Raw genomic sequence first — 288,358 nt, forward strand, 5'->3', positions numbered from 1 at the left:
TTATTCCGAGTCTGAGCATCAAACTATCATTCCCCAGACTGCTACGATCTTTACTCCTCAGGAGATGATCCTTTGGCATAAGTAACAGTGTTTTCAGGAAATTAAATTAAATTTATTTTGGAGGAGCACATTAAACACAAACCTTGCACTCCTTACAGCAAATTTTTGGAAATCTCATCTGGCCAGACAATCCACCTAGTCTACACTTGCTCCTGCTGCTGATGAGGAGGCCACATTGGGAGCACGGAATGCAGTTGATAAGATCGGAGGAGATGCTTGTGAATCTTTGGAATGACTCTTTAGGTTCCTGCATGGTGCTGAGGGAGGAGATGTTGGGCAAATGTTGTATCTCCTATGGTTAAAGGGGAAAGAGAAAGGTGAGTGGGGAAGGATGAGACAGGGCTATGGTGAGATCAGTGGGGATAGTGAAAACATGCAGAGGTGGAGCTGTGGTCAGAGGAATGTCTTGAGCGGTATTGGAACTCAAGCCACTGAAGTTTACCAGCTTTGATGTCTGAACAGTATACTTTATACTTTATACTTTATTGTCGCCAAACAATTGATACTAGAACGTACAATCATCACAGCGATATTTGATTCTGCACTTCCTGCTCCCTGGATTACAAATCGATAGTAAATATTAAAAATTTTAATTATAAATCATAAATAGAAAATAGAAAAATGGAAAGTAAGATAGTGCAAAAAAAACCGAGAGGCAGGTCCGGATATTTATTTTTTTAGATTATGAAGACATGCAGTCCTCTTTTATTGTCATTTAGTAATGCATGCATTAAGAAATGATACAATATTTCCTCCGGTGTGATATCACAAAGCACAGGACAGACCAAGACTGAAAAAACTAACAAAACCACATAATTATAACATAGTTACAACAGTGCAACAATACCATAACTTGATGAAGAACAGTCCATGAGCACAGTAAAAAGTTCAAACTCTCTCAAATGTCCTACATCTCACGCAGACGGAAGAAGGAAGAAAAACTCTCCCTGCCATGCCTGACCACAGTCCAACTCTAAGTCATCTGAAAACTTCGAGCCTCTGATCAGCTCTCCGACACTGAGTACCGAGCACCATCTCTATCCGAACAATTTGACCTCAATCTCGGTCGCCAACAGCAGGCAAAGCCGGGGATTTTGGGGCCTTCCCTCGGAAGATTCTCGATCGCTCAGTAACAGTGGCAGCGAACCTGCGTTTCAGAAATTTCTCCATATGTTCCACTGTGCTTTCACGTCTGTCTCCATCAAATCAGAATTGTCCACGGCCCCTATTTAACGGATACTATATCATTTTCACTGGACGGCTGCGCGTGCGCGGCGCGCTTCTATCTCCTCCTCCTGCCTTATTTGGAGGGTATGGCTCCGATCCAGGTCAGGATCCGTTCAGCAGTCTTATCACAGATGGAAAGAAGCCGTTCTCAAATCTGGCCGTACGAGTGTTCTTCTGTTTCATGGCATTCTATATTGTATTTTCACTTTGATTTAGGCACAATAGCTCTGAGATGATGAGTCTGTTTTGTTGCAGAGAGAGAGAGAGAGAGAGAGAGAGAGAGAGATAATCAGGGAGAACATACCAATGTTTGTAAGCATCGACCTCATGATCCCTTTCCCTGCACTCCTGCATTTACCCTTTCTTCTCATTCTAGAACCACTAGCACTTTCCAGAACACATTTAGCCACAATTGTTTTCACTCTTTGCCCCAGTCTCACATTGACCTCTCTCCACAGTCTTCTGCATTATCATACTGAATTTCACGGTAAAGAATCATGTATGTCAAACTTTTGGACAGAGCATACTTACTGCCCATTATGCTGCGGCTGTTTAGGGTCCTCCGTATCTGGCAATGTTCAGGGTTTCCTTCATCATGTCAGTAGCTTCCTCTTGGTTTTCACTACTGTCTGTCAAGCAAATCCCAGATGGAGACTCAGCAATACCGTCACACTCAGATGTAGAAAGATTCCTCATTACTGTTTCTGTAACAATTTTATTTTACCAGTCAGCTTGGACATAGCATGGAATTCAACAGTTTTGTTTCATCACGATTCGCCGATTTCGTAGTCATAGTCATAGTCATACTTTATTGATCCCGGGGGAAATTGGTTTTCGTTACAGTTGCACCATAAGTAATAAATAGTAATAGAACCATAAATAGTTAAATAGTAATATGTAAATTATGCCAGTAAATTATGAAATAAGTCCAGAACCAGCCTATTGGCTCAGGGTGTCTGACCCTCCAAGGGAGGAGTTGTAAAGTTTGATGGCCACAGGCGGGAATGACTTCCTGTGACGCTCTGTGCTGCATCTCGGTGGAATGAGTCTCTGGCTGAATGTACTCCTGTGCCCACCCAGTACATTATGAGGTGGATGGGAGACATTGACCAAGATGGCATACAACTTAGACAGCATCTTTTCAGACACCACCATGAGAGAGTCCAATTCCATCCCCACAACATCACTGGCCTTACGAATGAGTCTGCTCTGTCTGCCAGATAAAGCAGGATCTCCCAGTGGCCACACATTTTAATTCCACATCCCATTCCCATTCTGACATGTCTATCCACGGCCTCCTCTACTGTAAAGATGAAGCCACACTCAAGTTGGAGGAACAACACCTTATATTCCGTCTGGGTAGCCTCCAACCTGATGGCATGAACTTCGACTTCTCTAACTTCCGCTAATGCCCCACCTCCCCCTCGTACCCCATCTGTTATTTATTTTTATGCACACATTCTTTCTCTCACTCTCCTTTTTCTCCCTCTGTCCCTCTGACTATACCCCTTGCCCATCCTCTGGGTTCCCCCCCCCGTCTTTCTTCCCGGACCTCCTGTCCCATGATCCTCTCGTATCCCTTTTGCCAATCACCTGTCTGGCTCTTGGCTCCATCCCTCCCTCTCCTGTCTTCTCCTATCATTTTGGATCTCCCCCCCCCCTCCAAATTTCAAACCTCCTACTCACTCTTCCTTCAGTTAGTCCTGACGAAGGGTCTCGGACTGAAACGTCTACTGTACCTCTTCCTAGAGATGCTGCCTGGCCTGCTGCATTCACCAGCAACTTTGATATGTGTTGCTTGAATTTTCAGCATCTGCAGAATTCCTGTTGTTTACGAATGAGTTTGTTGATTCTGTTGGTGTCTGCTACCCTCAGCCTGCTGCCCCAGCACACAACAGCAAACATGATAGCACTGGCCACCACAGACTCGTAGAACATCCTCAGCATTGTCCGGCAGATGTTAAAGGTCCTCAATCTCCTCAGGAAATAGAGACGGCTCTGACCCTCCTTGTAGACAGCCTCAGTGTCCTTTGACCAGTCCAGTTTATTGTCAATTCATATCCCCAGGTATTTGTAGTCCTCCACCATATCCACACTGAACCCCTGGATGGATACAGGGGTCACCGTTACCTTAGCTCTCCTCAGGTCTACCACCAGCTCCTTAGTCTTTCTCACATTAAGCTGCAGATAATTCTGCTCACACCATGTGACAAGGTTTCCTACCATAGCCCTGTACCCAGCCTCATCTCCCTTGCTGATGCATCCAACTATGGCAGAATCATCCAAAAACTTCTGAAGATGACAAGACTCTGTGCAGTAGTTGAAGTCGGAGGTGTAAATGGTGAAGAGAAAGGGAGACAAGACAGTCCCCTGTGGAGCCCCAGTGCTGCTGATCACTCTGTCGGACACTCAGTGTTGCAAACACACGTACTGTGGTCTACCAGTCAGGTAATCAAGAATCCATGATACCAGGGAAGCATCCACCTGCGTCGCTGTCAGCTTCTCCTCCAGCAGAGCAGGGCGGATGGTGTTGATTGCACTGGAGAAGTCAAAAAACATGACCCTCACAGTGCTCGCTGGCTTGTCCAGGTGGGCGTAGACACGGTTCAGCAGGTAGACGATGGCATCCTCAACTCCTAGTTGGGGCTGGTAGGCGAACTGGAGGGGATCTAAGTGTGGCCTGACCATAGGCCGGAGCAGCTCCAGAACAAGTCTCTCCAGGGTCTTCATGATATGGGAGGTCAATGCCACTGGTCTGTAGTCATTGAGGCCGCTGGGGCGCGGCGTCTTCGGCACAGGGACGAGGCAGGACGTCTTCCACACTACAGGAACGCTTCTGAGCCTCAGGCTCAGGTTGAATACATGGCGAAGTACTCCACATAGCTGAGGGGCACAGGCTTTGATCACCCTGGTACTGACACCATCTGGTCCTGCAGCCTTGCTTGGGTTGAGATGTTTCAGCTGTCTTCTCACCTGTTCAGCTGTGAAGCCCACCGTGGGAATGGGTATAGTCATGAGAGCAGGCGGGGGACTGTGGAGGGGTAGGAGGGGAGAGTGGAATATGTGTTGGTTGGGGGCCGACAACAGGTGGCTCATGTGGGGGCTGGGCAGGGGTCACAATGTCAAATCTGTTAAAGAACAGGTTAAGTTCATTGGTCCTGTCCACACTGCCTTCAGCTCCTCTGTTGCTAGTTTGCCGGAACCCAGTGATGGTCCTCATCCCCCTCCAGACCTCTCTCATGTTGTTCTGCTGGAGTTTCCACTCAAGCTTCCTCCTGTACCTGTCTTTAACCTCCCTGATCCTGGCTTTCAGGTCACTCTGTATTGCCCTCAGCTCCTCCCTATTTCCATCTCTAAATGCCCTCTTTTTAGCGTTCAGTATGTCCTTAATGTCCTTTGTCACCTATGCCTTGTTATTTGAATAACAAAGGACAGTTCCTGTCGGAACATTGCAGTCCCCACAGAAGTTGATGTAATCAGTGATGCACTCTGTGAGCCCATCAATATCCTCTCCACGTGGCTCACAGAGTGCCTGCCAGTCTGTCACCTCAAAACAACCCTGGAGCGCCTCATAAGCCTCCTCCGACCATTTTCTCACTGTCCTCGAGGTTGCAAGTTTACTCTTCACCACAGGCACGTGGCAGGGTTTTAGATGCACCAGGTTGTGATCTAACCTTCCCAGTGGGGGGAGGGGAGAGGAGGCTGTATGCATCCTTAACGTTAGCGTACATCAAATCCAGAGTCCTCTCCCCTCTGGTTGTACAGCTCACGTACTGCGTGAAGTTAGGCAGTGTTCTAGCCATGGTAACCTGGTTGAAGTCACCCGAGATGGTAATGAGGGCACTCAGGTGCTGGGTTTGTAATCTGGCTATGACGGTGTAAATGATGTTACACGCCGACGCCAGGTTGGCAGAGGGAGGGATGTACACAACAACCACAATTGCACGCGAGATTTCCCTTGGCAAATAATATGGCCGGAGTCCAACAGCAAAAAGTTCAATATCCGGGCTACAGACACGTTCCTTGATCATAATATGCCCAGGATTGCACTATCTGTTGTTTACCAGAACTGCCAGCCCCCTTCCTTTACGCTTACTGCTCTCAGTGCAATTCCGGTGAGCTCGAACAGTCTGGAAGCCCTCTATGGAAACGCTTTGATCGGGTAAGTCCTCGTGCAGCCATGTCTCAGTAAAGCACATGACACTGCTCTCCCGAAATGTTCTCTGACTCCTGACAAGCGCCGTCAGTTCGTCCATTTTATTACCCAGCGATCTCACATTTCCTATGATGAGAGAGGGGAGACATGGCTTATAACTTCCCTTCTCCATAAGCCTCTGTTGTCTCGACCCGGTCCTCTTCCCTCGTCTTTTTGATCCCCCTCTGCATCCTCTGTTTTTTTTCCTCCAGATTTCAGCCGGGGTGTCCGCTGCTCTGTTCGCTAAGCCGGCGGGCATGAGCGCAATCAATTGGTCCCTGGAATAAACAATGCGGCCGTCCTGCTGCCACGCTAATGAGACGTGTCCGAATGTAACTATTTCCAGCGCTAAAAAGCAAATAAAACTCTCTCCATGTTAGAGAGGGTGCAGCTTCAATGTGTTACCATGAGAAAAAAATACAACAAATAACTAAGTTAAAAAGTTTAAAAGTAAGACACTACGGAGCAACTGTAACAGGCTGCATGCACGACCGGCGCATGCGCACTCACAGCAGCAAGTGGTAAATATTCTGCTACTGCTATCTGTGATTCATGTTGGATCAGTTATTGTTTCTCTACCTAGCTCTTTTCTTTAAAACACATCAGGACCTGCCATGTTTGCTTTTTGGCAACTGTATTATATTGTTCTTGTATGTTAATGAATCTTTAACCTTAAGCATTGCATTCAGAATGAGCAAAATTACATGTTCTTTTAATTTTATTGGATTAATCAAAGAAGCTATTATTTCTTCTAGAAATGACAATATCATTATATAAACTGCTTGCAAGCCACACAACAATGCAAATCTGAGGTTTGTCCTGAACAGTTATGTCTTGGACTTCAATCAGTATATTTTGCAAAAATGTCAGTTATTTCAGCAATGCTATTTTGAAGTAAAATCATATATCCCCCCCCCCTCACCTCCACCTCCACTGTAAACTCACAACACCCCCATAGTCTGACCCAGGGATTTCTTTATTAGAATCTTTGACCTTGAGTCTTTAACTTGTAACTCTTACTGAATTAATTGGAATGGCTCATAGCAATCACAAATGCTTTGCTGGGTATTTTACAGTTTAATTAAATCTCATTCTTCTGGCTCTCGGTCTGCCACTGAAAAGATCAAAATTAATTAGGTGCTTTGAATTGCTGAGCTTCCTTCAAAGTTTGATATTTGCTGTGACGAAGTATGAGCTTACGGGGAAATTCAAATTCCACTTAAATTCTACATTTAAACTGGATAGATTCATTTCAGAAAGATACTCTCAATTTTATACTGAAGAATTTGCCCAATTTATAAAGTGGAATGGCTTCCATGTTGCCAAGTAACCGAACAGTATTCAATATATTTAAAAGCTGCAATCCAAATTGCTTAAAGAAATTTGTGTACAAAATTTATGCAGGTGACTGAATTTAGCAGTAGTCTAAAATATGATAGATATGCTGTTGACTTTTGACTGGTGGGAGAGCAACCTCCGATGTACTGGCAAAAATTGCTGCTTAAGCTTCATCTTTCCAAAAGGACAGATAATCTTATTTGTTTAACAGTTGTTGTTAAAGTAGACTGTAAGTTAAATTCAGCAGTAGACTGCACTTATATAATTTGGTGCCAAGATAATGTACAGAACTAATGCAAATAAATTTGATTGCAAAATGCTTTATATGCAATGTAAAATGATAGCGATCACTTCTGAATCTTTCTGCGTCAGTGGAAAATTGACTAACCCAGAATGAGATACTCATGTTCATACAATAGATACACAAAATGGCATCATGACCAATGCTGAGTTCTTTTTTTTGGGCAGTTTGGGGAACTTGGATCATATCAGAAACAGAATCAGTATCAGGTTTAATATCACTGGTATATGTTGTAAAATTTGTGGCAGAAGTACATTGCAACACATAATAATAAAAATCTACAAATTACAATAAGCATCCTTTATCCAAAGAGCTTGGGGCTGGAAGTGTTAATGATTTTGGATTTGCTTTTTGGATTTTGGAATATATAACAAGTTAGCTTGGGATCACCATCATTTCTTACTCTGAGGCAGCTCTCCCTGCTCTTCTTGGGCACCCTCTTGAAGCAGGTGGGAATGTCCCACTGCAGCAATGAGCAATTGAAGTTGTCCTTCAACACTCCACCAGCTGTTTGGAACAGGATTTCAGTGACCCACCAGATACACCACCGGGACCTGATGTCTTCCGAGGGTTCACTCTCGTGAAAGATGTTCTGACGTCGAATCTTGAGACAGAGATCAGAGGGTCACCAGGCGCTGCAGGGATTGTCACAGGTGTCGTTTTATTCTCCCTTTCAAAATGTGCATAAGAGGCACCTAACTCATCTGGAAGTGAAGCATCACCGCCATTCCTGATATTATTCCACAATCGGCTATTGTCAGAGACTTCTGAAACAGCCCAGCCTTCCTTGCGCTGTGTTGGACTGATAACCATTTCACATTAGTCCATTGCTTAGCATTCATAGTCTGTTCTTGCGGCAACATTGTAAACTCCCTTCTGTAAACTCAGATCAGTAAATTCTTGTTATGTAAACATCGCACTGCAGCATGAGATTGAAAAATTGGCTGTTTTCTTCATTACAAGATCCAAGACACCAGGCAGGCTTTGAGCCAGACAGATTATCAGCAAGAGCATACACACAATGTTTTTTTTCAAAGGCAACATACCAATGCATCATAACAATGTCACTGCAACCTTCCCCAAATGCAGATGCTTCCAAATTCAATCCTAACCCCTAATCTCCCAGTAACAAACAATCTGCTTTGTGTTGAGCAGCGTCTGCAAGAGGAAAGGAATTGTCAGCATTTTTGGTCAAAATTTTATTTTTATTTTATTCAGCACGGTGAGGCACAAAGTAGGCCCTTTTGAGCCACGCCACGCAACCCCTGACAAACCCGATTGGCCCTAACCTAATCAAGGGACGATTAACCTACCTGTAAAGACTTTGGAATGAGGGAAGAAGCAGGGGAACCTGGGGAAAACCCACACATTCCATGGGGATGACGTAGAGATTCCTTACAAAATGGCACCAGAATTGATCTTTGAAATCCAGAAAGTCCTGAGTTGTAATCGCTTCGCACTAACCACGGCACCTATCAAAATGCCGCATCAGGATTCTTGACACAGGTCTTCAGATTGCAGTCATGGTTTTGCCTGTTACTGCTTCACCCGCTGAGTTCTTGCACCAGATTGTTCTGTGCTCTGGGTTCCAGCATCCGTGTTCTCTTTTGTCTCTGATCATCCAAGCAATGAGTCTCGTGATAGAAATCTCGATTTCCAAACTGGTTTCTGTCCGGCACCAAGTCGTCTGTGATGCAGTGATTGTCAGCACAGCCTTTCTACCACCCACCTCAAGCAACGTGACCCCTGATCACATTCCCCACATCTCTAAAGCAAAAAGAACCCATTGTCACTTCTAACTTATGGAATCTGATAAAAGGCTGACAAAAAGCTAAAAGGATGATCCCTGTCCCAGTGCTGTCAAGGGACAAAGTTCCCTCTTTTCTCCTCACCTCTGACAAATAACACACAAAATCCATCTCCCAAATCATCAAATCTCACTCCCATATCCCAGTAAGGAATAGGACCCCCGATTGTTTCCTTGCTCTTGTGCTCTCCCTCGCATTCTTGTTCTCCAGAGGGAGAAACAATGAACCCAATCCCACTGTCACATCTCAACTCAAAGTGATTTAAACTCGGAGAAGCTCCCCATTACTCCCCCATCTATTTATTAAGATCCCTAAAGCCCTCATCCTCTGATTCAGGGTGAAGGTCTCTAAACTCTCTCTCAGTCCTCAAGCCCCCCCCCATACATAATGCCTGATTCAAGGTTGAAGGTGCAAATTCCACTCCACAGCTACAGAGAACCCCAATATGACTGCTTGAGGATTAAGAACCCCAAACTCATCACCCCATTACAAACTAAAGGAGCATAGCGCAAAACCCCTCTCCAGCTCTAAATGAGGTCCAGACTCACTCTTCCCACTTCCTGACATGACGATCAAAGCCTTCAGGCTCCCTCTCCAATCACCAAATCAAGTGTCTCCTCACTACTCCCCCCAGCAATGAACTGAGATCAAAATCTATGCAATGCCTGTGAGTTAAGGCTGAGATCTTCATAAGAAATTTGCATTGAGGAGGAGGCTGATAACCAAAGGGAACATCTGTAGCCCTTTGCCTTCCTGATGGAATTATTGGGCTTGTACATGATTCCACAACACAAGATAATCTGCAGATGCTGGGGTCAAAGCAACACTCTCAACACGCTGGAGGAACTCAGCAGGTCGGGCAGCATCCGTGGAAAAGATCGGTCAACGTTTTGGGCCAGAACCCTTCATCAGGACTGTAGAGGGAAGGGGCAGAGGCCCTATAAAGAAGGTGAGGGAAGGGTGGGAAAGAGAAGGCTGGTAGGTTCCAGGTGAAAAACCAGTAAGGGGAAAGATAAAGGGGTGGGGGAGGGCAAGCAGGGAGGTGATATGATTCCATACTTTTGATACATGAAAGTTAAAGGCATCCGTTAGTCTTGCGAGACCATGGATCTGTGCCTGGAAAGTCTTCACTCTCCAGGGCGCAGGCCTGAGCAAGGTTGTATGGAAGACCGGCAGTTGCCCACACTGCAAGTCTCCCCTCTCCAAGACACCAATGTTGTCCAAGGGAAGGGCAAAGGCTGATACAGTTTGGCACCAGTGTCATCACAGAGCAATGTGTGATTAAGTGCCTTGCTCAAGGACACAACACGCTGCCTCGGTTGGGGTTCGAACTCACGACATACAGATCGCTAGTCAAATGCCTTAACCACCTGGCCACATGCCCACACAGTTTTGATACATGAAAATATTTATTAATTTATTTTTATTTAGCACTGCAACATGGATTAGGCCTTTCTGGCCCTCCGAGCTGCTCCAGCAACCCCACAATCCTGATTAGCCATAAGCTATTTGTGGGTCGATTTACAATGACCAATTCACCTATCCGGTACGTCTTTGGACTGTGGGAAGAAACCACAGCACCCGGGGGAAATCCACACATTCCACAGGGAGAATGTACAGAGAATATTTACAGAATGGAGCCGGATTCTAACGGAACACCCTGAGCTGTGATAGTGTCACGCTAACTGCTACGCTACTGTGGCATCCTAATGTTATTAGCTATACACTCTCTGATTATCTTTATAAGAACAAAAGCCTAAAGTTTTATAGAATTGCTATAGGCTGGCTCGCATCTCATCATAAAGTGATTCAGTGACCTATTGATCTATTTAAAGCAGGAGACCTTTCGATGCCAAAAGACTTTTCCATCTGTTTGAAGTGAACGCTGCTAATTGAACGACTGAATCATGCCTGACTGCTACAACTCAACACTGAACAATTGGTTCCCAGTGTCCTAATCCTGCATTTGTAACGCCAGCACTGAAATACCGGGTGAACGATGTTCTAATCCATGGTGTGTAAACAGTGCCATTGAAAGATCTGCAACACCATCTTCTAAATTTGCTCATGTTAACAGTAATGCATTAAAAAATCAGTGTGTGTGTGGAAGTAACGTGGTGCATCATGCTCTAATGGTATGGACAGTATGTAAACAATGTTTGCATTGAAGTATCTGAGGCATAATCTTATGTATATAATGATGCTTTTCCTTGAGGAACACATTTTTTCTCATTTATGGTCATTTAATAAGAGAATTGGGACAAGTAGTTTATACCTTTTGTTGTTGGGTGTTCATCAATAAACTCTTGTCAAGCTGCAAATCAGTGGAAGATCATGTAATAGCAAAGAAGGATGTTTTTTCATCATTGGAAAGGAGGTTCAAAGGTTAAAAAAGGTTCAAAGGGCACATTTAATACTCAAGTATGTGTACAATATACAACCTGAAATTCGTCTTCTTCACAGACATCCATGAAACAAAGAAATTCCTTAGAATGAATGATAGAAAGATTGAAGTGCTGAACTCCGGAAAACCCCCTCCACTCTCCCTTTGCACAAGCAGCAGTAAAAGCATCGACACCCCCGCAGGAGAGAAGGGAAATTAAACTGTATGTATGAATTCTTCCATTTAGTTTTAGCTATCTGCCCCAACCTCCTCCAATTCTTTCTCCCTTTACTCATTGATGACATTTATTTCTCCCAGACACATTGTATGACCTTCACCAACACATTCTCACTCTGTTCGGAGGTGTGCACAACCGGAGGTCACAGCACCCATGCAGAATATCCCATTGCCTATGGAGGAGAAAGTCCTCACCATCACTGGAGCAGCTAAAGCTGTAACCATATCCTGAGAGGGTTGAAATGATCAAAGATGACAGTTTCTTCATATTTAATTCCCTTTCGTACGTCCGTTCTCCATGCCACAATCTATTATAATTTACACATTATGGATGGTGCAGTGAAACGCTCCTTTCCTTTTCCCCTTTTCCAATATCACGAATTGAATTCTGGTCAAGCATTAGTAGAAGGGCACAATTTGCAATAGGAAGAAAGCAATGAAGGTGAAGGATCCCATAAATTAATCACTGAAAGTGATTAAACGGCCAGCTCAAAAAGCTGATGTTGGCTTGACTGAAATCAGTAATTCTGTGATTCAGACTGGGCTCATTCTGTCTGCACAGTTCAGGGTTAAAAATCAAATCTCCATCTCATCACTTAAGCACATGAATTTGGTTGACACTTCATTGTGGACTGAGGAAGTGCTGCATCATCACAGGAGTCATCTTTAGATTTCAAACTAAGGCCTCATCTTTAGGTTAAGCCAAGGTTTCAAGATCTCTGAGGATCTAACCTGGTCCCAACATATCGATGTAGTTATAAAGAAGGAAAGACAGCAGCTATACTTCATTAGGAGTTTGAAGAGATTTGGCATGTCAACAAATACACTCAAAAACATATAGATATATCGTGGAGAGCATTCTGACAGGCTGCATCACTGTCTGGTATGGGGAGGGGGCTACTGCACAGGACTGAAAGAAGCTGCAGAAGGTTATAAATCTAGTCAGCTCCATCTTGGGTACTAGCCTAAAAGTACCCAAGACATCTTCAGGGAGCGGTGTCTCAGAAAGGGAGCGTCCATAATTAAGGACCTCCAGCACCCAGGGCATGCCCTTTTCTCACTGTTACCGTCAGGTAGGAGGTACAGAAGCCTGAAGGCACACACTCAGTGATTCAGGAACAGCTTCTTTCCCTCTGCCATTCAATTCCTAAATGGACATTGAACCCTTGGACACTACCTCACTTTTTTTTTAATATACAGCATTTCTGTTTTTTGCACAATTTTCAATCTATTTAATATATTAGATTAGATTAGATTAGATTAGATTATGAGGACACTTAGTCCTAATTTATTGTCATTTAGAAATGCATGTATTAAAAACTGATACAATGTTCCTCCAGAGAGATATCACAGAAACACAGGACAAACCAAGACTAAAACTGACAGAATCACATAATTATAACATATACAACAGGAATTCTGCAGATGCTGGAAATTCAAGCAACACACATCAAAGTTGCTGGTGAACGCAGCAGGCCAAGCAGCATCTATAGGAAGAGGCGCAGTCGACGTTTCAGGCCGAGACCCTTCGTCAGGACTAACTGAAGGAAGAGTGAGTAAGGGATTTGAAAGCTGGAGGGGGAGGGGGAGATGCAAAATGATAGGAGAAGACAGGAGGGGGAGGGATAGAGCCGAGAGCTGGACAGGTGATAGGCAAAAGGGGATACGAGAGGATCATGGGACAGGAGGTCCGGGAAGAAAGACGGGGGGGGGGGTGACCCAGAGGATGGGCAAGAGGTATATTCAGAGGGACAGAGGGAGAAAAAGGAGAGTGAGAGAAAGAATGTGTGCATAAAAATGAGTAACAGATGGGGTACGAGGGGGAGGTGGGGCCTAGCGGAAGTTAGAGAAGTCAATGTTCATGCCATCAGGTTGGAGGCTACCCAGACGGAATATAAGGTGTTGTTCCTCCAACCTGAGTGTGGCTTCATCTTTACAGTAGAGGAGGCCATGGATAGACATGTCAGAATGGGAATGGGATGTGGAATTAAAATGTGTGGCCACTGGGAGATCCTGCTTTCTCTGGCGGACAGAGCGTAGATGTTCAGCAAAGCGGTCTCCCAGTCTGCGTCGGGTCTCACCAATATATAAAAGGCCACATCGGGAGCACTGGACGCAGTATATCACCCCAGTCGACTCACAGGTGAAGTGATGCCTCACCTGGAAGGACTGTTTGGGGCCCTGAATGGTGGTAAGGGAGGAAGTGTAAGGGCATGTGTAGCACTTGTTCCGCTTACACGGATAAGTGCCAGGAGGGAGATCAGTGGGGAGGGATGGGGGGGAACGAATGGACAAGGGAGTTGTGTAGGGAGTGATCCCTGCGGAATGCAGAGAGAGGGGGGGAGGGAAAGATGTGCTTAGTGGTGGGATCCCGTTGGAGGTGGCGGAAGTTACGGAGAATAATATGTTGGACCCGGAGGCTGGTGGGGTGGTAGGTGAGGACCAGGGGAACCCTATTCCTAGTGGGGTGGTGGGAGGATGGAGTGAGAGCAGATGTACGTGAAATGGGGGAGATGCGTTTAAGAGCAGAATTGATAGTGGAGGAAGGGAAGCCCCTTTCTTTAAAAAATGAAGACATCTCCCTCGTCCTAGAATGAAAAGCCTCATCCTGAGAGCAGATGCGGCGGAGATGGAGGAATTGCGAGAAGGGGATGGCGCTTTTGCAAGAGACAGGGTGAGAAGAGGAATAGTCCAGATAGCTGTGAGAGTGAGTAGGCTTATAGTAGACATCAGTGGATAAGCTGTCTCCAGAGACAGAGACAGAAAGATCTAGAAAGGGGAGGGAGGTGTCGGAAATGGACCAGGTAAACTTGAGGGCAGGGTGAAAGTTGGAGGCAAAGTTAATAAAGTCAACGAGTTCTGCATGCGTGCAGGAAGCAGCGCCAATGCAGTCGTCGATGTAGCGAAGGAAAAGTGGGGGACAGATACCAGAATAGGTACGGAACATAGATTGTTCCACAAACCCAACAAAAAGGCAGGCATAGCTAGGACCCATACGGGTGCCCATAGCTACACCTTTAGTTTGGAGGAAATGGGAGGAGCAAAAGGAGAAATTATTAAGAGTAAGGACTAATTCCGCTAGACGGAGCAGAGTGGTGGTGGAGGGGAACTGATTAGGTCTGGAATCCAAAAAGAAGCATAGAGCTTTGAGACCTTCCTGATGGGGGATGGAAGTATATAAGGACTGGACATCCATGGTGAAAATAAAGCGGTGGGGGCCAGGGAACTTAAAATCATCGAAAAGTTTAAGAGCGTGAGAAGTGTCACGAACATAGGTCGGAAGGGATTGAACAAGGGGTGATAAAACAGTGTCGAGGTATGCAGAAACGAGTTCGGTGGGGCAGGAGCAAGCTGAGACAATAGGTCGGCCAGGACAGGCAGGTTTGTGGATCTTGGGTAGGAGGTAGAAACAGGAAGTACCGGGTGTGGGAACTATAAGGTTGGTAGCAGTGGATGGGAGATCCCCTGAGCGGATAACGTCGTTGATAGTGTGGGAGACAATGGCCTGGTGCTCCTTAGTGGGGTCACGATCGAGGGGTAAATAAGAGGAGGTATCCGCGAGTTGTCGCTGTGCCTCGGCAAGGTAGAGGTCAGTACGCCAGACTACAACAGCACCCCCTTTATCAGCGGGTTTAATAATAATGTTAGGATTAGTGCGGAGGGAGTGGAGAGCAGAGCGTTCCGAAGGAGTGAGATTGGAATGGGGACAAGGTGCGGTGAAGTCGAGACGGTTGATGTCCCGTCGGCAGTTGGCAATAAAGAGATCCAGAGCAGGCAGAAGACCAGAGCGGGGTGTCCATGAAGAAGAGGAGGGTTGAAGACGGGAGAAGGGGTCATCGGTGGGGGTGGAAGAGTCCTTGCCGAAGAAGTAGGCTCGGAGACGGAGACGGCGGAAGAAAAGTTCCGCATCGTGGTGAACACGGAACTCGCTGAGGTGTGGGCGAAGGGGGACAAACGTGAGGCCCTTACTGAGAACAGAGCCTTCTGCCTCCGACAGTTGAAGGTCGGAGGGGATGGTAAAGACCCGGCACGGATGAGAGCTGGGATCAGAGGGGGGAGGGGGGAGGCTGGGGGTGTCAGTGGAGAGGGGAGGGTTGGGGTGAGAGAAAGATGGAGCCTCTGAGGACCCAGGAGCTGACGGTGGGATCTGAGGAAGACGGGGCTGCGGAGTGGTGGTGGGGGAAGGGGAGACGGGAGTCACAACAGCAGCACCTAAAGACCCGGCCTGGTGTTCAAGGCTGGAGTTGCAGTTGGTGGTTGCGTAATCACTTTGAATGTGTCCATGGTCGTTGATGGAGTCCGGGTTTTGAATATGTCCTGAGGTGTTGGAGCCGCCGAGATCAATGGCAGGAGCCGCAATTGAAAGTTCATGCCTGCTAGCGTCGGGGCCGGCAGGCTCTGGAGTCCGTAGATGTAAGATCTTGTAACATATAGTTACAACAGTGCAAAGCAATACCGTAATTTGATAAAGAGCAGACCATGGGCACGGTTAAAAAAAAGTCTCAAGTCCCGATAGCCCCATCATCCCACGCAGACGGTAGAAGGGAGAAACTCTCCCTGCCATGAACTTGCAAGCGCCGCAAACTTGCCGATGCATTGGAAGCACCCGACCGCAGCTGACTCTGAGACCATCCGAAAACCTCGAGCCTCCGACCAGCCCTCTGACACCGAGCACCGAGCGCCATCCTCTGCCGACTGCTTCGACCGCACCCCGGCCGCCGAGCAACAAGCGAAGCTGAGGACTCGGTATAATATACATACACTGTAATTGATTTACTTATTTATTCATCATTAATATTTTTATTTTTTTCTTCTATATTATGCATTGCATTGAACTGCTGCTGCTAGGTTGACAAATTTCATGTCACATGCCGATGATAATAAACCTGATTCTAATTCTGATTCACCTGCTTAGACGGATGTAAGACAGGTACTCTATCTTCCTTTCATTATTTTGGCTGTTTATATTGTATTATAAATTATTCACTGATTTTGTCTGGAATCAACAGTGACCATACTTCAAGAAAGGAAGTGTTAGTGAAGTACAGAAGTATTCTGAAAATGGGAAAGGTTGAATGTAAACGTTTTCCTAATTCCAGGAGTAGCTTGCTTCTTTTTCACCGAAGATCAATATTCAAGAGGATAAAACACTACTATTCTTGTGATTTATACGACATGTTTGTGGTCTTCTGCTGCTGTAGCCCTTCAACTTCAAAGTTCAGAAATGCTCTTCTGCATTTAAGTTACTGTCACTTTCCTGTCAGCTTGATCCAGTCTCTCCTCTGACCGACTGCATTAACAAGACATTTTCACCCACAGAACTGCCACTCACTGAATGATTTTTTTTTTGTTTTTTGCATGACTCTCTGTAACCTCTAGAGAGTGTTGCGTGCGAAAATCCCAGAAGATCAGCAGTTTCTGAGATACTCAAGCCACCCTTTCTGGCACAAGTAACCATTCCACGGTCATTGTCACTTAGTTCTCCTCTCTTCTAATGTTTGATCGGAACAATAACTGAACCTCCTGACAATGTCAGCAGGCTTTTATACATTTAGTTGCTGCTAGATGATTGGCTAATTACATATTTGCGTTAACCAGCAGGTGTACATTTGTATTTAATAAAGTTCAAAACAAATTTATTATCAATCTACATGTTCATCCCTGTTATTCATTTTCTCAATAAATCCAATAACCATAATAGAATCAATGAAAAACTGAACCAACTGGGTGTAAAACCAAAGTGAAAAAGGCAACAATCTGTGCAAACTGTGACCTGGATCTGGGCCGTACCCTCCAAATATCCGGACCTGCCTCTCAGTTTTTTTGCACTACCTTACTTTCCATTTTCTATTTATGACTTATAATTTAAATTTTTAATATTTGCTATCGATTTGTACTCCAGGGAGTGGGAAGCGCAGAATCAAATATCGTTGTGATGATTGTGCGTTCTAGTATCAATTGTTTGGCGACAATGAAGTATAAAGTAAAACACAAAAAGAAAGAAGCAATAATAAACAAACAAACAAATAAATAAATAGACAAATAAATAAGCAAGCAAATAATACATATCGAGAATATGAGATGAAGGGTCCGGGAAAGTAGCGGAGTTCCTGATGTTAGATGCTGCTTTCCTCACACAATACTTCAGGTGGATGTGCTCAATGGAGGGTCATATCCATGACTTTTTGTAGGATTTTCCATTCAAGGGAACTGGTGTTTCCACACCAGCCTGTGATGCAGCTAGTCATTATACTTTCCATCACCTATCTATAGAAGTTTGTCAAAGTTTTATTTGTCATGCCAAGTCTCCGCAAACTCTTATGGAAGTCAAGGTGCTGCCATGCCCAGGACAGATCCTCTGAAATGGTAACACTGAGGAACTTAAAGTTGCTGATCTCCTCCATCTGTGATTCCCCTATGAGCTCTGGCTAATTGTCCTCTCGTTTCCTCCTCCTGAAGTCAATGATCAGCTTTTTGGTCTTGCTGACACTGAGTAAGAGGTTGTTGTTATGACACCACTCAGCCAGATTTTTAATCCCCCTCCTATATGCTAATTCATCACCACCTTTTATTCAGCCGACATCACTGTTGTCATTAGCAAACTTTGATACGGCATTAGAGCTGTACTTAACTGCACAATCATTAGTGTAAAGCGAGTAGAGCAGGGGACTAAGCACATAGCCTATGGTGCACTTATGCTGCTGGAGATTGTGGAGGAGATGTTGCCAATTTGATCTGGCTGGGACTGTAAGTGAGAAAATCAAGGATCTAATTGCATAAGTAGGTATTGTGGCCAAGGTCTTGAAGCTTTTTGATTAGTTTTGAGGGATGATGGTATTGAAAGCTAAGCTGTAGTTGATAAACAGCATCCTGATGTATTCATCTTTGCTGTCCAGATGTTCCAGGGTTGAGTGAAGATCCAGTGAGGAGACATCTGCTGTGGACCTGTTGTGCTGGTAGGCAAATTGGAGTGGATCCAAGCTGCTTCTGAGGCAGGAGTTGATATGTGCTACTGGATGAAAGTTATTGAGGCAGATCACCACGTTCTTCTTAAGTCCCAGTATAATTGAAGCAGGTTAGTATGTCAGACTGCTGAGGCAAGAGGTTAAAAATCTTAATGAGTACACCAGCCGGATGATCAGTACAGGTCTTTAGCACTTGGCAATACATATCGAGAACATGAAATGAAGTGTCCTTGAAAGTGAGTCCATAGGTTGTGGGAACAGTTCAGTGATGGAGCGAGTGAAGTTGAGTGAAGTTATCCCCTCTGCTTCAAGGGCCTAAGAGTCAAGGGTAATAACTGTTCCAGAACCTGGTTGTTTGGGTCCTGAGGTTCCCATTGCTTCTTAACTGATGGCAGCAGTGAGAAGAAAGCATGACCTGGGTGGTGGGTTCCCTGATGATGGTTGTTGCTTTCCTATGACTGTGCTTCGTATAGATATGCACAGTAAGGAGTGCTATACCCATGACAGACTGGGTTAAGAGAGAAAAAAAACAAATCATGCGAAGAATAAAAGCAAGCAAACTGCATGCAGAATGAAAGTGAGCCCATAGATGCAAAGCCCAAAGCAGCTGGAACAGGCCCAGAGCCTCAGCTTCAGTTCATCACACAACTGAGCAAAGCATCGTGTCGCCAGCAGACACAAAGCCCGAGCAGCTGGAGCAGGCCTACAGCCACAACCTCAGCCTCAGTGCAGTGAAAAGCAGATCAAACTTTGTGAAGCAGCAAGCAGAACTAGTCCAACCCTTGCCTCCGTTCCTGACACCCTGCCTTTTCAATCCATCTGGCCTGGCATTTGTCCAAACATCAGGTCATTCGTCACTTTGGGACCCCAGGCCCTGTCGCATCGATTCACTCTGTGCCTGAAGTCCACATTGCATTCCAGCCCATACCTGACCTTTCCAAATTGGCCTGGCACATAGATCGATTAAGCCTCGCTCTTGGTTTAGATAGATGGATTCCAAATCTCCTCCGCTCTGCTCGCTACAGCTCCAACTCTGACTCTGATCACTTCCCCTCGATCACATCTCAACCTCACTCTGACCACTTCTCCTCGAACATGCCTCGACCCTGCTCGCGACCGCATGCCTTGCGTCAGCCTCACCTTCACTCTCCTCTTCACAGTCTGCGTTGATCGTTTACCATAATTTTTTACAAAGTGTTATTAACAAAGTACTTAGTTGTAACTCTTGCTTTGCAAACTACCAGTAAGTTGATGCCCCCCCCCCCCAAACCATCTTAAACTGGAAGCAGGCTTTTCCATGCAGGGAATTGGTGTTTCCACACCAGGCTATGATGCAACTAATCATATACTCTCCCCCACACATCCATAGACGTTTGTCAATGCTTTAGATGACATGCCGAAGCTTCACAAACTTCTAAGGAAGAGCCGATGCTGTGCTTTTTTTTAATGACACTTATGTGTTGGACCTAGGAAATTTCCTCTGAAATGATAACACTAAGGAATTTAAGCTGCTGACTCTCTCCACCTCCAATTTCCAGATGAGGACTGGCTCACGGACTTTTGACTTCTTCCGTCTCGAGTCTATACTCAGTTTCTTGGTCTTGCTGACGCTGAGTGAGGTGCTGTTCTGAGCGATCAGTAAGTGTACTCCTACGTATTGAACTCAAAAATTCTTGCTTCTATTTAATTCAAACTCAAACATTAGCAGTGCTGGGCAATCACCAGCGTACCATTCTGGGGTTTATTCTGCCTTCCCTGAACAAGTTTGATTCAGTTCCTCTTAACTTTAGACCTTCCAAGAGTATCTCATTCTCCCTACAACTAAATAATAGTGGATTCTTGCTGTGACTCACCCTCTGACTTTACCTGTAACTCAGTGGGAAGCTGAACCACTCAACACGCATCATTTTAAATAGGTACAGCATATGTAGTCATATACTTACATCAAATTTTAAGTGCTGTATCACTGTGGTGCAGCTAATTTAGAAGCTTAAATTGTTCTCTAGTAAGCAAATGTCATTTTGGATACTAGCCTACAAAGTACCCAGGACATCTTCAAGGAGTGGTGTCTCAGAAAGGCAGCACCCATTATTAAGGACCCCGCCCCGCCAGCACCCAGGGCATGCCCCTTTCTCATTGTTATCATCAGGTAGGAGGTACAGAAGGGACACACTCAGCAATTTAAGAACAGCTTCTTCCCCTCTGCCAGCCAATTCCTAAATGGACATTGAACCCATGAACACTACCTCACTATTTTAAATATATACTATTTCTGTTTTTTGCACAATTGTTAATCCAGTCAATATACATATATTTGTAATTGATTAACTTTCTATTTATTTATTTATTTATTTGTTCCTTCTTATATATTATGTATTGCATTGAACTGGAGCTGCCAGGTTAACAAATTTCACGACACATGCGGGTGATAGTAAACCTGATTCTGATTCCGATCACTGTTTATTGTAACCAAGCAGTTTATATTAGATTCCTGTTCATTTATATATAGATTCAAATTCATTCATGAACTATTTCCAATCATTCATTCCATAGTATTCAGAATGTTTTGTACAATAAATGCTTGATGCACCAGTGAAAAGGCCTGAGTGCAATTAAATCTCCTAATCGATTATTCTTCATTGTTTGAACAGTGATTATCACACATGCATTATTATGCTTAGAAGCATTCCTGAAGACAGTCTTATACTGCTGAAATGAGTGAGGTGGGGAAGAAATTCCTTCCATAATGAAAAGTGCGATAATGTTTTTCACTGTAATTAATGACCCAGCAGGGAAATCATAATTTGAGGAATTTCATATTTCAATGTCAAGCATTTGTTCAATTTCAATTGCAGGCTATTAATTATGGTTAGGTGCAAACCTTCTGACATTCTTTTGTTGAAAAGAATTTCAATAAATGTTCCGAGGAAATGTAACAATTTCTTTCCTGCAAATATTAATCAAATACGAACTTATTTGATCGAGCCCAATTGTTGCTAAGTTTTAATTAATGGTATGGATCCAATGCAGCATGACTGCTTGCTTGGTACAAGTTCAACTTGCACTTAATTCCTTATAGTATAAATACAGCCGTGTGTTGTCATTGTACTTCTCAAACGCAAAGGCAGCCGGATCAGTCGGTAAGTCTATCACCCAGTATGGAATTGTGCCATGTACTTATGGAAATCCCAGCTATGATGTATGGTCTGTGCTGAGCTGCCTGATCTCAGCTAGGGCAGCAGCTGGGAGTTATAATTAGTTTCATTATTCCAAGGTTGTCTAGTGGAAGGAACAGCCATTGCCTCCTGCTCTTGATTGCAATACGTTAATCCCAGTAGGAAGGTACATATGCATGCATGTTGGATGAGAACAGTATTGGTCCTTATTGTTGTGCCTACTTGTTCCAATTGTTTAGAAGCTGATGGAACCCAGTCTTGGCACATACAGCTACTGGAAGGCAGCCAGTATTTCTGAAACTGGCAGAGCATACTTGAGAGAATGTTACCTGTTGAACAAATAACTGCACAGAACTCTGCTATGCATTGAATTATGGTACTGAATGATGGATTAATAATCTCTAGTTTTTCTTCAGGGGTTATTGGCGTTCTGGATTTATTTGCATCCTGACAAGAAGTAATTCACTGTAGAAGTTCTGTGATAAAAATATATTTATTTTCATATTTGATTCAGAGAGATCATTTGAAATGGGCAGCATGATAGCATAGCGGTTATTGTGCTGCTCTTTCCGTGACAGCCCTAGGATCGGAGTTCAGTTCCTGCCGCTGTCTGTGAGGACTTTGTACGTTGTCCCTGTGACCACGTGGGTTTGCTTCAGGTGCTCCAGTTTCCCCCCAGATTCCAAAGATGTACAGGTTATGGTTAGTGAGTTGTGGACATGTTATGTTGGTCCCGGAAGGGTGGTGACACTTGCGGGGTGCCAGCACGATCCTCGCATCTTTGATTTGAAGCAAATGACGCATTTCATTGTGTGTTTTCATGTACATGTGACAAATAAAGCTAATCTTTTCTTTATCGTTAGCTTCAATTTTCTTCAACGTCAAGACTATCTTTCAAGGTATGGTTTACAGGGCTATTATTCTGATACCCTCAGTGTCCCTTTACCTGAATAATCATTCTTGACAAGTGAGTTTAGACAGTAAATGTGAAGAAGCTGCTTGTTTGGTCTGAGTGAATCTCAACAGCATCTGGTTTTAGTGCACACAAACAATCTAGAGATTCCCATTAAAAAAAGCAATGAGAAGGGGGAACAGTGAGTTACTGAGGCAATTGGACTGTTCCAGCCATTACTTTCACCCTCAATCTGCTTAAATGTTTAAATATTCCATTCTGGGTTACAGGAAAATAACATCAGCAAGTAACATTATAAATAGATCACTACACATGGGCTCCCTTTATGGAGGACCTGAGATCCTTTGTGGGATGAGAATGATGGCCTTTACTCTGATGTTGTCTCCAATTTACAGGGAACTAAATGATTCAGATCTCCATATACAGAGCAAACCACACATATACATATACTCAGCGGCCATTTTATTGGGTACACCGGCTTGTTAATGCAAATATCTATTCAGCCAATCATGTGGCAGCAACTCAATGCACAAAAGCATGCAGACATGGTCAAAAGGTTCAGTTGTTGTTCAAACCAAATATCAGAATGGGGAAGATACGTGATCTAAGTGACTTTGACCGTGGAATGATTGTTGTTGCCAGACGGGATGGTTTGACTATCTCAGAAACTGCTGATCTGGAACCTTCACCCACAATAATCTCTAGAATTTACAGAGAATGGTGTAAGAAACAAAAAACCTCCAGTGAGCAGTAATTCTGTGGGCAAAAATGCCTTGTTAAGGAGAGAGATCTGAGGAGAATAGCCAGACTAGCTCAAGGTATCAGGATGTTGACAGTAATTCAACTAACCACATTTTACAACAACGTCATGCCGAAGAGCATCTCTGAACACACAACACTTCAAACCTTGAAATGGATGGGCTACAGCAGCAGAAGAGCATGAACATACACTCTGTGGCCACTTTATTAGATACAGGATTTACCTAATAATGTGGCCATTGAGTGCATAGCAAATGATTACAAGAATTCTGTGTGACTAAATCGCTGACGTTTTATTACAGAATTACAGAATATTAAGTAATTTGGTATCATTTCACCATGTCAGTCTGATTCAAGATCCCAGGCCTTCATCTGAAAGCTTTAAGGTTACAATACAAAGACTTCAAAGTTGGAAACTCAAGGTACATTTATTATTAAAGCATGTATACCACCTTGAGATTTGTCTTTTTGCAGGCTGCCACAAAACAAAGCACCATAGAATCCCTTTAAAGAAACCCCCTCCCCATACAACAAGATATTAAACATGTGAAAAAAAAGAACAACTCACACAAACAACAAAAAACCCCTATTGATATCAATGGGTCTGGGATTGAGAGGGTGAACAGCTTTAAACTCCTCAGTATAAACATCACCGAGGATCACACATGGTCTGTACACACCAGCTGTGTGGTGAAAAAGGCACAACAGCACCTCTTTCACCTCAGACGGTTGAGGAAGTTTAGTGTGGGTCCCCAAATCCTAAGAATTTTCTATAGGGGCACAATTGAGAGCATCCTGACTGGCTGCATCACTGCCTGGTATGGGAACTGTACTTCCCTCAATCACAAGACTCTGCAGAGAGTGATTCAGACAGCCCAGCACATCTGTAGATGCAAACTTCCCACTATTCAGGACATTTACAAAGACAGGTGTGTAAAAAGGGCTTGAAGGGTCATTGGGAACCCAAGTCACCCCAACCACAAACTGTTCCAGCTGCTACCATCGGAGAAAGAGCACCGCAGCATAAAGGTCAGGACCAACAGGCTCCAGGACAGCTTCTTCCACCAGGCCATCAGGCTGATTAATTCATGCTGACACATCTGTATTTCTATGTTATATTGACTATCCTGTTGTACATACTATTTATTATAAATTACTATGAATTGTACATTGCGCATTTAGACAGAGATGTGATGTATAGATTTTTACTTCTCATGTATATAAAGTATGTGAGTCATAAAGTCAATTTAATTTTTTAAAAAAGGAGGGAGAGAGAAACCGGGGAATTATAGGCCGGTTAGCCTAACGTCGGTGGTGGGGAAACTGCTGGAGTCAGTTATCAAGGATGTGATAACAGCACATTTGGAAAGCGGTGAAATGATCGGACAAAGTCAGCATGGATTTGTGAAAGGAAAATCATGTCTGACGAATCTCATAGAATTTTTTGAGGATGTAACTAGTAGAGTGGATAGGGGAGAACCAGTGGATGTGGTATATTTGGATTTTCAAAAGGCTTTTGACAAGGTCCCACACAGGAGATTAGTGTGCAAACTTAAAGCACATGGTATTGGGGGTAAGGTATTGGTGTGGGTGGAGAATTGGTTAGCAGACAGGAAGCAAAGAGTGGGAATAAACGGGACCTTTTCAGAATGGCAGGCGGTGACTAGTGGGGTACCGCAAGGCTCAGTGCTGGGACCCCAGTTGTTTACAATATATATTAATGACTTGGATGAGGGAATTAAATGCAGCATCTCCAAGTTTGCGGATGACACGAAGCTGGGTGGCAGTGTTAGCAGTGAGGAGGATGCTAAGAGGATGCAGGGTGACTTGGATAGGTTGGGTGAGTGGGCAAACTCATGGCAGATGCAATTTAATGTGGATAAATGTGAAGTTATCCACTTTGGTGGCAAAAATAGGAAAACAGATTATTATCTGAATGGTGGCCGATTAGGAAAAGGGGAGGTGCAACGAGACCTGGGTGTCATTATACACCAGTCATTGAAAGTGGGCATGCAGGTACAGCAGGCGGTGAAAAAGGCGAACGGTATGCTGGCATTTATAGCGAGAGGATTCGAGTACAGGAGCAGGGAGGTACTACTGCAGTTGTACAAGGCCTTGGTGAGACCACACCTGGAGTATTGTGTGCAGTTTTGGTCCCCTAATCTGAGGAAAGACATCCTTGCCATAGAGGGAGTACAAAGAAGGTTCACCAGATTGATTCCTGGGATGGCAGGTCTTTCATATGAAGAAAGACTGGATGAACTGGGCTTGTACTCGTTGGAATTTAGAAGATTGAGGGGGGATCTGATTGAAACGTATAAGATCCTAAAGGGATTGGACAGGCTAGATGCGGGAAGATTGTTCCCGATGTTGGGGAGGTCTAGAACGAGGGGTCACAGTTTGAGGATAGAGGGGAAGCCTTTTAGGACCGAGGTTAGGAAAAACTTCTTCACACAGAGAGTGGTGAATCTGTGGAATTCTCTGCCACAGCAAACTGTTGAGGCCAGTTCATTAGCTATGTTTAAAAGGAAGTTAGATATGGCCCTTGTGGCTACAGGGGTCACGGGGTATGGAGGGAAGGCTGGGTTCTGAGTTGGATGATCAGCCATGATCATAATAAATGGCGGTGCAGGCTCGAAGGGCCGAATGGCCTACTCCTGCACCTATTTTCTATGTTTCTATGTTTCTAATTCAATTCATTTTAAACAAATAACACACAGACCATTCAACATCAAACCACAGAATCCCCAAAAGTGAGTCCACAGCAGGAGCCGCTGAGATAAGCAAAGTTGGTCCAGGAGCCGATGGCTGTGGCAGCAGTCACCTAGTCACTCAGTTCAACACTGTGCCAATGGCTGCAGGCCACAGCCACAGATCCAGTTCCACACCGAAACGCCCGAATCAGATCATGCAAATAGTAACGGACATTCAGCGCTGAGACATTAAACGTCAAATCGCAGCCAAAAGTGAGTCCACATCCACGGGTCACTGAGGTGATCAAACCTTACAGCATGGGACCCGAGACTCCTGCCCCTTCTGCCGACAGCAGTGAGGGGGAGACTGGTCAAACACAGGCAGATACACTGAACACCTTCAACCAGTAAGTGCAAGATCTATAATCTCAGGGCACTAGCACAACCTTTGGTCAATTGAGGGAATGGATATTTGGAAATTCTGATATCAAACCAAGCATAGAACTCATTCTTCTATGGGCAGTGATCCTGGTCCACAAGTTTACTTTTAAGATCTAGACTGTATAGGTGCTGTACCACCAAAGCCACTTCCTCAAAATCTTTCTGGAAAAGTTAGTAAATCAATGTCACTGAGTTCTCTGATGTAAACATTGCCAACTTTGTGGTATAATTATGTCTCAGTCAGACTATATCCTTCATATGTCTGATACAGACTCCTGGAAGATGTTCCATTCTGAGTGCTCTCACAGGTTTGAATTCAAGTGTACAGGGGGAAAGATTCAAAGATGTTTTTAAAGCTGCCTTGGAAAAGTGCAACATAAGACCATAAGACATAGGAGCAGAATTAAACCCCATCGAGTCTGTCCCACCATTTGATCGTGGCTGATCTGTTGCCCTCTCAATCCCATTCTCCTACCTTCTCCCTCTAGTCTCTTACACCCTGACTAATCAAGAATCTATCAACCTCTGTCTTAAATACACCCAATGACCTGGCCTCCACAGTTGTCAGTGGCTACAAATTCTGCAAGTTCACCACCATCTGGCTAAAGAAATTCCTTCTCATCTCCATTCAAAATGGATGTTCCTCTATTCCGTGGTTGTGCCCTCTGGTCCAGGAGTACCCCACTATAGGAAAAATCCTCTTCGCATTCACACTATTGATAGGTGTCAATGAAATCTCCCCCTTCATTCTTCTAAATTCCAGTAAGTATATGCCCAGAGCTATCAAACACTCCTCATATGATAAGCCTTTCAATACTGGAATCATTTTCATGAACCTCCTTTGAACCCTCTCCAATGTCAGTAAATACATTCTTAAGGGGCCCAAAACTGGTCACAATACTCCAGTTGCAATTTCACCACTGCCTCATAGAGCCTCAGCACTACATCTTTGTATTTTATATTCTTGTCCTCTTGAAATGAATGCTAACATTGTATTTGCCTTCCTCACCATTGATTCAACCTGCAAGTCAGTCTTTGGGGAATCCTGCACGAGGACTCACAAGTCCCTTTGCACCTCTGATTTTTGAATTTTCTTCCTGATTAGAAAATAGCTGATGCTTTTGTTCCTTCTATCAAAGTGCATGACCATATACTTCCTGGCACTGTACTCAATCTGTCTCTCCTTTGTCCATTCTCCTAATCTGTTTAAGATCTTCTGCAGTCTCCCTGTTTCCTCAACAATACTTGCCCGTCCACCTATCTTTGTATTATTCACTGACTTGACCGCAAAGCCATCATCCAAATCCTTACTATACAACGTAAAAAGAATCAATCCTAACACCAGCCCTGGAAGAACACCACAATTCATCCGCGGCCAATCAGAAAAGTCTCCCTTTATTCCCACTGTTTGCCTCCTGTAAATCAGCCAATGCTGTATCCATCTAGTAACTTTCCTGTAATACTATGGTCTCTTATCTTGATAAACAGCCTCATGAATGGACCCTTGTCAAAGGCCTTCTGAAAATTCAAGCACACAACATCGACTAATTCTCCTTCATTTATCCTGCTTGATATTTCCTCAAAGAATTCCAACAAATTTGACAATTTGGCAAGATTTTCCCTCAAGGAAACCATGCAGACTAACCATTGAGGTCAGGATAACTGGCCTATAATTTCCTTTATTCTGCCTCTTTCAATTCTTGAAGAGTGGAGTGACATTTGTAATTTTCCAGTCCTTTTGAAACATGCTAGAATCTAATAATTCTTGAAAAATCATTACTAGTGCCCTTACAATCCCTTCAGTCACTTCTTTCAGAACCCTAGGATTTACACCATCTGGTCCAGGTGACTTATCTACCTACAGACCACTCAGCTTCTTAAAGATATTCTCCTTAGTAATGGCAACTTCACTCACTTCAGCCCCCTGACACTCTTGAACTTCCTGCATACTGCTTATGTCTTCCATAGTGAGAGCTGACATAAAATACTTATTCTGTTTGTCTGCGATTTTCTTGTCCCCCATTATTACCCCTCGAATGTCATTTTCTAGTGGTTTGATATTTACTCTTCTCTCTATTTTACTATTTATATCTGAAAACACTTTTGGTATCCTCTTTGATATTATTGGCTAGCTTACCTGCATAGTTCATCTTTTCCCTCCTTATGTCTTTTTAGTTGCTTTCTATTGGTTTTTAAAAGATTCCCAAACCTCTAACTTCCCACTAATTTTTGCTTTGTAATTATATACGCTCTCTTTTGCTTTATATTGGCTTTGACTTCCCTTTTTAGCCATGGTTGCATGATCCTGCCTTTAGAATACTTCTTGTTTGTGATGTATCTATCCTGTGCCTTCCAGATTGCTCCCAGAAATCCCAGCCATTGCTGCTCTGCTGTCATCCCTGCTAGTGTTCCCTTCCAATCAACTATGGCAAGCTCCTTTCTCATCTTATTGTAATTCACTTTACTCCACTGTAATTCTGATACATTTGACTTTAGCTTCTCCCTTTCAAATTGCAAAGGAGCTCTATCATATTATGATCTCTGACTCATCAAGGTTCCTTTATTTTAAATTCCCTGATCAATTCTGGTTCATTACATAAAACCCAATCCAGAAGAGCTGAATCCCTAGTGGGCTCAACCACTAGCTGCTCTAAAAAGCATTCTATAACTTCTCTTTCTTTGGATCCAAAACCTGCACCAATGTGTTTTTCCCAAACTACTTGCATATCTAAATCCTCGATGACATGCATTTTCTACCTTCCATTGTAATTTGTAGACCACAGCCTGGCTACTGTTCAGAAGCCTGTATATAACTCACATCGGGATCTTTTTACCCTTGCAGTTCCTTAACTTTACACACAATAATTCTACATCTTCCGATTCTATGTCACCTTCTTCTAAAGATTTGATTTCATTTTTACCAACTGAGCCACACCAGCCCCTCTGCTTACTTATCTGTTCTCTTGATACAATGTGTAACCCTGGATGTTAAGCTCCCAACTATGATCTTCTTTCAGCCACAATTGAGTGATGCCCATAATGTCATACCTGCCAATCTCTAAATGCGCCACTAGATCATTTACTTACTCTGTATACTGCATGCATTCAAATGTAACACCTTCAGTCCTGTATTCATCACTCTTTTTGATTTTGTCTCCTTGTTACACATCAACCCATCCCACTGACTGTAATTTTGCCCTATCATCTGCCTGTGTTCCTGACAGTCTCGCTTGTATGCCAGCTGCCCCACTCTCAGCCCTATCACTCAGTTTAACAACATCCTGCCAAATTATTTTAAATCCTCTTCAATAGTTCTAGTAAGCCTGCCTGCAAGGATATTGGTCCCCTTCAGGTTCAAATGTAACTTGTCCCTTTGAACAGTCATACCTTCCCCAGAAGAGATCCCAATGATCCAGAAATCTGAAATCCTGCCCCTTCCACCAGTTACTCAGCCACACATTCATCTGCCAAAACATCCTATGCTTAGCCTCATTAGTGTGTGGCACAGGCAGCAAACCAAAGATTACTACCCTTGATGCCCTGCTTTACAGCTTTCCACCTAGATCCCTATATTCTCTCTTTAGGACCTCCTTCCTTTCCTACCTGTGTCATTGATGCCAATATGTATCAGGACTTCTGATAGCTCAGCCTCTTCCTTCGGAATACCATGGACTCGATTTGAGACATTCCCAATCCTGGCATTTGGGAGGCAACCTACTAGCCAGGTGATTCTATCGCATCCACAGAATCTCGTGTCTACTCCTCTAACTATGGGATCTCTTATCACTACTGCAGCCCTCTTCTCCCCCACCACTTCCCTTCTGAGCCACAGTACAGAAGACCTGGTTGCAGGGGCTTCCCCGAGTAGGTCATGCCCCCCCACCACCAACAATGGTTGTCCGAGAGGCTACAAGTCTCTTAGATTTGTCACATCTCACCCAAAGAACACAAGCCGCCCCTGGAGCCATCCATGCTGCTCTATCTATGTGTTAACAGTTCACAAATGAAGAAGGAGAAACTTACCAGACCCGTACCTTACCCAAGCCTTTTTGTGCTGAAGCCTTATGAGCCAAAGCCTTCCCACTCTAACACTGGCCCACTCCAACAGTGGCCGCTCTGCTTGTCTCCGCCTAATCCTTATTTGCCCTTCTTAATGAGTCGCTATTTAATTAGGCCACCGGAAAATGCTGAAAGCCCATAAAATCTCACTCACAGACCTGTGAGTTGCCTCCCCTCTTGCTCCCAATTTGATTGGGCTGCCAGAAAAATGCCAAAAACCCATGGACGGTCCTTTTTAAAATCTCACTCATGGACCTGTGAATTGCCTCCTCTCTCACTCCTGATTTGACTTTGACTTTGACTTCTTTAAATCCCTGATCCATGTACATTTGCAGAGCAGAAATCATTAAGAGGACATTTAAAAGTTAAGTCTGCCCCATCTGTGATAGAGACTGTTGGTCCCATACTGGTGAGGTCTCACCTCAGAACTGGAGTGAAAGCAATTCATCCTTGATCTTGATTAACTGCTCAAGACGATAAGAAAGAAGGATAGACCTCTCAAATTCTTTGTGTGCTTGGGTGGTGGGGGGATGATATCCATTCCACAGGTCCACATAGTTTTAATTACCTTAAATCTACACCTGCAAGTTACTGACTTCTACTTTCTGTTATTAATATGCAAAATTTGGCTCAGTGGTGAGCTATTGCTTCCCCACAATATAATCATGAGTTCAAGAATCACTTTACAATAAGGCATCTTCCTTTCAGAAGAATGTGAAGGTTTCAGAGGAGATGTAGACGAGGCTTTCTGAAATGGTCTTAGAGTTGGGCTATAAAGTTAAATATGGAGAAGGTTGGGTTCTCCTTCTTGGAGAAAAGAAAGCTGAGAGAAGATCAGAGAGAGATGATCATGACAAGTATAGGAGAGTTACAAAGAAACTGCTCCTCTAAGTTGGCTGTTCAAAAACAAAGGGACAGATCCTAAAGTGCTGGTTAAAGAAACAAGGGAGACAGGAAATAAAAATTCTTTTACACCAAGAGGCTTGCATCCAGTAAGGATCATGGCTGTAGAGTTAATCGGGGTTTTTAAAAGGAAATTGAAAAGGGAATGAGTAAAATATATTGTGAGATCTTGGGGAACAGCAGAGAATTAAGACCAGATGGTTTAACCTACAAAGACTCAGCACAGTGCTGATGGGCGAGATGGCCTCCGTGTTGGAACAATTCTATAAGTAACATCTTTAGGGTTATGACATTTATTATCCTTTCTAAATGTTAGCAATAGTTATTGCAACTGTAAATCTTTTATATTTGGATAATCTATATTCCCTGGTACTTACATTGATTATACTTCTACCAGTATTGACTTTTCATAAATAATTAATCAATGAAGGAAAGTATATCTAGATATTCTTCCCCTGACTGACAGCATAATTGATCAAACTTACAAACTGTGGGTTTTGGCTTAAATCTAAAATCATTTGGAAGTTGTTTAATTGTAATGAATGAAGCACTAGCCACATCCAAAGGAGCACATAGTACACTCTCAAATTATGTTACCAATACTCTAAGTCAAAGGAGAAATAATAGCTGGGCCCATGAAATGGTAGTATAACCTTGAGTTATTTCATCGTCGCCAGTCTAGTGAATTGCTTGGTGTTTTTCTACGTTTCACATGATACCTGCTGGTAGCAAACATCTACTAATCTGTACTATTTATCACAGGCTGAGGCAAACTGATGAAAACATTAACTGCCCTTCTGTCCAGGTGCCATACAGGTGTTATTCATTATTATCACTAGGGTCTTTTATCATTTAAAGATTATATGGAAGGCTGAAGAATATTAAGTACTTTGTTCTGGGTTTGAAGAATAGCATAAACATGCTTCAAAAACTTATCTTCTTGGCTGTGACACACATAAAAGTTGCTGGTGAACGAAACAGGCCAGGCAGCATCTCTAGGAAGAGGTACAGTCGACGGTTCGGGCCGAGACCCTTCTTCAGGACTAACTGAAGGAAGACTGAAGGAAGTGTGGCCCAGTGGCCACACATTTTAATTCCACATCCCATTCCCATTCTGATATGTCTATCCACGGCCTCCTCTGCTGTAAAGATGAAACCACACTCAGGTTGGAGGAACAACACCTTATATTCCGTCTGGGTAGCCTCCAACCTGATGGCATGAACATTGACTTCTCAAACTTCCACTAATGCCCCATCTCCCCCTCGTACCCCATCCATTATTTATTTATCTACACACATTCTTTTTCTCTCTCTCCTTTTTCTCCCTCTGCCCCTCTCACTATACCCCTTGCCCATCCTCTGGGCTTCCCTCCTCCCCCTTTCTTTCTCCCTAGGCCTCCTGTCCCATGATCCTCTCGTATCCCTTTTGCCTATCACCTGTCCAGCTCTTGGCTCTATCGCTCCCCCTCCTGCCTTCTCCTATCATTTTGGATCTCCCCCTCCCCCTCCAACTTTCAAATCCCTTACTCGCTCTTCCTTCAGTTAGTCCTGACGAAGGGCCTCGGCCTGAAACGTCGACTGCACCTCTTCCTAGAGATGCTGCCTGGCCTGCTGCATTCACCAGCAACTTTTATGTGTGCTGCTTGAAATTCCAGCATCTGCAGATTTCCTTGTTCTTGGCTGTGAAGCAAGACGGCTGTTGAAAATGTAAAAAAGTTGTAAGTGAGAGACAGCCCCGGGCTATTTAAAATTGTTTTATCAGTTAATAACATCTCATGCAGTTGCTACAAAAGCAGCGCTGTATCCTCCTGGAAAGGTTAGCTGTTAAAGCTAACCTTGTGAGCCACTGGGAAGGTGAGAAGCATATAGAAGTTGGTGCTTATAAAGTGAGAGGTCACACAACTAGCCTTTGAAGCTCCTACAATAAGTGAAGGGAATGTTTACGAAGTATGTTTACAGTAACTGTTTTGTAGGCACCACAATAACATGTAGAAAGTTGCACTATATCAACTTTCACCCTTCATCCACTCTCCTCTCCTGTCCTACTCTTTCTTCTTCAACCCTCAATAGTTTGAAAGGTCCAGACAAATTAGTCCTGCATTTCAGGGGTTACAGTTTAGTTTGTGATCTGTTGGAGAGGTCAGGAGAAGGGGCTTGAGAGGGATAATAAATAGACATGATCAAATAATGGAGTAGAGTCCAGGTACCAAATGGCCTAATTCCGCTCCTATGTCTTACGGTCTTCTGATCTTTACCTTTTCAACTATCACCTCCGAACTTCTCATTTCACACTCCCTCGCGAACACACCTACCTCCCCCCTTAACTGGCTGCACCTATCACCTTCTAGCTTGTACTCCTTCGCCTCCCCGCTCCTTATTATGGCTTCTTCTCCATTCTTTTTCAGCCCTGATGAAGGGCCTCGGCCTGAAACATTGACTGTTTACTCCTCTGCATAGGTGCTGCCTGACCGGCTGAGTTTCCCCAGCATTGCCTGTGCACCTACTGCCCTTGTCCTTTCTGCCATTTTCAGCAGCATGCTGTGAAATCAGTCACAGCTATTTCACCACGAAGCCTTTAACCGGAAGTTTCAGACTCTTACCCAGGTGTGTGTGTGTGTGTGTGTGTGTGTGTGTGTGTGTGTGCGTGCGCACGCGCGCAGGGAAAGGCGATGGGCTTGCTCAGACTCTGTAAGCTGTCGTAAGTCAGCAAGGACTGACAGACAGCCTTTAATAGTATTCATCCCAAGAGATCTGCCTAACATATGGAACCATGTAATGTGTCCAATTTATATACAGAGATGGATGATGATACCTTGCATTTTCAGGCAGATTATAAGTTCATAATAACATAAAAATGTCCTTCTTAGAAATCAGTCTGCAATGCCTCTCAATTTCTGTAACAGGTTTTGTGAAATCCCGCAAGTTGCCACTATTTTGGATCCCTGTGTAATGATAACAAGTCGTGGTGTTATATAAAGTAAACATTTTAATAAACGTGTATGAATTGTTAGAACTTTCGGATGGCAACTTTTCATAAATTCTGCATTTGACTGATCAGCATAATGTATGAGTTGCTCTGTACTGACAAATTAAGCTCTATGCCAAAAGAACCACAACATTCCCCCCCACCCCGGGAAAATATACTCTCATGCAATTGTATGGATAATCACAGCTGGGACTGTATAGTTTGCAACTATAGCCCGATGCCTACAATATCCAGCAAGAACCACTGAAATCTAATTAAGAAACAGAATATTTTTTTATTTTATTTTTCTCTCTAGACAGGAATGCTGGAATTCATTGCATCTGCTAAACAAGGTGATATCTGCTAACATAGCGTAGATAAAGAATGTAACAATGCCATCCAGAATAAAGGAATTTACAGACAAGGCTTGATTCTTCAAATGTTAGCTTCATCATTATTATTATAAAATGTCTAACTGAAAGGAGGGAAAGTCTTGTATTAAAACATGCTTGGCCTACATAATTCCTGTTTCATAGCAACCACTATATTGCTGTTTTGGCTCCTTGTGTCATATGACATGATATTTCTAAAGCTTTTCTTTATACTGCATTTGCACACATCCCCCATCTTTGTCAAGTGACTCACTAATTAGTGGTATCTTCGAGCAACCACCATATCGACAACAGTTCCCATAGCCACATCATAGCTTACCTCTCTGTAATTGAAAATAAGAATAAAACTATGGGTTGCCAAACTGGAAGATGCAGCACAGCCCGTTTGATACGTGCAGATATATACCCCTGGCTATTGTATTGAACCAAGCATTGTTAGTACGAGATGGTGATGGCAGTGGGGGAATTGGGAAGCAACTGAACAGCAGGCAATGGACAAATAAAATTTTACGACTTTAATGCAAAGCATCTCTGAGTTAAAACCAGCCTCTAGAATAAGCAACATTCAAAGATGATTAACCATTTATTGATAGTGCTTTGGAAACGTGGCTTGTAATATTTCATCTTGTTTGGTATGAGACCAGGTTTAGTATTGAAAAAGTTTATAATTGATGAGGTAGGTTTTATTACTTCACTGTGCTAACAAACATATAGAATTTTTAAAAGTATAGTGGTGTCATACTTAATGTCAGTTTCTTAAGTGGGATGTTGTGCACAGAGATTGTAATTTTTTTAAAGTTAAAATACTTACAATAAACACTTAGGAATACTTCAAAACACTGAAGAAGGCTCAAATATTTTTATAAAAAGTTATGAACTACCTTGCGCCTTTCTAAGATATTGGGCATCACTGTGGCGTAGCGGTAAAGCGTAACGCTATTACAGCGGCAGCAGTCCTGCATCTCTTTAGTTCCCACCACTATCTGTAAGGAGATTGCACATTCTCCCTCTGACCGTGTGGGTTTCATCCGGGTGCTCCGGTCTCCTCCCTCATCCCAAAGACGTACGGGTTAGTAGGTCAATTGGTCACATGGGTGTAATTGGGCAGAATGAACCCCTCAGGCCAGAAGGGCCTGTCACTGTGCTGTATCACTAAATAAAAATAAAAAGTCTTATGTAACTATTCCTTTCCATTAAAGTAAATGAACCTTCTATTCTGTTAACCAACTCCAATCAACTGCAGGTTAAGTAGACAGATTCCCCAAGGTAATTGCAGTACATTCCATGGGGTCTGCACTATGTTCAGGCCCCATGATTAGATTCTGGGCAAACAAGAGCACAGTGTCAGGGAAAAGAGCAATTATCAAGTGTGAAATTTTTTCGCTTGTGCACGTATCTCAAGCTTTGCGTTACTAATGCAAGTTCTGGCTCAACCATTGATGTAAACAAGGAAAAATTACAAAAATTTGAAGCCAGTGCATTAATAATATTTGTGAATGTAATCAGGGATCACTTTATTAAGTACACCTGCTCGTTAATACAAATATCTAACCAGCCAATCATGTGGCAGCTACTCAATGCATACAAGCATGCAGACATGGTTGAGAGGTTCAGTCCAAACATCAGAATGGGGAAGATATGTGATGTAAGTGACTTTGACTGTAGAATGATAGAGGTAGTTTGAGTATCTCAGAAATGGATACATTTTGGTATGAAAGTGAAGTTAATCAAAATTGTATAAAGTGCCTATTTCTAATAAGGATGCAAGGATAGAGAACCAATTTAGACTCTGAGAGGTGAATGACCTTATTCTCCTCATTCTATGATACTATGATTCCTGGCCTCCAATGCAGTTATGGTCTGAACTTAGCTAAACAACCTCCTGTCTTGGCAATTGCTCATAAAGCAGCAATTCTCATCTGGAACTATCAGAACTACATTGCCCAAATCAGGATTTATGGGGTCAGTGGTAAGAGAGGGCATCCTGTATCTTTGGAAAGCATTAAGGTAATGTGGCAGCAGAGCTGGAGACCTGTGGTGTCCATGGGGAAGAAATGTGATCTAAGTGGCTTTGAACATACGGCTTTAGACCACCTGGACAACACAAACACCTATGTCAGGATGCTGTTCATTGACTATAGCTCAGCATTTAATACCATCATTCTCACAATCCTGATTGAGAAGTTGTAGAATCTGGGCCTCAGTACCTTCCCCTGCAAATGAATCCTCAACTTCCTAACCAGAAGACCATAATCTGTGTGGCTTGGTGATAACATCTCCTCCTTGCTGATGATCAACACTGGTGCACCTCAGGGGTGTGTGCTTAGCCAAATGCTCTACTCTCTATATACACATGACTGTGTTGCTAGTCATAGCTCAAATGCCATCTATAAATTTGTTGATGATACAACCATTATTGGTAGAATCTCAGGTGGTGACGAGAGGGTGTATAGGAGTGAGATATGCCAGCTAGTGGAGTGGTGCCCCAGCAACAACCTGGCACTCAATTTCAGTAAGATGAAAGAACTGATTGAGGACTTCAGGAAGGGTAAGATGAAGGAACACATACCAATCCTCATAGAGGGATCAGAAGTGGAGAGAGTGAGCAGTTTCAAGTTCTCCTGGTCCCAACATATCAATGTAGCTATAAAGAAGGCAAGACAGCAGCTATACTTCATTCGGAGTTTGAAGAGATTTGGCATGTCAACAAATACACTCAAAAACTTCTATAGTTGTACTGTGGAGAGAATTCTGACAGGCTTCATCACTGTCTGGTATGTGGGGATGGGTACAGCACAGAACCAAAAGAAGCTACAGAGGTTTGTAAATCTAGTCAGCTCCACCTTGGGCACTAGCCTACTCAGTACTTAGGTCATCTAGGACATCTTCAGAGAGGGGTGTCTCAGAAAGGCAGCGTTCATTATTAAGGACCCCCAACACCCAGGACATGCCCTTTTCTCACTGTTACCATCAGGTATGAGGTACAGAAGCTTGAAGATACACGCTCAGCGGTTCAGGAACAGCTTCTTCCCCTCTGTCCTCCGATTCCTAAATGGCCATTGAACCCTTGGACGCTACCTCACTTTTTTTAATATACCGTATTTCTGTTTGCATGTTTTTAATTTATTCAATATATGTATACTGTAATTGATTTATTTACTGTTATTATTTTTTTCTCTCTTCTATATTATGTATTGCATTGAACTGCTGCTGCTAAGTTAATAAATTTCACATCACATGCCGGTGATAAACCTGATTCTGAATTGTTGGTGCCAGATGGGGTGGTTTGAGTATCTCGCAAACTGCTGATCTCCTGGGATATTTTGCACAACAGTCTCTACAGTTTACAGAGTTTTGTGTGAAAACAAAAAAAAAAATTCAGTGATCAGCAGTTGTGTGGGAGAAAATGCGTTGTTAATGACAGAAGTCAGAGTAGAAAAGTCAGAATGGTTCAAACTGACAGGAAGGTGACAGTTACTCATATAAACATGCATTGCGATAGTGCTGTGCAAAAGAGCTTCTCTGAATGCACAACATGCAGGATATTGAAGTGGATGGGCTACAACAGCAAAAGATGACAAGAATGCACTCGGAGGCCACTTTATTAGGAACCACCTGTACAAATGCCTGTGAATCATGCAATACTAACAACCTTGTTAACCTGGGATAATATTGTTTCTTGGTAGTTTGATAAATTTCAAACATTTGTGTTAACGAGTAGAGCAACAGAAATGTCAGGTGTTAGCCTTCATTTAAGTCTCTATAATAGCAGAACTGCAGAACATCCATTGACAATACAATATTAATGAGTTATGAGGCTTAGAAAGCAGAGTTCATGATTAGGTGCTGGACTGCTTTTGGCAGAAGATACTAAACTTAAAGAACCTTTAAACTCTAGGAGAGAAAATTTAGGTTTTAAGAAACAACACAGGTAAGCTAAAATTATTGCTATGTATAGCAACCCGAAGTAATCTGAAGGAGAGTCATTTCTGGGAATTTTTCACTATTTTCTGTTGAACCAAGCTGAAGAACGAGCAGAGATTTCGCGTAGGTCTGATTGAAATAACTTAGATTAACAGCAAATATAATTAAAACTCTGAGCCGAGATTAAGTGTGCATATAATATTACTGTTTCTCTCGACATAGATGATGCCTAATCTGCTGAGAGTTTCTAGCATTTCTTGCTTTTTGGTTAGATTTTCAGCAATTTTGTGTTTTGATAACATAAGTATAATTTCCTTTTTGCTTAAATGTAAGGCAATCCTGCAAAACGATGCTTAATTAATCTGCAATGAGCTGTATGGCAGGGAACATGAAATATATATTGAAAAGATTTAGAAAACGTACAAAAATAGAAATACTGTATTTTTTTTTAAAAGCGAGGTAGTGTCCAAAGCTTCAATGTCCATTTAGGAATCAGATAGCAGAGGGAAAGAAGCTGTTCCTGAATCGCTGAGTGTGTGCCTTCAGGCTTCTGTACCTCCTACCTGATGGTAACAGTGAGAAAAGGGCATGCCCTGGGTGCTGGAGGTCCTTAATAATGGACGCTGCCTTTCTGAGATACCGCTCCCTAAAGATGTCCTGGGTACTTTGTAGGCTAGTACCCAAGCTGGGGCTGGGACTAGATTTACAACCCTCTGCAGCTTCTTTCAGTCTTGTGCAGTAGCCCCTCCATACCAGACAGTGATACAGCCAGACAAAATGTTTTCCACGGTACAACTATAGAAGTTTTTGAGTGTATTTGTTGACATGCCAAATCTCTTCAAGCTCCTAATAAAGTATAGCTGCTGTCATGCTGCCTTTATAACCGCATCGATATGTTGGGACCAGGTTAGATCCTCAGAGATCTTGACACCCAGGAACGAGAAACTGCTCACTGTCTCCACTCTCTTCCATTGTAGGTGTACTACCATGCAATGGGAATATATTTCATAATGTTGTGCTGTTGGTGAATAGCATGCATAGTAAAGAGAAAAATAATCAAGTTCCTGTAGTTCAGATGGTCAGCTTAGTTTCTCACAACAGCAGAAATGGTAGGACCAAAAAAAAAACCTGCCTCCTTTCAGGGAGCAGATAAACTAGCATCATGCAATAATGAGTACTGGGAAGTAGCAGCCATCGTCGGGTGTATACATAGTAGCTAAAGTACACTATTGGTACAGACAAGTATAAACCTTCAAACTGTATTCAAATCTAACCTACAAAGCAGTAATCAGTTTTGAAATTAAAGGTGGCTACACCACTGTTTGTGAAGGGAGCTGCCTACTGGTTCACAGCAGGAGGCAATTTTAAAGCTATTGTTTGGAAACTGATAACTTCATGAGGAATTCTCATGTGCATGACCAACAAGCAGAAAACTGGACTATGTGAATTGTACTACAATACAACAAGTGTAGGGATTGAATCAGGTATTAGACATCCTAAAATTCAAAGATGTTTTTCAGCATTGTCTGCAAGACCAGAATTTTGCCAGCTACAGCCTTGACAAGGGTAACAGGAAAAACAATGTCACAGAGTCAAAAGCTTAACGCTAGGACTCTGAGAAGATGATGGTCTCAAAAATATGGTCAAGTATTCTTACAATTTGTGTAAATTTACAGCATTGAAAGGAAATCAGGGTAAATTTGGAGCAGCTTAGCAGAGAGAAATGCTCTCAGTGATAATCACCTATATTATATACATCAAAGGAAGTATGTTGGAGAATACTGACAGAATTAAATGTTGGGGAGAATTTGCATTCATAGTTGAAGCATAGACCAGTAAAAGATAGAGCCTATGCCTGAAAGAAAGCAAGATTCTTGAGGTACGGATTCCATAAAGTCATTAAAATATTTAAAGGGAAAGGGTGAATAAGACCTGGAAGAATTGATAGATGTGTTAAGCACATTCAACAAATGAAAATTACAGAAAAAGAACAGAATGTTTGCACTGCTAGCACAGTGATTAGAGGATCTGCCTGTGCGGTACATGCAGACTTCAAGCCACTGCAAGATTTAACAAGAAAATACTGGAATCCAAGGTAGTAGGATGAGAAGGGACTTGAAAGGGAAAAACAAATTTTAAGGGTGTTGGAATATATAACCGAACATCTATAATGTACAAGGCTACAGACTGAGAGTTGGTCAATGAGAGTAACTTAAAATAACTCCATCATATGACAGCATGGCATGGTCACGAAGGGCTGAATGTCTTCCTTCAATGCTGCAAGTGACTCTGTCCTAGGGAGGCAACCAGGCACTTGAGGTCATGCTGGAAGGTGTTTGGAGTCATCCCTAATTTCAGGCCTTGAGAGCACACCATGAACATTAGGCTTTACATTCTGGTGAGATGAACTTGGGGTTATGTAAAATTATTATGGAAATTTGGGTATAATACTACCATTTAAGTTGTGAGAATGGGGGTAGGTAACACAAATTCAAATGAGTGAAAAGTGAATCCAGGATAGAGATAATGATTAAATGATTTGGAATAGATTTTTTTGTTGAATACTGGAGATGAAATTCATGCACAGTTCAGTTAAGGAGCAACAGCAGGGAAAACAGGCAGCCATTCAATGTAACTATAGAGAACCATGAATGCGCAGGGAGCAGTTTAGCTGAATGAATCACTTGCATAGTTGAATGTCTTAATCAACACATCTGGTGTATACTTCCCCAGTGTCCAGGCATTTCCTCGGAGCAATAACCCAGACTCTAGGTTAGTCTCACTATGGACTTCAGGTATCATGATGCAATGGGGCAAGCTATGCATGCCTGGTACAATCACTGCTGTGGATTTTATACAGCATGTCCTCAACATGAAACTTTCCTTTAACTACTTTAAGAATTTTCATTTTGGAAATTGCTGTAATGTTGAGAAAAACGATGTAAACAGAAAACCATTGACGTTATATTTCACCAGCGTTGATACATCATCGTGACCTTCCTTTTCAATAGAGTGCAGCTCTTCTCATTAATTACAAGTCTTGTTATTAATGTTAGCTGGCCCAATGAAAGGTCACTGATCTGAACTGCAATGCTGTTTCTCTTTCCACAGGTGATGCCTGGTCTGCTGTGTTTTCCAATATTTACTGCTTTAAAAAAAAACACTAACTTGGAGGCTCTTGTGAACTTGTATGTCAAATTCAAATTTATTTATCGCATGTACATCGAAACATGCAGTGAAATGCATCGTCTGCATTAACAACCAACACACCGAAGGATGAGCTGTGGCAGCCGAGGAGTATTGCCACACATTCCGGCACCAACATAGGGTCCCTGCCTTGCTCAGCAGAACAACACGGACTACAACAAGAGACAAAACAAACCACGTTCCTCCCTCCCACCCACTCTCATACACGGTCCTCTCACCCCAGCACAAGCTGTCTTTGGCCTCTAGTTTTCAGCAGAATTCTCGATTTGCAGACATTGGCCCTTCAACTTCCACACCAGACTCACAGAGATTAAAAGACTTGGGGCTCCGACCATTGGGCCTCAACCTTTGGACTTGCCATCGACCTTCGGGCTTTGATCTTCAATATCGACCTGGGACTCGCTGATAGCAATGAATGAGGACTCGAACTCCAGGTCTCAAGCTCTGGACTCGCAAACTCAGCTACCTGTGGGGTCACTGGCCCTCATGTCTCCTACTTGCTCAGAATTTCAATCCAGAATCACAACTCACTGACTGGGGGAGCCTGGTCAGCCAGCCCAACATCCAACCACGTGACATTGCTGGCCTTCAAACATGGAGTGGAGGCTTAGGCTCTGGCTTGTTCTCTAATTCCCCCATATTCTTGTCCCTAAATCCTAACCTGACCTCAAAATCATTCCTATGAGCCTAAAAAAAAATCTGATCTGCGACCTCAATAGATTAGATTAGATTAGATTCAACTTTATTGTCATTGTGCCGAGTACAGATACAAAGCCAATGAAATGCAGTTAGCATCTGAGCAGAAATGCAAAGAATAGTGTTATTTACAAAATAACTGTGAATAAAAAAGTACAAACATAAAAGTACTGAGACAGTACAATACAAATGCAATACTGCTTAGCGCTGTGATGAGAGGTTCAGCAGTATCACGGCCTCAAGGAAGAAGCTCTTCCTGTGCCTGCTGGTGCAGGAGCGGCGGCTCCTGTAGCGCCTATCGGATGGGAGGAGAGTAAAGAGTCCATGGTTAGGGTGAGATGCATTCCTGATGATGCTTTTCGCCTTGCCCAGGCAGCGTGTATGGTAGATGCCCTCAATGTTGAGCAATTGAGTGCCGATAATCCGCTGGGCAGTTTTCACCACACACTGGAGTGCTTTGTTGTCCGATACGGGACAATTGCTTTACCACACTGAGATGGTACAGCGGTAAAAGTCCGTCAGTATCCTGGGACAGAGGTGAGCTTTCTTCATGCTCCGCAGTAAATAAAGGCGCTGTTGCGTCTTTTTGACCAGGATGGAGAAGTTCAGAGACCAGGTGAGATCCTCGGAAATGTGGGCACCAAGGAATAGAGTCCACAGCTTGGTGCCATCTTGACTGGAAATAATACAGTTTACATCTGTTTTATAATAAAGTCCACAGATGAGATGCATGTAATCCACTGCATCTGCCTAAAGCAGAACTTCCCGGTAGCGAAGCATTTTAATTCCAATTCCCACTCCCGTTCTGACATGTCAGTCCATGGGCTCCTCTTGTGCCACGATGAAGACACTCTCAGGTCGGAGGAGCAACACCTTGTATTCCGTCGGGATAGCCTCCAAACTGATGGCATGAATATCAATTTTTCCCTCTGGTAAAAAATATTCCCTCCACCTCCCCTCTTCTTCTATACCCCATACCGGCCTCTTACCTCTTCTCATCTGCCTATCACCTCCCTGTAGTGCTCCTCCTTCTTCCCTTTCTCCCATGGTCCACTCCTATCAGATTTCTTCCACTCTAGTCCATTACCTTTGCCATGCAAACACAAGGAATTCTGCAGATGCTGGAATTTCAAGCAACACACATCAAAGTTGCTGGTGAACGCAGCAGGCCAGGCAGCATCTCTAGCATCCTACGTGTTGCTTTACCTTTGCCAGCTGACTGGCATCACCTGCTAGCTATCCTCCTTCCCCTCCCTTCATTCCCTCCCCCCACAGCCCACACATTTTTATTCTGGCATTTTCCCCCTTCCTTTCCAGTCCTCAAGAAGGGTTTCGGCCCAGAATGTCAACTGTTTGTTCATCTCCATGGATGCTGCCTGAGCTGCTGAGATCCTCCAGCATTTTGTGTGTGGTGCTTTTGAGTAAATCTAGTGACACGTTAGGCTAAAGATACAAATGAGCTCCTTTATTACAGGAGCTTCATTTGAGCATATTCCCTCACATGAAATAACTGATGGTTCTGACCTCCTTTACTGTAACTAACTGAACACTCAAAATGTTTTTGTTGTGGAAAGCTGATATACACAACAGATGTACGCGCCCCAGTGAGCAAATTGACAAATTTCTTCAGAGAAGGTTCACAAAATACTTTAGTACTCTTTAGTGTTCATTCTCTTTTTCCTTCTTTGAAAGAACAGGCCCTTTACTGAAGTGTAGTTTCACGGGTAGTGCAGGCACTCTGCAACCAAAGAAGTTGGTTAACCACAAGCCCGATCCTTAACATTTTTCATTGCATAACAATCAAGCAGAGATTTTAGGCAATGGATTGGCTGCCTGACATCGCACATTAATATTAGAGCTAACATAGATAACATAGCATGTGACTAGACTTGAATTTGGAGTTGTTTTGTGCTGCTTCTAAAATTTGAATAAATTGGATAAGCCACTAAGGGAAGTCTCTCTTGTTAATTGAAAGTAATCTGCTAAAATATTCAGCTAACAGTTAATAACACCCCGTTAACTTGCCATGAATTAAAAACTGTTTGTCACACATCAGCAGCAATACACTTTCAAAAAATGAATTAACATAATATTTCATGTTGCAATTCTCCTCGTCAGTTCTTAAAAATCGTAAAGGCTTAGTAGTCTAATCATCACCCATGAATTTGCATAGTAGAGAGTCTGTATTCCTTTGATTCTGGCTTGCTTCATATTCATTCCTTATGATTATGCAGGAATATTTCTTTCGGATTTTATGTTCACTGTTACTTCATTGTAAATTCATAACCCTCTTTTTTATGTAACTTTTAAAATAGTCTAGGTAAAATGAGAATTTTGCTTTCAATGAAACTTACTCATGTCCTTGAATCAGCAAAGTTGTAGAACAAAATTATCAGTTAAACCAATTTGGGTCCAGATTTTTACATGTCTGTTTCTGCAAACAATTATTAGTGTATTACAAAACACCAGAGCTCCAGAAAAGCACTTGAAGTGAAAGGAAAAGAAATTTATTCTGTTTCATCTGTGACCTATTTCATACACTGCTGCTCATTTCCATTTCCACAATCTATTGCAGGACAGAAAGCAGCTTTACAGCTTTAAGAGCCATCCTTGCAACTGAATTCTCCAACAGCGACAACTGTCTCCTACATCATGTATTTAGTTCAGCAAAACATCTCTAGCCTCATTACATTGTATGAGGGAAGGGAAAGTAAGTAAGCAGGTATACTCTTTCACTCTTTTTGAGGGAGGTACTGATATTTACTCAGTACTAATGCACAGAAATACCATATAGAGTACACATATACACAATGTAGCATGTGTTAGAACTTTAGATACAGTGATGAAGTAACTAGTGGGGAAACCAGGGAACTCACCTTTGAGTGAGGAAGCTGACAATTAATAAATCTTGGTGTCTAGTTATTGTTCATCACATAGTGAATTCCCCTATTTGAGGCAATATGATATGTGTGATAGTTCCTTGGATGTGCAGGTACATCTGTAGCCTGCTGTACTCTTTAACGTTGTACATAAAGTAATAGGCTTCTAGAGACCTTAACGTGTCTGATATTTTCTTTAATGAGGATACCTCAAATTTTGGTAGTTGTCTGTCATATTCAACAGTGACAGGAAACCCACACAGTGGAAAAGCCATTGCACTGGGCTGGGGCTGTCCAACTCTCTCAACCTCAGAATTCCGGGTCCAGTGGTATGAACAAGCATCACAAACTGGGATCTTTGGTTACAGTGGATGATCATGATGTCGTCTGTGCCTTGTCATGCCATTTGCTTTCCATGGAGCATTGCAATACCACTTTTCTGGCTACCAGATCTCACTGCAGCTCTCATCTGTCAGTAGATGTGGAAAGCGCATATCCCCAATCTTCAAGGGAAACAGTAGCAGGAAGAGGAAACGTAAGAATTTTAACTTGAACCCTGAAACCTTCTTCATCATTGAATAAAATCGTACTGACCTGAGTATCATCCCGGCAACACACATCAAAGTTGCTGGTGAATGCAGCAGGCCAGGCAGCATCTCTAGAAGAGGTACAGTCGACGTTTTGGGCCGAGACCCTTCGTCAGGACTAACTGAAGGAAGAGCTAGTAAGAGATTTGGAAGTGGGAGGGGGAGGGGGAGATCCGAAATGATAGGAGAAGACAGGAGGGGGAGGGATGGAGCCAAGAGCTGGACAGTTGATTGGCAAAAGGGATATGAGAGGATCATGGGACAGGAGGCCCAGGGAGAAGGAAAAGGGGGAGGGGGGGAAAACCCAGAGGATGGACAAGGGGTATAGTCAGAGGGACAGAGGGAAAAAAAGGAGAGAGAGGGAAAGAATGTGTGTATATAAATAAATAATGGATGGGGTATGAGGGGGAGGTGGGGCATTAACGGAAGTTAGAGAAGTCAATGTTCATGCCATCAGGTTGGAGCCTACCCAAACGGAATATAAGGTGTTGTTCCTCCAACCTGAGTGTGGCTTCATCTTTACAATAGAGGAGGCCGTGGATAGACATATCATAATGGGAATTGGCTCCCCCTCCCCCTCCCACTTTCAAATCTCTTACTAGCTCTTCCTTCAGTTAGTCCTGACAAAGGGTCTCGGCCCGAAATGTCGACTGTACCTCTTCCTAGAGATGCTGCCTGGCTGCTGCGTTCACCAGCAACGTTGATGTGTGTTACTTGAATTTCCAGTATCTGCAGAATTCCTCGTGTTTGCGTGAGTATCATCCCAACTCTGCAATCCTATTAATGTCAGGTTATTCAAAGTACATGTACATCACCACAGTTCATTTTCCAGCAGGCATATACAATAGAACAAAGAAATACAATATAATTAATGCAAAACTACACACAAAGAAAGACTGACAAACAACCAATGTGCTAAAGAAGAAAAATAAATCTAACTATGCCCAAAACAATGCTCGGAGATACTGCTTCACGACCATTTGAGTAAGAATTCCAGAGACTCTCAATCCACTGAGACACTTGCCTCATTTCTGTGTTAAATGCGTAACCCCTTATGTAAGGCCAAGTTCTAGATTTTTGCAGAAGGAAATATTCTCTCCACATCCAAGTTGACATGACCCTGTGAGATCTTATATTAATCATGTTCCCTCTGACTGTTTGAAACTCTAGCAAATTGAAACCTAGCTTGATCAACATCTCATCCTAAGACAGCCTGTCAATTTCAGGTATTAGTCCAGTAATCCTTCTCTGAACTACTTTGATGCATTAACATCCTTGCTTAAATAAAAACAGTACTCCAGCTGCAGTCTCACCAGTGCCCACTTAACAGCAGGTTAGCCTTGCTAGCAATAAATGATATTCCATCCTGTACATCTCAGTCCTTTGCAATGTCTCACCATTTAGAGGTGCTGCTTTTTCACTGTTCCAGCCGGATCAGATGATTTCACATATTCCCTCATTATAATCCGTTTGACAGATTCTTGCCCATATGCTTCCCCTGTCTGTACAAACCGTCATTAAGTAACATACAGGTTTCATTTTTATCAAGGTCTTTAGATCAATTTTCTTCATAGAGCATAAGTTATAGAGCACTGGATCATGAATATGTTCTGTCCTATCTAAACCCACACCTTCATGTACCTATGGAAGTGATTCTTAAATGGTACTTGCCTCAACCACGTCTTGTTAGTTAAATTGATAATATAAGTTATCTGTGGCAATAATGCTGTGGAAAGAATCAGGGAGGTGGTAAAGGAAGATCAGTTCATATTGGGTAATACACAAAGGTTACTCAGTGATAACCATTCATAGTTTAGTATTCATAGTCATACTTTATTGATCCCGGGGGAAATTGGTTTTCGTTACAGTTGCACCATAAATAATAAATAGTAATAGTAATACTACTATTAGATAGTAAATAGTAATAGTCATAGAAATAATAAATAGTAATAGAATAGTAATAGAAAAATAGTAATAAATAGTTAAATAGTAATATGTAAATTATGCCAGTAAATTATGAAATAAGTCCAGGACCAGCCTGTTGGCTCAGGGTGTCTGACCCTCCAAGGGAGGAGTTGTAAAGTTTGATGGCCACAGGCAGGAATGACTTCCTATGATGCTCTGTGCTGCATCTCTGTGGAATGAGTCTCTGGCTGATGTACTCCTGTGCCCACCCAGTACATTATGTAGTGGATGGGAGACATTGTCCAAGATGGCATGCAACTTAGACAGCATCCTCTTTTCAGACACCACCGTGAAAGAGTCCAGTTCCATCCCCACAACATCACTGGCCTTACGAATGAGTTTGTTGATTCTGTTGGTGTCTGCCACCCTCAGCCTGCTGCCCCAGCACACAACAGCAAACGTGATAGCACTGGCCACCACAGACTCAAAGAACATCCTCAGCATCCTCTGGCAGTTTCCTCTACAGTATTGTAATGAATGGCATTCATAGCTCATAAGATTGATAAGAAAGCACAAAAACTGAGAATGGAAGAATGGAGATAGCTAGAGAGTGAGAGAGAAATAAATAGTTCTGCCTTTTATAGGAGCAAAGGTATGTACAGATGTCAGACTCTTGAATTTGGTAATATTCTGGGAGCTCATTTGTATATATGAAATCCGTAACTTGGAAATGACCTGTTCCCCTTTATAACCTCACTATCATCTTCATATGTTTCATTGTCTATCTTTGTGTCAGCAGCAGATATAGAAATTATACATAGAACATAGCATGTAGAAATCTACAGCACATTACAGGCCCTTTAGCCAAGAATGTTGTACCGACCATGTAACCTACTCCAGAAACTGCCTAGAATTTCCCTAGAGCTTAGTCCTCTATTTTTCTAAGCTCCATGTACCTATCTAAGAGGCTCTTAAAAGACCCTATTGTGTCTGCTTCCACCACCGCCGCCCACATTGCATTCCATGCACCCCCACCCCACTCTCTGTGTTTAAAAAGAACTTACCCCTGACATCCCCTTGGTACCTATTTCCAAGCACCTTAAAACTATGCCCCCTTGTGTTAGCCACTTCAGCCCTGGGGAAAAAGCCTCTGCCTATTCACACGATCAATGTCTCTCATCATCTTAAACACCTCTATCAGGTCACCTCTCATCCTCTGTCGCTCTAAGGAGAAAAGGCCAAGTTCACTTAATCTATTCTCATAAGGCATGCTCTCCAATCCAGGCAACATCCTTGTAAGTCTCCTCTGCACTCTCTCTATAGTATCCACATCCTTCCTGTAGTGAGGTTACCAGAACTGAACACAAAATTCCAGTTGGGGTCTGAGCAAGGTCTTACATAGCTGTAACATTACCTCATAACTCTTGAACTCAATCCCACGGTTAATGAATGCCAACACACCATACGCCTTCTTAACAACACTGTAAATCTGCTCAGCAGCTTTGAGTGTCCTATGGACATGGACCCCAAGATCTCTCAGATCCTCCACGCTGCCAAGCGTCTTACCATTATATTCTGTCTTCAAATTTGACCTACCAAAATGAACCACTTCACATTTATCTGGATTTAAGTCCATCTGCCACTTCTCAGCCCAGTTCTGCATCCTATTGATGTTCTGCTCTAACCTTTGACAACCCTCAACACCCCCAAACTTCGTGCCATCAGCAAACTTACTAACCACCCTTCTACTTCTTCATCCAGGTCATTTATAAAAATCACAAAGAGGAGGAGTCCCAGAACAGATCCCTGCGGAACACCACTGGTCACTGACCTCCATGCAGAATACGAACCATCTGCAACAACCCTTTGCCTTCTATGGGCAAGCCAATTCTGGATCCACAAACCAGGGTCTCCTTGGTTCCCATGCCTCCTTACTTTCTGAAGGAGCCTTGCATGGGAAATGTTTTCAAATGCCTTACTGAAATCCATATACACCATATCCACTGATCTACCTTCATCAATGTGTTTTGTTACATCCTCAAAGAATTCAATTAGGCTCGTAAGGCATGACCTGCCTTTGACAAAACCATGCTGACTGTCTCTAAGCAGGTTATGTCTCTCCAAATGCTCATAAATCCTGCCTCTTAGGTTCTTCTCCAACAGCTTGCCCACCACTGAAGTCAGACTCACTGGTCTATAATTTATAGGTTATCTCCACTCCCTTTCTTGAACAAGGAAACAACATTTGCAACCCTCCAATCCTCTGGTACTTCTCCCGTCCCTATTGATGATGCAAAAATCATCGCAAGGGGATCAGCAATCTCTTGCCTTACTTGCCACAATAGCCTGGGGTAGATCTCATCCAGTCCTGGTGACTTGTCTAACTTCATGCTTTTCAAAAGCTTGAAAGTTTGAAAAGCATAAATTATACTTATGCATGTAATTTCATGCATGTAATTTATATGAATTATGAAAAGTTGGGGCCTCAGCACCAGGCCCTATGGTATACCATCTATTAAATCTAACCAATCAGATAAAGACAGATTTATGGCTATCATTTGTTCTCTGTTAGCCAAAAAATCTTCCATTCATGCAAAAAGATTTATGAGGAGAATGATATATGTGAGCAGTAATTCTGTGTTTGATTAGTGTTCCGCAATTTACTTTGGGTGATGCTGAGACTAATTAGAGGGGAAGCTGAAGAGGTTGTTTCACTCCAATAGACAGGAACTGGCATGTTTGTCTCAAAGTAAGGGTGTTACCGGTACAGTATAGAGTGGTGATAGAAAAGTCTATGACAAATTCTATTTGAATAAGTCTGTTAGGAAATGTAGACGGGCAAAGAATTGATTTATTATTGTCACAGGTATTGAGGTAGAGTGAAAAACTTCATCTTGCATGCCATCCATTTTATCATCTGCTGGGACTTGAGGGCCTGAGTTATAGGAAAAGGTTGAATAGATCATGACTTTATTCTCTGGAGCGTAGGAGAATGAAGAGAATTTTGATAGAGGTATACAAAATTATGAGGGTAAAGACAGGGTAAATGCAAGCAGGCTTTTTTCCACTCAGGCTGGGTGAGACTACAACCAGAGGTCATCGGTTAAGGATGAAAAGTGAACTTAAAGGGGACTTTCTTCACTCAGAGGATGGTAAGCGTGTGGAATGAGCTGCTAGTGGAAGAGTTGGATGCAAGTTTGATTTCAAAGTAATTTCGATAGGTCCAAGGATGGAAGGGGCTGGTCAGGTCAATAAGGCTAGGCAGAACAATAGCTTGACATGGACCAGATGAGCCAAAGAGCCTGTTCTGTGCTGTAGCATTCTATGATTCTATGGCTGTCTCGATTTAAATGAGGTAGTACAGGTAAAAGCAATAACAGAACGTAAAGCAAAGTGTAAGAATTATAAAGGAAGTGCAGTGCAGGTATAGCCATGACAGGGTGCATTATGAGGCCAAGAAGTGTATGTTAAGGATAAAAAGGTAAATTAGTTAATCTCACCAACCCTGCTTAGAGCTGAGTTCAAGAGAACATAACTCAGATACTGAGGCAGTCAAGTACTACCACATTTCATACATGATGTTCCTTGATTGGAATTCTCTGCAAGATAGATTTGTACTCAGAATCAAAATTACTATCACTGGTATATGTTGTGAAATTTGTTAATTTAGCAACAGCAGTACAATGAAATGCATGATAAATAAAATACAGAGGAAAGAAAACTGAGTTACATTGTATATATTAAAATCCATTAAATAGTTAAGTTAAAATAGGTAGAGCAAAATAACAAAAATAAAAAGTAGCGAGGTATTGTTCATGGATTCAATATCCATTTAGGAATCAGATGGCAGAGGGGAAAAAGCAGTTCCTGAATCGCTGAGTGTGTGCCTTCAGGCTTCTGTACCTCCTTCCCAGTGGTAACGGTGTGAAGAGGGCATGTCCTGGTGTTGGAGAGCCGTAATGGATGCCGCCTTCCTAAGATTCTTGGATACTACGGAGGCTGGTATTCAATACCTAACTTGAAAATAAGCGACTTGCACAACATTCATATAGCTTGAGAGAAAAAGCACCATCTCTAGATCCCTACAATTAGTCATATTGATGCTTATTAGTTGGCTGTGAGATCAAATGATGCTAAAGCATTTAGCGAGCTATATTTGTCATTGGGGCACTAAGGTCTTGATAAAGAGTCTGGTTGTTCAGTCCATGGCTGTGGTAAAATACTCATCTCAGCTTTATTTTCAGAGAAGAAAATTTAGATGGTCTTTACAGAGATTCCTTGTCAAAATTCCCAGATTAATTCTTCCTGCTAGCCTGGAGTTTTAACCCATTTGCTTTTCCCTGACAACTTTCAGGAAGAAGAAAACTGCTTGAACTTTCTATTCCGACTTTCAGACCAAATAGGTGCATGAACAACAATATTCATTATTACTTTCATTTGTAATTTTAAATGAAACCCTGGATCCTTTGCTCCTTTGGGGTTGAGGTGAGTGGGGAGAGTTTCAAGATTCTGGACTGTTTATTGTCATCCTTCAGTATACAGGTGTAAAGGAGAACAAAGATTGTTACTCTAGATCTGATGGAGCATGAAAAAACACAATAAGCATAAAGGACGCAATAAAAAAACAAAGAATACACAGATATAAATGTAATAGCAATCATATAAAACACAATGTGCAAGTAACTGTTATATATGTAGAACGATTGTATGTACGTAAATTGACACTAGTGGTGGGTTAATGGGTGGAGGTGTTGATTAACCTGATGGCTTGGGGGGAGGTGACTGTTCTTGAATCTAGTGATCCTGCGGATGATGCTACGTAACGTCTTCCCTGATGGGAGTGGGAAAACAGTCCATAAGCAGCTTTGGGTAGGATCCTTCAGGATATTGCTGGTCTGCTTCCAGCACCTTTCTGCCGAAATGTCCTGGATATACACAGATTCTGGATGTACTGTATCAACTCTCTGCAATCCCTGCTTTGTCAGTAATGCTGGATTTCAGACCATAACAGTCCATTTAATTACTGCTGTATTCTTGCAGAAAGCACCCCCGCATCCTCATCACTCCAGAGTGCTTAACAAAACACTGTAGTTAGTTGCTCTGAGGTTCCAAAGGATTAAAAAGGACATGCCTGAGAGCGCACCTGAATTTTAAGGGCATTGCAGGAGAGAGGATCAGAGTATTTAACAACAGTACAGGACAGAGAGAGGCACAGAGAGATCAAAAAATAAAAAGTGTGTGAATAATAAGTTCTATGAGGTAATAAACAAAATAGGAGAGAAGGGCATGGAGACTTCCAACAGACCAAAACCTCTAATTATACAACTGAACATCTTTAAAAAAACTAATTCAATCAATAAACCTTGACAGTAAGCTTAAGAATCAGAAAATGGAGAGGTTGAAGATGAGTCTGGGATCGAAGAGCAGAAGGAGTTCTTTCTTATTGTGTTTGAAGAATACACAAAAGCTGCTATATTCTTGCATAACTGGTGTGTAATACAGCTTTACTTTTGAGTTAGAATGTTGTGATGGTCAAGTCACTAACTGAAAAATGTGTAGCTTAGACATGATACCTACTTGATGGAGAAGAGGAAATTAAGTTTTATTTTTTAATCATGGATGGGCAGCTGAGGTTGTTGCTTGAAATGCTGAGTCACATTGGAACTCTGGGTTCAGGATTTATTGTGTCTAAGCCAGAGTGTCTCCATCTGTTTAAACTCATATTTTAATTTTTCACCTTGAGGGGTAACTGGATCACTACTAAACTTTACATAGCTGAGAGTTTCTTGAACTGTACCCTCAGTGGGCCATTTTATTAAGTACATCTGTACACCAGCTCATTAATGCAAATCTCTAATTATCCAATCATGTGGCATTAACTGAATGCATAAAAGCATGTAGCCATGGTCAAGAGGTTCAATTGTTGTTCAGATCAAACATCAGAATGGGATGGGAAAGAAATGTGATTAGAGTGACTTTGACCATGGAATGATGGTTGGTACCACACAGGGTGGTTTGATTATCTCAACGGCTGATCTCATGGAATTTTCATTCACAACAGTTCTAGAGTTTACAGAGAATGAGGTAAAAAAAACAAAAAAAAATTAGTGAACAGCAGTTCTGTGGGTGAAAATGCCCAGAGTGGTTGAAGCTGACAGGAAGAGGAGAGTAAATCAAGCAGCCATGCACTATGACAGTGTGCAGAAGAGCTGGATAGGCTACAGCAGCAGAAGACTACAGACATGCACTCAGTGGCCACTTTATTAAGTACCTAATAAGTGGCCACTAAGTGTATGTTCGAGGAGGTAGCCACTCCACAAGAACAGAGAAGCTATGGTATGTCTTGGTACAAAACCGATGAGACAGCACCAATAGCCTAGGTCACTGAAGGTCAAACCTTCAGGAGATGAGGAGTAGTATTCTCAATTCTACCAGCAAGAGGAGTATCACTGAGTGGAATGAGGCAGAATGCAAGGTAAGAGCTTCAGATTGTTTGTGCACTAGGAACAGTTTAGGGGCTGGAGCCACCCATTCAAAATGGTAAAGTTTCACCACAACAGGATAGGGCCAATGTGCTTGTGGGTATAATCACCAGTGCGATTGGGAAGAGTTTAAACTAAAGTGAAAAAGGAATAGGCACCAGCGTATAGGTGTAAAACAGAGGAAGAAAAGGCATAAAGAGGCATGAATATTGCATAGCACTATAGCAGGAAATGATGTTACATTAAATTGGAGCTGACTAAGAAAGACTGAGGAATCTCCCCCACCTTCATATCCTGGTGTCTTCTCCCCTCCTTTCCTGTTCTCGTGAAGGGTCTCGGCCCAAAACTTTGACTGTTTATTCATTTCCATCGATGCTGCTTATCAGCTGACTTCCTCCACCATTGTGTGTGTGTGTGTGTGTGTGTGATGCATAAAATGGAGGTCTGTAATCACAGAAAGGACTCTGAATAATGTTGGTGAGCTACAAGCAGAAGTTGCTGCAATTGGCATGTGATGTAATGGAAAAATGGGAAAGTTGCATAAAGGTTGGGACTGAATTTTTAATATTCAGAGACAAAAAGTGCTCAGGAAAGGTCAGGAAAGTAAAAAAAACGGATGGGAGTGGTACTGCTACTTGGAAATGTAGTGCTGGAAATAGAAAATGTTCTTGAGGGGACGGACAAAATCTATTCGGTTGGAATTAAGAAGCAAAAAATGGTATGATCACGCTATTGAGCCCCAAAGTGGCAGAAGGAAGGTCAATCAAATCTTCAGGGAAATTACTGTGATGTGAAAATACCAGAGTGATGATTTAGCAGACTTTAATTACTCAGTGGACTTATTATCAATGAGAGCACATTTTTTAGTATGAATAATCATTGTGACACAAAGTTTAGAATGGTTGTGGAGAAAGGCAAGAGAGAATGGAAAGTATACCTCTAAACAGGAAGAGGTATAAACCAAATGAGATGAGAGGGATCTAACAGGGTGAAACGGACAAAGGTTGTTCAGAAAACTGTAATGGAACATGGGAAATCCTTAAAGAAAAAAAAAATGTTTTAAGCACAGATAAGATGTATTATCACCAGTTGGAAAATAGGAAAACCAAAGCCAAGTTACTTGGGTGACAAATGAAATGGAGAAGATGATGAAATAGAAAATAGGATTTTTTTTTGTAATATAAGTTTTATTGAATTTTCAAAAAGAATACATGAAAAAAAGAATCTACCCTCCCCCCTCCCCTTAACCCTCCCCCCCCATATATAGTCCTACCTAAAAAGAAAGAAAAAGAAAAAAAAAAGAAAAAAAAGAAAAGAACCGCCTGGTTATTGGAAGGCTTCCACATGCTCCATGGGATTCAAAATGAATTTGGTATAATTATTCGTTACTTTCCCCAAGTGACCAAAGTCTTTATCGGAGCACTTAAATATGCCATCCTATCTTTTGTAAATAAGGGCGCCAAATATTCAAAAATGTTACATATTTATCTCTTAAATTATAAGTAATCTTTTCAAGTGAAATAGAACTAGCCATTTCATTATTCCAACGATCCATACTTAAATACGAATCAGATTTCCAAGTAACTGCTATAGTCTTCTTAGCTACTGCCAATGCAATTTTTATAAATTCTTTCTGATATTTATTCAATTTAAGTTTCGGTTTTGTCCCTTCAATATCACCTAATAAAAATAATACAGGGTTATGTGGAAGTTGAATTGCAGTAATTTGTTCCAAAAAGATTCTTAAATTTATCCAAAAGGGTTGAATTTTAAAACAAGACCAAGTAGAATGTAAAAAAGTACCAATTTCTTGATTACACCGAAAACATTTATCAGATTAACTTGAATTTAATTTATTTATTTTTTGCGGTGTAATATATAATTGATGTAAAAAAGGATTTTTGATGCATTTCTGGTGATGACCTCAACAAAGAACTAGGTGAAGTAGAGAACTAGATCAAGAGAAAAATAAATCTGGCAAAGAGAGAATACGAGTGTAGTGTGGCAGGTTTAGAACCCAAAAATCATCTGCCATCTTGTAAAACAGGGGTTCCCAACCTTTATTATGCCAAAGACCAATATCATTAAGCAAGGAGTCTTTGGACCTCAGGTTGGGCACCCTTGTTGTAAAAGTTGAGCAGATAGTAAAAGGTAGCATTGCACTGAACAAGGACAGTATAGCTATTGAGTACTTTGCACCTCTGTTCCCAAAAGAAGAGGCTGCTGACAAACTATCAGCAGTGTGGAGAGGGCTGAGGAACTGGGTGGAGGGAGAGTTGATTGGCAGATGTGCAGGAAAAGCTGGTTATGCTCAGAATAGATAAATCACTCTTGCATCTCAGTTTGGTAAAGGAAGTAGATAGTGACCAGATAGTGGAAGGGCTTTCCATAAACTTCCAATCATCCCTTGATGTAATGGAGATCCCATAGGATAGGAAAATGGAAAATACAGTTCTCTGTTTCAAAAAGATTGTAAGGATATTCCTGGCCAGTCTGTGTGAAATCAGTGGGAAGTAAAGTGCTGGAAACAATGATTAGGGAAATATAAAACATTCAGATGGCTTGAGTTAATTAAGGAGATGAAACGCAGATTGTGCATTACTAAATTAAATGATTTTTTGATAAAGTAACAGCGAAGGTTGATGAAGGAATGTTGTGTATATGAATTTTAAGAAGACATTTGTTAAATCCAGAATAAAAGGGCTGGCTTGCAAAATTGAAACTCATTCAAGAGAAGGATCAGTGTCAGGTTGAACAAAAGAACAAAACAAGTCATTACATCTGGTAGTTTTCAGATGAGATGTAGAGAATGGTGTCAGTGCATGTCCAGTATCCATAACCTCAGGCAAAGGTCCACGTGAAGATCGGTTTGCTTGTGAAAGTGAATATGGTTCTTAATATCTTTGCAACAGGAACATTCCAGACTGGCATTGGTGACATCAACGTATTCTTTCAAACTCAAAGACATTACTGAATTAGACGGGTTTTGAATGACAACTGCTTGTCTCATTTTCTTTGGTGGAAGGAATGTGGCAGACAACACATGTTCAGGGGTTCATAGAGGAGGGGGCAGTTGGGATTGTCCATTACTACAACAGAAGCTGTGAACCTGACTTTTGAATGTGGCATAATTTGCACATATAAAAATGATACAAGTTATTACTACTAAATAGGAGGGTTGGGTTCCAAGGTCCTATTTAAGCACTGGGAAATTTTCAAAGGCTGATAAGCAGACCTGGCCACACACCTTGAGTTTTGCAATGTTTGCCATTTATTGTTCCTTGGTATGCCATGTGATCAATGTCCTTTTCTGGAGCAGTACTGGATGGCCCTGTCGTCCGGAGAGCTGCCTTGTGAGCTATCATGCTGTCTACCTTGACAAAGGTAGGCCCACACTGAGGGAATCAAGCACAAAGAGGTGGCATTGACAGCATTTCCATCACGGGCATCAGAAAAGATGGTAGGATTAGGTAGCGGCAGGGGTGATGACTTAGCTTGACTTCAGTGGTTGGAAAGATGTTGGAGTATATTATTACGGATGAGATTTTGGGGAGCTTGAAGCGTTATGATAAAATGGCTAAAGTTAGCATGATTTTCTCTGGAGGAAATCTTGCCTGACAAATCTATTGGAATTCTGGGAGGAAATAACAGCCAGGATAGACAAAAGAAAGTCAGTAGATATTGTTAATTTGGATTTTCAGAAGGCTTCTGACAAGCTGCCACACATGAGGCTGCTGAACAAGATAAGAGCCCATGGTATTACAGGAAAGGCACTAGGATGAATACAAGATTGGCAAAGAGTGGGAATAAATAGGCCATTTCTGGTTGACTGCCAATGACTAGTAGCATGCTGCAGGGATCGGTGTTAAGACCACTTCTTTTCACAGTATATGTCAGTGATTTGGTTGAAGGAATTGATGGCTCTGTGGCAAGTTTGCATATGATATGAAGATAGTGGGAGGGGTAGGTAATGTTGAGGAAGAAGGATGTCTGCAGAAGAGCTTAGACAGATTGAGAGAATGGGCAAAGTGGCAGATGAAATATAGTGTAGGTAAGTGTATGGTGATGCACTTTGGTAGAAGGAATAAAGATGTGGACTATTTTCTAAATGGGAAGAAAATTGAAAAATCAGAGGTGCAAAGTGACTTGTGAGTCCTCTTGCCGGATTCCCTGAAGGCTGAGTCAGTGGTAGGGAAGGCAATGCAATGTTAGCATTCATTTTGAGAGGGCAGAATGCAATAGCAAGGATGTAATGCAGAGCCTTTATAAGGCATTGGACAGACTGCACTGGAGTACTGTGAGCAGCTTTGGGTCCCTTACCGAAGAACTGATGTGCTGGCATTGGAGAGGGGCCAGAGGAATTTTACAAGAATAATCCCAGGAATGAAAGGGTTACCATATGAGGAGCATTTGATGGCTCTGAGCCTGTATTTGCTGGGTTTAGAAGAATGGGAAGGGGAGGGGGTGGGTATCTCATTGAAATCTGTCGAATATTGACAGGCTCCAATGGAGTGGGTGTGGAGAGGGGAAGCCTCGGACCTGAGGGCAGAGCATCAGAATTGAGGGACATCCATTTAAAATAGAGATGAAAATTTTCTTCAGGTAGTGGGTGGTGAATCTGTGAAATTTACTGTCACAGACAGCTATGCAGGTCAATTCATTGGATATATTTAAGGTGGAAATTAATAGGTTCCTGATTAACCACAGTGCCCAAGGTCATGAGGAGAAGGCAGGAGAACAGGGCTGAAAGAGATAATGAATTAGCCATGATGGAAAGGTGGAGCAGACTCAATGGGCCAAATGGCCTAATTCTGCTCCCATGTCTTGTGGTCTAATGATATGCCTGATTATACATCTGGGTTACTTCCTATGCCCTTATAAAGTGAGTGACTATTTAAAATATAGTTCCTACAATAAAGCATCCCGAACTACGTTTGAAAACTAGAGTGCTCACCCTCACTTGCACCTTTCCATAGCTTCTGCCAGGTGTCCATCAGTTAATGGACACCTCTGTTTTAAAAATAGACATGCCTGCAATCAGCAGCATCTAGCTTTTGAAGCACCCTGGGTTCCTTGGCTGCATAAGTCCAGGGATGACAATTTCCAGCCCCGCCAATCTCGTGAGATTGAAGCGTGCTTGATCCCACCCCAGACCTCTGTCTGTGTGGATGCTGTGTAATTTGCTACCCTGTTACAAATTAATGCCACGAATAAACAGACAGTACACTGCATACAATTAAAGGAATTATATTTATGAATGTTAACTGAAGGGTTAGTAAAGGATAACAGAAAAGGGCCTATTCTAATTAAACAGTCAAATGTGCACAAGTTTGGAGCTCATCTTGAACTTCTCTGTCACTCACGCGCTGGACCCTCGGTCAACGTGAAAACACACACCCCCTTCCGAACGCCCCTCGCAATCCACCTCGAACAAACGGATCTGCCACTGGATTATATGCTATGACCGGTTCTCGCCAGCGTCTTCCCTCTTCATCTCCTCTCAAACAAAAATAACCTCAAGCCTAACCTTATTGTACCTCACCAAGAAAACCTCCCACTAATTGTATGGCACACATCATCCCTTATCTTCAACAATAACCCAAACAGGCTGACAGCAGAGCAGACAGCTCTTACAGAGCTGCTAAATGACTTTGAAATAATTTACCATCCCATCATTAATAACACCATTTTCAAAGGAAGTTCATGATGTCAGAACTTCCAATCCATTTATAAATAGGGGGATATTAATGGAGAGTTGCAACTAGGGGGACATTTGCAACCCTTTGTTTCCCTGGTGCTACATAGGCCAGCCTATCTGAGGGTCCCCTGACTCTTTGAGAGGTCCTTATCCCAATATCTACGTCTTCAGTTTCAGACACTCCTTGGGATACTTCTGGTTTACATGGCGAGGCCTCCCTGGTCTATCACTCATTCCTTCCTGCAACTCAGATCCCTCTGCCACTTGGCTGAGCTCCGCTTCATCCCCAGTTCCCCTTCATGGGCCAGCTGCAAGCCTGCCTGAGCATTGCTAATTCCCCCACCCCCATTTCCCCTGCCTCAGCGTGAGAAAGGGTGGGAATCTCTTCCTCAATTTCAATTATTGGGAGTTAGCAAAAGGTAGCATATACCACACCCCCATTTCCTCATCCTCCAAGTTCGTATCCCATTCAGGTGTGGGTGCCGGTTTAATTCTCGCCAAGTCACCACAGAGTCCTCTTACTTGGTGTAGGGACCAGGTCAGACTCTGGGTCAACACACACCTCTTGTTCCAGAGGTAGAAGGTGGTTCTGATGGAGAATCTTGTCAAGCCCATTCCCATCCTCTAGTTTCACCTGGAAAACTGGTATCTGACTCTCCACTAGATAGGGCATAGCCACCCTAGTAGTCAGCCAACTGATACTTCCCAGGTCGCCCCAAATCCTTGATGAGGACTTGGTCTCTAGGCATGTGTTATGAGAACCAAACCTTTTGATCATATCTCCTCTTATTTCCTTGATTCTGGTTGGTAGCCGGGACCTCAGGTAATTCATAAGCCCTATTCAGCTCTCTTCTCATATCAGACACATACTGCAGATAAGTCTCTTTAACAATCTCACTCATGGGTATCTAGTAATACCCACTCCTCAAGTTCAGCACACTGAACCACATTGCACCATTTAGGCAGGCCAGCGTGTCCTTGATTCTTGGGACTGTATACTGGCCTGGGACTGTATGCCTGTTCAGAGTCTGATAGTCCACACACACATCATACCTTCCCATTCTTCTTCCTGGCCACCACTCCTGGAGACTCTTAAGGGCTTCTGGACTCAAAGATGATCCCAGCTTCCACAGGTGCTGCCGAATGTCTCCAACCTCTGCAGCTGCCAGTCGCCGTGATCTTTCTCTGAATGGGGTTTCCTCTGTCACCCAGACGGTGCGGTGAGTGTTCTTGGAACAACTCACATCAAACTCATCAGTAACAAAGACATCTTCAACATTTTCTCTTGCTTATGCTCATCATCCACCCCAGTGCAGCCACGCACTTCCTCAAAAGCAGTTTGGGTAAATAGACAATGTTTTCAGAAAGCTCTCTCCAACTTTCTGGTTGCAGGCTCCATTGGCCTCCTCACAATAGGAGTATTCATCCCCACGAGAATTGAAGCTTCGTCCCTCTCGGCTGGGTCCAGACAAACCAGCACTAATGTATCAAGTCCATCAGTACACCTGCCTCCCAAAACTCCAGCTTCAATGACAAGTAACCATTGTAGAGATAGTCATCCATACTAAGACTCCAGATCTCTCGTGCACTAAGTGGCGTCAACGGTAAATGCATCAAATACCGGTCATAAAACAAACGGTATAGCAGAGCAGCCTGAGAGCCGGTGTCGAGTATGGCTTTAGCATAAATACCCTCTATCCATAGTGATACACTGGAGCTTGGCCCCACTAAGCCTTCAGGAATAGGGGTTTTTACTTTGGGGTGGGGTTCCTTGATATATTGCTGGGAACTTGTTCCCCACTAGATGCCAGGCTGTACCCTCACTGGGTCTCTCCGCTTAGGTACCCAGGGGTTCGCTCTCCGAGGGGTTTCCTGTCGTTGACACTCCCGCCTGAAGTGTCCTTCTTCACCATAGTTATAACAGACAATACTGGCCGCACCCCTTGTCATGGGACCCTGGCCATTAGCAGCTCTCTGTGCAGTCCGTCCCCTTAGAGAATCCATCTCCCTATCACCTCTATCATACAGGGGGGCCACATCCACTGATAACAACCAGGATATCTCAGTCCTAACTCTGCCAGGAGCTCCTTCACCACTCCCCGGGGTGGGTTATCAATGGTCACTTCAGACAAAGGAACCACTGTACCCTGCTGACGGAGGCCTCCTGCACCTGCATCTCATTCTCCTACTCTCTCACTTCTCTGATCAGCTTGACAAATCAAGGAGGGGGGGCATGTCTTATGAGACATTCGTAGACCCCAAGCAATCAGGTCCGGCGAATGGCTGCCTTTCACCACTTAACTGATTTACCTCAGCTATTTGAATGGCCCCTCTACACTGCAAGCAATTTAGCTGCCTCTCTAACCGAAAAATGTAGGCAGAGAGCTTCTCCCCCTTCTCTTGAAACATGTTCTGAAACCCTGTCATAAACTCCAATGGGCTTCCCATCACACCAGACACCTTTTCTAGTGCTTGCATGTAGGCCACAGAGGTAGCGAAAGGGCTCTGTGTCTTTACGGATCTCACTATGTCAACAGCCGGCCCCTTCGGACTTTTAACCAATCACTGTCTTTTTTTGACATCAGGACACTGTCACTTATCCAGTAACTGAGAGGTCTGCTCTGTCCAAGTCTCATACTCCTCTTCCCCTTCAGGGGTGGGCTTCGTTCCTGAGAACGTTCCTACTATAGCTGGGACTTTAAACCTGTGCCATTTATTCGCCGGGGAGGTAAGGGCCACTACCAACTCAGAATGCTCAGCCCTTGCTGGAGGACTAATTAGACAGTCTACATCAGACCACACCTTCCCTATAATCTGCAGAAACAAGACCAACTTGTCTTTAAAGTCCCCGCTCTCAGCTGCGGGAGACTCGACTTCTGGTTCGGCATGCTTGCCTTCACTCCCCTCCTCCCAGAAAGTATGGAGAGCCCATGGCTCCCTCTCTCGAGGCCCTTTTGTTAAACCTTGCCCGCCATTTTATTGAACCTCAGCTTCACCCCTGCAGCATCCATAACCACGTATCGTAATCACTTTATTGAACAATAGTTTAACATAGACTTAAATACACAACCCACTGGATCAGTGCTCAGGGCAATCACACTGCATCCAACGAAATCGATCCCGGAGGATACCCTCACAATGAAGCACCCTGGGTTCCTCTTGGCTGCGTACGTCCAGGAAAGACAACTTCCGGCCCAGCCAAAATCATGAGATTGTGGTGCACTTGATCCCACCCCAAACCTGTGTCTGTGTGGATGCTGTGTCATTTGCTACCCTGTTACAAATTAATGTCACAAAATACAGACAGTACACCGCCTACGATTAAAGGAATCATATTTATGAATCTTAACTGAAAGGTGAGTAAAGATTAACAAAAAGGAAATGCCCCATTCTAATATAACAGTCAAATGTGCACAAAATAATCTGCAGATGCTGGGGTCAAAGCAACACTCACAACACGCTGGAGGAACTCAGCAGGTTGGGCAGCATCAGTGGAAAAGATCGATCGACATTTCGGGCCGGAGCCAGAGTCCTGATGAAGGGTTCCGGCCTGAAACATTGATCGATCTTTTCCACTGATGCTGCCCAACCTGCTGAGTTCCTCCAGCGTGTTGTAAGTGTTGCAAATGTGCACAGGTTGGAGCTCGTCTTGAACTTCTTTGTCACTCACGTGCTGGGCCCTCGGTCAACGTAAAGCACACACCCCATTCCGAACGTTGCTTGCAATCCATCTGGAACGAGCAGCTCTCCCACCGATCGCATGCTACGACCGGTTCTCCCCAGCGTCTTCTCTCTTCATCTCCTCTCAAACAATAAAAACCTCAAGTCCAACCTTATTGTCCCTCACCAAGAAAGCCTCCTGCTAATTGGATGGCACACATTCCACATCGTCCATTATCTTCAACAATAACCCAAACAGGCTGAAAGCAGAGCAGACTGCTCATACAGAGCTGCTAAATGGAATACCCACAGCATAACAGTAAAGATGTGAACCAGGGCACTACACTTTGATTTGTACTAGTCACTCACAAAACTCTACCATGTCAATATTCACTAAAGCAATAAATCATTCAGTTAGTGCTGGCCAAACCGTAACGATGAAGGATGGTTCTCTCTTATCAAGAGTGGTGAAACTCTGGAACCCTCTGCCCCAGGTCGTATTGAATATTGATCACTAGGGGTATTTAAAAATGAAATCGGAAAAGGAAATTTCATAAATATCAAGTAATTGAAGGCTTTATAGATGTGGCATAGCAGAGAAGATGAGATCAAGGACAGATCAACCATAATCATATTGAATAGCAGGACAAAGTTGAGAGACTGTGTGCCATACTTCTGCTCCTATTTGCTCTAGATTGTACGTGCTTCGTCAACCTTTTCACTTCTGACCTACAGTGTGTGGGTAAAACTACTAGATGTCTACTCACAATTCTAGATTCCTCGAATGGAAGGCTACGTTCGATAGCTTAGATGTTCAGTTTAATGTAGCCAAATACATTTGCAAACAAATAACTCTAGTTTTAAGTAATCTCTCTCTCCCAGTGTAGAGTACATCCACCATTGTCCCTGCACCTGAAAAGACTGAGATAACATGTCTGAACAACTAGTATCCTGTTGCACTCACCTCAATAATAAGCAAATGCTTTGAGATGCTAGTCAAGGCCTACATCTGCAGCTTGCTACCACCCACACTGGACCCCCCTATAATTCACCTACTGGTACAACCGGTCAACAGATGATCCAATAGCTACAGCTCTGCACACTGTCCTTACACATCTGGAGAAGAAGGATGCTTATGTGAGAATGCTGTTCCTTTACTACAGTTCAGCATTCAATAACATAATTCCCTCCAGGCTAAACAAGAAGCTCAGAGACATTGATCTTCACCTTGCTTTGTGCAGCTGGATCCTGGATTTCCTGTCAGATCGCTGGCAGGTGGGAAGAGTGGACTCCCTCACATCCACCCCTCTGACTCTCAACACAGGTGCCCCTCAGGGCTGTGTATTAAGCCCCCTCCTTTACTCTTTATACCGATGACTGTGTCACCACCCACAGCTCCAATCTGCTGATTAAATTTGCTGATGACACTACACTGATTGGCCTAATCTCAAATAATAATGAGGCAGCCTACAGAGAAGAAGTCATCATCCTGACGCAATCGTGTCAGGAAAATCACCTCTCCCTCAATGTCGCAAAAACAAAGAGCTGGTTGTGGACTGCAGGAGGAATGGAGAGAGGCTAACCCCTATTGACATCAACGGATCTGGGGTTGAGAGGGTAAACAGCTTTAAGTTCCTCAGCATACACATCATCGGGGATCTCATGTTGTCTGTACATACCAGCTGTGCGGTGAAAAAGGTACAACAACATCTCTTTCACCTCAGACGGTTGAAGAAGTTTGATATAGGCCCCCAGATCCTAAGAACTTTCTACAGGGCAAACACGAGGAAATCTGCAGATGCTGGAAATTCAAGCAACACACACAAAATGCTGGTGGAATGCAGCAGGTCAGGCAGCATTTACTGGAAGAGGTACATTCGACGTTTCCGGTCGAGATCCTTCGTCAGGACTAACTGAAAGAAGAGATAGTGAGAGATTTAAAATTGGGAGGGGGAGGGGGAGATCCGAAAAGATAGGAGAAGGCAGGAGGGGGAGGGATGGAGCTAAGAGCTGGAAAGTTGATTGGCAAAAGGGATACAAGGCTGGAGAAGGGAGAGGATCATGAGACGGGAAGCCTAGGGAGAAAGAAGGGGACACTAGAGGGAAGGTGGAGATCAGGCAAGGAGTTATAGTGAGAGGGACAGAGGGAGAAAAAAGAGAGAGAGAAAGGAAGAAAAAAAAAAGAAATAATAATAAATAAATAAGGGATGGGGTAAGAAGGGGAGTAGGGGCATTAACAGAAGTTAGAGAAGTCAACGTTCATGCCATCAGGTTGGAGGCTACCCAGACGGAATATAAGGTGTTGTTTCTCCGAACTGAGTGCGGCTTCATCTTGACAGTAGAGGAGTCCATGAATAGACATATCAAAATGGGAATGGGACGCGGAATTAAAATGTGTGGCCACTGGGACTGTCTGTGTCCATGCTAAACTAAGCCGTTTTTATCTTCAAAGAGACAATTCCATTTCAGGAAATTAACCTCAGCATAATCTCCACAGATTTCAGCCACATTTGATAACACATGAGAAAGGAAATGATGGGAGTTTCACTCAGCTCTAATATAAGTGCTGATGTATTTCATTCAATGTGTCTTTTATCTCATCTTTTCCATTAGTCTTTTAATCAGCAGTGAATGAAAATGAGAATTATGTTTACTCAGGCACGCTGCTGCAAATGTCACTGATTAAGCTTCAATTTTTTGTAAAATGTCAGATTTTTAATCATTCTCCGTTGATTTTCAAATGACCCATCTTACATTTAAAAGCTTGTTTTCATGGTCTAAATCTGAATATAAAGAAAATAAGCTGCAGTGCCTATCTTAACAAAATATTCCATTTGAAATTTTTAGCCTAGTTGTAAAGGGTAGCATTTAACAGAGCCAAATAGGATGTGCTTTAAAAAACAAAAATCTCAATTTAGTGAAGCGGCATTTGACTGCTGGATCTCAAATCCCAGCCACTTATCCTTCAAAAGAAAATTACTGTGGAACAACTATGTTTTCAATACCACAAAGAATTTGAGGCGTTGCTTTAAGTTCCTGGAGACTTGTTTTAATCTGAGTCCAGGTATACCAGGGAATAAAAGCTGCTGCTTCTGATAAGGATGGGATCTTCTGCAGGTAAAAAGTAGTTTTGTGTGTCATTGTGAATTAAGCAATCAGTCTCTTATTATTGTGTTCCAAATTCCATTGTGCATTTTATTGAGCTATCACTCTGAGAAAAAGGTCAAATGAACGTTTCTTGTCTTTTTCTGTTGTAAGTCTAATGTGTAATATAGCAGTAACAAATTCAAGGCTGCGTAACACGATGATTCCCATCATTCATATCTAATCAAATTGTTCATAGATTTTTATTTGATTATCATTTTAAAAATTTGTTTTAAGAAGCATTTTCATGCAATTCTGAAGAGTCTGTGGAAGTTCAAAGTTCAATGTCAAAGTAAATTGATTACCAATGTGCAAAGGAAAACAAACTGCAAATACAGAACAGAAAGTAAATAAATAAACAATAAACATTGAAGTTGAGAGAAGTTATCCCCTCTGATTCAAGACCCTGATGGTTGAGGGGAACCTGGTTGCTCCTGAGCTTGGTTGTATGTGGGTCCTGAGGATCCTGTACCACTTTCCCAATGGCCACAGCAAGAAGAGAGCGTGGCCTGTGTGGTGGGTGTCCTTGATGATGGATGCTGCTTTCCTGAGACAGTGCTTCGTATTGAGGTGCTCAAAGGCGGGGAGGGATTTACCCATGATGCACTAGGCTGTATCCACTACTTTTAAGGATTTTCCATTCAAGGGCATGGATGTTTCCATACCGGGTCACTGATTTCCATACATTTTAATGTAATGAGGTGAAGATTTTGTACTGGTAAATTCTGAGGAGGCCATTGTATTTAAAGTTATTTTTTTTTAATTGAAGCTTTCAGTCTCAGGTCGTTGGACCTTCTTCAAAGCTTCTACAAACTTTCAATGTATGCAGACTTGTTTACCATCCATTATAGACCAGCCAGGAAAATTGGCTCATTTGAAAGTAACTCCTTTACATTAGATAAATCTGAGATCCTCATTAAGATAAAATATTGAGTTGCTCTAAGCAACAGTGCCATGAGGTAAATGGATCAGGGTGAAGTAATTTCCCTTTTGCTGAAGTAAACAGTATTTCAAAAGTTCCCAAATCAGTGGAAGGTCACTCTAGTGGAGTGTGCTGAGCACCAAGGTCTGGTTGGCTCTATGTGAGATTGAATCAGAATTAAATGTATTAAATATAAGGGATTGGTGCTGCTAAACCCTCAGTGGGTGAAAGGTACCAGAACTGGGGATCTTGCTAATGATGCAGCATGCACTGTAACAGACTTGCATGGTATTGTAAGAGCTCGTTCTAGCTACTTCTACACAAGAAGGTAATAGGTTTAAGAGGTTAATGTACAACACTGTTAGATGTATTTCAGTATCATAGTACATGCAAAATGGACGAGATAAGAGATGAGTTTGCCAGATGTTTTTAAAAAATTGAGCCAGTCTTTGACCTGAGGTTCTTAAATTCCCAGCCTCAAGGGTAAGTAACATTAAAGCGTTATTGTGTTCAGTCTTCCTGTGCTGAAATTAAGTGCTGGATTCCCATCTCTCTAAAGGTAAGGGACTGGAAGACTTCTCTAAACAACTTGGCAAATGGAGATTGTGATTCTGCTTCTCAATTGACAACTAGTGGTGTGCTTATGGTTGGCGTGACTTCCGCCTCTCATTGTATGGGCTCTGAAAGCCTATGAAACCGTTCCAGAGTAGCAGTCTATTATCTGAATAGATGATTGTTGTCATCCACTTTATAAATTCAGTCATTAAAATGCTGGTGTTTTAGATGATTGATTGACTCCTTCCATTCTTTCACATTATTCTCTCTGGAAAGACTAAATCTATGATAGAATAACTTCTATTTGTTAGGCAATGCCAATCCGTGGGTGCTTACACTTCTTTGGTCGTAATGGAAAAACAGGGAGAAGCAGAAAAATGTAGCCGAGGTTAAAATCAGATCATCCAGGATATTAATGGCAGGACACGTTCATGAGTCTTATGTTTTCATCTACTGCTCTCCTCTCAAGTTCTGACACTTAACTATCTCACCCAAAAGGCATAACCTAGTTAACAACCTACAAAATGATTCAAGCAAAACTCTTGTCAAGTACCTTGCAACTGCTCTTTTCAGTAAAATATCACTGAACGGAGTTTAGGACTGCAAACTTACCAGATTTGTTTCCTTTTCTAATTAAGGTGATGAGCCTGAAAATAATGAGCCAAAGCCTGCTGCCAGTGCCAGACTGGGGCATTTTCCAACTATTATTAACCCTTGTCTCTTACTCACCTTCACCTTCTGCATTGACTCATTCCTTCATTCTTGCTCCTGACCACACAATCATCATCATTGAAAATGACTTTGCAATTTCCCCTATACTTCATCTTCTAAACTTTGCCTCATGATTTCACATTCCCCAGATCCCCAGTTGGACACAGTATGGGTTTAAATGGCCTTGGACATGCCACCCTGAACCCAGCTTCCAAAAGGGGTTCTGGGTGGCAAATGAGGTCTTGAGCAGGATTCCAGTTATCCAGATCACAATCAGCCAGTATCATTCACATCTACCATAATGAGAGATTGTTTATGGCTAGAAATAACTCATGCCTGATCAAGGACCTGCAGGTGATGCAATTTGTCTCGAGCTACAACAGGTCTACAGCAGATGCAACCTCACTGGCTTTCCACTTAGTTTTGAAGCACTTAGACAATTAGAAAGAATATATAAAGAATATCCCCGGGACCTGACAGGGTGTTCCCTCAGACCTTGAAGGAGACTAGTGTTGAAATTGCAGGGGCCCTGGCAGAAATATTTAAAATGTCGCTGTCTACAGGTGAGGTACCGGGGGATTAGAGAGTGGCTCATGTTGTTCCGTTGTTTAAAAAAGGATCGAAAAGTAATCTGGGAAATTATAGGCCGGTAAGTTTAACGTCGGTATTGGAGGGAGTACTAAGAGACAGAATCTACAAGCATTTGGATAGACAGGGACTTATTAGGGAGAGTCAACATGGCTTTGTGCGTGGCAGGTCATGTTTGACCAATCTATTGGAGTTTTTCGAGGAGGTTACCAGGAAAGTGGATGAAGGGAAGGCAGTGGATATTGTCTACATGGACTTCAGTAAGGCCTTTGACAAGGTCCCGCATGGGAGGTTAGTTAGGAAAATTCAGTCACTAGGTATACATGGAGAGGTGGTAAATTGGATTAGACATTGGCTCAATGGAAGAAGCCAAAGAGTGGTAGCAGAGAATTGCTTCTCCGAGTGGAGGCCTGTGACTAGTGGTGTGCCACAGGGATCAGTGCTGGGTCCATTGTTATTTGTCATCTATATCAATGATCTAGATGATAATGTGGTAAACTGGATCAGCAGATTTGCTGATGATACGAAGATTGGAGGTGTAGTGGACAGTGAGGAAGATTTTCAGAGCATGCAGAGGGACTTGGACCAGCTGGAAAAATGGGCTGAAAAATGGCAGATGGAGTTTAATACAGACAAGTGTGAGGTATTGCACGTTGGAAGGACAAACCAAGGTAGAACATACAGGGTTAATGGTAAGGCACTGAGGAGTGCAGTAGAACAGAGGGATCTGGGAATACAGATACAAAATTCCCTAAAAGTGGCATCACAGGTAGATAGGGTCGTAAAGAGAGCTTTTGGTACATTGGCCTTTATTAATCAAAGTATTGAGTTAAGAGCTGGAATGTTATGATGAGATTGTATAAGGCATTGGTGAGGCTTAATCTGGAGTATTGTGTTCAGTTTTGGTCACCAAATTACAGGAAGGATATAATAAGGTTGAAAGAGTGCAGAGAAGGTTTACAAGGATGTTGCCGGGACTTGAGAAACTCAGTTATAGAGAAAGGTTGAATAGTTTGGGACTTTATTCCCTGGAGCGTAGAAGAATGAGGGGAGATTTGAAAGAGGTATATAAAATTATGATGGGTATAGATAGAATGAATGCAAGCAGGCTTTTTCCACTGAGGCAAGGGGAGAAAAAAAACCAGAGGACATGGGTTAAGGGTGAGGGGGGAAAAGTTTAAAGGGAACATTAGTGGGGGCTTCTTCACACAGAGTGGTTGGGGTGTGGAATGAGCTGCCAGACGAGGTGGTAAATGCGGGTTCTTTTTTAACACTTAAGAATAAATTGGACAGATACATGGATGGGAGGTGTATGGAGGGATATGGTCCGTGTGCAGGTCAGTGGGACTAGGCAGAAAATGGTTCGGCACAGCCAAGAAGGGCCATAAAGCCTGTTTCTGTGCTGTAGTTTCTATGGCTTCTATACCTTAGTGTGCTGTTTATTGATTGTAGCTTGGCATTCACCACCATTCCCATAGTACTAATAACCAAGCTTCGAAACCTGGGCCTCTGTACCTTCCTCTGCAGCTTGCTTACTGAAAGACCACGGTCATTAGCAACTCCTCCTCCTCACTGACAATCAGCACAGACTCGCCTTAAGGATGCATATTTAGTCCACTGCTCGACTCTTTCTGTACTCATGACTGTGTGGCTAAGCGCAGTTTAAACCCTATTTATAAACTTGCTAATGACAAACAGTTGTTGGCAGAATCTCGGATGGTATCGAGGAGGCTTATGGGAGTGAGACAGGTCTGCTGACTGAGTGCTGTTGCAGCTACAACAGCCTTGCATCCAAGACCAAGGAAATGATTGTGGGTTTCAGGAGAACACACAGCAGTCATCATTCAGAGGTGAGCAGTGGAATAGGTGAATGGATTCAATGTCCTGGGCATCATCATCTTGGAGGACCTATCCTGTGCTCAACACATTAATGCAATCATGAGTAAGGTCACAGCGGCTCTACTTTATTAGGAGTTTGAGGATTCTGTATGTTACAGATTTCTATAGATGCAAGGTGGTGAATATTCTAACTAACTGCATCACAGCCTGGTATGGAGCCTCCATTGCACAGGACCACAAGAGGCCAGTGTTTTAGACTCAGCCGGCTCCATCACGGGCATAACCCTCCCCACCATTGAGGACATCTTTAAGAGCCGGTGCCTCAAGAGGGAGGCATCTATTATTAAGGAACCTCGCCTTTCAGGACACATCCTTGAATGAAGATTGTCTGTATTAAATCAGCTCCTTGTCCACAACAAACTATGTGCCAGGTATGGTTAGGCTGAATGGAACTATGTACTCTATCTTCAAGGTCCCGTGTTCAAGTCCCACGTTAGAAACCAGAGTACAAAAAAATCCCAACTAATACTTCATACAACACTATGAGAGTGCTGCACTATTGCACTAATTATTTTGCTGATCCCCTGCAGATTTTATCACATAACCTACCATCACTAATACAGAGTAATCATCCATTATCAGCTTTCTGCTTTTACTTGAGCTGCATTCAAATTGGCTAATGTGTTTCCTTTTATTTGCTCATTTTTCGGGATCTGGGCATCATTGGCAACTCCAGAATTTATTGATCATTTTTAACTGCCACTAATGAGGTGGTGGTGTGTTGACCTCCTGACGAAGACACACCCTTGGCAGGGCTGGCATGAGAGTTCCAGTATTTAGTCCTGGTAACAATGAAAGGCCAGTAGTATATTTCCAAATCAGGATTGTGCGTCATTGAAAATGAAGGTGGTCATGTCCCCATGCATCTGAAACCCTTGTCCTTCCTGGTGGTCGTCGTGGCTATCCCTTGAGGTCGAGGATGATGGTCTTCATTCTGAAGAAGTGGCCCACAGAGCGAAGACGCCTGTGCGTGTATTTGTTTAACGTGTACTTGATGTTGCACTCCAAGAAGCACACGATACTTCACAAATCAACCAACTGATTCCAATGGCATGGAAACCACAACAATTGGAGCTGATGGATTTTTTGCAGCCTTCATCCACCTTCACAGCCGTTGAGTTCGAAGTAACTTCATCGGTCTGTTCCACCGTTGAGGTCTTGGTTGGATTGTTCTTTGTCAGGGACCTCACCCTCGTCCTTACCGCCATGGGTGACCCTACCAGGAGCATAGCTCCAGACAGCATTGCTCTCGGGATCACAGGACCACACAAGCTTCTCCACCACGACAAGGTGGCAATCCACGGAGAAGCCTGGTGGTAGATGTCACAGGTTTGGCAGGTGCCACTGGAGGAGCCTTGGCAAGTAACTGCAATGTATTTTGTAGACATTACACGCTGCTGCCTCTGTGCACTGGTAAATAAGGTTAGGCTGGTGGACTGGCTTACCAAACCGGTTGCTTTGTTCCAGATGCCGCAATCAAAATCGAAGTAGAATTTACTGTCGTATGCACATGTACGTACAGGTGCAGCGTAAACCTTACTTGAGCACAACTTCACACACAGCATTGCCAGGAAAACAACACAAATTGAACATAAATTGTACAGTTTTACAAGAAAGAACAAAACTAGCAAAAAAAATCATCCATTTTAGAGCAAAGCAACCTACATGGTCATAGTGATTAGGTTTGTGACAATTGGTGTTTATGATGAGAAACAACTTCGACTCTTCTTCCATCTCCATTTGTAGGTAGGCTTCAGCTTAGTCCACTTTGCTGAAGTGTTTCCCTCCAGAAAGGTTTGCAAAGATTTCCACTTTCCTGGGCAGAATGTATTAATCTACCTTCATTACTGTATTGATGGTGACCTTAAAATCACCACAGATCCTGACAGATCCATCCTTCTTGGTTACTGTGAATTGGCTTTGCACATGAGCTCTATTCAACCTTGGAAAGAATTTCTTCTGGCTCCATGTGATCTAACTCACTGGCTACATTATCATGCATGGTACAAAGATCCGGACAGGTTGAGAAAAACTTGGGTGTGGTATTTTCAGTTAACACATTTTACCCTTGACATGTTTGAGTTCTCCTCTGCCATCTTTGAACACTGCTGTGCTATCATCCAGCACCTTTCTTAATTCGCTTTCAATTGGCTCTTTTGCAGAGGATGTGCCAAGTAAATGATGGATGAATCTCCAATCAAGTTGTCATTGTCTCAGTCCAACACAACCCCACAATGCTGGCTCTCCTGTTTTTACCATATACAAGCCCAATGTGTCTTTTTGGTTGCTATATTGCACTGTTACGAATGTCATTCCCACAGAAGTTATCTTTTCTCCAGTATAAATTCTTAGTTGGATAACTGCAGGGTTCAGTTCAAAGGTTCAATTTAATGTCAGAGAAATGTATACAATATACATCCTGAAATGCTTTTTCTTCACAAACATCCATGAAAACAAAGAAGTGCCCCAAAGAATGAATGACAGTTAAACATCAGAACCCCAAAGTCCCTCCACCCCGGCTGCCTCCCTCCCGCGTGTAAGTGGCAGCGAGCAACAATCCCCCCTCCCCCCACCGGCAAAAAAAAAGCATCAGCACCGCCACCGAGCACTCAAGTGACCCAAGCATGAGCAAAGCAATGGCAAAGAGCAGACTTGCAGTTACCCCAAAGACTTCGCATTTCACCCGGCATTCGACATACCACAGGCACTCTCTCTCGCTCTCTCCCTAATAAGGGAGAAGGTGGTGTCTCCATTTTCCCAGTGAATGGGGAAACATAACAAGCAACTCGCTGGTTTACGATGTTAAAAGTCCATTACGTCGCTTTTTTCGAGCTCTGTGCCTGAAGATCACAAAGAGCCTGGGTCTTTGGGGGCCCACAGCAGTAGATTTTCTGACTCCACTGATGACACCACGGGTCTCCTGCTGTAACGCCGACCCTCAATCCACCTGTCTCCAGAGCCCCGAGATCTTATGCTTCCAAATCCAAACCAGACTCTCAGACCGAACCCTTGGCGTGCCGAACAACGGCCAGTCCTCAAACCCCCGAGAACGGGACCCATTCCCGCAAAGAACCGAAGTCAGCGTGTAACTCCAGGTCAGGGTCTTCAAAAGAATGCTGAAAGGGAAAAGTAAATATATTAAAGCTGGAAATAGAGCTGTTTCCAAAGATGTAAGCAAAGGAGTCGCTGTTTTGCACCATCTTAACTTCGCTCCTTCAGTATCTTCGAAATGTCGCTCAAACTCATTTTGTGGAATGACTGGAATGACGAAACAGCCGAGCCAATGTCCAATTCCACATTCAGAAGCTGAAACACAAGTTGCGTGTTTTACAAAGAGGATCAATAGATCTTCACTTGTGTTCTCTTTTGATGTAAGTCATACTGCTTGCCTATTGTTAGCTTTCACATTATCAGTCCTGCGTCACTCTCATCATTATCAGATTTTTTATCAACAGCATCCAGATTAGAGCTCTTTCTGAAACTGCAAGTGGACTTTCCAGCTTTTTCTCTTCCCTGTGCAGTCCTTTATTTTTTATGCCTAACATGCTCTTTGTATGTGTCCTACTTTGTTGTATTTGCATTAACACACACAAAATGCTAGAGAAACTCAGCAGGCCAGGCAACATCTAGAAAAAGAGTACAGTCAATGTTTTAGGCTGAAACCCACCGCAAAACTGTAAACCCAAAATTATAACAACCAATCTGCTGTATATACTGATAAATGGTTAGTAAGATGTTTCTTTATTGTTACCTGTAATTTAGGCACAGAAACAGCCACATATATATTCCCAATTAAACTATCTATTATCTTTTGATCCATCAGTGAAAATGGTCAACACATCACAATAATTTTTGTTAACATTAGATTAGATTCAGCTTTATTGTCATTGTGCCGAGTACAGATACAAAGCCAATGAAATGCAATTAGCATCTGACCAGAAATGCAAAAGAGTAGTATTATTTACAAAATAACTCCGAATAAAAAGTAAGTGCTACAGCACACAAATATAAAAGTACTGAGACAGTACAACATGGGTGCAATACAGCTTAGTGCTGTGATGTGAGGTTCAGCAGGGTCACAGCCTCAGGGAAGAAGCTCTTCCTGTGCCTGCTGGTGCGGGAGCGGAGGCTCCTGTATCGCCTACCGGATGGGAGGAGAGTAAAAAGTCCATGGTTAGGGTGAGATCCATCCTTGATAATGCTTTTCACCCTGCCCAGGCAGCACTTATGGTAGATGTTCTCAATGGTGGGCAACTGGGTGCTGATAATCCGCTGGGCAGTTTTCACCACACGCCGGAGTGCTTTGCGGTCCGATACGGGACAATTGCCATACCACACTGAGATGCAGTTGGTGAATATGCCCTCAATGGTACAGCGGTAAAAGTCCGTCAGTATACTGGGACAGAGGTGAGCTTTCTTCATGCTCCGCAGGAAATAAAATTGCTGTTGTGCCTTTTTGATCAGCATGGAGGAGTTCAGGGACCAGGTGAGATCATCAGAAATGTGGACACCAAGGAATATGAAGCTTGATACACACTCCACTACAGTTCTGTTGATGTAGATGGGGACGAGTGTGGTTCCTAGCATGCCTGAAGTCCACAGTAATCTCCTTGGTCTTCTGGGTGTTAAGGGCCAGGATGTTATTGGCACACCATGCTACCAGGTGCTGGACCTCGTCCCTGTAGGCCATCTTGTCATCCCCTCTGATCAGACCAGACCAGGTGTTGTCTGCAAACTTGATTATAGAGTTAGAACCGTGCGCAGGAACGCAGTCATAGGTGAAAAGGGAGTACAGAAGAGGGCTCAGCACACAGCCTTGAGGCACGCTGGTGTTCAGGGTGAGAGTGGAGGAGGAGAGGTTGTCTAACTTAACTGATTGGGGTCTGTTAGTCAGAAAGTCCAAGGTCCAATTGCAGAGGGATGAGCTGATACCAAGCTGGTGAAGTTTGGCGATCAGCTTGGAGGGGATCACAGTATTGAATGCCGAACTAAAGCCAATGAACAGTATTCTAACATAAGAGTTGGGGCTGTCCAGGTGGGTCAGGGCAGAATGAAGTGCCGTGGAGATGGCATCCTCTGTAGCCCTGTTGGTGCGATAGGCAAATTGGTGACATACTGATGAACCAACAGACTCCCTGGCATATCAGGACTTCATTAAATCACTTCACCCAAAATCAACTGAAGTCATTGGAAAAAAACAAGGTGGGGTTACCGAAAAAGCTACAGTGGGACATAGTGCATAATCCAGCAAACCCATATTCCTAGTGTGATAAGAACACAGCCATCCAAAGCTAAAAGCATTTTTCTTATGATGCTCCCAACAGTCTCCCAACACACTTTCAACAGGGTGATCATTTCTCTTCCCCCCCCCCCAAATGAATCCAGTATGTTAACATCAATTTTCTTGTCCGCGATTGGAAGGGTAATTGTCCCATGTCAATCAATAAAGACGAAACTGGAGATGACCTTACTGCATCACAACAGTCTTAAAGCCTGTGCTTTTACCACATTCAAGCATTTTAAATTAGAAGTTGAAGCTGATCTTTAAACCACACAGCCATAATCAAGTACAGCTCTAATTAAACAAATATAAGTAGTTAAGAGATTTTTTGTGTAGCACCCCAAGAACATCCACATACACACCTAAGGATAGCTAGAAAGGCCGAGATGGCCTGTTTCCGTGCTGTAATTGTTATATGGTTATATGGATATTTAATGCTCCTTTACATTTATCAATTATTTTCCTGATATGGTGCTTCCATATCAGCTTGTTACCCAGACAAATGCCAAGAAATCTGACACTTCTTCAAGAGTTTGACCATATAATTTCAAATCAAGTGCAGATCTATTGATCCTCTTTGTAAAACACACAACTTGTGTTTCAGCTACTGAAAGCTTAAAACCCCATCTATTTGCCCACCGTTCAAACTTATTAATCGCTAATTGCTTCCTATATACAGTTAAATTGAAATTTCTTCCTCTGACCCATAAAGCTCCATCATCTGCAAAAAGTGATATACCCACCCCAGTACCTATTTCAGAGAAAATCTCATTAATCATAATATTAAACAATAAAGGGCTACAATACTGCCTTGTGCCATTCCATTCTCTATCTCATAGAAGTCTGAATGTACTTACCTACACAGACCATCCAAGTAAAAAGCTCAGGAAAAAAAATTATATAGCCTTCCTCTCACTCCTAATTTCCATAAATTAATCCAAAGACCTTTCTTCCATAACATACATGTTTTTTTCAATATCAAAAAATACTGCCATTACAATTTATTTACCTGTACTTTCCTACTATCATCTTCCAAACAAAACTGAATCCAATGTCATTCTACCCTTCTGAAATCCGCTCCAATAAAATGCTGTATCATCTTTTTTTTTCAAAATATTATTGCTGTATTACCATACATTCCATGAGTTTACACAAATGGGACATTAATGATATTGGTCTATAACTAGAAATACCTGACAGGGGTTTCCCATGTTTTAGAATACTGCTGCCGTTTTCCTTAAGAAGGAAATTTGATTCAAAATTTTTAATATTATTTCAAGAGAGTTGTCAGCCATATGTTTAAACGTACAATAGCATATGTCGCCCTTTCCTGGAGCTGTCTGACCTGTACTATAAATAGCAAACTCTACAGCACATTGTTGCTCTTTTGAAGCAGGTGGGAATTTCCAACTGTAGAAGTGAGAGATTGAACATGTCTTTGAATACTCCCACCAACTGGTTGGCACAGGTTTCAGAGCCTTACCAGATGTTCCATGGGGCCCTGCTACCTTGCAAGGGATCACTTCTTGAAAGACACTCTGATGTCAGCCTCTGAGAAAGAGGCCACAGGGTCATCGGATGCTGCAGGGATCCTCATAACTGTGTTATTCTCCCGTTAAAGTGAGCATAAAAGGCATCGGGCCCACTGGTAGAGAAGCATTGCTGCCATTCATGAAGTTTGCAGGAAGTAATGGCCTGCAAACCCTGCCAGAGTGGACGTGCATCTGATGTTGCCTCTAACCTCTCCCGGAATTGTTTCTTGGCTCTTGAAATAGCCTTCCGCAATTCATACCTGATTTTCCGCAATTCATACCTGGGTCGCCAGACTTAAATGCCACAGACCTAGCCCCCAGCGGACTATGGACCTCCTGGTTCATCCGTGGTTTTTGGTATGGGAATGTATAATAAGTTTTCATAGGCATACACTCATCCACACAGGTTTTAATGAAGTCGGTGACAACTGTGACATACTCATCAAGCTTTGAAGATGACTCCCTGAACACAGTCCAGTCCACTGATGCAAAGGAGTCCTGTAAGCACTCCTGAGCCTCCTTGATCCAGACTTTCTTGGTCCTCACTCCTGGTGCTGCAGTCTTCAGTCTCTGCCTATACTCAGGGAGTAGAAGTACAGCCAGGTGATCAGACTAACCAAAGTGTGGTCGTGGGATAGCATGGTAGATACTTTTGATCCAGTGTGTGTTATTTCCTTGGATACTACAGTGATTTGTTGATGATAATTGTTTAGTGACATTTTCAAGCTGGCCTAGTTAAAGTCCCCCAAAATGATGGTGAAGGCACCAGGGTGTGCTATTTCATGCATGTTGATCACATTACTCAGATCATCTAGAGTCTGTTTGACATTGGCCTGAGGTGGAATGTACACACTACAAAACTGATCGCTGAAATTCATCGCAGCAGATAAAATGGCCGGCACTTAATTGTGAGATATTTCAGGTCTGGTGAGCAATATTGGGACGTCACTGATACATTAGTACAGCAAAAGGAGTTAATCATGAGGCATACACCACCACCTCTGTTTACCAGGATTCGTCACATGTCTAAATACTGTCTAGGACTTACTGCACGCAGTCATGTAGTGTTCTATTTGCTGAGAAGTTGAAATGGATTGAAGAAAGTGCAACCATTATGAGCCAAGAACATGTACAGACAAATGATCGAAGGAAGAACGCTGATGAAGCAGCTATGGATAGCTGGGGCTGCGGCACTGCCTCAAAGGATCCCTGAAGCCATGTCCTGGGACTATCATATCTTTCCCACGTTGCATTTCAATCATCTGTCATTGACAGCAATGCTCATTGGAATACTTCAGGATAGCGAAAATTGCAAAATTTTGATTTTCCTCCTTTTAATTATAAAAGTAGTTTCAAAAGCAATTCAATAAAACTGAAGCAACACACATAAAACTTGCTGGTGAACGCAGCAGGCCAGGCAGCATCTCTAGGAAGAGGTGCAGTCGACTGTCCTGACGAAGGGTCTCGGCCTGAAACGTCGACTGCACCTCTTCCTAGAGATGCTGCCTGGCCTGCTGCGTTCACCAGTAACTTTTATGTGTGTTGCTTGAATTTCCAGCATCTGCAGAATTCCTGTTGTTTGCGTCAATAAAACTGAGCAGGTTTTCTCTTGGAGTTTCTTTGTACCAATGTCACCTGCTGCAATATCAGGGAGGTGAAAAGAAATGAAATTTTAACTAATGTAAATTTTAAGACTTGCAATAGAATTAACCTCTCTGTTTCTGGGATTTTTATCAATATTTTGCCAGATTCTTAATTGTAAAAGTGTAAGGGATAGTCATAGTCATACTTTATTGATCCCGGGGGAAACTGGTTTTCATTACAGTTGCACCATAAATAATTAAATAGTAATAAAACCATAAATAATTAAATACTAATATGTAAATTATGCCAGGAAATAAGTCCAGGACCAGCCTATTGGCTCAGGATGTCTGACCCTCCAAGGGAGGAGTTGTAAAGTTTGATGGCCACAGGCAGGAATGACTTCCTATGACGGTCAGTGCTGCATCTTGGTGGAATGAGTCTCTGGCTGAATGTACTCCAGTGTCCAACCAGTATATTATGTAGTGGATGGGAGTCATTGTCCAAGATGGCATGCAACTTGGACAGCATCCTTTTTTCAGACACCACCGTCAGAGAGTCCAGTTCCCTCCCCGCAACATCACTGGCCTTACGAATGAGTTTGTTGATTCTGTTAGTGTCTGCTACCCTCAGCCTGCTGCCCCAGCACACAACAGCAAACATGATCGCACTGGCCACCACAGACTCTTACAACATCATCAGCATCGTCCGACAGATGTTAAAGGACCTCTGTCTCCTCAGGAAATAGAGACGGCTCTGACCTCTCTTGTAGACAGCCTCAGTGTTCTTTGACCAGTCCAGTTTATTGTCAATTTGTATCTTCAGGTATTTGTAATCCTCCACCATGTCCACACTGACTCCCTGGATGGAAACAGGGGTCACTGGTGCCTTAGCTCTCCTCAGGTCTACCACCAGCTCCTTAGGCTTTTTCACATTAAGCTGCAGATAATTCTGCTCACACCATGTGACAAAGTTTCCTACCGTAGCCCTTTTAACGGCCTCATCTCCTTTGCTGATGCATCCAACTATGGCAGAGTCATCAGAAAACTTCTGAAGATGATAAGACTCTGTGCAGTAGTTGAAGTCCGAGGATAAATGTTTATACATTTTTGTATTATTTGTCTCCCAGCAACAGTCACTATTTCTATGCCTTTCACTGTTGTGATGTACAACAGCACAAATTGCATTATACTGTTTAACTGTACTACACCAACATATAAGTTCATCATCACCCCGATTCTAATGGTGTTTCACATAAAGTGATGGTTTTTGTTTTGCCAGAATTTGTGGAAATTGTTTTGTTTGTAGCAGTAATATAGACACTGCCACTGAGAATAGAGACTGCCACATTATCTCAATGTTAGCAGGCTGTACACTCGGCATGAAGATAAGACCCAGACGTTGCCCAATCATTTGGCTGCCAAATTCAAACCCTATTGGTAGTTTATAACAATAACATACACACTTAAGCTTTCACATGTATCATTGATTCTTGTCCATTAATGCTATGAAATTTACAGATGATTCAAGCTAGTTTTCAGGATGAGTTCTAAAGTAAAAATGGGCTCATTAGCTGCAAGCAAACCATGTAACAGATTAGTCTGACTCTGCATTTGATCTAAATGACAGATTGGAGTAGGAAAATTTAGATCACTTCTGCTTCCATGTGTATTACAGAAGTGCACTGGAATATTCCGGTTTCTATGCATTAGGCAATAGTCCTGTACCCTGTTGCACCCCCTAAACTGCAAACCACAAGGTCCTGAAGCCTGCTTTCACTATGAAGGCAGTGCATATAAAAATGTGGCTTTAACAATAGAAATATATCATTGGCACAGAGAACGGTCAGATATCAAGCAGGGGTTGCAGTGGCAGGGAGGGCTGCAAAAGAAACTTACGGACTTGCTGAAGCACACCTTCAGGCTCTGTAACATGTCTTTCAACCAATGCAGCCGCGGGGGGTGGGGGCGATGCATGTCAACGGTAGAAATGTCAGCAACTAGAAAATTGTTTGTTTCTGTGAAATCTGGCCTTCCCGACATGAAGATTTGGGATCAGCTTTTATCACACCCTGCCCAAATGTGGTAGAAGAATCGAGTTGACTGTTAGTTTTATTATCTCTTTCTCAGTAGTTCTGTATTCCGTGCCCTGGAAATGATTCACTAAAGTCAGGTTACTTGGCCTTTTTCCCGGTTAGCACAAATTCCAAATTTCTCATTTACGCATTGGGAAAACTGAAATCCTTGCCCAGAGGGGAGCAGTGGCACAGAACTAATGATTGGGAGCTGCTCGTCTTTGGAGTTGAAAATGTGCAGCTTGAGGTTTCCCTCCAGGAAAGTACTGTGGCTCGTGAGAGAGGGCAGCTCAATATTAAGTGGGTTGGTTAATGACTGGAAATGTGGTGCAGTGGTGGGATTAAGGAGCAGAGAGACCAGCATTTGGGATTGAGAGAGGTATGGGAATGGGAAGCCTGTGGCCTACCATGTCTGCAGTGACCATGATGTCAACCTAACCTAACTAATTCTATTAACTAATTCATGAGCTATAGCCTTCTATCCCCTGCCTTTTCATGTGTCTAAATGGCTCTTTAATGTTGGTATTATGCTTTTACTGCCTCACCTCACATTCCAGGCACCCACCACTCTCTATATATACTTGCCTCACAGATCTCTTTAACAACATTCGCCCTCTCACCATAAGCCTATGCTCTCTAGCATTTTACATTTCTGCACTGGGAAAAGGTCTCTAGTTATCTACCCCATCTATACCGCTCAATATTATTTATATATCGATTAGTTATTCTGTGAATTAGTTAGGTTAGGTTGACATCATGGTCACTGCGGAACCCTTCGTCAGAGTAGGAGGAGGCGGAACCAAGAGGGAGGAGGTAGAGGCTGACGAAGGGTTCCAGCCCGAAACATCAACCGACCTTTTCCACTGATGCTGCCCGACCTGCTGAGTTCCTCCAGTGTGTTGTGTGTGTTATTTATATATACTTTTATCAGGTAATTTCTCAGTTTCCATTGCTTCATGGAAAACAGCCCCAGTTTGTCCAACCTCTCCTTATACTCAAAACCAGTCAATATGCAGGTGAACCTCCACTGCATCCTCTCCAAAGCCTCGACAGCCTTTCTGCAGTGTGGTGACCAGAACTGCCAAAATACTGCAAATCCACCAATTTAAAATTTTACGCAGGTGCAACATAATTTCCCAACTTTTAATAAATCCCAAATAATGAAGGTATTTCTTACTATCCTATCTGCACATGTTGCTACTTTCAGGGAGCCATGGACTTGTATCCCAAGACCTCCTTGTACATCAGTGCTCCTGATGGTCCTGCCGTTTATTCCATACACTTACTCTTGCATTTCACTGTCAAAACGCAGCTTCTCACACTGGTCCAGACCAAGTTTCATCTGCTATTTTTCTATTCAAATACTGACTGATTATATTCTTCTGTTTCCCCTACCAAACCATTATCCACAATCCCACTAATTTTCATGCTGTGTGTAAACTGAATTTGTATTTTTATTTAGAAAATTTCAATTACTTCCGCAATCTGTTGAGCATTTTAGATGTTACTGAAGGGAAGGTCATGATGTGCTGAGGAATTATTAGAATGGATGTTACTAAATTCCATGTAGTGATTGCAAGTGTCAGTCCTATTGTCTTGCCCAAACTAAGACCGAGCATATCAATTAAAGCAACAAGATCAGCAGTTGAAACCATCAGTCTTCTTGTCAGTTTTTCAATTGGCAGCAAATAGCACTTCGAGCAACTTACTATTTTTTGCAGTTAATATATTTTTAAGTTCCAGTTGTTGATTGTGTGGCTTGGAAACTCATGGCCTTTCTGTTGGAGGAGGTGCAAGGCAGGCTGGCAACCAATAATTCCCTGCTGCCTTTATTGACAATATTGCTATGAGGGGAGAAACTCTCTCCACCATAAACAAGCCCAGCATAAAACAATTGAACTGGTAGCATAGGCTAGCTGCATAGCCCCCAACACCACCCCCGATCCAATTTCCCTACCCTGAAAAATGCTTGTTGATGAAGCTATGCTGGGTGACACCACAAAATAATCTGCAGATGCTGGGGTCAAAGCAACACTCACAACACACTGGAGGAACTCAGCAGGTCGGGCAGCATCCGTGGAAACAATCAGTCAACATTTTGGGCCGGAACCCTTCATCAGGACTGAAGAGCGAGGGGGCAGGGGCCCTATAAAGAAAGTGGGGGGAGAGTGGGAAGGAGAAGGCTGGTAGGTGAAGAACCAGTAAGGGGAAAGATAAAGGGGTGGGGGAGGGGAAGCAGGGAGGGGATAGGCAGGAAAGGTGAAGAAAGAATAGGGGAAAACACAATGGGTAGTAGAAGGAGGCAGAACCATGAGGGAGGCGATAGGCAGTTGGGGGTGGGGGCAGAGTGAAACTGGGATGGAGAAAGGGAGGGGGAGGGAATTACTGGAGTTGGAGAATTCAATGTTCATACCAAGGGGCTGGAGACTACACAGACAGTATATGAGGTGTTGCTCCTCCAACCTGTGTTTAGCCTGATCATGGCAGTAGAGGAGGCCGTGTATGGACATATCCAAATGGGAATGGGAAGCAGAGTTGAAGTGGGTGGCAACCGGGAGGTCTTGTCTGTTGTTGTTGACACCAGCAACTCCTCACTAAAATGATCATTCTTGAACCTAACAAAGTGGCCACCGAATGTATTTTCATGGTCTTCTGATGCTGTGGCTCATCTACTTCAAGGTTCAATGTGTTGTGTGTTCTGCACACCACTGTTGTTACACATGGTTATTTGAGCTACTGTCACCTTCCTGTCAGCTTGAACCAGTCTGGCCATTCTCCTCTGACCTCTCACATTAACAAAGAGTTTTCCACCCTCAGAATTGACACTTTCTGGATTTTTTCTTTGCTTATCACACCATTCCCTGTAAACTCTAGAGACTGCTGTTCGAGAAAGTCTCAGGAGATCAGCAGTTTCTGAGAAACTCACACCACTTCATCCAGCACCAACAATCATTCCCAAGTCAAAGTCACAGTTCAAATTCCTTACCCATTCTGATGTATGGTCTGATCAACAAATGAACCTTTTAACCATGATGGTATGCTTTTATGTACTGAGTTGCTGTCACCTGATTGGCTGATCAGCTATTTGCATTAACGTACAGGTGTACCTAATAAAGTGGCCACTGAGTGTGTATGTTAACTCTAATTACCAGTTTTCGATTCATTTGTGCTGAAGTCAATGAGTCCAAAGGTCGGAGCCCTGATGTCAGAGTCCAGGGCCAAGGACTGGAGATCGGAGGCCCTGAGGCAGCCTGTCCTCGGGTAGGAGGCCCATTTGTGGTTGGTTGGGAGGGTGGGAAAGGGGTTTCTTTGCTGTTTCTTCTTTTTGGTTTGTTGTTTTTGCTTGTGTTGCTGTGCTGATCATTGTACATATGCTATGTTGACACCAGAATGTCTGTCAACACTTGTGAGTTACCCTCAGCACATCTTTAGGTTGTGTTGTCTATTAATGCAAATGACCTATTTCATTGTATGTTTCAATGTGTGTGTGAAAAATACAGTAAATAAACAGATCAAGTAAATCTGAAGTAAATAAATTATATAGTTCCCAAACATAAAGCTATGAATGTTAGTTCTGAATTTTGCAATCAGTCTAGTATCAACACCATTGAAAAGAATAGTTTCACTGCCTCTTGACATCAACTCTACAAAGCCCAGTTTAATTTCAGGCATATCTCTGCTTGTTCTCAACTGCACCACCAGAGAACATAATCGCTCTTTGTTTGTCGAATCCTTTAATCCTAAACACTTCACTTTGATTATCCTGCATGCAAATGAGAAATACCCTGAAGCAACATTTGGATATTTCACAATGATTTATATGCATGGTGCATCTACCAGGTATTAAAGAGAAAAATGAATATGAAAGAAATAACAAACAGAAAGCTGGAGGAACTTTAGCAGGTCAGGCAGCATCTGTAGAGGGTAAAGTCCCTTCAGCCAGAATGAAAGAAAGAGAGGAGTGGCCAGTATAAAGAGGTGAAGGGAAGGGGTTGGGTATGTTATGTTTTGTAACTCCAAAACATGAAATCAATTTAAAAGAAAAGCATGGATAGTCCAGTCGGTATGTCTAACTTCATGTTTACTTTAAGCGAGGCATGTACATTTCACGTGGTAGTGTCATGATGTATGTAATTCACTTATTTTTACATATAACCCATAATGAATTATTTAAGGATGCTTAATCAAACATTATATTTACAATATTATTCAAATACTACTGAAATATTAAATACACAACACTCCTCCCTACTTAGCTATGAATTCCAACTCAATGCAAAATAGCATGAACTCCATGGACCCTGTACAGATTAGAGAGGGAGAGGTGTTTGCTATCTTGAGGCAAATTAGTGTGGATAAATCCCCAGGCCCTGACAAGGTGTTTCCGTGGAGGGGGAGGCAAGTGCAGAATTGCTGGGACCTAACAGAGATATTTAAATCATCTTTAGAGACAGGTGAGGTGCCAGAGGACTGGAGAATATGCAATTTTGCACCGGCGTTTAAGGCAGGCTCAAAAAATGAATCAGGAAGTTATAGGTTGGTGAGTCCACCATCAAGCATGGAGGGGGTATTCTAAAGGACTGGATAAGAGTATTTGGATAGACATGGCAAGGCAGTGGGTGTTGTCTACATGGATTTTAGCAAGGCATTTGACAAGGTACCGCATGGAAAGTTGATCAAGAAGGTTCGGTCACTCAGCATTCACGATGAGCTAAAAAATTGGATTAGACATTGTCTTTGTGGGAGAAGTCAGAGAGTGGTAATAGATAGTTGCCTCTCTGACTGGAGGCCTCTGGCTAGAGGAGGGCTGCAGGGATCGGTACTGGGTTCATTGTTGTTTGCCATCTATATCAACAATCAGGATGATAATGTGTTTAACTGGATCAGCAAATTTATGGATGACACCAAGATTGGAGGAGTAGTGGACAAGGAAGAAGACTATCAAGGCTTGCAGTGGGATCTGGACCAGCTAGAAAATGGCAGATGGAATCAATGCGGACAAGTATGAAGTGTTGTGCATTGGTAGATGCATCCAAGGTGGGTCTTATACAGTGAACGGTGGGGCACTAAGGAGTGCTGTAGAACAGAAGGATCTAGGAATACAGGTCCTTAATTCATTGAAAGTGGCATCACAGATTGACAGGGTCATTAAAAAATATTTTGGCAGATTGACCTTCATAAACTAAAATATTGAGTACAAGAGATGGTATGTTATGTTCAAGTTGCATAAGGCATTGATGACACCTAATTTGGAGTATTGTGTGCAGTTTTGATCACCTACCTACAGGAAAAATGTAAATAAATTTGAAAGAGTACAGAGAAAATTTACAAGGGTGTTGCCAGGTCTGGAGGACCTGAATTATATGGAAAGATTGAATGGGTTAGGACTTTATTCCTTGGAATGCAGAAGACTGAGAGGAGATTTGATAGGGGAATACAAAATTATGAGGGTAAAAGCAAACAGGCTTTTTCCACTGAGGCTGGATGGGACTACAATTAGTCATGGATTAAGGGGGAAAAGTGAAATGTTTAAGACGAGAATGAGGGGAAACTTCTTCACTGAGAGAGTTGTGAGAATATGAAATGAGCTGCCAGCGCAATTGGTGCATGTAAACTAGATTTTAATGTTTAAGATAAGCTTGGATAGGTACATGCATGGTAGGGGAATGGAGGACTATGGTTCCAGTGCAGGTTGATGGGAATAGACAGCTTAAATGGATGAGATGGGCCAAATGGTCTGTTTTGGTGATGTATAGTAGTTTTATATATAAAACTACTATACAGATGACCACAACATAGTAAATTTTATGTTGTCCCCTTCAGGCCTGAAGATTTAATCGCTGTAGAGGACTTCTTACACTTGTGGGATAATCTCTTTCTTGACACAAGAGGTCACTCTGCTTGGCGAGTGAGAGTTGTGGCTGTGAAAACAATCTCAGGTTCTGGGTTCTCCTCCATGTTGGTGGTAGGAGCTGACTCTGAGACTGCAGGAAGTGGTCTGACAGCTCTTGACAACTTTCTTCTCCTTAGTTTTTCTCTCTGGATTTACTTTGATCCTTCTTTCTCTCCTTTTCAACTTGTCTTTCTTTGACTCGGCTCTCCTTTCCTTCTAGTTTCTTGTGAACATCTCTGAATTTCTCATTTGTCATCAATAGCATGCAGTTTAACGCTCTTTTTAAAACTGCTACTTAACTTTTTAGCTTTATCTCTTCTCTGTGAATTCATTTATTTTTGTTTGCCCAACATACTCTTTGTATCTGACTTACTTTGTTGCGTTTTCTGCAAGTTACGTCTTTGAACCTGAATTGGTTTGGTGTATGTCAGCCCCTGCCACAATGATAACACAATTTTTTGGCCAGGCCGGTTTCTATTTAGACATTGTAATTTTCTTCAAGCTCACTTTCATTCCAGACTGCAACTCAGTTGCATCTGTGTCTGTTGTTCTCATATTTTTCAGTTAGGAGCCATTTTTGAATACATACTTGTGAGATTACACAAACCAAGTGATCTCTTAGTGCATCATTAAGCCCATTACCGAACTGAAAATGCTCATACAATCTCTTCTATTCAGCCGTGAAAACTGAAATGGACTGCCCTTCCTTTTGATTCCATTTATGAAACCTAAAGTGACTGCAATCTACAATAATTTTGTTTCTAAATTTTCCTGCATCACTTTCATGATATCAGCAAAGCTCATTTCTGCTGGTTTAGTTAGAGCAGTCAAACTCCAAAGCAAACTGTATGCAGTTAAATCCAATACACTCAGCAAAACTGATATTTGTTTCTCATTGACTATTCTATTTGCTTTAAAATACTGCTCAATTCACTCTGGATATAATATCCAGTTATTTGTTGTATAATCAAACGCACCAATCTTTCCAATGTAGCCAGCCACTTCTGCTTTACTAAGTTTATGATTTACTACTCACTATTTATGAACCCATGAATTTGAACATTTTCTGCCTTTTTTTTTGTAACTCAGTTATTTCTTTCTCTCCTTTCCAAAGAGACACATGCCACACTGCTTATTTCTTAACTCGAAAGTCTCGCTAATCTTTTTTTCAAACTTGAGTGCCTCACTGTGCTTCACAAGTAGGCAGTTATCTCGGATTAGTTTTAAAAATATCTTATCATCACTGTTATATTTTGTAACTCCAAAACACCAAACTAATTTTAAAAGAAAAATGTGGAAAGTCCAGAAGGCAAGTCTAACTTTGTGTTAACCTTAGCAAGCTACACACATATCATGTGGTTGTGTCATAACGTATGTAATTCACTTATTTTTAATATATAACCCATAATGAATTATTTAAATGAAAAAGAATACTTAATCAAACAATGTATTTACAATATTACTCAAATACTACTGAAATATTAAATGCTCAACAGGGAAGAGCTGACAAGCAATAGATGGATCCAGTTGAGGAGGGACGTTAGGCAGATGGAGGAGAAAGAGTGGAAATAGTGACGGGGGCTGAGAGGTGATAGATAGAGGCAGCAAAGGGCTGTAGATGATGTGATCTAATAGGAAAGGAAGGTGGAACATGGGAACAGAAGGATGTGGGTGAACGAATGAGAAGAGAGGGGGGAATGATGGGCAGTAACAATGGGTTTAAGAGAGGTGAGGAAAGAAGGGTGATGTTCTCAGTTTGTAATAATGACTGTCCACTATCCCCCTTGAATGCTGCCCAACCCATTAAGTTTTATTTGTTGCTCCAAATTCCAGCATCTGGAGTCTGTATGTGTCTCCATTTTGATTACTAAAGGGTCGACCTTTTTAAGTTTAGGACTCTTGGTTGAATTTTGACATCCTATAATTTTTTGCAATGTTTCTAGGTTTTTCATGAATCAGAAATAAAGCAAGTGTTTGTCTTTCTGGTTCAATAATATTGGACATGTTTTAAAAGCTGAGAGAATATTCGGCTGTCCAGCTACCTTGCGTGTTGGAAAGTCATCCACCTGTTTGTAAAGAGGGGGGTTAGAAAACTTTAATTACTGACTCTCATTTAAATCTTGCCAGTCCATGCAATAAAATACAAGGTTCCATGTTTAAGATGTGGAGGGTACTAGTCTGTGGTAGGGAAAGTCTAAGCTGTTCTCGTTGAGCCTGGAGGAACACAATGATTGAATCAGTAAATTGACTTCCATAATACCAATTTACACTCTGCTTCAGGGACTCATCTAACTGCAAGCTCAAATGTCCAGCGCTGTCACTGAGTCTGTGTGAAATTAATGGAGTTACTTTAAAACTCCCCCAGTGGCTACTCTTCATGTTTTCAATGCTGCACAATGAAAGGAGGTATTTGCTTGTTCCTTATTCTGCACAACCAGAAGAAAAACTAAAACTGTATCAATTATATTTGCACACGTGTGGAATGCTGCTATGGTGAATGTTTGGCTTGCATACTTTCCTTGATGGCAATAAATGTAAGGAACATCCATACTCTCATTTGAACCTCTTTGAAGTACTTCCTGGATGGTAGAAGTAAGTTGGCCGCATGCTTATCATGACCATATTTCAATAAACCTATAATGATAAAATAAAAAGCCTGTAAATTGCAGATTTGCTTTCCTAGCATAAAACTCTCCATCAGCACACACAGTGAACAACTTCATAACTTTATGCTTGTTGCTGCATAAAAGGAAAGCAGCAACAAGCCCAGAGAAAGGGGAAAGGAGAAAGGAACTGGGTACATGGGACTGGAAATAGATTTGACTGCCCTTCTTGACTTCATCAGCCCTAGGTGTTTGATGACGAGATCACAAGGTAATGTGAAATTTCTGAGTCAACACTGACTTTCCCCTGTGAAGCTCCAGGATAATGATGCCAAACCTAAACCCATATCAGAGAGCAAACAGTGAAAAAAATAATGGAGCCCAGCATTCAAATAAAGAACCAGATCTGGTTGTCATTCTGTGCGTCATGCAGAGATCTCACCCCTCTTCTTTGCCCCTCCCTCCCTCACCTCTCTCCCCCTTCTCTCCACAACCTCTCTCTCCCCTCTCTCTTCCCCTCTCTCTCCCCAGCCCTCTCTCCCTTCTGCATCTCCCTCTCCTCATCCTCCCACACCGCAACCCCTCCTTTCACCCCCTCTCTTCCCTCTTCTCCACACCCACCTCTCTTCCCCTCTACACCTCCCTCACCTGCCCCCTCTCCACCCCATTCTCTCCCTCTCCTACCCACTCTCTCCCTCCCCTCTCACCACTCTCCCATCTCCCCCTCTCTCCAATCCCATTCCCTCCAATCCCATTCTTCCTTCCTCTCTTCTCTTCTTTCCCCCCCTCCCCCTCCACCCTGTTTCACCCTCCCCTATGCCCCTCCCCTACTCTCCTCTCCTCTCCCCTTTCTTGTTTTTTCACCTTTCTATTTCTTTATTTCCTCTGATTTTATCAAGTATCTCCCTCATTTGTTTCCCCTTCTCTCTTTGCACCATCCCTTTCTCAGATGCATCTCTTCTAATTTCTGTTTTTATGCCAATTATGCACATTAACAGAGATTAATTGCCAGTGCTGTGGGTCCCATACATTACCAAATACTAAATGCTACAAATGCTGCTGTTAAAACTGTCTCTTGGTTTGTTACAGTGATATAACTAATAGTAGTAGAAATGTGTGTTGAGGTATGGACAGGAGTGGAGACTTTGACCTGGAAACTGGGAAATATGGATGTATTACAGAGAAAAGAATATGCAAGTGATGGTCAGCCACTTGGTGGTTAGACTAGATACTGTGTCACGTTAGATTGCTGAGCCTTGAGAAACCAACTTCTTCTGGCCCACGGGCAGTGTTACCAATTTGATATTTATCTGCCCTCTTTCCCAAAGGAAAAGAAAAATGGGAAATTATCTAAAGTAGAGAGTTCTAAAAGTTTCTCATTCTTCTTAAAGCTTTTGATGAGAAGCCTGTCACCTGAGGTGGATTTGGTGAAGCTTCTGTTATCACCAGAGGCAGGTATTTTATGAAGGCCTGAGTCCAAATTATTTGAAATTCTTACTCCTATATAGAACCAAATTTCCAAAGCACATTGTCAGTTTTCTGCTCCTATTTGTCCACTTCTGTCATTCTCAGACCCTTTTAGTTGGCATTATCCTAGCAGACAATTAGAAATTTTTGCACTCCCTTCCCCATTCAGGGTCGAGTACAAGCAAGTCCAAGTTCAAGATTAAGTATAATTATCATTCAACCAGACATGAATACCCATGAATACAGCCAAACGAAACAGTGTTCCCTCCCCCCAGGGTCAAGGAGCAAAACACAGTACCAACTGTTGTGGCGTGGATGAAATCACCAGAGAGACAGGGGTACTGGTAGATACAAAGCAGCTTCTTTATTCGACACAACAAGGTGCAGCAGGCACCATACGGATGGAGACGCTTTCGGTGTCTTTCCTGTCTCAGCTATAGCTTTGGCTAACACATTCTTGATTGTTCGGTTCATCCTTTCTACCATCCCTGACCTCTGGGGGTGGAAGGGTACGTGGAACCGCTGTCGAATCCCTAGCAGTCGGCACATTTCCTTCATCACTTTCCCCGTGAAATGTGCTCCCTGATCTGAATCCACCTGAACTGCGGTTCCCCACCTTGGGAGGATTTCCTGAACTAGGATCCATGCAGCGGTCCGGGCGTCGCAGTCCCTTGTTGGGAAAGCAGTCCCTTGTTGAAGTGATCCATGATTACTAGACAGTAGCTTTTTCCCCTGCTTTTTGGCAGGGGCCCTGTGAAATCTATCTGGATGTTTTCCCAGGGTCCCCTCGGCGAAGGCTGATTTGCCAGCTGTAGCTTTCTGCCCTTACCAGGGTTATGCTGGGCACAAATGATACAACGGCAGCAGAATTTCTCAACATCCCTGCCCATCCCTGGTCACCACCAGTCCTGCCGGAGGGTTGTGATCATGCTCTGCCTTCCCTGATGTATCACCCCATGATATAACTTTAGTAGTATCTGTCTAATACAGGGTGGGGCCACTGTGACTCTTTCCTCCCCGTATGTCCAGTACCCATCTTGTCCCTCCTTTGCTCCTTTTCTCCTCCATTTTCCCTTCTCTTCTGCCTCTACCTCTTCATATAATCTTACTAAGCTGGCTCCTTGTCGTTTCCTCCTGCACACTTGCAATTTCAATTGCCTCTTGTTCCCCTGCTTCCTTATTCGCAGTAATGTCTGCCCTCGGAGGAACTGGGAAAACTTTATGTTCTGGAGTGGCCGCAGTCTCTCTGAGTATCCGCTGGTGTTTTTGTTCCTTCGCTATACCCTGAACAGCGATCAGTACGTCAGTTTGTATAGGGTTCTGCTTAGGGGGTTTATACAGACCCTCCTCTATTTTAACTGGGTCTATCTCTACCTGCTCACAATCTTGCTTGTCTCTAGCCCACACAGCTAGAAACTTCTGACAAGGTAACCCATAGACCCCATCCGGGCTGCAGTCTCTGGTGATTGGGGCAGCTACGCCTATACTTGCCAGGCTGTGTATTCTGTTGGTCATGCACGTTTGCTGCCCCTGACTCGTCCTTGTTATTTCTCCCTTTCCCGAATCTATAACAGCTCCTGCTTCCCTTAGGATCTCTATTCCAAGGATTGTGCCCTCATTATTTGGACACACCCAGAAATACACTGGAAGCTGCTCTCCCCCGATTTCTACTATTTGCTTCTCACTTCTTTCTGCTTTTACTGTTTTCCCTCCTACACCCCTGATATAACTGGCCTGTCTGTTTGTTGGTAAGGGTAAATCTGTTAACGATACCGATGCCCCTGTGTCCACTAACATATTGCATTGCCGTCCCCCTAATAATGCCGTTGTGTACATCCACGGGTCACCAGCGCTGGCAGTGGAGCCCACTGCCACATTCTTTTCTGCCCTAAGTGGCGCCGTTACTAGCTCTTTGATCTGATTAACAGTGAGACTGGTTGCTGATGGGGTGAGTGACTGGGTGTCTGCCGTGACCTTCACCCCGGTTTTCCTCCTCCCTTTTGGACACTATCTCCAGCCATGTCCTGTTAGGCCACAGCTGTAGCATATCAACTCCTTCACTGTCTTATACTTGGTCCGGCAGTCCTTTGCTATGTGCCCCGGCTGCCGGCAAGCAAAGCAAACTCGCCGGGACATCACAGCAGCTTCATCCACTATACCCACTTCATGATTCCTCTTGCCTTTTCTTTGGTCTATCTCATTGGCCCACGAAACTATCGCAGAGTAGTTGGACCGCACCGTTATACCTAAATCTAAAACTTCCTGGTGGGCTGAGCTCAGGCCTTCCTTCAGCACTTTTAGGAAGACTGGGTCATCCCCCCCTGGATTATCCAACCCTGAATACTCCTCATATGCTCCATATTTACGTTCTGCATAATCCACGGCTGTCTCGTCAGCTTTTTGAATTACTGCCATTATCGTTCCCCAGCTACTCTTGCCTCCCCCCCAACCGCTGCCTCACTTCCCATTTAAAAGAGCGATACCTTTCTTCATTACTGGCGTTCCTCGTAGTTACCCATGTACCATCCCGCACCCCCTGGGCCATACTGTCCCACATATTCCTTGGGCACTTGGCTTTCACTAACACATGTATATCTTTAGGGTGCATCTGGTGGATTTCAACCATTTCCTCAAGCCTACGCCAGAATTCAGAATTCCCACAGGCGACCTTAAGTAAGGGCAACTCAGACAAGACACTCTGTTTCTCCCCAGGGGTGAAGGGCTTATGAATAGTCATAATCAAGGTCAAGGGCTGGCTCAGATCATCAGGGTTCTCAACCTGACGTTCCCTGACCTCAATAGGTGGCATTCTGGGAGATCTATCTGGGTAAAACCTCTCCCTGAGATATCTCCATACTAATTCCCACACTACGCAAAATATAAAAGACAGGTAGCAATTAAACAGTACATACTTAAAACCACAGAGTATGTATTCCACAATTTGCCACTTTTGAGTACCTGAACTTATGATGCCTACTGTATTCTCTTGCATCACACTTGCAAACGCATACACTAAAATACAGCTCCCCGAACGAGTATACACGCCCCTATTCTGGTGTTTCAAATCGTGCCGTCAATTACCATCTTTCGCAACTGGTGGTCCAAGTCTCACCAAGTTAACCAAGTTAATTTGTAAAGATTCCTCACTTACACACATGCACACACACGCACACAACTTTCATATCTACTAGTTCAACGCTCTGCGTTTCAGATAACTCGTGTTCCTGTGTACCACCGACTGAACAGATCCAAGTGTGAGTGTTATTTTAGAAAAAAACACTGCTAGGAACGCTGGCCACACGACGGGTCACGAAGTATCCCACTCCTGACACCAAATGTGGCATGGATGAAATCACCGGCGAGACAGAGTCACTGGTAGATACAAAGCAGCTTCTTTATCAACACAACAAGGTACAGCAGGCATCATACGGACGGAGACGCTTTCAGTAGAAAGGTCTGCTAGCACAATGTGGGCTTAATATTTACATGCTAAACACAAAGGCAATCGCTACTTTAAAAGTTATAGACAATGCTTCCTTTTGAAGCTACGTACAAAACATCACACCTTCTGACTTCATCTTTTCCTTCTGATGCCAATATGTCTGGGTTGGTATCCACAACCTTTAGGAATGCAAGTTAAATCCACAATACATTTATTTGGTATTTTGCGTGCTAACATAGAAGACAATTCATATTTACAAAGTATAGATAAGGCTGTCTTCGAAACTACCTGTAAACTTCACACTTCCAGCCGTAGCATCTGGCTAGTATCCCGATATTCACAGCTTTTAGGAAATGCATTGTTGTGAACTCAATCCACAGTACTTTGTCAAATAGAAGACCGGTGGCCAGAGTCATTTAAGCAGTAAATGTACAGACACGTAAAAATATATATAGCCTAAGTCCCGTAGTGACATGTCCGGTAACTTGATAGTGCATGAGGGTGTTATCAGCAAAAATAAGCAGTTCTCAGCAGTCCGCAGACAAACATAAGCACACATGCATGCAATCCAGTTTATCATCCAACAAGCAAACACTGGAGAGTAGCACCAACATGAAGGGCTAGCCCCCAAGCTAGCATGGATGCCTCCTGCGTCTCCTCTGCAACAGGCATGCCGGTGGCTTAAGGCCCAGTCCGCACTACAGCTTAAAGTAAACACAAAATTATGCCCACATTTCAGACTTCTGAGTCTTCCTTGTCATTAGTTTAATATTTTGAAGTTGTAAAACATAACAAGCAGGTCAGGCATCATCTTTGGAAACAGGTGGAAGACCTCGACTTGTATACTGATTTTCTCGTTTTCACATGCTTAGAAAATTCTCCCTTCTATTCTGGTACTTCGGCATGTCAAACAAAATAATATTAACTCAGCATTTTGTGCATGTTGCTTGGATTTCCAGCATCTGTAGATTTTCTCTGGTTTGTAACATCAACTATCATCAGATCATTTCAATTAATATCAATTAAATTAAAGTTCAGGAAAGCACTTGCTTTCACATACATTTTGAACAAGGGTTGGCAATGGATGGCATAATACATACTGTCAGCTGCTAAGTTTCTCTGGCACCTCAGTTCAATATATTAATGACCAGCCATGTTTGACCTCTGGTGCTCTTCCTCCTTCATCCCTGCAATGAGCAGAGTGTCCTGGCCATTTTCAGCTTGTTCTTCTGCCACTATTAGCAGGGCTTTGTCAGGAGAAAAGTGGCAACTTAATAGGCAAATATGCCAACCAAATGAGATGTATGGGGCAACCGGAGGGCCAGTACCACTGGTGAAGGGGCTTGTCATATCCATTATGGGGCAGCTCATTCACCTTTGGTTCCCACTAGAAACTCAGCTCTCACCTGTGTCTCCAAGCAGCGTCATGCATTCTACAGGCCCCTTCAACAGGTGGGCTAAAGCAGGTGAGGGGAGCCGGTAGGCTGGATACCGGGTGTGATAGGGACATGCATGTGAAGTCAGATCGAGCTGAGTGGGCGGATGAGATCTACGGTGAGATCCCATGGCCAGGAAGGCGGTCCTGCAGTGCTTCATGGACAGCAAAGGGCATGGCAAGACACAGAAGAAGTCAGAGACCTCCACTGCAACCTTGGAAGACTCCAGATGTGCTGACTAATCGTATCACTGGATCTGGACTTTTGATGGCATGGGAGTGGAACTGCTACAGTGCAATAGCTTTTCCCCTTTAAAAACTCTCCCACACAGGTTTCTCTGTCATAGTCAAACAGAGCGGACAACCAACCAATCACCTTCCAGTTTTGACTTGAAATACAATTTAATTACATTCTCTTTCATAGCCAGTGGGATTGAACATTTTTCATCCTGAAACGAGAACATTCATCCCCCACCTACTCTCCCATGCTGCTACAAGAGCTAACAACAGCTTTTTGTAATGCTATCCATGAGTGACAAGCTATCACACAGCTCTTTTTGAATTGCCCTCACATTTCAGTATTATTTATGAAGTGAGCTAACAGGCAGCATTGTTGCTGTTGACACAACTGTTTCCTCACATCTCATTCCCAAGTGCATGGAGATATGAGAAACATCCACCTCCTCTTCTGATACTCCTGTAGGTCAAATAACCAACACAGGGATTGGGGGCTAAAGGCCTGAATGTCACATGACAGAAGAATAAATGCTAGATATTATTACATAAAATAAAACTGCTCTTCAGTTTAGCCAACTTGAAGATTCTTTATGCTATTGCCGTTGTTCATTTCCACGCCTTGCGGCATGTCGGGCGGCAAACCTGCCATTTCTTTAGCACCTATCAGTTCTTTATAAGGCCGAGTTGCTAGCTCGAAGCTCAATCTAGCACAGATGGAAAGCGTGCAAGGAGCAGGCAGGATTCGAACCTGGGACCATTCGCCTCGAAGTCTGGTGCAGATGCCACTACACAATTTGCTGGCTAGTTTATGCTATTAGAGAATGTTATTTATTTCAATTTAGAGATGCAGTGTGGAACAGGCCCATCAGACCCAGTGAGCCACGATACCCAGCAACCCACCTATTTAACTCGATCCTAATCACAGGGCAATTTACAATGACTGATTAACCCACTAACCAATACGTCTTAGGAGTTTGGGAGGAAACCCGAGCACCTGGAAGAAACTCATGCTGTCACAGGGGAGAACATGTTACAGATGGTGCTGGAATTAAAGTCCAATCTCCAACATCCCAAGCTGTAATAGTGTTGAGCTAACCGCTATGTTACCATGACACCCCAAGCTGTTGGATTCATCTGTCCATCTGGAAACAAAGATCATTATTGACCAGAAGGGTGACAACATTTGGGAGCAATCTCTTGTTTCATCTGCTCCCCAGAATGATGAATGGAGGGAACACCAGCAATTAAATAACCATTTGTTTATTACACATGTGGGCAGCTCCTTGGGAACGATGCTTGTAGGAGGAATGGCTCTATGTCAGGATGTTCAAACGTCGCCCCAGAGAAGTAAACATTAATACTGCAGTCTGCTGTTAAGGATGTAGTCATTATTTGGACGAGAGTTACACCAAGGCCCTGCCTCTTTGTTGAATAAAATAAACCAGCTGTTCAGTTTAGCTAGCTTGGAGGTTAATTTATTTATTTCATTCAGAGATAGAGCACGGTATCAGAACTTTCTGGCACAATGATTGCCCAAAGTACGCCCATGTGACCAGCGAAGCTACTAACATGTATATCTATGGAATGAGGGAGGAAACTGGAGAACCGGGAGGAAACTCATGGGGAGAACATACAAAACTCTTACAGACAGAGGTGGGAATTGAACCTGGGTCACTGACGCTGTTATAGCGTAACACTAACTTCCATGCTATCACACCTTCTGAAAACACACATCACGAATGACCTCCTTTCCTCTCCTCTAGGCGTAACTGAAAGAATGCCTGAATTATTTTATGCAGGAGCGTTGGAGCAATCCTTGGTATCCTGTCCAATATTTATCTCTAAAGATGTTATCGAATCACTGTTCATGAGAAATTGCTCTGAAATACTGTGAAAGGCATGTGAAATCTGCTTCTAGAAATGCCCATCTTCCCATCTTTCTCAGTGGTAGCCAGAGAAGAGTCAGCTGAAAAGTTGAGGGAGAGTGATACTTTGACTGGTATCCATGGTGATATTTTCCACAGTAAAGGATAATAACTATGAGATCCCGTTGAGCTTGAAACCTGCAGCCTCTGAAAGACACTTAGTGAATGTGGATAATCCTGCTGGCCAGCTTCACAGGTGGGCCCACTACCCTCAGCTATTAGTTCAACTATTAAATTGAGGAGAAAAAGATGATTTTTTTTTGCCTTACTTTATATTTGCTTTCCAAATGTTATGGCATTTTAAATCCTAGAATTCTCTGAGTTTGAGGCTTTCAATTTCTTGCTCAACTCTACTGGCTATTTAATTATTGAAGGCTTTACATTAAAACTGAAGACTTAGCTTTTCTATTTTTATTCACCTTTTCATGTTTAAAGATGCATGTCTTCACTTTTGTTAATGTTTTGATCTGAATAACATTCTGCTCAAAAGACATTTGTGTCAACCGAACAAATCCATAAGGAGAAAGGAAACTCGGCACCATCCTTTTTAAAATCTGTGTTCAGCACATGGTTTGCCTCAAATAGCCATTGAGAACGGAGAGAACTATTGTTGGATGGGACCACTATATATGCATATACAAATGGCAATCATTAACATTAAGAATGCATCCATTTATAATAAAATCCATACAAAAGCATCCCGTCTTAACAGTTGCTGTATATCACTGTAGTCAGAGCCTCTGGGCAGTTTCAATGGCTACAAATCTTGTATAGTAAATCCAACTGCTTTTTCACTTTCTCCTGATCAGATACTATTATGGTAAAACATTTGTAAATTCGTTAGAGGTGAACATTCAATTCACAAAAGTTACATGCTTAGTGGTGGCAACTCCATTCACAGACTGGGTAAGGTGAAATATTTGCAATAACATCTACTTCTCAAAAGATAGGCAAAATAAGGAAAAATGCTTGTTAATAAATAACTAACTCTTGATCAATGAATAGGTCTGCCTGCCGATGGTTTCTTCTGAATTGATTTCTTCTATGGTTGACAGTTACTGTTTTGTTAGTGGATATCAAACAAAGGTCAGCCTTTGTGAATTGATGCAATTGTATGATAATCTGAGTAAAGAAATGGGCGATGGACCTTCATCTCATAAAATGTTATCTTGTTGCTTTCAAAGATACTAGTATCTCAGTTATCACACCACCAGGTTCAAGAATAGTTATTGCCCCTCAATCATCAGGTTCTTGAACAAAAGGGTTGCTCCCACAATCGATGGTCTCACTTAATGACTCTTTATCTTGTTATTTCATGCTCTCATTATTTATTGCTATTTACTTATATTTGCATTTGCACAGTTTGTTGTTCTGTGATCCTGTTTACAGTTACTGTTCTATAGATTTGCTAAATATGCCCACAAGAAAAAGAATTCCAGGATTGTACGTGGTGACATGTAGGTACTCTGATAATAAATTTTACTTTGAACTTTTCCTTTCTAACTCTTCTAGTAACTAAAACAAGAGATTCTGCAGATGCTGGAAATCCAAAGGAACACACACAAAATGATAGGGGAGCTCAGCAGGTCAGGCAGCGTCCATGAAAATTAATAAACTGTCAGTTTTTCGGGCCGAGACCCTTTTTCATAACCGCTCATTTACGTTTGTATTTTTCCCACATTTTGTTGTTAGCTGTTATAAGATTATAGTATACAGTCAGTGACCACTCTATTAGGTACACCTGAAAATACCTAATCAGCCAGTCATATGGTAGCAATACAATATGTAAAAGCATGCAGACATGGTCAAAGAGGCTCAGTTGTTGTTTAGACTAAACATCAGAATGGGGAAGAAATGTGATCTAAGTGACTTTAACTGTGGAATGATTGTTGTTTGCCAGACTGAGTGATTTGAGTATCTCAGAAACTGCTGATCTCCTGGGATTTTCATGCACAACAGTGACTGGTGCAAAAAACAATAAAAAATCATCCAGTCAACAGCAGTTCTGTGGGGAAAAAATGATTTGTTATTGAAGGAGTTTGGTGTAAAATGACCAGACTGGTTCAAGCTGACAGGAAGATGACAGTAACTCAAATAACCATGCTTTACAACAGTGGTGTGCAGAAGAACGTCTCTGAATGCACATGTTAAACCTTGATGTGGATGGGCTACAACAGCAGAAAACCACAACAGGTTCCACTCCTATACCTAATAAAAGGGCCACTAAACGTGGATTCGTGTTTAATAGGGGTTTCCGTTTAGCTTAAGCCTGATCATTCTTTAACTACTGATCCAAGCGTCTTGCAGATTGTTGGATTATTTATGAATACAAGGTTAAATTGAATGCACAGTCTGACAAAACATGCGTTAGGTACAGTTGTTCTTCATTGTGGAAAACTATGAAGAGAGGCAAATTTAAGGAAGGAAGAAATGATTCAAACAAGATTCGAGAAAAGGGTTTCAGCACTGCACCAAGTCACGCTTTGGTACATTCTTGGACAGGTATAAAGATATGTCTAGAGACAATCACACTGGCATAACAAGAAGCAATGCAATTATGAAGAAATTCACACCAGTCTCTTGCTATCTCTTGTATGCTCGGATTGGTCAAGTTAGGAAAGGATTGATCAAAGCTCAAGTTCAAAGTTCAAAGTACATTTATTATCACAACATGTATAAATTATATAGCCCCGAGTTTTGTCTGCTTACAGGCAGTCACAAAATAAGAAACCTGAAATAACCCCAATTTTAAAAGAAGACTGACACCCAATATGCAAAAAGAGGGAATAAAACACAAATCATGCAAACAATAAAAGCAAGCAGCTGCATTCAGAATCCATAGACCCGAAGCCCGGAGCAGGCCCATTGCTTCAGCCTCAGTTTATTGCACACTGGGGCAAAACACCAGCAAGCTCACAGATATGGGGTCTGGAGCAGCCAAAGTTGTCTCACAGCCTCGGCACCATGGAGAGTGGAGTCCTCAAGTCCCAATACCCTACCTCCTCAGTCTATCTGTGCTGGCCTTTAAATTGTCCAAACACCGGATCAACCCCCACAATAGGCTCCTGGCTCCACCGCATTGGTATGCTCTGGGCTTGGAAGCTATGGTATGAAAACCGACAAAAATAAGTGTGCCATACTTATACTAGTTGTACCTAAGGGAGACAGAATGGATAAATGGATAAAATTAGGTTTCTCACAAAAAATGCCGGTGAACTCAGCAGGCCAGGCAGCATCCATAGGAAGAGGTACAGTCGACATTTCAGGCCGAGACCCTTCGTCCTAACGCTTGAAATTCCAGCATCTGCAGATTTCCTCGTGTTTGTGTTTTAAAATTAGATTTCTGCCACATTACCATGTAAATGAATGTTAGCAATGATACCCAGCATGCCTGAACATCAATACAGAAAATGCTCTATTTAGTAACTAGGTGGCCCAATGAAGTGAAATCCAGGTTACAATCACATTGCCCTCCACTCTCTCTGCACCAATCCCAATCTTACAATCAAACCTGCAGACAAAGGGGGTGTTGGTATAGCTTGGTGTACTGACCTCTACTTTGCTGAGGCTAGGTGCCAACCTTCAGACGCCTCCTCTTCCCTACCCCTTGAAGAGAACCAAACTCTGAACCATGAGAAAACTGTCTCTGACCTCATCAACTCATGAGAACTCCAAGCCACTGCCACCAAACTCGCAGTTCCCATACCCCGCACTGCTCACTTCTACTTCCTGCACAAGATCCACAAACCTAACTGTCCTGGTAAGTCTATTGTTCTTGCCTGCTCTTGCCCCACTGATCTTGTGTCCTTATACCTTGGCTCCATTCTGTCCCACCTTGGTTCAGTCCCTTCCCACCTACATCTGTGACCCTTCTTATGCTCTAGATTGCCTCGCTAAATTTTGATCCCCTGACCCTGACCGCCTTATTTTCACCATGGATGTCCAGTCACTATACAGTTCTATCACCCACCAAGAAGTCCTCAAAGCTCCCCGCTTCTTTCTCAATAAAAGAACAAACCAAGTGCCCTTCACACCACCCTCCTCCATCTGGTGGAACTATTCCTCACCCTCAACAATTTCTCCTTTGGCTTCTCCCACTTTCTCCAGACTTGAGGGCACCTGCATGGGCTCCAGCTATGCCTGCCTTTTCACTGGCTATGCAGAACATTCCTCTATTTCCTGGACATCCGCACTCATCCTACCTACCCACTGCTTTTACAGGGGTAGTGATAAAGTTCCTCTTGTCATGAGCCTCTGCATCCAATACGTCATTCTCCACTGCTTCCACCATCTCCAAAGGGATCCTACCATCAAACCTCCCCACCCCACTCCACTTTCCGCAGGAATTGCTCCTTTCCCACCCACCTGGTTTTACCTATCATCTTCTAACTATCCTTCTTCCCCTCCCCTCCCCCCAGCTTTTTATTCTGGCATCTTCCACCTCCTTTTCCAGTCCTGAAGTAGGTTTTCAGGGCAAAATGTTAGCTGTTTGTTCATTTTCATGGTTGCTACCTGACCTACTGAGTTCTCCAGCATTTTGTGTGTGTTGCTTTGGATTTCCAGAATCCACAGAATCTCTTGTGTTCAGAATGGATAAAATCTTCCAAACAATGGATCGTTGCCTATGCTGTCAAAATGATCTGCTGATTGCCATCAATACAGAAAATAATTTTCTGATTTGGGAAGTATTTAGGAAAACATGAGGCTGATGTTAATCAAATGTGCATATTTGCAATGGAAAGTAATGTACCCAAATTTGAAAACTGACTTCAGTCAAGAAAAAGAATAGGCCAGGGTTTCCCAAACTGGGGTGCATTGTCCCATCGGTTAATGGTATGAGTCCATGGCATTCAAAAGATTGGGAACCCCTGGATTAGGCCAATATCAATGTGCCAAAGCCTTGAAAATACAGGGCTGGTGCAGTATTCTGAATGATTCATTCCAGATCTTACAACTGTGCTCAGGCCATTGTGTTGCTTGTTGAAAAAAGGAAATGAGATATATGCGGAGAAGGAGCAATAAAGTTTTCAGGGCAGTCACCTCATTCCTAATGAGGCAACTGAAGCCCTAGGCGGAATGCACCCTGGAATTAACTAGCCCAGTCCACAACCTATAACTTAATCTTACTTTACAATGAGCTGATTAATTAGTCAGAATCTGAATTAAGTATATTATTATTGACTTGCATAACATGAAATTTGTTGTTTTATGGCAGCGGTACAGCATAACAGCATAACATTACTGCACATTACCAAGCTACATAGTGCAGAAATAAAGGAATAACAGGGTAGTGTCAACGGCCCTTCAGAAACCTGATGGCGAAGTGGAAGAAGCCGTTTTATTCAGTTTGCATTTCCCATGCAGGAAACGACTGCCAAGCCAATGCTGCATCACTCTCAGCTCCATCTCAATCACTGCCATTCATGGAAGGTCAGGAAACTCAGGGCCATTCTTAATGAATTGTTTCATGAATGATTTTCGTGTCCTTTGTTGACCCCTATCCCAAAGGAATGGCATCCACTGGGATACAGAGCTTTGCTGGATCAGCAGGAAGGCAAAGGAAAGCCAGGCAAATGGCGCCCTCACCTGCTCACCCTCCTACCAATGAGGAAAACCAAAGAGCACGAGTGTTGTTAATTGTCAGTAGGGCATCTGGGGATGCACGATGATATTGATCAGATGCTAAATTTAAGCACAGTATTGAAACATAGAAGTTAATCCAAATAAATATGAGGCGATGTATTTGGAAGGGCAGAACATGTACCATGAATTGTAGTAACCCGTGCAGAGGAGACCAAAATCAGATGGACAGTGTTTAAGATGAGGAGTAAGAGGTTTATAGGGGATCTGAAGAAGAATTCTTTTCACCATTAGTTGGCTGCAATAGGAAAACTTTTACACACTGGTCGTACATCCAGTGGGTGCGGCCTTTCATTGATTCTATTATGGTTATTGGATTTATTGAGTATGCCTGCAAGAAAATATATCTCAGAGTTGTAGATGGTGACATATATGTACTTTGATAATAAATTTATTTTGAACTTTGAACTCTGAACTTTGGAACACATTGCCTGTTTGGGTCGTGGAGGCAGGCACTCTCTGAACATTTAAGCATAAACCACAGAAGAAGTGCTAGTCAAGTGGGAGGAGTACAGATAAATAGTTGATAGTTAGCATGGGCATGGTGGGCAGAAGGGTTTACTTCTCTGCTGTATGAGTGGGTGATTCTCTGACCAGCAGCTGTGGGAATAATTACCAGTGGTTGCCAGTAGGTATCCTCCTTTACCATGTGCATCACCCATTTGTCCCAACTAGTCAGCTAGCAGTATCTCTGATGCTTATCTTGTGTTTTATTAAACATTTAAATATAGTTTAACATAAACATTTTTAGTGAGCCTGGGTTTGAGATCCTGAAGCCACAGAGGGTCTTCTTGTCAGTTTCCACCCTGGCAAAACATTAGGAAACAAAATTATCAGCATACTTCCTATTATAAACTCTACACCCTCCTTACTGCCTCTTTTCTACTTCCATGTGTGATACAATTGGGTTTACTAAGGCTGTTTACCTAAAACATGTTTATAACTACCTCCCATCATGATAAATTCCTTCTTGTAGTGTATCTTGAATAAGAATTTACATACATTTTTCAGAGTGATGTCATGGGTTGAGAGCATCACTGATCCTCAGAATGGATATAGTGTGGAAGGCGGCAATTTGGCCCAAGCTGAAGGTGGTACAGCAGTTAGTGCTGATGCCTCTGAGCTTCAGAGATTTGAGTTGAATCTAAACCTTGGGTGTTGAATTTGCATGTTCTCCCTGTGACTATTCCTTTTCCCTGTTTTTTTTGTCCAGATGATCCAGTTTCCTTTGCATTCCCAAAATTATGTTGGCAGATTGATTTGATATTGTACATTATTACTAACATAGGTTAGTAGTAAAAAGAATGTGGATGAGTTTTTTAAGGATATATGTTCATGGAAGATAAAGGGTGATGGTAATGATAATTTATTAATTAAGTGATACGCAATGTTTTACAAGGATTGGTGTTGGGATATTTGTTGTTTGTAAAATACTGCAATTAATGATTTGAACGGCCTTATTAGTAAGTTTATAGGTGACATGAAAATTGTTGGAGTTGTTCTTAGCGAAGAAAATTGTCAGATACAGATCAGTTGGAAACATGTGTGGAGAAACAGCAGATGGTGTTTAATCCAGACAGTCTACTTTGAAAGGTCAAATGCAATAAGAAGAAAATATACAGTAAATGGCAGGACCCTTGGGAGCAGAGATATTCAGAAGGATCTTGAGGTGCAAGTCCATTGCTCTCTGAGAGCATATAAGTAGACAGGGTGGGAAAGAAGGCATATAACATGCTTGTCTTCATTGGTTGGGGTGTTGAATATAACTCAGAATCAGGTTTATTATCACCGGAATATGTCATGAAATTTGTTAACTTACCAGCAGCAGTTCAATGCAGTACATGATATAGAAGAATAAATAAATAACAGTATATGTATATTGAATAGATTAAAAAATTGTTCAAAAACAGATATAATATATATTTAAAAAGTGAGGTTGTGTCCAAGGGTTCAGTGTCTATTTAGGAATCTGATGGCAGAGTGTTCCTGAATTGCTGAGTGTGTGCCTTCAGGCTTCTGTACTTCCTACCTGATGGTAACAGTGAGAAAGGAGCATGTCTGGATGATGGGGTCCTTCAGGAAATATAGGGAATTTACATTGTAACTGTACAAACTTGGACCAGATTTTAGAGCACTGCATGTAGTTCTGATCTTTGTATTATAGGAAGGATGTGGTGGCTTTGGAGATGGTGCAGAAGAGGTTCACTAGGATGTTGGTTGGATTGGAGTTTATTAGGTATAAGAAGAGGTTAGACAAACTTGGATTTTCAAGATGATGCTCTACTAGTGGTGTCTTAATGCAGTAGCTCCTGTCTTTTTTTTTAACCGCTTTTCATATTATTTCATGTTATTTTAATTATAAGACCATAAGAGATGGGAGCAGAAGTAGGCCATTTGGCCCATCAAGTCTGCTCCGCCATTTAATGTTTTCTTGTGTGTCATTTCTGGATTATTCTGTGCCTGGACCATTTGTGATGGCTACCTTGAGTTTGGAACTGCTGTGACGTGGATGAAATCACCGGGGAGACAGAGTTACTGGTAGGTACAAAGCAGCTTCTTTATTCGACACAACAAGGTACAGCAGGCATCATATGGAGACCCTTTGGTGGAAAAGTTCTGCTGGTCCAATGTGGGCTCGATATTTATATGCTAAACACAAAAGGCAATCACTATTTACAAAGTTATAGACAATGCTTCCTTTTGAAGCTACATACAAAACATCACACCTTCTGATTTCATCCTTTCCTTCTGACGCCAACATGTCTGCGTTGGTACTCACAGCCTTTAGGAGTGCGAGTCAAACCCACAATACATTTATTTGGCATTTTACGTGCTAACATAGAGGACAATTAATAATTACAAAGTATGGATAAGGCTGTCTTTGAAACTACCTGTAAACTTCACACTTCCATCCGCAGAGTCTGGCTAGTATTCCGATATTCACAGCTTTTAGGAAGTGCATTGTTGTGAACTCAATCCACAATACTTTTTCAAACAGAAGACTGGTGGCTAGAGTCATTTAAGTGTAAATTGAATCACCCAAAAACTCACTCTAACAGGAACGAAGGTTGTGTTTATTCCAGAGATCAGTTGATTATTAATATTATTATTATTGTTTTGATTGGAGCGAGAGAGACTGGGAAATTCTGACAGAAGTATGTAAAATTCCGAAAAACATAGATAGGGTAGATTGGGACTGAGAGGAAAAATGGATCCGTCATGATGAAATGGCAGAGCAGACTCGATGGGCCAAATGGCCTAATTCTGCTTCTATACCTTATGGCCTTACGGTCTTTTAGTCAGGCTTTTCCCCAGGGTGGAAATGTCAAATACTACAGGGTATTAGGGTAAAAGGAGGGAAAATTAAGGGAGATTTATAAGGCCATGTTTTTTACACAGAGAGTGATGGATTCCTGGAACACGTTGCCAGCGGCTGTGGTAGAAATAGATACGTATAAGAGTCATCTCGGCTGACTCATGAACAGGCAGTGAATAGTACGTTTTGGACCATGCGCATACAAATGTAATTAATTTTGATTGGCACCAATGTCGCTATAACAGACTGAAAGGCCTGTTCCTGTGCTGTACTGTTATCAGTACCATATTAACAAGGAGAGGCTGCAGGAGAACAAGAAAATAATAACACGGAGAGTGGGACTGATTGGACAGATCTCCAGGGACACAATAAGCTAAATACCATATTTTATACAGTAATAAGATGATAAAATACCAGCTCTGTGTAAGAGAAACACTTCTCATTCCACCCCTCATCCTTTCTTGGATGAAGCGCAGACTTTTCAAGTCAAGTAAAGTTTATTGTCATTGAACTACATATATATATATGTTGTTCGTCCATCGTTGACGTGGATGAGGATCTCGACACCATAATGATGGTGTCAAAACTAGCGCGTGATTTGGATTTAAGTGAGGGAGAGTTGCGCAGCATCAGCCTCTCTCTCTCTTCCCAATTCCCATCTAGGTCCAGTGGCGAGACAGAGTCTAGACGGCTGGAGATGGGACTAGGCGCAGTGGATGACCAGGACATCTTCTGTGTCTTGTCCCGCTCTACACGTTCCACGACGCTTGCAGAGACTGCCTTCTTGACCGTTGGACCTTCCATTGGTCTCGTCCGCTCAATCCGCTGGAGTCTGTCTTCACATGCTGGGATAGACAACTCCCTATCTCACCGAGGGTTTGAGACCCGTCGGCTACCCTCACCTGGTTTAGCCGACTTGTCGAAGCCGTTACCCGGGGTGTGGCCGTTGTTGCATGCAAACAGCTACGGGGAGCCACAGGTGAGAGCTGAGTGCCAAGTGGGGACCAAAGGTGGACTAACCACCCTGAAAAGGACGCGACATGTTCCCCCACCAGAGGTGCTACCCCTCCCTGACACCCCGTATACCCCATATAATGTATATAGAAACGAGACAACATTTCTTTGAACCAGGCTGTAAAGCACATAACATTCATAGCACGCAATAACTCAGTGGTCCCCAACCTCCGGGCCGCGGACCGATACACTGTCGCGAAGAATGCAGGGGTGTAGCGGTAGCCAGAACGCACTCAGCACATCTTTAAGAAAAAAGCCGAAATAAACAAGCTAATTATTTAGGTGCTGCCCGGCATGTAAGTGCCAGCCCAGATTAGAGGCTATTGCCAATTACGTCGCCTCTGATCTGGGCCGACATTTACGTGCCGGGCGGCACCCAATTAATTAGCCTGTTTATTTCGGCTTTTCTCTTAAAGTTGTGCTGGGTGCGTCCCGGCTACCGCTGCACCGCTGCATGCTTCGCGGCAGTGTATCGGTCCGCGGCCCGGAGGTTGGGGACCACTGGAATAACTTATGAAGGTAAGGAAAATAATCTACAGATGAATCACACCTAAATAGCCAACTAGAGTGCATTAATATTAAATATTGTACAGAACAGATTACCCTGTGATACTTCGAATGTGATGCTGTGGGAATTCAGAAGCCTAATGGCCTGAGGGAAGAAACTGTTTCTCATCCTGACAATTCTTGTTTTTACACATCGTAGTCTCCTGCCTGATGGTAGAAAGCCGAAGAGGATGCTGGATGGATGGGTGGGATCCTTCATAATACTAAGGGTATTAAGCGTACGCAGCTTTCCTGATAAATGTCCCCGACGAATGGTAGGGAGACCACTAAGATCCTCTCAGCTGTTCTCACTGTCCTTTGTAGGGACTTCTGGTCTGATGGTCGACTGCTCCCATACCAGATGGAGATGCAACTTGTCAGGATGCTCACAATGGTGCTCCTGTAAAATGCAGTTAAGATGGGTGATGGAAGCCTTACTTGCCTCAATCTTCTTAGGAAGTGGAGGCATTGCTGTGCCTTTTAGTTCAGGGAGGTGATGCTAAGGGACAAGGTGAGGTCATCTGTAATGTCAACTCCCAGGAACTTGGTGCACTTAATTCTCTCTACGGAGGAGCCATGTATTTGTAGAGGGGGATGGTTTGTCTGCATCTTTCCGAAGACTAGGATGATTTCCTTGGTCTTCTCCATGTTCAGGCTTAGGTTGTTCTTCTCACACCAATCCACCAGCTGCTCCACTTCCTCTCTATACTCCGTCTCGTCATCATTCGTGATAAGGTCAACCTTGTTGTGTCATCTGCAAACTTGATGACATGGTTTGAGCTGGATCCTGCGCCAGTCATGCATCAGCAGTGTGAACAGTGTAAATGGCCAAATGGTCTAACTCAGACCTTTGTCTTAAATTCTGCAGTGTCTTGTAAATTCTTTCCTTAATAGATACTCATCTAGCTTTATAATAGAACCTGCTTGCCCTGCTCCCCTGCCAGTGCAATTCACAACCTAACTGCAAAGAGAAGTAATCTCTAGTGTTGTACTGCTGATCACTTTACTCTATGTCCCCAGGCTTCGACTTCTTTTCCAAGGAGAGCAATTTCTCCCTATCTACTACACTTCCATGATTTTAAATGCCACAGTCAAATCCCCTCAAAACCTTACCTTTTGTGCGGAACGCAATCCTGCTTTCTCACTCTAGCCACATAACTTGTCCTCATCATCACACTGTGTGAGCTAAAGTGTCAGTGCAACATCCAGCGAAATGAACCATCAACCTGAGATCCCATTAGTCACCTGATGCTGAAAAGCAACCATCATCTCCAAATTTAACTAATCCTTTATGAACTTTGTATGTTATCAAAAGTTCTTCTGCCTTTGTTCCTCATTAAGTCCTGGCTGTTCAATCTCCCTGGACTCGTGGACTCCAGTGCACCAACAGGCCAATTTTAAGCATCTTATCATCTTGCTTGAATTACTTCAGGGGCTTGTTGCTGCTTCTTTCTGTTTCCCATTTCCACCGTCTTTTCTTCCTAAATGCTTGCACTTTGGCTCCAATCTATATATGTCTCAGCAGCCCTGGTCTCATCGGCACTCTAGCTCATTCACCCATTACTTTCAAGCTGACCAGCCTCAACACTCCCACCTTTGTTTTCAAATCCCTCCCTACCCATGCTCTTCTCAACCTCTATAATCTTCTTCAACTGTTTCCTCCCCCAAGCAATCTGTGTTCTTCTGGTTTAGTGATTCTGCTCACACACAAATGTAATTATTGCGCTAGGGTGACCACGTCCACGGCTGCATTAGGTTCTGGATGACCTCAACCTTGTTTTCCTCTTTTGCCGGTGTCTGTATACCACTTTCCCCAACATCTACTTTGAGGCTCAATTTCAATTACTTCTGTATATTAATTTTTTTACTGCCTTCTGTCTGTGAATTATAGATCTTTCATCCTCAACAGGACCTGATCGTAGACAGTTAATAAAACAGTTATAGGAGAGAAGCAAATGGATTATGGAGACCTTGTGTGAGTGCTGTACTTCATTGACTTTTAACTAAAATGTTACAGTCCTTTAGACGAAAAATGCAGATCAACAATAGACAATGACAAAATGCTGAGAGGAGATAATCTTAATCTACATCAGAAGGGATCCAAATAAATTAATTATTTATTTAGGCATTTTGGGAATTCTTGTCATTGCTCCAGTACAAAATAATATGGATTATATTAAATAAATAACCTGACCTTTTTTTAATTTACTCTGCAAAATATTCAAATTATACATATTTATGATGGATACATCAAAATAGGATTTGTTCTGGGAAACAAGTAAAATAGTTTACAGTGGGTATAATAGAAAAAATACATATGTAAAAGTCATCACAATAAATGTTGGAAGAGGAATATTTACTCTCCCAGTCATTTAACATTAAAGCAGAAATATTTATTTAAATCATGTTTGTCTTTGCTATCCCACTGCTTCTTCTGTCTCAGTTCAATCCATTATTTCCCAAATTGCCTAAGGGCAAACAAACGAGCCTTACACTCCAATGCCAAAAAATCCTTTGTTCAAAAAAATTAGCATTATTAAAATTACTAACTGCCCTATTCAGATTCATAGAATGTCAATTTACAACATAAGAAATCGTAGAGAAATTCTTTTGCAAATATTTGATGGAGGCCTTGGCATAACTTTCTCTACGCATCCTTTCTTTTCAAAGCAAATCCAGAGTTTTTACTTCATTACTTTTAAATCAGGAGATACTGTGATTAAAATAAAGGAAAAGGAATTATGCAAAGCAGAATTCACCAGGAAACTCCTTGAGTATATAATTCATGCTCAGTTCTAGCATTAACACACCCACTACCTCACACCAATAACACAATTACAAAAAGAATATTCGACTTACACTATTCTGAGCATTATATCAACATTTACAGTTTTACAACTGATGTTTCTCATGTACGAATGACCCTGGATATGTTTTTTTCTCTGCTGCCACAGATGAGTTCGGTGTTCTCAAAGGACTAATCACACAATGAATTGGTTTGATTGATTAACCAGGACAACATACAAGTTCACTGCACGTGCTCAAAAGAGCAGTCAAGGTTCAATAGCAACAGTTGGTTTGAGCTGTGATACTGAAGTTCAAACACTTAACTAGATTTAATGAAGCAAAATACTTCAAGATACCAGCTTCTGCATCAGTCTGACAAAGCAAGGAGCACAAAGTCAAACAACAGGAATTCTGCAGATGCTGGAAATTCAAGCAACACACATAAAAGTTGCTGGTGAACGCAGCAGGCCAGGCAGCATCTCTAGGAAGAGGTACAGTCGACGTTTCGGGCCGAGACCCTTCATCAGTACTAACTGCAAGAAGAGATAGTAAGAGATTAGAAAGGGGGAGGGGGAGGGGGAGATCCAAAATGATAGGAGGAGACAGGAGGGGGAGGGATGGAGCCAAGAGCTGGACAGTTGATTGGCAAAAGGGATATGAGAGGATCATGGGACAGGAGGCCCAGGGAGAAAGAAAGGGGCAGGGGTGAAGCCCAGAGGATGGGCAAGGGGTATAGTGAGAGGGACAGAGGGAGAAAAAGGGGAGCGAGAGAGAAAATTAATAATAAATAAATAAATAAATAACAGTTGGGGTACGAAGGGGAGGTGGGGCATTAACTGAAGTCAATGTTCATACCATCAGGTTCCTGACGAAGGGTCTCGGCCCGAAACATCGACTGCACCCCCTCCCAGAGACGCCGCCCGGCCTGCTGCGTTCACCAGCAATCCCGATGTGTGTTGCTTGATGTGGAAGTAAAATCCCATTATTGGAGAAGAAATGGTGGAGCATTCTCTAACAGAACCGCCTCAGTAGTGAAGTGGTTAGTGCAAAACTATCACAGCTTGGAGTAACACACATCAAAGTTGCTGGTGAACGCAGCAGGCCAGGCAGCATCTCCAGGAAGAGGCACAGTCGACGTTTCGGGCCGAGACCCTTCGTCAGGACTAACTGAAGGAAGAGTGAGTAAGGGATTTGAAAGTTGGAGGGGGAGGGGGAGATCCAGAATGATAGGAGAAGACAGGAGGGGGAGGGATGGAGCCAAGAGCTGGACAGGTGATAGGCAAAAGGGGATATGAGAGGATCATGGGACAGGAGGTCTGGGAAGAAAGACAAGGGGGGGCACAGAGGATGGGCAAGAGGTATATTCAGAGGGACAGAGGGAGAAAAAGGAGAGTGAGAGAAAGAATGTGTGCATAAAAATAAGTAACAGATGGGGTACGAGGGGGAGGTGGGGCCTTAGCAGAAGTTAGAGAAGTCGATGTTCATGCCATCAGGTTGGAGGCTACCCAGACGGAATATAAGGTGTTGTTCCTCCAACCTGAGTATGGCTTCATCTTTACAGTAGAGGAGGCCGTGGATAGACATGTCAGAATGGGAATGGGATGTGGAATTAAAATGTGTGGCCACTGGGAGATCCTGCTTTCTCTGGCGGACAAAGTCAGTTATTCACAGCTCCCATTATTCACGCCAGAGGCATTGTGAAAACGCTATCAGCAAAAAACTCACTTCCAGGAGTTGAACTTCCTGGTGGCCAAACACTTTAATTCCAATTTCCATTCCTGTTCTGACGTGTTGGTCCATGGCCTCTTCTTGTGCCATGATGAGGCCACCCTCAGGGTGGAGGAGCTCCGCCTTGTATCATTATGGCATGAGCACCAATTTCCTCTTCTGGTAAAAACATTCCCTCCCCCTCCCCTCTTCTTCTATTCCCCACTCTGGCCTTTTTACCTCTTCTCATCTGCCTATCACCCCCCTCTGGGTCCCCTTCTCCTTCCCTTTCTCCTATGGTCCACTCTCCTCTCCTATCAGATCCTTTCCTCTCCAACCTTTACTTTTCCTACCCACCTGGCTTCACCTATCACCTTCTAGCTAGCCTCCCTCCCTCCCCCCACATTTTTATTCTGGTGTTTTCCCCCTTCCTTTCCAGTCCTGAATAAGGGTCTCAGGCCAAAACGTCAACTGTTTATAGATGCTCTCTGATCTGATAAGTTCCACCAGCATTTTGTGTATGTTGCTTCCAGTATTTTGTGGGATTTCAAGAACGCACAAGAACACACCATTCTCTTTCTAATTCTGACTGTAATCTGTTAGCCAAAATTATAAATACTAAAACCTATGTGAGTTTGGTCGTCACTGATCTAAGTGAAGGGGCTACAAAATATCTTCTTTGTTTAGAAGTTTGGTTAATTGCCAAGTTTGGCAAAATATTTGCAGACATTTCAGCTCCAATCGAGAAACCATCATCAGTGCACAGCTGAGGGTGATGTCACCTCAGAATGCTGGTTTATACACTTCTCCGGGGTCTGAATGGATACTGATTAGACAGCATGATCTGGTTGGCTGGTTCAAAACACTGTGACTAGTTTAGTATTGGAACATTCTGCTTGGCTAGTTTCAACGGAGGTCTGTTGAAAGTGTTTGCTCAGGATCTGGACAGCGAAGCAAATAATTCCAACAAACCTCCCTGAAGCTAGCCAATCAGAATCCTCTACTGCTGAACCGTTCAGTGTTTTGAACCAGCCAACCAGATCATGGCGTCTAATCAATATCCAATCAGACCCCGGAGGAGTAAATACACCAGCATTCTGAGGAGACAACACCCTCAACTGCGTACTGATGATGGTTTCTCGATTGGAGCTGAAACATATGTATACATTTTGCCAAGCTTAGCGATCAACGAAACTTCCAAATAACCAGCCCTATTTACACCTCTGATATTGACATCAATTCTTGTCATGTCAGAGGGAAGATTTGTCACAGGAGGGATCATGAATCAACTCTCAATTGGCTTTCCTGAGATCGTCCACTTTTACTTGTACCTGTGGGACTTAAGGTAACTTGACTCAGCTGCAGGTCCTTCTCTGGAGTCACCTTATAAGTTCAAATTCAGGACTTCAAGTTCAAGTTCAAGTCAAGTTTATTGCAATGTATATAACCATCTAATGTATATAGAAATGAGACAACATTTCTTCGAACCAGTGTGTAAAACACAGTTGTACACATAACACACATAACATATGATAAATTATGAACGTAAGGATAAAATCCACAGATGAATCATGCATAAGTAACAACCTAAAGTGCATAAATTAAATATTGTAAGGTACAGAACAGATTAATCAGTGACACTTTGACGGCAATACAGCAGGGAGTTCAGAAGCCTAATGGCCCGAGGGAAGAAACTGTTTCCCATCCTGACCGTTCTTGTTTTAATTCATCTGAGTCTCCTGCCTGATGGTAGAAAGTCAAAGAGGATGCTGAATGGTTGGGTGGATCCTTAATAATACTAAGGGCCCTGTGTACACAGCACTTCTGATAAATGTCCCTGATGGATGGTAGGGAGACCTGTATAATCCTGTCAGTTGTTCTCACAGTCTTGTAAGGTCTCCCAGTCTGATGCTCAGCCGCTCCCACACCAGATGGAGATGCACCTTGTCATGAAGCTCTCAATGTTGCTCCTGTAAAATGCAGTTAAGATGGGAAGGGGGAGCCTTGCTTGCCTCAATCTGCTTGGAAGTGAAGGTGCTGTTGTGCCTTCTTGTTCAGGGAGGTGAAATTAATGGACAAGGTAAGGTCATCTGTGATGTGAACTCTCAGGAACTTGGTGCATTTAACTCTCTCTATTGAGGAGCCATGTATTTGCACAGGGGAATGGTTCATTTGCACTTTTCTGAAGTTCACAGTGATTTCCTAGGTCTTCTGCAGTTCAGGCCTATGTTGTTCTTCTCACACCAATTCACCAGCTGCTCCACTTCCCCTCTCTACTCTACCTCATCATTGTTGTGGATGAAGCCAATCACTGTTGTGTCACTCACAAACTTGATGACACAGTTTGAGCTGAATCCTGCAACACAGTGGGCTGAGCCCACAATCTTGGGGAGCTCCAGTGCTCAGTGTAGTGAGAGTCGTGACGTTGCTGCCCACATGGACTGATGTGGCCTCTTCATTAAGAAGTCCAGTATCCAGTTGCAGTGGGGGTTGTTGAGATCCAGTGAGGACAGTTTCCCCACCAGTTTTTGGGATATGATGGTGTTAAGTGCTGAACTGAAGTCAATAGACTCCAATCTGGCTTATGAGTTTCCATTTTCCAGGTGAGACAGGACACATCATCTAAGCTGAGAGGGTGCTGCATGAACTTTGAAATTAACTCAACATCTGAACTAGCTGTAAGCACACTTCAAAAATTACTTAAATTGTCCAGATACATTTTTGGGATATGCTGAGAGGAAGATGAAAGCTATAAAATACATGTTAGCCTCCCTTTTCTTTTTTTGTGAAAATGATCATTCAAGATTTAAGATTATTTAATGTCATTTCCTGTACAGAATTGTACGGAGAACAAAATAATTGTCACAAAGGAATTTCTGAAAAAATATTGCAAATACAAATATTTAAGACTCAATCAACACTACCAAAACAAGTTGTCTGCCAACTTATCTTTTGATAGGACCATTCTAGACACAAATTGCCTACTCTGTTTGTTGTGTCACGCTACAAAGGTAATTCATTGGCTTGATATAAATTTGGAATATGAAAAATCCTGGACTGAGAAAAATATTATTTTTTTGCAGTAATGCCCACTTTCCAAGTGTGGAGGATATATGGCCTTAAGGTATAGTTTCAGTTATTGCTACGAGTGCTGTGGGATCAACTGGGAGTATAAGTTGGCAACGCAGAACTACTGTGATTAAAAGTACATTTACAATATCCTGCGGTACAGATAACTACGTGTATCAACAGTACTCATTGGGGGTGGAGGCATGGGATTCTTTCAAAAGGCTAGAGACTCTAACAGTTACAATGTTCACAAAAAATCACTTAAACTAATTTCTCCCCAGTGATGTAGTTTGTGGGTTTTGTATAAATACTACCATCATCCACCAGATTTGATCGCTTCAACAAGTTGCACTAAGTGTCTAACTCCACTTTTTTCTTTACGTCCTTACATTGTCACCAGCTAGATTTGTGTCAATGTTTCTGACAAGTTTTTAATGAGGTCTCCATGGCTACCGGAACACTGAAATAAATATTCCAACAGTTTCCTACTTTACCACATTGATTACATTTTGAAAGCGCTGAGGTTTTGAAAAGTGATACACGAATAGCAAATGACATTGTATGACATTGTATGTTTTTTTCTCCTCTTCCTTATCAACCTGTAAATTGATTATATTATTCTCCTCAGATGCTTCTCTAGCTTCCGCTGGTTGGGTAACACATTCTTGTTTGATTCATATCTAAGCAATGTTTTCCCATGCTTGCACATCCATTAAGGACAAATCCTTAGTCCTTTATTTCTCTTCCATATATGGACCCTCATTATCTCCCGGCAACTTTTCAGTGACTCTGACGGTTTATCAGGCATCCAGTACTACAGCAGCAGAAATTCATTCCGATTGTATTATATAATTTATAGTATATAAATACTTCTGTAAGACTGTTAAATACAATTAATATTAAAATATATGATTATATTATAAATACTATAAAATAGTAATATTTTTATGGTATAGTATTATAGTATATTTTATGTATTGCACTCTACTGCTACCGCAAAACAACAAATTTCACACATAGGTCAATGATAATAAACCTGATTGATTCGATTAAATGTTGGGAACACCAAGACTACTGTCCTTAGTCCCCTGTACAATTAGTACACTGTCACTGATTGTAATGTCATTTTAACCCTTCCCTTGTAACATCTCATTTGTTGTGGAAACCTAGGTCACTATCTTGTAGATTCAACTATTTCTGTGCCCTGCCAGCCTCCCCTTTACCACCAGCTCTAAGCTTGTGGACCTTGACAAAATATAGCTAGATTTGGGTCACATTATACCTGCAAACGGCACAGAAAATTAACGGGGTCAACACACACACACACACACACACACACACACAACCTAATATAAATAGTTTTAGAAGTTATCCAACATTTTCTCAGAAGAGCTATGATAGCATGCTTCAAAATGCTTTCAGGAAACTAGAATAAGGAAACAACTACATGAATTCAATCACTTTTGCCATTTTCTAAACGCTGAATAAGTCCCAAGGTAGGCTGTAAGCTTATAATGTAGCTATACCCTCTACTCTTGGGCACCACGGTAGCACGATGGTTAATGCAACGCTAATAAAGCCTCGTGCATTCAGGAGTTTAGAGTTCAATTCCGGTGCCATCTGTAAGTTTACAAACTTCTCTCCGTGAACGTATGGGTTTCCTCCCCAGACAGAAGATGTGCTGAGTAGCAGGTTAATTGGTTATTGTAAATAAGCCTGCGATTAGGCTAATGTTGAATAGTTGAGTTGGTGGGCAGTGTGGCTCGTTGATCCAGAAGGATCTCTTCCGCACTGTATCTCTGAATAAAACAAATAAATTTGCATTGATTCTAAGCTTGCTGAAATTCTTTGCATTGGGGAAAGAATGAGACTTTACTAATGAGCGAAAGATCTTGTCAAAGATTTCCAAGAACTAACATAAAAGATTAAGGGAATTTTACATTCCATGCACGTAAATTTCCTTGAAGCATGTGGCTTGTAATTAGTAATGTGCTATAAATTTGCTGTTTTCTGAGCACAAATTCATGGGACAATATGCAAGTGTTTTTAATAGGCGACTACCCTCCCTATCTTCACAATGAAAGATAGATGTGATTTTTGGCAATCAATAATGTCAACAAGAGAGCGTTGTGACAGAATATTGAGGGATCTACTCAGGAGGCTGGAATACTAGATTTCCTCTCAGGGAACGAGGCAGGGCAAGTAACTGAGCAAGCAGTCAGAGTGTACCTTGGCTTTATTGAGAAGAGATTCGAAAGGGACTCGGGGGGCAACTTTTTCACTCAGAGGGTGGTGAGTGGATGGGATGAGCTGCCAGAGAAAGAGGTTGAGATAGATACAATTGTGTCATTTAAGAAGCATTTGGATAGGTATATGAAGGAGAGGAGCTGGAGGACTACAGGCCGAATGCAGGAAATTGGAAGACAATAGGTAGACAATGTGGTGGCCATAGACTGGTTGAACTGAAGAGTCTGTATCCATGCTATAATCCTCCAGACTTGATAGAAAAATTGAGCACCAACTATTTTCAGGTGATTCATTAATGATTGTCGCTGTATCAGAAGCTGCTGGTGATAATTGCAACGTTTTGTTCCGTACACAAACCTCAGATGATGACAACAGAAGAGCCTAACCTTTTTCTGTCATTCAATGGCAATGCCATCAATGATACTCCAACACCAATATCTTCAGAGTTCCCAACTGTCTGGAAACATAGTCAACCCATTCACATTAATACTGTGACCACAGGATTAGAGGCTGAATATACAATTGCACAGATTGACAAAGCATCAGTATTGTTGTATCATCTGCAAGCCACATCAGGTATATGATGGTATACTTTCTACTTGTTTTGATGAATGCAACATAAACAACCCTCAAGAACATCTGTACTATCCAGAATCATCAGCACCTGCCTGCTTGTCTGGATCTTCATCATCTTCTTCTATTTTTCACTGGCTTCAATTGCACATTGTGTTTGCAGAATGCATCCTCTACAGTGTAGAGTCTACAAGATGCACTATAGAAGTTTATAAAGGCTTCTTTGCAGAACCTCCTTACTAGGCTGGAGCTTTACTGACGCAAGGTTCTCTTCCAAGACTTCCTGACAGGCATATATCAATACTAGGCCTCTGCTTCACACTCAAAGGTCAACATCATTGATATGTAGCAAAAGACATCCATGGCTATCAGGCTGTCTCAGGTTGGTGGGTTCAGGAATCAGATTTTGGAGCAAACAGGCATGAGTGCCGGTGAGTTGGTGAGCCCGGAATTCAAGATTTGGAGTCGGTGGTTCTGTTATCGGCTAGTCTGGGAGTCGATAGCGAAGATTGAAGCCTGGTGGCCAAATCCTGGGGACTGGAGGCACACAGCCTCTCCAGTGGTTGTAGGAATATCTGCATATATGAGTAGGTGGGAGGGAGCAAAGGGGCTTGTTTTGCTGGTGTTGCTTTGTTGCTTACTGTGTTTAGTTTTGTTTTGATGTGTATTTCTGCTGACCATTGTGGGTATGCTGTGTTGTCAATGGAATCTATGGCAACACTTCTACCTGCCCAGTACGTCCTCAGATTGTGTTGGTCATTAACCAACGGACGTAATTCACTGTATGTTTTGATGTGCCTGTGACAAAGGAATGAATCTGAATCAGACTATGGGTCAAAAATTGGAAGTCCAAACTGACCAACATTGTAAGAGCTTCCTCTTTGCACAGGTTGTTGCTATTTTTAAAAAATATACCTCTTTTATCAAGCTCTCTATACTCTTCCCTAATAATTTATTGTGGTTAAAAGTTAAATTTTGATTGTTTATATTTTTGCTTTTGGTCATTTATATATTAAAAGCAAATGACTGTTTTGGAAGTGAAACCACTATCAAAACCAAACTGTTAAATTGTTAACTTAAAAATCAGATGTTGATAAGTAGTTTCTCTTTAGTGAGAGCTAAATGCTCCTGAAGAAATCTAATGATATTGTGGAAATCTTAGACAGTTATTTGTGTAAAATGTATTAAAGCTGTCATGTTAACTGCCAACCATAGTGTATAGATGCTATCTTTCTAATCATTTTGAAAAGATGCTCTAAATCGTGGAATTCAGATAAAAAGCCAATTTACATTTCCCACTGCAACTTATCAGAGATGACATGCTCCACCATTTGTGAGTTTCAACTGTGAATGAACATTCAACATTAATTTTGCATCAATATTCAACATCATTGTAACAATTTTAAAATATGTCTGCATGTAACATAATGATACATAGAACAATATATCATTTCTCATGTGCATAATTTGCACTTCTCAATTGCTAACTAGAAATCAGTTAAGATGGTGCGACTGAACATGTTCGACAGATTCCTGGTGGTCGAAAAGCTAAGAAATCTGACTAAAAATATATTTTCTGAGGTAAATTGTGTGAAATTATCACCGCAAAGTGAAGGGGCAAGCAATGGCAAGGTGAGTTCGGGGGATGAATCGCTGCTGATGGAGTTCCGTTGCCCATACAGCTGGCCCAGGAACAAGGTTGGATCGCTTCGTATGCCAAGCTGATTTGAAGAGCTTGAGAGTGGCTTTGGGCTGGGCAATGGAATCTGGGCCCAGAACGAGCCACTGGGTAGCCTGGCCTAGGCCCGGGGCCTTTTGCAGCAGCAGTGCCTGAGTCCTAGTATGAGGTACAATGAGCTGTTTAGACAATTTAAATGTCACCCCATATCAGAGGCCAAAGCCGATTTTGCTCACTTTCTGCAATGTTCACTCCTCTCTCCAGGGCACCGGAGCCTTTAGCTGTTCCGTCATTGGGTCAACTTAAATGCTAGCCCAGATAGACTGAAAAGACAGGGTGTCAGTCGGGCCAAAAGCCAATTTCACTCATTCTCTGTGATGGTCATTTCCATGGCACTGAGGCTATGAAGACTGCCCCGCTAATGTGATGAACTGATAAGCGAGGCTTTCGGCCCACTTTGGGCTGCCGTGGGGTTCAGATCTGAGGGCTCATTTTTGGTTCAGAATGCTGCTGTTCACTTCAATTGTTAGCATGACTTGGATTATCTTTCTTTCTCTTGTACATCGAGTGTTGGTCTGTTTTTTCTATAATTGGGTTCTTTCAAGTTTCTTGCTTTGTGGCTATCTGTGAGCAAGCAAATCTCGAGGTTGTATAATTTATACATTCTTTGATAATAAATGTACATGAATACTGGAATTAAATTATGGCTGGAGCAGTTCTTCATGCTATGGAAACTAAGTCAGCGCATTTATTGTGAAACTATTTTTATCTTGGTTAGAACTACATATGAACATATGAATTAGGAGTAGGGTTAGGCCTTTCATCCCCTTGAGTCTAAGGCAGCATTGAATATGATCATTGCTAATCTCATAATACACATACCTCTACTTTCCTCAGTAATGGTAGTGTAGTGGTTAGTCCATTGCTTTTCAGCGCCAGTTTTCACTGATCAGGATTCAATTCACTTAGCTGTACTTCTACTTTTTGGTGTACAGGCAAAGACTGAAGACCGTAGCACCAGTGGTGAAGGTAGGTGGAGGAGCACATAGAGGACTGCTTTGAATCAGTAGACTGGACAATATTCAGGGATTCATCTTCGAATCAGAATGAATATGCCACAGTTGTCACCGACTTCATCAAGACTTGTCTAGCTGGATGTGTGCCTTCGTGAACGTTCCAGATCAGAAGTTGTAGATTGACCAGGAGATTCACAGACTGCTGAGGGCTAGATCTGTGGTGTTCAAGACCAGTGATCCAGAACTATACAAGCAGTCAAGGTACCACCTACAAAAGTTTATTTTAAGAGCAAAAAAGCTATTCTAATTGACATTAGAGAGGGAATCGGGTGTATGTGAACTCTGGATGGGTTTGCAAGCCATTACTTCCTACAATGAAAAACCTAATGTCACGAATGGCTGTGATATTCACTTCCAGATGAGTTCAACAGCTTTTATGCATGCTTTGAAAGGGAGAATAAAACTATCCCTGCGCAAATCCCTGCAATCTCTGGTGACCCTGTGATCTCTGTCTCAGAGGCCAACGTCAGAACATCTTTCAAGAGGGTGAACCCTTGCATGTTGTCCGGCTCTGCTGGTGTGCCTGGCAGGGCACTGATAACCTGTGCCAACCAATGGCCGTGAGTGTACAAGGACATCTTTAATCTCTCACTGCTGCAGTCAAAGTTTCCCACCTGCTTCAAAAGGGCGACTACCATACCCGTGCCCAAGAAGAACTGGGTGAGCTGTCTCATTGAATATCGTCGAGTTGTGCTCACATCTACTGTGATAAGGCAAACGTTACAGGAGCATCAAAACTAAAACCACAAGGCTACTAAACAGCTTCCTCCCACAGGCAATCAGACTGCTAAATAGCTGCTCTACCTGACTCTGCTTTGGACACTTTTAACTTGCACTGGACACTTATAACTGATTTTAACTGACATGTGGCTGTTGTGTTTTACTATTTATTGTTATGTTTATTATTTAGTGTTGCGTTGGTTATGTTATGATTGCACTGCCCCTGAGAAACGCTGTCTCATTCTGCCCTACAGAGCTGATGTATGGTTAGAATGACAATAAAGTTTTTTGAATCTTGAATCTTGAATAAAGGGCGTTGAGAGCTAGGTTATGGCCTGACTCATTTCCAGCCAACAGCAAGGACGTGGATCCACTGTAATTTGCCTATTGCCACAATATGCCTCCAGCAGATACAACTCACTAGCTCTCCCTTTGGTATGGTCCACCAGGACTATGGCACTATCTACATCAGGCTCCTATTTATTGATTACAGCTCAGCATTCAACACCATCATACTCTCAGTGCCAGTTAACAAGCTCCATACCTCCCTCTGCAACTGGGTCCTTGGCTTCCTCATGGGAAAACCACAGTCACTGTGCATTGGAAATAACATCTCTTCCTCGCTGACAACCAACACCAGCCGTCCTCCAGGATGCTTGTTTAGCCCACTGCTTTACTCTCTCTGCACCCATGACTATGTGGCTTGGCACAGCTCAAATGCCATCTATAAATATGCTGATGACACAACTACTGTTGGCAGAATTTCGGATGGTGAAGAGGAGGCATACAGGAGGGAGACAGGTCAGCTGGTTGAGCGGTGTTGCAGCAATAACCTGGCACTCAATGTCAGTAAGAGCAAAGAACTGATTGTGGACTTCACAAAAGGTAAAACAAGGGAACACACACCAGTCCTCAAAGAGGGATCATGATTGGAAAAGGTGAGCAGTTTCAAGTTCCAGGGTGTCAACATCTCCCAAGATCTATCCTGGGCCCAACATATTGATGCAATTACAAAGAAAGCATGAGAGTGGCTATATTTCATTAAGAATTTGAGGAGATTTGGTATGTAACCAAAGACCCTAGCAAATTTCTACAGATGTACGTGGAGAGCTGGGTCAGTCACCCTCATTTGGTACGGAGGGGCCTCTGCACATGATGGAAAAGGCTGCAGAAAGTTGCAAACCCAGCCAGCTCCATCATGGGCACTAGCTTCCCAGGATCGAGGACATCTGCAAATGGCGATGCCTCAAAAAGGTGGCAGCCATCACTGAGGACTCTCGTCACCCAGGACATGCAGTCTTCTCATTACTATCAACAAGGAGGAGGTACAGGAGTCTGAGGACACACACTCAACATTTTAGGAACAGCTTCTACCCTCTGCCATCAGTTTCCTAAATGAACAATGAACCCATGTTCACTATTTTACTATTTACTACTTCACTGGCTTTCCCTCTTTTTTCACTACTTATTTACTTATTCAATTTTATGTATATACAGTACAATGCACATGTCTTAGACACCTATATACAACTAGGGTGCCTAAGATCTTTTCACAGTACTGTAGTAATTTTATGTATTGCACTGTACTGCTGCCACACAAAAAATTCATGACACATGTGAGTGATGATAAACCTGATTCTGATTTGGGTCTCTATTGTGTACTGAGAGTGGGAAGAGGGCAGGGACAGGGGAATCATGTTTGGCAAAAGTGGAGGGGAGACGGGAGGGAGCGGGAAGCACCAGAGCAACATTATGTAATGATCAGTAAACCAACTGTTTGGAATCAAATGACCTTGCCTGGCACCTCAGGGGTGGGTGTGTCTGCACCGGCACCACCCCTGCCCCTGGCACTCCTTCTCTGCCGCCTGTCCCTGATGCAGCGCTCCACCCTCGCCATTCCCAACCTCCTGTGCCCTGCCAGATTTACAAATTTGCACTCCACTCCACATTAACAAATACAGCAGTGTGCAAATGTTTTATGCACCCGAGCTTTATATACAGTATGTGCCTAAGTCTTTTGCCCAGTACCTGTATGCATCTTATTGTAAGTTATAGTGTTTTTTAATTTTGTATTGCCCTGTCCAGGACATGACATGTCATGACATATGCCAGTGATATTAAATGTGATTCCGACTCTGTTTCTTCCTGCCGCTGTCTGTAAGGAATTTGTATGTTCTGTCCTCGACAAATGTGGCTTTCCTCCAGGAGTTCTGGTGTCCTCCCACATTCCAAAAACATTCGAGTTAGAGTTAATGAGTTGTAAGCATTGCATGTTGGCACTGAAAATATGGCAACTTTTGAGTGCTGCCTTGCACAAACCTTGCTGATTTGATTTGATGCAAACTTTGCATTTCGTTGTAGGTTTCGATATTTTGATGTGCATGTAACAAATAAAACTAAAGCTAAACTAATCTTTCAGCTAAGCAAATCTTTCATTTCCTTGTTTATCAAGAATCTATCTACCTCTGATTTGAAAACCATATTCAAAGATCCTACCACCATCATGCTTTAAGGAAGGTAATTACAAAAATTCATGACTCTCTGAGAGAATAATTTTCACTTTGGTTTAAATAGGAGACTCCTTTCTCACACTTAGTAGAAAGCCCATTTCTAGATTTATGACAAATGAAGATCACTGAAATTCTGTCCTGAAGAGAGATTACTTCAGAAGAACAAAGTTGAAGTCTGATTTTGAAATATTTGCACAAGAATATTCTATGAGTACAGAAAGAAAGGTTTCACATCCAGCAGCCTTAATTTCTTGGAAAATTAGGGAAAATCAACAATCTCTTTACAGAGAATGAAATTTCACTGGGCACAAGGCTTCAATAGGTACCAGGTGATTCTTACTGATGACAAGGGATGTTTCTATGTTTCTGAACATTTAGAATATACAAACAATCCTTTAGACAAGTATGCAAAAAAGGGAGCTGTCATTCCATTAATATGTGGTGCCTGGTGAGGGTAGTTCTCATTCTTCTCACGTTAAATGGTAAATTACAGAAATAGGAAAGTGAAATGGCTTGTGTAGTCAATTTGCCTTTCTAGTGATTCATTACAGAAGTATTGAGGCAATGTCAATCTTTCAGCAGAGAATGAACTCATTATTCATAATCCTAAAGTGCAGAAAAAAATAGTTATCCACAGGCAGGTAAAATAAGTATAGCTCAGTGAATCCATTTGATGAATTTCCGGCCAGAATTCCTCTCTGAGTTCTCATTCACTTCTAGAGAAAAAAACTGGGGTGAAAGATGGACTAAAAGGTGTTCTTAAATTTGCCCATAAATTTGCATTTTCCTCTTCTGTGGTGGGGGAGGGGAAGTAATTGTTCTGAAGATCTGCTAGAGATTGATCACATTTAATGGTCCTTAGAACACGAGTTCCCATCCTTTGTTATGCCATGGGCCCCTATCATTAACTGATGGGTCCGGGGACACCAGGTTGGAAACTCCTGCCTTAGATGGTAGCGTAGAGATTATTGTGATGCTGTTACATCAACAGGGACCTGGTTTCAATTCCTGTCACTGTCTGTACGGAGTTTGTATGTCCTCCCTGTGAGCATATAGATTTCCTCAGGATGCTCCGGTTTCCTTCCACGTGCTAAAGACTTAAGGGTTAGTAGGTTCATTGGTCAGGTTCAAAGTTCAAAGTAAAATTCAATATCAGAGTACATACATGTCACCACATACAACCCTGAGGTTCCTTATCTGTAGGCACACTTAGCAAAACTATTAAACTGTGAACTGTAAACATTAGGAACTGTTAACTGTAAATAAACTCTGCAAATGCAGATATAAATAAACAGCAATAAGCAACGAGCATGAAATAGCAATATAATAGAGCCCTTAAATGAGTGTAGCTATCCCTTTTTGTTCAAGAGCCTGATGGTCGAGGGGTAGGAACTGTTATTGAACCTGGTGATGCAAGTCCTGCTGCACCTGTACTTTCTACCTGATGGCAGCAGCGAGAAAAGAGTATGGCCTGCGAGGTGAGGATCTTTGATATTAAATGCTGCTTTTCTACAGCAACGTTTTATGTAGATATGCTCAGTGGTTGGGAGGGCTTTACCTGACGTACTGAGTCAAATCCATAACCTTTTATAGGATTTTCTGTTCAAAGTTATCGGTGTTTCCATAGCAGGTCATACTGCAGCCACTCAGCACACTTTCCATCATGCATCTATAAATGTTTGCCATTGTTTTCAGTGACATGCCAAACGTCTTCAGACTCGTGAAGAAGTAGAGGCACTGTTGTGCTTCCTTCACAATAGTATTTCGGTAAGATGGCAGTGCATATACACACTGTGGCCTCCAGGGAGCCAACCAAAGGTGCTTCTTCCCTTGTTAAATGTGTTACTATACACAGTAGAACTATTCTTTACTCCAGTAGCTACCTGTACAGCAGGTCTATCGCACAGGTGAGCTGTTCATTGTTTGGAGGAGACGACTGGCTGTTCGGAGGTGAGACGGCCCATCGGGCCAGGTATGTCGTATTGAGCCATCGGGGGTGGGGATTCGAGCCAGGTCGTCAGACTGCAGGAGAAGCCAGATTGGGTTCAGGAGAGCAGACTTGGGTGGAAACCCTGCTTCTGCATACTACTCAGAGGCCTCATAATCGGTGCCTTCGAGTTGGTGGAAAGGCGCTGTGCAGTAAAACCATGAGTGACTGTCTTGGACATTTTTACGATTGCAAGACCCTGTTAGACATTGATTGCTGCAGGCCTATTTACCTTAGTTGGTGGAGAAAGCCAGGCGGCGGGGCAGCACTGTCACCTTGGTTGTAGCTAGGACTAGGCCTCAGTCCTTGGGCATACGATGTAGCATGGTTCGGTTAGGGGTAGCCTCTCCCATTGCTGCTGCCCTCCAATGGTGGATCGATGGAATTACAGTCTGCCAGGAACCATCAGTTGGTGGGACTTGTCACTCTGGAACTTGGACTAAATATTAGTTTTCTTTCATCTCTATGTTCTCTTTTACTTTTCTCATTATTTTGAATGTGCGCGTATGTTTTTGCACCTTGGCCCCAGAGGAACACTGCCTCATTCGGCTATATCCATGTTTGGTTTGAACGGCAATTAAACTTGATTTGATTTGATTTATATGACGGGTCCAGGACAGGTCTTCTGAGATAGTGACACCCAGGAATTTGAAGTTAGTGACCCTTTCCACCTCTCATCCTCCAATGAGTACTGACTCTTGGGCCTCTGGTTTCCCTCTCCTGAAGTCTACAATCAGTGCCTTGGTCTTATTGACATTGAATGAGAGGTTGTTGTTATTACACCGCTCAGCCAAGTTTTCAATCTCCCTCCTGTATGCTGAACCATTACCCCATTTGATACAGCCCACAACAGTGGTGTCATCAGCAAATTTGTAAATGGTGTTCGAGCTGTATTTAGCCACACAGTCATAGGTGTAAATCAAGTAGAGCAGGGGGTTAAGCACACATCCTTATGGTGCTCCTGTACTGATAGAGATTGTGGAGGAAATGTTTTTGCCAATCTGAAATGACTGGGGCCTACAAGTGAGGAAATCCAGGATCTAATTGCACAAGGGGGAGTTGAGGCCCAGGTCTTGGAGTTTGCTGATTAATTTTGAGGGGATGATGGTGTGAAATGCCGAGTTGTAATCAATAAAGAGTATTCTGATGTATGTATCTTTGCTGTCCAGATGTTCCAGGGTTGTGTGAAAAGCCAGTGAGATAGCATTGGTTGTAGACCTGTTGTTGCGGTATGCGAACTGGAGTGGATCCAAGTCACCAATCAGACAGGAGTTTATATGCTTCAACACCACTCTCTCAAAATACTTTGTCACTGTGGATGTAAGTGCCACTGTGTGAAAATCATTTAGACAGACTACCATAATCTTCTTGGGCACCGGTATGATTGAAGCCTGCTTAAAGCAGGTGGGTACCACACTCTACCAGAGCGAGAGATTGCAGGTATCCATAAACACACCAGCCAGCTGGTCGGCATGTTAATGAATTTCACGTTACATGCTGGTAATAATAAACCTGATTCCAATTCTGATTCTGATTTAGTACTTGGCCAGGTACTCCATCCAGACTGGATGCTTTCCTTAGATTCATTCTCTTGAAGGCAGCCCACACGTCACTTCAGATACTGGGATTGAAGGATCGTTGGGAGATATGGGAGTGCCAGATGGTTCCTCCCTGTTCTGGTGATCAAAGCGAGCATAGAAGGCATTGAGCTTATATGGAAGCGAAGCTCTGCTGTCCCCTGTGTTACAAGACTTAGCTTTGCAGGAGGTTATGGCATTCAAGCTTTGACACAGCTGTCGAGCATCTCCCACTGACTCCAGTCCAGAATCTCCACTTCACCCAAGAGATGGCTTTCCAGAGATTATACCTGCACCTCTTGTAACATTCTTGATCTCCAGATTTTAATGCATCTGCTCTGGCTCTCAGCAGGTTCTCTATTTCTTTGTTCATCCAGGGCTTCTGATTGGGGAAAATCCTGAATGATTTTGTGGGGACACACTCATCCAATAAAGTCTATAACGATGCTGGTGTAGGCATTCAGGTCCTCAGAAGAGTTCTTGAACACGGCCCAGTCCATTGACTCAAGGCAATCCTGTAACCATTCCTCAGTCTCCCGCAACCACCTCTTAGTTGCCGTGATCTCTAGAGCCGTGGTCTTTAGGTTCTGTCTGTATGCAGGCAGCAGGAGTACAGAGAAATAATCCGACTTGTCAAAATGTGGTTTTGGGAAGGAACAATAAGCATTCATTACTGTAGTGTAGCAGTGGTCAAGTGTGTTGTGTTCTTTATATGTACCTTGGGTTACTCATAAAGAAACATATTCTGGAAGAATTAAAACTAGAACTTTTATTTAACAGCAAACAGCAACCACGTTTAACATACACACTTCTCGATCATTCCGTCATTTCTGCGCATGCTCACAACTCGGTCCAATCACGTTCTGACATGTGACACATGATACCACCACAAAGTGTGTTAGGACCACTGGTGCAACAGGTTACGTGCTGGTAATATTTGGGCTGGGTTTTCTTTCAACAGGGCAGGTTAAAATTGGCAACTACAATTGCAAATGCGTCGGGGTGGGCTGTTTTTTGTTTACACACAGCATCGTGCAGTTTCACAAGTGCTTGCTGATAACCGGTCAGATCATGGATGAGAACTCCTGAAGCAAATAGAATGGTCACATTTAATCATTTCTCCAAAGCCATGCACTTCTTAGCCCTTCCCAAACTCCCTACAGCCCGTGAATCAGCCGACCTCCTTGTCCATCACGTCTTACACCTTCATGGAATTCAATCTGTTATGGTTTCTGACTGGGGCCCCCAATTCATCTCTCAAGTCTGGAGATCCTTCTGTCAAGTCCTTGGAGCTTCAGTAAGTCTGTCTTCCGGTTTCCATCTGCAGACTAACAGTCAAGCAGAATGAGCAAACCAGGATTTGGAAGCAGCACTGCGTTGTATAACCACCAACACCCGTCATCCTAGAGCACTCATCTCACTTGAGTGGAGTACGCCCACAACTCCCTGGTCAGCACCGCCACTGGAATGTCTCCCTTCGAATGCTCCCCCAGTTACCAACCCCCTCTGTTTCCTGCACATGAAGATGACATTACTGTGCCTTCAGTTCAGCCCCATCTCCGCCGGTGCCACAAGATCCGGAAGGATGCATGCTCAGTCCTGCTCCGTTCAGCCAGCTGCAACTGGAGGATTGCCGATTGCCATCTAATTCCTATGCCCAACTATCGGCCTGGGCGGAAGGTTTGGCTCTCTTCAAAAGACATCCCCCTCAAGAATGAACCCAAGAAACTCGCCCCTCGTTACCTCGGACCATTCGAAATTGAGAGTATCATTAACCCCTCTGTGGTCAGACTCAAACTACCCAGATCCATGCACATTCATCCCACGTTCCATGCCTTCCAATTGAAATCTGTGTCTGTCAGCCCTTCGTGCCCTCCTGCTGAAACTCCTCCACCTGCCCAGGTCATCAACGATCACCCAGAGTACACCGTCCAGCGAATACTGGATGTGCGCTGCTGAGGCAGGTGTCTCCAGTACCTGGTCAATTGGGATGGATACAGTCTTGAGGAATGCACCTGGATTCCCCGCTCCTTCATCTTGGATCCTTCCCTTGTCCGAGAATTCCTTCGAGACAATCCGGACGAGCCTGGTGGTTCACCTGGAGGCTCTCATTGAGTGGGGGGCGGGGGTGGTTACTGTCATGGTCCCAACCATTAATTCCTCATTTTCTCCTAACTCCCTTTGATTCTGCCATTGTTCCGACTGTTAATTCCCCATTTTCTCCTAATTTCCTTTGATGGCAACACACTTGGTTTTCATCAAGACCTGCAGCATAGGAACCCTTGCTTTGCACCCACTAGTTGCTAGATCGTTGGTTTTGCCTGTGTGGTAATTAACGTTTCCCGGCCGTTTAGGACTGTGTGTTCTAAGTTTTGCTCCAGTACCGAGAACTACCTGTGAATCTCAGTCTCTTTGTGTCAAGATAAGTTTTTTAAGTTCTATTCCAGTTCCGAGGTTTACCCGTGAAACTCTGGCTCTCCATGTCAAGATAAGTTTTCTAAGTTTTACTTTAGTACCAGGGTTTACCTGTGTAACTCCTTCTCTCTGTGCTAAGAAAAGTTTTGTCTGCCGTTCCCTTTCTAAGCTCCATGTCAAGATAATTTCTGCCTGCCTCCTGCACTCCCTCCTGTTTGCCATTCAACGCTCACCCCCGCGTCTGCATCCTAGCTCAATCTCCGTGCTTGTGTCCTGCGTTTGGGTTCACCTCATTCAATGCAACACCTCCCTGCTTAGCTATGAACTCCAACTCAATATTGAACACATCTCAACTTATATCCATATATACAGTACTGTGTAAAAGTCTTAGGCAGGCGTAAAAAGAAAACCTGTGAAGTGAAGATGCTTTCAAAAATAATGGAATGAAAAGTTTCTATCAAAAAATGCTATAAATAACCGTAAACGGTAAAAAAAAACTGAATCAAATCAATATTTGGTGTGACCAAAAATCAATATTTGCCTTTAAGACTGCATCAATTTGCTTAGGTACTCTGTTGTGCAAAATTATAAGAAAATCAGCTGGTAGGTTGTTCCAAACATCTTGGAGAACTTGCCACAGTTCTTCTGCAGACTTTGGCTGTCTTGCTTACTTGCCCCTCCAGATAATCCCAGATGGCCTCGAAGATCTTGTGGAGGTCATACTATGTGTTGCAGAACTCTTTTTTTCCACTCCAGGGGTAGGGTGATGTGGCGTGGCGTCCAAACTGGAGTTGGTGCTGTCCCCAGTGTTCACACAGCAGAAGACAAGCTGTATCATGTTCAACTGCAGATTTCTGCAACATTCATGGACCCAGGGTCTTGGACTATATTTTCTTCTGTGACTGTATTTTACTGACTTGTGCTTGCTATCTCATATGTGCTATAAGTGATTTGTGTTGTGTGTTGTACCTTATATGTACTTGCTATCTTATACAGTGGCATGCAAAAGTTTGGACACTCCGGTCAAAATTTCTGTTACTGTGAATAGTTAAGTGAGTAGAATATGAACTGATCTCCAAAAGTTATAAAGTTAAAGATGAAACACATTCTTTTCAATAATTTAAGCAAGATTAGTGTATTATTTTTGTTTTGTACAATTTTAGAGTGAAAAAAAGGAGAGGAGCACCATGCAGAAGTTTGGGCACTCCAAGAGATTTGAGCTCTTCGATAACTTTTACCAAGGTCTCAGACCTTAATTAGCTTGTTAGGGCTACGGCTTGTTCACAATCATTGTTAGGAAAGGCCAGGTGATGCAAATTTCAAAGCTTTATAAACATCCTGACTCCTCAAACCCTGTCCCAACAATCAGCAGCCATGGGCTCCTCTAAGCAGCTGCCTAGCACTCTGAAAATTAAAGTAAGTGATGCCCACAAAGCAGGAGAAGGCTATAAGAAGATAGCAAAGTGTTTTCAGGTAGCCGTTTCCTCAGTTCGTAATGTAATTAAGAAATGGCAGTTAACAGGAACGGTGGAGGTCAAGTTGAGGTCTGGAAGATCAAGAAAACTTTCAGAGAGAACTGCTCATAGGATTGCTAGAAAGGCAAATCAAAACCCCCGTTTGACTGCAAAAGACCTTCAGGTAGATTTAGCAGACTCTGGAGTGGTGGTGCACTGTTCTACTGTACAGCGACATCTGCACAAATATGACCTTCATGGAAGAGTCATCAGAAGAAAACCTTTCCTGCATCCTCACCACAAAATTCAGCACCAGAAGTTTGCAAAGGAACATCTAAACAAGCCTGATGCATTTTGGAAACAAGTCCTGTGGACTGATGAAGTTAAAGTAGAACTTTTTGGCCGTCATGAGCAAGGGTATGTTTAGAGAAGAAAGGGTGCAGAAAAGAACACCTCTCCAACTATTAAGCACTGGGGTGGATTGATCATGCTTTGGGCTTGTGTTGCAGCCAGTGGCACGGGGAGCATTTCACTGGTAGAGGGAAGAATGAATTCAATTAAATACCAGCAAATTTTGGAAGCAAACATCACACTGTCTGTAAAAAAGCTGAAGATGAAAAGAGGATGGCTTCTACAACAGGATAAAGATCCTAATCATTCAGGTGCCTTGCTGTTCGGCGTGGGCAATCATGTCTCTCCATCCATCACAGTCCCTGACCATCCGAATTGTAGTTGTTGCCTCCCCTGTTTCTAACCATGATGTTATTCCATCTGTCATTTTTATTCTTCGTCTGCCTCTGCTTCTTTTTCCTTCCTGCTTTCCAATTGTAACTGTTATAGCGTGGATGATATTACCGGAGAGACAGTCACTGGTAGATACAAAGCAACTTCTTTATTCGACACAACAAGGTACAGTAGGATCATACTGACGGAGACGCTTTCCGCAGAAAGGTCTGTTAGCTCAATGTGGGCTTGATATTTATATGCTAAACACAAAGGCAATCGCTACTTAAAAGTGATAGACAATGCATAGACAATACTTCCTATTGAAGCTACTTACAAAATATCACACCATCCTTTCCTCCTGGCGCCAACATGTCTGGGTTGGTATCCACAGCCCTTAGGAATGTAAATTAAGTCTACGATACATTTATTTGGCATTTCCCATGCTAACATAGAAGACAATCAATATTTATAATGTATAGGTGATACTGCCCTCGAAACTACAGTATCAGGTGAAACTACCAGAAGCATCTGGTATTCACACCTTTTAGGAAGCCCATTGTGGTGGACTCAATCCACAGTCCTTTATCAAACAGCTAAAATAGAAGTCTGGTGGCCAAAGTTATTTTAAGTGTAAACAAATCATCTACCCAAAAGGAAATCCACTCTAACAGTAACTGAATGTTCTAATGTCTCTCTTCACATGATGTGTCCAAAGAATTTTGATTGCTGTTTTCTGATTTTTTTTAAGTAATGTACGTTTTGTTTTCGTTCTCTGTAGAACTTCTTCGTTGGTTATCCTGTCCGTATATGTTATGCACAGCATTCTTCTGAGGAACCACATCTCTGCTGCATTGATTCTTTTTTCCATTGCATTTGTGATGGTCCATGACTCGCAGCCATACATCAATATAGGAAGAATGTAGCAGCTGAGAGTTCCAAGGCGGATGTCAATTGCTATTTTCTTGTTCATTAGGATGTTTCTCATTTCTGTAAATGCTGTTCTTGCCATTGCTATTCTTGCTTTTATGTCTGTTTCGCATTTGTCATCAGATGTTACCCATGATCCAAGGTACTTGAAGTTGGGAACTTGTTTCAGGATTTCATTTCCCACTACGATCCTACAGTTTGGGATATCAGGTTTCTTTGATATTACCATTACTTCAGTTTTCTTTTTGTTTAAGGTTAGGCCAAGTCTTTCACTCTCTGTATTGATGGTAGATACTAGTTTCTGCGAATTTACTTCACTGTTTGCTATCAGCATTCTATCATCTGCATAGTGGAGGTTGTTGATATTGTATCCTCTTATTCCAGGTAGGTCTTGTATGGTTCTCATGATTTTTTCACTGTACAGGGAGAGCAGGTCTGGTGATAGGACACAACCCTCCCTAACTCCTCGCTTTATTGGCTGATATTCACCAATCTCTTTGTCTATCTGTATGGCTGCACTTTGTTGCCAGTAGAGATTCCTGATTATTCTTAGATCTTTTCCATCGATATTAATATCTTTAAGCATTTTCATGACGACTTGGTGTTTCACTGTGTCAAAGGCTTTTGTGTAGTCAATGAAACAGAAGTATAGGTCTTGTTGTACTTCTGTTGACCTTTCGATAATATTCCTGAGAATATAAGTGGCCTTTGATGTTCCCTTGCTTTCGACAAAGCCACAGTGTTCTTCACTGATCTCTGGTTTAATTTTGTTTCTTATTCTGAGCATGATGATTCTAAGTAGAATTTTTGTGAGGTGGCTCATTAAACTAATTGTTCTGTGTTGTCCACACTCTGTTGCACCTGGTTTCTTTGGCAGTGCAATGAATACTGTCTTTAAAAGATCTTCTGGTACTTTGCCACTGTTGTATATTCTATTCAATAAGATTGTTAATTTCTCTATGCCAAAATCTTCTAGCGCTTTATACAGTTGAATCGGAATGTTATCTGGTCCTGATGATTTTCCCCTTTCTCACACCTCAAAATCCACAATAGACTTACCTCAAGAGGTGCAAGCTGAAGGTTTTGCCATGGCCCTCACAGTCCCCCGAGCTAAACATCATCGAAAATCTGAAAAGAGCAGTGCATGCAAGACAGCCCAAAAATCTCACAGAACTAGAAGACTTTTGCAAGGAAGAATGGGCGAAAATCTCCCAAATAAGAATTGAAAGACTCTTAGCTGGCTACAGAAAGCATTTACAAGCTGTGATACTTGCCAAAGGGGGTGTTACTAAGTACTGACCATGCAGGGTGCCCTAACTTTTGCTTCGGGCCCTTTTCCTTTTTTGTTATTTTGAAACTTTAAAAGGTGGAAATAAAAAAAATAATCTTGCTTAGATATTAAAGATCTGTGTCATCTTTAACTTTATGCCTTTTGGAAATCAAGTCATCTTTACTCGCTTAGCTATGCACAGTAACAGAAATTTTGACCAGGGGTACCCAAACTTTTACATGCCACTATATGTGCTATAAGACAGTGGTTCCCAACCACCGGGCCGCAAGGAAACGATATGATTTGGCGATATGAACCGATATGAGTCAGCTGCACCTTTCTTCATTCCCTGTCACCCCCACTGTTGAACTTGAATGCACGCGATGTCCTAAAGAATATTGTCAATATTAAACCGGTCCGCGGTGCGCAAAATGTTGGGGACCCCTGCTATAAGACTTATAGTATAAGTGATTTGTGTTGTGTGTGATACTTTATATGTGCTTTACCATCTTATGTATTCTATAAGTGATTTGTGTTCTGTGTGACTGTTGATATTATGTTTTGCACCTTTGTTCTGAAGTAATGCTGTTTCATTTGGCTGTATTCATGGGTAGTCATATATGGTTGAATGGCAATTAAACATGAACTGTGAATCTTCTTCCCCCAGCTTGATTCCTTCTACATCCGTTTCTGTTTCACTTAATCATTTTAGTTCATTCAACTCATTATGTCATTGATCATTAGCACCTGTTGGTTATCTTTATTAAATTATACACTGGGCTATGTATCTGTGGCATTGTCCATGGTCTCCACTCAACCTTGGAAAGAATATCTTCAGCCTGTATGTGATTATGTTCACTTGCTACTTTATCTTGATGATAAAAGGAACCTGACGGTCTTTGTAACATTTAAACGTTTGGAAATTTAAAATGTGCTTTTTTCTACTGACTCACTAATACAGGAGACAAAAAAAAAATAAAGATCTGAAACAAGATTTTCTAAAAATTCTAGCAGAGTAAATTTGAAATTGTTCCATTCAGGCCTGAAGATTTAATTGCTGTGGAGGATTTCTTATTCTTGTGGGGGAGGAAAGTCGCCGCTTGGCAGAGTCAGTCAACTCCTACAACCACCACAGAGTAAGTGGTTCTGACAGGTCAGGACCCCTTTCTTCTGTACATGTTGGCATCCTGAACAGTGCATGGCAAGCTTCACTGGACAATGTGGATCATAATGTGTAAACACAGTGTCTGACATCACCATTTCCTTTATCTTCTGGAAATTCACCTCACACAGCTTTGTTCATTGCCACCCTCCTGATCTGTAGCAACAGGTTCAAAGGATGGAGCACAGTAGCCAGGTTTGGCAGGAACCTGTTATAGTAATCAACAAATCTTGAAAAGGATCGCAACTCCGACACATCCTTTGGACTTAGGGCATCCATCACTGCTTTAATTTTCTCAGCACAGTTGTGTAATGCTTGTGTGTCAATGGTGTAATCACAATAAGTGATGCTTGGTTTAAAAAAATCACATCTGTTACGTTGTGCTCCGAGCCCATAATCATTTAATATTTTAATACTGTCTTGGGATTTCGGAGGTGTTCCTCATTATCCTTACCAGTAAAAATGATGTCATCCAGGTAACATTGCATACCTGGGCAGCCTTCCATCACTTGATCCATAGTTTTCTACCTGAGTGCAGGCGCAGATGCTACTCCAAAAATAAGCCTATTTTACTGATAAATCTCTTTGTGAGTGCTTACGGTACGGACACTTTGGACTCTTCTTCCACCTCCTCTGTAGGTAGGCCTCAGCTCAGTACACTTCCCAGGAACTTTTGCAAATATATCCTCTATCCTGCGCAAAGGGTAACTTTCAGTAATAGATTGATGGAAACCTTAAAATCACCACAGACCATGACTGACATATTCTTCTTGGCTATTGGGATCACTGGTGTTTTCCATGGACTCTACTCAACCTTGGAAAGAATATCTTCAGCCTCTGTGTGATCATGTTCACTTGCTACTTTATCATGATGATATAAGGAACCAGACAGGCTTTGAAAAGCTTGGGTGTAGCGTTTTCATTTAATGCTATTTCACTCTTGATATGTTTGAGTTTTCCAATGCAATTGAAACACTACTGTGTTTCCTGAACACTACTGTGGCATCATCCAGTACCTTTCTTAATTTTCCTTCAGTTGACTTTATTGCAAGGGATGTGACAGCAAATGGTGGACGGACCTCCATCGAAGTTGTAGTTGTCTCAGCCAATCACATCGCACAACACTGGCCCTCCTATTTTTACCACAGACAAGCCCGATGGGGTTTGTCAGCTGCTGAATTTCACTGTTACAAATGCCATTCCCGCAGGAGTTATCTTTGCTCCAGTATTATTTCTTCGTTGGATATCTGCAAGCTTCAGGTCAGTATCTTTGCCATTCAAACTCATTTTATGGAATGACTGAAACTGCGGAGCAAGTGACCAATTCCATTTTAATTAATTTGCCATTCATTTCTGGTCTAAGTCATATTGCTTGTCTATTGTTAGGTTTTATATTGTAAATATCAAAGATATGTAGTCCTGTGTCACTCTCATTGTTATCAGATTTTTCATCAGTAGTATGTAGATTAGTGCTTGATTTGAAGCTACAACTTGACTTTGCATCTTTTTCTCTTCCCTGTGCAGTCCATTAATTTTTGTCTGCCAGGCATGCTCTTTGTATGTGTCCTACTTTGCTGCATTTCCTGCAAGTTTCATCTTTATAACTGCATTAGTCTAGTGAACGTGAGCCCCAGCCATAATGGTAAGACAATCTGTTCATCTGGGCCGGTCTCCTTTTAGATGTTTCAATTTAGTTCACACTCACTTTCATTCCTCACTGCAACTCAATTACATCTCTGTCTGCTGTTTCCATTGATGCAGCTATTTCAGCTACTCTTCAGGGGCCACTTTTTAATGTTTCCCTGTAAGATTCCACAAACAAAATGGTACCTCAGTTCATCACTAAACCCATTCCCAAACTGATAATTCTCAGACAAACTCTTCAATTCAGCCACATACGCTGAAGTGGACTTCCAATCCTTTTGATTATGCTAATGAAACTTAAAGCTTGTGCAAGCAGCAATGGTTTTGGTTCTAGATATTCCTGAATTACTTTCATGGTATCATCAAAGCTCATTTTAGCTGGTTTGTTTGGAGTAAACTTCTAAGCAAACTGCATGCTTTTAAATCCAATGTATTCAGCAAAACTGGCACTCGCTTTTCATTGTCTATTTCATTTGCTTCAAAATACTGCTTAATCTGTTCCATATACAGCAGCTTGTTATCCCTTGTGCAATCAAATGCATCTGTCTTCCCAATGTAGTCCATTATTTCTACTTTTTTATTTATGATTATTATCACCAGTACTCACTGCTTATGAACACATTAATTTGTGGATTTTCTGCATTTTTAATAATTTGACTATCCTTTCCCATAGAAGCACGTACTGTGCTGTTTTTCACTCAACCATTTCTTGCAGTATTTTTTTCAAGTTAAGCGTATCACTGCATTTTTTTTTAACTCAAATGTCTTGCTGCACTTCAAATAGGTATTTGTCTCAAGTTCATTTAAAACTTCCTCATCACCATTGTTAAGTTTTGTAACTCCAAAACATAAAAATCTAATTGAAAGGAAACATGGAGCCGAGAATAAATGTTACTTTTCATTTGTTACTTTAGCAAGTTGTGCGCATATGATGTGATAATGTGATGATGTATGCCATTTACGTACTTTTACATATAAACCTTAATGAATTATTTAAACAAGCAAGAACCATTAATCAACAATTTGTTTACATATTACACAAATATTACTGAAATATTAAATACACAACAGTGATTATTTAGTTCTTGGAACCATTCATTGACTATGTGGAATCTGTCCATTGTTAGCTTACAGAGATCATGTTATCACAGGGTCAAATTTCAGATGATCAAGCTTCCAGTAATTCATTGATCTAAAGCTACCAACCCTATCTTCATCTGAAAACAACAATCCTGCACATTGCCAATATCAAACTTTCAACTTCGCTGAAAGATAGCTGCCAATAACTACATGGTAGGAAGCATTTTTCAATTGGAGCATAAAGGGAATGCCTTGCCCTCTTTGGAAATAATGTATGGCACTGCGTTTCAAACAGCTGGGTTCACATGAACAAAAAGGGAGAAACACATGTTTGGACTATAAATAGGAGCAATACTCTCATTGGCATTAATTACAGACCGTCAAGAGCTTCTGGTGAGTTCATAGGGACATATTTCCTTTCAAATCCTCAAAGCCACGGGGATTTGTCTAAGTTGAAGTACAAATGATCAATAGTGTGTACATATGGGAAATGGCAACAGATGTGAAATATGAATGCATGTGTTTTGTTTCAGACTTTGCTCGTCTCCAGTATCATTTAAGCCCAGTTTGGCAGTTAGGTAGCCAGTTCTTCACTGCAATTTTTGCTGCATCCATTTTGAAAAAGATGGGAAAACAAGTGTAGATTCTAGAGCTCACACTATGGGGATTACACGTAGTTTATAATAATTCAAAACAAAATTTGTGCTGGCTTAGATTTGTTATAATTAATTCCTGTAGGAAAAGTTCTGTACTTCACTCCCCACTTTGCATAAAGCATACTCTCCTCAGCATGTAATAGGACTTCAAATTGAAATAAAGAACCCACCATTGACATTTTAAAGAGCATTCATGATTTAGAGTCTGTTTAGAGGCTGGTTTTGATTGGACCCAATTAGTATGAGAATAGCATTCCTGTAGCTCATTGAGCTGCTGAACTCTTCTGGCCTGACCCAGTAAGACTGCTGAGTGCTGAAAACGGATTGGCTGTGGTAAAGAAGTGGTATTTGCTCTATACAACACCATCCCTGTGAAAAACAGGGAGTCTTCAATCCATTGCTACATCTTTCAAAGGGAAAGAAGCCATTTTGGTTGGTTACATGGGCTCTATTTCAAATGCATATGGGATGTTTTTGTTTAAGTCTACTGTGGGCTATTCTTTATTTGAACCCAACAGTTAAATGTGGCACGAAGTGAAATATATGTCAACTGATCTCTGCCAGCAGATCTGTGTTATTTAGTATTATTCAGTCTACTGCCATTTGTGTGGCCTATTAGAGAATGGTCTAAAAATTATACCATTATTTACTCCCTGTCAAATGCAAGACCAAACCAAGGTAAGACAATTTGCATTTTTTTACTAAAGGAATTTCCCCTTCACATTCATCAGCTTTGTTCAGTTCAATGTGATTTCAAAAGTATCAGAAATAATTTGTCGTGATAAAGTAAATTACTAACACGATACTATGGTTCTCTATTCAGTTATATCACATCAATTTGCCTGTCGGAAACTGAAACTATATATATCCCATGGTAGATATTTTTGTAAGTTGTAGCACATTATTTTCTGCCCTTGTGAATAAGAGACAACAGGAGAACTGGAATTGGTTTATTATTGTCACTTGTAGAGAGATACAGTGAAAAGCCTGTCTTGCTTACTGTTCGCCAACCCCACTCCCCTCCCCCGCTTCTCTTTCCATTCACTAAAACCTTATACTTCATGACTATATTTCTTATTCTCTGAGCACACTGTGATAGACAATGACGATGCTGTGCAGAGAGAGAACTGCTTTCACTGAAGTATTTGAGCATTGTTCCTCCCCTGTGTGCCCACCAGCGACCCCAAAGTGACTTTATATGAAAAATGGATGAGAAAGGCATCAAAGACATCTCAGATTCTTTCAAGGTAGCTGTATGTGATGACAGCTGTTTTATTTTTCTCTGTTGTACCTCAGAGCTAAGGAATCTGTGAAAGAGGAAAAGTAGACAAGTGAGAATTTCAAATAAATGTCAGCTCAAGCTGGAGTCTGGTTCTGTAAAAATCTCTGTGGCAAAGATTAACCTCTGCTAGCCAAAAGAAAACTGTTTATCCTAAGTTCCTCGTATTTCAAATACATTATAAAAATGCTTCATCCTGGGGTGTACTTTGAATGCACCATTCTTGGACTCAGGTTTGTTTAATCTGTAAATCAGAGACCTTTTACACTATAATAATAAAAGTTAGTGGAAAATAGACATAATAATTTTACATTTATCTTCACCCACTGATATCATATTACTATAAACATAGTTCATAATTTTGACCCAATGCACTCATGAACATAGGAATTAAGAGCAGAAGTTAGGCCACTCAACCGCTTGACACTGATCTGCCATTTAGTTAAATCACGAGTAATCTTACTGTAGCCTCAACTCCACATTCCTGTCTATTCACAGTAACATTAACTCCTTTTTGTTCAAATAATTACTTGCATCTTCCTTCAAAATTTGGGTGGCGGGATGGAAATACGTCTCTACTAAAGAAGGTGTAAGGCACTCCTTCCCTCCACTAGACTGAAGGTCTCTCTCCCTTCAGCAAGGTGCAGCACTTGCTTAGCCCCCTGATAGGGTCATTTAAAGCCTTGGGAGCAGGTGGGGGGACTCGCTAATCTGGGGGACCACCAGCCCTCACCCTCATCCATAACAGCTGCCGGCCTGACAACCATTAGATGTCCTTTATTACACCTCAAATCCGAGCACGGGGCAGAGGCCTAGTCTCCGGCCCGACCACTAACTCCCCCATATCATTGTCCCTAAACCCTGATCTGAACCCTAACTCCCCACTCTGTCCCCCAAATCATCCCTACAAACCTAAAAGAAAACAAATAATAAGCAAACATCTCCTTTGGAAGACTGAGACACAAGAGTCTGCAAATGCTGAATCTGGAGCAAGTCTGTCGTCCTTTATTTCCTGTATGTATTGCCTCCCTTCTTCTATTGCTAGCTCCACCCTTCCTTCCCCACAGAACTCCATCTGTCAATTAACTCCTCCTCAATGCTTGTACAATAAGGTGGATTTGACCACAATCTACCTCATTATTGTCTGGCATATTAGTGTTTGCCAGCACTGCCCTTTCTCTCAAGCTTTTACACTTTATTCTGCATTCCTGTTGTTTTACCTCGTTTTACCTCAATGCCCTATGCAATGATTAGATCTGAGTGAACTGTATTCAAGACACTGTATCTTGGTGCATGAGAAAATAAGAAACTAATACCAATACCAACTGGATTCATTTATCACTTGACAGCCCTTGCATCACCTCTTCCCCCTCACGCCTTTTACGCGCTATCTCCCCTCTGCTCTTTCAGGTGAAGGTACCCAGCCCAAAATGTCAGCTGTCCCTTTCTCCTACCGGCACTGTCTGATCTGCAGAATTTCTGCAGCAGCTTCATTTTCTTTATTAGACTAATAAATCTTCCTTTAACTGCTTCAAATGCATTAATATTCTTCCTTAAATTAGGAGATCAATACTGTAAAGTACTCAAGATGTGGTCTCTCCAGTGCCCCACATGACTGAAACAAAATATTTCGACTGTTATAGTCAAATGCACCAGTAATGGATGATAACCCTTTGTGAGTTTTCCTGATAAAAGTTTCCCTGCATAATATCCTCTTGTAAATCACACACGAAGACACACTGATCCCACTCCGCGATCTCTTACCAGAGTAAGCTTTTTTCATTTTTCTTATCAAATTGGGCAATGTTGACATTCACTGAAAGAGAGTTTAAATATAATAATGGAGAATTCTTAATCCAGTGATAAGGAGCCCTGGCAATACTACATCTAGAATATTGTGCCCAAATCTGCTCTCTGTACTGAAGGAACTCGAAGGCCAAATTTGAAGCTGAGTATAGGGTTAATGGCAGGATTCTTAGCTGTGTGGAGGAACAGAGGTATCATGGGGTCCACATTCATTGATCCCTCGAAGTTGCCACACGTAACAGGTGGTTAAGAAGGCATATGGTGTGTTGGCCTTCATTAGTCAGGGGATTGAGGTGAAGAGCTGTGAGGTAATGTTGGAGCACTGTAAAATCCTGGTTACACCACACTTGGAGTATTGAGTTCAGGTCACATCATTATAGAAAGAATATGGAAACTTTACAGAAGGTGCAAGTGAGCTTTACCAGAATGCTGCCTGGATTGGACAGCATGTCCTATGAGAGTAAGTTGAGAGAGCTAGGGCTTTTCTCTTTGGAACCTAGAGCATGAAAGGTGACCTGATAAAGATGTACAAATGATAAAGGCATAGATCAAGTGATTAGCCAGAGACTTTTTCCCACAGTGGAAATTGACCATGAGCAGACTTAGGCCATTCAGCCCATTGAGTCTGATCTGCCATTCCATCAGATCTGATCCTGGATCCCACTGAACTCCGTACACCTGTCTTCTCACCATATCCTTTGATGCCCTGTCCGATCAGGAATTTATCAACTTCCACCTTAAATATATGCGTGGGCTTGGCCTCCACCACAATCTGTGGCAGAGCATTCCACAGATTCACTACTCCCTGGCTAAAATGAGAGGAGTGAATTCCTCCTTACCTGTGTTCTAAGAGGTCACCCCTCAATTCTGAGGCTGTGCCCTCTCGTTCTGGATACTCCCATTATCAGAAACATCCTCTCCTCATCCAGCCTATCTAATCCTTCCAACATTCAGTAGGTTTCAATGAGATCCCCCCGCATTCTTCTAAATTCCAGTGAGTACAGGCCCAAAGCTGACAAACGCTTCTCATATTGTTAATCCCTTCATACCCAGAATCATCCTCATGAACCACCTCTGGACTTTCTCCAAAGGAGAGCTATGTGGAGGGAAAGGTTAAATTGATCTTAGAGTAGGTTAAAAGGTCAGAACAACACTATGGGCCAAAGGGCTTGTATTGTGCTATTGGTTTCTATGTCCTGTGTAGGATTGCAGCAAAGGTTCACGACATTGACTCCTGGGATAGTAGATTTATAATCTGAAGAGAAGTAAAACAGACTAGAATCAGAGTTTAGAAGAATGAAAAGGACTTAAGGCCTGGAGTAGACCACCCAAAGTTCAAATTTAAAGATCAAAGTAAATTTATTATCAAGATATGTATAGTATACCATATACAACCTTGAGGTTTATCTTCTCACAGGCACCCACAAAACAAAGAAACACAATAGAATCTATGAAAAACCACACACAACAAAGACTGACAAAGAGCCAATGTGCAAATGAGGACAAATTGTGCAAATAATTAAAAAAAAGTAAACAAAATGTATATGAAGCATGAACTGCAGCATTCCTGGAAGTGAGTCCACAGGCTGCAGATAGTTCATCACTGAGGCAAGTGATGGCTGCAGGACAGCAACTGCTCCCGAACCTGGCAGTGTGGGACCCGGTGTGGGGCCTTATCCACACATACCATCTGATGGTAGCAGCAAGAAGAAAGGAAAGGAGAAAGGTGGATCAAATACTGACAGAAGGAATAGGATCAGGAGGGGTGCTTGTCTGGCATGGAATAGTGGCTCAGTTTCCACTCTCGGGCCTCAACACTTTAATCTGGCCTGAAGTCCATCCCAGGGTGATGGCCACCCTGCCGACGGTCAAACTTTGTCTTCAAGTTGTCATAGCTGCATTCCCAAGAGTCAAGTTCACCTAATCCTTCGGGAGATTGTAAAACCATTATTTCATTTAGAAGGTTCAAAAATACTTTTCATAAGGGAAACTACAGCTGCAGGTTGCAGTGATTGTAGTCTAGAAGAAGTAGAGTATATCTAGTAGTTTTGTAAATGGCCTGCAAAGCGTCACCATATATTGCTCGCACCATATTTGCAAAGGACGCCATCATCATATTCATGATCCTAGGGTGCCAAGGTAGCTTATCAGTTTAGCATGATGCTATTATGCCTTGAGGCATTCTGGAGTTGAGTTCAATTATGGCACAACCTGTAAGGAGTATGCATGTTCTCCCCATGACTGTGAGGGTTTCTTACCACCATCCAAAAAGATACTGGTTAGAAGGCTAATTGGTCATTGTAAATTGTCCTGTGGTTAGGCTACGGTTAAATAGGTTGGCTACTGGGCAACACGGCTCATTGGGCCAGAAGGGCCTTATCCACACTGTATCTCTAAATCAATAAATACTGAATGGTAGGGAAAGTACAAGGGACTGGGTGGCCTGATCCTGTTCCAAATTACTTATATTCTTGCAAGAGTTTACTGTATTTAAATCTATAAATTTCTTAAGGGTTTCAGAGGGTAGAAGTAGAGTTGATGTTTCTCCTCATTGTGGTATCTAGAACTAGGGATCAGACTTGAATTAAGAGGTTGGCCTTTCAGGATAGAAATGAGAGTAAATGTCTTCACAGAGAGGAATTGTGAAATTTGGAATTTTCTACCTACAGGACCACAGAAGCCCAGACATTGAATGTATTCATGAATTTCAAGTATATTCAAATATTCAAGAATTACTTGATTTTTAGAGAATTGATAGATTGGAGTTAATGTAGGAAGATAATGCTAATGTAAAATATTAGCTTGGAAGGTCTTGTTAAGGCATATTCTGGAATTAGGGTCTATAGCATATGTTAACTTCAGTAACTAATATCAGCAACCAAACTTTAGACTTGAATATGGATTGTAGATTAAATTTAAAATGCAGTCCTGGACGATAGTTTCTTGGAGCTGTATACATCAGTTAACTGAAAGTCAGACAACGCTGATTAACATTCATTTTGGGTGTCTGGAGTGTGGGTATGAAGAAGGAGGTGTGAAAATTGTATGTAATTTAAAGGAAGCATTGTAGATACATTGTAAGTATAGAATTGTCCTTTGATCTTTAGCATATAAAATATCATTTAATATTGGGTAAAAGAGGCCTCTTCCTCCAGAGAATGTCTCACTTAGTTGAATAAAAGTCTACTTTTATATCTACGAGCTGCATCTGTCTGGTGACTTTGTTCAAGTTGCAACAGGGCAGAATGGCCAACTGTTGCTTCTATTTATTTATTCTCTTACAAATCAGGTTCTAAATCACTTACTTCACAATGAAAATTTGTTCAACTATGCCATACCTTTTTATCATGCTTTATTCTGCAGTCACACCAATAAACTATGCAGGGATCAAATAACTTGTTCTGGTTCAAAATCCAATATCTTTGTGATTTATTCAGGTATATGATTAACTTTCTTGATAACAGCTGCATACTGACTGAATACTTTCAGTGAATGATCAATGATCATTCCAAGTTCATTTTCTTTTTCCATCTTTGCTAATGATTCCAACAGTAAGGCCCATTATTTTTGCATCATTGACTCTGCTTGTGATATGTATTGATATGCATTATCTTATTATTTAGCATGATTAGAATGGAGCCAGATGTTCTTTTGTAAATATTGTACTATATTTAATCATTCACTTTGCTCTGTATCAGGAATACCCAGTGTTAGGACTTAAAAAGAATGACAGCAAGAATCTATGAATTTTCCTCTGTTATTAGAAATGCAACAAGACAGAACAAGGCATTCACCCTATTCCCAGTCCCATGGCCACTGAGATAATAAGTATCAATAATAATGTCTCTTCCTGGATGTTCGTCCCATAGTGAGACAAGAATATTTCAGTAAATCCTTACCACTCTGTGATTAATTATTGCAGACAACTAAAATTAGTTCCTTATTTCTTTCCTGACCCTATTAAAGACAGAAAGACACTGTTTCAAAGTTCAAAATAAATTTGTTATCAAAGTGCACACATGTCAACGCATACTACCCTGAGATTCATTTCCTCGTGGGCATTCACGGTAAATACAAAGAAATGCAATAGAATCTATGAAAAAGTGCACACAAAGTCAGACAAACAACCAGGTAGAAAAGACAACACATTTCTCAAATACAAAATAGAAGAAGCAAGATAATCATAATAACTAAATAAATAATGAGTTGTAGTGTCCTTGAAACTAAGTCTGTACGTTGTGGAATCAGCTTCGTGTTGATGTGAGCGAAGTTATCCAAGTCAGTTTAGGAGCCTAATGGTTGTCGGACAATAACTGTTCCTGAAACTGGTGGTGTGAGACCTAAGGCTCCTGTAGCTCCTTCATGGTGGCAGCAGTGAGAAGACAGGCCTTGATGTTGGTGGTCTTTGATAATGGTTGCTGCTTTCCTGTGACAGCACTGCTTATAGATGTGCTTAATAGTGGGGAGGGCTTTTCCTGTGATGGACAAGTTCTGCTCCTGGCACATGATTACCTGTCGAGTGAGGTCATGAGAAGGAGGATGACAAAAGCCTGAATTTCATGCAAGCCATCACACTGCAATTTCCTAAATCAAAATAGAGTCGGAGTTGTGTTAAGGTATATGAAATTCCAACTAAATTTTATTTTGCTCATGAGCAGCGATCCTATCCTAGCTAACTTATTGAATAAAGATATCAAAAGCTAACATGTGAATTAAAGGTAAAATTGAAACAAACTTCCTCTTCTTTTGGCTTCTCTAGGAAATACAACTAGCCAGGACAGCCTCAGCTGTCCCAAGCCTTGGACCAACATCTGCCATCTGACTTCAGCAAGCCCTACTCTTGCTGCACAACCTACATTCTTCCCAGTTGGACCATTGCCAAGTTTTCAACTTAAATATCAATGCAGGAAGGCCATCAAGCCTGCTAGGATTTAAAAGGGGCCTTTTTAGACTTCTATTTCCAAGCTGAAAATATGCAAATGTGGAATACTTGCACAAAGATTAAAGAACTGATGAGGAAGTGATATTGAGATCAGTAGAAACAGCAGGGTTTTGGACGTGAATCACTTAACACGTTAAATCCAATTCTCTAACACAATCAAATACTTTAAAAATCAAAAGAGATAGACAACCCTCTGCCTTGACTTAACCATAATTCCTTTTTGAATGAAGGACAACATAAAGGTAAAATAAGTAAAATTATAATTAAATTTGCAAAAATTGGTGTTTCATTATTGTCACATGCAGTGAAGTATATGTGTAAAACTTGTCTTTTATGCCATTCATATAGATCAATTCTTACAATGGTACATTGAGGTAGTACAAGGTAAAACAATAACAGGGTACAAAATAAAGTGTACGGTTATGGAGAGCTTGCACTGCAGATAGACAGTAACGTGAACGATCATAACAAGGTAGATTGATGTCAAGAGTTTATGTTATTGTACTAGAGTACTGTTCAATAGCATTATAACAGCAGGATAGAAGCTGTCTTGAGCCTTACAGGCTTTTATATCTTTTGTACGATGGGAGTGGGAAGAAGCGGAAATGTTTGGCATGGGTTGAGCCTTTGATTACACTGGCTGCTTTACTGACGCTGCGAAAATTGTTGACAGGGTCCATGGAGAGGAGACTGATGTGCTGAGCTGCAGTTTCTTGTGGTCATAGACACTGCAATTTTTCTTCTTAGATTCAGTGACTATAAGAGTACAGCCACTATACAATAATCAGGGCTAAGCACAGCAGTTGCCATACCAAAATGTGATACATCTAGATAAAATGGTTTCTGTGGTGCTTCGATAAAAATTGGTGAAGGTCAAAGGGGACATGCCAAATTTCTTTTAGCTCCTGAGGAAGTACAGGTGCTGGCGAGCCCTCTTGACTATGGCATTAACATGGTTGGACCAAGACAGCCTATTGGCGATGTTCATTCCTCGGAACTTGAATCTCTCAACCCTCTTGACTTCAGCAGCATTGATGTAAACAGGAGCATTTGTATTGCCTCGCCTTCCTGAAGTCGATGACCAGCTCTCTTGTTTTGCTGACATTAAGGGAAGGATTGTTGTCATGCCACATTGTCCCCAGTCTCTCTGCCTCCTTCCTGTACTCCAACTCATCACTTTTTGAGATGCAACCCACTGTGGTGCTCCCAGCTGTAAATCTGGAGATGGAGTTAGAGCAGAATCTGACTATGTAGTTTTGACTGTATACGGAGAAGGGGCTGAGGAAGCTGTGTTCAACACTAGTGTTGATAACAATTGTGGCAGAGGTGTTGCTGCCTGTTGTTACTGATTGTCGCCAGTTAGCCAACAAGTCAAGGAACCAGTTGCAATGAGAGCTGGTGAATCCCATGTCAATGAGATTTTGCTTGGAACTATAGTATTGAAGGCTTATGCCTTGTCAGTCTTATGGTCTAAGGCAGAGCTGTAGTCAATAAACAATAGTTTAATGTAGGTGTCTTCACTGCCCATATGCCCTAGAGATGAGTGTAAGAACAGGAAGATGCCATAGACCTGCTTCAACAGTCGGCAAATTGCAGTAGTCATGGTTATCCGAGAAGCTGGAATTAATATGTGCGATGATCACCCTCTTGAAGCACTTCATAATGATGTTTGTCAGAGTCACCACTTGGTAATAATTAAGTCACGTTACCTTGTTTTTCTTAAGTGCTGGGATGCTAGCGGTCTTCTTAAAACAGCTGGAAATCTTCGACTGCAGCACAAAGAGGTTAAAAATGTCTACAAATATCCCCACCAGCTGATCTATACAGAACCTAAGGACACAGCCCAGGGCACCATCCTGGACAGATGCTATCCGCAGGTTCACTGCATGATTTTACATCCACAATGTTGACTGTGGATTCAGGTACACATAAAGCTATCTGGGGTGTGGTGATATTCCAGGCCTCTTCTGTTCAAAATCTACCTGGAGTGTGTCATGCTTTTTGGGAAGGTTTATACTGCTGTTAGCGATTCTGCCTGACTTTGTTTTGTAGTCTTTAAGGCCTGCCTCAACTGATGGCTGGTCTGGGACAGATTTTTGGATTAGAGTTGTCTCTTGGCATCCCTGATGGTTTTATGGAGGCATATCTTGATTTCTTGTAGAAGTCAGGGCCACCTGATTTGAACACCACTGCTCATCTCTCTGTTCATCCATGGTCTTCAGTGACTCATAATTGATTTTGATTCAGATTGAATCCTACATGATTTTTATCCACTTCATGGCCGGTTTCTAAGGCAAAATGGTTGTCTCAAACTTTGAGCATAGACTATTCCCATAAATTAAAGGAAACTATTATGCTTGGAGAAGAGAAACACCATTTCAGGAATTCCTTCAAAAAGTTTTTGCAAAGTTGATCTTCATTTTCAGACTTTAGGGGAATGAAATAGAGAACAGTAATGATGAGAGGATGGGATTTTAAAAGATTTAGGTGGGCATATTGACTTCTAAACTTCTAACTGCTTCTTGTTCACAGCAGGAAAGCCTGCAGTGCATTGCTGCATCTGAGGTTCATAGAGTGAATGGGGAGAGATCATAGTTGTGGAGAGAGGGGTTGATCTTAGTCTCAATCTCAGTGAACAAGGATCATCTTTGATTCTTCTTCACCAAGACAGAGGCTAAGATCTGAGGCAAAAAAGATTGCCAGGAAGGAGGAGATATCAAGAGAGATGGTGTTTGGAATTTGCTGAGGGCAGATTGAGGAGTCAAATGGGATGGGGTGTGCAATGTCTTTTGGGCCTGAAGAAACACTGCTTTCCTTGCTGGCTTGCAAACAGTTCTGTGAGTGCTCTTCTTTTCAAACCTTTCCATTCTCATTTTACTGCCAAGATTCCCAAACCCCAGGAAGCTCTGCATCCATGATAGTAACATCCTACATTACGTGAGTTTTACAAATAAACCATCTACTGCCTACCCTATCCCTGTCACCAATAAACCTGGAGCAGGCAGACTAAACTTACAAATTCCGATTTCTTATCCAATCCCAAGCTTCCTGCAAAACTCTACATCCCTGTTATTCATTCCATAATATTTTATATACTGTATCTAAATTGCTCAAGAGACTTTGTGTTAAAATGACTTTTTTATGTTGACATACTTTAAGCTTAAAGGTTATTTATAATTAATGCAGTAGAATAAAATGTAAGTCTCACAGAGGGCATTGCTTTGCCAATGTCTCCAGAGACTGATTCCATGTCAGAGCTTTCAAGGTACGGTGACACAGGTGTGCTTGCTCACCCAGCCAGACAGACAGGATCCATAACTGCATACTTGCACCAAATATCTCTGGATAAAACACTTTAGTTTTAGCTCCCGTGGGAGAGTCAAACTGCTAGGATTACACATTCATCAATTTGGCACTGGTGTCTAATGGACCTTTGTTCTGTTGTAATAGCATCTTGGATATTTGAATAGCATGAAGTGTGTCACCTCTCATCTGGTTTGCCAATACACAAATATCAAAGCCAGACCTAGAAAACTGTCCTTTTTGAATGACACTATGTACTTAACTTTCTTCTGACTTATATATTGCCCTATTGCACATCCCAAAGCATCCAAGTGAAATTACACCTGTACAAACTACATTCAAGTGTATCCTCTGCCTTACCCACTATGTCCTAAAGTGAATGCTGAACTGCAGAACTTGGAGACATCTAGAATTCTCTCCAAAGTTGAGTGGAGCAATAGGGCCAGGGCCATGCCCATTACCCTGGTTCAAGAAAGGGAAGGCTGGAGCCGTTCATATATGTGGGTATTTCGCGGTGAGCATCAACCCAGTGCTGTGTACTGTGCAGTATCCACTGCCAGAAACAGAAGACATTTTTGCATCTTTGACAGGCGGGGAGAGGTTTTCAAAGATTGACTTGTCACAAGCCTCCCTGCAAATGGAGATTGAGGAGTCAAGCAGGGAGTTCCTCACAATCAACACGCACAAGGGACTGTTCCAGTGTAATCGTCTCATCTTTGGCGTTGCATCAGCTCCAGCAATTTGGCAAAAAGCAATGCACCAAGTGCTCCTAGATATCCCAGGAACACAATGTTACCTTGATGACATCATTGTGACTGGCAAAAATGATGAAGCACACCTCCACAACCTTGGTAAAGTGCTTACCGGGCTGAGTGAGTATGGTTTACATGCAATGAGAGAGAAATGTGAGATTTCAAGAATGAAATCTCATACTGTAGACATATTATTGACAAGCATGGCTTACATAAGTCTCAAGAGAAGACTGAAGCGGTGCTACAGGCACCCATATTGGAAAAAGTGTCACAGCTCATGTCATACATGGGCCTGTAAACTACTACTACGGGGTTTCTCCCAAACATTGCCACAGTGCTGCATCCATTGAAAACATTGAGACAGGAGCAAAGTAGGATGGTCAGAAGATATGAAAAAGCATTCAAGGAAACAAAGAGACTAATAACATCTGGCCAACTGTTCACCCATTATGATCCATCCCTGCCCAACAGACTGATTGCGTTTGCTTCAAGATCACCGACAAGCGTAGAGCACAACTATGCACAGATCAGTCGAGAGGCCCTTAAGTCTAGTACGGGGAATAAAGAAATTCAACCACTGCTTTCATGGACAAAAGCTTACACTAGTGACAGATCACCAGCACCTTGTGTCCATTTTCAATCCCAAGAAGGGAACTCCAGTGATAATTGCCACCCAGTTACAATGTTGGGCACAGTCGCTAGGAGCCCACTCTTATGACGTAATGTTCAAGGGTACCAAACAATACAGCAATGCTGACGGCTTGTCATGTCTTCCACTGTTGGCAACCAAAGAAGAAAAGTCTTCATACTGTGACCCAGCAGAAGTGTTCCACACTACATTGGTGGACCAGTTGCTGGTAACAAATTCAGAACTGCAAAGGGAAACAAGGAACGACCTGACATTGTCAAAAGTCTATGACATCACCATGCAAGGATGGCCGACTCATGGTAACCCTATGTTTCCAGAGTTCTCAGTGAGACAAGATCAACTGTCAGTATGTCAAAGAACCCTGATGTGTGGATCTTGTGTTGTGGTTCCCTCTCAGCTGTGCACCAGAGTGTTAGAAAATCTGTATGAAGGACACCTGGGTACAGTCATCATGATAAGTCTCGCCTGGAGCTACATTTGGTGGCCGGGCATAGATAAGCATGTTGAGGACTTAGCCAAAAGCTGTTCAGGATGCCAAACAGTTCAAAATGCACATCCACAGACATCATTATCCCCGTGGGAGTAGCCATCATCACCATGGCAAAGAGTACATATTTTTATTTTTGATGACGTGAGGTGTTAGGCTTGCGCCAAGCATAGCATTTAGTCTGACGGCCAGAAAGCTCAATTTTGGTTTCATCAGACCATAGGACTTCTTCCAGCTGACTTCAGAGTCTCCCACATGCCTTCTGGCAAGCTCTAGCTGAGATTTCATGTGAGTTGTTTTCAACAGGGGCTTTCTCTTTGTCACTCTCCCATAAAGCTGAGACTGGTGAAGCACCCAGGCAAAAGTTGTTGTAGTCTCTCCCATCTCAGCCATTGAAGCTTGTAACTCCTCCAGAGTTGTCAAAGGTCTCTAGGTGGACTCCCTCACTAGTTCCCTTCTTGCACGGCCACTCAGTGTTTAAGGGCAGTCTGCTCTAGGCAGATTTACAACTGTGCCATATTCTTCCCATTTCTTGATGATTGACTCCAAGGGATATTCAGTTACTTGGAAATTTTCTTGTATCCATCTCCTGACTTGTGCTTTTCAATAACCTTTTCGTGAAATTGCTTGGAGTGTTCTTTTGATTTTATGCATAGTTTTTGCCAAGATACTGACTCACCAGCAGTTGGACCTTCCAGATACAGGTGTATTTTTACTACAATCAATTGAAACACCTTGACTGCACACAGGTTTCCAAAAACAGATCTCCACTTAACTAATTAATGCGACTTCTAAAACCAATTGGCTGCACTAGTGATGACTTAGTACGTCATATTAAAGGGGTTGAATACTTAATGAAATTAATTATTTTGTGTTTTATACTTCTAATTAATTTAGATCACACTGGAGAGATCTGCTTTCAGTTTGACACAAAAGAGTCTTTTTCTGTTGATCAGTGTCAAAAAAGACAAATTAAATCCACTGTGATTCAATGTTGTAAAACAATAAAACATGAAAACTTCTGAGGCGGGGGGGGGGGGGGGTGAATAGTGGTCCCAGTATGGATCCAAGTGAAACAACACTAGTCACCGACCTCCAGCCAGAATAAATCCCATTGACCACTGCTCTCTGTCTTCTGAAACCAAATAGTCTATTCACTTGAGATACCATGCATTTTAAAGTACTGAAGGGTCATCCTGTGAAGCATCAAGACAAGTGCATTTCTAAAATTCATGTAGATAATATCCAAAGCTCTAGCTTCATCAATCACCTTTGTCACCATCCTTGAAAAACTCAAACAAGTTAGTAAGACATGACTTGCCCTGCACAAGCCATGTTGACTGTCCCTAATTAGGCCATGGTTTTCCAAATTCTCATAACGACTATCCCTAAGAATCCTCTCCTGTAACATCCCTACCACTGATATGAGACTCATCAGAAAGTAGTTTTCAGGATTATCCCTATTTTCCTCCTTGAATAATGGAACAATATTAGCTACTCATCAATCCCTCAAGGATCTCACCTGTGGTTAGAGCGGACACAAAGCTATTAGTCAGGGCTCCAACAATCTCATCACCTGCCTCCTTCATTAACGTGGTGTGTATCCCATTGGGCCTTAGGGACTTATCCACCTTAATGCTTTTTAAAAGACTTAACATGACCTTTCTTTATCTCGAAATGCCCTAGCAAATTAACTCACTCCAAATTTATCTCCCTATTCTCCACCTCCTTCACCTTGGTAAATATGGTTGCAAAATACTCATTTAGGACCTCACCCCCTCACCTACATCCTCTACCTCCAAGCACATGTTCTTTCCTTTATCCCTGACTGGTCCTACCCACTCCTGCATTACCCTATTGCTCTTAATGTACTGTTTATGTAAAATCCCTTGGAATTTTCTTTAATCCTACTTATCAAAGAATTTCCATGCTCCCTCCCGCTTCTCATAATTCCCTTCTTGAGTTTTTTTTCAGCTTCTTCATATCCTTAAGGGCTCTATTGCTATTTATCTTCCTAAACATTACAAACGTTTCCTTTTTCTTGTTGACTAAATATAACATCTCCCCTGATATCTAAGTAAATCTAATTTACTTATTTCTTTGCACTTTTCTTGAATAAAATGTGAAGTATGTGTCATGGCAAGAGTGGTCCCTGCCTTCACCATTCTTTCAAAGTTGAAATAAATTTATTATCAAAGTACATATACTGTACGTCACTAAATACATCCCTGAGATTCATTTCCTTGCAGACATTTACAGAAAAATTTTAAAAAATACAATAGAATTCATGAAAATACATACGTAAGTAAAGACTGACAAATAACCAACGGCGTTGTCCTTCATACTGCTGGAGACCTCAAACTGTTCTGCTCAGATCTTGCCTCATTATCTGGTTTTCAAAATTTGCACATTTTGAAGTATTTCATTTTTAAATGCAAATCAAAAAACATACCTTACACCACAGTATGGAAATTACTGGGAAAACATTTTAAGGGATGGGATTAATGTTCAACTGGAAAGGCAAACTGGAAAGGATGGATCAATGTTGTTTCTTGCTGGGGAAATCCCATCTCACAAACCTAAGTCTTTTGAGTGAAAAACCAAGAAAATTAATGAAGACACAGTAGTAGACATGATGGATATAGACTTTAGCAAAGCTATTGACACAGCCCTACATGGTAGGCTGGTCCAGAATGTTAAGGAACATGAGATCGGAGATATGTTGGCAATTGATTCAAAAGCTGGAAGTTTGTGGTTGAGTGATCTTTTTATTACTGGAAGTCTGTAACCAATGGTATACAACAAGAATAAGTGGTGGGACTGTTATTGTTTGATGACTTGGATTAGGATGTAAGTGGACCGATTAGTACATTTACTAGATTAGTAGAGAGTGAAGAAGCCTGCGAAAGGGTGCAGAGAGATATAGATCAATTGGAAATTTGACCAGTGCAGTGGCAGATTGAATTTAATCCAGTATGTGTCTTCCACTTTGGGAGGGACATACACATAAGTGAACGGGGCTTCAGAGTATAAGCTTGTAGCTCCGTGATAATGACCCTCAAATAGATGGGGCTGTGAAGGAGGCATTCTGTATGCCAAGAATTTGAGTTTAAGAGTTGGAAGGTTGTGTTACAGCTGTAAACATTAGTCAGGCTGTACTTGGTGTATTATGTGCAGTTCCAGTTGCTACACTACAGGAAGAGTGTGGTAGTAATGGAAAGAGTGCAGAACTAATTCACCAGGTTGTTGCCTGGAATGAAGGCTTCACCTATAGAGATTTGATAGTCTGGAACACAGAAAGCTGATGCGTGATTTTTGAAGTTTATAAAAATTGAGAGGCATAGAAAACGTAGGTAATTAGAGTCTTTTTCCTTGTGTAAAGGAGTCTAAAGCTATAACACGTAGATTTCAAGTGTGAGGGAGAAATTTAAATGGGACATTCTCTTTTACTCAGAGGGTGATATGTAAATGGAAAGAACTCCCACGGGTAGTGGTAGGGGCAAATGCAATTATAGCAGTTAAAAGGCATTTGAATAGATACTTTGATAGGAAAGGGGAAAAGGACTGCAGGCCTAAAGAGGGCAAATAGAATTTGCATAGATAGGCCCCATGGTCAGCATGGATCAGTTGGACCAGAGGGCCCATTTTTGCAGTAGAACACAATGACTGAATATCCAAAATTCAATGTTCAAAGTACATTTCTTATCAAGGTCTATATACACTATACAACCTTGAGATTTGTCTCGCAAACACGAAGAAATCTGCAGATGCTGGAATCTCAAGCAAAACACATAGACGTTGCCGGTGAACGCAGCAGGCCAGGCAGCATCTCTAGGAAGAGGTGCAGTCGACGTTTTGGGCCGAGACCCTTCGTCAGGACTAACTGAAAGAAGAGCTAGTAAGAGATTTGAAAATGGGAGGGGGAGGGGGAGATCCGAAATGATAGGAGAAGACAGGAGGGGGAGGGATGGAGCCAAGAGCTGGACAGTTGATTGGCAAAAGGGATATGAGAGGATCATGGGACATGAGATCATGGGATCATAGCCCTCCAGTCCCACGATCCTCTCATACCCCTTTTGCCAATCAACAGTCCAGCTCTTGGCTCCATCCCTCCCCCTCCTGTCTTTTCCTATCATTTTTGATCTCCCCCTCCCCCTCCCACTTTCAAATCACTTACTAGCTCTTCTTTCAGTTAGTCCTGACGAAGGGTCTCGGCCCAAAACGTCGACTGTACCTCTTCTTAGAGATGCTGCCTGGCCTGCTGCATTCACCGGCAACTTTTATGTGTTTTGCTTGAGATTTGTCTCCTCACAAGCAGACACAAAACAAAGAAACTGAAAAGAACCGATAAAAAGGCTGTTAAATGTGCAGAGAGAAAGAAAAACAAACCGTGCAAACAATAAAAGTAAGTAAATAGCCTTGAGAATGAAAATGAGTCCACAGACATGGAGCCTGGAGCAGCCGAAACAGGCCATAGCCTCAGCCTCAGTTTAGCAGAGGCTGAGTAAACATCGTGGAGCAGCGTGCAGAGCCAGCCTGACCCTTGCCTCTGGCCCCAACACCCTGACTTTTCAATCCATCTGGGCTAGCGTTTAAATCATCTAAACATCGGGTTGTTCCTCACTCTAGGAACTGGGCCCTATTGCTTGGATACGCCCTGGGCCTGCTCTCACTGCCTGGTTATGACCCATACCTGACCTTTCCAAATCGGCCAAGTAGGGATTTGCTAATTCTAAGGGATTTCAGTAAACTCTTCAGTTCTTCCTAGTGTTTCATTGTTCAGTCCTCACCTTGAGGCTGCATGTTGTCCTTATAACTGAGTGGGTTTCTTCTGGGTACTTTGCTTTCCTCCCACATACCAAGTCAATAGGTTAATTGGCCACTGTAATTTGCCCCTCGTGTGGGGGAATGAAGGAAATGTGAGAGAATAAAAACATGGAATTAATAAAGAATTATAGTCAACAGTTGCTTTAGTAGGCTGAAAGGCCTATTTCAGAACTGCATCGCTCTATGACTCCGTGATTTCATATCATTTTTCCATATTAAGTTAGCAGTGTTCTGAAGTTTCTCATTTGTGCCCTTCAGATACGGAGAAGAATGCCGGAAGTTAGCTTACTGCTGATATATGAGAAAAAGCAGTTATAATGGTGCATTTAATTGCATTAGTGGGGATATTGGCTGCTGGATATCGCCAGCATGTACATTTCAAGTAGGTTGATGCTATTTAGTTTTCGTAATAGTATCAAAACTTTCTTATCAATGCTCCTCATGCTAACAATTACTCTTAAACCTAAATAAAACACAAAATCAATTAAAAATACTTAAAGAGACAAGCGTCAAAACAGAAGTTCTCACAATTTAAACTGGGGTCAGTAGGAGCCCTTTCTCACTTGAATCTTTGGAATTCTCTAAAATAGAGGGTTATGGAAGCATGATCATTGCTGATATTTTCAAAGGTTTCAAAGGTATATTTAATATCAGAGAAATGTATACAATATACATCCTGAAATGCTTTTCCTTCCAACCATTCACGGAAACAGAGGAATGCCCCAAAGAATGAATGACAGTTACATATGAGAACCCCAAAGCCCCACCCCAGCTCTCCCCACCCATGCAAAAGCAGCAGCAAAGCTACGAATCCCCTCCCCCACCAGCAAAAAAAAGCATCGACACCCACCACTGAGCACTCAAGCATGCAACAAAGCATCAATAAAGACACGGACTTGCAGTACCCCAAAGACTACTCCTTCACCTGGTCATTTGACATACCACTGGCTCGCTCTCTCCCTTATAAGGGAAAAAGAGGTGTCCCATTTCACAGCAAGAGGGGAGACATAACAAACATGTTAAAAGACTGTTGTGTCATTTTTTCCAAGTTCTGTGCCCAAAGAATTCGGGTCTCTGGGCACATAGTCAGCAGCCAGCTTGCTGCTTTCGATCTTCCAAGTACTCCCACGACACATCATGTGGTGGCATTGATCTCGAGTCACCTCACCTCCAGAGCCACGAAGACGCACTAGTCTTCCAGGCCCGTCCTTGGTATATCGAATAGCGGCCAGTGGTGAGGCCGCGAGAGTGGGTCCCATTCCTGCAAAGAAACCAAGTCAGCATGTAACTCCAGGTCAGGGTCTTCAAAAGAACCCTGGAAGGGAAAAATAGAGATATTAAAGATAGAAACAGAGCTTTTTCCGAAGATGCAGGCGAAGGAGTCGCCGTTGGTGAGGAAGTAGATAAATGATTGGAATATCAGGGAATTGGGGACTGTGGGGAATTGGCACTGAAGAGGAAATGAGGCCAGGGAAAGATTAGTCCATGATCATACTGGATTGTGAGACATATCACCTTCTGTTCTGCTTTTCTGGTGTTCTTTTTACTATGTGTCACAGGTATTCAAAATGCTGCTGAACTAATGTTCTATGACTTTTAGCAAGGAGATTTCAAATTTAACATTTCAGAAGATTGTTAGAACAATGCTTCTGGTTAATCTAAAGAGAAATTTAGCCAGAGCCTTTGCAAAGTCACTACAAAGCCCTCTTCTCCCTTTGGTATTTTCTTGAATTTGAATTCAGAGGAGTGGCCTGAAGGTTGGCTGAAATAGAGAGAATATACGTCAGTATTTCAATATCATTATTCATAACAACCCCACATTTATGGTAAAATGCTATGGCTCCCTGTGAATGAATAACTAGGCGGCAGCTTGCTGTAGGCAGGTACATGAGGAAATTTTATTAATGGAACTGTAACAAACACCATTTTGAAATCCAAATTAGTTTCTTAGTGGATTAAAATTAGTAGGTGTAGCAAGATCTGAAGATTTTAAGTAACTGCTGTGATAAGATCAATACAGTTCAATATAGAAATAATTTCTTGCTCTTTAATTAGGGTGCTTCCTGCCAATGTGTTCAATATCTATATAGTATAAACTTCATGGGAATAGACAGGGAGCCAATTCTACTTCCAATAATAGTTCATTGAAGACAGGTTTCTTATTGTTTTACCTTTACATCTCAGCCACTTATTGGCTGGTATCAAGTCCTGAACACTGATGTTCTATTGTTGTCTATCTCAGTACTCAATCACATAGCATCACCAAGGGACATGTCTACTTTCATTACAAACAAGAGAAAATCTGCAGGTACTGGAAATCCGAGCAACACACACAAAATGCTGGAGGAGCTCAGCAGGCCAGGCAGCATCTAGGAAAACAGTACAGTCGCCATTCAGAAGGGTTTTGGCCCAAAATATCGACTCTACTCTTTTCCTAGATGCTACCTGGCCTGCCAATTCCTCCAGCATTTTGTGTGTGTTGTTTATTTTGATTGTTTGTTGACACAAGCTCATTCTGAAGATGTGCATTTTTTTTCTAACTGTGGTGTTTTGATTTGGGTTACATCATGGAAACAAGTTTTGGGGTCAGATAAGATGGTGAAGTCCAGCAGTCATTGGTCCTTATTGTGGTTGGGTGATGTTCAGAGGTCCCTGGCTCAGAAAATTATGTAATCCAACATGTTCCAGAACTACAACTGGAAAAAGAGACAAAGAGATTTTGCAGGTGCTTGAAATCTTGAGCAACACACTCTGAATGCTGGAGAAACTCAGGAGGTGAAGTCAGTCAAAATAAATTTACTATCAAAGTATATATAAATTGCCATATACTATCCTGAGTTTCATTTTCTTGCAGGCATTTACAGGAAAAATAAAGAAAATCAAGAGAATTTACGGAAGGCCTACATTGTCACGGTCCGGTCCGCGAAGTCTGTATTCTGGTTCACGGTCCGGTCCATCGACCCTTGCTCCAGGTTTTCCTGTCTACCCTGTTTCTGTTCCTGTTGAGCACTAATTGAGGCAGCTGATTCTCATTGGGGCTGGCTGCATAAATACCTCCAGGAACCAGGGTGTGGCTGCTGGATTATTCTTGTCCTTACTCCTTGTATCCCCTCCCCTGCCTTATGTTTCCTCGCCTAAAGCCTTGCTTTGTCTTGCTGGTAACTCTCGCCTCGTCTCGCCTGAAGTCTTGTCTTGGAGCCACCTTGTACCTAGCTACCTTCCTGTCCCTTGCCTCCGCTGGGTAAGTCAGGCTGTCTTGCCGTTTCCCTGCGGTTGGTTCTGTCCCTTCCTGTCCCTTGCATCCGTCCAGTAAGCCACGCCATCTTGCCGTTACCTATGGTTGGTTCTGTCCCTTCCTGACCCTTGCCTCCGTCGGGTAAACCAGGCCCTATTGCCGTTACCCTGCGCTGGGTTCTGTCCCTCCCTGTCCCTTGCCTCCGTCGGGTGGAGATGCGCGCCCTGCCCAGATGATCCGCGCCTGTCCAGGTGATCTGCGCCCTGCCCCAGGAGTACCGCGTCCTGCCCAGGAGGAGCTTCAAGACCCCAAGCCTCTAGCCAAGCCTCACCTCAAGTCTCTAGCTGAGCCTCGCCCCAAGCCAAGCTTCAAGACTCCAAGCCTCAAGCCTCTAGTCTCAAACCTCGCCTCAAGTCTCTGGTCTCCAGCCTTGTCCTGCCTGCCAGCCAAGTCACGTCCTTGCCTAGTTCTGGGGTCCGAGCCAGAGGCAAGACCCAGGTTCTGAGCCCTTGTCCAGTCTCTGGCTCGGAGTCCAAGCCCTGGCTCCTAGCTCTCTTGTCCAGTCCTGTTCTGGGTTCCGGGTTTACGTGTCCTTGTCCTTGCCCTCGCCCTGTATCCTAGTCCTGTCCCTAGTACTTCAGTGTCTGTGTCTTGCACTTGGGTCCGTTCCCAGCCACCTCCTTATGACATACATAAAGATGGCAAGCAACCAATGTGGAAAAGAAAGCAAACTGTGCAAGTAAAGAATACTGAGAACATAAGCTGTAAGAGTCCTTGAAAGTGAGTCTATGTCCTAGGATAAATAGTTTAAATCCCATCGATATTGATAATATCAGTAATTTTACAAGGTAAAATTATATGTTAGTGTAGATTTTGAGATCCCTACGTTTTATCTTTGCCAACCTTGTTTCCTGCTTGCAGGATTCAGAGATTAGCCATCAGTACAAATTCATTCTTTATCACTGTAATGCCCTGGGAAAGGTTTCACTGCTAATGCAATGGTTTCTCTGTAGCAGCAGTGCTTGGATTATGACTAGAGATAACAGAGGCTTTGGAATGTGCGCCATCCAGTGAGGGGAGTATTTTTTCCTTTCTTGTGTGCCCGAGAGCGAGGTATTCTCAGTCTTCTGTTTGGCGGAAGATGGAAAGAGAAGCTGCCAGAACGGAGAAGTCGTAGACTGCAAGATGGTGTGGAATGGAATGGGACTGGGAGTCGACGCCGCCCGGGGGAAATTGACGGAGGACTAATGGACGGGAAACCGTGAGCTCCAACGTGCACATCAGAGTGTTTCATTAAAATGGGCCCTTTTCTTTTTCTTTTCTTTACTAAGTCTCTAGTCAAATTAAGAATTGTAAAGCTAAATGGTTTAATTGCATATGGTGTACTGTTTGTTATTTCGTGGTACTGATTTGTAACGGGGGAACAGATCACACAGCATCCACACAAACAAGAGGTTTTGCACCTCAGATTTCACACGTTTGGCGGAGCCAGAGACTGTCTTCCCTAGACTAACTCCGCCGGCCAAACCCAAGGGTCACATTACACATTATTAATTATCTGTAGAAGGACATAAATATTAGAACTACATCAAGGACACCTGGTCCCAGAATCTGTTCATCTTTTAGAAAAAAATCATGACTCTTCCCCTGCCTTGTCCATATTCCCATTTGATCCTTGTGCCTCTTGATTCCTTCTGTGTCCAAATTGGCAAAAATGTCTATCTATTGTGTAAAACTACAGAAATTCAGAGTCTTCTGGTGGAGAGAATTCCAGAAGTTCTCAACAGTCTGAGTAAGAAATATCTCCTCATCTTTGTTTTAAATGATTGTGATTTTATCTGAGTTCAAAGCCCTGGAATCACATTCTTAACACGAGTGAAAGCATGCATTGACTATGTGTATGAAAGTCACTTACCCATCATCTCAAATTAACAGGATTGAATACTGTAGGCTTAGAATGATGTGAACATGGAGAAGTTGTTTCCTAAAATGGGGGAGTCAAGGACCACAGGGCACTGCCTCAGAATAGAAGGGCATCCCTTTAAATCAGAGATGAGGAGGAATTTCTTTAGCCAGATGATGGTGAAGCTATGGAACTCATTGCCATAGACAGCTGTGGAGGCCAAGTCATTGGATATATTTAAAGTGGATAGGTTCTTGCTTAGTAATCGTGTCAAAGGTTATGGAGAGAAGGCAGGAGGATGGGACTGAGAGGCATAATAAATCAGCCAAGAGTCAATGGTGAAGCAGACTTGATGGGCCACAAATAATGTAGTTCTGCTCCAATGTCTTAAAGTCTTACGGTTTTCTTAGCAGTTTATACTTTCATAAGTATTACTATTCCTGGGCTGCACTCTTGCAGTTTGTCAGATGAAGTCTGCACTTTTCCATCTCAAAGGACAGTGGAGTAGAGATAGAAATGAGTCTTTTGGTTTCAAACACTAGGCACAGAACCAAAGTTTAGAAGTTGAATGCAATGTCCACTGATCAGGAATTTAACACCTGAAATTGAAGATGAATCTGTAGCAGCATTCATTCAGGAAATTGCACCCTGAGCTCTTTGTGCTTAACCAAGAATTACCAATACCGATGATGTTCATGCTGCTTATTCACCTTGGATTACATTTACCTCTAAGTTTCTGGCTTTTGCATAACACTAAGCAATCCTTTCAAAATAAGAAAACAATGCATGAGAAATTGTGAAGGTTTGTATGATACTGGAGGAGAACAAAATGTGGTTTGTTTCACAATAGTACAAATAATGTAAATGCAGGACTTACTCAATTGTCACGGTGTGCACTGGCAATATTGGAATCCGAGTGCAGAGAAAAGATATACTCTGATGTAAAGACAGCAATGAGAATTGGCTTGTCTAAGTGAGACTGCAAGAAGTAACATTCTCAAATCCGTGATTAGCAATAATCGGGCATCGCTTAAATAATGTTTAAATTCAGAGTCCAGGCACCGGGAGAACGCATTACAAAGAGCGAGTCGCTCAAGAAAAGCACAAGGAACGTAAGGAAGCAATTAACAACTGTCATTAACAATCGACCAATTCAGATGCTCTTAAAAACCTCAGAGCTCGATGTACAAGCCCGATCAGCTCATTAAGGCCAATTTATACTTGTGCATCAAATCGACGCCATAGGTATGGCATAGCCGCGTGTTAGAGTGAGTTTTTTTTGGGTAGGTGATTTGTTAACACTTAAATGACTTTGGCCACCAGACTTCTATTTTAACTGTTTGACAAAGAACCGTGCATTGAGTCCACAACAATGCGTTTCCTAAAAAGGTGTGAATACCAGATGCTTCTGGTGCCGTAGTTTGACCTGATGCTGTAGTTTTGAGACAGTATTGTCTATACATTATAAGTATTAATTGTCTTCTATGTTAACACGGGAAATGCCAAATAACTGTATCGTAGACTTAACTTACATTCCTAAAGGCTGTGGATACCAACCCAGACATGTTGGTGTCGGAAGGAAAGGATGGTGTGATATTTTGTATGTAGCTTCAATAGCGAGCATTGTCTATGCATTGTCTATAACGTTTTAAGTAGTGATTGCCTTTGTGTTTAGCATATGAATATCGAGCCCACATTGAGCTAACAGACCTTTCTACAGAAAGCGTCTCTGTACGTATAATGCCTGCTGTACCTTGTTGTGGCGAGTGAAGAGGCTGCTTTGTATCTACCAGTGACTCTGTCTCTCCTCTCCAGTGATTTCATCCATGCTACAACACCACGTACCCTACACCGTACCCTATGCCGTAGCCTGACGCGCACCTCGTCAAAAATGTAACTATGTGTCGCAGCGATGCAGACCGCACAACTGTGATTGGACCGCTTGGTAGCATCGCATTTCCTCCTACGCTGCAATAGCTTCCCATTGGGCGACTGAAGGGCAGGGAAGGAACTCTGGCTGCAATGCTTTCCATAAAGCTTTACAGACCTCGGAAATTATGGCGGACCCTGTGCTTGACGCCAGTTTGTAGCTAGCTGCTACAGCCTGTTGACTTCCACCTGAAGCTAAAACTCGAATGGTGATTGCCAGTCTCTGAGCACACCATGCGTACACTGATGCAAAATAAATGGTTGGAGACGATGAACCAAATCGTCAAATCTACCTGCTGACATCCAAAAATATTTGAAATGCATTTCCTTGTCCATGTCTCTCAGTGGCCCGACAAGCACAGAAAATTCACCCTCCTTCAGTTTCAGTTGCCATTGTTTGAAGTTTGAGTTTCTTCGCGTTGAGTTTCAACACGAAACTCAATACAGTGGCATAGAAACCCCACCACCAACTAGTGTTTTGGCAGTGAATTGCAGAGCGACGCAGACACACCAACGCACAAGTGTAAATGTTCACAACGGCGTAGCCCACTTGCGTAGGCTATGGCGTAAGCTAGTACGCACAAGTATAAATCAGCCTTTACACTCAATGCAATTTCTGTAGTTTGGCTCTTAACTGCTCTGGGTTAAAAGTCTATTTAAGGAGAAGAGGGTTCTGACTTCCACTACTGACTATTCTTGCTGACAAATGTACAGTCTCTGGTAAATAAAATCAAAGAGCTCAGAGCAAGATTGCTGTACCAGAGAAATATTAGTGACTCTTTTTTGTTTTATGGAGTCTTGGATATTTCCTGCCATTTTAGAATCAGTGATACAGCTCGCTGGCTTCATGATTCATCACCAGGATAGGACTGCTGAGTCTTTCAAAGACAGAGGAGGTGTAGTATGCTTTATGATTAACTCCTTGTGATGCACAACATGACAGTTCTGTCCCAGTCCTGCCCACACAGCTTGGATCATCTGGCGATCAAATCTAGTTGGGAGCTTTGACCCGCGACAAATCGGGAGACCCAAAGCTTGAGAGGACTGAATTCACTCAGGTTTGCTGACCGCATATAAAAGGCAGCAACTTGAGGCAGTTTTCTGGAGCTTTGACCAGCGACGAGTCGGCATTTGGGATTGATTAGCAAGAACAGATTACTGTAAGGCAAGGCAAGTGGAGCAACCATCGTTGCAACAGCCAGAATTGCAGTGGACAGAGTTGCAGTGGACAGAGTTGCAGTGGACAGGGTTGCAGTGGACGTAGTTAGAGTGGACGTAGTTAGAGTGGACAGGGTTGGAGTGGACAGGGTTGGAGTGGACAGGGTTGGAGTGGACAGGGTTGGGGTGGACAGGGTTAGAGTGGACGGAGTTGGAGTGGACAGGGTTGGAGTGGACAGGGTTGGAGTGGACGGATTTGGAGTGGACAGGGTTGGAGTGGACGGAGTTGGAGTGGACGGATTTGGAGTGGACAGGGTTGGAGTGGACAGGGTTATGGTGGACAGGGTTGGAGTGGACAGGGTTATGGTGGACAGGGTTATGGTGGACGGAGTTGGAGTGGACGGGGTTGGAGTGGACGGGGTTGGAGTGGACGGGGTTGGAGTGGACGGGGTTGGAGTGGACAGGGTTAGAGTGGACAGAGTTAGGGTGGAGACTTTGAAGCTTTAGCTCTTTGAGACTTTAGTCAGAGAAGATCAAAAGAAAAGCTGTAGGTAGAGCTTTTTCCCCCTTCCCTTCACATTTTTTCATTTAAGACAGTAGGGATGCCAGGCAGGATAGTGGAATGTTCCTCTAATGGGATGCGGGAAGGCAGGGAGACCTCCAGTGTCCCTGACAACTACTCCTGTGAGAAGTGAATCCAGCTGCAGCTTCTAACAATTCGCATCAAGGAGCTGGAGCTGGAATTGGATGAACTCCAGATCATTCGGAAGCTATACACATAAAAGTTGCTGGTGAATGCAGCAGGCCAGGCAGCATCTCTAGGAAGAGGTACAGTCGATGTTTAAGGCCGAGACCCTTCGTCAGGACTAACTGAAGGAAGAGTGAGTAAGGGATTTGAAAGTTGGAGGGGGAGGGGGAGATCCAAAATGATAGGAGAAGACAGGAGTGGGAGGGATGGAGCCAAGAGCTGGACAGGTGATTGGCAAAGGGAATACGAGAGGATCATGGGACAGGAGGTCCGGGAAGAAAGACAAGGTGGGGGGGGACCCAGAGGATGGGCAAGGGGTATATTCAGAGAGACAGAGGGAGAAAAAGGAGAGTGAGAGAAAGAATGTGTTTATAAAAATAAGTAACAGATGGGGTACGAGGGAGAGGTGGCGCATTAGCGGAAGTTAGAGAAGCCAATGTTCATGCCATCAGGTTGGAGGCTACCCAGACAGAATATAAGGTGTTGTTCCTCCAACCTGAGTGCGGCTTCATCTTTACAGTAGAGGAGGCCGTGGATAGACATGTCAGAATGGGAATGGGATGTGGAATTAAAATGTGTGGCCACTGGGAGATCCTGCTTTCTCTGGCGGACAGAGCGTAGGTGTTCAGCCGACTCACAGGTGAAGTGTCGCCTCACCTGGAAGGACTGTTTGGGGCCCTGAATGGTGGTAAGGGAGGAAGTGTAAGGGCATGTGTAGCACTTGTTCCGCTTACACGGATAAGTGCCAGGAGGGAGATCAGTGGGGAGGGATGGGGGGGACGAATGGACAAGGGAGTCGCGTAGGTGAGGCAACACTTCACCTGTGAACAACAGGAATTCTGCAGATGCTGGAAATTCAAGCAACATACATCAAAGTTGCTGGTGAACGCAGCAGGCCAAGCAGCATCTATAGGAAGAGGTGCAGTCGACGTTTCAGGCCGAGACCTGACGAAGGGTCTCGGCCTGAAACGTCGACTGCACCTCTTCCTATAGATGCTGCTTGGCCTGCTGCGTTCACCAGCAACTTTGATGTATGTTACTTCACCTGTGAGTCGGCTGGGGTGATATACTGCGTCCGGTGCTCCCGATGTGGCCTTTTATATATTGGCGAGACCCGACGCAGACTGGGAGACCGCTTTGCTGAACATCTACGCTCTGTCCGCCAGAGAAAGCAGGATCTCCCAGTGGCCACACATTTTAATTCCACATCCCATTCCCATTCTGACATGTCTATCCACGGCCTCCTCTACTGTAAAGATGAAGCCACACTCAGGTTGGAGAAACAACACCTTATATTCCGTCTGGGTAGCCTCCAACCTGATGGCATGAACATCAACTTCTCTAACCTCCGCTAATGCCCCACCTCCCCCTCGTACCCCATCTGTTACTTATTTTTATACACACATTCTTTCTCTCACTCTCCTTTTTCTCCCTCTGTCCCTCTGAATATACCCCTTGCCCATCCTCTGGGTACCCCCCCCACCCCGTCTTTGTCTTTCTTCCCGGACCTCCTGTCCCATGATCCTCTCGTATCCCTTTTGCCAATCACCTGTCCAGCTCTTGGCTCCATCCCTCCCCCTCCTGTCTTCTCCTATCATTTTGGATTTCCCCCTCCCCCTCCCCCTCCAACTTTCAAATCCCTTAGTCACTCTTCCTTCAGTTAGTCCTGACGAAGGATCTCGGCCTGAAACGTCGACTGCACCTCTTCCTAGGGATGCTGCCTGGCCTGCTGCGTTCACCAGCAACTTTTATGTGTGTTGCTTGAACTTCCAGCATCTGCAGAATTCCTGTTGTTTGTCATTCGGAAGCTGAAGGGGTGATAGATACGTTTATGGAGAGATAGTTACACACAAGGTGCAGGACACAGTAAACTGAGTGACAGTCAGGAAGGGGAAAGGGGTGAAGGAGCCACTGCAGAGTATCCCTGTGGCCATCCCCCTCAACAAAAGGTATATCACTTTGGATACTGTTGGAGCGGGGGAGTGACTGAACAGAGGAAAGTCACAGTGGTCAGATCTCTGGCACTGAGTCTGGTTCTGTGGCTCATAACGGAGGGGGGAGAAGAGGTGAACTGAGCTGAAAGGGGATTCATTATTTAGGGGAGCAGAAAGGAGGTTCTGTGGGTAAGAACAAAGTTCTCAAATGGTATGTTGCCTCCCAGGTGTCAGGGTACGAGTCATCAAGAATGGAGTCTTCAACATTCGAAAGTGAGAGGGTGAACAGCCAGAGGTCGTGGTCCAAGTAGGTACCAATGAAACGAGTGGGATGAGGGACAAGGTTCTGCATAGGGAGTTCAGGGAGTTAGGTGCTCAGTTAAAGGGCAGGACCTCCAGGATTGTAACCCATGCCACATGCTAGTGAGGCCAGAACTAGGAAGATTATACAGTTTAACATGTGAATAAGGATTTGCTGTAGGAAGGAGTGCATAAGAGTTTTGGACCATTGGGCCCCCTTCCAGGGAAGGTGGGACCTGTTCAGAAGAGATGATTTGCACCTGAACTGAAGGGGGACAAGTATCCCAGCAGGAAGGTTGCTATTGCTGCACGTGGGGTTTAGGCTGGAGCTGTAGGGGGATGGGAAGCAGACTACCCGAAGTGTTTGTGGAGAGGTTGTGAAGAGCGATGTTGGTAAGATCGCAGACAAAGTCAGGAATTAAAAGGTTAAGCATGGTGCGACTAGTGTCCTGAGATGCATACATTTCAATGTGATAAGTATTCTAGGAATAGCAGATGAGCTCGGTATAGATCAACACCTGGAATTAAGACCTTGTAGTCATTAGTGAGACTTGATTGCAGGAGGGGCAGGACTGGCAGCTCAGTATTCTGGGGTTCCCTTGTTTTAAATGTGATAGAGCAGAGGGGATTAAAGGATGAGTGGCGGTGTTACCAGTCAGGGAAAATGTCATGGCAATGCTCCATCAGGACAGACTGGAGAACTCGACTAGTGAGGTGTTATGTGTGGTTCTGAAACCATATCAATGGGGCTATATTAGAAACCACCCAACAGTCCTAGGGATTTGTAGAGATTGCAGACTGTTGCAAGAAACATAAGGTTGTTATAGAAGCTGATTTTAATTTTCCGCATATAGACTTGGAATCCCATTCAGTAAAAGGACTAGATGAGATAGAGTTATTCAAAAGTGTTCAGGAAAATTCCCATCATCAGTATGTAGAAGTCGCAATGAGAGGGTGTGTGATACTGGATCTGCTTTAGGGATTGAGACAGGGCAGTTGACAGATGTTTATGTAGGTGAACACTTTGCATCTAGTGACCACAATGCATTAGTTCCAAAGTAAATACAGAAAAAGATGGTTCTGGTTGAGACTCTAAATTGGGGAAAGGCCAATTTTGTTGGTATCAGAAATAACCTGGCAAGTGTAGATTGAAGCGGGTTGATTTCTGGCAAAGGTGTACTTGGTAAGTGGGAGGCCTTCAAAAGTAAAATTTTCATATTACAGGGTTTGAGAGAACATGAACCAATCCTCATAGAGAGATCAGAAGTGGAGAGAGTGAGCAATTTCAAGGGCCTGAGTGTTAAGATCTCTGAGGAAATAACATGGCCTCTACATATTGATGCAGCTATAAAGAATCTATATTTCATTAGGAGTTTTGGTTTGTCAATTAAAACACTCAAAAACCTCTATAGATGTACCATGGAGAGTACTCTGACAGGCTGCATCACTGTCAGGTACTGCGGCGGGTGGGGGGGGGGGTTGTGCGGAGAGGGAGAGCCTACAGCACGGGACCGAAAGAAGCTACAGAAAGGTGTAGAGTTAGTCAGCTTCAATCTATATAGCCTCCATTGTACCCAAGACATAGCTGGTATAGGCAGGTAGGAACAAATGAGGTGCTTATGAGGTATAAGAAATACAAGAGAACACTTAAGAAAGAAATCATGAGGACTAAAAGAAGGCATGAGGTTCTTCTAGCAGACAAGATGAAAGAGAATCCTAAGGGATTTTACAGATGCGTTAAAAGCTAAAGGATTGGAAGGGACAAAATTGGTCCTCTGGAAGATCAGAATGGTAATCCTTGGGTGGAGACAAAACAGATGGGGGAGGTCTTAAATCATTTTTTTTGCATCGGTATCTGCTCAGGAGATGGACACAGAGTCTATAGAAGTGAGGCAAAGCAGCAACAACTGCGTGGGCCCAGTACAGATTACAGAGGAGGAGGTGTTTGCTGTCCTGAGGCAAATCAGGGTGGATAAATCCCCAGGGCCTGACAAGGTGTTCCCTTGGAGTTGGGAGGCAAGTGCAGAAATTGCCGGAGCCCTAGCAGAGATATTTAAATTGTCCTTAGCAACTTGAGAGGTACCAGAGGATTGGAGGGTAGCCAATGTTGTCCTGCTGTTTAAGGAAGGCTCTAAACATAAATCAGGAAATTATAGTGAGTCTGACATCAGTTGTGGGAAAGTTATTGGAAGTTATTTTAAGGGACCGGATATATAAGTATTTGAATAGACATGGAGTGATTAAGGATAGTCAGTATGGCTTTCTGTATGGTAGGTCATGTCCATCCAAACTTACAGAATTCGGAGAAGGAAGTCTGAGAATCGGAGCGGGAGTGCGGCGGAAGCCATTTTGATTTTTTTCTTTTTCTCCTCGGAGTTAAGAGAGGCGGGACTGCGCAGGTGTGTGACGTCGGGCAGTGAAGCGCAGAAGAGTTAAAAGGAACACAGGCATATACAGCAGGCAGCATCATTTTGCGGGCAGCAGAGTGAGCTGGGAGCAGAGTGAAGGCTTAAGGGCTTTGGCTCAATGGGCTTAGGCGGAAACGGGTGAGGCAAAGTAGCACACATCAAAGTTGCTGGTGAACGCAGCAGGCCAGGCAGCACCTCTTCCTAGAGATGCTGCCTGGCCTGCTGCGTTCACCAGCAACTTTGATGTGTGTTGTTTGAATTTCCAGCATTTACAGAATTCCTGTTGTGAGGCAAAGTAGGTTTGGTTTTCAATTTTCCCTGTTATTTGAGGAAAGGGGGAAGTATGAGTGTGAGGGCAGCTTGCTGTTCTCGGTGTCGGATGTGGGCAGTCCTGGAGTCACCTAGCCTCCTGGACGTCCACATCTGCGCCAGGTGCGCTGAGCTGCAGCTCCTAAGGGACCATGTTAGGGAACTAGAGCTGCAGCTCGATGACCTTTGTCTGGTCAGGGAGAGTGAGGAGATGATAGAGAGGAGTTACAGGCAGGTGGTCACACCGGGGCCACAGGAGGCAGACAAGTGGGTCACAGTTAGGAGGGGGAATGGGAAGAGTCAGATACTAGAGAGTACCCCAGTGGCTGTTCCCCTTGACAATAAGTACTCCTGTTTGAGTACTGTTGGGGGGGGGGAACAGCTTACCTGGGGGACACAACAGTGGTCGTGCCTTCGGCACAGAGTCCGGCCCTGTAGCTCAGAAGGGTAGGGAAAGGAAGAGGAGCGCAGTAGTAATAGGGGACTCGATAGTTAGGGGGTCAGATAGGCGATTCTGTGGATGCAGTCAGGAGACCCTCCCTGGTGCCAGGGTCCGGGATGTTTCTGATCGCGTCCAAGATATCCTGAAGTGGGAGGGTAAGGAGCCAGAGGTCGTGGTACATATAGGTACCAATGACATAGGTAGGAAAAGAGAAGAGGTCCTGAAAGGAGAATATAGGAAGTTAGGAAGGGAGTTGAGAAGAAGGACTGCAAAGGTAGTAATCTTGGGATTATTGCCTGTGCCACATGACAGTAAGAGTAGGAATGGAATGAGGTGGAGGATAAATGCGTGGTCGAGGGATTGGAGAAGGGGGCAGGGATTCAAGTTTCTTGATCATTGGGACCTCTTTTAGCGCAGGTGTGACCTGTACAAAAAGGACGGGTTGCACTTGAATCCTAGGGGGACCTATATCCTGGTGGGGAGATTTGCGAAGGCTACTGGGGAGAGTTTAAACTAGAATGGTTAAGGGGTGGGAATCAAATTGAAAAGACTAGGAGACAGGAGGTTAGTTCACAAATAGAGGAAGCTAGTAGACAGTGTGTGAGGGAGGATAGGCAGGGGACAGAGAACAGGAGCACTCAGACCGAAGATGTAGGGAAGAAGGAAGAAAAAGATAACAAAGTTGTTTGCACCATTAGGGATAAACAGAGAGTAAGAGGTGGAGAGTTTCTTAAATGCATCTATTTTAATGCTAGGAGCATTGTAAGAAATGTGGATGAGCTTAGAGCATGGATTGATACCTAGAAGTATGACGTAGTTATTAGTGAATCATGGTTGCAGGAGGATTGTGATTGGCAACTAAATATTCCTGGATTTCGTTGCTTCAGGTGTGATAGAATCGGAGGGGCAAGAGGGGGAGATGTTGCATTGCTTGTCAGAGAAAATATTACAGCGATGCTTTGGCAGGATAGATTAGAGGACTCATCTGGGAGGCTATTTGGGTGGAATTGAGGAATGGGAAAGGTGTAGTAACGCTTATAGGGGTGTATTATAGACCACCTAATGGGGAGCGAGAACTGAAGGAGCAAATTTGTAAGGAGATAGCAGATATTTGTAGTAAGCACAAGGTTGTGATTGTAGGAGATTTTAATTTTCCACACATAGACTGGGAAACCCATTCTATAAAAGGGCTGGATGGTTTGAAGTTGTAAAATGTGTGCAAGATGGTTTTTTACAGCAATACATAGAGGTACCAACTAGAGAAGGGGCAGTGTTGGATCTCCTGTTAGGGAATAAGATAGGTCAGGTGACAGAGGTATGTGTTGGGGAGCACTTCAGGTCCAGTGATCACAATGCTATTAGTTTCAATATCATTACGGAGAAGAATAAGACAGGACCCAGGGTTGAGATATTTGATTGGAGAAAGGCTAACTTTAAGGAGATCTGAAAGGATTTAGATGGAGTGGATTGGGACAATTTGTTTTATGGGAAGGATGTAATAGAGAAATGGAGATCATTTAAAGGTGTAATTTTGAGGGTACAGAATCTTTATGTTCCTGTTAGGTTGAAAGGAAAGGTTAAAAGTTTGAGAGAGCCATGGTTTTCAAGGGATATTGGAAACTTGGTGCAGAAAAAGAGAGAGATCTACAATAAATATAGGCAGCTTGGAGTAAATGAGGTGCTCAAGGAATATAACGAATGTAAAAAGAATCTTAAGAAAGAAATTAGAAAAGCTAAAAGAGGATATGAGGTTGCCTTGGCAAGTAAGGTGAAAATAAATCCAAAGGGTTTCTACAGTTATATTAATTGCAAAAGGATAGTGAGGGATAAAATTGGTCCCTTAGAGAATCAACTATGTGCAGAGCCAAAAGAGATGGAGGAGATTTTGAACAATTTCTCTTCTTTGGTATTCACTAAGGAGAAGGATATTGAATTGTGTATGGTAAGGGAAACAAGTAGGGTAGTTATGGAAACTATGATGATTAAAGAAGAGGAAGTACTGGCACTGAAGAGGTTACTAGGAAAGTTGACAAGGGTAAAGCAGTGGATGTTGTCTATCTGGACTTCAGTAAGGCATTTGACAAGGTTCCACACAGAAGGTTAGTTAGGAAGGTTCAATCATTAGGCATTAATATTGAAGTAGCAAAATGGATTCAGCAGTGGCTGGATGGGAGACGCCAGAGAGTAGTGGTGGATAACTGTTTGTCAGATTGGAGGCTGATGACTAGTTGTGTGCCTTAGGGATCTGTACTAGGTTCAATGTTGTTTGTCATATATATTAATGATCTGGATGATGGGGTGGTAAATTGGATTAGTAAGTATGCAGATGATACTAAGGTAGGTGGAGTTGTGGATAATGAAGTCAGTTTTCAAAGCTTGCGAGAGATTAAGGCCAGTTAGAAGAATGGGTTGAAAGATGGCACATGGAGTTTAATGCTGATAAATGTGAGGTGCTACATTTTGGTAGGACTAATCAAAATAGGACATACTTGGTAAATGGTAGGGCATTGAAGAATGCAATAGAACAGAGAGATCTAGGAATAATGGTGCATAGTTCTCTGAAGGTAGAATCTCATGTGGTTAGGGTGGTGAAGAAAGCTTTTGGTATGCTGGCTTTTATAAATCGGAGCATTGCGTATAGGAGTTGGGGTGTAATGTTGAAAGGCATTGGTAAGGCCAAATTTGGAGTATTGTGTACAGTTCTGGTCACTGAATTATAGGAAAGATGTCAACAAAATTGAGAGAGTACAGAGAAGATTTACTAGAATGTTACCTGGGTTTCATCTCCTAAGTTACAGAGGAAGGTTGCACAAGTTGGGTCTTTATTCTTTGGAGCATAGAAGGTTGAGGGGGGACTTGATAGATGTATGTAAAATTATGAGGGGGATAGATAGAGTTGACGTGGATAGGCTTTTTCCATTGAGAATGGGGGAAGATTCAAACATGAGGGCATGAGTTGAGAGTTAAAGGGCAAAAGTTTAGGGGTAACATGAGGGGGAACTTTTTTACATAGAGAGTGGTATGGGAGATTGGTAAAGAAGGCTCAGTCACTTGGCATTCAAGATGAGGTAGTAAATTGAATTAGACATTGGCTGAGAGTGGTAGCAGATGGCTGTCTTTCTGAATGGAGGCCTGTGACTAGTGGTGTGCCACAAAGATCGGTGCTGGGTTTGTTCTTGTTTGTCATCTATATCACTGATCTGGATGATAGTGTAGTTAACTAGGTGAGCAAATTTGCAGATGACATCGATTGGGGGTGTAGTGGACAGTGAGACAGTCTATCATGGCTTGCAGTGGGATCTGCATCAGCTGGAAAAATGGGCTGAGAAATGGCAGATGGAATTTAATACAGACAAGTGTAATGTGTTGCACTTTGGTAGGACCAAAAAGGGTAGGTACAGGAGCCTGAAGGCATACACTCAATGATTCAGGAAGAACCTCTTCCCCTCTGCCTTCAGATTTCTGAATGGATATTGAACCCGTGAACGCTACTTCACTACTTTTTTCTTCTCTTTTTCCACTACATATTTAATTTAACTGTTTTTATATATATATATTGTATTTCATAGTATTATTATTATGTCCTTGTCACCACTCCAAGCCCATGGCCAACATCGAGAGATGGGGATTGAAACATCAAGTCCACACTACGCTGGATAATTTTGAAAATGAAGCCTTTTCTCTTTGTTTTGACCTTCCGTCAACACTAAAACGGCGTTTTCATCTCCCGAAGACAGAGATTTTCGAAAACACTCTTCGGAGTGTGTAAATTTGAAAACGATTGTTTTGCGTTGTAGTGTGGACAGGGTAAACAGAGAGATTCGAAAACGTTGTCATGACAACACCACAACAACAATGCTTTTTCTGCTTTAGTTTGGGACTGAGCAAGCACTGCCGGACCGCTGTTCTTGGTTCTTGGTTCTTGCTTCTTGATCCTCCAAAAATATTCCGCATGGAATTTAAACTGGAGGTGGCTTTCAAGCTGGTCCCCTCGGTTTCTCTGTTTGCAGCTTCTGTTCTTCTGCCCGCACCCTCCGATCTCCCAGTCTGCGGTGGTCGTACCCTCGATCTCCTGTACCCTGGGGTCTCCAAGCCGGCACTGTCGCTGACTGACCACCACTGTTGAGTTAAATTGTAAAGTGAGCTTTCTTGACTAGATCCCCTAAATTGATTTGATTGAATCTGTGTATATAAATAAATAACGGATGGGGTACGAGGGGGAGGTGGGGCATTAGCGGAAGTTAGAGAAGTCCATGTTAGAGAAGCAGGATCTCCCAGTGGCCACACATTTTAATTCCACTTCCCATTCCCATTCTGATATGTCTATCCACAGCCTCCTCTACTGTAAAGATGAAGCCACACTCAGGTTGGAGGAACAACACCTTATATTCCATCTGGGTAGCCTCCAACCTGATGGCATGAAGATTGAGTTCTCTAACTTCCGCTAATGCCCCACCTCCCCCTTGTACCCCATCCATTATTTATTTATATTCACACATTCTTTCTCTCTCTCTCCTTTTTCTCCCTCTGTTCCTCTGACTATACCCCTTGCCCATCCTCTGGGTTTTCCCCCCCTCCCCCTTTTCCTTCTCCCTGGGCCTCCTGTCCCATGATCCTCTCATATCCCTTTTGCCAATCACCTGTCCAGCTCTTGGCTCCATCCCTCCCCCTCCTGTCTTCTCCTATCATTTTGGATTTCCCCCTCCCCCTCCCACTTTCAAATCTCTTACTAGCTCTTCCTTCAGTTGGTCCTGACGAAGGGTCTCGGCCCAAAACGTCGACTGTACCTCTTCCTAGAGATGCTGCCTAGCCTGCTGCATTCACTAGCAACTTTGATGTGTGTATACCCCCAGAGTCTGCGAGAGCGGGGGCGCAAGAAGACTCTCTGACTGACCTCCCGGTAACGAACCTTGGCATGGACCCGACAATGAATCAAGAAAATGGCAATAATCTTGAGAAACCAGCAGCTGAATATGTTCTTCAGACCTGTATGTGTGGCTGGCTAAAGTAACATCAACTCGTGGTCTAAAAATTCATCAAGGACGGAAGAAATGCTTGAAAATCTCCAACCCAGGGCCCCGCATTGACCAGATTCTGTTAATAGGAAGGTCAAATCAGTCGGATGAAACTCAGTGGCAGGAAGAAACCCACAGTCCGCAGAGTATCAGCACCCTACGGGATGTGGATGAAGTTTCAGGTACAAGCAGCAGTCCAAGACACAGCCAGGCACATCATAAAGTGGAGAACATACAAGGACGTAAGCCGTTGGTGAAATGGCCAAAGTCTAACAGCAAGAAGTGGGAAACCATCAATGCAGATGTGAGCCTGATCTTAAGTGGCATCAAGGGATCAGCAGAAAAGAAGTCGGAGAGGATGGGTGTCCTGATCTACAGCTACGGAAAGGAGAAATTTGGAGTAAAGGAACAAGTCAGCAGGAAAGCTATGCCTCCTCCCCCCAAATTCCGTCGTCTCCAGGAAATCCAACGACTTGTTAAAGAAAGAAGAGGCATGAGGAAGGTGTGGAAAAAAGCAACAGCAGAAGAAAGGGAGGGCATCAACCTCCTTCAAGAGGACCTAAAACAGAGGCTCTCGAAGCTGCGCAGAGCAGAGAATTTAAGGAAACGACGCAAAAAGAAGGAAAAAGCAAGAACAGACTTCTACAAAGATCCCTTTAAATATGTGAAGGGCATTTTCACAAAAGAGAAAAGCGGATACTTGAAAGTATCAAAAGAGGAGGTTGAAAGACATCTCAGAATCATCCACACTGATAAGCGAAAAGATGAACTGATATTTGTCCCAGCTGTCATCCCACCAATCTCACCACCACAACATCAATTTAACATCAGCCTCCCAAGCTGAGCGAGGTGAAAGAGGCAGTGCAGAAGGCAAGATCGGCATCACCACCAGGCCCTAACGGTGTTCCGTATTGTGTCTACAAGAACACCCCGGATGTTCTGAAATTCCTTTGGAAAAACATGAGGGTTGCATGGGAAAAATAAATTATCCCCATAGCCTGGAGAAGAGTGGGGGCAGTTCTGATCCCAAAAGAAAAGAATTTATCCACCATCGAGCAGTTTCGCCAAATAAACCTTCTGAACAATCAGGGCAAGATCTTTTTCAGCGTGTTGGCGCAAAGACTTACAAAGTATCTGAAACAAAATCATTTCATTGATACATCAATCCAAAAGGCTGGCATAGCAGGCTTCTCGGGATGCCTTGAACATACCAACCTGATATGGCATCAAATCCAGATGGCTAAGAAAGAAAGGAAGGATCTGCATGTCTTGTTCCTCGACCTGGCCAATGCCTATGGATCAGTTCCTCATTCCCTACTGTGGACTGCATTTGAATTCTTTCAGGTGCCTGCAACAACAACAAATCTGGTAAAAACTACTTCCAGGATCTGCAAGTCTGTCTCACAACATCAGACTTCACCACAGCGTGGCAGCCACTGGAAGTAGGCATCATGGCGGGGTGCACCATCTCCGCATTGGCCACTATGGAAATGGAGCTCATTATCAGAGCCTCAAGACAGGTTGCGGGAGGAAAAGGGCTACAGTTTGGTCAATGGTTACCGCCAATACGAGCGTATATGGACAATATAACGATACTGACGACAACTGTCCCCTGCACCAAGAGACCTCTGGAAAAGCTTTGTCTAAACATCACATGGGCGAGCATGAAGATCAAACCCAGCAAGTGCAGAAGCATCCCCATTGTCAAAGGTCAAGTCACAGATAAAAGTTTTCATATTGATGGAACCCCTGTCCCAACTGTTTCAGAAATGCCAGTGAAGAGCTTAGGCCAATGGTATGATGCTAAGCTCAAGGACACTGAGCAGGATTCCATCATGTACATAGCTCGCATCAACAAGACCTGGCTGCCAGGAAAAATCAAGCTGTGGTGCTTCCAGTTCGGCATACTCCCAAGACTCATGTGGCCTTTAACAGTGTAGGAAATCCCCATCAGCAAGGTTGAAAAGCTCAGAAGAATGATCAGCACACATGTAAAACAGTGGCTTGGACTTCCACGATGCTTAAGTCCTATTAGACTGTGTGGGAACGGCACATTAGAATTACCAATTGCAAGTCTTGGGCAAGAATTTAAATGCACCAAAGCAAGGTTGGTCATGACCCTCACTGAATCTGAAGATACTGTTATTCGAACAGTGGCCCCCCCCATGTGGCAACGGGGAGGAAGTAGACCCCATCGAAGCTGTTCAGTGCTAAGTCTCCTCTTCACTTCAGGGAAGTGGTTGGCCAAGTCCAACATGGGAGAGCCGGGCTTAGGCTTGTCCCAAAGTCTCCTCAATGGCACAAGGCAACATCAGTGCAGAAGTGACGACTCGTGGTGGAGGAGTTTAGAAGACAGGAGGAGGCAGAGCAACACGCCAGGGGCGTCTCAATGACTAAGCAAGGCCACTGGACTAATGGGGAGAGCCTGGAAAAGAGGAAACTTAGCTGGCGTGACATCTGGGAGATGGAGGGATCTCGGCTAAGTTTTGTCATCAGACCCACTTATGACCTCCTACCCACACCCCAGAACCTGAACCAGTGGTGGGGAGAAGACCCCGCTTGCTTTCTTTGTCAAGCACCTGCATTACTAAGGCACATTTTAACAGGATGCACCAGGAACCTCACCCAGGGGCGGTACACCTGGCGGCATAACCAAGATCTCAGACAGCTGGCATCAATCTTGGAACAGAGGCGAATCACCACAAATGTTCTCCCACAAACATCGTCAGGAAATGTCCACATCACACGATTTGTACCAGCAGGCCAACCTCCAGAGCACCATACAACATCAAAAGATGTAAGCATTCTGCAGGTTGCTCGGGATTGGAAAATGGACGTGGACTTGGAAAAAAAGCTAGTGTTTCCCCCAGACATTGCGGCTACAGCACTCCGGCCAGACATGGTCCTGTGATCCACAACAGCCAAGCTGGCATATGTTGTGGAATTGACAGTACCATGGGAAGATGGTGTCGAAGAAGTTTATGAGAGGAAAAAGATCAAGTACTCTGAACTGGCAACTGAAGCTGCCCAGAATGGCTGGAAGACCAAGATTTTCCCTGTAGAAGTGGGATGCAGGGGATTCGTTGCTACATCTACGACCGGTCTATTGAAGAAGATGGGGGTGACGGGTCACTCCGTCCAACAAGCGATCAAGTCCCTGTCAGACGCAGCAGAAGAAAGTAACAATTGGATTTGGATTAAAAGGAAAGACAGCAACTGGGCTGCAAGGTGAAGACCGGAGGGTATGGAACTGAGGGGGGTGTATCTGGGATGCCAGGTAGCACTGTTGAGCCCTCTGGAGATGTCGTGAGCTTATCAACAAAACGTCAAAAAAGGAGGGTGCCCACCTGATGACCCCGATGACGTACCTACCCTCCCTCCTTGTCACACTCCCAAGCCCACGGCCAACATGGAGAGTGCCAACTTACCATAGGATTGTAACATCAAGTCCTAGTAGCTCCACTGTATTGCAATGTATGGCTCTGCATAACAACTAAATTCATGACCAATGCCAGTGATATTAAACCTAACTCTGATTCTGATTCTAATTAGGAATCATTGTAATTGATTTGTCAATGGGAAATTCACTTAAAAAGGGTCAAATATATAATAATCTATCTAAACCACAATCCTCAGAGGCAGTGGTTATAAAACAGGGAAGGATCTTTATATGTACATATCACAAAGAGAAAATACATGGATGACAGGAATGCAAAGGAAACCTCATCCAGTTTAATATGTTGAGTAATATTATCATTCATCTCTCTAATAAAAATTCTGTAGAAGAGCTAATTATATGTTCTCACAATCCTAGCAGGGAGTCTCGTACTCAGGAAGCAAGGGTGGAAGATTGGGTTATGATACTGTCATTCTGTTCCTGCCATGTATTTCCTGCTAGCACACCCCTCTTACAGAATCACAAATTTGCACTGTAAATCCATTTTCAAGTGTCTGTTAAGTAAAATTACTTCTGAATTTCTTGCAATCTTTTTATCAGTGAACCTGCAGGAATGATTGATGTAGGGTATACTTTCCATAAATTGCCATTTGTTCACTTAATAAATACTGTGCTGAGAAGCTTTTCCAGAAATTCTGTGGAGATGAGTGTGAATGGCAGTAATCACAACTCACTGACTGGACTAATTGTTAGCAGTTCTGTATCTTATTCATTTTGTTGACATATATTGTCCCTGATGTTAGCTATCTCACTGTAGTAACTTGTTTCTTTCATCATTCTTTATTCCCACAGCCTTCAACTTTATCTCACTTGTTTTTCTCCCTCTTGTATATATTTGTTCATATATTTATAATATATAAACATATATATAGTTTACACCCACCCAACCTTCCATTAATTTATCATCCAGATGAAAAGTCTCAGCCTAAAATGTCAACTGTCCATTTTCCTCTGCAGCTACTGCCTGACTTGCTGAGTTCTTCCAGCATTTGTTTTCATTTTGTTCCAGTTTAATTACTGTCTGCGATCACAGAAGAGATGTTTCCCAATCATTTTCTGATATCCTTCAGCCTGTGTTCCTCTTCCCTGTTTCACTCACTTCTTCTGAGCTATAGTTTTCATGATTTGTGTAATATTGCACCAAATATGATTGGCATAAATTGCCTTCAGCTCAGTCAAGTCACTCCCCCATCACTGTCTCTACTTTCTATTATTCCGTTCATTCATCCTCACATGGATTCCTTCTTTCTTCCCTCAAGCCTCGAGATAGGCACATGAATGTGTCTGACAGACAATAGGTTTAGACACCAATTGTTAATATCAACTGGACAATATGAGGCGGATGCTGGCCTCTGACCAGTAAGGTAAATTTGTGTCTCTGCAACCTTCAGATATCAACTTGTTCACATCATTCAATCCTAGCTCAAGTGTCTATTGAGATATCAGCTTCCTTTTGGAAGGTGCCCAGTCCACGTCAAGAAGACTGAGGGCATTCATCCTCTCAGCTTTTTTATACTGAACTAATGAGCACCTTAGAGAGGAAAGTCTCTCTCTTGCTCATCTGTTTACTTCTCAAAAAGGTAGGACATTGATGCCTCTTTCCAGTTTTTATTGTGTTGTCATTAACAGCAGCAAGAGGTAAACTTGAACCCCAATACAACTGACAGAAAATTATTTTTTACTGCACATTGTGACAAGTGTCTTCCAAGTACCATTCTTGTAGCTAAATGAAATCATTGGTATGGTACCAATTTGTGCTTAGTTACAAACAATCTTCATGCTGCAATGATCTCTTTATCTTATAAAGTTAGACATTACCTGAAATATTAAGAATTTTAACCTTGTTGTAGGACTATAATTTAATTTAACAACGTTGACTTCAAACTACATGTTGTATTTTCATATGAAATATATTAATAAAAAATAAGACTTGACATTCTGTCTTGATTTTGCATCGTATCCAAATCCAAACTTATATTTTCTGAAACAATTCAGCTGCAATCTGTGCATCCAATTCGGATATGACTAATACTCCGCCAACCCAGTTAACATGTAAAATCCTTAGTACCATCTTGGATATAGTGCTAAAGTTGAGTGAGCTGTCCAATGCCCAAAATGAGAAACTGTCATAGACACATTGAATCATGGTTTCACATCAGATGTGGGCAGGAACTTCCTGTTGATTGCTATCATACACCCTCTAAAACTGGTGAATTTCTGCATTCTTTTGTTAAATACTGTTTGTTGGAAACACTTGTTAGGGAGTATTCTGGAACTGTGAGGATGTGGCAGATATTAATTCAAACAATAGGGAGACCACTTCATTGAGCGCCTTCGCTTCATCCGCCAAAAGCGAAACTTCCCAGTGGCCAAACATTTTACTTCCAACTCCCATTCCCGTTCCAACATGTCAGTCCATCGCTTGCTCCTGTGCCAAGATGAGGCCACCCTCAGGGTGGAGGAGCAATACCTTATGTACCGTCTGGGTAGCCTCAGACTTGATGGCATGAATATTGAATTCTCCTTCTCGTTAAAACAATCAATCTCCCTCTCCTCTTCCTCTATTCCCCACTCAGGCCTTTTACTTCTCACCAGCCTATCACTTCCTCCTGGGTCCCCTTCTCCTTCCCTTTCTCCTACCGGTTCACTCTCCTCTCCTATCAGGGCCCTCCTAGGAACGTGTATCTTGGGTGGTTGATGGTTAGTTGCTTCCTCTCCAGCCCCTTACTTTTCCCACACACCTGGCTTCAACTGTCACCTTCCAGCTAAACTCCCTCCCCTCCCCTCATCTTAGTATTCTCGTGTCCTCCCCCTTTCTAAGCAACACACACAAAATTCAGGAGGAACTCAGCAGGCCAGGCAGTATGTATGGAAAAGAATAAAAGTCAATGTTTTAGGCTGAAACCCTTCTTCAGGACTGCAAAGGCGGGTCTTGGCCTGAAATGTCGACTGTGTTCATTTCTATAGATGCTGCCTGACCTGCTGAGTTCCTCCAGCATTTTGTGTGTGTTGTTTTGGATTTCCAGCACATGCGGACTTTCTCATGTGTACAATCAGTCTTCAGTTTTTTTTATTGTAAATTGCAAGCAAAAAACTGAATTTAAATGCCCACAGTCTAAGAGCTATGGTTTGCAAAATGGTGACCATGATATATTTGCATATGCAGGAATCAAATGTTAAGTCAATGGGGTTATGATAATTGCCCTGCCATCAACTATGGGTTTAAGGAATTTGCACCATTATAAATGTAAATCAGTTCAGGGAAGTGTCCCAGCCAAGGTATTTGAGCATTCAAGTATTTAAGATATTTGAACATTTCATTATTCAATGGTGTCTGTACCCTGTAGATATGCAATTCAAAGGAAGCTTTGTCAACCTATAGTTTGAGTAAACAATGTCATTTTAGCTATTGAAACTGTATTTGAATCATCTACTGTTACCATTGATCTTAAGAGTATTAAAAAGTGTGATGTACTTAACGTTTGCAAACACGAGGAAATCTGCAGATGCTGGAAATTCAAACAACACACACAAAACAAAATGCTGGTGAACGCAGCAGGCCAGGCAGCATCTATAGGAAGAGGTACAGTCGACATTTCGGGCTCCTGACGAAGGGTCTCGGCTCGAAACGCCGACTGTACCTCTTCCTATAGGTACTGCCTGGCCTGCTGCGTTCACCAGCAACTTTGATGTGTGTTGCTAGAATTTCCAGCATCTGCAGATTTCTTCATGTTTGCGATAATCCCCTTAGACTGCTAAAGTCACTGGATAGACTGTGGGACAAGAACAGATCCTGGACAACCCCCAAAATGTTGTGACTGTGATTGAAGTCACCAGAGAGACACTGTTGATTTGTTGCAAGATTCAAGATTCAAAGATTCAAAGTATTTTTATTTATCTAAGAATATATAAATTATACAACTTTAGGATTTGTCTGCTTACAGGCAGCCACAAAGCAAGAAGCCCAAAAGAACCCAATTAGACCACACCCAATGTGTAGAGAAAGCAAAAAAAGCACAAATCATGCAAACAATAGGAGCGAGCAACAGTATCCTGAACCAAATTGAGTCCTTAGATTCAAATCGCTGGATTAGGCCCAAGCCTCAGTCTCAGTTCATCATACTAGCTGGGCAAATCACTGTGAAGCTTGCAAACGTGAAGCACAGCAGCTGGAGCAGTCTCACAGCCGCAGAGTCACAGAGAGAGGAGTGAACATCATGGGAGAGCAAGCATAATTGGACCATCTCTTGTCTCTCGCCCCAACACCTGGTCTTTCCAGTCTGTCTGGGCCAGCATTCAAATTGTCCAAACATTAGGACCTGGGCCCTGCTGCAGCAAAACCCTCCGGACCTAGACCACGCCACCCAGCAATTCAGTCTGGGCCTAGATCTTGCCACCTTACCTGAAACCATTCTCGAACTCCAAATCAACTCTACACTTAGAGTGATCCAACCTCACACCCTGGCTAGTGGGATGGGCATTGAAACTCCTCTGCCTCGACTCCTCTTCTCCGAATCGTTCACTCAACTCCATCTATGTCAACTTTGCAACACACTGGCATGGTTCAACCCTCGAATTCACTCATCTCCTCATTATTTGTGGTGATAATTTACCTCAATTTACTTCACAAAAGGTGTTATTAATAATGTTTTTCATCAAACCTGCTTTTCTAACTACTAGAAAACTGTCCCTCACTTTCAGTAGTGCCTTCACAAAGCAGACATCATTCCGGAGACAATCTCGATAGAGTCTCTCAAGTTCAAAGTACACCACATTTTTTTTAGATATGCTTCTGTGCCTCCTTCCAACATCATCAAAGACACAACACTGAGGGTGGAAAAGGGATTGAAATAATTGGGTAGTCTCATCTTCAGTGATGTTCCCGTGGATAAAGAAATTAACACCAGCTCTTGCAAGGCTAGTCAGAGCCTGGGCTGCCTGCGATCGTGTATGCTAAGCCAGCACAATATTCAGATGTCTACTAAGATCAACTTGTACAAGACCATTGTCTTCACTATCCTCCTGCACAGTTGTAAAACTTGGACCGTATACAAAAGGTGACTCAGACTGCTGCGACTGTACCATATGCACAGCCTGAGATCCATTATGACTGCCCATTGGCCGTGTTACAAACTTCAAAGTTGTCAACAGTGCCAAGACTACCAGTATTGAAGCCATGAACCTGAAAGCACAACTTCATTGGACCAGACATGTTATACACATGGAGGGCCCCAGAATCCCTTAAACAGCTACTCTATGGCCAATTATCATGGGAAGCAGACTGAGGTATAAACACTGTGTGAAAGCTAGCATTGCTTATAGTAGGCTTGCTGCCTGGCATCAGGACTCTTACTGAACAGCAATCTGGTTTAAGATGGCACTGGTGAAGTCCAGCAACTACTTATCAGTGGAAGAACAAGATAAAGTAAACAACTGAATACTTCATTAATATTGATCATCACAAACAAATGGGGAGGTGAGCGAGGCAGACTCGAGGCAAGCCTTGCGAGGCAGAGTTGAGGTGAGTGGAGGCAAAATGGAGTTGAGGCATCCCCGAGGGTGAGAAAAGATCCAAGCTCTGGCCGACTTAAGTGCCAGGCTGAACTGGAAAGGTTGGGTACAGACTGAATCGTGGCAGTGGTTTCCAGGCCCCAAAGCGGTCCAACAGAGAGGAATGACCTGATGTTTGGACAATTTAAGCTCCGAGCTAGGTTGAAAAGGTCAATGTGGTTGGGGCCGGAAGTGAGGGACAGGCTAGTTCTGCACCTGCTCGCTGCTCCATCTGACTTTGTGTCTGAGGACTCTCGATGTTTACTCTGCTTTGCACTGAACTGAGGTTGTGACTTGCTCTAACTGCAGTGATGCCTGGCTTTGTCAATTTCATAACACTTCAGTTCTGAATGCCATTTGCATGGTTTTATTGTTTGTACAATTTTTTTTCTCTGCACATTGAGTGATGGTCTCTTTTTGAATGGGTTCTTTGGGGTTTTTTTTGTTTTGTGGTTGACTGTAAGGAGACAAATCTCAATGTTGTATAATGTGTACATACTTTGATAATAAATGTAACCAAGTGACTGTTAAATAACATTTTTTTATTGTTAAAATGCACCTTGGTAATGCTAAAAAGCTGCCTGTACCTTTCCGAGAAAATGGTGTTGTCATTTTGCATGGGTGGAGTAGAACGAAGAGTTGTCATGGTCTAGAAAGGACGACCTTCGAATGCTTTTCCCAGGTTTGGTGAGGAAAAGTGAATAATATTTGATAATATCCATGTAAATTTGTTTATACTTGTTTGGAAATTTAGAATATCAGTAATTTGATGTGATTTACATATGGATGCTAACAACAGGAATTCTGCAGATGCTGGAAATTCAAGCAACATACATCAAAGTTGCTGGTGAACGCAGCAGGCCAAGCAGCATCTATAGGAAGAGGCGCAGTCGACGTTTCAGGCCGAGACCCTTCGTCAGGACTAACTGAAGGAAGAGTGTCCTGACGAAGGGTCTCGGCCTGAAACGTCGACTGCGCCTCTTCCTATAGATGCTGCTTGGCCTGCTGCATTCACCAGCAACTTTGATGTATGTTACATATGGATGCTTTAGATTTCTGCAAGTAAATTGATCAGTGCTGGATAGCGTGTTGCGAAGTCCCTTAATTAGCCTACTAGGTTAGTCTTTTTAGTAATTCAACTACAAGGCGATATATTGTAAAAGTTTATTTGTCTTTCTTTATTGTTTCATGTCCGAATGTAAATGTAACAGATTAATGTGAATGTGTTAATTGCTGTTCACATAGCGTGAGTGTGGAGAACTAATTTCAAGGTCTAGCCTAGATGTGTTTGGAAGTTAAGCACATCTGTGCCAATGTGCGTATATCTCTTAGTTGAGATGAGATGTATTTATTCATATTTTCGATGTTGTGTGTAAGGTACAGGATTGGTGGGATTCTAATGTTTGTATTTTTTTTTGAATTGCCACTACCGTATTGGTTCTGTATATTTTGTTTTAGTTTAGTTATTTTCATGCTGCATACGTAACAAGGGTGTGGTCTGAAGTTAAACTGAGATTGTAATGGCGGGAGCTGTTTCTTTTCACTTTGTCATTTTTATTTTGATACCCTCTTTCTGCAACAAAGCATCTAAAACGGATAAAGAAATTTAAGACACAAAAAAGTATTTGTTGTCCTGTGTGTGTATTTTTCCCCAGGCTACAAAATATTTATACTTTGAACTTTGAACATTGGAACATATGGCACGGGACAGAACTTAGTCAAACTTGCTCACAGTAATTTAGAAGGTAGGAGTCAGGCAGACTTGGAGACTGCTTGACAGAAGAGGAAAGCAGTAGCAACAGCTGTGCCTACGGAAGCAGGACAATTCCTTTCTCCCCACTGTGAATGTTGATGTCGTTCAAGAATTGGCCTCTACAGTCACCGTCAAACACGCATCAGATGACCCACACAAACTCAATTGTCATCATCGGAATTGACAGACAACCAACAAGGTCAATGCTAACAGCAAGTGATTCAAACGAGAGAAAATCTGCAGATGCTGGAAATTCAAGCAACACACACAAAATGCTGGTGGAACACAGCAGGCCAGGCAGCATCTATAGGAAGAAGTACAGTCGACGTTTTGGGCCGAGACCCTTCGTCAGGACTAATTGAAAGAAGAGATAGTAAGAGATTTGAAAGTGGGAGGGGGAGGGGGAGATCCAAAATGATAGAAGACAGGAGGTGGAAGCAAGAAGCTAAGAGCTGGAAAGTTGATTGGCAAAAGGGATACAGAGTTGGAGAAGGGAGAGGATCATGGGATAGGAGACCTAGGGAGAAAGAAAGGGGGAGGGCAGCCCAGAGGAAGATGGAGAGCAGGCAAGGAGTGATTGTGAGAGGGACAGAGAGAGAAGGAAAAAAAAGGGGGAATAAAAATAAATAGGGGACGGGGTAAAAAGGGGAAGAGGGGCATTAACGGAAGTTAGAGAAATCAATGTTCATGCCATCAGCTTAGAGGCTACCCAAACGGAATATAAGGTGTTGTTCCTCCAACCTGAGTGTGGTTTCATCTTGATTGTAGAGGAGGTCGTGGATAGACATATCAGAATCGGAATGGGAGGTGGAATTAAAATGAGTGGTCACTGGGAGATCCTGTTTTCTCTGGCGGACAGAGTGTAGGTGTTCAGCGAAATGGCCTCCCAGTCTGCGTCGGGTCTCACCAATATGTAGAAGACCGCATCGGGAGCACCGGACACAGTACATCACACCAGCTGACTCACAAGTGAAGTGTTGCCTCACCTGGAAGGACTGTCTGGGGCTCTGAATCGTGGTGAGGGAGGAAGTGTAAGGGCAGGTGTAGCACTTGTTCCACTTACAAGGATAAATGCCAGGAGGGAGACTGGTGGGAAGGGATGGGGGGCACGAATGGACAAGGGGGCGATACCTGCAGAAAGCAGAAAGTGGTGGAGGGAAAGATGTGCTTGGAGGTGGGATCCCGTTGGAGGTGGTGGAAGTTACGGAGAATAATATGTTGGACCCTGAGGCTGGTAGGGTGGTAGGTGAGGACAAGGGGAACCCTATTCCTAGTGGGGTGGCAGGAGGATCGAGTGAGAGCAGATGTGCGTGAAATGGGAGAGATGCGTTTGAGAGCAAAGTTGATGGTGGAGGAAGAGAAGCCCCTTTCTTTAAAAAAGGAGGACATCTCCTTCGTCCTGGAATGAAAAGCCTCATCCTGAGAGCAGATGAGGCAGAGACAGAGGAATTGTGAGAAAGGGATGGCATCTTTGCAAGAGACAGGGTGAGAAGAGGAATAGTCCAGATAGCTGTGAGAGTTAGTAGGCTTATAGTAGACATCAGTAGATAAGCTATCTCCAGAGATAGAGACAGAAAGATCAAGAAAGAGGAGGGAGGTGTCAGAAATGGACCAGGTAAATTTGAGGGCAGGATGAAAGTTGGAGGCAAAGTTAATGAAGTCAATGAGCTCAGCATGTGTGCAGGAAGCAGCACCAATGCAGTCGTCGATGTAGCGAAGGAAAAGTGGGGAACAGATACCAGTATATGCTTGGAACATGGACTGTTCCACAAGGCCAACAAAAAGGCAGGCATAGCTGGGGCCCATATAGGTACCCATGGCTACACCTTTAGATTGGAGGAAGTGGGAGGAACCAAAGGACAAATTATTAAGAGTAAGGACCAATTCCACTAGATGGAGAAGTGTGGTGGTAGAGGGGATCTGGTTAGGTCTGGAATCCAAAAAGAAGTGAGAGCTTTGAGACCTTCCTGGTCAGGGATGGATTTTTACTCTCCTCCCATCCAGTAGCCGCTACAGGAGCCTCTGCTCCCGTACCAGCAGGCACAGGAAGAGCTTCTTCCCTGAGGCTGTGACACTGCTGAACCTCTCATCACAGCGCTAAGCAGTATTGCATCCGTATTGTACTGCCTCAGTACTTTTATATTTGTATGCTGTAGCACTTTCTTTATTCGCTGTTATTTTGTAAATAACACTATTCTTTGCATTTCTGGTCAGATGTTAAATGCATTTCATTGGTTTTGTATCTGTACTCGGCACAATGACAATAAAGTTGAATCTATTCTAATCTAATCTAATATAGGGACTGGACATCCATGGTGAAAATAAGGCGGTGGGTGTCAGGGACCTTAAAATCATCAAAAAAATTCAGAGCGTGAGAAGTGTCACGAACATAAGTGGGAAGGGATTGAAAAAGGGGGGATAATCATTCCCTACTTTGTACATAGTTTTCTGCTTTTGATTGTTCTTTCTTTCCTCTCCTTTCTATAAGTGTTTCCCTCAGATAAATATTATGTGGAAATTTGTGACAAATGTAACCATATGATATATATTTACAGTATCTGAAATACATCCTATGGAAATGTTTGTTTTATGATGAGCTTCAATAAAAAATAAATTTCAAAAAAAAAGAACAAGAGGGGATAAAACGTGACACTTCACCTGTGAATCGGCTGGGGTGATATACTGCGTCCGGTGTTCCTGATGTGGCCTTCTATATATTGGTGAGACCCGACGCAGACTGGGAGACCGTTTCGCTGAACACCTACGCTCTGTCCGTCAGAGAAAGCAGGATCTCCCAATGGCCACCCATTTTAATTCCACGTCCCATTCCCATTCTGATATGTCAATGCATGGCCTCCTCTACTGTCAAGATGAAGCCACACTCAGGTTGGAGGAACAACACCTTATATTCCATCTGGGTAGCCTCCAACCTAATGGCATGAAGATTGAGTTCTCTAACTTTCGTTAATGCCCCTCCTCCCCTTCTTACCCCATCCCTTATTTATTTTTATTCCCCCTCTTTTTTTTTTCTCTCTCTGAGCCTCTCACAATCACTCCTTGCCTGCTCTCCATCTTCTTCTAGGCTCCCCTCTCCCTTTCTTTCTCCCCAGGCCTCCCATCCCATGATCCTCCCCCTTCTCCAACTCTGTATCCCTTTTGCCAATCAACTTTCCAGCTCTTGGCTTCTTCCTTCCTCCTCCTGTCTTCTCCTATGATTTCGGTTCTCCTCCTCCCCTTCCCACTTTCAAATCTCTTACTATCTCTTCTTTCAGTTAGTCCTGACGAAGGATCTCAGCCCGAAATGTCGACTGTACCTCCTCCTATAGGTGCTGCCTGGCCTGTTGCATTCCACCAGTATTTTGTGTGTGTAGCAAGTGATTCAATTCAGTTTCAATGGTTACAATGATATTGTTTACCTTAATACTTTGGATTGACAATGCTCCCTTTGAATTGAATATCTACAGTGGGAGACACCTCTGAATGTTCAAAGACCTTGAGTGTCCCTGAGCTTTGGACCAAGAACCAACAAGCATAAGTAGACAATGCAAATACAAAAACAAGCAACTAATTAATAATAAATATATAATATTGAGAACTTGAGTTGCAGGGACTTTGAAAGTGAGTCCATAGGTTATGGAATCAGTTCAGTGTTGAGGTGAGTGAAGTTACCCTCAGATAGTTGAAGGATAATAACTGTTCCTGAACCTAGTTGTGTGAGACCTGAGGCTCCTGTAACTCCTTCCCAATGGTAGCAGTGAGAAGAGTTCATAGTCTGGATAGTGATGGGCCTTGACTGCTTTCTTGTGTCGGCACACCGTGATGATGTGCTCAATGGTGAAGTGCCCTTTTATATTATGAGAACATCTATGTATTTGGTAAAATACAACTATAAATTACTCTTCAATAGATGCTAATGAGATAAAAATAATTAAATTTTCTGTTATTCTTTTAAAGTAGTGGACAAAATCAGAAGATATTCAACTGGGCAATATCAGGAGACTTCTACGAAGTCAAGCATTCTCAGAAGAATTTAAGAATCAAATAGGATACACTTAAATTCAACATGGGGTCTATTTACCACTTAAATGGAGCAGGCAGTGGACTTCAAAACTGGTTACATGCACAAAACTGGTACAGTACTATGCAAAAGTCTTAGACACTGTTGTATATCTAGTTAGGGTGCCTAAGACTTTTGCACAGTAATGCTGCTGCAAAAAATAATAACAACTTTCATGGCACATGTGAGTGCAGTAATAATAAAGCTGATTCTGTTTTGTGGACTGTGAGTGGGATGGGGGTAGGAAGAGGGGAATCCTGGTTGGGAAAAGGGGAAAGGAGAGGAGAGAGAGCCTCAGGCACCAGGGGGAGACATTCTGTAATGATCAATAAATCAATTGTTTGGAATCAAATGATCTTGCTGGGTGTTTCTGCACCTGCTCCACCCCCCACTCCAGGAACTCCTTCTCTGCCACTTGTCCCACACTCCTCCTCTGGTGTTCCGTGCTCACTATTCCCAACATCCTTCACTCCCTCCAGATCTACAATCTTGCTCTCTGCTCCACATTGACAAATACAGTATTGTGCAAACGTCTTAGGCACCCTATCTATGTACATGTGCTTAAGACGTTTGCACAGTACTATATATATATATGGTTATCTATATATACGATTGGTCGTGTTCTTCCTCTCATAATGTAACATGAAATAAAACTAGCAGCCTGGACTGCATATTCTATTCACCAGTCCATTGTTCTTCCTCAATAGCCTCTCAGCTATAAACTGCCTTGCAAAATCAGCCCTTTTGTGTAATAAAACATTCTTAATTTAGATATGGTTTCAACGCATTAGATTAAGCAAAATAAAGTATGATTATTATGAATTGGTTCCCTTTAATGTGGAATCAATAGAAGCCCCAATTTAAGCAATAAATGTTTTATGAATCCATTTATCTGATTTTATAGCTTTTAATTGAAATACATGAGTATCATCATTACTGATAAGTAATTAAACAAGATATTTAAAAATATGTATATACCATGTTCTTACACTGCAATTGTCATGTTGCTGTTGCAACTTAAGAAACCATGAGATCTCTTTTTTTTGAACGTGCTGGTTAACCATCTGAGCTAGTTTTCATCAAGCAAAGCTCAACTAGCTCTGTACCCTGACTTGCTAGAGTGTTTCAGAATTGTCTGACTTTATTTCAGGCTGTCAGAATCCACAATATATTTTTAATTTCCCTCTTTCATGCAGCTATACAAAAATAAAATAAATAAATGTCACCTGACGTATTTCAAAGTTTAGGTCTTTGCTTTTCTCAGATCATCTTTGATTGAGGTAGCTATGGGGGGGGGTGTGGAAGAGCCTAATGAATGCACTTATATTAGATCTCAACAATGAATAGTATTCCCATGTCTTTACAATGAGTTTCTGAAATCATGGCTCTGTAAAACCAGGAGATGTGTCAGGAGGAAAACTGCAGTTATTGTGTAGCAACTTTCCATACAAACATAAGCTGTTTGACCAAACAAGTCTGCTCCATATTCAATCATGACTGATTTATTTTCTGTCCCAAACCCATTCTCCTGACTTCTTCTGTAACCTTTGATGGCCTTACTAATCAAGAATCAAAATCAGGTTTAATATCACCGGAATAAGTCGTGAGATTTGTTAACTTGGCAGCAGCAGTACAATGCAATACATGATCAATATAGAAAAATAATTAAATAAACGAATTACAGTAAGTATATATGTATATTAAATAATTAACTTTAAAAGTAGTGCAAAAACAAAAATAATAAAAAAGTGAGGTAGTGTTCGTGGGTTCAAAGTCCATTCAGACATCAGACGGCAGAGGGGAAGAAGCTGTTCCTGAGTCGCTGAGTGCATGCCTTCAGGCTTCTGTACCTCCTTCCTGACGGTAACAATGAAAATAGGGCATGTCCTGGGTGATATAGATCCTTAGGGTACGTCCACACTACGCCGGATAATTTTGAAAACGAAGCTTTTTCTCTTCATTTTGCCCTCCCGTCCACACTGAGCCGGCGTTTTCAGCCCCCGAAAACGGAGATTTTCGAAAACACTCTCCGGAGTGAATAAATCTGAAAACGCTTAATATCCGGCGTAGTGTGTACGGGGTAACCGGAGAGATTTAAAAACGCTGTCATGACAACACCACAACAACAATGCTTTTTTCTGCTTCTGCTTGGTACTGCGCAAGCTGTTATAACGCGCAGTCGGTGTGAAACGGCGTGAGAGTTAAATTGTAAAGTGAGCTTTTTTGACTATTTAAAAACGCTGTCATGACGTGCCGGAACAGGTGTTCGTTGTTTTCTTGAACGCCACCACCTAACAATTTCAGAACAGACGGACGAGACTGAAGCCAGTTGACCCATAGCTTACTGAATAAATAAGTATACTCACTTCGCCCTGTTTTCTGTCCTTGCTTGTATGAAGGTGGTTTACCTATTTATGCAAGTACTTCTCTGACAATAGATGTGTAGCAGCCTAATGTAACATTGTATGGAAATACAAGATAATGCTGATGCAGACGTTTTATACGTTTAACAAGGTGCTTTATTAATGTAACAGAGTTTGTCAGTTTTTCAATGTTTGTCGTCAGCTGGGTCATACTGTCCGTGAACTCCCTGTCGGTTGCCTCCATACGCTCCAGTATTTGTTTTTTTTAAGTTTTAATCCTCCTGTGTGAGAGCCAAGAGCAATTCCTTTTAAGTTTTTCTACTCTGCAACTGGACAAATGCGCAGTAAGTATACCGTTTCCTCTTCGCTTGATTTCTGTGTCCTGCGCATGCCCAGTAGGAGCAGATTTGCCCAAATATCCATCTAATGTGGACGGAGATATTTTGAAAACGCTTAGTGTGGACGCCTGTCGTTTTTAACTGGAAACCAGCGTTTTCAAAATTATCCGGCGTAGTGTGGTAGCCTTAATGTTGGACGCTGCTCTTCCAAGGCACCGCTCCTTGAAAATGTCTTGGATACTACGGAGGCTATTACCCAAGTTAGAGCTGACTAACTTTACAACTTTCTGTAGCTTCTTTGAGTCCTGCACAGTAGCAACCCCCACCTCCCACCATACTAGACAGTGATGTAGCCTGTCAGAATGTTCTGCACGGTAAATCTGTAGAAGGTTTTAAGTGTTTTCAGTGACAAACCAAATCTCCTCAAACTTCTAATGAAATATAGAAAACAATTTATGTTTTAAACAGACCCCATGACTTGACCTTCTGATGCCTGTAGCTGTGGAGGCCAAGTCACTAGGTATAATTTCAGTGCTGTTTGGCTGGAAAATCACTGGCACCAATTGTAAATGTCTTGAATTTCTCATTTGTGTTTGGATACGAAGATTCTTTTTACTCCAAGAACAAGAGAAAATCTGCAGATGCTGGAAATCCAATCAACACACACATAATGCTGGAGAACTCAGCAGGCTAAGCAGCATCTATGGAAAAGAGTACAGTCAACATTTCGGGCCAAGGCCCTTCAGGAGGTCTCAGCTATGTTACACATGATCACATAGCACAGACAGGGATGAGGAGAGCACAATGGTGGCACTGACAGTGCTGAAGAAAGTGCAGCTGGGGCCTCAACAGAGTTGCCTGAACAGAAATTAATCCCAAGTACAAAGACAACGTGCAAGTTTCAGTCTTAGAGCAGGACAAACTGTGAGATTTGTAGACCAAGACACTGGTATCTCATACAAAGCTAAAGTCTTAGGACAAGCAGGCAAAGTCACTGAGAGAATCAAAAGTTGGTACAGCTTGAATTACCTAGAACCAGTCAGGGTCGCTGGCACTGCAGGGTCCGTTGACATGTCACATGTAGACAGACTTCATATTGAACTAAGTATAGAACAGGCTGAACCATCTGACAGATGCCAAGATGAAGATGTCTGAGGAACTAAAGAGGTGTCATTTGAATCAGCAAACTAGGATGAAATCAGAAGTTAGAGAAATAATGAAGTGTTTGAGGAAGCTGGAGATATTGACCAAAATACCAGTGTCCACAAGAAATCACGTGCCACAATTCAGGATGCACCTCTCAGAGAATCTGAAGTTAAGCAACTTAGGTCAAAAATAGGTCAGATTCTATGGGTGACAAGGCAGAGCAGACCTGAAATCATGTTTAGGAGATGTATGATCATGCATTTTCGTATAAGGAACAATAGTGCAGACTATTGTCTGAATGGAGACCAGGTTCAAACATCAGAAATGCAGAGGAGTCCTCATCTAAGACTTCCAGAAGTTTAATTTACAGGTTGAGTCTGTGGTAAAGAAGGTAAATCCAAATAGACTTTATAAGACATTAGTCAGGCCGCATTTGGAGTAGTGTCAAGAATTTTGGACCCCATATCTCAGGAAGGATATGTTGTCATTCGACAGAGTCCAGAGGAGGTTCACGAGATGATTCCAGGAATGAAGGGGTTAACATATGAGGAGCGTTTGGCAGCTTTGGGCCTGTACTCACTGGAACCTAGAAGAATGCATGGGGATCTCATTGAAACCTATCAAACATTGAAAGAACTAGATAGGGTGAATGTGGAGTGGATGTTTCTTATGATGGGTGTATCCGGTACTAAAAGGCACAGCCTCAAAATCTTTTAGAACAGAGGTAAGGAGGAATTTTTTAAACCAGAGAGTAGTGAATCTGTGGAACGCTCTGTCACAAACTGTGGTGGAGGCCAGGTCTGTGGGTATATTTAAAGTGGAAGTTGATCATTTCCTGATTGGTCAGGGCATCAAAGGATATGGCGTGAAGGTAGGTGTATGGAGTTGAGTGGGATCTAGGATCAGCCATGATGGAATGGCAGAGCAGACTCAATGGGCTGAATGGCCTAATTCTGCACCTATGTCTTATGGCCTTATGTTTGATGCCTGCAACTTGGAATCTAGCGCAAAAAAATGCCACAGTACAAACTTTACATGAGGCAACCAGGATTGTGTGCCGAATTCAATCCGAAAAAGTGGTCTCGAACTTTCAAAAGCTTGAAAAAAAAGTTCACTGAAGCTCTTCGTCTTCACTGATGCCTCACTTGGAAACCTTCCCGATGGAGGTAGATAGATAGCTAGAGAGATACTTCATTGATCCCAAAGGAACTTACAGTCATATTAGCATTACAAGTGCACAGATATACAAATATACAGATATTAGAGGAGAAGTTAGAAAGAATAAAAAATAAGTTACCTCAAGCAGTCTAACAGGAGGGGGGTCATCACTTCCCCGGCTATAGGTTGACTCATTATAGAGCCTAATGCCCGAGGGTAAGAATGACCTCATTTAGAGCTCTTTGAAGCAGCACAGTTGTCTTAGTCTATTACTAAAAGTGCTCCTCTTTACAGCCAAGGTGACATGCAGAGGGTGAGAAACATTGTCCAGAACTGCCAGAATTTTCCGTAGGGTCCTTTGTTCTGCCACAGCCTACCACTGTCCAGTTTGACTCTTATAACAGAGCCAGCCTTTCTAATTAGTTTATTGAGCCTTTTTTGGCATCTCCCATGTTGATACCATTGTCCCAGAGCCACCACCGCACAGATGATTGCACTGGCAACAACAGATTGGTAGAACATGTGAAGGAGAGGCGGCTCTACCCTTCTTGTACACAGCCTCTTGTGTTGGCACTCCACTCTAGTCTGTCATCCAGGTGCACCCCCAGAGACTTGTAAGTCCTCACTACATCCACGTCCTTACCATCAATAGCAACAGGGAGCAGTGCAGAAACAAGAGAAGATCTGCAGGTGCTGGAAATCCGAGCAACACACACAAAATGCTGAAGGAACTCAGCAGCCCAGGCAGCATTCATGGAAAAAAAAGTACAGTTGATGTTTTAATCCAAAACCCCTTGGCAAGACGTTTAGTGAAGGCATTTGGTACTTTAAGAATTGTATTAACATCAAGGATTAGAACTAATTCTCTTATCCTAATGGACATTTGAATTCTCTTTAAATTTTTTTCAAATTTGAAAATAATTTTTAATATATACATAAAAGGATGGAAGATTTTTATACTTTTCCTCTGGACTATGTAAGCATTTAGTACATATTGCTACTCACTGCTATGTGTGTGTCTGCAGAAGAGGGTGAAACTGTGGGATATAAACGTGGCAGCACATAGGTATTGAATCGAGATGTTGAAAGTAAAGTTTTTTAAACAAAAGGAAAACATGTCCTTGTTGTTTGTGGGTTAATACACATTCCACTGTGGAGCACCAGTGTTGATTGTCAGCCAGGTGGAGATGTTATTTCCAATCCGCACAGACTGGGGTCTTCCTGTTAGGAATTCGAAGATCCGGTTGCAGAGGGAGGTGCAGAGGCCTAGGTTCTGTATCTTTATGATCAGGACTGTAGGAATGATGGTGTTAAATTCTGAGCTATAATCAATAAACAGCATCATGACATAGGTATTTACATTGTCCAAGTGATCCAAGGCTGCGTGGAGAGCTAGTGAGATTGCATCTGCTGTAAAGCTGTTGTGGTAATAGGCAAATTGCCAGGTCCAGGTCCTTCTGGCCATGACCAATCTCTCAAAGCATTTCATCACGGTAGATGAGAATGCTACTGGACAATAGTTGTTGAGGCAGCTCACACTACTCTTCTTGAGTTACTGTCACATTCCTGTCAGCTTGGACCAGTCTGGGCATTCTCCTCTGGCCTCTCTCATTAACTAGGCACTTTCACCCACAGAACTGCCATGCATTAGATGTGTGTTTTTTTTTGTTTTTTGCACCATTCTAAGTAAACTCTATAGATGATTGTGTGTGAAATTCCCAGAATATCAGAAGTTTCTGAGAAACTCAAACCACCCCCCCAGCAACAACAATCATTCCATAGTCAAGTTCAAGTTTAATAATCATTCAGCCATTCATGAATACAGCCAAATGCAGCAGGATTCCCCTGGGATCAAGGTGCAAAACACATTGCCAATAGCACACACCACACTGAACGTAGCACCTAGCACAGATTTCAGAAAAACATGCAGTCACGAAGAAAAGAAAAATAGTACCTCCCAAGTCCCTGAGTGACGTGAGCGTAGATTGTCCTGATCCTGCTTGTTCTTCCACCGAGCGAACAATGGAGGGCAGCACTGAGCAAACACCAGAGGACAGCACCAAAACATCTCTTGGATCACATTACCTCCCCATCCTGATGTTTCAAAACAATATGAAGTCTACAAGATTGAAATGATCCTTAACCATCAGTAACTGTCAAGAGTTACAGGTTTATAGTTTAAACTCAGAAACGAGAGAAGACTGTCAATGTCTTGTTGAAGAACTTGTGCAACTTTAACACCTTCTACATTCTGCACTTTATGACAGGTTTAATAGATGAGTGAGCTTAGCCAAAGTTATTATAGGTGCAATATTTTGTTTTCAATTTTTTTGGAGATACAGCGCAGTAACAGGCCCTTCCAGTCCAAGGAGCCACTGCTGCCCAATTACACCAAAGTAGCCAATTATCTTACCAACCCATATGTCTTTTGGAAGTGGGAAGAAACTCTCGTGGTCTTGGGGACAATGTGGGTCACTGGTGCTGTGATAGTGTTACACCCACCGCTACACAAGCAAGCCAGTCAAATGTCATATTTAATCTTGTATGTGGGTTGCATCAGGGAATGCTGAAGAATTTCATCTAATGGAAAGTACAAACATGACTAATTTATGTTTAAATTACAAATTATTGAAGGCAAAGTTGCAAGCACACTTTAGCATACTTGCTAAATTATGCAACAGCACCACATTCCATACCAGGTTGTACTCCTGCTCAGTCTCTCATACACAGAGGACGCAGAATATAAGAGTGGCAGTTGGTGCAATTACTGGAACTGCTCTCTCACAGCTCCAGTGAGGATTTTCTCATGACAATGTGTGTTTCCTTCGTGCTCCAGTTTTGTCCCAGGTGCAAAGACATAAGGGTTGTCAGGTTGCCACTGTATTTAGCCCCTAATTTAGCCCCTGAGTGGTAGAATCTCTGGGGTGTGATGGGAGCCTGTGGATAATAAAACTCAATTATTTTGTAGAATTAATGCAGATTGTCACCTGATGTTTGGCATGGACCACGAGGGACCAAGGGATCTGCTTCCTTGCTCGGTAACTCCACAATGGAACTTCATTCAAACAAGTCTTGAGCGGAAGTTGTAAGTTAGTCAGCTGAGACAGAAACATCCTGGAGAGAAATAATTCAGACAAAATGATAAAGCATCTGTGTTATCTATATCTAACACCACCTGACTAATCTGACATAGAAATAAACATTTCTGGGAATACTGAACAATTCTGTGGAGAGCAAAACCAAATCATAAAAACCTAAGAAATAGGAGCAGGCGTAGCCCATCTGGTCCGTCCAGCTTGTTCCGCCATTCAATAGGATCATGGCTGATCTGGCCATGGACTCATCTCCACCTATCTGCCTTGTCCCCATAACCCTTAATTCCCCTACTATGTAAAATTGTCTTAAATATATTCACTGATCAAAGTTCTGGGGAGGTGACTCTTCATCAGAAGACCTCAGAATGACAATGATAACTCATTATTAAATTGAACACCTCTGCAATATCTTTTCCACTGGCAACTCTCACACCATTTGACACTGTATGATGTCGAAAAATAAGTGTGTGCTGAATACCTTTTTAAATAAACATGTCAAAATGAATGAAACTGAGAGCCATTAGCAAGTTTGATACTTGGTAATGGGATTTTGGAGTGATAATTGAAGTATGCAAAACTTCAGCTTTGTAAATAAGAGAAAAAAATGAATAAACTTTTATTAATTCCAGCATTTGAAGCATAAAATATCAAAGAATCATTGCATTTCTCTCCAACCATAATAAATTTTCATCCCCTTGCTTACCATGCACTGCCTTCGATATATTGGCGAGACCTGACGCAGACTGGGAGATCATTTCGCTGAACACCTATGCTCTGTCCGCCAGAGAAAGCAGGATCTCCCAGTGGCCACACATTTTAATTCCACGTCCCATTCTCATTCTGATATGTCTATCCATGGCCTCTTCTACTGTCAAGATGAAGCCTCACTCAGGTTGGAGGAACAAAACCTTATATTCCATCTGGGTAGCCTCCAACCTGATGGCATGAACATTGACTTCTCTAACTTCTGTTAATGCTCCTCCTCCCATTCTTACCCCACCCTTTATTTATTTATTTGTTTGTTTGTTTATTTGTTTGTTTGTTTGTTTATTTATTTTCCTTTTTTTTCTCTCTCTTTCCCTCTTACAATAACTCCTTGCCTGCCCTCCATCTTCCTCTGGTGCTCCCCTTCCCCTTTCTTTCTCCCTAGGCCTCCTGTCCCAGGATCCTCTCCCTTCTTCAGCCTTGTTTCCCTTTTGTCAATCAACTTTCCAGCTCTTAGCTCCATCACTCCCCCTCCCATCTTCTCCTATCATTTCGGATCTCCCCCTCCCACTTTCAAATCTCTTACTATCTCTTTCAGTTAGTCCTGACGAAGGCTCTCGGCCCGAAACATCGACCGTGCTTCTTCCTATGGATGCTGCCTGGCCTGCTGTGTTCCACCAGCATTTTGTGTGTGTTGCCTGAACTTCCAGCATCTGCAGATTTCCTCGTGTTAACATGAATCTCTATTTTTAACACAAAACACCTAAAGATTCTGATTCTACCAGTCATTTGATGAAGAGCATTTAAAAAGCTCGCTTCCCTCAGCGAGAAGCAAGATTCACCCCATCCCTGTCTTAAATGAGTGACCCTCTGGTTCTAGGCTCTCCTATAATTTGAATTGAATTGAATTGCCTTTATCTCTTACATCCTTCAGATCCACGAGGAGTAAAAATCTTTACATTACGTCTCCATCTAAATGTGCATTGCGCAATTTAATGAACTACAAGAAACATTTTCTCCACAACCACCAGTCAGGAACATCAGAATATGTTTCAATTGCTCTGTCATTCTTTTAAGCCCAGAGGATGCAAGTCTGCTTAACCTAGAAACAATTTGGAGAATGTATAGTTCAGGTGGTTGATGGATGGGTTGAGTTATTCCCTGATCTTGGCAATTTACTTGCAAACGATTCATTACCATACAAGGAGACGTCATCAGTGTGTTGTTAATTGCTTCATGACATTTGCACTGCTCTTTACTGCACTGAGGTTGACGCTGTGGGCCTGCTCTGGCTGCTCCAGCCTTCATGTCTACAGACTCACGTTCACTTTGAATGCTGTTTGCTGCTTTCATTGTGTGCACAATTTGCTTTTTTCTCTGTCACTGCACATTGGGTATTTGTTGGGTTTTCTTTTTAATGGGTTCTTTTGGGCTTCTTCTTTTGTGCTTACGTGTAAGGAGCTGAATCTCGAGGTTGTATAATACATACATACCTTGATAACAAATGTACTTTGAACTTCGAACTTTGAATTGTGGTGCGTCCTTCGAATGCTTGGCCTTTACATGCCTATCACTCAGCTGACAGGTCATCATTTCAGAAACTCAACTGTGATGTGGGGAGGAAATCTCGTCACTGATTGGTTGTGTGGTGAACTTTGAGCACTGTGGCCTGGAATTTTGTTGGTTTATAAGTAGGATTGAGGCCTACATGTTTGTTTACAGAATTGTTTGCGAAAAACCACGCTTCTAGGAATTGCCTTGCATACCGTGTGGTTGCTTGCATCATGACTTTCACTGATGCCCAGTTAAATTTGTGCCCCTCTCGATGTTCTTGGGTAGAGACTACAGGAGCTTGGCCATGTCACCTTACAGCCCCTTGGTGTTCATGGATCCTTGTGGATAGTTTCTCCACAAACAGGTTGTCCTTCCATACCTTTGACATATCTCAGAAATGAGTGCCTAACTGCTCCAAGATCATAGAATTTCAGTCACACATAAGCCAACAGCAATGTTGAAGAAAGCACTTAGCAGACCAAAAGAACAAACCAAACTAATGGATAGTACAATACAGTCTACAAAATCCAAGGAAGGGTCTGCAGCAAATATTACATCAGCCAAACTAGGAGAAAACTATCCCCAGGGACCCAATGACTATTGCCCAGTTGCTCTCACATTCACAGCAGTGAAGTGCTTTGAGAGGTTGGTCATGGCCATCTATAAATTTGCCAATGACACAGCTATTGTTGGCAGAATTTCAGATGGTGACGAAGAGGCGTACAGGATTGAGATAAATCAGCTGGTTGAGTGTTGTCATTTCAACAACCTTGTATTCAATGTCAGTAAGACTAAGGAATTGATTGTGGATTTTAGGAAAAGGAAATTGAGGGAACATACACCTCATTGCGGGATCAGCAGTGGAACAAGTGAGCAGCTTCAAGATCCTGGGTGTCATCATCTCTAAAGATCAATCCTGGGTCCAACATATTGTTGGAATTACAAAGAAGGTACTTCTTTAGGAGTTTAAGAAGATCAAGTATGCCATCAAAGACTCATGCAAATTTCTACAGATGTACCATGGAGAGCATTCTCACCGGTTCAATCTCCGTCTGGTATGGAGGCTCTGATGCACAAGATTGGAAAAAACTGCAGAAAATTGGAAACTCAGCAGCTCCATCATGCACACTAGCCTCCCCAGTATCCAGGGTATCTTCAAAAGTTTATTCCTCAAACAGGCAGCATCTATCATTAAGGACGTTGTTCACCCACAGCCTGCCTTCTTGTCAATACGATTATCAAGGATGAAGTACAGAAACCTGAAGGCACACACTCAATATTTGAGGGACAGCTTCTCCCCCTCTGCCATCAGATTTATCAATGTACACTACCTTTTGTGCTCTATTTTAGCACTCCTTAATTAAATTAAATTACATTTTTATATATATATTACAATGAAAATATATATTTTATTGTAATTTATAAGTTTTTAGCCATTATGTATTGCACTGTACAACTACCATAAAACAACAAACTTTACAATATATAACAATGATATTAAACTAAATTCTGATTCTGATTTGCTTCCATCTGTCATTAGCAAATTTAATCATCGTACTTTTGTTTCTTTCTTCCATGTCCATTATATAAATTGCATGAGATTGTTTGCTAATCCTTATGGTACGCTATTCATTATTTTTTGCTAGAAAAAAAGCACTGTCTGTTTCCTGTTCGCCAGTCAGTCTTCTGTACATGGCAGTGCATTGACCCCTACATCTTGAGCTTTCATCTTTCTCAATAACTTTTAATGTATCATCTTTTCAAATGCATTCTGGAAATCTGTGAACTGCATCAACTGGTGCCATTTATCCACAGCACATGTTACATATTCAAAGAACTCCAATAAATAGGTCAAAGATGATTTCCATTTCACAAAATTATCCTTATTATCTTGAATGTCTCTTCGTGACTTGCTCTAATGTCTTTAATAAAAGTTATGACAGATGTTAAGCTATTGGCCTGTAGTGCATTTTCCATTTCCCTCTTTCATCCTCTTCTCTATGGCAATAGACTTTTTGAAATTCTGGGCAATTTTAAGAAAGTCAAAAGCAAACACATCAACATCTCAGTCTCCACTTCTTAGAAGGCCCTAGGATGAAGTTCATCAGGACACAGGATCTTGTTAGTTCACAGGTTCAAGCATTTACTCAGTACCATGGAGCCATGCTTTCACCTTCTCCTGGCTTCCACTCCTTCATGTTCCCTTCAATATTCTTTTACCACCCTATGTCATTCACAGCAATGACTATCAGATCATACTTATTTATTTCTATTTGCAGTCATAGTTCATCTGATCTGTTTTTAATGCTAATACTATGACTGTTATGTCTTTGTCCATGTTCTTCCATCCTCCAATAATCTATCTCAAAATGAGGGCAGGCAATGATAAGCTTCTCAGGTGTCATTTATAACTGAAGAACATGCTGAACACAAATGTTCCAAAGCCATTTCTAATTTTCAAGTCAAGTCAAGTCACTCTTTATTGTCATTTCAACCATAACTGCTGGTACAGAACATAGTAAAAATGAGACAATGTTTTCCAAGACCATGGTACTACATGAAACAATACAAAAACTACACTGAACTACGTAAGAAAAAACACAAAAACTACACTAGACTACAGTCCTATCCAGGACTGCATAAAGTGCACAAAACAGTGCAGGAACTACAATAAATAATAATAAATAATAAACAAGACAGTAGGCACAGTAGGGGGTATAGTAGGTTGATGTCAAGCCAGGCTCTGGTATTGAGGAGTGTGATGGCTTGGGGGAAGAAACTGTTTCATAGTCTGGTCGTGAGAGCCCGAATGCGTCGGTGCCTTTTTCCAGATGGCAGGAGGGAGAAGAGTTTACATGAGGGGTGCGTGGGGTCCTTCATAATGCTGTCTGCTTTGCGGATGCAGCGTGTGGTGTAAATGTCTGTGATGGCGGGAAGAGAGACCCCGATGATCTTCTCAGCTGAACTCACTATCTGCTGCAGGGTCTTGCGATCTGAGATGGCGCAATTTCCGAACCAGGTTTACACAATTGCCACCAAGATCTGAATCTTAAAAGATCTCTTACTCACCTTATTTCTCCTCTTAGGTGAGGGTGTGGTGGACTAAGGTGAATACTTGGACACCTGAGTGGGAGGTGGAGCTGATAAGTTGTGAATGGTCAGAAAATGGGAGTAGGGATGAGGTGAGTTGGAGATCCGTTTTAATCTCCTGTGGCTTGTAGATGGTCTGGGCATAATCCGCATGCCTGAAAATGACATATTTGTGTTGCCATAGTACAAGTCTGAGGTCCCCTGTGCATCTGACGTGCTTTTCACATCATGCAGGGATGTTTTATCTCAGTAATCTTCTGAAAGCAACAATATTTTTTCTTTAAACAATCCAACATCCAAGCATTGATAATGACACTATTGAAACAGCCATTTCAGATTTTGTGTACATTTGATACAGTTCCTATTGTACCATCTGAAGAATAAAACTTTTCCCTGGCCTTTATCAAGTACCCATTTCCATTCTGGCATGTCGGTACATGGCCTCTTCTACCTTCTTCTTCAGCCCTTTACCTTTTCTACCTATCAACTCTCAACTTCTCACTTCATCCTTTGTGCGCATTGCTCTGGATTTTCAGCATCTGTAGAATCTCTTGTCGTTATCAAGTACCTCCACAGTTGTATCTAAACATAATGGTAATCATTCAATCAACATGTCAGTCCATGGCCTCCTCTACTGCCACACTCAGGTTGGAGAACCAACTCCTTATATTCCATTTGGGTAGCCTTCAATCTAATGGCATGAACAGTGATTTCTCGAACTTCACCCCCCCTTCTCTTTCACCATTCCCCATTCCCTCTTCCCTCTCTCACCTCATCTCCTTAAAATTTCCCTCTGGTGCTTCTCTCCCTTCCTTTTCTTGCATAGCCTCCTTTCCTCTCCTACAAGACTCCCCCTTCTCCAGCCCTTCATCTCTTTTCAAGAATTGACTTCCCAGCTCTTTATTTCTCCCTCTCCCCCTTTCCAAGTTTCACCTATCACCTGCCACCTTGTACTTTTTCCTCTCTTCCCCCACCCCTACCTTTTTACTCTGACTCTCATCTCTTTTTTCCAGTTTCGATGAAGGGCAGCCGGAAACGTCGACTGTTTATTTTTTTCCATAGATGCTGCCTGGCCTGCTGAGTTCCTCCAGCAGTTTGTGTGTGTGTGTGTGTCATTCAATCGACCACGTTCTTAATATTTTAGAAATACGGCTTCCACTCACTGCTGCCTCCCGTTCACTCAGCTCACTCTGGATTTACTTCTCATCTTGCACACCACTCCCCACTTCACAGCAGAAAGTTGGAAACGAGCAGTTAAATTACTGCTGACAGCAAATATTCAATTTCAGAATCAATTCATCAGACTTTCATGAACAAGAACCAAGTTCTAATTTATAAGGCACTTGTGCACTGCCTGAGTTAGTAGGGAGAGTTGCACACTGACACATGAGCTTTTCCTACTATATATCTCGTGCTAATGCAAACAGTATCAACCTTGTCAAATAATTCGGTGTCAACTCAACCAAGTTACACATATGAAAGTGTGAGACCTCCTGCTGACTACAGGCTCACAGTATTCATCACCACCCATGGGAAGAAAAGTTTGCAAAGTTCAGGAACCAGGAGATAAGTTGGCAAAATCATAGATACAGTAACATAATTTACCTAGGCCTGGCAGGGAGGCAGAAACAACAGTAAATTTTTGATCTGCGAAACAGCTATAAGCTGCCACCTGTCCTATAACAGCAACATGGGACTGCAAAACTGTAAATGCAGCACCATTCTTTCAGAAGAGAGGGAGGCAAAAGACAGGAAATTATAGGTCAGGTAGATGTCAGAGTTCATTATTAAGGATGAGGTTTTGAGGTACTTGGAGTCACACAAGTAGGCTAAAGCCAGCATGATTTCCTTAAGGAGAAATCTTGCCTGACTAATCTGTTGGAATTTGTTGCGGAACTAACAGGCAGGATAGACAAAGAGGTGACAGTGGATGTTGTTAACTTGGATTTTGACAAGGCACATGAAGCTGCTAAATCAGATAAGAGCCCGTGGTATTATTGGAAAGATACTAGTGTGGACAGAAGACTTGCTGACTGGCAAGAGGGAAAGACTGGGAATAAAGGGAACCTATTCTGGTTGGTTATCTTAGGGGTGTTCCTCCGGGGACAATATTGGGACTGCTTCTTTTTACACAACATGTAAGTGATTTGGATGACAGACCTGATGGCATTGGGGACGATACAAGGTAGGTGGAGGGGCAGGAGGTGTTGCGAAGGCAGGAAGTCTGCAGAAGGACTTAGATTAAGAGAATGGGCAAAGAAGTGACAGATGGAATATAGTGTAGGGAAGTGTATGGTCAAGCACTTTGGTAGAAGAAATATAAGAGTTGACTTAGTGGTCTTATTGCGGGATCTTTGCAGGATGAATCTGTGAGAAGGAAGGCAAATGCAATGTTAGCATTCTTTTCAAGAGGACTGAAATATAAAAGCAAGGATGTAATGCTAGGCTTTACAAACCATTGGTCATAACCCATTTCAAGGATTGTAAGCAGTTTTGGGCCCCCGATGTAACAAACGATGTGTTGCCATGAAGAGGGCTAGAGGAGATTTATGAGAATGATCCTGGGAACGAAAGCATTAACAGATGAGCTGCGTTTGATGGCTCTGGGTCTGTACTCACTGGAGTTTAGAAAAATGAGGGGTGATCTCATCAAAACCTTTCAAATATTGAAAGGTCTAGATTGAGTGGATGTGAGGAAGATGTTTCCTAAAGTGAGGCCACTAGGATCAGAGAGGGACGTCCAATTAGAATGGAAGGTGAAGTAATTTCTTCAGCCAGAAAGTAGTGAATCTGTGGAATTCATTACCACAGATGGCTGTGGACCCCAAGTCACTGGGTAAATTTAAAGCAGACATTGATAGGTTCTTGTTTAGTTTGGACATCAAAGGTTATGGAGAGCAGGTAGGAGAATGAGGTTGAGAGGCAAAGTATATCAGCCATAATGAAATAGCAATGCAGAAATAGCAGTGCAGACTCAATGGACTGAATGGCCTAATTCTGCTCCTAATGTCTTATGGGCTTATGGTCTTATAGAAAGCCTGATAATCTTAACTGCCTGTTTTCATGGCTTCTGCCGGGCAGGTAGTGTTAATACCATCCACAAGGTATTTAACCATTAGCAGTAAGAGAAAAGATTATTTAAATATTAGTGCACTGTGACTAAAGTCAGATGGCTATGTTATTCTCCTTGAATTATTTTTCATTCAAAATGCACCAACAGTACTAAATTTACTGATTAAACCTTGAAGATTTCAAGGTTATAATTCTTCAACTAAGTAAATGAAATATCTAGTTACCAGCCATTTTTTGTCTTCTCTGACCTTTCACCTAATTGGATCACTAAACTTAAATATTGACTCACTGGTTCTCAATGTTTGTTATTGTAATGAGTATGCGAAGCCTTTTTTTGTCAAATTTCTAACCATTACAGGATTGCACTTCATTTGTTCTGGTAGAGCTGTGCTGGAAAAGCAAGCAGGCTCCATTCCAAGTGTTCAAGTACACCAAGATAATAAAGACAGGAATTTATCATGTTGCTTTCCCCAAGACTATTACAGGTCATTTCCACTTTGCTGAGCCCATGGCTTAAGAACTGTCAACACAAGAGTGGTACAATCGGATTTGAATTTCAGTTACTTTGTTTGCAACGTAGTAGGTGTGAGGAAATTACTTTCCATCACATTCTGTCTGTGTGCCCACTTTATTTCTTAAAGTGGTGCCTGCGACAGTACTAAGATTTAATGAGCAGATCAGGAGTCCTGCTCAACACATTTCTGAAGTAATGTTACATAACTATGGAAGAGCCTTGCATTGTAATATCAAAGATTTCCAGCCCGAAACGTCGACTCATCGTTTCCACTGATGCTGCCCGGCCTGCTGAATTCCTCCAGCGTGCTGTGAGTGTCACTTTGATCCCAGCATCTGCAGGTTATTTTCTGTTAAAGATTCGATGTTACTTTCTGAGAATGTTTCTGCAACTGACCTAAGAAATATTTTAGATTGTCTTGTCAGTCATAGAGAAAAGGCAAGAATCCCCTTTCAAGGGGATTATTAAATTACATGCATTCTGGTAAATTGGGCCATCAGTTAATCAAGGCAGCCACTGATTTGGGACAATTCTTAAAGAACAAAAACTAATTGAGAAATTTGCCTTTGTTTATTTGGGACTCTATGCTGCTTAATTGGGTCAGGAGACTATTGCTGAACAGTTTCTAACCATCGTCAGTTGCTTGCTCTTATGTGGCTGTAAGAGATTAAACAGTGCTTAGAGCGAACAGTTTTGCAATTGCGTCACTGCTTTTTGTTTGTCTTCAAAAAGCAGTGATTTTTGTTGCTGATAATTGGCATGAGATAAGCAGTAAGACAATTTGGAACTGTTTTGCTCACTGTGATTTCAAGCAATTAGGCTTGGAAATGCTAGATAGAGCCAGGAATGAAAATGAAATAATTTCACTACTTCAACAAGTTAGGAATTATGAAGAATTTGAAGGTATCTTGAACGTTACAATGAAAATGAAGATTTGGAGGATGCAATTGTGAAAATCATTGTGTGAAGGCAGTCCATGATATGCACTAGATGCCTGCTCTGATTTTTTGCGGTCAATCAAAAGAACACAACAGTGTACACTGGATCAATTCCTCTGTTGATAACTATCAGGAACTAATGCACAGTTTTATAGTACCATTATCATATTGATAGTGTTCTAATTTGTTCTGTATTTCATTTAAATGCATAATTTTTTTCTCATTTTGTCTCTTTTCTCCCTCTTTAACTATTTCCATGAAATGTAGGCTAATTGGGGCAGGCACTTAATTGGGCCAAAATGGACTGGTTCTGATGTGTCCTAATTAACCGTAACCTACTGTACAATAAAAAATACCATACATAGCAATCATAACCCAACAATGTTAAATCAGAAATTTCCCACAATTTCAATAGGTTCAATAGGTACATTCTAAGTACCTCCCCTGCATATCAAAAACACTAAGGATAGAAAGTGAAATAAGATTCTCCCTCTTGTCTCCTTTAGGTTGCAATAACAAACGATAGTGGAAATACCAATGCAAGTCCAATTTTAGCCTCCTTACCTGGATGCAGAAAGATGCAGTTTAAATGGGAGTCAAGGGCAATGAGCTTCATTTTTTTCAAGACAGCTAAGTGCTAACTGTTATCCAATCAATAATATAAAAAATCATTTGGCCAAGTGAGTGATTGTGTATTCCAAGCTGAAGTGTAGTTCCTCCAGCAACATTAACTGTGTTTCTTACGTTATACTATAACTCTGTCATAATGATTTTCAAATTAATTTTTATCACAGCTTATAGCAAATTTAATTTTCCATTTGGAGAGTTGAGGCCTCCATTCCCAAAATAAAAAGTTGATTTGGCTTAGGGTTTCTTTTATTTTGGAACAGACATGCCTGTAGCATATATAAACATGATAGCAAAATAATATGCCACTTTAGAACTATTTTTGTTCTATATTTTTGCATGAATTTCAGGTTGTCTCTTGCCTGTGGGCCGTTGCTGAGGTCCTCTATTTCTTTAGTATTTTTATTTCCACCTGTGAATCTAAGTTTCATTACTTAGATTTAGTTTCTTTCCTGCCAGTTACTAATCTCTTATTTCTGTCTTTGGTGTGTTCTTATCCACCTTTATTCTTCCATCAAGCCCAATGCATTAGAAGTTTTAGAGAAAGGTTATTGCCTGAAATGCTATCTCTCTTTACAGATGTGACTAACCTGCTGAGCCCTAGAGTCATACAGCACAGAACTAGGCTCAGATGCTTTCCTAATACAACTGGAGAACCTTGTAACAGTATCTATGAGAGCTCCAGAGAGGTTATGCAAGAGAAGCACAAGAACTTCACCTTCCATAGACATCCGTACCAGCTACACCAGCATGGCAATCATGGTGCCAGTGCTAGACCGAGTGATCATGATGAAGAAGTCACCAGTTTTGCTTCCATCTCATGCAGCTTTGGTTCAAAATCTGTCCCTCACTGATTTCCAGTTGAAGACTGGAAAATCATAAATATCTCATTCTACATGGTCGGCGCAACATTGTGGGTCAAAAAACCTGTAATGTGCTGCAGATTTCTATGTTCTATGTTTGATGTTCTATCTCTATGATCCTTGCTGAAGTTGAAGAGGAAAAAAAAAGAAAGATGGCAATCCTCAAGGCTAGAACAACAGCAACAATTCAACACAAACCAACAGGAGGAGTTGCTACCTCTGATATGCAGCCAACGGAAGGAGCTCTGCGAATTGAGACAAAGTCTGTTGGAACTTGTGCAAAGACTCACTGATCACATGGATGTAGTCCAGGACTCCATTATGAAGCATGTGGAGCAAATTATGGTTACATAGCAAGAACAAGAATAGAGTTGAACAGAGAGGATATTTTTAGATTAGATTATGAGGACACTCAGTCCTCGTTTATTGTCATTCAGAAGTGCATGCATTAAAAATGATACAATGTTCCTCCAGAATGATATCACAAGAAACACAGAAAAAACTGACAAAACCACATAATTATAACATATAGTTACAACAGTGCAAAGCAATACCGTAATTTGATAAAGAGCAGACCATGGGCATGATAAAAAAAAAGTCTCAAAGTCCCGATACACCCATCATCTCACGCAGACGGTAGAAGGGAGAAACTGTCCCTGCCATGAACCTCCAAGCACCGCAAACTTGCCAATGCAGCACCATTGGAAGCACCCGACCGCAGCAGACTCTGAGTCTGTCGGAAAACTTCGAGCCTCTGACACCGAGCACCAAGCACCAAGCACCATCCTCTGCCAAACGCTTCGATCCCGCCCCAGCTGCCGAGCGACAAGCAAAGCCGAGGATTCAGGGCCTTCCTCTCCAGAGATTCTGGATCACACAGTAGCAGCAGCAGCGAAGCAGGCATTTCAGAAGTTTCACCAGATGTTCCTCCGTACTCTCCTGTCTGTCTCCATCAAATCAGGATTGTGCACGGCACCCTACTTGACAAATAACAGACATCACCACTGGAGTGGCCACTGCGAGCTGCGTTGCACCGCTATCTTCTCCTCCCATTTGCAGAATAATGTGAAAGAAATGAACATGTAGATCAGAGTTCTCAAAAAGTCACTAATATTAACACAACAAATGAAAGCAAGACATCTGCAGAAACAAATAGTAAATCATGAAGGATCATGAAACCACCACGGAGACAGATTGAAAGTAGATGAGTGAATAAAGGACCCTATTTGCTCATTATAATTGAAATTAATGTAAGTATCTTTGTTGAAAAGCATTATTGTTTCCTTCAGGTTTATGAGGAAATAATATTATGTTTGCTCTTTCTTTAATGGGGAAAAATGTTTTATTATATGTATACATAGTAAAGAACTTCAGTTCCCAGTGTGCAATGTGGCTGGATCACCCGGAACCGGGAATGATGTTGGGGAACTGGTTGCACATGCTCTGGACAAGCTGAAGTCATGACAGAAGTGTCCTGTAAATAATTGTGCTCGCGTTTTTACCCACGCTATTTGTCTTTATTAGGAACAAACACAACACTCCTACCATCAAACGAACAGTGTGTCTAGTTACTATGCATTCCCTTTCCACAGGAGCCTACCATGTAGAATCCTACCGAAGGCCTTACTGAAGTCTATATAGAGTACGTTTCCACCCTTTCCTTATCGACCCTATCAGTTACTTACATAGAATATAACAATACAGTACTGAAAAGATCAATTTATCCCATGACATTGTGTCAATCTTGATGTCAATTTAGACTAAATATATTCCTGTGACTGTGTGGCTAAGTACAGCTCCAACACCATATATAAGTTTGCTGATGACACCACTGTTGTGGGCTGTATCAAAGGGGGTCATGAATCATTATACAAGACGGAGATTGAAAACCTGGCTGAGTGGTGTAATAACGACAACCTCTCACTCAATGTTAATAAGACCAAGGAACTGATTGTAGACTTCAGGAGAGGGAAATCAGAGGTCCATGAGCCAGTAATTATCAGAGGATCAGTAACTTTAAATTCCTGGGTGTCCCTATTTCAGAAGAACTGTCCTGGGCCTATCGTATGAACATTATTGCGAAGAAAGCACTGTAGCACCTCTACTTCCTCAGGAGTCTGTGGAGGTTCAGCATGTCATCAAAAACCTTGGCAAAGTTCTATAGATGTGTGGTGGAAAGTGTGCTGGCTGTCAGCATTCCAGCCTGGTACGGGAACACCAATGCCTTTGAGTGGAAAATCCTACGAAAGGTAATGGATTTGGCCCAGTGCATCATGGGTAAAGCCCTCCCAACCATTGAGTACATCTACATGAAGCGTTGTCATAGAAAAGCAGCATCCATCATCAAAGATCCTCATCACCCAGGCCATGCTCTTTGCTCACTGCTGCCATCAGGTAGAAGGTACAGGTGCCTCAGGACTCGCACTTCCTGGTTCAAGAACACAAAATAATCTGCAGATGCTGGGGTCAAAGCAACACTCACAACACGCTGGAGGAACTCAGCAGGTCGGGCAGCATTCGTGGAAAAGATCGGTCGACGTTTCAGGCTGGAACCCTTCGTCAGGACTGTAGAGGGAAGGGGCAGAGGCCCTATAAAGAAGATGGGGGGAGGGTGGGAAGGAGAAGGCTGGTAGGTTACAGGTGAAAAACCAGTAAGGGGAAAGATAAAGGGGTGGGGGATGGGAAGCAGGGAGGGGATAGGCAGGAAAGGTGAAGAAAGAATAGGGGCAAACACAATGGGTAGTAGAAGGAGGCGGAACCATGAGGGAGGTGATAGGCAGCTGGGGGAGGGGGCAGAGTGACATAGGGATAGAGGAAGGGAGAGGGAGGGTATTACCGGAAGTTGGAGAATTCTATGTTCATACCAAGGGGATGGAGACTACCCAGACGGTATATGAGGAGTTACTCCTCTAACCTGAGTTTAGCCTCATCATTGCAGTAGAGGAGGCCATGTATGGACATGTCTGAATGGGAGTGGGAAGCAGAGTTGAAGTGGGTGGCTACCGGGAGACCCTGTCTGTTTTGGCGGATGGAGCGCAGGTCCTTCCAAGTGAGGCAACACTTCACTTGTGAGTCTGTTGGGGTCATCTATTGCATCCGGTGCTCCCGGTGCGGCCTCCTCTACATTGGTGAAACCTGACGCAGATTGGGGGACCGCTTCGTCGAGCACCTCTGCTCCGTCCGCCACAACAGGATCTCCCGGTAGCCACCCACTTCAACTCTGCTTCCCATTCTCATTCAGATATGTCCATACGTGGCCTCCTCTACTGCCATGATGAGGATAAACTCAGGTTGGAGGAGCAACACCTCATATACAGTCTGGGTAGTCTCCAGCCCCTTGGTATGAACATAGGATTCTCCAACTTCCGGTTATTCCCTCCCCCTCCCTTCCTCTATCCCTATGTCAGTCTGCCCCTCCCCCAGCTGCCTATCACCTCCCTCATGGTTCTGCCTTCTTCTACTACCCATTGTGTTTTCCCCTATTCTTTCTTCACCTGTCCTGCCTATGCCCTCCCTGCTTCCTCTTCCCCACCCCTTTATCTTTCCCCTTACTGTTTTTTCACCTGGAACCTACCAGCCTTCTCCTTCCCACCCTCCCCCCACCTGCATTATAGGCCGTCTGCCCCTTCCCTCTACAGTCCTGATGAAGGGTTCCGGCCCAAAACGTCGACCAATCTTTTCCACGGATGCTGCCCTGACCTGCTGAGTTCCTCCAGCGTGTTGTCAGGTTCAAGAACAGTTACTGCCCCTCAATCATCAGGCTCTTTAACAAATGAGGTTAGCTACACTCATTTAACATAGAAACATAGAAAATAGGTACAGGAGTAGGCCATTCGGCCCTTCGAGCCTGCACCGCCATTCAGTATGATCATGGCTGATCATCCAGCTCAGAACCCTGTACCAGCCTTCCCCCCATACCCCTGATCCCTTTAACCACAAGGGCCATATCTAACTCCCTCTTAAATATAGCCAATGAACTGGCCTCAACTGTTTCCTGTGGCAGAGAATTCCACAGATTCACCACTCTCTGTGTGAAGAAGTTTTTCCTAATCTCGGTCCTAAAAGGCTTCCCCTTTATCCTCAAACTGTGACCCCTCGTTCTGGACTTCCCCAACATTGGGAACAATCTTCCTGCATCTAGACTGTCCAATCCCTTTAGGATTTTATATGTTTCAATAAGATCCCCCGTCAATCTTCTAAATTCCAACGAGTATAAGCGTAGTCGATCCAGTCTTTCATCATATGAAAGTCCTGCCATCCCAGGAATCAATCTGGTGAATCTTCTTTGTACTCCCTTTATGGCAAGGATGTCTTTCCTCAGATTAGGGGACCAAAGCTGCACATGATACTCCAGGTGTGGTCCCATCAAGGCCTTGTACAACTGCAGTAGTATCTCCCTGCTCCTGTACTCGAATCCTCTTGCTATGAATGCCAGCATACCATTTGCCTTTTTCACCACCTTCTGTACCTGCATGCCCACTTTCAATGACTGGTGTATAATGACACCCAGGTCTCGTTGCACCTCCCCTTTTCCTAATCGGCCACCATTCAGATAATAATCTGTTTTCCTGTTTTTGCCACCAAAGTGAATAACCTCACATTTATCCACATTAAATTGCATCTGCCATGAATTTGCCCACTCACCTAACCTATCCAAGTCACCCTGCATCCTTTTAGCACCCTCCTCACAGCTAACACTGCCGCCCAGCTACATGTCATCCGCAAACTTGGAGATGCTGCATTTAATTCCCTCATCTAAGTCATTAATATATATTTTAAACAACTGGGGTCCCAGCACTGAGCCTTGCGGTACCCCACTAGTCACTGCCTGCCATTCTGAAAAGGTCCCGTTTATTCCCACTCTTTGCTTCCTGTCTGCCAACCAGTTCTCTATCCACATCAATACCTTACCCCCAATACCATGTGCTTTAAGTTTGCCCACTAATCTCCTGTGTGGGACCTTGTCAAAAGCCTTTTGAAAATCCAAATATATCATGTCTACTGGTTCTTCCCTATCCACTCTACTAGTTACATCCTCAAAAAATTCTATGAGATTCGTCAGACATGATTTTCCTTTCACAAATCCATGCTGACTTTGTCCGATGATTTCACTGCTTTCCAAATGTGCTGTTATCACATCTTTGATAACTGACTCTAGAATTTTCCCCACCACCGATGTCAGGCTAACCGGTCTATAGTTCCCCAGTTTCTCTATCCCTCCTTTTTTAAAAAGTGGGGTTACCTTAGCCACCCTCCAATCCTCAGGATCTAGTCCAGAATCTAAAGAGTTTTGAAAAATCATCACTAATGCATCCACTATTCTTGGGCTACTTCCTTAAGCACTCTGGGATGCAGACAATCTGGCCCTGGGGATTTATCTGCCTTTAATCCCTTCAATTTACCTAACACCACTTCCCTACTAACATGTATTTCCCTCAGTTCCTCCATCTCACTGGACCCTCTGTCCCCTACTATTTCCGGAAGATTATTTATGTCCTCCTTAGTGAAGACAGAACCAAAGTAATTATTCAATTGGTCTGCCATGTCCTTGCTCCCCATAATCAATTCACCTGTTTCTGTCTGTAGGGGACCTACATTTGTCTTAACCAATGTTTTCCTTTTCACATATCTATAAAAACTTTTACAGTCAATTTTTATGTTCCCTGCCCGTTTTCTCTCATAATCTTTTTTCCCTTTCCTAATTAAGCCCTTTGTCCTCCTCTGCTGGACTCTGAATTTCTCCCAGTCCTCAGGTGAGCCACTTTCTCTGGCTAATTTGTATGTTTCTTCTTACAAATTAGCCAGAAAAAGTGGCTCACCTGAGGACCGGGAGAAATTCAGAGTCCAGCAGAGGAGGACAAAGGGCTTAATTAAAGGGCTCTATTATAATGTTATTTCATGCTTGTTATTTATTGCTATTTATTTATATCTGCATTTGCACAGTTTGTTTACAGTTAACAGTTCCTGATGTTTACAGTTTACAGTTACTCTTCTATAGATTTGTGAGGTACACCTGCAGAAAAAGAACCTCGAGGTTGTTTGTGGTGACATGTATGTACTCTGATAATAAATTTTACTTTGAACCTTGAACTCCTGTGTATCTTCTATATTCCTTCATATTAATGCGTCTAATGAAAAGCCTCTTAAACTCCCCCAGACTGTCTGCTTCCACTCGTAACCCTGGTAACGTATTCCTACCACACTCTGCATAAAATACTGCCCCTCATGTCACCTTTAAACATTCCCCCCCATCTTAAAAGCATATCTTTCGTTGCTTCTTTGACACTGGTGCAAGGCTCCCTGACCTAAAATTACCTGGTATATCCATATTTTCCTGTGTGAACAAAGAAACAACAGTTGCTACTCTCAGGTCCTCTGGTACCTCATCTGTTTCTAGAGAAGAGTCAAAAATCCTTGTCAAAGCCCCAGTAACCTCCTCTGAGATTGGGCCCTGAGGACTTTGCCACTTCAAAATTTTTCAGACCTATCACCTCTTCTTTTGCCTCAAAATGTCCCAGAACATTAACATTACTCCCCCTATTTTCACTGTCATCCCAGTAACCTGGGAATCAGTAACACTGGATTAAGATCCTCTTCATGTTTTTGTATTTTTCTGCCTACCATCACTCAGTAACTGATTACCTAGTATTTAAACTGTCCAATTTCTTTTCAGCTGTCCACTATGTTAATTTCAATTAAATTGATAACTTATCTTTTAAAAATGATAATAACTGAATGCAGATATTTGCAACTTTTTTGATCAATGAAGGAATGCTTCATTGTCCAGAAATCAAAGGTGTACAAACCAGCCATGATGGAATGGCAGAGCAAACTTGATGGGCTGAATGGCCAAATTCTTCTCCTATATCTTATGGTACTAAAAAGCTGTAGTAAATTTCAATATACTTAGGCAAGCAGAGTAGTCAGACAGCCACTGTGAACATATTTCCTTCCATATTTGGAAGCTCTTCTTCAGATAACAAGAGAAAATTCTGGAGTTGATCTATTTGAAAACCCACGCAAACTGTGTAAACATAATTCTGATTTCTTATGATGTATTCACACATAGTCTTATCAAGGAGTGTGAGGAAATAGGACTCAAGGCAGATTGAGTTGACTTTCCTCCCACGTTGCTAATTCAAATGTCTGGTATTTTCAGAGCAGAGTCCTTGACTTTGATAATTTCTGCAATTTGGGTGCCAAGGAATGACATTTAGCAAAATTAGTAAGGAGAGAGAAGAAAACAATATAAATTGAGTTTTTCCATGCTTAAGAATGGTTCTGGAAATGATCTTAATGCAATAAAATGCTGCACAATAAACAATGACATCACCGTATCATTGCCAAGAGAATTCCTCAAGCTTAGATTGGATTGTGGAGATGCTTGTGAAACAGAGGGCTTCCAATCCTGAAGCAAATTCAGCAGTAATGAATTCCTTCATTACATCTGCTCTTCTTACTCGCGTTCGTGTAAGTATATTAGCATTCGAGAGTTTTTGCATGGCTAATGCTAATTTTCCTGCAACCAGCAACAAAACATTCATTGGTGCATCATTGTAAATTAAAAAGGAATAGAAATGATGCAATTCAAATTCAAAAACACAATGCTGGCATAAAGAAAATCCTTTGGCAGGAGATAAGAGTATTAAGACTTTCTTTTGAGTTTGCTGGCAAGGCTGATAATGCTAAGCAGCTTCTTAATGTGATCCACCAACTGTTATCAATTAGAAAAGTCTGTTTTAATTTGGTTTACGAGCTTGAAAGTCTCCAAGCTTTATGCTAAACTATTTAGGCAATGTTTTAGTGTGACAATGCAGTAATGTTATAGTCAGTGGCTACTTTATTAGGCACACCTATTAGATACGCCAACATCAACTGCAGCTGTAGCCTGTCCACTTCAAGGATTGACAGGTTGTGAATTCAGAGATGCTCTTCTGCACACCACTGTTGTAATTCATGGTAATTTGAGTTACTCTCACCTTCCTGTCAGCTTGAACCAGTATGGTTATTGTCCTCCGACCTCTCTCATTAACATGCTGTTTTTGCCTACAGAACTGCTGTTCACTGGATTTTTTTTTGTTTTTTGAACCATTCTCTGAAAATTTTAGTGACTGCTGTGTGTGAAAATTCCAGGAGATCAGCACTTTCTGAGGTATTTAAACCACCCATGTGGCAGCAACAATCATTCCACGATCAATGTCACTTAGATCACATTTCTTCCCCATTCTAGTGTTTGGAATGGACACCAACTGAAGCTCTTGACCATGTCTGCATGCTTATACGCATTGAGTTGCTGCCACATGATTGACTAATTAGATATCTGCATTAACGAGCAGGTATATGGGTGTACCTAATAAAGTGACCTCTGAGTGTGATTTCAAATACTTTTATTTATGGAGTCACATATCTATGTTGGCGAAAATCTGACACATTCTTCCTGATGCTTTTGTAATTTTCACCTAGCCATGGAATTTAGTTCGTTAAGTCAGTTTACCTTTGCCAGCACATGGAAAAGTAATCCTAGAATTAAAGTGCTGGGACTCATTTCTGACATTCAGTTAATTTAAGCCATATCACTGAGACTCAGCAAGTAAGGTATGACATTTTGTGGAAGATATCTGATCATGTCTTGATTAGTGGAGAGCATCGTCTGCTAAGAATACAGAATGGAAATTTAGTTTATTCTTTATTGTAATACAGGCAAAAAACATGGACAGCTTCCATGTGAATAAATGATCTTGGAAGACAACTAGCAGCAATTTATACCCAATCACTTATGGTAAACATGTAAAGTTTGCATATTGTGCTTGCTTCTGAATTTGGTTCTGAAATTTTGTTCACTTGGCAGCTTGGCGGAGAAATTTGTTTGTTCTCTGAAGAGTCTGCAAGAAACTCTGCAATACATCCCTGAAATTGGTTTCAGATTTGTGATGATGTACCTCAAATTGCCAAATATTGTGAGATGGAAGAGCATCTGTTGCAACATCTGAACAGCAAAGAGCAGTAACACATAAAGACGAAAAATAGTGTCAGAAGCAAAAACCTCTAAACAAACCCCAAGTCTTGGTAACTACTGTGCCCAACACAGTTATCTAACTTCCTTCCCATAGTCAAGAGTTATGTATCTTGCCAAAGGCAGAATGCAGGCATACGTTAAGTGTGACTGGTTTCTTCTGGGCACACTATTCCCACAGCACCCATTCCTGCTCTTTCTGGCATAATTTGGGATTTGGAATTGGGAGTGGGGCTGATTAGGGAAAAAAGGATCAGTCATGACTGAATGGTAGAGCATACTTGATGGTCCGAATGGCCTAATTCTGCTCGTATGTTTATGGTTTTATGGGCTTTATTGATGTAACCAATGATTAGCCCATATCTAGCAGCACTTCCTATTTACCTTGTTTTGTTTTCTTTCATTCGGCAGACACTCTAAACTGGGCAACTTTAGAAGTCACTGTGAGTCACTCAAACATCAACAACATTTGTAGACCTTAAGTGCTTTATTCAGCATTTTAATAATGCAATGGTTTACACTCAGTGAACACATTGCTGACCTCTCTATTGCTGGAAGTGTTCTCTCAACAATGACTAGCCATGCAAGGCTGGTTGAGAACACCAAGGATAGTGGACAAAGGCATTCCGATTTGTGAAAAGCCTACTAACTAGGCAAGTTTTGAGCTCATCTTAATTGAACCTCTCTGATGAAAACTGTATTCTTAGATTATCCCAGGTACTTTACCACAAAGAAAAAATGAAATGCTGCAGAAAGAACTTCAGCCTTGCTCCCATGTCTGGGCTCTGCCCGCTGTCAGATTAAGGGTCTTTCAAATTGCTTGCCAAAAAATCTCCACAGCAGTTGCTGCATATTTTTGCCATATGTCATTTCCAGCTTCTGTGGCCTCACAGTTCATCCAGGCACTGTATCCAGGTGGAGGTGATCTCATTCAGTCCCATGAAGGAGCTTGGCTTGAAACATCAACTGTTAATTTCCCTCCATAAATGCTGCCTGAGCTGTTGAGTTCCTCCAACAATTTGTGTGTGTTGCTCCATATTTCCTGCACCTATTGTCTCTCGAGTCCACTTGTGTTTTGATTTAACGGAAGGGATTTACCAGATTTTCTACAAGTACCGGGAAGCCATTCACTGCTGTCAAGTGTCCATAAGAGAATCCACCAAAGACTTAGAGCTTTATCTGCACAGAAATAGAAATAGAATAGAAAACTCACGGCACATTGCAGGCCGAACATGTACTTACTTTAGAAATTACCTAGGGTTACCCATAGCCCTCTATTTTTCTAAGCTCCATGTACCCATCCAAGACCTCTTAAAAGACACTATTGCATCTGCCTCCACCACAGTCGCCGGAAGCCCATTCCACGCACTCACCACTCTCTGCGTAAAAAAACTTACCCCCGACATCTCCTCTGTACGTATGTCCAAGCACCTTAAAACTGTGTTCTCTCGTGTTAGCCATTTCAACCCTGGGAAAAAACCTCTGACTATCCACACAATCAATGCCTCTCATCAACTTATACACCTCTATCAGGTCACCTCTCATCCTTCATCGCTCCAAGGAGAAAAGGCCAAGTTCACTCAACCTATTCTCATGAGGCATGCTCCCCAATCCAGGCAACATCCTTGTAAATCTCCTATGCACCCTTTCTATAGTTTCCACATCCTTCCTGTAGTGAGGTGACCAGAACTGAGCACAGTACTCCAAGTGGGATCTGACAAGGGTCCTAAAGAGCTGTAACATTACATCTTGGCTCTTGAACACAATCCCACAGTTGATGAAGGCCAATGCACCATATGCCTTCTTAACCACAGAGTCAATCTGCACAGCAGCTTTGAGTGTCCTGTGGACATGGAGCCCAAGATTCCTCTGATCCTCCACACTGCCAAGAGTCTTACCATTAATATTATAGTCTGCCATCATATTTGACCTACTAAAATGAACCACCTCATACTTCCCTGGGTTGAACCTATCTGCCACTTCTCAGCCCAGTTTTGCATCCTATCAGTGTCCCGCTGTAACCTCTGACAGCCCTCCACACTATCCACAGCAGCCCCCCCAACCTTTGTGTCATCAGCAAATGTACTAACCCATCCCTCCACTTCCTCATCCAGGTCATTTATAAAAATCACGAAGAGAAGGGGTCCCAGAACAGCTTCCTGAGGCACACCACTGGTCACTAACTCCATTCAGAATATGACCTGTCTTTGCCTTCTGTGGGCAAGCCATTTCTGGATCCACAAAGCAAGGTCCCCTTGGATCCCATGCCTCCTTACTTTCTCAATAAGCCTTGCATGGGGTACCTTAACAAATACCTTGCTGCAATCCATATACACCACATCCACTGCTCTACCTTCATCAATGTGTTTAGTCATATCCTCAAAAAATTCAATCAGGCTCGTAAGACACGACTTGACTTTGACAAAGCCATGCTGACTATTCTTAATCATATTATGCCTCTCCAAATGCTCATAAATCCCGCTTCTCTGTCAACTCACCAACCACTGAAGTAAGACTCAGTGGCCTATAATTTCCTGGGCTATCTGTACTCCCTTTCTTGAAGAAGGGAACAACATCTGCAACCCTCCAATCCTCTGGAACCTCTCCTGTCCCCATTGATGATGCCAAGATCATTGCCAGAGGCTCAGCAAATCTCCTCCCTCACCTTCCACTGTTGCCTGGGGTATATCTCGTCCGGTCCCAGTGTCTCATCCAACTTGGTGCTTTCCAAAACCTCCAGCACATCTTCGTTCTTAATGTCTACATGCTCAAGCTTTTCAGTCCGCTGTAAGTCATCTGTACAATCGCCAGGGTCCTTTTCCATAGAGAATACTGAAGCAAAGTATTCATTAAGTACCTCCGCTATCTTCCATACACACTTATCCACTGTCACACTTGATTGGTCCCATTCTCTCATGTCTTATCCTCTTGGTCTTCACATATTTGTAGAATGCCTTGGGATTTTCCTTAGTTCTGCTCACCAAGGCCTTCTCATGGCCCCTTCTGGCTCTCCTAATTTCTTTCTTAAGCTCCTTCCTGCTCACCCTATAATTTTCTAGATCGCTATCATTACCTAGTTTTTTGAACATTTCGTAAGCTTTCCTTTTCTTCTTGACTAGATTTTCAATAGTCTTTGTACACCATGGTTCCTGTACCCTACCACCCTTTTCCTGTCTCATTGGACCGTATCTATGCAGAACACCACGCAAATATCCCCTGAAAATTTGCTACATCTCTACCCTGCATTTCCCTGAGAACATCTGTTCCCAATTTATGCTTCCAAGTTCCCACCTGATAGTTTCATATTTCCCCTTACTCTAATTAAACGCTTTTCAAACTTGTCTGTTCCTATCCCTCTCCAATGCTATGGTAAAGGAGATAGAATTGTGATCGCTGTCTCCAAAATGCTCTCCCAATGGGGGATCTGACCAGGTTCATTTCCCAATACCAGATCAGGTACAGCCTCTCCTCTTGTAGGCTTATTTACATTTTGTGTCAAGAAATCTTCCTGAACACATCTAACAAACTCCACCCCATCTCAACCCCTCACTCTAGGGAGATGCCAATCAATATTAGGGAAATTAAAATCTCCCACCATGATAACTCTGTTATTATTGCATCATTCCAGAATCTGTCATCCTATCTGCACCTCGATGTCCCTGTTACTATTGGGTGGTCTATAAAAAACACCCAGTAGAGTTATTGACCCCTTCCTCTTCCTAACTTGTTACCCATTTATCTGTCTCCTGAAACCCCAATGTGACTACATGCCTATAGCTCCTCTCTATCACCTCCTCACTTTCCCTGACCAGTCGAAATTCATTGACCTGCATTTCCAGATCCCTAACCCGGTCACTAAGGAGCTGCCGCTCGATGCACCTGGTGCAGATGTGGCTGCCTGGGAGGTTGGGAGTCTCCCAGACATCCCACATCTGATACCGGATACAGAACACCGGCCTCACAGACATACTTCCTATTCCTATTATTCACAAGTAATTTACTTTGCCTTGACCTGTAATCGCAGAAGCCCCATTGAGCCAAAGCCCTCCTACTCTGTCCCCACTCCTCCAACGCCCACTCTATAAAGCCGTCTTCTTTTTAAATTCTTCCCGCCGGTCTAACTCGCTGATGTCCACGCACCTGTGCTGTCATTCCTCGATCAAACCGCTGAAGAAAAAATGATCTCCTTTTAAACTCTTTCCGCCAGTCTAACTCTCTGATGTCCCCATGCCTGCACAGTCGTTCCTTTGATCAAACTGCCGAAGAAGAAAAAAATAGTTTCCACTTCTACAACGTACTGGTGGTTATGTATCATCAGATGATTTTAAAAAGTCTGATGCCATAATATGGTGGAATTCTTCATTAAGATGGAGAGTGAGATAGTTAATTCAGAAACAAAGGTTCTGAACTTAAAGAGGGGTAACTTTGAAGGTATGAGATGTGAATTAGCTAAGATAGACTGGCAAATGACACTTAAAGGATTGACGGCGGATATGCAATGGCAAGCATTTAAAGGTTGCATGGATGAACTACAACAATTGTTCATCCCAGTTTGGCAAAAGAATAAATCAAGGAAGGTAGTGCACCCGTGGCTGACAAGAGAAATTAGGGATAGTATCAATTCCAAAGAAGTAGCATACAAATTAGCCAGAGAAAGTGGCTCACCTGAGGACTGGGAGAAATTCAGAGTTCAGCAGAGGAGGACAAAGGGCTTAATTAGGAAGGGGAAAAAAGATTATGAGAGAAAACTGGCGGGGAACATAAAAACGGACTGTAAAAGCTTTTATAGATATGTAAAAAGGAAAAGACTGGTAAAGACAATGTAGGTCCCCTGCAGACAGAAACAGGTGAATTGATTATGGGGAGCAAGGACATGGCAGACCAATTGAATAATTACTTTGGTTCTGTCTTCACTAAGGAGGACATAAATAATCTTCCAGAAATAGTAAGGGACAGAGGGTCCAGTGAGATGGAGGAACTGAGTGAAATACATGTTAGTAGGGAAGTGGTGTTAGGTAAATTGAAGGGATTGAAGGCAGATAAATCCCCAGGGCCAGATGCTCTGCATCCTAGAGTGCTTAAGGAAGTAGCCCAAGAAATAGTGGATGCATTAGTGATAATTTTCAAAACTCGTTAGATTCTGGACTAGTTCCTGAGGATTAGAGGGTGGCTAATGTAACCCCACTTTTTAAAAAAGGAGGGAGAGAGAAACCGGGGAATTATAGACCGGTTAGCCTAACGTCGGTGGTGGGGAAACTGCTGGAGTCAGTTATCAAGGATGTGATAACAGCACATTTGGAAAGCGGTGAAATGATCGGACAAAGTCAGCATGGATTTGTGTAAGGAAAATCATGTCTGACGAATCTCATAGAATTTTTTGAGGATGTAACTAGTAGAGTGGATAGGGGAGAACCAGTGGATGTGGTATATTTGGATTTTCAAAAGGCTTTTGACAAGGTCCCACACAGGAGATTAGTGTGCAGACTTAAAGCACACAGTATTGGGGTTAAGGTATTGGTGTGGGTGGAGAATTGGTTAGCAGACAGGAAGCAAAGAGTGGGAATAAACGGGACCTTTTCAGAATGGCAGGCGGTGACTAGTGGGGTACCGCAAGGCTCAGTGCTGGGACCCCAGTTGTTTACAATATATATGAATGACTTGGATGAGGGAATTAAATGCAGCATCTCCAAGTTTGCGGATGACACGAAGCTGGGCGGCAGTGTTAGCAGTGAGGAGGATGCTAAGAGGATGCAGGGTGACTTGGATAGGTTGGGTGAGTGGGCAAACTCATGGCAGATGCAATTTAATGTGGATAAATGTGAAGTTATCCACTTTGGTGGCAAAAATAGGAAAACAGATTATTATCTGAATGGTGGCCGATTAGGAAAAGGGGAGGTGCAACGAGACCTGGGTGTCATTATACACCAGTCATTGAAAGTGGGCATGCAGGTTCAGCAGGCGGTGAAAAAGGCGAATGGTATGCTGGCATTTATAGCGAGAGGATTCGAGTACAGGAGCAGGGAGGTTCTACTGCAGTTGTACAAGGCCTTGGTGAGACCACACCTGGAGTATTGTGTGCAGTTTTCGTCCCCTAATCTGAGGAAAGACATCTTTGCCGTAGAGGGAGTACAAAGAAGGTTCACCAGATTGATTCCTGGGATGGCAGGACTTTCATATGAAGAAAGACTGGATAAACTGGGCTTGTACTCGTTGGAATTTAGAAGATTGAGGGGGGATCTGATTGAAACGTATAAGATCCTAAAGGGATTGGACAGGCTGGATGCAGGAAGATTGTTCCCGATGTTGGGGAAGTCCAGAACGAGGGGTCACAGTTTGAGGATAGAGGGGAAGCCTTTTAGGACCGAGATTAGGAAAAACTTCTTCACACAGAGAGTGGTGAATCTGTGGAATTCTCTGCCACAGGAAACTGTTGAGGCCAGTTCATTGGCTATGTTTAAGAGGGAGTTAGATATGGCCCTTGTGGCTACAGGGGTCAGGGGGTATGGAGGGAAGGCTGGGTTCTGAGTTGGATGATCAGCCATGATCATAATAAATAGCGGTGCAGGCTTGAAGGGCCGAATGGCCTACTCCTGCACCTATTTTCTATGTTTCTATGTTTCTATGTACCTGGGAAACAGGCAAAATGTGTTCATTCTAATGGAGCCTCAATGCTACAGAAGGAACTTCAGGCTTGCTCCCATTTCTGGGTTCTGTCCTCTGTACATGGGATCCAGAATGCAAAATTGGCTTTGTGGAAGCAGACAGAGTGTGGTCGTGGCGGGTTGTTATTCGGATTGCAGGCCAGTCATCAGCAAAGTGCCACAAGGATTGGTGCTGAGTCCAATGTTGTTTGTAGTCTATATTAAACATTTGGAAGACAACATTGTACCAAAATTGGTAGTGTAGTGGAGAATTAAGAAGGCTGAGCAACACACATCAAAGTTGCTGGTGAATGCAGCAGGCCAGGCAGCATCTCTAGGAAGAAATACAGTCGACGTTTCGGGCCAAGACCTTTCATCAGGACTAACAGAAAAGAGGTTCAATTTCAACATTTAAGAGAAGTTTAGTTAAGTCTCTGGATGGGATGTGTACGGAGGGCTATGATCCTGTTGCAGGCCAATGGGACTCAGCAGAATAATATTTTGGCATCTACTAGATGGGCTGAATGACTTGTCTGTCTGCTCTAGTGCTCTATGACTTCACTTAGAGTTTTGTTCACATCACTGGTCACCCAGCTATAGGCAGAAGGGTGCAGAATAGATTCAGGAGGATGTTACTGGGATTGGAGAGCTTGAATAATAAAGAGAGTTGGATGGACTGGAACTTTTCTCTCTCTCAAGTGTGGGACACCGAGGAATGACCTTTAAGACATATATAAAATCATGAGGAGTGCAGATAAAGTCTTTATCCTGAAATGGGGGAGTCTAAAACTAGAGGACATGGATGAGGTGAGAGGGAAAAGATTTAAAAGGTGGTGGGTATATTGAATAAATTTCCAGAGGAAGTAGTAGAGACAAATAAACGTACAATTTTAAAAGACATTTTAATAGAAACATGTACTGAAATGTTTAAGGGTATATGGACTTGCAAATGGGACTAGCTCAGACAGCGAGGGCCAACAAAGGCCTGATTCTATACTGCATAATGCTATGACTAATTTCCCTCTGGAAATTGATTTCCCTCTGGAAATTAGCTATAGAGTTGTACAGATCTTGCTCACTAATGCTTTGGCTTCGCAAATCAATTTGCAAACCAACTGCAGTTTCTGAGTATTACTACATGGAGTTTCATGCAAATCCAAAGACAGATTTAGAAATGCAATCTGTCTTATGAGCATATGATTCCAGTGCTGGTATCAATCTGGGGCACCCTGCAATAGTGGGTGCAGAGACTAAATCAGAGCTACTGAACACAGCAGCTGGTCTTAGGTGAACATAAGGCACAAGCTGAAGAACAGCAGGAGAACAGAACTATGTTCCAAGTGGATGTCCCAGAAAAAAACAGTAGCTTCATTTCCTTGCAGATCAGCAGAGGAAAGAAATAAACGCCCTAAGCAAAATGTAGGTTAATATTACTCAGTGAAAATTCAGTGACCCTACCCACTATGATACATAACACCAAAACAATACATTCATTGTTATGCTTTCTAACTCCAAAACATAAAACTAATTGAAAGGAGTACACAGGGCATGGAGTAATGTGTCTATTCTTAGTCTGTTCATGATGTGGTGGTATAATGACAAAGTTGCTAAGGGAACTGCAAGGTTGCTGCCCAATGTGCCACAAGACATGGAAAAAGACAACAACTCCTCCCTGCTTAGCTATCGACTCCAATCCAATATATGTAGAATGCTTAAGACCATAAAACATAGGATTAGAATTAGGTCATTTGTCCCATTGCTCCGCCATTTGATCAGGCTGATCCAGTTCCCTCTCAACCCCATTCTCCTGTGTTCTCCCTGTAACCTTTCACACCCTGACTTATCAAGAATCTATCAATCTCTGACTTAAATACACTCAATGACCCGGCCTTCATAGCCACCCGTGGAAATGAATTCAACAGATTCACCACACTCTCATTCCTCCTCATCTCTGTTCTAAAGGGATGTCCCACTTAATCTGTGGTTGTGCCCTCTGGTCTTAAACTCTTCTTCTATAGGAGACATGCTCTTCACATCCACTCTATCTAGGCCTTTCAACATTCGATAGTGTTCAATGAGATCTTGCCCTTCATTCTTCTAAATTCCAGCAAGTACAGGCCCAAATCCATCAAATGTTCCTTATATGGTAAGCCTATCAATCTTGGACTCATTTCTGTGAACCTCCTTTGAGCCGTCTCCAATGTCAGCACATTCTTTCTTAGATAAGGGGCCAAAAACTGCTCACAATGCTACAAGTGAGGCCTCACCAGTGCCTTATTAGGCCTCAGCATTACATCCTTGCTTTTACATTGTAGTTTTCTCGAAATGAATGCTAAAATTGTGTTTGTCTTCCTCACCACTGACTCAGCCTGCAAGTTAACCTTTCGTTGACTTATCTACCCGCTGGGAATCCTGCAACCAGGATTTCTGAATTTTCTCCCCATTTAGAAAATACTCCACACTTTTGTTCCTTCTACCAAAGTGTATGACCATACATTCCTGACACTGTATTCCAACTGCCTCTTCTTTGCCCATTTTCCTAGTCTGTTCAACTCCTTCTGCAGCCTCCCTGCTTTCTCAACAGTACCTGCCCCTCAATCTATTTTTATATCATCCTCATACTTGGCCACAAAGCCATCAATTTCATCATTGACATGCAACATAAAAAGAATTTGTAACATAAAAGGAATTGATCCCTATGCAGACCCCTGTGGACCACCATTAGTCACCAGCAGCCAATCAGAAAAGACTGTTTATTCCCACTCTTTGCCTCTTGTCAATCAAGCAATGCTGTATTCATGCTAGTATCTTTCCTGTAATACCATGGGCTCTTATCTTGTTAAGCGGTCTCATGTGCATCACCTTGTCAAAGGCCTTCTGAAAATCCAAGTACTCAACATCTACCGATTCTCCTCTGTCTCTCCTGCTTGTTATTTCCTCAAAGAATTCAAGCCGATTTGTCAGGCAAGATTTTCCCTTAAGGAAACCATGATGACTTTGGTCTATTTTCCATGTGCCTCAAAGTACCCCAAAACCTTATACTTAACAATCAACTGCAACATCTTCCCAGCCACTGAGGTCAGGTTAACTGGCCTATAACTTCCTTTCTTTGCCTCCCTCCCTTCTTAATTTGCAATTTTTCAGTCCGCAGGAACCATGCCAGAATCTTCTTGAAAGATCATTACTAAAGCCTCCACGATCTCTTCAGCTACCAAATTCAGTACTCTGGGGTGTAGACCATCTTGTCCATCTTCAGACCTTTCAGCTTCCCAAGTACCTTCTTCCCAGCTTTCTTCCAGTTCTTCTGCAGCTGGTGCCATCTTTGTATTAACAGCACTACGTCCTTCTCCCTTCTTCTTCCCTTTTCTCTTACAGCAGCAACTCGCTTGATGTCAACTTCACCAACTCTATCTCTAAACAGCTCGTAGAGGAAATTTCCAAGTGAGTTAAGCTTGTCTTCCACTCGGCTGTGTAGCTCCTATCCTAAGATCATGCTGAGGTCCTTCTAGTGTAAGCCATGTTGCTTGTCTATTGTTAGTTTTCATATTGTAAATCTCAAGGCTACTCAGTCCTGTGTGACTGTCATTTTTTATTAGATTCTTCATCAACAGCATGTAGATTAGTGCTCTTTTTGAAACTGTAACTTGACGTTTTATCTCTTTCTCTTCCTTGTGCAATCTATTTATTTTTGTCTACCTGACATGCTCTTTGTATGTGTCCTACATTGTTGCATTTTTTTGCAAGTTTCACCTTTAAACCTGCATTGGTCTGGTGTGTATGTAAGCCCCTGCCACAACACTAACACAATGTGTTTGGCCAGGCTGGTTTCTGTTTATTCATTACAATTTTGTTCACACTCACTTTCATTCTTGATCTCAACTCAGTTGTGCCTCAACCAGTTGTTTCCATTGATACAACAATTTCAGCTGCTCTTTTAAATTTGAGTTGTTCTTCAGTTAGGAGTCATTTTTTAATGCTTTCTTGTAAGATTCTGCAATCTGAACAATCTCTCAATGCATCATTAAGTGCATCACTGAACTCACAATACTCAGATAACTTCTTCAATTCAGGAATGTAAGCTGAAAAGGACTCCCTTTCCTTTTGATTCCACTTATGAAACCTAAGGCATTCTGTAATCAACAATAGTTTCAGTTTTAAATGGTCCTGTATTTCACAACATCAGCAAAGCTCATTTCAGCTGGTTTTCATTGGAACAGTTAAACCTCTAAGCAAACTGTATGCCTTTCTACCCAATGCAATCAGCATAACTGGCACTCACTTTTTGTTAGTTATTTCATTTGCTTCAAAATACTGCTTAATTCGCTCAGCATACAATATCCAGTTATCTCTTGTGCAGTTGAACAAGTCTCCCTTTCCAATATAGGCAGCCACTTTTGCTTCTTTTAATTTATGAATATTAACGCATGACAGTCACTGTTTATGAGCCCATGAATTTTGTCTATTTTCTGCCTTTTTATTTAACTTGACCGTCTCTGTTCCTTTACAAAGAAGTAGGTGCTGCACTTTTTTTTAACTCAAACATCTCAGTGTGGGTAGTCATCTCGGGTTTGCTTTATATCTTACTCTTCACCACTATTACGTTTTTTAAACTAATTGAAAGAAAAACATGGAGCTGCGACAAATAGTTTGTTCTTTACTTCAGTGAGGCATGCTCTTATAACACAGTGGTGTAATGATGTGCTTTTATGTTCAAGTACTTTTACATATAACCCCTACTGAATTTGCAGACAACAAGGAATGCTTAATTGAACAATATATTTGGAATATTACACAAATATACTGAAATATTAAATACACAACACTCATAACCAAGCTCAATTGCCCAGAGAATATATTAAGCTCCCCTCTCGTCCTACCATTCTGATCCAGTTCTACTGAATGTATCACTTCAATAAAGAATCCCCAACAACATAACATCATGGCTTGAGACAAATGTTCTTTATGAAAAGCAATTTGTTGAAATAACCTCTGAAAAGAATATACTCCTCAGAGTCAGATCTCTGTGAAATCCAGGCAATACTCCTCTCATAATGAAGAAGGGAGTGAATTAAAATTGGGGGCTGGAGCAGACACAACTTAGCTTCTGCAGTCGAGAAACTATTTCCCTTGTGATGTTATCTACCCCTTTTGGGGAAAGATCTGCATCTATGCAATATCTTCTGTTCATGCAGAAGAAGTGAAATGCACATACAGAGCTGGTTCAGAGAAAGGTTCTTTAACCTGAGGTATTGTCTGTTTCTTTTTCCACGGATGCTACCTGACTTGTAGAATCATAGAGTCGTACAGTACACAAACAGGCCCATTTTGTCCATGCCATCCAGTTTGCTCATCTACACTAAGGTCATCTGGCCACATTAGGATCATGTCCCAACGTTCCCACCATCTTCTGCTTCTTTTTAGGAAATAAAGCCTTCTGGCCCATGAGCCCACGCTGCACAATTACACCATGTGACCAATTAACCAATTAACCCCAATGTCTTTGGAATGTGAGAGAAAGCCCGCATGGCCATGGTACAGACAACAGCAGAACTGAACCCAGCCCTCTGGCACTGTAATAGCATTACGCTCATAACTATGCTACTGTGCCTCCGTCACTTTGTTTCAGATTTCTAGTGTCTGCTGCTTTTATTTTGGTTTTCCCCATCCCTTTGCTCCAGATGAATTGCAAGCTGATAATGGTAGGAATCCCTGTGTCCACTGTAAGCAATAATCTCATGGCTTGGTCTGGACAACAGTCTGCTTGTGCGTGGAATTTCTCAGCTCAGTGAGGACATCGAGCTGTGCCTTGGCAACTATCGCTGCTACTTATGCTGTTCATGCTGAGCCCGTGTAGCAGAAAGAAGGTTTATAAGTAGATCAGAGTGAAACAGTATAAAGCCAGACAGCATGTGGCCTCCATCTGTGTTTCGGTATCAGCACAGTGGCGCAGCTAGCACAGCCTCCTAGCTCCAGTGACCTGGGATCAATGTTGACCTCTGCTGATATCCATATGGAGCTTGCTCATTCTCCTGTGCAGATTACCTCCACTGTTTCATTTTCCTTCAGCATCCCAATGATGTTCATGTCGGTAGGTTAATTAGCCACCGTAAGTTGCCCCAAGTATGTCTGTGAGCAGTAGGATCTGGGGAGCTGATGAGACTGTGGGGAAAAGAATAAAGAGAATCAGTGCAAGTGGCCATTTGATGGTTGACGCAGACTCGCTGGACTGAGGACCCTGTTACAGTCCATGGCCAGAACTACTAGGTATCTTATCAGGGGACTTCCACGAAGCAATGATAAAGCCTCTAGCTTGGAGGACATGGCATCTGGGAAGTTGATTACTTGGATTTTCAGAAGGACTTGGACTAAGTGCTGTACAAGAGGCTGCTTAACAAGGTAAGAGCACATTGTATTACAGGTAATGTTGAGGAAGCAGGGAGGCTACGGAAGGACCTAGACAGATTGGGAGATTAGGCAAAGAAGTGGCAGATTTAATATAGTGTAGGGAAGTGCAAATTCATGCACCTTGGTAGAAAGAATAGAAGCGTATTTTCTAACGAGGGAGAAAATTCAAAAATCAGAGGTGCAAAGGGACTTGTGAGTCCTCATGCAGGATTTTCTAAAGGTTAACTTGCAAGTTGGGTTGGTGCTAAGGAAGGCATATGTAATGTTAGCATTCATTTTCTAGGACTATTAAAGATATATAAATCCCACCTTCCCATTTATATAAGTTGCTCTTGAATGAACCAACATTTGTTAACTGCATCATCCTGCCCTAGTGACTTTCCTACTTGGCCTAATTCTGCACCAATGTCGTATTGTCTTTTGAATGGCGCAAGTTCCAGCATTTAGTATTCATGCGCTTTGTGGTTCTATTCCCATTTACCCAGTCACCGTAGATAAATTATCCTCCAAGAATGAATATTCAGTTCCCTTCTTTTATCATTTAAACTCTAAGCAATAAAGAGCAATGGCTCTGAGGTCAATTTGCAACATATCGTCTTGCGAAAATCTGTTTTTTGACGATGTTCAGGACAACACACTTTGGTACAATGGGATGCTGTATATCTTAATGCTCTTAATCCATCCAGCAGCTACAGAGATGACCAAATGACCTGTCCACACATTGAAAGAAAGCAGATGGCCAAGGGGACAATGATCCATGTATCACTGGGGTAGGCATTATTTCTTATGACTATGACTATCCTACTTTCCAACACAAAGACTGTACAGGAACAAGTGAAGCTGCTGGTAGGTTAGAGAAACATGATGAATGTTTCAAGTGGAATAAACATGTACCTCAGCAACCTAAAAGTGTTTTATTGGGACAACAGAAAAGAATGGGCAAGAACATCCCGTGGAAAAGATGGCAGCTGCATTGATTGTTAGAAACTACACTATTTTTACTGAGTTTTGTTCTTTCCTTAGAATGCTTCAGTATTATTCAAAGTTTTTTTTCAAAAATCAGGTTTGGTCATCATATTGAGATTCCTTCACAAACATAACAGAAATGAGATCCCTGGCTTCCTCCCAGAGAAAAGTAGTGGAGGGGATAAATACTATGTAGATCAAAGTTTGGTGGTGAATATTCCTTGGTTATTTATAACTTGAAGAAATCTATGCAGTTTCTGTGCCTTTGAGAATAGAGCCTTGAACGCACAGATAGTTTAGGTTGTTCTGTCATATTTTATTTTATTATGGATCTTTGACTCCAGTTTAACCCATTCAGTAATTTAGTGCATGTTATTCATTCCTGAACCAACATTCAGTTGCAAATAGGCAAAGTGAAACCCAATTAACTAAAGTATCAATAACTCGCTAATCTTATGGACAAAGGCAAAAGATTCAGCAGATTCTGGAAACCTTGTGAAACAGATAAGAATACTGGAGAACATCAGTACATCAATGGATGGGAACAAACAGTTAACATTTTGGGCAAGACCCTTCATTAAGATTGATTACAACATGATTTTTTAAATGTCGTTTTACGTCAATGTTGCTCCTTCCTCAAAGTTCTAGAGTACGATTCAAAGTCTTTACTAAATTTGGCCGTCCTCAGAACATAATACAAAAGCTAAATCCTGACTCTCGGAAGAATAGCATATTGTGAGAAAATAAATGCCCGATTGTGCGGAATGTGACATATCAATGTGTGCAGATGATTGACTGGTTAGGAGGAATCAGAATTAAGGGATAAAAAGCATTGCTCATGAAGATATATTGAGTGGCTAGCTACAATGACCATTCCTCAACTTTTGGTGATTTAAACAAACATGTTAAAGACACTGATGGAAAAGTTGCCATATTTTCAACTCTATGGGTGATACAATGGTAGGCTAAAGAAGGATATGGGCAGGTTAACTGAAAGATACTACTTCTGCAAAATCCTTCAATTTCTTCTCCCAGGCCACTATTACTGGTGCTGAGGCCTTAATTACACTGAGTCCAGGTGTTCAACATCAGATTCCAGAAAACAACTCTACATTGAGCAGTCACGCAACATTGGAAAAGATTTAAGGATTTGCTCATAGACTCCTTGAAAAATGTAATATTTTAATTAGCTTGTGGGCATCTTTATCTTCCAAACCCGAACTAGGAGAAGAGCATTCAGGGTGGGGCTAAGAGTCATCTGTCATCTGTCATGAATACACAGAAGCTCAGTATCAATGCTGGGAAGAATAGACCACATCACCAATTACTCACCCACTCACTAGTGAGGCATCTTCTGCATGTAGTTTCCACATTGGCTTTGCCAGCTACCTCAAAACCATGAAACATGAGTGGAAACAATCATTCTCTTGGGAAAGACTCTAGAAAGATGGATCACTCTTTAAAAATGAAATATCCATCTCTTTAAGGCACTGGTGCACAGCTTAGACTAAAGAAATCTTCTCTTAGGAGGGTTTGGAATTCTGTTCCCCAATGGATGACACAAAAAATCTTTGAATATTTTTATGGAAGAGATAGAACAATTCTTGATAAGCAAATGGGCAAGAGATTACCATGGGTCAAAGAAGACTGCAAAAAGGGGGCTAGAATCGGATCAGAATGGTCTTATTAAACGGGGAACAAGCTCAAGTGATTGGGTGGCCTCCTCTTGCTCCCGATTCACAGTGTTCAATTATAATACTTCCTTAAACATGAGGTTCATCCTATCAAATATATTTGACTAAAGTCTCTCGACAAGCATACCAAACTCTCCCTGAGATCCTGATCTCAGAGAGACTGGAAATAACAGTTTTATCCACTATCTGTATCTAACCCCATATGCACCAATGGTTTATTTTAGTTCTTGATTATACACGTCAAACATGTGACTCTTGAAAATCTCTAAAGGCACTTGATTAAACTGTCCCTTCAAGGTTTTAACGAAGTCCTTGTAAAAGTCCTCATCTATATTTCATGCTTCGATAATCTCAGATGTTATTGCCTTCTTCTTGTGTGCTGTCATCCTGCTCTGTTCTATGTACTCCACTGGGACCTCACCAATATCACTCACCCTCTAGAATATTTCCACCCACCCATTCCACATGCAGGACAAATAGCTGAGACTGCTTGTGTTGCTTGAGCTATGTCACAGTTCTACCTCAGTAATGCTCACTCTCTATTGTTACGAGAATACACATAAAATTAAGATGTTTGCTGGCCTGGGCTAGCATCAGTGGCATCAGCAGTTGGTCTGCCACCTGCCCTCAGGGGAAGGAGAGATAAGGAACAATGGAGCAGCGTCTGGAGATGTGTAATGAAGGGATGTGGGAGGAAGAGCTGTCTGGAGCGGCTCCCCCCTTTGAGCCCTGAACTGTTTGAAGTGATGGACAGGCGATACCCCAGCAGGGGGATAAAAAGGGACAGGTTCGCTAAGACAGACACACACGCCACCCGAGGTAACGAGACCCTGGAAGCGGTGCGCTTCTCACGAGTGGGTGAGAAGTCCCAGACAACGACAAGGGTGGAAAGGTACGATCAGCGGGAACCCGGTGTGTGTCCGTCCTTGCCTGGGTGCCGGGTTCACTGCAGAGGATCGACCGCATCTGGAGGAGGGGTCACAGTCGGTGACCTCAGGTGACATCACCAAGGACCTGCCCAAAAGCTGTTTGTGAGCCATCCCGCTGGTCTGTGAGTGAAGCAGTGTTCTGAATGATCAGTTGTTCCTATTCTGTCTCTCTTCCCCCACCTTGTCCATCGCCATGGCAACGATTACTGCGAACTGAACTACAAACTGGACTGAACTTTGAGTCATTTTGAAATTGGTCATTTAACCCCTAGACAACGATAGAGCTTGATTGATGCTGTTATCTTAATTCTGTGCACATGTGTGGTTATCATTGTTGAATTGTTGCATTTATTATCCTTTCGATTACTGTGTTGCTTGTTTCTTTAATAAAACTTTCTTAGTTCTAGTACTCCAGACTCCAACTGAGTGATCCATTTCTGCTGGTTTGGCAACCCAGTTACGGGGTACGTAACATAAGTGGGGTTCTCGTCCGCGATTTTGAACGCTAAATTTGGGACGGAGTAAATTGATTGGGTTAAAATTCCCGAAAGAAAGAAAAGACAAACAGCAGAAATGGAGGTTGAGGAATTTATAAAGGCGCCGACCTTGGAGGCATTAGAGGATGCCAGGAAATCGGAATTGATAGCTGTGGCAAAACGGGTGAATCTTGCTAAGGTGAAGTCGACAATGAGGAGAGAGGAGATACACAGAGCTATTGTAGAGCACTATGTATCTAAAGGTGTGTTTCCCCAAGGTGAGCTGGGGGAGGTGTCTATTGAAAAACCTGCTGGAGACGCGGTACAGGTACAGCTTGAAAAACTGAGACTCGAGCACGAGTTCCGGGTACGGCAGTTAGAAAGGCAGGAGAAAGAGAGAGAGTTAGAAAGGCAGGAGAAAGAGAGAGAGTTAGAAAGGCGGGAGAGAGAGAAAGAGGTAGAAAGGCAAGAGAGAGAAAGACAGTTGGAGAGAGAAGAGAGAGAGAGGGACAGACAGTTGGAGAGAGAAGAGAGACAGAGGGAAAGGGAATTTGAGCTGGAGAAGTTAAAGATAAGGGCCGAGCAGGGGCTCGTGCCGAACCAAGGTGGAGGGTTCCGGGCGACCCAGGAGGTTAGGCTGGTTCCCCCATTTGACGATACCGATGTGGATCGGTACTTTCTCCACTTCGAAAAAGTAGCTATAAGTCAGGACTGGCCGAGGGATAAGTGGGTTGTTTTACTTCAGAGTGTACTTGAAAGGGAAAGCCCAACAAGCTTACTCCGCTTTATCCCCGGAAGATGCCCAGAAGTATGAGGTGGTGAAGGAGGCCATCCTCAGGACTTATGAGTTGGTCCCGGAGGCATACCGGCAGAGGTTCCGGAATGCGAGGAAGCGGTGGGACCGCACGTATTTGGAGTTTGCTCGCGAGATGCAAACATATTGTGAGCGTTGGTGCGCCTCGAAAGGGGTAGAGGGGGATTATGACAGACTGCTGCAACTGGTTCTGATTGAGCAGTTTAAAGGTTGTGTCCCTGAGGGTATGAGACCCTACCTCGATGAGAAAGAGGCAGCCACGTTAGCCGCAACTGCTAAGTTAGCGGATGAGTATGCGTTGACGCATAAAATGAAGGTTGCCCCGAGTAAAGGCTACCAGAAGGGTAGTCAGGACGGCGGGGAGAGTCCGCCGGAGAAGTCAGAAAGTAAGCCGGGGACTAGTGAAAAGGATAAGGTAGACCGGGAGCAGCCTGGTAGGAAGTCTCCTGGGGTCGTCTGTTATAATTGTGGGAAAGTCGGACACTTTGCGTCCAGGTGCTTTGCCCCAAGGAAGGAGACGGGGAAAGGAAAAGCGGAAATTTTGAATGGCTGTATTGAGCTGTTAAGCGAACCGCTAGGGAAGGACAGGTCTGAAAAAGTCCAGGAAGGGCGCGAGAGGTTTATCTCGGCCGGACTGGTGTCAGTGAAGGAGAGGTTAAAACCAGTTCCAGTGCGGATCTGGAGAGACACGGGAGCGTGTCAGTCACTAATACTGAAGAGTGTATTAGAGTTTAGCTCAGAGACCCAGTCTGGGGAGGTAGAGGTCAAAGGTGTTGGGGAAGGGACAGAGTCAGTCCCTTTGCACCAGATACATTTACAGAGCAACCTGGTCTCTGGACTAGTCACGATTGGGGTGAGGTCCGAATTACCGATGAAAGACGTGGAAGTCTTGCTCGGTAATGACATCGCCGGAGGGATCGTGTTCCCAGTCGTGAGATTGACGGGTCAGCCTGCCAGCATGGAGGCCCCGCCCGCGATGGTGAATTTGGCTGAAACATTTCTGCCAACCTTGTATGAGACAGGGTGTAGTGAGATAAGAGGTAGTGAGGGAGCTGGGACGGACGTAGCAGTAGCCAGGAAAGAGTTTGTGCAGACGCAGGAGCGAGACGAGGGGCTGATGGTTTTTGCCGAGACCGCTCTCTCTGACACAGCCTTGACAAGCTATTGTGCGGAGGAGGAAGTGCTAAGGAAGAAAGGGAAATCAAGTACAGTACCCGCAGATGAGGAATGGGGGGTGGTGCAAAAGAGTTATGGGGATGAGGTTTTTAACATGGCCCACGAGGTACCCCCCGGTGGACATTTTGCGGTGCTGGAGGAAACAGTTGGTGGAATCATGAAAGAGATTTACCGGCTGCCCAGGGGGAAGAATGTTATTGATCATGACCGACGCGAACTGAGACGGTCACCGGCTTTTGATATGCTAACAAACCTAGTCGGTGTTAGCGTGGGAAATCAATGAAGCTAGGGGCCCCTTGATAAGAGGAAAAAACCATTTTGAAAAGATTAGGATGGGATCGGTCAGATGGGAGAAGGCTATTGTTTTGGCCAGGTCTACTGATAAGGTCTCTCCCTTAATCCCCGAAGGAGTAATTAAACGACTCGCACCCATGTGTTTGATTGTCCCGAGGAAATGCAAAGAACTGGGACGTTGGGTGATTGTGGTTACAATAGGGCGGCCAAGTAAACAACACCCATATTTTTTGAGTAATTCAGTGACTAAAGGGCTGATGAACACAGAGGTGTGTATTGGCAATTTAACACGGCTGTCTGAAGCCAGCTTGATAGTGAACCTTGGAAAAAATGAATTCGGCCACGCGAATGTCACTTACCTGGGAATTGTGGTGACACAGGGGCAGCTGGCAGTGATGCAAGCTACAGTGCAGGCTATCGCTGACCTCCCAACCCCGACAGACAAGAGGGCCCTCAGAAGGCTTTTGGAGATGGTGGGGTACTGCAGGAAGTTTTGCAAATAACTCTGCGGTCAATACCCGTCCCCCTCCTACTAAGCCCTTGCGAGGGAAAATTGAGTCGGAATGGGACGACCCTTGTTGTTGTGGTCCGGGACAAAACCAAATGAGAGGTTACATTGGTCGCAATTCATCAGTGTTTTTGGCCACTATGAAGTTTGCTGAGTTGGAGCCTGGTCTAAGGGATTATTAATAACACGTGTAAAAGGAACAGAAAATGTGATGACTGTCTGTCAAGGTGTTGACAGCTTCAAATTCTCTGTATTAGCTAAATAACTGTTAAAGATGTATATTGTGTATGTATCAGATAATGTAGTCATGTTTGTAATTTTTACCTCCCGGTAAAAATCCTTAAAGGGGGGAAGTGTTACGAGAATACACATAAAATTAAGATGTTTGCTGGCCTGGGCTAGCATCAGTGGCATCAGCAGTTGGTCTGCCACCTGCCCTCAGGGGAAGGAGAGATAAGGAACAATGGAGCAGCGTCTGGAGATGTGTAATGAAGGGATGTGGGAGGAAGAGCTGTCTGGAGCGGCTCCCCCCTTTGAGCCCTGAACTGTTTGAAGTGATGGACAGGCGATACCCCAGCAGGGGGATAAAAAGGGACAGGTTCGCTAAGACAGACACACACGCCACCCGAGGTAACGAGACCCTGGAAGCGGTGCGCTTCTCACGAGTGGGTGAGAAGTCCCAGACAACGACAAGGGTGGAAAGGTACGATCAGCGGGAACCCGGTGTGTGTCCGCCCTTGCCTGGGTGCCGGGTTCACTGCAGAGGATCGACCGCATCTGGAGGAGGGGTCACAGTCGGTGACCTCAGGTGACATCACCAAGGACCTGCCCAAAAGCTGTTTGTGAGCCATCCCGCTGGTCTGTGAGTGAAGCAGTGTTCTGAATGATCAGTTGTTCCTATTCTGTCTCTCTTCCCCCACCTTGTCCATCGCCATGGCAACGATTACTGCGAACTGAACTACAAACTGGACTGAACTTTGAGTCATTTTGAAATTGGTCATTTAACCCCTAGACAACGATAGAGCTTGATTGATGCTGTTATCTTAATTCTGTGCACATGTGTGGTTATCATTGTTGAATTGTTGCATTTATTATCCTTTCGATTACTGTGTTGCTTGTTTCTTTAATAAAACTTTCTTAGTTCTAGTACTCCAGACTCCAACTGAGTGATCCATTTCTGCTGGTTTGGCAACCCAGTTACGGGGTACGTAACACTATTAACTTCCCATGCATTTACTGTCCTGGTTCTGTCATAGAAAGTAATATTAAAAATGTGTTACCACTGTAGAGTCCTTAGGCTCTTTGGTGCTACTGTTTAACAAAGCAAATAAGGACAAAGTCGCTACCAGTAGAGCATCCTTCCTTGAACATCGTCAGCTGACAACTATCAGCAGTAACTGGTACAATTGAACAAAATTGCACTACACCATGGGTTCCCAACCTGGGGTCCAGGGACCCCTCGGTTAATGGTAAGGGTCCATGGCATGAAAAAGATTGGGAACCCCTGCATTATGCTCAATTCCATAAATCGGCTATACTGCCTCCTGTATATTCACAAGCTCTGTTTCTCCATGACTACCTCTGGCCATATACCTTTCCAAGAGCACTGGATTTCTCTAAATGCAGCTTCTTTAGCATTCCAACTTTTCATTAATCCATCATCTGGGTCGTTTCTTTCAGTTGCTTAAACCCTAAACTTTGGAATTGCATCCATTAACCCAGTTACTTCTCATTTCTGCTTTAAGACACACTTCAAAAGCACTTTCATCCGTCCTACTGTCCTAAACTTTCCTTTGTGGGCTTCTATTTGATCATGTTCCTTTAACCACCTTTGTATATTTTGCTATGGAAAAAGCCTTATACGGGCAAGTTTGTAAACTGTGAATTGTATGCCGTTCACACGCACGATGAATTAGACACTGTTGCAGTCAATGTGCACGGTAGCATAATAGTTAGCACAACACTATCAGGTGCAGGAGTTTGGAATTCATTTCTGGCATCCTCTATATGGAGTCTCTGTACGTATTTCCTGTGGAATGTATGGGTTTTCCCCGGGTGCTCTGTCCAAAGATGGTGGTTGGATACATTAATTGTCTTTGTAAATTTCCCATGATTTGTTTAGGGTTAAATCGAGGGTGTTGGGGGTTGCTGAGGCAACATAGCTTGAAGGGCCAGAAGAGTCTACTCTGTACTGTACTAGCTAAATAAATGCAAAAAAAATCAAATAAACAGTATCTTTGTCTTTATTTCCACACACACAATACTTGCCATGCCTACTCCCTTCCTGTATTAATTAAAAGTACCATACTACTCCTCTTAGACTTCACATCACTTAATTACAGAGTTTCTCAGATGTGAAGGAGATTGCAGCTCACGCAAAAGTAGCATCGGATTTTTCTAAGTGTTAGGGCACTGGCTGAGGAGAAAAATGAGAATACCCAGCCTCTCCATCCTCAAACTTATCAGTGTGGGGTTACTGGACAGTGGATGGTATTCTGAGAGCTTTGCAGAATGAAGCATGAAACATGATGCTTGTGTTACATTACCTTCCGCTTTTTTTTTGAAGCGTGTCGCACCAGACAGTCAGCCATTCTTGTCTGGCGCGTGGTGTCAGGATTTGTCTCCTTTCAGATTAACTGGGTCACGATATGAACGTTCCTGACTTGACTCTTGTTTTTTTCACGAGGCCGAGTGGCTAGCTCGACGCTCAACCCGGCACGGATGGAAAGCGTGCTCAGGGGGTGGCCCGACTTGGATTCGAACTCGGGAACCTTCACTCCAAAGTCCGGAGCTGATGCCATTGCGCCACCAGCCGGCCTACCTTCCGCTGGTTGTATGTTTAATATCGAGTTGCTTGTGTTGCTATAGCTAACATGTTTCACATGAACTGTACCCTCAGTCTGCAATAACATATATTTCTCTCCATTAGCTTTCATGGTGTTCTTGCTTTTGTTATCCTAACGTAGATCTTGATCATCTGACTTGGAGTATCTCTGCAAAATGAGTAGCACATACCGAAAAAAATAAAATGAGTCCCAGAGAAATACGTCCGTGGTCCATGAGATCTTCAACTACCTATTAATACCCATATATTCATTTCAAGAGGCCTTGAATACAAGAGCAGGGATGTGATGCTGAGGCTTTATAAGGCATAGGTGAGGTCACACCTCGAGTATTGTGAACAGTTTTGGGCTCCTAATCTAAGAAAAGATGTGCTGGCTTTGTTGAGGGTTCAGAGGAGGTTCACAAGGATAATTCTAGGAAGGAAGGGGTTATCACACAAGGAACACTTGATGACTCTGGGTCTATACTTGCTTTAATTTAGAAGGATGATAGGGGGATCTCATTGAACCTTTTTGAATGTTAAGAGGCCTAGACAGAGTAGGTGTGGAAAGGATGATGGGGGAGTCTAGGACAGGAGGATACAGTTTTAGGGTAGAGGGCTGTCCATTTAAAACAGAGATGCAGAGAAATTTCTTTAGCCAGAGGGTGGTGAATTTGTAGAATTTGTTACCACAGACAGCTGTGGAGGTCAGGTTGTTGGGTCTATTTAAGGCAGAGATTGATAGGTTCTTGACTGGGCAAGGCATCAAAGGTTACAGGGAGAATGCCAGGGAATGGGGTTGAGGAGGGGAGAAAAGGCACAGCAAACTTAATGGGCCAAATGGCCTAATTTTGTTACTATATCTTATGGTCTTATATATGCCAATAACATTTGGTATACACTTTGCATTCTCAGCCCCAATTGTACCACTCACCTACACAATGGGGTGTATTAAGTTCGTTCATTATGTGCCATGTTGCATGACTTGGGCAGTTATTGTCTTTCCATGACCATGATTGATCTTGCCATATTTGTATACAGAAGTGGTTTGCCATTGCCTTCTTCTGAGCAGAATCTTCACAAGATTGGTGACTCCAGCCATTATCAGTACTCTTCAGATATTGTCTGCCTGGTGTCAGTGGTCACACAACCAGGATTTTGATTGCACCAACTACTCATACAACCATCTATAACCTGGTGCCATGGCTTCACGTGACCCTGGTCGGGGGGCTGAGTAGGTGCTACATCTTGCCCAAGGGTGATCTGCAGGACAGCGGAGGGAAGGAATGCTTACACCACCTTTGGCAGAGATGTATCTCAACCCTGCCGCCCAAGAGGGTATTTACACAGGGTAATTTACCTACATACCAATCCTCATGTGGGATATGGGAGGAACATGGAGCACCTTGAGAAAACCTAATCAATCACAGAAAGCATATAAAACTCCACACTATGATGAGGGTCAGGCTTGGACCTGGGTCACTAGAAATCTGAAGCAGCTGCTGTACCTGACTGGGCTACTGTGCTGCCCTAAAAGTATTTGGCTGCATTCCTGCCATAACATTTGGAATTGCTCTGTAGTTCCATAAAACCCAATAAAATTCTTGTTCCCTTTTTGCATCAGTATCAAGGATAATTTCCTTTACCATCCCCAGTAATCTCTGTGCTTAATCATTGTCCCAGGGCCAGTGAGGTGTAGTTCTGTGTTGTATGACACTCAAGTCATTTGTAAACTTCCTAAAGTCATGGTTGTTGAATGTGCCGCACTATCCATTTTTTCTGTTCAGAGAACACCATGCTAGCTCTCCCAGATACAAAACTGACACATTTTCAGTGTGGAAGCTTTGATAATCATCAAGAAACACAAGCAAATGATCAGAATAGGAAATAGAATCAGGTAGAGGAGGGCGGAGCTCAGTTATGATGGCACCAAGCAGGGACTCCTTTGTTTGCATCTTCAGAAACAGCTCTATTTCCGTCTTTAATATCTCTATTTTTCCCTTTCAGGTTCTTTTGAAGACCCTGACCTGGAGTTACATGTTGACTTCAGTTCTTTGTGAGAATGGGACCCGCTCTCTGGATTTCATAACTGGCCATTATTCGCCATGCCAAGGATGCAGCCTAAGAGGTTTGCTCGCCTTCAGGGGTCCGAGATCTTGTGTGGCTCTGGAGATGGGGGGATCGAAGGTCGGTGTGTCGTGGGAATCTGAAGATCTGTGGCTGTATGCCCAGAGACCCGAGATCTTTGGGCACAGAGCTCAGAAAAAACAATGCAACGGACTTTTAACATCATAAACCAGCGAGTTATTTGTTATGTCTCCCCTCTCGCTGTGAAACAGAGACATCTCTTTCTCCTTTATTAGTGAGAGAAAGAGCCAGTGGTATGTCGAATACCGGGCGAACGAGTAGTCTTTAGGGTACTGCAGGTCTGTGTCTTTACTGTTGCTTTGCTGCATGCTTGAGTGCTTACTTATGATTTTTTTTGCTGGTGGGGGAGCGAGGATTGTTGCTTTGCTGCTGCTTATGTGGGAGGGGGGAGCAAGGGGGAGCTTTAGGGTTCTAACATTTAAGTGTCATTCATTCTTTGGGGGCACTCTTCTGTTTTCGTGGACGGTTGCGAAGAAAAAGCATTTCAGGATGTATATTGTATACATTCCTCTGACATTAAATGTACCTTTGAAACTTTTGAACATTTGAGAATATAAATAGCTCTACAAAACTAATACTAGTATTAACTCTTTGGGAGCTCTGACATTTGGTATTATTAATTCATAGACTTCTTATGTAACATATCCTGTTAATGACTGCTTCACAGTTTAAGATTGGTTTTAAGTTTCTTGTGAACTTTGCGCAAACTTTGGCATACATATGCAACAAGACTAAAAGTGGATGTTCTATGATCAGCTTCTATTTGTGTGAGTGAATTGCACTTACGGATAGATTTCGAGCACTGTTGTGTTTTATTGGAGCTTTGATTTTGCTTGGAATTATTGATTCATGCTCACATAACTGATGTACTGTTCAAAGACCTTTTCTTTGCAGTTGACCAGCTTATTCATAAGCACAGCGTATGAGCTCTCTACAGAAACAGACAATGTGTCAAGATTCAGAAGACCATCACACACACCTGACTGTGACTTGGATCTGAATGTCACAGGTGATGAAAATGTTCTTGGAGCTGTCAACATCACCACATTTTTCTCGTACTATCTTTTCTTTCTCATGAAAACACAAAGGCACACATGAAACAAATCAAAAATGCAGGTTTATGAACTGAAAAGAAATACCAAGCCAAATACATAACTTCACAGAGACATAAGAGGATGAGAGAGGAGAAGAGAAGGTTCTTTTCTTTGACAAAAGACATCATCTTCTCCCATAAGATCCATCATTGGCATGATGTGTTCTTGCTACTGATTAATCTGCTTCTTGTTAGAAAGCTCCATGCAATTATATCTACGAGGTGGTTATAATTTTTCCACATACTTTTAATATTCCACTAGAGATTACTGTCAGTGAAGTGGTTTTGAAGACCTGGTGCAATATATTGGGATTGGAAAATGATTAGCATTAATGCTTTACACAAATCATGGTCTTCCACTGCCCCAGTTTAATATTCTTTTTGGTTATGATATCCTTAATGAAATTTGTGTAGAAACAATAAAACAGAGATAATTAGTCTCAATCTGTTTTTCACAGGTGTTGAGAAGAATTTCTTACAAGAACAATGCATTAAAACTAATGAGATAAAATTACAAATACATAGGACCAATAATGATATAATATTCTACCACTTTGCTCATAAGCACTCCTATAACAAAGGCTTGTTGAGACCTGACCTGTCTTCCACTGTGAATAATAATGAATACAATTATATAAAAAGGAACTGATTGCCTTTTACTATAGATATTTACTAAGGACAACGAGTTTACTTGTAATCAACAGCAAATTATTTCTCCTGCAATTTGTTTTAACAATGGTACGTAGTATGAACATAATCATCACCCGTCAACAGCGTAGATTACCCAGACAAACAGTTTCAGTTCTAACAGCTGTTGGTAGAATTAGAACAGAAGCAAAATAAGACAATCTCATCAAATATAGAGAAGTTACTGTAAAGGTTACAAATGACTGACGTGATTTTGGATCAGATTTGGATCAGATGACTTCTGTAAACTCAAGTATTTCTCTATAATTTATTACTTCAACAAAAGCCTCCAATTGGATTACTATTTTGGATTACTAAGTGATTGTCAGGCGGCCATTATTCTCTCTGTATATTGTTACCTGTTAAGCCAGTCTTTGGACAGACACCTTATCAGACTTGCCTTCTAACAATTGCATGAAAAGTCAGCTCTTGATGGATATTTTATGGTATATACTTAAATGATGTTAAATATAGGAAGAATATAGATTGGGAGAGAGTTTACAATTTTAGTACATAACTAAAACAATCTACTTATAATGACAAATATTATATCCACATTGGATGGCCAATAATGCTTTGCTTCCTGGTTACATGTATTAGTTCCTATACATTATTTTACTCTTCGGCAGAAAGACACACCAAGTATATTCTTTGTTTCTCAGCTACAATTGTGCAATTACGTTTTCAAGTAATTGGACTGGGACAGAAAATAATACTTGAAAAAATATTTTACCTGAATGTAACATTCTGAAGCAAAATTAATAAATTATCAAGCTCAAATACTGAGGTTTGGTCATTGCTATTTGCCAGCTCCTAGACATTTTTCTTCATTACCACATAAATAGAATTCTATCTGCTTCACAGTTTTCATCACAGGGACTTATTCCATTTCTTATAGCCAGTACCATAACAGAAAATCTTGACATGATATTTCATGTCAGGAGGTATACCTAATTTTGACAGGATTGTGAACAAAGGAAATTAGTGTATTCTTGAAGCACATTAGAAAGAAATTTCCATCAAATTGCAATACCTTTTCTCCAGTACCATAGTAATTGGTAGCTGAACTAGCTGCCAGAGCCTTGAACTGGCCTGGAGATACAAGTTGGAAACTAATCACTAAAAAATACATATGCTAAAGCAAAATAATTAAAGCTAATTCTAATATCAGTAATGATGGCAATAAAACTATTGGAAGTGTTGTAAAAATGAGGAAGAAAATGTGCTATTCTTACCCATACTGGCCCATTTGTGACTCCAGACTAGACCCTCGTTGACAATGAAAGGTTTAGCACACCGGTTCACACAGCTGGTTCATAGGAATGTATAATAAATATCAAATTTGCTAGTGAAATCTGCAAGGATTAGTTAAAGCAAGTGGTGTAGATACATTTAAGGTGAGGCTGAGCATTCATGAGGGTGAAGAGAATAGAGGATTTAGCTGAAAGACTTAGATATGCAGGTTTGAAAAGAGTACAAATATCTGGGTTGAGGAGTTGGGCTGAGTATCCTGCTACTGTGATGTAAAGTCCTTTGTAACCCCATGTACATCTCATGGGCAACTAAACCAAAATAAGAATGGCAGTGATGGTGGTGGGGGAGGAAGGTGGAGGAAGAGGAAAAGCCAATTAAAGTTCATAATTTATAAATCATTTAATGCTCATCTATTAAAAGCACATCTATATTTTTCCCGGACCAGGGTTAGGATCTGGGATTATTCTCTGGGAACTTTGGCTGCTCTATTGAGGCTTGCATTTCAGATTCTAAATTCAGTGACTGTGGGCTGGTTTCCCTTCAGCTTGTTGACCTCGGTGCCTGTTGGAAGGAAAGAATGATCAGATCAACATTTAAAGAGTGCTAACCATAAGCCAGGAGGGATAGTACCCATGATCAGACACATGCCATTCCCCAATATCTCCTAGCCCTATTTCTTTGCCACCAATACTAACATGTGATCATCCCTCCCAATATATCTATGGATTAAAATATCTCCTATTTAAGTAACTTTTCCTCATCTCTCCTCTTCACTCTGAACTCTTAGGTCTTCTACCCATTATCTTTTTAATGTTAGAAGTCCATGTCCAATAATTGTACCTATTTATTCTTAAAATAACTCTATCTCACTCTCTGTAGGCATCCAGTTGAATACAGGGATTATGGGATTATGTCCTCTGAAGTTCCTGCTGTGTTTGCTACAAGTGAAAAATCTTAGTAAATCCACATTGACACAAAGAAGTTTTGAACACAGTTCCTCTTAAGCTTTATGTGGAAGAATTCATTCATGTGCACCTTTTCTAAGTATTGTCTTCTGCTTGGAACTTTCCTACTTTCATTTCCCTTCTTGTTCCAGCAACTTCTCATGCTCTGTGTGTCTTTTGATCCCTCTTCCAATCAGTTCAAGTAATGAACCCAACTGTGGCAGCAACAGTGTTGTGCAGAGTTTTGAAATCAGCCCAAGCTCCTTAAATGCAATCAAACTATTCCCTATAGAGTATATAAACAGTTGAGGTCAGCCAGTAACTGACCTGAAAATAATCGACGACTCCATTAAAATGTACTGGTAGGGTTCCTTCCTGCAGCTGAATGTTTGGTCAAGCAAGTTTACGTCAAGGCATAGGCAGGAGTAGGGAGATCCAAAAGGCGTCAAACCGGCATTGTGTACTGACTGGTGTTATGATCTTCTGCTCTGCTCACTTCCATTGTGCATACTGATATCCTCATCAATAAGTCTATCGTCATTCTCTCCGTACACAATCAAAGCCACATTAGAACTATGGTGGTTATGTGCTTGTGATATTGCTGCAAGCAAATTTTTCATTGCACCTGTGTTTGTGCGTAAAACAATAAACTTGACTTTGAACTTTGAATTCTGAGGGCACCAATAATTTCCTTGAAATTATTCTGTCAATCTCTATAAAGGTTTGCTTATCCTATATGTCGTATATGAACATTTATTACGCTGCATTGATAACTGTATCACAATCCAGTATCAAGTAGCAGACCATAAAATAAGGCATTAAAACCTGAACAATGTATGAGCTGGAAATAAGAATAGTTTCAGGCAATGAAATAAGGTCACCATTATTTTAAACTGAACAGTCAAGTTCATTTCTTCCAGTTGAGCAGCCAGCATAAGAAGAGATTTAACTAGACCTGAATAGATAGGCACAAAATAAATGTTTTCTCACTTCCAGCTAGGTTTGCTGAGAAATGGTTCTTTTCACTGAATTCTCACACTGATGCCAGCAAAAATCAAGCAATGTTTTAATATTAACTTATAGGCTTTCCTACAATGATAATATCAATGCATTTCAAAAGCTAATAAAGCACTTTAAATCCATATGCTAGTGTAAAAGAAAGGAACATATATGCAAGTCTTCCTTTATCCGTTTACATAGGTGAAATATTAAATGGATAAACTTTCTGATTGTTAATAGAAACTTAAAATATCCTCTAGAATCATCCAAGTTAGCTCACAGACAACTTTCTGCTGAGCCATAAGCACAAGACGCAAATTAAATGTGAGCAGATTCATTTCCGTTCTTGCTCAGAAGACAATTACTTGTTGATTATATGGTGTTTAGTCCAAAAGCAATGACAGATGCTGTATAAGTGAATCAATTCAAGTCTTTATTTTAATCACACAATGCATTAGCCCTCAAATATTGGCCGCTGATTGAACCAAGTCACTAACACTGAAGAAGCTAAGAGCTACTTGAATAAGAGGCACTTAGTAAGAGATATCTTTCAGCATGCAATGCACGTTTAGCAAGAGTGTAACATTCTGCTTTTCAGGGAGTTTCCATCTGCTACACCTACACTTTTTAAGGAGCCCTCCCCACTTCTGAGCACATCTACAAGAAAGCATCTATCCAGTCAGGCTCTACTCTCGATGCTGTCATCAGGAAGGAGGTACAGGAGCCTTAGGTCCTACACAACCAGGTTCAGGAGCAGTCATTAGTCTTCAACCATCAGGTTCCTGAATTAGCATGAAAACTTCACTCACCCCAATACTGAACAGGTTCCACAACCTATGGACTCACTTTCAAAGAATCTTTGTTTATGTGTAGCCTTTCATTGATTCTTTTGTATTTCTAACCTTTGATCTTCAGTTGCTTCTCACTCACTTTGGCATGTGTGCTGTGTTGCACTTTGATTACAGGCAGGGAACTTTCTGCAGATTAATTGTACGTGGGCCATTGTCATTGACCATTCGTCTTCATTGTTTCACCTGTGGCACCCTCAGCGACATTTTCTCCCATCATGTTGATTTTTGGAATGAATGCCTTGCTGTTGCTGAGACAACCAGGTTTTGAGGAGAATATCACACTGCAGGATAAAAGAGAAAGTTCATATCAAGGTTCTGTGCATTCACAGATTTGAATTATGTGAAATGTCAAGAAGTATGATTGAGTGCGACGTGAGAGCGGTGAGTAAGGGAGGTGCTTAGGGGTGTTCTTAGAGGATGTGGATTGCATCTGCTTCAAAACTGCACTTGTAGATAGAAAGACATATAAAACAAAGCAGGCTAGGTTACAAAATTCCTTCCTACATTGCTTCTGACCGTATAATGACTGATTCCCGGAGATGGTTTTACCTGACATCTCCTGTCACTATTCATCTGGCTCTCGGTGTCACTTTGACATTCCACATCCAAAGCCTCTGCCTCCTTTTCATTTCATCCAAAAGGATAAGAAGGTCCTTTGTCAGCAAAACACACGTCTCCTTTTGCGGTAAGTTCAGTGGGACTTCCATCAATGCACCGGTTTAGCGTGCAGGTGACATGGCATCATTTAGTGCATGAATAGGTTGACAGGTATGTGCCATCACTATATGAATCATTATGCACATTAGTAAGGAGATTATTCAAAGCCTATGTTAGCATTTTCCTTAGGATCATGATGGACAGCAAATACCAGGTGCTTTGGCATAAACAAGTGCAGGTTAACTCCAGTGCAGACCCAGTGCTCCAGCTCAGGTCGGAATGGTATTTTTGGAATTTAATCATAGCATTCTCTTCAAAACGTATCTCACTAGATAAACCCATATTTAAATGCTAATGTACTGGAACCTTGAAAATAGTTTCAGTGGAAAGTATCATTATACTTGGATTAATACTGTCAGCCCCCTAGACATATAACAATCCCCACACTCTTCAATTTTAAAAACAAAATGGAGGTATGGGATTAGGGTGAGGGTAATTTATCTTTCTTTTGAATCAGGGCAGGAAAGGACACAAGTTCCCAATCAGAGCACTCATTGATGTTGTAAGGGTCTATACAATCATGAGGGGCAGATAGAAGGTGACTATCTAGAGTTATTTTCCCCCGAGCTAGTGGGAGTCCAAAACTGGAGGGTGTAAATGTAGAGGGAGAGGGGAAAGACTTAAAGGAATCTGAGAGGCAGAATTTCATACACAGAGGGTGGTGAGCGTATGGAATGAGCACCTAGAGAAAATAGTGGAAGCATGTAAATGGATAGGAAATGCTTAGAGTGATAGCGGTCAAGCACAAGCAAATAGGACCAAATTCAGGTCGGCATCTAGATTAGAATGGAGGAACTGGGCTGAATGGCCTGTTTCCAAGCTGTATAACTATGACTCTAAGGATGCATCCCATACTTCCAACAAGAGATTGTGTCAGAGTGATGAAGTGTAAGAATATAAGATGATCATTTTTTGCCAATAAGAAGATACATGGAACAGCTCCTGGCCACTGGTCTGAACTCACAGAGAAGGTGAACAAGGAGATGCATGCTTTTCTAATGCACTGTCTCTCTTACAGAGCTGTTTCTTTATATTTAAGCCAAATTTAATTTGAAAGCAAGGTCAGAAAAGGTCAGAATGCTCTCAGTGGCCACTTAATTAGGTATACCTGTGCGCCTGCTTATTAATGCAAATATCTAATCAGCCAATTATGTGACAGCAAGTCAATGCTTAAAAGCATGCAGACATGGTCAAGAGATTCAGTTGTTGATCAGATCGAACATCAGAATGGGGAAGAAATGTGATCAAATTGACTTTGACTATTGGTGCCAGATGGGGTGATTTGAGTATCTTAGAAACTGCAGAACTCCTGGGATGTTCATGCACAACAGTCTCTAGAGTTTACAGAGAGTGGTGTGAATATGCAAATAAACATTGAATGAGCAGCAGTTCTATAGGCAAAAATGCCCTGTTAATGACCGAATTCAGAGAAGAACATCCAGACTGGTTCAAACTGACAGGGACATGACAGTAACTCAAATAACTACAGATTACAACAATGGTCTGCAGAAGAGCATCTCTGAATGCACATTACATCAAACCTTGAAGTGGATTGGCCACAGCTACAGAAAACTACAAACATACACTCAGTGGCCACGTTATTAGGCAACAGGAAGAAAATAATAAAGTGGCTACTCGATGCATATTTCTTTCTTTTCCATTTATTTTCATAAAATGGACAACCTTGAAATTCAGCTACAGATTGGCAAGTGTGACGTTGTGGCTGTCTCTGAAAGTTGGCTAAAGGATGGCTGCCATTGGGAGTTGAATGTCCAAGGATTATACGGTGTATCAGAAAGATAGGTTAGTAGGCAGAGGGGTTGGTGTGGCCCTGGGTATAAGAAATAATACTAAGTCATTAGAAAGGAGTGACATAGGGTCGGAAGGTCTAGAGTGTCTATGGTTGAGTTGAGGAATGACAAGGCTAAAGGGACCCTAATAACAGTTGTATACAGGCCTCCAAACAGCAGCCGGGATGTGGATTGCATACTACAGCAGGAGGTAGAAAAGGTGTGTCAGAAAGGCGATGTCATAATAAACGTTGGGGATTTTAACATGAAGGTGCATTGGGAAAACCAGGCCAGTACTGGACCTCAAGAGAGAGAATTTGTAGAATGTCGAAGGGATGGCTTTTTAGAACAGCTTGTTGTTGAGCTCACTAGGGGATCGGCTGTGCTGGATTGAGTGTTGTGCAATGAGCTGGAGGTGATAAGAGAGTTTAAGATTAAGGAACGCTTAGGGAACAGTGAACACAATATGATCGAGTTCACTTTGAAATTTGAGAAGGAGAAACTAAATTCCAATGTGTTGCTATTTCTGTGGAATAAACGACATTACAGTGGCATGAGAGGGGAACTGGCCGAAGTTGACTGGAAAGGGACATTTGCAGTAAGGACAGCAGAGCAGCAACGGCTGGAGTTTCTGCGAAAAATGAGGGAAGTCCAAGACAGATATATTCCAAAGAAGAAGAAATTTTTGAATGGAAGAAGGACACTACCATGGCTGACAAGTGAAGTCAGAGCCAAAGTAAAAGCAAAAGAGAGGGCATACAAGGAAGCTAAAGCTAGTGGGAAGGTAGAGGATTGGGAAGCTTTGAAAAACTTGCAGAAGAAAACTAAGAAGATCATTAGGAAGGAAAAGATGAATTATGAAAGGAAGCTGGCAACTAATATCAAAGAAGATACTGAAAGCTTTTTTAAGTACATAAGGATAAAAGGGAGTTGAGGGTAGATATAGGACCAATAGAAAATGCCACTGGAGATATTGTAATGAGGGATGCAGAAATGACAGAGGAACTGAATATGTATTTGCATTAGTCTCCACAGTGGAAGACATCTGCAGTATACCAGACATTCAAGAGTGTCAGGGAAGTGAAGTACGTGCAGTGAAAATTACAACTGAGAAGGTGCTCAGGAAACTTAATGGTCTGAGGGTGGATAAATCTTGTGGATCTGATGGAATGCACCCTTTGGTTCTGAAGGAAGTAGCTGGAGAGATTGTTTAGGCATTAACAATGATCTTTCAAGATCCGATAGATTCTGGCATTGTACCGGTTGACTGGAAAATTGCAAATATAGCTCTGTTATTTAAGAAGGGTGGCAGGCAGCAGAAAGGAAACTATAGACCTGTTAGCCTGACATTAGTGGTAGGACGCTGTTGGAATCGATTGTTAGGGATGAGATTACAGAGTACCTGGAGGCACATGACAAGATAGGCCAAAGCCACATGGTTTCCTGAAAGGAAAATCATGCTTGATTAACTTACTGCTATGTTTTGTGGAAATTACAAGCAGGGTAGACAAAGGAGATGCAGTAGATGTGGTGTACTTGGATTTTCAGAAGGCCTTTGACAAGGTGCAGCACATGAGGCTGCTGAGCAAGATAAGAGCCCATGGAATTACAGGGGAGTTACTAGCATGGGTGGAGCATTGGCTCGTCAGCAGAAAACAGAGAGTGGGAATAAAAGGATCCTATGCTGGCTGTTTGCCAGTTGCCAGTGGAGTTCAACAGGGGTCGGTGTTGGGACTGCTGCTTTTTACGAAATATGTCAGTGATTTGGACTATGGGATTAATGGATTTGTGGCTAAACTTGCTGATGGTACAAAGATAGGTGGAGGAGCAAGAAGTTTTGAGGAAACAGAGAGCCTGCAGAGAGACTTAGATAGTTTAGGGGAATGGGCAAAGAAGTGGCAACTGAAATACAATGTTGGAAAGTGTATTGTCATACTCTTTGGTGGAAGAAATAAACGGGCAGACTATTATTTAGATGGGGAGAGAATTCAAAATGCAGAGCTGCAAAGGGGCTTGGGTGTCCTTGTTCAGGATACCCTAAAGGTTAACCTCCAGGTTGAGTCGGTGGTGAAGAAGACAAATGCAATTTTGGCATTCATTTCTAGAGGTATAGAATGTAAGAGCAGGGATATGATGTTGAGGCTCTATAAGGCACTTGTGAGACCACACTTGGAGTATTGTGTGTAGATTTGGGTTCCTTATTTTAGACAAGCTATACTGACATTGGAGAGGGTTCAGAAAAGATTCACGAGAATGATTCCAGGAATGAAATGGTTACCATATGAGGAACATCTGGCAGCTCTTGGGCTGTATTCCCTGGAGTTCAGGAGAATGGGGGGGGGGGGGATCTCATAGAAACATTCCGAATGTTAAAAGGCCTGAAGAGATTATATATGGCAAAGTTATTTCCCATGGCAGTGGAGTCGAGGACAAGAGGGCACAATTCAGGATTGAAGGACGTCCATTTAGAACAGCGATGTGGAGAAATTACTTGGGCCGGCTGGTGGCGCAATGACATCTGCGCCGGACTCTGGAACGGAGATTCCCGGGTTCGAACCCAGTCGGAGCCATTCCCTACTACGCTTTCCATCCGTGCTGGGTTGAGTGTCAAGATCGCAACTCGAACTCATAAAATAAAGGGAAAAATACTGCGAAATGTCTGTGTTAGGAGTGGCGCACCACACAGTCTCTCTCTCTCGCTCTGTGCCTTATAAAAGCATGAAAAAGACATCGTCCCACCAACATTGCACATGCACGGACGCACCAAAAAAAAAGAGATGTAGAAAAATTACTTTAGTCAGAGGGTGGTAAATCTGTAGAATTTGTTGCCATGAGCAGCTGTGGAGGCCAAGTCATTGGATGCATTTAATGCAGAGGTAGATAGGCTTTTGATGCAGAGGTAGATAGGGTATGGGGAGAAGGCAGGGGAGTGGGGATGACTGGAAGAATTGGATCAGCCCATGATTGAAGAGTTGAGCAGACTCGACAGGCTGAATGGCCTACTTCTAATCCTATATCTTATGGTCTTATGGTGTTCTTTTTATCCCCGGTATCAAAGCAGATCAAGAGTTTCCAATCCAGCATCACATATTCACCTTTTGTTACATGACTTCCTGAACTACTCTTGTCTAGTTTTTCCTCCTATTGCATACTCAAGGATCAGAAAGAGGCATCAGCAGTCATATCTGCCATGACACTATACGATTAGCTCGTACAATTAACTGCTGTAAAATTCAAAATGCCAGAATAAAATGACCAGAAGTGGCCAGTAATTATTTATAAATTACTGGAGGATTATTTACAATATTCTTTCATCTCAATTCCTTCTCCTTATGTTTTCTCTACTCTTTTTCTGCAGATTATCCATTGAGCACAGCAGCAAGGAACAGTGTCACAAGAAAGCAGCATCCATCATCATGGACCTCCACCGCCCAGACCATGCTTCCTTCTCGCTATTGCTTCAGGAAGGAGGTACAGGATCCTTAGGACCTGCCCCACCAGGTTCTGGAACAGTTATTACCCTTCAACCATCAGGCTCTGCAACCAGTGTGGATAACTTTACTCACCTCAACAATGGACTGACACCATAACTTATGGACTCACTTTCAAGGACTCTACAACTCATATTCTCAATTCAATTGTTTGTATGTTTGTCTATTTATTTATTTATTGATTGTTATTATTTGTATAGTTTGTCTCCTTTTGCACATTGGTTGTTCATCGGACTTTATTTGTGTGTAATTTTAATTAATCCCAAAGAAGGTTATGCCAGCGAACAACGTTACCACGAGCGATATTCTCCAGATGGTCTATGAAACTGTTTCTTTCACTTCTTTCACATCTTCTTTTTCTTTTAAGTGTGCTTCTGGTTCTGTTGGAGCCTGTGATCTACTGTTTAAGTGTTTTTGGGCCGATCGAGTGATCTGGCGTTTTACAGTCTCCGAGGAGTTTACGGGAGGCGAGTAGCCTCGAGGCCAAAAGGCTTAGAGAAAGGGCATGTTAACATGATTGACTTCATTTCTCACCAATCTCATTGATTAAATCATCAAGGAAGATGGAAACATTGAGAAGAGCGAGGAAGGTGACCTTTTGCTGGCTGCTGCCAGAGGTCCCAACATATTGAAGGCAAGACAGCGGCTATACTTCATTAGGAGTTCGAAAGATTTGTGTTTGTCAACAAATACGCTCAAAAACTTCTCTAGATGTACCATGACAGGCTGCATCACTGTCTGGTATGGGGGGAGGGTGGGTACGGCACTGGACCAAAGGAAGCTACAGAGGGTTGTAAACTTAGTCAGCTCCATCTTGGGTACTGGCCTACAAAGTACCCAAGACATCTTCAAAGAGCAGTGTCTCAGAAAGGCAGCATTCATTATTAAGGGCCTCCAGGACCCAGGGCATGCCCTTTTCTCACTGTTACCAACAGGTAGGAGGTACAGAAGCCTGAAGGCACACACTCAGCGATTTAGGAACAGCTTCATCCCCTCTGCCATCCAATTCCTAAATGGACATTGAACCCTTGGACACTACCTCACTTTTTAAAAAAATATATGGTATTTCTGTTTTTTTGCACGATTTTTAATCTATTCAATATATGTATACTATATAAAGTATACCGAATAAAATTTACTTATCTATTATCATTAGTAGTAGTATTTTATCTTTTTTCTTCTATATTATGTATCATACTGAACTGCTGCTGCTAAGTTAACAAATTTCACATTACATGTCGATGATAATAAACCTGATTCTGATTCTGAGAAAGTTGTCTGCATGTCACAGTCTCTCTCTCTCTCTCTCTCCCTCTTGTTTGCTGTTCCCAAGGGAAGTCCCTGTGTCCAAATGGTCTCTTTCTCCCTTGATGCTTTCAGAGGATGGTACCAAAGTTCTGTGTCTGCAGTTCGTGGGTTGTACTAACGAACACTGAGCTGAACTGAATAATGACTCTTTCAATTTTGCTTTATTTTCAGTATTTTTGCTCATTGTTTCTTGTTGTTGTTCACATAGAAACATAGAAAACATACAGAACAATACAGGCCCTTCGGCCCACAAAGCTGTGCCGAACATGTCCCTACCTTAGAACTACACAATTTTTTTTTGGTGGGGGCTGATGTTTTTCTTTGAATGGGCTCCATGGTTTTCTTTGTTTCGTGGCTGTCTGTGGAGAAGATGAATTTTAGGGTTCTAAATGTATTTTGAATCCTTTGACTCCTAGACTAGTCAACAAATTTTGTTCCTAAATACTTCCTTAATGATCACAACATTGTTCCCCGAATTTATGATTGTTTCCAGTTACTGACCTAATTTTATGAAACCTACCCAAATTCAACTACTACTTGCCTTGTTACACTAGTGTCTTGTGTGGACGTAGATTATGAAGTAATGTTCAATGTATTAACTTCATCTTCTTCAGAGGGAGATGTGTTTTAGTATATTAAATTTTGCAAAAATATTAGATGAAATTTGAACAGTTCAAAATGACACTTTAACTCTTTGTGAGTTTGCAGCATGTAATTGTCTGCACAAGTTAAACACTGTAGGTTTGCTAAATGTTTACCAATAGTGGCTGGATTCTTGCACTGCAGGTTTGACAAGTGTTTGTGAATAGTGGCTGGAATCTTTTTGGCCTCAGGCACAGTGGCATCAGAATGTCTGTCATGAGTTAAGAAATGAGGTTGTGTTCCACCGTAGTTTCTCTGGTGGCTAAATGCATTCTATGCTAAGTAAAAACTGGAATTTGATTGTAAACAAGGTGGTAGAGCAGAAGCCTGATTGGAAGAGGACTAACCAATCAGGAGAGATAGACAACAGGGGTATAAGTACCACCAGACTAGACATACCCAGGCATAATCCCTGATGAAGATGGCTGAGTCTGTCGTCGAAATATCAGTTATAATCAATACTTGTTCTCGGCTGGAAGCTTGAAAAGAGTTTATTCAAACATATAAGTTGCTTGAATGAAAGAAACCATGCTGAGTTAGAGACATGAGAACAAAAGACAAAAGAATTTGTCTGCGCAACATGAGGAATTCTGCAGATGCTGGAATTTCAAGCAACACACATCAAAGTTTCTGGTGAACGTAGCAGACCAGGCAGCATTTCTAGGAAGAGGTGCAGTCGACGTTTCGGCCTGAGACCCGTCGTCAGGACTAACTGAAAAAGAGCTAGTAAGAGATTAGAAAGAGATTTCAAATCTCTTACTAGCTCTTCTTTCAGTTAGTCCTGATGAAGGGTCTCGGCCTGAAATGTCGAAAGAATTTGTCTGTCTCTGTGTGTCTCACTATGCTTGTGGACTGAGGTACATTTTGCGCAGTTCATGGAACTTCACCTAGACCGAAGAATACTGACTAGGATGGACCCGTAGTGATTTCACGAGTCACAATTTGGAGTTACCCAGATGATAGCAACAATCAAGTCCACTAACTAAGAATCGTAAGCCCTGAAATCTTTGTAACTTACTATGTACAGTGTACTATTTTGTGTGGTTTGCTTGTGCTTTCTACTTTATGAAAATAGATTCGGCATAAGTTACTTCATTGTGCTTGAACACTTATTACCACACTTCCTAGACTCCCAAATTGTTTAGATCTTTTGAGTCTGATCAACCCAACCCATTACAGGAGGGAAGAACCGCTCATACATTGAGTCATAAACCAGTAATGCCTGGTGGCTGATCTCAAATTGCAAAATTAAATTCTGTGAAAACTTTGGAAAATCTAATGACATGCAACCTATTGCTTTCTTATGACTAAGGCTTGCATATGAGTTGTGCGCATTCTGATTAAAGCTAGGATTAGATTTGGTTGTGATGATCACTGATTGCTAACATATTAAGAATGATCAATTGAGTGTGATATTGGGAAGAAGCTGCCCACTGTATAATCAAACGAGCATGATTCAAAAGACAATCAAGAAAAAAATGAATCTATTTCCAAGTAATCATTCAATCTTCCTGCTGGGTCAGATAACATAATCATCAAAATACTCAGCTTTTTCATTGCAGTTTAGAAATTGTAGCAAATGAGACAGCAATTGGGAGTCTTATCTAAGAAAAAATGTGCTGGAATTGAAGAGGGTCCAGAAGAGATTCACAAGAATGATCCGAGGAATAAAAATGATAATGTATGAGGAGTGCTTGATGACTCTGGGCTTGTACTCACTGGAGTTTAGAAGAAAGAGGGTGGATCTCATTGAAACCTTTGAAATATTGAAAGGCCTAGACAGAGTAGATGTGGAGAGGATGTGTCCTCTAGAAGGGGAATTGAGGATCAGAGGGAACAGCCTCAGAACAGAAGGATGTCCCTTTCAAACAGAGATGAGGAGGAATTTCTTTAACCAGAGGGTGGTGAATTTGTGGAATTCATTACCACAGAAGGCTGTGAAGGCCAAGTCATTGGATATATTTAAAGTGGAAGTTGATTGGTTCTTGAATAGTAAGTGAAATGTTATGGAGAGAAGGCAGGATGATGGGGTTGAGACGGTTAATAAATCAGCCATGATGGAATAGCGGAGCAGACTTGCTAGGCTGACTGGTCTAATTCTGCTCAATTCACACAAAATGCTGGAGGAGCTCATCAGGCCAGGCAGCGTCTATGGAAAAGAGTACAGTCAAGGTTTTGAGCCGAAACCCTTTGGCAGGACTGATTCTGCTCATATGTCTTATGGAGAGTGGATGGTCAATGATCTAAATTGAGTCTCAGAGAGATGGAGGCTAGTCAGAGATAATGACAGGATTGACAACTGCAGGAAGGGAAGTCAGCAACAAGTATGAACTGGTGGGGGAGTGAGACTGGTGGGTTTCACTGCTGTGAAGATAGGAAGAAATATTGAGTGGTGTCAAATATATAAGATACCATAGTGAGGTCTCTGTCTCAGGCTGCACTATGAAAGTATGGCCTCTGAAGAAATGACCAGCAACGCTTAGCCTTGGGACAACATGGTCAAAATTCCCAAGCATCAATAAAACAATGCTGCACGTGAAATTATATTATTAGCTACCCATCAGATGTGCAAGTGTGACTGGAATCAGGAAGTGATTGAATTACTTTCCAGATTAACAAAGCAACAAAGGAGTGTGATCTGGACTTCAAGTAACAGACATCATTTAAAGATCCAGGTCTTCAACAGGGCACCTGTGCTGTCTCTCTCAGGCCCTGAGCCATTCTGCATCTTAAAACAAAACAACGCACACAAAAAAATCCAATTATTTTGGTGGTATGAAGTGCTTACATAGATCAATACATAACATGGTCTCTAATCACCATTTGAACACTAAAGTGGATTTGTAGGCAAATTCAAATTGTCAAATAGTACAGAAATATTTTCCAAAATTTCAGACAGGCATTTCATATCAACAAAGACCATATTTTGCATCTCTACTCATTCTTTGTCCAATATTACAGAAGCACAGAACAATTAAAACATGGAAGCATGACATTTCGACCATTGAGTCTAGACTTACTCTCTGTATAAATTAGCCCCATTCTGTCTTCCTCTCAACAGTCTTTTATTCCTTACCTTTTCAGATAGTTGTCCAGCTCCCCTTAGAGCCGCACTATTTAGCTTACCTCCACTTGTACCTCTGGCAGTGGATTCCACACTGCAACAATATACCGTGTAGCAACATATTTCCTTCACTTCAGTATTTGTTCTTTTATCAATCATCTTCACTCTGTGTTTCCTCGTTCTTGAACACTCCACCAGTGGGAACTACCAAACTGGCATCTATGCTAATACGCAACCAAAGGAAAATGCCAGCCCAGAAGGACATACATACCATCTTGAAATCACATCCATCATATTCAGAAAAGTGTAGAAATTAGATGGAAATTGGACACTAATCCAATAAATAATGCACACTAAATTAATTTTAAATTTGAAGTCAATAGATTTTTACCAGCAAAGCATGTAGGGACATGGAGCCAAGGCAGGCAGATGGTGTTTTGATGCAGATGAGCTAATGATCTTAGTGAATGACAGGACGAATCTGATGTAGGAAGTAGCCTTCTGCTATTCCCATGCTGCTTTGGTTTTCTAAAGCAAAATACCTTTGCTACAATCTCCAAACTGCTAACTCCCTGTAGAACTATCCTCTTAACCTAATTAAGATAAAAACTTAATTTTAAAGGTCATTGACCACAAAAGAATCTAATGCCAAGGTTGAAACACATGGCAGTACCAAGATTAAAGGGCGTCTTCGAAAAATGAAACCGATTTCACAATCCTTCATCATAAAATCTGTAATTCTGATAGGTAGATTGCATAAGCCCCAAATGTGACTGATAATTCAAATAAATAAAGTGCATCCAGACAGCATGCCAAGCTGACATCTGTGGTGCATGTGTGGTTTTCAATGTGGTTTTTGTTGTGGTTTTTAAAATTCTGTTTCTTCATTGCAGAAGCAATGAGCTACGAAGTTGTGTTCAAAGTTATGGCTAAGGAACAGCACCAAACTGAAGTAGCTGTTTCGTGTTATCTCCAGAGCAGTAGTCACAGAATTTCTGCAGATGTTTTTTTGATACATTAATTCCCCTGTTTCTTTTGGAACAGCTGCGAATAAACAAAAGTAGGATAAATTTACATTTTTGCTGCATGGAAGGGTAATAAGACAGCACTTACTGATTTCAGTGGAATGAGAATTGGTAGTGGAGGGTCTGTATTGTTGTAAATCAGAATGTTTAGACTACTCAGAGTTAATACAATATCCTGATTCTAATGCTAACAATGAATCAAGCTCACACCACCAGGTCATCTTACTTCGAGAAAACATTCACATTAATTTATATTACCTTGTTTACCTTCTTCAAATATGCAAACATCATCTCCTTACATTAAACATGGCAAATAACAATTTACATGCACATACGTAAGTTCATGCATACACTATATAAATGCATAGCTGTAAATTTAACTAAATGCTCTTATTTTTATCACAAATTTATTCAGCTTCTTAGTTGTCTCATCAATAACCTGTAAGCTGTATGACAAGTTGTACTTAATGTTTCTATACTTATTGTATTAATATAATTATCTGCATAATTTTGAAGAGGATATGCAGTTTACAGTTTGTCTAAATCCTATACATTAATCAACATAATTATCTTTTTGTAATTTTGAAGACTGTTTATGCAGTTCACAGTTACCTAAGTCCTATACATTAATCAGCTTTAATAACCACAACAAATACAAATATTGCCCTTCAATGGCAATGGTACCTACATTGGCTGTCTTCTTTCCTCTTTGTACAGGTGACTTTGCATCTTCACCTTTCTTTTTCTCTATCCAATTTCTAAATTTTGCTTCCTCCATCCTTTTTTTTAACCTGTGCTGTGAGTCAATCCAATACTTTCCTTCTGAAGCATGAATTTTGAATATTGCTTCTGCCAGAGAGCACCACCTCTAGTCTGGCTATGTGCTAGAACTCCAGCACATAAAAGGACATAGGATTTATTGGTTTCCCATATTATGAAGTAAACTTTGTCATTTTTTCATGATTTTGGACCATAAGACCTTAAGGCTTAGAAGCAGAGTTTGGCCATTTGGCCCATCATGTCTGTTCTGCCATTTCATCATACCTGATCCAATTTTTCCTCTCAGCCCCCATCTCCTGCCTTCTCCCTATATCCCTTCATCACCAGACCAATCAAGAATCTAAGTATTTTAATATGAATCTGTCTGTGACAAATAGTTGAATGATGGAGTCATGATGTATATTCTCATGAAACTTCCCTCAATTTCCCGTTATCATCATCTCTTGTTTGTAACTGTCTTTGTCATAAGCCTCTTTTGCACTTGATCTTCAGAATAAAGGCTTCTTATCAGGTGATGGCTCTGTGTCTAGAATTCCCTACATTCTCTGAGTCCTCAGTGCCTTCAACTTGTTCCACTCATCTTGCTGTTCAGCAGCTTCCCCATCTTTCTTTTCTCTTATACATTCTTGTTAGGGTCCTTCAAGTTCTGATCTATGTTGTATTGTAATCACTGGGTTCTTGTTATGCTTCTATTCAAAGTTATTGGTGTATTTTAGTAGCTTTGCATGAGGCTTCAGCCAGTGGTGCTCATGCTTACATTTGAATGTCACTGCATTAGTATCCCCAAACCTCACCACCCCAATTACCAAAATAATGTTTCACATCTTCCAATGACTAAGGTGTTACAATAGGTCCTCCAATTTCTAAAATATATACTCTGTTAATTAACCTGCTACTTTGAAAACTTCCTTTTATTTCCTTTGCTAGTGTTAACAGATATTGATTTACTTTAATCCAATGTGGCAAAGATGACAAACTGTACGAAAAATTATATATATATATATATATATATATATATATATATAAAACACTCAGAACATGACTTGTGGAGTCATTGAACGTGAGTCCGTAGGTTGTGGAATCAGTTCAGTGTTGAGGTGAGTGAAGTTAAACATGCTGGTTCAGGAGCCCGAGGGTTGAAGGGTAATTACTCTTCCTGAACTAGGTGGCGAGGGACGTAAGGCTCCTGTATCTCCCACCCAATGGCAGCAGCGAGAAAAGAGAGCACTGGCTGTCTGAGTTACAAGGAAACAATAGTCATGGAATTTTTACATTTGTACATGACCCAGTCTCAATGATCCAGGTTACATCTCTGATGACGTGTCCCAGTGCATCCTAGGATGTATCTCAGCCACACAAGATCATTAAAAGAATCACAATGACTGAGATGACTGAGAGGAGAGTGTACGGGGGGTGTGGGGGAGGCAGGATGGAGGGGAAGAAAACCGGAAGGACGAAAGGAAATGAAATGAACTGCTATTGTCAGATGCGTTGTTATAAATTTGTATAGTTGATGATAATTTATAACAATTTAGTCCTCATTTGCAACTGTAATCAGGTTGTTATTGCTATTTACTGTTCAGAAAATTGCAGTTCATTTATCTCAGTTAATATAATTGGGCCTGGGTACTGCATGAAAAACAAACTAATCTTACAGATACTGGTGATGAGAAACAGGCATAATGTTGGGGAAACACCATCATCTTGTCATTAACTCTGTGAAATTTTGTTACAAAGCAGAGCCTAGTGATTTTTATGAGCAGAGTCAAATCAGGCGGTAGAAATTTAACATTTCTTGGATTGACCTGCATCGTTGCACACTGTTGCAATGAACTGCTGCTGCTAAGTTAACAAATTTCACATCACGTGCCAGTGATAATAAACCTGATTCTGTATCTTTCCAAAAATATTTCCTGATTAGTTAGAATGTGCCATTTTAGTTTCCTTTTCTTAATCAAGCATAGTTTTGAATCCAAAGAATGCTGGCAAATAAGTGGAAAAAACCCAGAAATTAGAAATTTATTCTCGTTTGCTGATTTTCTGGCATTTGTTCACTTCTAGTCATTCAGATTACATGACAGCAGTAGATGAAACACTTGGAGCTTGGTTGGAAATCACAAATTACTACAAAGTATTGACGTAAAAATAACTTTGCTGATCTGCACTAATAGGCCGAGATTTCAGTCTGACTATAAAATAGGCATCCTGCCTTCAGTTTCTGTACAAATTCTCAGCAAGCAGCTTTTATGTGAAGATATGGGACCTACAATTGGCCTTCTGTGACAGAGGAATTTTGGTTCCAGTGATTTACTTTGCACTGGCACTTATTTGACACAAGTCACCAAAAAAACAATTTCTACTTTTTGTTTTTTATATGTATAAACATTGGGCTTTTATATATATATATAAACACTGGGCTGGTAAAACTGGGCAAAGAGGTCCATCTAACTTTGGGGCTTGCAGGAGTAAATCAGCAAAGTTTACCAAAGAATTAAGCTAAACTACAATCTCTTTACAGATGAAAATAGATATTTTTGATATGTTCCTGTGGAAACAATAATATTGAAAAACATACAGGAAAACAATAAAACAACACACACAAAATGCTGGAGGAACTCAGCAGACCAGGCAGCATCTGTGGGAAAGAGTACAGTCGACATTTCAGGCCGAGACCCTTCAGCAGGACTATGTAGCTTTCTATTTGCAGGAAATGAATGGCAAACATCAGATTTTTAGCTGGATAGCAAGGTGGATAGATGCTTGTCTCTGAGCTCTCTTATCTGATGTACTGTAAGATTCCTCTTCCTTTGTATGAAAGGAACTTTGCAAATCTGCTTCAGATACCTCTTTGTTAATCTTATATTAAAAACGTGGATGGTTTGGCTTTGAAATGGGTAGATTGTAGCACATAGAAGATATTTCTTTAATCTTACTTAATACCATTTCTTTCTATAGGTCACGAGGTAAAGCTTAGCAATTTTCTGCAGTAAATTGCATAATATGTCTGCTGATGGAAATTCTGATTCCTTTTGATAAAGATTCACTGGACTAAATACAATGCACACACACTCCTCAAATGTAAGGCAGCAGCTTTAAATTATAAGATCATTCCAAATGGATGAATCATCATTCGGTCTAATTAATGCACACCACACCAGCAATCATTGATTCTTTATTCCTTGATGCAAACAAGTGTTCAGGAAGAATAAAAATAGTAGGTAATATCTCAGTGGCACCTTTTAACAAAAGACAGCTTGCACAGTGCAATAATTTCTCTTACATCTTATATAATCCCTCCAGGGTACACTAGTGGTACACTGTACCTGTAATAATAAGCCATTGCTTTGTTACTTCTGCATACAATAATTCTTATTGTAATTTCTGTCAACATTGAAACACGTTGTCACAGTTGCATTGGGATGGAATGACAAAGAAAAATTCAGATCACATACATCACACTCCATTCCTCTCTTCCTTTCCACAAAGCCAGACCGAGTCTCAGACTAAGCCCAAAGTGCATGATTTAGCATGCTACCTCATACTCACACACATTCTTAGTCTTGCCTTGTACTTTTTCAGGCTGGTAGATGTTCAGAGGCTGTGACTGGGTAAAGCTTACCAATGCATTAAATTTTGGTTGAGCATTTAAAACCAATTGGTAGAGTTAAGTTTTTCAGAGGTTGCAGTACTTCAAGTGAATGTTGGGTACAAAGAAATAATTTCTGGAGACTTTCTTCTACAGAAATAAAATACCTTAATGAGTTATGCTGATATATCTGTGATTCCTTGTTAAACATAAATTTTAATGGGAGTGTTGATAAACATCTCATTCTTCTGTAATGTCTGAAGAATCTTGTTCACCATGAGCGGGACTGAATTCAATGTCTTTTGCTAGTGAAGTACTGATAGTGTACCGCTGGAGAAGAGATTATGGTCAGGAATTCCAGAGGGCAGTAATATGGATCAGCTTGTGTCCGGTGTGTGCAGCACCAAGATTAACTTAACCGGAAGTCGAATCCATTTCGTATTTGTCAGCGGTGACTCTTCCATAACAGTATGTCTCCATTTTGTGTGAGTCTGTGGAATTCAGTGGCACAGAGGTCTGTGGAGGCTAATTCATTGGCTATATTTAAAGCAGTGGTTGAAAGGTTCTTGATTAGTAAGGCTGTCACTGGTGTTGGGGAGACAGAAAGAGAATAGTCTCGAGAGGGAACATAAATCGGGCTTGATGAAATGGCAGAGCAGACTCAATGAGCTGAAGAACCTAATTCTACTTCTGTGTCTTATTTTAGAAAATGTTTCTGTTCTAGTGAAACGACGAATACCCAGCCTTCACTGCTTGTGGAGAGGCAGATTCTGAGCTATATTCAGCTAAAATATTAATGGAGACTTTCCAGAATGTCTGAAATTTTATTTATTCAGATACAGCAGGGAACCGGCACTTCGAGCTGCACCACTCAGCCACCCCTGATTTAACCCTAGCTGAATCATAACAGGGTTTCCAATGACAGATTAATTTACCAACCAGTACGTCCTTGGACTATAGGAGGAAATCGACCACCCCAAGGAAACCCATGCAGGGCGTACATACAGGGCGAATGTATAAACTGCTCACAGGCAGAGGCAGGAATCGAACCCAAGTCCCTGGTACTGTAAAGCATTGTGCTACCACACTGTTGGGTGCCATCACAGAACAAAAATGAGAATCCACAAAAAACTGCAGTTGCAAGAATCTGGAGCGACAATATAACTGGAGGAACTGAAAAGTTAAGCAGCGTCTGTTGGTTGTGGTGGGGAGAAGGAAATGTCAACATTTTGGATCAAAACCCTGCCGCGGGACTGAGAGTGGAGCGGAGATGGGCAGTATAAAGAAACAACAGGGAGAAGTAGAAGCAGAGGGTAGAGGGTGTGAAGAGGGGAGACAATGGGAGGTGTAAGATAGATGGAGATAAGCAAATAAAAAAAGTGACAGGTTAATTAAATTGTGCGGAGAGAGATGAGATGAAGGTCGGAGGCAAATGCTAGAGAGAAAGTGAGAGTCCCTCTCTTCACCAATGACAATGTACACTGTATACCACTCTGGAAATTATTACTCTTGTTTTTATTATTATGCATTTCAAGGTACTGCTGCCACATAATAAATTTCATGACATATGGTGGCGATATTAAACCTGATTCTGATCTCACTGCCAAAGGCTCCCAAACTTTGGCATCTATGCAGTTTTTAAACATTCCTGCTAACAACTTTCAATCAATAAGATTCTGTTGTTGTTGTTCTTCTTATCCTTTCGCCACCTTGCTTCCTCTCTGTTCTGCTCCTTTCCCTTTGCACACTCTACACTGCTCATCTCACTTCTCTCTACCATTCCCTCCTTCCTCTTCATCTCCTCCCACCTTCCTCCGCTTCAAACACCAACTCCAGCAGCAGTTGGTAAAATCAGCATGATGTCTTTGGTAGCAACTAGATGATGATGTCAAGGTGGACAAGTATTATTTGATCTCTTCATGAAGAAATCTCCTCAATATTTTCCAGGAATAGTCACTGGCAGGGTCATTCCAAAGTTACAATGTATTCCAGGTTTAAATATGAAGTTAACTGTCCCATGTAATTCACTACCGAATAAAATTTGAATGAGTAGAATAAGATAGAATTCAGTATAGAATCAAACTTGAATATAAGGTTCCTTTCACTGATGACAAGATCTCAGGACATGGAATCTATCAGGTGACTCATGATCAAATATTGTGTCCTAGAGTTCTTTAGCTGGGGAACATCCAGGATTAATTCACTGTCCCCCAGATATTTGGATTGGGAAAAATTACAGGAGAACATTTGTTCCATGCTGAATTGTATGGAGCAGATAATCTATGGGGTGTCCCATGAAATACAAAGCTGCTGACAATCATAAATCATAATAAAAATACAAAATTGAGCAGTTTTTGAGTCAGCTAACTCAAGTCAAGTCAAGTCAAGTCGCTTTTTATTGTCACTTCGACCATAAACTGCTGGTACAGTAAAAACGGAACAACGCTCCCCCAGGACCATGATGACTATAACTGTACAAATCCAGAGATTAGTATCAGTGAAGACCCTGCTCCTTCATAGAGAGTAGTGCAGCAATATTCACACATGCAATCAACTCAATATCAATGTACGGGGTCTTTCTTTTTTTGTATGTTAAATTTAAAATGGCTTCTTTGTTAAGTTATACTTGGGAATGCTTCTTTGTTAAGTTATACTTGGGAATGCTTCTTTGTTATGTTAAACACTGAGAAAGTCCTTCCCGCTAGCAGTTTTTTGAATCACCTTACTGATAAGAGGATGTTATGAACCAATTGGGATAGTTGTTATGGTTTTGGTGTATTTGAAGATACTGTATGCGTGGGGTTTTGGGGCAGAAGGCGGGAGAGCGAGACAGAGGATGGACGAGGTGCTGTGATGTCCGCTAACGGAGTCGGGCCCCCGAGGAGGGTGTTTGGCAAGGAGACAAAGATGGACTCGTGTGGAGCATCTGGTCGACCACCGTTGTTGGTCCCAGGCGGCCGGTCAAGGTAGTCCAAGGGGTCGCAGGGTGAAGAAGAAGGCTCTTGAGCTCCAACTGTTTTGTGCCCGAAGAGATTGAACTTTGATAAATGTGGCGCCTTTTATTTTCCTTTCATATTTTATGCTCTATTAATTATATAGTTCCAGTAATATCTATAAACTGTAAATCAGGTGGGGTACATCTCACAGCATCCACACAAACTAATTACCCAGTTTGGCGGGGCCGAGGCTGTTTCCCTAGATAACAGCGAGCCAAGTGACCCTGTGGGTGGCCAGGGGTGCTACATTGTGTGGGCTTTGTCTGGGATTGGGTCTACTGGTATGCTGTGTGGGTGCCCTGTTTAAATCTGTAATGTGTGTCTCTGTGGGTTATTTGCTGGTGATTGCTGTATGCATTGTGGGTGCAGTCTTTGTTCGAGTTCGGGCTGGCATTGACGAGTTGGAGGTGGCACTCGGGGCTGTCCATGCGGTTGGGAGAGAGAGGAAAGAGTAGTCTGATTTGGAGGTAGGGTCTGCAAATAAATGTTCTAGCTCTGGTAGGCTCTGCCTGGTGCTTGGGATAGTGTGAGACGTGGGCGGAGGCGTGTGAGACGTGGGCGGAGCGGATCTCTCAGTTGTTAGATGAGTGGCAGTGCTCGGTTGAGGGAGAGCGACAGGGATTGGTTGAAAGTTTGAGTAGGCAGGCTGGTGACGGTGTTAGAGCTGTCAGGTTCACTTACACCGTAGTGACAGCTGTCAGTTATTTAAAGGAGCGGGGAGAGTTTTCAGTGTGTCTTCTCTGGCTAGGAGGGCGGCTAAATTGCTTGCAGTGCCGGGGGATCATTTCAGGGGATCAGCCCCTCCTTCAGTTGTTCAACTGATCAGAGAGGTGTCAGGAAACTTAGTGGAGGCCCAGTGGGGGAACGGCTTGGGGTCTTTGGGGAAGCACATTCCCAGCAATGCACCAATGAACTTCCGAAAGGAAAAGACCCTATTCCTGAAGGCTTAGAGGGGCCATGACCCAGGGTGTTGTTACGGATAGAGGGAAGCGATGCTAAAGCTATCCTCGACCCCAGGGCGCAGATCAAGTTGTTGTACAGTTCGTTTTACAACCGGTGTCTGAAGCATTTACCCTTGACAACTGCAAGGGCACTGGAGACTTTGGGTACCAGTGCCAGTAGTTATCCAGAAGACGATGATTGGTTAGTGACCCTGGAGTTCATGGGGGCATTGTCTGGGCACCCAGCGTGTCGAGGTGATTCTGAGGACGTGTGTAGTAGCCTTGAGCCGGTACTGAATTTAAGCGAGACCCAGCGGTGGTACGGCCTGGGGAAAGTAGCTGAGGGTGAGACCCTCTCAGTAGACGCTCTGAACTACCACGAGGGAGGGGAGTTGACCGCTGAAGACACCTCAGTGAGAGAGAGGTCACGGTAACTGGACCCTGGCGCCCTGGAAGATGGAGGCAGCATGTGTGTGGATTATGCGACGTGGTTTAATGTGCTGCATCTGAGGAGTGGATGTTGCCAGATCCCGAGGAGTGCGGCTGTCGAGCCAAAGACGGCCATTAATAGTTCCCTAGGATTCTTCCGATCCAAAAAGATGCCCAAGGGCATATCCGGAGCCCCTGCATCCATCCCGTGGGGCAAGAAGAAGACCATGGGGGAAGTGAAGGTGTGTGGAGTTTTGGCATATGTGGATGACCGCCTAGAGCTTGGATTCACCTAGGGGGACTATGAGGCGAGGCGAGTGGCTGAGCCCAGGCGACAGAAGCGAAGTGTCAAATGTGGAGGAGTTTTTGGCCGGAGGAGTTTGGTGCAATGTAAGAAAAATGACCTGACATACCAGTCGAACTTCCTGGTGTTGGAACAGATGGTGGTGGACCTGGGTTGGAAACCCGGGTCGTCACTCTGAATGAGACACAGGGGAGAGAGGGGATTTGCACCGCTGAACTGAGTGCTCAGAAATGCCGGCCGGAGACTGAGTGCCATGCTTGCGGAACGACCATTGCATACTTGGAATTCACGCTCATCAACGTGGAGAAGGAGCAACGGAATTCTGAGCTGACACTGCGGTCATGTACTGATGAACTAATCCAGCGAGAAGAAACAATGACCACCTTCGAAGGGATCAGCAGAAACTCAAGACGTCGATTCAGAAAAGATTGGAAGACTTACAGGTTGGGGAAGATCAAGGAAGTGTTTTGACTAAGGCCAACAGAAAACCGAGAGCCCAGGGAGGGGAGTTTGAATACACTCCCGAGGAGGTGAAGAAATGGAGGACAGATCTCGGAAAAGGGAGGCGGACGCTTGAAAGGAACCTGTAGATGACTATCGCAAGTTTAAATGAAGTGGAAAAACTGAAAGTTGACCTGAAAGACGTCCTCAGGAAGAAACAACCGGAGGCTGAACATTCTTTAACTGCTGCTTTTCAGGTCGGGGTGGAAGAAGCTGGTGGGGTAACTGCGTCCCAGATTGAGACGGCCAAGAACCCTGAATCAGAACTGCTGAGGCTGTGGCAAGAGTTGAAGGAGTTCCTGAAGAAGCTGACGTCTCAACTGCAGGAGGCTGAAGGGGTAGCCCTGGCTAAATGTTTCAGTTTGGAGAACTCAAACAGCAGCTACCAATTGAGGGAATGAGAAAGAATACGGATTCGAAGGATGATGTGCTGCACATGTGGTACATGCTGCCTTTCGCTATCTTCCCCGTGATTGAGGAAGAGACCTTTGGCCCTTCTCCAACTGAGTCAGGTGTAGTGGGGAGGCCTAGCTGTGGGCAGTCTGAGTTGCGGCAGGATCAGGAAGGAGGAGAGGCGGGGCCCCGGACACAGGACAGGGGGCTCCGAGCTGTAGTGGTGGCCTGAGTGAGAGAGGAGTTGGCAAGCAGGCCCGAGGTATCCCTAGTAGTGTCTGAGCCTTTTGGGTTTAGGTGAGGGGGTACGAAGGTTAAGAAGCTCCCAGATAGGTTGGCCTATGTCGCGCCCGTGGGATGGGCATAGGGTCCACTGTTTGGGGAGCACTGTCACTGTGTGTATCTGTGTATGTGTGTGTTGTATGTCTGCAGGACTGGTTGGCAAGTTATTCAGAAGTCATGAGGGCGTGACTTTTATTTGGTGGGGGTAGAGTGTACGGGGTCTTTCTTTTTTTGTATGTTAAATCTAAAATGGCTTCTTTGTTATGTTATACTTGGGAATGCTTCTTGGTTATGTTATACTTGGGAATGCTTCTTTGTTATGTTAAACGCTGAGAAAGTCCTTCCCGCTAGCAGTCCGTTGAATCACGTTACTGATAAGAGGATGTTATGAACCAATTGGGATAGTTGTTATGGTTTTGGTGTATTTGAAGATACTGTATGCACGGGGTTTTGGGGCAGAAGGCAGGAGAGCGAGACAGAGGATGGATGAGGTGCTATGATGTCCGCTAACGGGGTTGGACCCCGAGGAGGGCGTTCGGCAAGGAAACGGAGACGGACTCATGTGGAGCGTCTGGTCGACGACCGTTGTTGGTCCCAGGCGGCCGGTCCAGGTGGTCCGAGGGGTCGCAGGGTGTAGAAGAAGCTTCTTGAGCTCCAACTGTTTTGTGCCCAAAGAGATTGAACTTTGATAAGTGTGGCGCCTTTTATTTTCCTTTCATATTTTATGCTCTATTAATTATATAGTTCCAGTAATATCTATAAACTGTAAATCATTTAATCATATCTGGTGTATTGTCTGTTATTTGGGCGGGGTGGGGTACCTCACACAGCATCCACACAAACTAATTACCCAGTTTGGCGGGGCCGAGGCTGTTTCCCTAGACGACAGCGAGCCGAGCGACCCTGAGGGTGGCCAGGGGGTCTACATCAATAATTAAAGATGATGTGAAACTTCTTCTGCAGTATGACCTCTATAAAAACATGGAAAATGTTCCATCTTTTTGAATTCAGGCTGAGCAACGTCATAATTACAATTCCAAGGGGCAATTATACTGAACTATTTTAGTAAGACTGGAGCAGTATTCCACTTTTCTATGAGGCAAAGTTCTAAAGACTTACAATTATTTTTTATTGATGATATTTCTGAATTTGCTCTGTTTACCTGGCCAGTTAACATTAAATTATACAGCCAATTGCTTGACCATATCTACAACTTCAAGAGTTCCACTTTATGGAACTCACATACTAACACAGCCCTCTTTAATTTTACTTCCTTTATCAATCTATGTGTTTAAGTCTACTTTCTTTAACTGTTATCTGTCCTAATGCATGTTTTCTGTCAAGTTTTGCTTGGTTACACTTGCATGATGTGCCTTCGATTATTTTGTTATGGCAAATACATGTTGAAATCCTTATTGCTGTTTTCATTCTAATCTTCATGACTTTCTGTAAAATGAGTATTAAGTTAATTATGATCTTTCATAGAAACATAGAAACATAGAAACATAGAAAATAGGTGCAGGAGTAGGCCATTCAGCCCTTCGAGCCTGCACCGCCATTTGTTATGATCATGGCTGATCATCCAACTCAGAACCCCGCCCCAGCCTTCCCTCCTTACCCCTTGACCCCTGTAGCCACAAGGGCCATATCTAACTCCCTCTTAAACATAGCCAATGAACTGGCCTCAACAGTTTGCTGTGGCAGAGAATTCCACAGATTCACCACTCTCTGTGTGAAGAAGTTTTTCCTAATCTCGGTCCTAAAAGGCTTCCCCTCTATCCTCAAACTGTGACCCCTCGTTCTGGACTTCCCCAACATCGGGAACAATCTTCCTGCATCTAGCCTGTCCAATCCCTTTAGGATCTTATACGTTTCAATCAGATCCCCCCTCAATCTTCTAAATTCTAAACGAGTACAAGCCCAGTTCATCCAGTCTTTCTTCATATGAAAGTCCTGCCATCCCAGGAATCAATCTGGTGAACCTTCTTTGTACTCCCTCTATGGCAAAGATGTCTTTCCTCAGATTAGGGGACCAAAACTGCACACAATACTCCAGGTGTGGTCTCACCAAGGCCTTGTACAACTGCAGTAGTACCTCCCTGCTCCTGTACTCGAATCCTCTCGCTATAAATGCCAGCATACCATTCGCCTTTTTCACCGCCTGCTGTACCTGCATGCCCACTTTCAATGACTGGTGTATAATGACACCCAGGTCTCGTTGCACCTCCCCTTTTCCTAATCGGCCACCATTCAGATAATAATCTGTTTTCCTGTTTTTGCCACCAAAGTGGATAACTTCACATTTATCCACATTAAATTGCATCTGCCATGAATTTGCCCACTCACCCAACCTATCCAAGTCACCCTGCATCCTCTTAGCATCCTCCTCACTGCTAACACTGCCGCCCAGCTTCGTGTGTCATCCGCAAACTTGGAGATGCTGCATTTAATTCCCTCATCCAAGTCATTCATATATATTGTAAACAACTGGGGTCCCAGCACTGAGCCTTGCGGTACCCCACTAGTCACCGCCTGCCATTCTGAAAAGGTCCCGTTTATTCCCACTCTTTGCTTCCTGTCTGCTAACCAATTCTCCACCCACACCAATACCTTACCCCCAATACCGTGTGCTTTAAGTTTGCACACTAATCTCCTGTGTGGGACCTTGTCAAAAGCCTTTTGAAAATCCAAATATACCACATCCACTGGTTCTCCCCTATCCACTCTACTAGTTACATCCTCAAAAAATTCTATGAGATTCGTCAGACATGATTTTCCTTTCACAAATCCATGCTGACTTTGTCCGATCATTTCTCCGCTTTCCAAATGTGCTGTTATCACATCCTTGATAACTGACTCCAGCAGTTTCCCCACCACCAACGTTAGGCTAACCGGTCTATAATTCCCCGGTTTCTCTCTCCCTCCTTTTTTAAAAATTGGGGTTACATTAGCCACCCTCCAATCCTCAGGAACTAGTCCAGAATCTAACGAGTTTTGAAAAATTATCACTAATGCATCCACTATTTCTTGGGCTACTTCCTTAAGCACTCTAGGATGCAGAGCATCTGGCCCTGGGGATTTATCTGCCTTCAATCCCTTCAATTTACCTAACACCACTTCCCTACTAACATGTATTTCACTCAGTTCCTCCATCTCACTGGACCCTCTGTCCCTTACTATTTCTGGAAGATTATTTATGTCCTCCTTAGTGAAGACAGAACCAAAGTAATTATTCAATTGGTCTGCCATGTCCTTGCTCCCCATAATCAATTCACCTGTTTCTGTCTGCAGGGGACCTACATTTGTCTTTACCAGTCTTTTCCTTTTTACATATCTATAAAAGCTTTTACAGTCCGTTTTTATGTTCTCTGCCAGTTTTCTCTCATAATCTTTTTTCCCCTTCCTAATTAAGCCCTTTGTCCTCCTCTGCTGAACTCTGAATTTCTCCCAGTCCTCAGGTGAGCCACTTTCTCTGGCTAATTTGTATGCTACTTCTTTGGAATTGATACTATCCCTAATTTCTCTTGTCAGCCACGGGTGCACTACCTTCCTTGATTTATTCTTTTGCCAAACTGGGATGAACAATTGTTGTAGTTCATCCATGCAACCTTTAAATGCTTGCCATTGCATATCCACCGTCAATCCTTTAAGTGTCATTTGCCAGTCTATCTTAGCTAATTCACGTCTCATACCTTCAAAGTTACCCTTCTTTAAGTTCAGAACCTTTGTTTCTGAATTAACTATGTCACTCTCCATATTAATGAAGAATTCCACCATATTATGGTCACTCTTACCCAAGGGGCCTCTCACGACAAGATCGCTAATTAACCCTTCCTCATTGCTCAAAACCCAGTCTAGAATAGCCTGCTCTCTAGTCGGTTCCTCGACATGTTGGTTCAAAAAACTATCCCGCATACATTCCAAGAAATCCTCTTCCTCAGCACCTTTACCAATTTGGTTCACCCAGTCTACATGTAGATTGAAGTCACCCATTATAACTGCTGTTCCTTTATTGCACACATTTCTAATTTCCTGTTTAATACCATCTCCGACCTCACTACTACTGTTAGGTGGCCTGTACACAACTCCCACCAGCGTCTTCTGCCCCTTAGTGTTACGCAGCTCTACCCATATCGATTCCACATCTTCCCGGCTTATGTCCTTCCTTTCTATTGCGTTAATCTGTTCTTTAACCAGCAACGCCACCCCACCTCCCCTTCCTTCATGTCTATCCCTCCTGAATATTGAATATCCCTGAACGTTGAGCTCCCATCCCTGGTCACCCTGGAGCCATGTCTCTGTGATCCCAACTATATCATTCCATTCCTCCAAGTGGACCACGTCCTTGTTTGGAGGCCTGTATGTCCCTGTGACCCAGAGAGCTATGTTGGCTGAAGTCCGGGCCTTGTGCTTTGATTTTTGGTAGAGTCACCCATGCCAAACAGATCAAAGGGTAGAGACCAGACTAAAAGTGGCCCACTGGTCCTCCAGGCTCGGGGTTCAGCTCAGAGCTAACAACCCTATCTGCTCAAAAATAAATGTTACGGAAACAGCAGTGAAGAATCTTTCTGTATTTGTGGGTGATGGTATTTCTGAGTTTCCACCCAGGACTTGCGTGATTGACTGTACTGAATACCAAGAGGAAGCTAATGGCCTGATGAAGGAGGACCTGACACAGCCAGGACCAAGACAAAAATTGTTTTTTTGAATGTTCAAACTATGTAAAACACTAGCAAGTAAGCACAAATAACTGCAGAAATGTGTTGTTACAACCTGGGCGTCAGTGAAAGCAAATGAACGGGGTCTAGCAGACTAAAGGCAGCAACTGGGGAAACATCTGTCATTTTGAAGAAAGGCTTTGAGAAGCATTTGATGGAGTGGAAATGAATGTAAAAAGAACCAGATTGATCATTTAGTGATCAATGGTACATGGAGATGATCCTTGCTGGATGCAAAAGCAAAGAGAGGAGCAAATATAGGAAGTGATCACCTCCTTGTAGCAGTGATGAAACTCAAGCTGAGAAGCACTGGGACCAGAACACATGTACAAAGACATTTTGAAGTTGGGAAGCTCAAGGATACCTAAGGATCTGCCTTCATCATTCAGCTGAAGAATAGATTCCAGGCTTTGCAAGACATTGATCAGGATATGTTAGTAGACAGGATCGAAGCAATGTGGAAATGGATTGCCTCTGTCTTCAAGGCGAGCAGCAAGGTTTGATGGGGATACAGAGCTGGAAAGAAGAACTAAGAATGGGTACAAAGTAGGAAACATGGACAGCCTTAGAAGAAAGACAGAAAATTAAGAAGCAAGTGTTAGATGCAAAGTCAATACAAATTAAGGTGAAACTTCAACTAGAATAGACTGAAACTAACAAGAAAGTGAAGAGACTTGTAAGAAAGGATAGAGAGTCTAAGTGGAAATTTGCAGGGGAGGCTGAAGCAGGAGCCAGTCGAGGTGATCTGGGAAATATATACAATATCTCAAAATTGGTATGTGAAAAGTTCCAGGCAAGTTCTTTGGTCCCATAAGAGAAAAGAATGGTCTGCTTTTGACAGCTGAGAAAGATTAAGAAGCATGATGAAGAGATTATTTCAGAAAATTACTGAATAGACCACTATCAGATGAAAAACCTGATCTACAAGAGGTAGCAGAGGACCTAGATGTCAATGCAGATCCACCCAAGAGAGAAGAGATTGTTGCTGCGGTTAAATCATTAAAGAACAGCAAACCTCCAGGACATGACAATTTGAACACTGAACTGTTCAAAGCCGCAGCAGCCATCCTGCAATCACTGTTTGCTATAACCTTGGAATGGGGACAAGTACTCACAAACTGGACAAAGGGAGTTATTGTTAGGATCCCCAAGAAAGGAGCACTAAGTAATTGCAACAACTAGCCTGGCATCACACTTTAAGTGCCCAGGAGGATTCTTACCAAAGGTAGTGTCCGACAGGTTACAGATTCTGTCAATGTGTGCTTGAGAAAAGAGCAAGCTGGCTTCAGGAGAAACAGCGGCTGTGTTGACCAGATCTTCATGCTGTGTAACATCATAGAATAGTGCACACAGTGGCAGAGGCAACTGTATATGAGGTAAGTGAACTTTTGAAAAGGCTTTTGAAAGCATCCACAAGGACAGCCTCTGAAAACTTCTCAGATCTTAGGGTTCTCTTCCAAAATTGTCCAGCTTATCCAGAGTTTCAATGTTAATTTTACCTGCACAGTTGGGGACTGCAATTTGAGCTTAGAAGTCAAGACGGGAGTCAGGCAAGACTGCGTGATGTCGACGATATTGTTTAACCTCGTCATTGATTGGGTTATGAGACACACAATGTAAGATAAGCAGAGAGGCATTTAGTGGACTCTATTCTCTACTTTAGAAGACCTTGACTTTGTGGATGACATCGCATTACTATCACATACACTGCAGCACATGCCAGAGAAAACTCAGTGTCTATGTATCTTTCATAGACAGGTTGGACTTAGAGTCCGCCAAAGAAAGACTCTCTGGCTAAAAAAATGTCTCCTTATCTCTGTTTTAAAAGGTCGTCCCTCATTTTTGAGGATGTGTCCTATAGTTCTGGATCCTCCACCATAGGAAACATCCTCTCCACATCCACCCTATCTAGTCCTTTCAACATTTGGTAGAACCCCATGCATTCTTCTAAATTCCAGTGAGTACAGGCCTAAAGCTGCCAAACACTCCTGATATGTCAATCCCTTCATTCCCAGAATCATCCTCGTGAACTTCCTCTCCTCTGGACTCTCTCCAGTGACAATACCTTTTCTGGAATATGGAGCCCAAAATGTTTACAATACTCCAAATGCAACTTGACTAGTGTCTTATAAAGACTCAGCTTTACCTCTTTGCTCTTATATTCTATTCTCCTTGAAGTAAATACCAACGCTGCATTTCCCTTCTTCACCATAGACTCAACCTGTGAATTAACCTTCTGGGAGACTTGCACGAGGACTCTTATATCCCTTGGCACCTTTGATGTTTGAATCTTCTCCCCATTTAGACAATAGTCTGCACTATTGTTCCTTTTACCAAAATGCATTATCATACATTTCCCAACATAGTATTCCATCTGTCACTTTTTTGCCCATTCTTCCAATTTGTCTAAGCCCTGTTGCAATCACATTGCTTCCTCAGCACTACCTACTCCTCCACCTATCTTGGTATCATCCACAAACTTTACCACAAAGCCATCAATTCCATTATGCAAATCATTGACAAACAATGTGAAAAGTAGCGGTCCCAATACTGACACCTGAGGAACTCCTCTAGACACCAGCAGCCACCAGGAAGGGCCGCTTTTATTCAACTCGCTATCTCCTGCCTGTCAGCCATTCCACCATCCACAGCGATATCTTTCCTGTAATGCCATAAGATTTTATCTTGTTAAGCAGCTTCAGGTGTGGCACCTTATCAAATGCCTTCTGAAAATCCAAGTAAATGACACCAACTGCCTCTCCTTTGTCCACCCTGATTGTTACTTCCTCGATGAACTCCAACAGATTTGTCAGGCAAGATTTCCCTTTACTGAAACCATGCTGACTTTGATTTATTTTATCATTAGTCTCCAAGTACCCCAAAACCTTATCTTTAATAAAGGACTCCAACTCTTTTTGAACCATTGAGGTTAGGCTAACAAGCCTATAATTTCCTTTCCTTTGCCTTCCTCCCTTCTTAAAGAGTGGAGTGACATTTGCAATCTTCCAGTCCTCTGGGATCATGCCAGAATCAAGTGATTCTTGAAAGATAATGACCGATGCATCCATTATCCCTTCAACCATCTCTTTCAGGTCTCTGGTCCAGGGTGACTTAAACACATTAAGACCATTGAGTTTGCCTAGAACTTTTTCCTTTGTAATATCAGTGTCACTCACTCCTGCTCTCTGACACTCACAGTCCTCTGGCACACTGCTAGTGTCTTCCACAGTGAAGGCAGATGCAAAGAACCCATTGATTACATCCGCAATTTCTTTGTCCCCATTACTACCTCACCAGCGTTCATTTTCCAGTGGTCCAATATCAACTCTCACCTCCTTTTTACTCTTTATATAACTGAAAAAAAAACTTTTGGTATCCTGTTTTATATTATTGGCTAGTTTGCCCTCATATTTCATCTTTTCTTGCTGAGAAGAGAGACCAACACCATCATCAAGCCAGCACGTCATTGGATCCCTGAAGGTAGGACCAAGGACAACTCAGTGCTGTACTGTAGAGGCAGAAATGAGAAGCCTGAACCATATCTGGGGCACAATAGAGAAGATGGTCAAGGATAGACAGGGATGGAGGACATTCATTGCTATGCTAATTCCCACTTTACGTTCTTACATCCTGGATTGCTGCTTATGAGAATAATCTGATTAATTTACTTGATAGTTTCACTCTGTAAATACCAAAGATCCTATCATGGTAAATGCAAGACTGCAAATTGTGCCACACAATCCTTTGAAACAGTAACTCTCTACATTTGCATTTAATTCCTCTTGCTATAATCATCAGCATTCATTAACTTTCCTAATTATTTGGAATACCTGCATGCTAACCTCTTGAAAACATAAACTTAGAAAACTGGAAGTTATTACAAACACAGGCTACAAAATATTCCAGGAATTTTTCATTATCCATTTAGTTTACCTTTATTTATTACTAGTTCATCAGAAGTCTTTCTCCGATAAAAATATTTGCCCGAACACTTAAGCTCCTATCACTCAAAAGTGAACAACTTTTTTTTGCCCAAAGGGTGTTTGGAATCTGGAACACACTGCTTGAGTGAGTGGGAGAGCAATTACTCCCACACTTTAAATAATATCTTAATGAGCTCCTGAATCACCCAGCACGGAAGACCAAGGCGCAGGAGCTGGTGAACAGGATTAGCATAGCTATATACTTTCTATCCCATCAGCACAGGTGCACCACAAGGCTGTATGCTTAGCTCCCTGCTCTACTTGCTTTACACTTATAATTCCAATGCCATATTTAAGTTCATTGACGATACTACTGTTGTAGGTCGAATCAAAATTGGTGATGAATCAGCATATAGGAGTGATATTGCAAATCTGGCTGAGTGTTGTCACGGCAACCACCTCATACTTAATGTCAGCAAGACGAAGAAGCTGATTATTGACCTCAGGAGGAGGAAACCAGAGGTCCATGAGCCAGTCCTCATCAGGGGATCAGATGTAGAGTGGGCCAGCAATTTTAATATGTAATGATGAGTATATTGACCGGCTGCATCACAGCCTGGTATGGAAACAAAAATGTCCTTGAATGGACATTCCACAAAAAGTCGTGGATATGACCCAGTCCATCACAAGCAAAGCCCTCCCCACCATTGAGCACATCCGCACAGAACACTGTTGTAGGCAAGCAGCGTCCATCTTAATCAACCCCCACTGGCCAAGGTATGCTCTTTTCTAACTGTTGTATCAGAAAGAAGGTATAGAAACATCAGGACTCACACCACCAGGCTCAAGAACAGATATTACCCTTCTACCATCAGGCTCTTGAATCAGAGGGGGATAACTTCACTCAATTTCACTTGCCCCATAACTGAACTGTTCCCACAACTTATGTATTCACTTTCAGGGACTCTTTATCTCATACTCTCAATATTTATTGCTAGTATTTTTATTACTATTATCATTTCTTTTCTTTCTTTTTGCATTTGCACAATCCGTAGACTCTTGCTCACTGATTGTCCACCTTGTTGGTGTGGTATTTTCATTGATTCTATTATGGTTATCGTATTTTTTCAGTACCTCCAGTTGAACTCTTTCTTTTTGTGTGTTTCCCCCTAGCTGTCAGTCTTTGGTTTTGTATTGCCATGTGCTCCTGTCCCCACTCCTGCCCTACTCCGGCCCCTGTATTACTGAGTACTCCGTCTCTCACCTGTTTCTCATTATTACCCGTATTGCTGCCACCTGTGTCTCATTGTGCTCCACCTATCATCTGCCTCTCTGTTTATTGCTGTGTATTTCAGTCCTGTGTTTTCACCCATTTGTTGTTAGATTGTGCTGGTGAATTTTCCGGAGCCTTTCCAGCATTTGTATCTGTACTCTCTCTGTCTGACTATTGACTCCTGTTTCCTGATTCTGGTTTTGATCTCTGCTTGAACTTTGACACCGACTTCGTTTGCACCTCGGGATTTGTTACTCAATTAATATCACAGTGTGCACAGTACTGGGTCTGCGATTGGATCCCTGCTCCAGCGCCCTGACATATTTATTGAGTATGCCTGCAATAAAAAGAATTTTAGGGTTGTATATGGTGATATGTATGTACTTTGATTATAAATTTACTTTTAACTCTGAACTTTATGGTTCTTATGGTTATGCTGGGCTAAAGGATCTGTCTCTATAATTGTGCCAGCTGCAGTCCAACCTATCTTTAGGGAAATATTTTTAAATTTCACCTACTTCAAGCTATAATAATGCTAAATGTAAATATGAATTTTATGTTCCTGCAGAAATATGTCTTCAATATTTTCTTCAATATGTAGTGGATCTATTTGGTGAAAGTATTTGAACAAAAGGTTATCATTTCTTGATGCAGTCCTAATTTTATAAGTGAAACCAGTGTAAACTGGTGCCCAGTATGGAAGGCAGGGTAAGTGCTATCTTTCTGCACTAAGAATTTAGCTCACACAACATCGACGTGAACTCCTGGAAGGGCTTTCGGAACCAACATATGAAATAGGAGATAAGCTCTTTCAATAACCAATAGGGAGCTGAACGCCCGCTTGATGCTTTGCAACTGACGACCGTGTTTATTTTAAAGGAACCACAGGAGGCCGCAGATGAGAAAATATGCATTAAAATGGGTTGAATTTTAAAACATTCAGCCAGCATATCCTCCAGCTTCCACAATGAGCTGGATCTTATTGGGCATTGTTGGCAGATCTATTCAGTACTACCAGCGTATAGCATGGAGAAACAGTCAAAAGTTTGGAACGTCCAAATATGCACTGCCAAACAATGTATTGGATTTGCTGATAGTTTCAGAAGGTCAGCTCTGTAGTTCACTGGATTCCATATGAAATTCAATGATAGACTCTAGCTTTTCTGGATTTAGAGTTAGAATCATACAGGCTTTTTGGCACATTGAGCCCAAACAAATATGAGGCACCCATTTGCACAAATTTTACACTTATTCCATTTTATTCTTACCTCATTCCTATCATCTTCCCCAGACGTTAAGAACATAAGAATTAAGAGAAGGAATAGGCCATATGACCTGTCGAGCCTGATCCACCATTCAATAAGATCATGGCTGATCTGGCCATGGACTCTTCTCCACCTACCTGCCTTTTCCCCATAACCCTTAATTCCCCTACTCTGCAAAAATCTATCCGACCTTGTCTTAAGTATATTTGCTGAGGTAGCCTCCACTGCTTTATTGGACAGAGAATTCCACAGTTTCACCATTCTTTGGAAAAGCAGTTCCTCCTCATCTCCATCCTAAATCTACTCCCCTGAATCTTGAGGCTCTGTCCCCTAGTTCTAGTCGCACCTACCAATGGAAACAATGTTCCTTCCTCTATCTTATCTCTCCCTTTCATAATTTTATATGTTTCCATAAGATCTTCTCTCATTCTCCTGAAATCCAGTGAGTACAGTGCCAGGCGAATCAATCTCTCATCACAGTCTAACCCCCTCATCTCTGGAATCAACCCAGTGAACCTCCTCTGCATCACCTCCAAAGCCAGTATATCCTTCCTCAAATAAGGAAACCAGAACTGCACGTAGTACTCCAGGTGCTGCCTCACCAGTACCCTGTACAGTTGCAGCATAAGCTCCCTGCTTTTAAGTTCAATCCCTCTAGCAATGAAGGCCAACATTCCATTTGCCTTCTCGATAACCTTCTGCGCCTGCAATCCATCCTTTCGTGATTCATGCACAAACACTCCCAAGTCCCTCTGCACAGCAGTATGCTGCAATTTTTTTAAAACCATTTAAATGATAATCAGCTCTTTAATTTTTCCTTCCAAAGTGGATGGCCTTGCATTTACCAGTGTATTCCATCTGCCAGACCCTTGCCCACTCACTTAACCTATCTGTATCTCTCTGCAGCCTCTCCGTATCTTCTGCACAATTTGCTTTTCCACTCAATTTAGTATCATCAGCAAACTTAGATACACTACACTTAGCCCACTCTTCCAGATCATTAATGTATGTCGTGAACAGTTGTGGGCCCAGCACCGACCCCTGTGACACACCGCTCACCACTCATTGCCAACCAGAGAAACACCCATGAATCCCAACCCTCTGCTTTCTATTAGTTAAACAATCCTCTATCCATGCTAATATATCACACATAACTCTATGCATCCTTATCTTATGGATAAGACTTTTAGTTGGCACCTTATCAAACGTCTTCTGGAAATCCAAGTAAATAACGTCCATTTGTTCCCCTCTATCCACTGCGCTCATTATATCCTCAAAGAACCCCAGTATGTTTGTCAAACAGGATCTGCCTTTGCTAAATCCATGCTTCATATGCCTGATGGATCCATTTCTTTCCACCAACCTACACATCTGGGGCAATCAGAAGTAGCCAATTAACCGACCAACCTTCATGTTTTTGGAATGTTGGGAGGAAACCAACATGGTCACAGAGAGAATTTACAAACTCCACACAGAGAGTATTAGAGACAAGGATTAAACCCAGATTGCAGGAGCTGTGAGCTCTACCTGCTGTCTCTTAACAATGGAAAATTACCTCTGGGATCCTTTGCTGTGTCAGACCAAATCCAGAAGCCTATGGATTTCAGTGGGATCATAGGGGTGTGAGGTGAGACCAAGAAGAAAACAAGTTACATTTCGAAAATTAATTTTGCTTCCTATATAAAAATGTTAAATAAAAACAGTAAAATGAAAACTATGATAATCTTTGACTGGATCATTATCTGTTTCTCTTTTCACTGATGTTACCATACCTGCTGAGTTTCTCCCTGCATTTGTGTTTTCATTATTATTAAAAACAGAAAATGCTAGAGACACTCAGGAGCTCATGTAGCATCTACAGAGAGAAATAATGAGAGGTAAGATTTCAGGTACGTAAGATTCAGGGTGGTGAACCTATGGAATTTGTTGCCATGGGCAGCAGTGGAGGCCAAGTCATTGGGTCTATTTAAGGCAGAGATTGATAGGTATCTGAGTAGCCAGGGCATCAAAGGTTATGGTGAAAAGGCAGGGGAGTGGGACTAATTGGGAGAATGGATCAGCTCATGATAAAATGGCGGAGCAGACTTGGTGGGCCGAATGGCCAACTTCTGCTCCTTTGTCTTATGGACTTATGGTCTTATGGTATGATAACTTTTCACTAGAGCAAGTAACATTTGCAAAGCCAATTCTCAAAGTCTGAGATTTAACAATAAAGTATATAAAACAGGCAAGCTCCAGAAATCCTCTTTCATTAAATGAAAGCACATTTTAATCAAAGCATTCCAAAGGCAATCCATTGATCACATATCTTCCTCGGGTTAATGAAGATTCTTTTCAGTTCCTTTTAAGTATATTCGCTTTTAGTTTAATATTATAACCATTTGAAAAATGTTTCTGCACCATGTGACTATTTCTCTGATCTTGTCATCCTTGCTAATGGGTCTTGACTTAAGATTTTAATAAGTGGAAGTATCAAGGGAACATTCATTTGTCACAATTATTATACGTGGTTAACAGGTGAACAGTTTGAAATTGCAATGGGCATGCAGTTAATGACACAGAGCTTGGCATCCAAATGCTTAGTG

General features: G+C 42.4%; 1 long non-coding RNA gene across 1 annotated transcript; it reads right to left on the reverse strand.

The window, feature by feature from the left end:
- Positions 1 to 1,349: 1,349 nt before the first annotated feature.
- On the reverse strand, positions 1,350 to 124,126 carry LOC134357540 (uncharacterized). Its single transcript, XR_010020644.1, has 3 exons — positions 124,060 to 124,126; positions 1,819 to 1,991; positions 1,350 to 1,528 (listed from the first exon to the last, which is right to left on the reverse strand). It is a non-coding gene; the product is annotated as an uncharacterized LOC134357540 (long non-coding RNA).
- Between the last annotated feature and the right edge of the window lie 164,232 nt (positions 124,127 to 288,358).

Source organism: Mobula hypostoma, chromosome 16 (assembly GCF_963921235.1).
Source record: "Mobula hypostoma chromosome 16, sMobHyp1.1, whole genome shotgun sequence".
NCBI classification, from domain to species: domain Eukaryota; kingdom Metazoa; phylum Chordata; class Chondrichthyes; order Myliobatiformes; family Myliobatidae; genus Mobula; species Mobula hypostoma.